Genomic DNA, 268,957 nt, shown 5'->3' on the forward strand with positions numbered 1-268,957 from the left:
AAAGTTAGATACCTACTAACAGACTCGTATTGTCCAAAAGAAAAAGCAAAACCATCGGCTATAGACCGAGAGCGAAATTCCTGATTGTAACCGGCCATTTGAGTGAGCGAACCTTACGGAAAACATTGGGAAATGGCTCAGTGAACACAAAATGATAATAAACACAAAAGAAAAAAATCGAAGATGTAAATACTACTACGCGACTGCAGAAACACAACAATACTCTCAGTTGCTGTAACCTGACAAACGTTTCAATCGAGTATCTCTTTTGTCACTGTTATTCTCATCATGCCAAAAGCACGCCGCTCTTCGTGTACTATGGCTTTCAAGATAAAAGTTATCGCGGAAGCTGAAACTGTAGAAAAAAACTCAGGAATCGCTTGAGATTATGGACTTAGCGAATCCATAGTGCGACGCTGGAGAAGTGACCCGGCGACTATTCTTTCTTGTGAGCATAACATGTCTGCAAAACGTGCAAAAATGGGCCGTTTCACTCCCAAGTATCCCGAACTAGACGAGCAAGTGATGGAGTGGTTTTCACAGGTGAGATACCAAATATTTCATTTGTAATGTGAATTGAGTTGAGTAAGATCGTCTTTCAATGAGTGGGAAGCAAAGAATCTAATTTGTGGTCAGAAATGCGTTGTTGTCATGACAGTTTTAGAGCATGTCACGTAAAGAGCGCTGCAGTCACGGAATTTACGGTCATTTTGCATTAACATTACATTTGTACTTGTTTTTGAATCCCAAACCCTCGACTATAAGCCGAACCCCGTTTCTCGTGAAAAAAATCTTCCAAACTTTTGTGTCAAATTCTGAAAAAATCGCTCGGCTGATAGGTGAAGAAATACGGTATCTACTTTACAAGTTATAAATAACGGGTTTGTAGCCATTTGTTTAAAACGTAGGATAATCTATATCACCTGACCGGAAGGAAGAACGTAGATGAAATGCTTATCATATCGGGGTGTTTATAACAGCGCGAAGTCTTTTACCTGGTTTATTACCTCAGTGAGTGCTGAGACTGACGCGGTGCGGGTGCAGCCACGAGAAAGAGTTAACTACAGACTTAAGGTAAAGTACAAGTGTATATCATTACACTGTAACAGTGGTGTCATGACAAGACAAGTACTCGTGCATCGCGATCAAGCAAATTATATATTTCATGCAACATGTTAAGAAACCGAATTCCGCTGATTTCTTTCCGCATTCTATGCCTATTACAAATAGCCTTTAGTAGGAATGGGCACCTGAGGTAGTTTGCTTCCTCCAGAAGGGCTTTAATTCTAAGAAAAATGGGAAATTAAGTATTTTACTTTCGATAAGGTCAAAATACCCAAATTTGGTCAATTCATTAAACAGAACCACCTTGTATCAATATTGGTTTCCTCAGAGAAATATTTAGTAGAAATGTTTTTAAAAGTTCTGGTAGAAGACAGAATTTTGTTTCCACATAAAGGTTTTTGTCAAGTCTGTAAGACGCGGAAAGTTTTCAAAATAAGATATTGCATGTGCGAATTTTTGTGTTAGTCTGAGAACAATATATTTCCGTAAGGAACAATAGACTGCTCGATAAACTGGCGAGCAACGTAAGCGAATAAAATTTTAAAAGCAAAGTGGGGCTCTCAGTTTTGGCGCATCTCTCTTCTGTCCAAAGTGCCGCACCGGAAAAAAGGGGAAAGTGGCTTTTTCAATAATGTAAAAGATTTCAACCAGAGTCAACAACAATTGCTGTGTCTAATAGCTATTTTGATTTAAAGCCACGATGACAAAAACCTTTCACGATCTTAACATTTTCTTTGCATAGAGTGAAATAACAAAATGGCGGCCCACCCCAGGAGACTGTTTGATTCCTATGAGCACAATTATATTGGAAAGATTATCCAAATGGATGAACTAAGAGTGCTTACGCTCCCAAATGGTGTGGAAATTGAATTTCAACAAATTATAGCCCTTGCTGGAGATTTTTATGGTTTACCGAAACAACCAATCATTGATCCTTCTAAAGGACAAGACGAAGAAGACTCGGGTCGCCAGCAGCGCTTCAGGGATGCATACAACACTCTGGCACGCGCACCGAAAGATGAGTTAATGAAGGAGCTGGACAAACTGCTGGCCACATTAGAGAAAGAAAGCGAAAATGGTAAAACCATTGATGCGAAAACATGGGACGAAATCACTGGTGGTAAATGGCTCGGTCCCCTGCCAGTGAAAGAGGGTAGGATGCTGCAATTAGCTGAAAATAATCACGACCATTTTCTTCCCCACGCAAAGGACGCTTACCTGACTGGCCATCAGCTGGCGATTGACAAAGCACGGGAGGCTGGTTACTATCGCGGGGGTGATGAAGATGAGCGCAAGAGGCTTCTTCACGAAGCATTTTCACTGGATGCATTTGCTTGCCATTTCCTTACTGACAGCTTCGCAAGTGGACACATAAGGTGAATAACATAACGTAACATCACATCACAGAACATCACATAATATAACATTACATAACATCACATAGCATCGCATAGCGTGACATTTCATAACATTAAAATTTTATAATTTAATGGTTTTATTAGTGCATACGTCTTAAACCTTTCTTAATTTGCGCTTTAATTTTATTTCCGCGTACATACAGTTCTAGTAGTACCCTGATACCTTAGTTCATTAATATTTAGGGGTATTGTGCCTTTTATATTAAAGGCGTTTGCTTCGATTAAATTTCTATATTCAGAATCAGACCACTTGCTGACAAATCTCTGCTTTCAGGACACCGAGAGTTGAATTGGGCAATGGAACTACCTCTACCAAAGTTGGCAATTTGCTTTGTAAGTACATGCACGATGAAGATAACAAGTATGGTCTGCGTGTCACAAACAAGAGAGGAGACAAGTGGATTGCATATGGCGATGGAAGGCTTCTTCATGAAGAGAGCAGGGATAATCTAAAGATTGTAGCAGATACTGTTCAGAAATCAGTTGATCAAGTGTACGACGCTTATACAAACCCCAGCAAAACTCTTGATCATGCTGTGGTGACCGACCTGATACCATTTGTTGACCAAGATGAAAGAAACAACTCTCCCTTGTTCCAAGTGAAAGATGGAGAGCTGCACAGGAGATCAGACATCAGTGATCTTCAGGACAAAGAAACTGTTACCAACTGGTGGGGGCCAACAACAGCAGTTATGCTACAGGTTTACAATCCGAAAAACCCTGCGATTTAGACATGCAGTTGTTCTTAGTGATTAATGAACTTGGCAATAAGTTGCTGGAATGTTTGTTCCCAGTTTTCATGTCTTCTCATTGCTTTAGTAACTCATTTTAAGGATTACATTTGCAAAAAACAAGCAATCTAGCCCGTTATCATGATAGGGTCGATTTTTTTAGGAAAGAGGACCCAGGAACTTCACTGTGTTCAGTATTCACGGGAGATTACACTGATTACATTGATCATAGTAGTAATAATATCAAGAAGTGATTTTGGAGTTCTATAAATTGTGAGTACAACCAAGCAATTGACTGCATAGTCATGTTATAAAACCGGATTTTTCCTATTCTTGGGTGTCATGACGTGAGTTGAACAATTACGATTTTGAAGAAATTGTGTGTGTGTGTGTGTATGTGTGTGTGTGTATGTGTGTGTGTAAATTATACAATTATCATTTTATTTTTCTGAGGCCACTTATCAGTGGTGGTAGTCCGTTTTGTAAGATATCTAAGTTTCTTTAGCTTTTGAATTGTTAAAATGTAAAGAAAGGTTAAAAGGAACGATTCACAGTTGCAGTTATTTACCCAGTGAATGAATGATAACAACGATGGCAGATTAATTCCCGAAGCGCTTTCCGAGTTTCCCGATCCCTCTCCTACTGCTTTCACGCTTACAAAACAGGAAAAATCAAAAGGAGGAAGATACAGCTGTTTTGAAACGCCATTTGACGAAGGTAAATCTGCTTTTTGTTCGACACTTTACATATCAAAACAAAGGAAATTTTTTCCTCTTTTTGATTCTGGCGGTACATTTTTAGTTTGCGCCTGCGTAAAAGAGATATCGCCTGAGACCCTTCGCTCGGTCGTGTTTTGATCAAAAACGCCTTGTTAATTTCACGCAACCGCTCGGAGAAAAGGTAAAAATGACGAGGGAAAAACTTTACCTTCAAGTTAGAAAATTAGCGAAATAGAAAGCCACAATATTTTAGTTTAATATTTCAGAGGTACATTGAGTGCTTTTTCCGTAGAGAATCCGCACGATGGTAAAACATTCGAAAATTACGCTCGATTTGAGTGGGGTGTTGAAGTGGGCGTGGTCACTACATTCATGTCAAGACTATTTGTACCCCATGAGTTTGATATGGATGTGGTGGCAGATTCAAACGGAAGGAAAAATAAATATGATCCTCATCTTGACAGGGACCTTAACCACAGAAGTTACCAAAATCCTTACACATTGGGCGATAGCCTACCAACGAATTGGAAGAACTTGGAGGGACAGAAGCTCTTGACTGATAACTGGATGACCTTAGCCGAGAAGAACCGGCTCGTTGCTACTGACGACACTTATCCTTGACCGCTTTTCTCTCCGCTCTCCTTTCTATTTGGAAAATTTTCTTTTCGTCATCAGAATTTGATGTGAGCTCGTCAGATAGATACTTGTTGTCTGTAAGCCAACCAAACTCGCACAAGTCAGCGAACTTGATGGTCTTTCAATACTAAAGTAGTACCTTTTAGGGCACGTTTCGCTTTCTCAAAGGACGTTCGAAGCGCCATCCAACTTACCGAGGACTTGAAATTCCTGATTGAGTTCTGTTGGTTTCCCCTCCGAACATGTGTAGTTCTCACGGTTTGCTCAACCGCAGCACCATTACTTTCAGAAAAACTTGGACACCATATTCCCACCAATAGTGTGGCTCCATTTTCTTTGGCCTGACGAAGGGCTGATGCTCGAAACGTCAGTATTTAAACTCTTTACGGTGGCCAATTTACGTCATCAACTCAGTTGATAATACTTAGATGCCCAGGTATAATCTCCCACCGACGCAGCACCACAGTTTCTTTACAAATTTACCCCCTTTGTTCAATAATATGCAGCCATTTTGACCAAGCATGCTTGGTCAATAAAGGATTCATCATATAGCAAAAAGATTTCGCTTAATTAAGATTCAAAAATTAACTTGTTTATTTCGAGAGACGGGAAAGAAAGCCAACTGCTTTTGGGGCACAATAAACCCACGAGAGTTGTTTATGTTTTCCTTATTTTGACTGTATTCTACCGCCTTTAGCGACTGCATCGCCAAGTCTTAGGAATTTTCTTTCTTGTGCGGGACTAAAGAGGGAAATCCGAAGCGGGCAAGATGGGCCCATCTCGCCCGCTCGGGTAGCCAATCAGAACACAAGATTCGCTTTCATATTGCTCACGGGCGCCGCCAGCGATATATCATAAAGGCTTCAAGAAAAGCTGAAACTTGCACTGAGCCCAAAAGTAGAAGCATAGTTGACCACGACGATGATAAACTCCTTCTACTGTCCTTACTAATAAACCCGCTGAACTAAGTCACAAGCACTCTCGGCTCGTGTCACGATCGAGCTCACTTCAGACATGGGGGTCTCCACAGGCGATACTCCAATAGATCCAATCACAACCGCTGACCCTGCTGAACCTAAAGGTAATAGGCCCGGAGGGATGTAGGTGAGGAGCTGATTACGAAGTCACCCTTGCGGATGGCTTTTGATTTCTTTGCTGAGGCATGGAAACAGCGCATTGGTGACAGCTGTGAAGAAAACCTCGGACCCAAGGCTAAACTGATTCTGATTGATCATGCAACATTTGAATATGAAATCTATCTATTACTTATTGCTGTATGCATCGGCAACAAGGGGCAAATCCTAATACCAAGGCAACAAGAAACTAAAAAAAAAACGGTTAAGCACGAAAAGAGGACAAGAGATGCCAGAAAGCATACGTCAGAGAGAGGCTGAGGTGTGAACATCAAAGAGAGGCTATTGAGGTTTTTTAAAAAAAAAATGGAATCTGATGCAGTTTCACAGGGAGTTAAATTTCAGAAAGACGACGACATGACCCCAAACGAAGGGGAAAGCCAAATAGACCTTGTGACTTGCACCACGCAGTTGACATGCAGTATTCGTCAATGGTCTGTAAAACGCCAAGAAACGATTGAAACATTGCGAAGCCTGGCAGATGAACTTATGGAACATTACAAGAATGTTCACATTGCCAAGATCTCGGGCTCATCAGCATCAATCGGAGGCTTTGTTTTAGCCGCTACGGGGTTCGGTCTCGCTGCTGTCAGTCTTGGGACTTCACTGATTCTATCTGCGGTTGGAGGAGCGATCTGCGCCGGCGGAGGCGCTACTGTGGCTGGTTCCAGCATTGTACAATCGAAAATTTTCAAAACAAAGCTCGCGACGGCGCAAGAAATCATCGACGCCGATCGCAAAGCACAGGAACCTGTGCAGAGGCTTTTAGATGACCTTTGTCGTGAAGTATCCAAAGAATCGTTTAGCAGCGTGAAAAATAGTCTCGCTTGTAATATAAGCGTCGCCTTGTTGGTGAAAAACCTCGTCGATGTGAGTAACGGAATAAACATGACCGGCGCTAGTGTGGCAACGACAGTGGCAAGTGAGGGTATGGATGGAATACTCCGATCTATAGGTATAGCTGGAAACACCGCTCGGATTGGAATATTCGCAGTGAGCATTGCACTTCTCCCTTTGGACATTTACACTATGGTAACTTCCTTTACGGAGATTGACTCCGTTCGAAAAGGAAAGAAAGAGAAGGAGCCAGAGGCGGTTAAAAAGTTAAGAGAGCTGGCAGATGATTTGGAGAAGGAAATGAACGAGATACTTCAAGCTGTCGAAGAATTCCAGCGAAAAAAACCTCTATGACTTTTATTTGAGGAAAAATATAAACATTACAACGCAAAGGCAAATCTCGTGCCAGCGGCCTTTATAGTTGGTACGGTCGTAAAGCTTAAGTTAAACATCAACCGACACAATTTTGTAATTCGTCGGTTTATTGCTCGAGGATTTTTCAATCTGGCGCCATTAGAAGATAGGAAAAATAGAAAATGATGAACAACTGATAAAACAGTAGATTGCGAGATGATTTGGCTTTCGTCGATGGAATCGATTCATTAACGAAACAAAAAATTACGATCATACAATTTACATTTTCGACTGAAGGGCACCCGTAGTTGTCACGTTGCTGCGGTAACCAATGCAAAAGGAAAGAATTTACGGCTAAAAGAATAACTGCGATTTCGTGAGGGTAAAACGAAAGGATTCGTTTGTGGATAATCTATTTATTAATTGTTAAGAAACAAAAAGTGCGAGTGTTTTAGTATTTAGATCTATCAATTCACCTATCCCTGATTACCACCTGTTTGAACGTCATGTTTTAACATGCATGAGTGGTAGAACTGTCACTCAGTCGGCTACCTGCCTAGCGATTTTTGGGTCATTACAATTTCAGATTAACCACTCCCGGCAAAAACTCATCTCCAAAATAGCGACTGGAAATTAAACTACTTGGTATCAACTGGACCTGAGATCGACGAAAGCCTAAAAATAAGTATTCTTTTGCTGGAAATCGATCTATAAAAGATTCCATGCAGCCTTATCTTTGGAATTGCGCCAAATTTTTTATACGTATTGTACTTATGATTTACTTTCTTGCAACGAAGGTCATTTTTTCTTGTTATTATTTGTTTGTTTTTGTTTGCCGTTTTTTAACTCGTGAATTGCGCGCATGCGCAAGAGCGAGTTATAGATACGATGTGGGGAATGGCATTCGCTCGCTCGATTGGTCGATTCCTGTAAACTTTTTTTAGATTTTAGGCTTTTGAGTGCATTTGATAGTTTTTGGCGAGCAATAAACAGACGAAATGGCGACCTTTGTTGCTAAGAATAGTGGTGGGGTGAAAAAGAAGCCAATGATAATCTTAAAAGAGTTTTTTTTTCGTTTTAGTTTCAACAAGCGGCGCCAGCGACTAGCAGGCATGCAAGGATTCACACTGAAATAACAGAACAACCTTCGTTTTTCATAATTTAATTTACAGTCCTTGAACTTGAAAACAATCCGAAGATTCATTGAAAATATCACTTACTGCGAAGCGCTCGGAGTTTACAGATGTTCAAAAGTTTTTTCTCTGAGATTGAGGACAAAATTGATCATTACGTTTCGTCGCGTGTATTTTTCCTGTGTGAAGCAACAGAAGATGCCGACGACTGACGAAATTACAAGTTAACACGAAAATCAAATAACACCTAAACAAACAATTTTTTAGCTACCGATTTTCAGTGAATTTTTAAAGAACAATTTTCTTTTAAGTTTCAAGACAATTTGAAGATTCAACATACATACAACGTACTAAAATGCGAAAGTTACATACCACAAAATTGATAAATAGGCCTGAAATGAAATTCTATCTTGTTATTGATGGTACGTTGCCTAGCACGTGACTTAAATCTACCCAGGCGGAGATCCAAGATGACGGTGGCAGGCTTGGCTTAGTTATATCACTCAAAACTCGTCCCCTTTTTTCTCATTTGATAAAGAGGGAATCGTTAATGTTTTCATTAGACAATATTGCCTTTATTTTCTAATATTTACAATGAAAGACAGTAAATTTCACTTTTCACCCACATTTACTTCCAACCTTTTCTTTTGAACCAGAAACAAAATGATAGACGTTTAAAACACATGACATCATCCACCCTTGTCAAATGTAATAGCATGATCATTTCAATTGTAATGCCTTCTTATCCCAACGTTACTTTGTTTCTATGCTACATTAGCGAACACTGAAGTACTGCTCGTACTCTAGATATGACAATCAACCACAAAATTCCCTAAACCAGATAACATTAAACATAATCTAAAAAATCATATGTCAATTCACGAGTTTGCTCACAGAGCACTTTGATTAAATTCAGTCGCGTTCGGAGAAGATCTGTTTTGAGGAGTGGCATGGTGGGAAGGGCTTCAGTAAACACAGCAACCTGATAACTAAGTATATTCTCCATACTGTTCTCTGTATATTTCCTTTATGTTAACAAGGTGAATTTGCACATGGATCAAGAAGTACCTCAGTTGGTGATCATTTTAGAGTTAACACATAGACACTGAAACAAATCTTTCTGTTTACATCTAAATTATTCTTCATTAGATCAAGTTTTGTCTATATTCATCAACAACTCAAAGCCAACGCCGTACAGAATCATGGACGGGTTCAAATTTTTTTAATAGCTATAGGCATTTGCGGTTGACAACAGCGGGGCCCTCTTCATCATATTCTTGCTTAGAGATCCACATGGACTGAAAATCCGATAACGAAGCCAGGATTGATCCCCCAATCCATGCAGAGTATTTAGGCTCAGGAGGAGCAATGATCTTGACCTTTCTTGTAGGTGAAGCCCCGGCGAGTCCAGTGATCTCCTTCTGCACTCTTTCAGCAATTCCTTTGAACATAGTGGAGCCACCAGACAAGACAACATTGGCGTACATTTCATTTCTGATGTCTTCGTTGCACTTCACGATGGACTCAAATACGAGCTGATGGATGCCGGGTGACAACGCTAAACTATTGTCAGCCATGGAGGGCTGGAACAGAACCTCGGGACATCTAAATCTCTCGTCGCCAAGAGTGACAAACTGGCCATCAGAGAGTTCATAGCTTCTCTGCAAGCTCGGATCAGAGGCAGCAGTACTCATCTCCTTTTCAAAGTCCTGAGCGACATAGCAAAGCCTCTCTTTAACATCTCTTGCTAATCTGTGCTCGGTTAGAGTCTTGCCCCGTTCGCCCAGAATCTTTGTGAGATAATCTGTCAAATTCGTACCGGCCAAATCGAGACTCGAAACGTTCTGGCGAAGAGCGAAACCTTCACTGATAGGGACGGCGTAACTGACGCCGAAACCACTCTGGAGGACGATACCATCCTTACGGCCAGAGGCGTAGAGAGACAGGACAGGTGCTGGAGCTAAATACATCGCTGGTGTATGGAAGGTCTCGAACATGATCTATTGAAATAGAGATAACAGAAATTAACTGAAGCACTTGCCTCCCACGCTGGCATTGTTTAGAGTATAAAAACTAAACCTGAATAGAGATATTTTGAGTCTCTGCTTCCCCGTAAATCGCCTTTACCAGTTTTTTCGTCCCTATCCTAAATCAGTAGCAAAATGTTTCGGTGGACATTGCTGAAAAGCTTGGGCGAACATTTTTCTAGGTCAAAATGGAGCTACGGCGATGCTTTCCTAGCGAAACTAAACACTTAATAGGTTTGCTTGAATTTCCGGCCGCCATATTCGCACTCCTCCTAAGTCCTGTATATTTCTATTGAGACATTTTTTCGAATATTTCATCGGCGGAAAACTGCAAAGATGCTTTGATTATTGATTGATATTCTTCCATATCTCGAAATTATTGGCTTTAGGCGTAAAGTGGTTCTGATCTCTCGTTCGCGTGACTGTGGACTGACCACCCACTTCATATAAGCTGTCCAGCACATCTCGCTCTGTGCAGAGATCTGTTTAGGCTTCACGAACTATTTTCAGTTACCTCTGTTGTCTTCTCTCTGTTTACTTGTGGATTAAATGGGGCTTCTGTCAGAAGAACGGGGCGTTGTTCGGGACTTACACCCAGCTGGGCGAAAGTGTAATGCCAGATCTGCAACATAACATTCATATCTTAATACATAATTGTTTTAACTTTTCCTTGTTAGATCCTGACACAATTTGAATTTAAATCACCGTTTCCATGTCATCCCAGTTAGTTATGATCGAGTTCTTTACTGGGTATGTAAGATCCAGATCGCCCCTCTTATCCAAGGCACCATTTCCGACGAGCAGATCTTCGCGATCTGCTTGTTCTTGTAATTTCGCGTACTTTGGATGACCAACGACGGAGGTAAACTCTACTTGAGGAGACTCGTCTTTAGCAAATCCCGCTTTGATTGTATCAGACCCATTATCCAAAACAACAGCTTTGGCGAGCGACATTCTGTTTTTCCTGACCTTAGCTTTTCTGCTATTCACTTACTCTCGGGAGGAGAAATTATAGAGGACTAAGGGAAATTATTGCGTGACAAGGGTTGTCACGTAACAGTTAATATGTTTTTTTCATGGGGCAGTCTACGTTCGAAATTATTTTGAATTTTCCTACATCTATAATTTCGCTCAAAGTCTTTTCGAATTTTCATCTCTTAGGATCTGAAAACCAAAATTTATTTCCTTGGTATGACAGTTTTTATTCAAGTTGCTTCTCTGTTATGTTTTGTTTTTGCTTTTGTTTTGTTTTGTTTTTCATGTTATTAATATTTACAACAGTGGGGGAATTATACATGAAGGGAAAGAGAGTAAGATAATTAGTCAAACTGAAATTTCCTTTTTACTACAGTGTAAAGTCTGTTAACTTTTTCAGTATCACAACACCCTCTGTCAAATAAAACATCCAGTTGAGAGAGTTCCTTAGTTTTAGCCAGCTGAAGCAATGTGTAAATGATACTCAGGGACTTCCATCTGAGGTCTAAGAGTGGGGCTTCTGTAAGAAGACAAAAAAACCAGATTACTTTTACTCAAAGAATTCCCTAGCATTCAATCTGCTCAGTGGTAATTATATAGGTTGGATAATATCTTCACCAAAGACTTGTTTTATCTTAAAGGGGCTAAGTTTCTAAATTAACTTTGGTCCTGCATTGGTGAGAGATTATAACAGGGTAATTTAGTATTATCAAGTAAGTTGATAAGATAAATCAGCCATTGTAAGAGTTTTAAAACTGACATTTCAAGCATTAGCCCTTCAACAGAGTGATTGAGTGGGGCTAACACTCGAAACATAAACTTTGAAACTCTTTATTGTGGCCAATTTACTTTATCAACTCAGTTGATAACATAAAATTACCTTGTTTTTATCATAGACTTACCAGCTGATGAAGTGATTGGAGGTAAGAGGTCCAGTAAATACTTGACCAATTTTCCAACGACATGTTTATCTGGTAAATTCAGGATGGCATGAAGGACATCAGCATCGTCAATAACCTCCAGCATTCGAGCAGTTATATTGACATCATCAGTAGATCTTTCCTTTTCAAGAAATATTCCCATATATTTTGTCAGTGTATCTTGTTTCTCTAACATTGATAAAACATTCCATGTTGCAGGACACTTGAGTAGCTTCCCAAGACCATCCAGAGCTACCTGTAACATTAGAGATATTCCATGGTTGTAAAGTGTTCTGTCTAATTATAAACTATCTGAGAATAAGAGCATATTTCAAGAAACATTTGGCCCACTCTTTAGAAAATTGGTATACAAGTTGGACTTTTAAAAGTTTTATATCACAGTTTTGGTGCATTTGTGTGTATTTTATCCTTTCCTTCCCGTGGTTATCCACGTTTTTTACCATTTGGTTTTCTCTCACCCCGTTGGTCTTAATCAACCTCTAGTCTGCAAAGGAGCCACAGGAAGGGAAGGGGGGAGAGGTGGCTTAATGTTAGAGCTTTCTCAGCTGTTGGTTATGTGTAAGCTTAGAGGCACTGAGTGGCAAAACTTGAGACTCCACTTGAAGCTTGGCTACTCATTTTGAAGGCTCTGTCACCTTTGTTTTCATAGAGCCCCCAAACAACTGCCAGCCAGTCAGGCCTGTGGTGTTTGTAGGATGTTAGCCTAGTTCTTAAGGGCCTATTGTTTTCCTAAATTAATTGCAATTGCCATAGCAATTATCAAGATTGCCTTAGTGAGTAAAATTCAAGCATTAACTATTTGAAGCCTCTTGAGACAAAAGAAGTTTGGGGTGGGTACCAGTCTTCCAAAGTGTAGAGTAATTAATCTAAAAGATTGATATTGCATGCCTTTTTTAATTTTTCAAAAACTTACCTGATAAAGAAATGAACTTGTACACTCTCCTGGATTGTTCAGAATGCTCAGAACAGTTTTCAAAGTTAAGAGAACAAACTTTATAGCACTGAGGGGAAGGAGAGCTGCCCAGGAAATGGTGATGTAGCAAAGTGATGAACAGGCTATAACTTGACAAAGATGAAACCTGTATAATGTAAAATATAGGGGGAGCAGTAATTGACATGTTAAAACTCACCCATATGTCAAATGGATATTAACAATGTAGTAGGAATGGAATTAGTGCCTTTGTTAAATAGTGACACAGGAAGGTAGTGAAATCATGGTAAAGTTGTGAATTTTGTTGGTCCATGAGGGTTGATCTTTTTCCAAGTTAACAAGGTCAATGTGTGAGGTCATTTTCTTGAAGGACAGTAACAGCAGAGGAGAAAACATGTGGGTTATTTCTAAAATTGGAGAGGTTGATGAATTATCTGTGGGTTGTATTAGCTTTGTTTGAGTTGCTTACATCATCTGTGACTTACACAATTGTACAGTAAGCTGATAATCTTTCAAATAAACAGCTCTGACCTTGTATCCTTAACCGCAAAAGATTCCTCATAAGTTGTCTGAAGATTTTTGCAAACTATAACAACTAGATGACAAAATAAAAAAGCAAAAACTAATCATACAGTGTCACAAAAAGGTATAACTTGATTTCTACTGAAGATATCAAAGTACAGCAGAGAACCAGAAAAAACAAATAAAAGAAAATGTGAATGGTCCTATAAATTTTTAGAGTGGGAATAAGTTACCTTGGAGAAAGGGGGTTCATTTAGTGGGAATCTGGGTAAATATTGCCATGATGTGATTAAATCTTAACACTTTGAAAGACAAAAGGTTGCAATTTTTGCCAACCTGGTCGCGACAAGGCCATTGTTTCTTGTAGATTATTTTTAATAAAAGGAGAGTTTACGTTAAAAACCTTAGACTATCAACAGTGGTATTGCCTCTCCTCTCGCCCTTAAACTTTCACCACTCCACGAGGGGTACAAGTTCACACTCAGATATATCGTAAATGACACAACCTGAAGACTTATTCATCAGCTGTCTCATTTTCCTCACCTTGTGTTTCTATGTGCTGACCTTTGGGATCCAATCGCGAAGCAAAAACTCTCATAAGGCTGCAAGCCATGGATCGAACCCAAGAGCAGGAGGAGGACAGGTACGGGAGCAGTGAATTCACTTGTACTTCAGCATTAAGAGGATTTTCGGGAAGAAAACAAGGATGATTTGCAACTGCAGTTAGCAATCTACACTCTAGGATCAAAGAAACGCCAGCGGACGAAAAGTTTTTGTTGAGATTTTCCGCGTCTTTCATGACATCGTGAACGGTTGGTTTCATCTTGTCGTATTTCTTGCATAAGAGCAAAACTTCTTCTTCAGAAGGCATCATTTTGTCCATAGCTTTCACAGGCAGGGTAGAGAATTGAAGGCTGAATTCCTACTTGTTGGGATCAAAATTATTCAAAACCCGCGCGCTTTTGTATTACGGGTCAATAAACCTTCGGTAACATCCGTCATATTTTCGCAAAAATTCGTAATCGTCCGTCGTGAAGAGCCTCGACTTCAATATTACGCGATTACGCGCGAAATACAGGTTTAAGTTGCTACAAAATGGACCTCAGTTCGTTCCAAGATAATTCACAAAATTTTACCCTAAAATCTGTGGTACCAGAAGTAACGTTAAATGAACCATGTTGTGTTGGCATCGATGAAGCAGGAAGAGGACCTGTCCTAGGTAAAACGTGGCCATTTTTGACATTTGCTCGAAGCCTTGACCTATTTTAAGTTTACATAAGGTTCTTATATCTTTCCCGTAAAATATTTAGGGCCGATGGTTTACGGAATCTGTTATTTTCCTCTGACAAAATCTGAAAAAGTGAAAAATCTTGGAGTTGCAGGTAAGCTGATAAGTCTTGTTGAAACAATTCGAGAATTTAAAATGTCGACAAATGTAGCTAATTTTCCTTTTTATTTTGTTTCCAATTAGATTCTAAAACACTTACAGAGGAACAGCGCGAGGATCTGTTTAAAATCATTGATGAGAACAAGGAGTTCATTGGTTGGGCAATTGACATCTTATCACCTAATTACCTGTCTAACAGTATGCTGAGAAGGTGAATTAAGCTTTTTCTGAGAAACAGCAGTTTTTCTTCAGTTGGAGGGAAGATTTGAGGCAGGAACTGCTCAACATTCGGTTGTGTACTCAAACACCATACAGTGAGACCATAATACAGCAAACTGATTAGGATTAGCAGTGTTTACTTAAACAGGATTTCACTGGATTGCGGTTACTTTCTCTTCATTTACATCTACGTCAGTAGGTCGTATTGGGCTTGACTGAGGTTTTATGTCTAAAATACTGGCATTTAATACTTTTATCTCGTTAGTTTTCCATTTGGTTCATACAAGATCCTGTTTTTTTCATCTATCCATCTGTATCTATGAAGAACAAACTGTTACATAATATGGAGAGCTTGGCATAGTGTTGCTGCAAAAAATATCCATACCCCTCCTTTAGAAGGTTTCAACTCACCCCCTCCCCCCCCACCCACCTTCTTTTTTAATTATATGACTTTTGAACCTGTTCTCCTGTTTCCTTGCCCTTCACACTCTTGAAAACAAATAAAACTTGTACATAAAGATGTTTTCTATATTGTGAAGGGCATGTGACAAAGAACAAAATCTGGATCCCTATGAACAATCAAACCTGTAAGGTTCAGACTCTGATACTCTATTACTGAGGTACATAAAACGCTGTGATAAGCTACACCTTTATTAGGTTCATAAGTGTCACTCATGTTCCTGGCAAGACAAATGATGCATTTCTTTTTTTAATGACAATCTCAAACTTTATCATCTTTCTTATTTGATTAAATTAAAGCTGTGTCTATGTTAACTTCCAGAACAAAATACAGCCTGAATGAAATATCTCATGACACAGCCATTGGACTAATAAACCTTCTTCTCTCAAGTGGCATTAATGTCCATGAGGTAAAGGAGAAATAGGGGTAATGTTGTGGGTGACATAAGTTGGTTTAATCTGTGGTGTTTGTGTTAAAGTTCCCTTTTTTATTATTATTTTTTAAGTTTATCCAGTACAGTTTTAAACTACAGAGTAGCCTCTTCTTACATCATCATGTCAGAGAGAAGCCTTGGGCCAGACTGGAACAAATTGTCCCTCAACCTTTGAACTTTTCATTTTCATGTACCAAACACTTATATCCAGGGAACTTTTTTTTTCTAGTTTTGAAGGTATCCCTTGTGATAGGGGTTACACCACAAAGGTAAATTTTCCTCTCAGCTCCTTGGATAACAATTTTCTTGTAATTGTAATAGCTCACTCACAACCTGCCTCCAAAGTATACTTCATGAAATTTGATGGAGACCAGTGCTCTGTGACATACGCAAGATTAAAAGAACCTCCTTACTATCCACTCAGTCTTTGGTGAGATCAAGTCATCCCTGAATCATTGACAATTGTTTTCAAAGTTTGTTTGACATACATCAGAACCCCTGTGGATAATGGTGATTTCAGATTTAATGTGCCCAACAATTGTCCATGATAACTGAGTTTTACTCTAGAATTATTCTAACTCAGTTTTAAATAAGCCAGTTCAATAAAAGGTTCTAAAATTGTGGAATTCATTTTTAGATTTATGTAGACACAGTGGGAGTAGCAGACAAATACCAAGACAAACTTCAAAAGATTTTTCCTGGAATCAAGATAACTGTGGCTCCTAAGGCTGATGCTAAGTTCCCTGTGGTTAGTGCTGCAAGTATCTGTGCAAAGGTGATGAGACACTTGATTTTACATTAATTACTTAATGTATACATTAAGCAGATTTTCATGTATTTATGTGTAACTGACAGAATTATGAATCTTTCTATTCCATCAGGTTAAGGAATGAGTGCAATGTTAGAAGGTTGAAAACCAACAAGCAAACAATCAGTTGAAGGAATATGGCTCTTTCTTACACTGCCTCTTAACTCGCTCAAATTATTTCACACAAACGAAGTTACTGAGTCAGACTATTTTTCCATACTGATTGCTAGGTTGCCAGAGACAGAATATTGAAAGAATGGAAATTTCCTGAGAACATTGAATTTGGTAATGAACATGGTTCTGGTTATCCTTCAGGTAAGAACTATCCAAAGATTTTGTTTCTCATCAATCCAAGTAGTTCTCTTCTTTGTTAATGTTTTCATGTGGAAGCTCTGATTTAGAACAACCCTAACAAAGTTACATGTTGGAAACAATAGTTAGGTTATATTACACCACCGAAAATCCCAATCCCTCCCCATGCCAGCTTTAACGTTCCTTTTCTCTGTGTCCCTGGTAAAATCTGCACCTAAACCAAGTGGCACACAAGGCACCAGAGCCAATCTCAGTTTCCAAAGCATGGAACCACTTAGATATGTCACTGTTTTCCCTGGGTGTTCATTGCTGGAACTCCATTTTACATTTTTAGGTAAAAATTATCTTCTCTACTGCTATAGATCCTACCACCAAGAAGTGGTTATCTGATTCAGTTGACAAGGTCTTTGGCTTTCCTCAACTGGTGCGATTCAGTTGGTCAACATGTAATAATATTTTGGATAACAAAGCTGTTGATGTACATTGGTATGCTATCTGCATCTTTTGTTATTATTGTTTTGTGAAAAAAAAGTGATTACCACAGAAACCATTTTATTCAGGAGATAACACCATGGTGTCTGTAGGTATCTTAAATAAAACTCTCTCCTTTCATTAACTAGACTCTGCACGAGTTTCAGCCTTGAAATAGATGAATATAACCTGCATTCAATTCAGCTAGCATGCATGAACTAGCCCAATTTATTGTTACTGGTCTAAAATAGATATTTTGGACCAGTTTATTGTGATTTACTCTGCATAGGTGATCAGGTAAGAGAGCACTGGAAGATGCACTTGAAAGTTTCCACAATCTTTCAAAAATTATTTCAACCTCATGAGTGTCTACATGAGGTTTTGTTTTCATGGAAGAAGTCCTCAATTGCTTTCACAGAACACTTCTTTAAAATATGTGCAAAGCTAAACTCAACTGCATTTACACACTCATCTGATCACACTTATTGACCAGTAAGAGCATACCTGGAAAAACGTATAAATGGTTAGTCAATGAAATCCCATTTTTATCTCTATCAAAGTATGAGACAACATAAAAACCTCAACAAAAACATTAAAAAAAACATGAAACCTTCTAATTATGGCTCAAATTCATCAAATTTTGCTTCATTTTGAAACTTTTGGAAAATAGTCCAGACTGGTATAAATAACAGTAATTGACAAGGAAATTGTAGTCAATAATCAGTCCCACTTTCCTAGTGTGCCCTGTTCTGCAAGTCAATAGAAATTGAGGAAGAAAAATTTCACTACCATGTGAGCTCTGGGAGTCCAGAGCTCTTACAGCACTGGTATATTTTCTTGCTGATTTCTGCAGACTTTAGGCAAGTATTACCCTGAAAATGGTGGACACCTGGTACTCTAGGAAATTTGAAAACTATTGTTTTAAAACAACTCACCTGGCTCAGTGACCATACTATGCATTGTTATGTGACAAAAAGAGAGTTCATGTTGACATCAAGAAACTGACAAATGTGTGTGAGACTTTCCTCAATATTCTGCTTTCAGTTGTCACATGTTCTAATAGAGATTTTTGTAATTTTAAATCACATTTTCAGGGATGATGATGGCAGTGATGAGGATTCCCCACCACCAGGGACTGCTTCAATAACTTCTTTTTTTGCTCCCAAAAAGGATTCAGTTGTTTACCAAAGACACCAGTTCTTCCGAGACCGTCATCTAGAACCTGTGAATAGTTTCTAGAGAAGAAAACTGTTGAAAATAGCCACCATGTGTATAAGCTACTATGGAAGTAACTTCATAGTTCTCGTGCTTTTCTTTGATTAAGTTGTTCCTTTTCTAAGATTGCTTTAAAACTCCTTATAAACTACACTAGAAAAATATTTACTACCTCTCGCACCTTTATTCAATAAAGTTACAGATTGAGAATGTTTCAAATGATCTCTTCTCTTACAGTAACATGCTGAAGGGGTTTGCATAACATTCAGTAAAGAGTTCCATCCTACTCAGGTTAATTAATATGTAGTAAAAATATCAAAGTATTCTCACTATAAAGTTAACTCTATAACCTCTAATTATTTTATAATAATTTAATTCCTAAACTTTTCTATCAATTTTTTCTTCATGGGAAAACAGGTAAAAATATATGTGCTACAATCAAACCTTACAATATCATCTCTAAATCATACATCAAGGTCACAAGAATAATGAAAATGGAGCTCTTGATTATTAAGCAAATTCTCCTTTTCAGCACCTTAGGAAATTTATAGAGAACAGTATGGAGAATATGCATACTGATCTTAGAGTGTAAAGGGTTAACTTATGTGCTACTGTTAAGGCTGATAACCCTTAACTCCCATTAGTGACTGAGAAAGAATTTCTCCTAACTATATCAATACAATATCAAGTAGACTAGTGATTAGGATAAAGAAAAATATTACTGAAGGATTATTGGTTGATCCAATATTAAATTCTAATATCATGAGAATTATATGAGACAGTACAGAGATTTACTTATGAGATCTTGGGAGTGAAAGGGTATCTGATTGGCTGAGACCATTTAATCAATATAATATATAGATTTAGCCAAGCCTAAAAGCGGAGCTCGCATTTTTTTCCCGCACATCTCAAGGGTACAACACCTTGCCCTGGCTAGGACTAGAACCTGGGTAGTCTGACTTGGAGCCCAGTGCACTGACCACTGGATTACTGAACAAAGCTGTGGCGTTGGCGTGCCGTGGCATGTTAAAAGTACCACCTTGTACAGTCATACATCCAAATTTTTTCACCTTGATGGTTTACTACAGTATTTTGTGTAATTATGGGGCTATGCTCTGCGAGCTCCACCAGAATAGCATGTAAAGTTGACATGATGATACAATTTCTGCAGCAGATGTTGCATTTATTATGTTGAGTTCAAAGTCTGCTAAGTTTCTGAGCTCTCCATCTGTAGAGTATTCTCAAACTTTTGAAAACTCAGGGAGAAGTTTCTGCTTTTGCAGATCATTTTAAAAAAATGTATAATAAACCAATTTCACATGATATCATCAATTAACACACCTTGGGTCTGTGTTACAATAATTGTGTATTATAAAATCAAGTACACAGGTAAGCTGTAAATAAATTAAAACACTATAAATTTGTTTAAAAACTTAGGTAAACCTTGTTATGTTGAATGTAATCTGTTGAAGGTATAAAATCTTTAATGAATCTTGTCAATAACATTTGCAAATTATTGTAGATCATTTTAACATTTGTGTGGCAATCTCCTTTAGTCAAATATTCTGTTTTAGTTCCTATCCAAATTTCCATTGTAATCATTAGTGTAATTAAACTAAATAAATCATTGTTCTCCTCATTTTGAGCCATTTTTGTTTATTTTAGTGAACAAGAAGGAAACTGAGGGACTCACCATTAACCCTTTAACTCCCATGAGTGACCAAGACATAATTTCTCCTTACAATATCAATACAATATCAACCAGATAAGTGATGGGAATAATGAAAAATATCAATTTGAGGAAAATTAGTTGATCCAATGATAACTTCTCTGAACTAACATTATAAGAATTGTATGGTTGACAGGAAGGAGAATTACAAATTTGACCTGGGAGTTAAAAAGTTAACTAACATGTTGGTTATTACTGTTCAGCATATAAAAACCATGAACATCTGAAATATTTTGGGAAAGTTAAAAGTGTTTTGGTCAATCGCACTGAAGATTGGGATACATGGGCAAACCACAAAAGCACAAACTAAAGACAGTTCCTATCACAGTTAGGAACAGTTTTCTAGCATCTGCATGGCTTGTTTCTTTTGAAACACTCTGAAACATTCCTACATTCACATTTTTCCAACCTTCAGAACAACATGAGTTACACAGCAGGTTATCAATCCAGGCCCTTTTCAAAGTTGCTATTTGGTGACCTTGAGTCATTAAGTCATAAGAAATTAAATTTCAGTTGCACAAAAAAAAAATTTATTTGCTGTTTCAAGGGAAATCTTAACACTTAATATTCTGACAAGAGAAAATTTTTGGTGAAAACAATACAAAAAAAAAAGAATTGTGGTATAAAATTGTTTATCTCATTTTTACGACACTTCTAGCTGCTACTATTTTGGTTGCCCTGGCCACCAGTAAAATGTTGGTGTCTAAATTTGTAAGCCTGGATGATGAAAGGCAAGTTTCAGTTTACTAAGATTAATCCTTGACCATATCTTGAATAGTAATGACCACACCCACAACACCACCGACTATACCAAATACCACAATAATTATGTCCTTTATAACTACAGCTACAGAATTGGTGTTTTTGTACAGGACGATGTGAAATATGCATGGTAGAATGTAAGCCAACACTGAGCTTCCTAATGAACCAGTCAGAGCACTCACATAGGCAAATTTACTCTTGAGTGCAATGGCTATCCCTGCTGTTATAGTTACTAGCACTGCACGAAGTAAATTCCTCTTCCAAGTTGCTGTCTGAGAAACAAAAGTAGTAAAGTACAGATAAAACAAGCTTGAAAACAGCTCTCTGTTTATTGAGTAAGAAATAAGAGTTCCAAACATACCTTACATGTGCATAACAAGTTACTGTGGTTGGGATGTAAGACTAATGCAGTAAAGGTCTTTTCAAGTTAAAAGTTTTCAACTAATCACACTAAATATCATAATTATAATAATAATATAATAATATTACTAGTATGCTTATTACAGCTGATAGATTTGGTCAGGGAGTTCATTTTAACCCTGATCCCCTCAGGTGAGTTGCAGTCTAACCCTTTCACTCCCATCAGTGACCAAGACAGAATTTCTCCTTACAACATCAATACAATATCGGGCAGTCAAGTGAAGGAATAAAGAAGAAAACTAAATTAGGGGACTACAAGTTGATACAATGCCAAATTCTCCAAATTGACATCATGAGTATTTTATGGCAGATGTTAGGAAGAATTGCTAATGAGATCTTGAGAGTGAAAGTTGGGGGGGGGGAAATTCTGTTTTTGGGTCAATTTCACAATGCTCTTTTGGAGTCTAAGACTCTCTTGGCCAGTAAATCATCCTGTCCCAATTCAATGCCTCCCCCTTGGCTTTTGCCCTTAGTACAAAACTTGGATGTTGCCTCACATCTGAATTAATGGCTTCTTCTCTGCAAATGCTTAAATTGCAGCTCACCTGAGGAGATCATTGCTTTACTTGAGTGTGTATGTTTTTCTACATAACCATAAGCATCAATGTTTTACGGGGTGGTTTTTTTCATGACCACACCCTTTTATTGTTTAAAACTGAGTCCCACAAAACAAGCCTACTGCATCAATTAAATAAAAATGAAAAACCATGTTTTAACACACCAATTTGAAAATTGTTCCAACCCTTAAACCCAGAAGTCTCCTTACAATATCATAATTAACCCTTTCACTCCAACAAGTGACCAAGACAGAATTTCTCCTTACGATATCAATACAATTTTAAGTAGGTAGGCGATGAGAATAGAGAAGAATATCAATTATGGGATTATTAGTTGATCCAGTACCAAATTCTCTGGACTAACATCATAAGAATTGTATGGCAGATAGTAAGGAGAATTACTAATTAGACCTTGGGAGTGAAAGGGTTAAATCAATCATTAAGATCATGAGAATAACGGAAATGATCAACAAGTACAGGAGTTCTTTACTGTTAAGCAAAATCTCCTTATCAACACCTTAGGAAATTCATAGAAAACAGTATGGAGAATATGCATATTGATCTTAGGGTGAAACAGGTTAAAAAATGCCCATAATTTGTTCCATGTGATAGTTGGCTATCTCTGAATACAACTGTACCTTAAACTGAAGTTCTTCTGTCTCCTTTGGAATAAGAACTTGAGTCTCTGAATTTACACTGGTGGACAAATCATCTGGTGAGTTTGACACAGGATAGTGAGAGTCAATGCTATTAGAGTCCACAGGAGAAACTGGATTGCTATCTGGATCCATACTTGGACCTGCAATAACTGCACCTAGGTGAGATTTACTTTTGGAATGGATCTTAGTGAATAAAACAGACTCCGCAATTTCAATAACTGGGTAGAGTTGGAGAGGGTAGGTCATCATAACAGCTATGATAAGTGTGAGCCGCACTAACTGTGCCACAGTCCCTGTCTGCAGCCTATCTGTTACAATCTGTGGAACAGTGCTGCCATAGATCATGTAACCAAGTATTCCAAATGAACCAAGAATGAAAGAGACTTGTGCTAGTGCTATGTGAAGGTACAGGGGGAAACGAGGCCGGTTCTCTGCCATGCTGGATTCAATAGGTATTACCTACAAATAACAAGAGGATTTAATTTGACAACATAATTTTAAGTAACTCAAAGAGTTCAAGGTGTTCATTTTATACTAGATATTGCAGAATTATCATGCCATCGACATGAATTCTTTGACTAAATTTCAATGGCTTGAGCTTTTTCTGATTGAGATGCAGAGAATCTTTTCTTCTGTTATTTAACACTTTTCTCCCACAACTATATTTGTTCATGATACTCCTAAGTAAGTAATAATAGGAATAAGTTAATTTAAAATTAAAATAATCAAACTAGCTTGGAAAGAACTTGAGAATTCACAGGACATGAACCTGTGATGCCCATTACTGAGATGCACAAACCAAATAAGTCACGAGGCAGGTTCCAATTTGCCCTCAAATGGTGATCATGTGTCAAACACTGAGATAACAAAATTATTGTAAATTTTAAGTAACAAGAACATTATGAGGTTAAGCTTAACAACAAAGTAAAAAGTTTAAGTTTTTTGTTGAAAAAATTTTTTTGACAATAAAAATTCAGCACTCACAGTTCCTATCCCCTCATAAGCTCCCGTCAGCTGTCCAAAGAAGATTGGGAAGGTGGACAGTGTGGCGTAACTGACATTTTTCAGATGAAACTTCAAACCTACCAGATCAGATAAGAATTTGATAAAATACATCTTTTGTTTAGAGCTAAACTTTATATTTATTTATGTTTATGCTAATTTCACATAGCGTCAAGATTAATGTGGAAGTAATGAGAAAAATCAATCAAGGTAACCACACAAAGCATACAGCTGGCAGGAGATTCAACTACTACTAACAATATTTTCATTTACTAAAGAAATTCTACATTAGGCAGTTGTACACGGTTAGTGCTTACCCCTCAACAGAAATGCAAGAAGCCCAAAAAAACCAGCAAGTAGTGTCACATTAGCAACACCGCTGATTGGTCCAAGTTTACGAATGCTCTTCACAAAGGCCATCGCAACAAGGAAAGGGAAAGGAATTAATACAAGGAGGGAGAATTTAGGTGCTGTCTTAGTGCTATGGAGTGGAGGTATCGTTGAAGAGGAGTTCATCCATATCGTTGAGTAGTGGGTCATTCTTGTAGCACTAGTTGGTTCAGACAATGTTGCATTTACAACTGGGATCACAGTCTCAGATTTGTATTTGAGAGGAAACATTTCTCCTATGGTATTTCCAATAAAGATGAAATAAGCAACGCAGAACCCTAACTGTGTGATTATTAATGCTGTGTTGACAAGTCTCAATCCCCATGGTCCAACTGCGATTTTTCCAATGTCACCAAGTGTCATTTCCTTTTCAATAGTCTCCTTGACTTTTTCCATCTCGTCATACAAAGCTTCTGTTCGGAGTTCTTGGTATCTTGGAGTTGAGTTAAGAATCATATCCACAGCAGCATTTTTGCATTTAATTATAAGTTGACAGCAATGGTCTGTTATTAAGGCAATGATTACTAGTCCAACAGCTCCAAGCTGTAATTTAACAACATTGCAAAGAAATTAGAATTCCAACATGTAACAATTAAGACTTCATTAGCCCTGTGTAGTTGTTTCTCACCATAAAACTGGGCTAAGTCCTTCAACATGTCAACTCAACCTTGCCCATATAAAATGTAGTAGACAGAATTCCTAGGTTATTACATGTAGTTTCTTAGCAGGTGAAAAAATTTGTTACCAGTTTTTAAGTTGATTAAATTATGTAATCTGCTAATGCAGTGAATTTTAAAAAGCTGATGGTTCTCACTTCAGCCTTTGATTGCAGCAAATAGAACTTATTGTAACCTTTCACCCAAAAAGTGACTAACATCTAATTTCTCCTTAGAATATCACCCGTGAATTACACATTGAGGTCCCAAAAATACTGTAAATTATCTCTATTGACTGTTAAACAAATTATCTCTGTCAACACCTAAGGAAATGTATGGAAAATCTGCATACTGATGTAAGAGTGTAAAGGGGTTAACCCTTTAAGTCCCTTTAAGTCCCACCAAGACAGAATTTCTCCTCACATCATCTGTATGATATCAAGCAGATGAGTAATGAGAATAAAGAAAATTTTCAATTATGGGATTATTGGTTGATCCAATCTTTAATTCTCCAAACTAACATCACATAAATTGTGTGGCAGACTGTAAGGAGAATTACTAATGAAATCTTGGGAGTTAAAAGGTTAAAAGACATTAAATTAACTCACCACTAATCCACTCTTACTAAAAGCAAATGGTAATGCCAAATAGCTTGTTCCTATAAAAGCCTTCAGAACATTTGCAAAATCTGTAAACTGCTGCCAAGCTGAGGGTCTGGTTATGGTAAAGAAAAATGTAAACATATCACATAAGTACAGCTTTACCTGTGTAAGGACCTTTCAAGTTTTTCCTTTTTTTTTTTAATCACCACTTCTTTCCTAACCTTGAATTTTTTAACTTTGTTTCCTTTTTTCCTTTTCATTCATGAAAGTAACAGTATTTTACACTTAAGATTAATGGTAACCACTACAGTTTGACCATATCCTGATGTGTACTAAATATAGAAATGACTTGAGAAAGTTATCTGGGGAATCATATTTCATTTTGATTTGATATCCTTTTTTTTTGTATTCATTAATTATTTTTGTTCTTTCGGTTTGTCGTTCATTTTCATATAGCCTGTAAACTGATTAAGTGAAAAGGGCTACTACTGGAATACGTGTTGCACTTTCACATTTTTGTTTCCAAGACAATTACATTTGTATTGCTATACGCTACATAGCTACAGCTGAGTAAACGCGCACAGCGCACCTACTTTTTCTACCGCAACTGAACTTTTTGGTAATATTGACAACTTTGAAGAAGCTTATAATTGAATTTGAAGTCCTGATGAGATCTCAAAATTTGTCCTTGTTCCCGGGAAAAAGAATAACGGGATCGGGAACCAATACAGCTGTTAAAAAATTGAATCTGTCACGCGGTAGTGTTTACACTACAGCGTGTAATCAGGAACGCAAAACCGGATTGATAATTGATTCCATGGGGAAGGCCTCGAAAACTGTTTCAGTCGAACCTTTCGTTTCAAGCGATCATGTTTAAATTTTTACTGCCTTCATGAAACATTGACTGCCTAGATGCACGTGAAAGATGTAAGCGTGCGGGTGTTAGCGTGGAAGCAGGAAAGCGAAACCGGAAATAATTGATTCCATGGGGAAGGCCTTGAAACCTGTTTCAGTCGAACTTTTCACTTCAAGCGATCATGTTTAAATTTTCACTGCCTTCATGAAACATCAACTGTCTAAATGTATTTGCAAGGTGTGAGCGTGCGGGTGTAAGCGTTTGTCAGTAAATCGATGTAATCGAACAGCCGAATCGAATCTCCAATGGATTAAAATCAACATCATCGATCCGGAAGTGAATAAAAGAAGGAAAACTTTTGGAATATTGATCATCTGCGAATTATTTTTACAGAGTAAGTCAAGATCCATGTTTTAAACGAATGCTCAGTCCATTTAAACCATCCAGGCATTCAGGCCAGCCAAACTGCACAGGTCAACGCAATCGTGGCTTACCTTACAAGGGTCGCTTGAGAAGTCCTGGACGTAACAGACACATGGCCTGTCATGTTTTTGATGAAACAGCGTAATCAAGTTCTTTGTATGCGTAAGACAGACTACTGAAGCTGGTACACGGTCTCGTCAATCGACAGCAAATACTGCAAACTGCTCTATTATCCCGCCAGCTGATTTGCGAGAGAATGGAGACACGGGCGTCGATGTCACATGATATGTTACCACGTGATAGGAGTAGAGCAGAAGTGTGACAAGGCGATGAAAATATCGTAAACACAAAAAATAAAGTTTTTATATATTACGATGCGTTCGTCAATTTCTTAAATTAAGAAAAAAAAAAACAAGGCCGTTGTAGTTTTAGTGAGAACTATTACTAGTAGGTAGACAAAACAAAAGTAGAATATGACGATTTTCCTATTTATAGATCTCTTGGGGTTACAATAGGTGGGGGACTGAAATGTACGTAGCAAACATCGATTATGTCACAGGATTTTGTCAATGTTTATTGTTAGCCAAATAATTTTTAAAAAACCCAAGAAGTGGTCACTCTATTCTCGTATATTGTGATATTAATGAACAGCTTCAATAGGAAACCATAGTTATTATTAGGGTATATTTGTAGTATTCAGACCTCTAAGGAAACGGAAGTACGTAAAATATAACACAGCTGTCACGCAACGATGGAATGTTCGTGAAACAAATGATAGTGCAGGTCATGCGCATGTCACGGATTTGTCAAACAGTTATACTTTTCTAGCACGGACGCCGAAGAAAGTCATTGAAATCATTATTTAAGGGTTACTCTCAAGTTATGGGTAAAAATGGATGAGCCAAAAGAATACTTCTATGGCCGTGCCGAACGCTCGGCGAGTTTTACGGATGTAAACGACTGTAGTAATCTATGGAACGAAGACGAAGTCATCGCAATGGACATTTACACTGCTTGTGCTATCGGCGAATACAGCTGTGTACAACAGCATCTAGCAGATGGAGTGGAGTTAGCCGATCTTGATAAACCCAACTGTGGTGGGTGGACTCCTCTAATGTACGCTGCTTACGTTGGCCATGACAATATAGTTAATCTGCTCCTCGACTACCATGTTAATGTGAACGCGACTACAGCAGAAAATGGGGCTAACGCGCTTATGCTTGCGGCAAGTTGTGGAAATGAATCTGTTGTTTACTTCCTACTGCAGAACGGTGCTAAGATCGATGCTCAGGACAAGAGAGGTTGGACTGGTTTGTTTTATGCAACGTACCAAGGACATCACAAGGTTGTACAGTTGTTGTTGGAGAACGGTGCTGACATGGAGTTAAGGTATTCAATATTCCCTTCATTCTAAATTATTTAAACCTCTTGAATAATCTTTTTTTTTGCGTAAATGCGCACACGATTGAAGAAAAGTTAAAACTGATACCGCCCTAATAAATTAAACTTCTCACGGTGTCATTTTACCCACTGATTGTGAGGCATTTACTTTAGAATAATCTTCCAGGTAACAGATGAATATAAATTTTTACGGTGACGATCAACAATAGCGGAGTGCATCAAGTATGCAAAGTGGAGTTTTACCTTTCTAGAAATTCTTTTTTATTTTCGTTTTTTTTTTTTAAGCCAGTAAGAGCGCATAAGAAAAAAAGAAAGGAGATGTATGTTTAATAACCCATTTCCCTGATACATCACAATGCATATTCTCCATACTCGTCTCTTTGCTCACAAGGGGAATTTGCTCAAAAATCAAGCTTATTTTGTTGGTTATCCTTTCCTTTATTCGTGTCACCTAACTGTGTGATTCAGGGTTGATATTGTGAAGAGAAATTACAATTATGGAAAAAAATATTTAATGATGGACCAAACTTGCCAAGGCCCTCAATTTTTACAATTGATCTCCTATAAATAACACATAATAGATGCTAGTTGCCTTTAGGAGTTAAAGTTTTAGTTTTCAATTGATTTTAGCACATTTTCCTCACAACAAAAAGCAATTAAATAATATGTAGCACAGCTCCTGAGATGAAATGATGTTGAGGTTCTTTCTTCAGAGAGCAGAGTATATTTGAATTAGATTTATTGATTTTCTCTCTCTTTGTAGGGAATATAGATTTGGCCTGACTCCGTTACTGGCAGCTGCAAAGGAAGGACATGAAGTCATATTTGAAGAACTTGTTAGATGCAATGCAAACATGAATGCCCATACAAACCGTGGAGAGGATGCACGATCTTTGGCTCTGCGGAATGGGAACATGGCTGTAGTAAACGTAATTAATCAGCAGGCCTTTCTCAATATGCCAAACATTATGCTGCGGAGTGAACCTGGTCTTGTACCTGATGACAGTGACCATGTTGAAGATAAAGTTTGTGCAGTGCTTCAAGGGAAGAATGTGATCCCAAAGGTTGGGATTCAAGATGGACCAGAGGCCTTTAAAAAGTTGATGAGCAGTCATCAGAATGATAGAAAGCCAGTGAATATTCCTAGTATGACAGGAGAACAGGAAAGGGCCAGCCATTTTGTTGGAAGTCCATACTGTTTAGCCAACACACCAGGCACTCCTGTTGGTAGTTATGAATCTGAGCACTTTTTCATTAACTGTGGCAGAACTGTTGAAAGTGCTAGCTTGCATAAAAAACTACAGAAAATGCACAGTACTGGAAGTGATGCCAGTAGACAACTTCAAGTTGGTGAAGCTTCACCTATGAAACCAACTATTGCAAACTTTCTGGAAGATTTGAATTTGACAAAATATATTTCCACATTTGAAGATCAAGATGTGGATTTTATTACACTACTAACCCTCACAGACAGTGATCTAAGAGAAGTTGGAATTTCATTATTTGGTCCAAGAAGGAAAATTCTTACAGCAATATCAGACTGGAAGGAAGAAAATAATTATTTGAACACAGAAAATGACAGAAAAGCTCTGGAGGAATGCCAACATCAAGCTCACAAAATAGAAGCACAGCTTCTTAATGCCACTTCTGAAGTGAAGCAGCTTCAAACTCTTCTCTCTCAGGAGAAAGACTTGCGTCTTTGTGTTGAAGGTTGTCTTGTGGAAGAGAAGGCTAAACGACAAGAGATTTACATGAGGGTGTGTCAAATGAGGGAACACTGGCAACAAGTGGAAGAAGAAGGGGAAAATTTAAAATCTCTATGCAGAGAATTAGAAGAGAATGGTAACTTTTCTCAGGCAAGAGTGAAAGAGGTGTATTGTAAACTAGCAAGCTCTATTGAAAATCTGGGAAAGGTTGTTCAGTTAGGTAAAACTGGTATCAGTTCTATTTTGTATGTGGATCAGAATTCCCAAGATGGGAATTCCTCTGAATCCTCTGGTAATTCAAGTTCCTAATCTTTACTCTTTATAAACGTGAGCTGACGAGCAAGTCTCACACAATACAATGTGGCATGAAAGTTACATATGATACACTGCTTAGCTTCCTATGTTCCTTGCCCCATTTATCCATTTTGTCCCAGTGCTTTGGTGTAGCTATTGTTCCTGTTATGTAACCAAGTTGTTTTAACTCTGAGGGCCTGGGGGGAATCTTTACATGATCTGGGCAACCACAAATCATTAGGCGTTGACCATCAAGCACTTCGCTACTAACCTTCACGGTGTTTTTTGCGTAACTTTACTATTCATTATTCAATATAAAGGGTGAAATTGTGGTGAAGTTGTGGTGGTATGCTTTTAAAATCACTCATTTGCACTGAATAATCAATTCTGGTGTAACATAGATAGATGTTATTGAGAAGTCAGATGAATTCTTGTTTCTGATTCCATTTTATAGCTTCTGCTTGTGCGTGTAGATACTCTTGGCAAAGCTTCTATTTAGTACTTTCTATTTAGAGTACAGCTCATCAGTTCTTATCTTCTCTTTCTCTTGGTGATAGATAAACTTGTTGATTGGCCACTGATGTGATGTAATGTCTTAGATTTTTCATTGAATTTGGCCTGAAAATACTAGCTTGTATATGGTCTTTTGTTGCTTACAAAATAAATTGAAATGTTACTTAGTAGACAGTTAAACTTCTTTCTTGCAGTAAAGGCAGTAAATGCTTGTGAATATTTCTTCCAATTATTTTGTTAACCCTTTCACTCTCAAGATCTAATTAGTAATTCTCCTTACTATCTGCCATACAATTCTTATGACATTAGTTCAGAGAATTTAGTATTGGATCAACTAATAATCCCATAATTGATATTCTTCTCTATTCTCATCACCTGACTGCTTGATATTGTATTGATATTGTAAGGAGAAATTCTGTCTTGGTCACTTGTGGGAGTGAAAGGGTTAATGAAGTTCTTGTTACTGGTAAGTTTTACTTTGAAATTAATTTATTGAGATTAATACTTATGAAAGATATCAGCAGTATCCTCACCCCTCAAGGGATGGGGCAAAGAGATATCAGCAGTATCCTCGCCCCTCAAGGGATTGGGACAGAGAGATATCAGCAGTATCCTCACCCCTCAAGGGATTGGGACAGAGAGATATCAGCAGTATCCTCACCCCTCAAGGGATTGGAACAAAGAAATTCTGACACACTTCAGAATTTAGTCAATAAGTACCCCAATATGCATTGCATCATTTATTCAATAAAAATTAATTTATTAAGAGGTTATGGAATTCAGAGTTATGAGGTGTCCTTACCCCTCAAGGGATTGTGGGGTAAAGATACTGTGCTGCAATGCAGATTGATTTGATTTATGGCTCTTTAAATAGAAATTGCACCATTATTGAATAAATATTACATATTTGAGACTGATCTTAAATTTTTGTGTCAAAGTGAAGTAAATTTTGTTATGAAGAAACTCAAACAGGCAAAGGTACATGCATGTAAAGTAGAGAGCCACATAACAAGTTTAGTAACTGGAGAGGATGTTAAAGAATAAAATCAACTGTTTTCATTTACAAAGGTTCTTGACCAAGTTGTTCAAAGTTAGGGTAAGATAACCTGGTGTTAGTGTGAAATCTGACCTGAGATCTGAAAGCTTTAAAAGAATATTCAGTCTATTCATTTTTGCTTACAATTTGATGCCTGAAAGAATTTAAGAAATTATCTGGAATAGACTTTGAAGAAGGGATTAAAGAAACCCAGATTAAAACTTAACCCCAGGTTAGCCCTTATCGGCCTTCAAACAACTGGGCCCTGTAGTCAATCTGGGGTGAGACTTTGTCTCCAGTACCCAGTCTCTCACATCAATGATAGCCAACTTTTGTCCTTTAGTGCTGAAAGATAGCTGGGTGAGTGAAGCACTTCTCCAATTTCACTCTTTAGTCTCCACTTCATTATTTCTGCCCTCTAGCTCATTTTTCTTTAAACAGTTTTCTCCATTGGAAGTTTTAAAACAAACACCTCTGGTGAAAGCAAGCCCTTATCCAAGTTCACTTTTTTGTCTCCACTCTCCACATCATCATTTTTGTTCTCTACCACCCAAAGTTAGCACAAATGAAAACAAAACAATATTTATGGCAATTTCCATAATTTTAAATTGCACTTTTTAAACTTATTTTGCTAACTTTTGTTTCAACAGTTTTCTCCATTGGAATTTTTAAAATAGTTTTTAAAGAATCATTTTTTGCCTGCATCAACACTTGATGATTGAGAAGGAAACATTACTCAGGCATATCTTCTACTTGTATACGCTTGGTTGTGAATGTCAAAAATCAATCATTAATTTCTACAATTATATTTTTTACGATTCCTTACCCACTGGGTTTCCTTTCAGTATGTATAAAATGAATTGGAACAAATGTTTCCCATAAAAAAATTCCTCCTGGAAATAGTTGAACATAGCTGCAAAGCAGCATAACTATGAAAATTTGAAGCCTAATATTTCAGATTAAAATAATAAAATAAATTATGAAAAAACATAAAGCTACTCTTTATAGGTAGTTTAACCCTTTAACTCCCAGATCAAATTTGTAATTCTCTATACTGTCAACCATACAATTCTTATAATGTTAGTTCAGAGAATGTAGAATTGGATCAACTAATCATCCCCAAATTGATATTTTTCATCATTCTCATTACTTGTCTGCTTGATATTGAACTGATAGCCTAAGGAGAATTTCTGTCTTGGTTACTAGTAGGACTTAAAGGGTTAAAACATTCTCAATTGTAAACAATTGTTATTAACTTTTAGTAAATTGTTGAACAATCTGTTCTATCGTTATTGTTACACCTACAACCCCTCCGATGATACCAAAGGCTATAAATAAACAATCTTTGACTTTGATTAGCATTGTATTCGAGTCTTTACAAAGTACCAAGTGGAAAATACAAGGTAAAATGAAGCCCAGGGTAGCACTTCCAATGGAACCAACAATAGCACTAACATATGCAAAATCATCTTTCAGTGCTATAGCAATGCCAGCAGTTGTCAAAACTATAAAGGTTCGCAGCAGATTTTTCTTCCACTTCCTTGCCTGTAAACAGGAGAGGAATCGAAAGATTAAACTATGCACACATGGTACACTAAATGCTAGTTGGGATAACCTTTGAGATCCAGGTTGGACATGTAGTATCCTCCAATTTGTGTGAAATTCCCCCTAAATTTCACGCTGCTGGGAGTACACAACATAATCTCATCCCCCTTTGGAGGGATAAAATGCCAGACAAATCTGTTTGTAGGATGCTGGGTGGTTTGAAATGTCAGGACAGCAAATTCATGAATTTAGCCATGTCTAACAAAGATCACACAGTCTAACTAATAAGACACTCCAGACTCCAGACCTTTTCAAAGTAATAGAAGATTCTCCTACTTTTTAAAAGTTTTGATTGTTTTGAAGAGTGCTTATCACATAGAGTGGAGTATTGTCTAATGGGTGTCATAAATACTGTACATATCAAAACAGTATCAGGTCTGGTTCAAATAACCACAATAATGAAACAAATAAAATAATCTTCTTCACTTTCTGTGCCATTTTTTCCTTTTTACTTACCAAGCTTTTCTGTTTTGGTATTTCTGGTGCAAGTAACCAAGAACTTTCACTGGCCTGTATTCCTACAGATACATCAGATGATTCACTGTTAGTGCTGGTCTCCACTGCAGTGTTATTGTCAGATTTAAACAGCCAACCCTCAATGATCTCTATAACTGGAAAGACCTGGAGAGGATACGTCAGGAGTATAGCAAAGCACAGCAAACATCGAACCACTTGAATCAATGCTCCTGAAGGAAAGCTTTCTATAACAATCTGATTTACTTCTTCCCCATACACTGTGTATCCAAGAATACCAAAACAACCAAGAATTACTGAAAGGGATCCAACAGCAAAGTGTAAATACAAGGGGAATCTGTGTCGGTTCTCTGCCATGCTGGTTTCAATGGGAATCAACTGAAAAAAGAAAAAATTCAAATGAAACATTTCCTACTGATGATTTTAAAAGAGCACCATTTTACCAAAAGGTAAGCTTACAATGAACTGGGATTATGTCCAGGGTACTTAAGATCCCAGCATCAGAGTAAATTCTCCACATACTACACAGAATTCTTTAGCTAAATTTTAATGGCAAGAGTTAAACCATTTTTTACACAGATAAGGAGACTATTCTCCCTTGTAAATACAGGTCTTAATGGTAACCCAACAGAATGGGTGGCATAAAGCTAATCAAGCAGGAGGTTAGCTCCAGATCTCTCTCACCAGGCCAAGTGTGAATGACTAATGGAAGATGATAAGCTTTTGAATTGATCACTCACTGAAAGTTACTTGCTAATGAAGTATACAGAAGACATGGGTGAGGCTTAACCCTTTAACTCTCAAGATCTCATTAGTAATTCTGCTTACTGTCTGTCAAATGATTCCCATTATGTTAGTTTGAAGAATTTGGTATCGGACCAATTAGTAACTATCATTGACATTTTTCTTTATTCTCATCACTTGTCTGCATGATATTGTATAGATATAGTGAGAAGAATCTCTATTTTGGTCACTCACAGGAGTTAAAGGGTTAAGGACTGAAGCATGTAAAAGGGAAGAGGATCATTACAGAAAATCCTCCGCATTTTTCAAGAATTGAGGACGGATAATGGAGGATCCATTACCAAATGGAAATTATCAAGTGCAGAACTAACAGAAATAAAAAACAACTACAGCTGTACATTAAAAAAAAACAGAATTGTGTTTCTCATATTGATTATTTCTACCAAGCTTTTATGATTTTGAAAGGTTACATCCCTTCCCTTCCCCCTCTCAGTAACCCTTGTCTACTAAATGTAACAATGTCAAGTCTATTATTTAACTAGAAGTGAAAAGCCCAGCAGAATACTTACAGTTCCAATTCCTTCATAAGCACTGGTCACTTGGCCAAAAAAAACTGGAAATGTAGCCCAGTTTGACAGCCTGATTTCCTTTAGTTTGAATTTTAAACCTACATGCAAAACAAATTGGAACAAGACTTGTCTGACTAGAGCTAATTAATCTGCTACCGCTATACATAAAAATATTTTAGGACTCTGGTTAGGGTTAATAAAATAGATACAGAAATGAATCAGCACAAATCAATTTTGGGTCATTAAAAAATAATATCTTTTGTCTTTTGTCTGTCAGTGTAACCATATTTGGAATGACCAAAGAATTATTATACCACACAAGTCAATATAACTTTTTGCAAGCCTTGATTGGCCAGCTCCGAGCTGATTAGCAAGTATTACTGACCTTGGAGCAATCAAAAGAGACAAAATTGAAAGGCTCAGAGCATGCCAAAATTCAACTACTTCTGAACACTTTCAAAAATGGCCGAAAAATCAAGGGATTGTTCTTGCTCTGAGCCTTTCAATTGTGTATCAAGAGTTTAATTTCTGACTATTTTTTTCAACATCATCAGGGAAGAAATTTTTGGTTCTTGTGTGGTATATGCTAAAAGAATTAATATCTAACTGAGTCTTGGTGAAAGTGTTGGAAGAGTTATCTCCACTTTGATGCAAATCATAGTTGTTAATTATCCTGTCTGGCCAGTTAACCCTTTGACTCCTGCAAGTGATCAACAAAAACCTTCTTCCTATGACATCCTTACATTATCCAGCAAACAGGTGATGAGAATATCCAAACTTATCAGTTAGAAGTTGTTATCTTGATCTAACAACAAATTCTCATTACTAATTTACAAGGAAATATGTGGCAGCTTGAGGGGAGAATTAACAATTTGATCTTGGGAGTTAAAGGGTTAAAAATCATGATAACATGAAACTTACCACTTAACATATATCCCACTACTGAAACAAAAGCCACCAGGAGAGCCACATTAGCTGCAAAACTTACTGGACCCAGTTTACGAATACTTCTAATGTATGAAAACAGTATCAATGGGATCAGTGGCACAAGAATGAGCAGAGCAAATGCAGGAGGATGGTAATTCCCATGTGACTTTGCTGTAGTATTTGTGTCATTGGAAGAATTATGTGGTGGAGGAAACATTGATGTAATGGTGTTGCCCAAAAAAATGAAATAACCAATGCAGAAGCCATACTGTGTGGTAAGAAGTGCTACATTTACAAGGAACACTCCCTTCTTGCCCAAAGCAATTCTACCAATTTCTCCAAAAAACATCCTTTTCTCTACAGTGTTTCGCATGTCAGTCATGTCTGTATCCAGGGATTCAATATCATCTGACTTTGGGGCTGAGTCTAGAACAATTTGGACGGCGGCTTTCTTACACTTGATGATCAACTGGCAACAGTGATCTGTGATGAGTGCAATGATAACGATTCCCACACATCCAAGCTGAAAAGAAATGATCAACATTAAATTTATTGCTTGATTGATATTTGTACAGTACCACTCAGAAAATGTTAACCAAAAAAATAAAAAAAAATTAAGATGGTTTGAGACAATTTAAACAAGGACATTTTTTTAATCACATCATGTAGTTCAAAATGGCCTCTTCACCATCCATAGCCTAAAGGAGACTTAAGTTGACAAATATACTACAATAAAACAGTTTTATCAATAAGCAGCTAACTTTTGACTTACCACAATTCCACTTTGTTTAAAAGCAAATGGCAGACCAATCCAGTTGGTTCCAATAAATGCCTTAAAAACATTTGCAAAATCTGTGACTTGTCTAAACACTGACGGCCTAAAAAGTGCAGCAATTATCATCAGTTTAGCCAAGAGTAGAATATTTATGAGAATAAATTAGAACCAGGCTAATGTTTTCCCTTACAATAAGTATTTCTAGACAAATCATGGTTTCATCTGAACCAGATGCCAGACCAGTCCAAGTTATTTCACTATTTGTATTTCGTAATAAAACCTCTTATAAATTCCTGGGAAAGGAGGAGAACAGTTATGGTAAGGTGCCATGCCATGGAACAATGCACAGTACTCAATGCTAGAAGTTAATTGTGAAAGGAAATGCAAATGTACCCACATACTATCAATAACTACAACTGTGCTGACTTGCTGATGGCCAAGACAATACTACATTATCAAATCTATCATGAATAAAAACAAAAAAACAAATGAATATACAGTAACTTTTTACTAGTCATGTTTAAACGGTTCTAAAATTTTGAAAACAAGTTTAAAAAAAAAACACCGAGGGTATACCACAGGGTTGGATTGCATGCACTGTTAGTAATTTTCACTGTTTTCGATAGAAACTGAAAATTTATGTGTGAATTTCTTCATAACGACATTTAACAAAGGGTTAACCAAAATTAATTACATTCATTCAAATGTCTTTACAAAATGTAGATGGATCGGACTGTATAATGTTTTCAAAGTTTGTTTCCATCACGGAAATCAACATTTACTTCTGATCATTCAAAATTTCGATCTCGCTCGAACCTCGCCATCGAACGAATATGACGATAGAAGCCCAATCAACTGAAAATACACACTTGACAAATTAACAATCGACATTATACCCATACCGCGACTGAAACGCAAATGATAACCGCACTGTACTTGTTCTGATTCACAGACAATTATTTTGCAATCCATGAAGAGCCATACTGCCATATCAGGGTCAAATAAGCTCTTGATTAAGAGGAAAATTATACCCACCTTATTAAAGGTACGCTAGATACACTTGACGGCATTTTCTTGTACCCTTCTCCTATCATATTTTACGGTTTTTAACACTGATGTATCACAGACACGATCGTTCACGTAGTAATACACACAAATGTGTGATGTGATGAATTTTCCCAGTAAAAGTACTCACGCCAAGTTTATAGGCATCGAGCACTCGTTATGAAAACGAGGCCAAGTAAAATCACGCAAGGTTTGACCGGAAATGGCGGGCTTGAATACGTAACGTTACGTGTAAAAATAAATCTCGAGAACGTTCCCTGGCAGTCTTTTAAAAATTCTTCGATGGTAAAAGCATCAACCTTTGTTACAGTAGATCTTCCGATGCTCGCCTAAAGTAAAATTTTCAAAGACTGCTTTAAATCGTAAGGAATAATCTTCAACACGATTTGCCAAACTGCTGTTGCTACACGTCTTTCAGATAGATTTTGTAAGGGGCGGGCAATCTTGCGTAATCGCGTATGTAACACTGGGGGATTAATCTCCATTTCTCCCAGGTCTTTTGTATTGTTTTTTCCCTTTGTCCTTAAGAATCTGTATAAAAGATAATGAAAGCATCTTAGCGCTGTTTGCGGTATACCGTAGGACTACTAATGACCATTATTTGACATGAAGGGCTGGTTCATGAGGTCACGCTGACTGCAGGCATGGGTTCTTTACCTCTTATTAGAGTATTTATTTTACAAGTTACTTTATGAGGCTAAAACTGATTAATGTAATGAAAATATATCACGAATGTTCTTGACAGGTACTAATAATTTACTTCAGATTGTATATAAGTATCTGCACTTAAGCGTTTGTTCAAGATCCCTAAAAAAAAACCCATCCTTTGCATCAAACATCTATAGAGTTTCTACCTCTCTTGAAGTAATCGCTCAGTGTTCGATAGAGATCAGTAGCAATTTAACCGCAAGTTGATTCTGTGAAATAACGAACAGGTTGAACAAAAATTGCAAAGGAACTCAATCGTTCATGATTGCAAGTAATGACGAAAAACTTGATACAAACGTCACTTGGAGGATGATTTCCTGACGCACCTCCAAATTCTCATAAATAACTCGTGTTTGCGTGTCTTTTCAAACTCTCACCCCTCCCCCCCCCCCTCCCCCCACCTCTCACCTCATGCAATCGCTGTCCACATAACACGGTCTCCAACAAATACGATAAAGCGGAAATGGAATTTGTTCCAGCACCGCTGCAATTTGATGTATCCCCAAATTTAGGATTTCTTCCAGAGAGGGAACCTCTAGTAAGTACATAAGTCCCATCGTAGTGAATTCTTTCAAAGGGAAGACGTCGCTAAAAAAATGACTGGCGAGCCTGTCTTCGCGAAATGTTTGAAACAGTTTGATATTTCGGCCCGTTCACAACGATGACTGAAAACCTTGAACTTTTCAACAGATTTGTTGTGTTCGTTCCTTCTTGCATTTTCTTATATTTACAGTCATTTATTTGATCAATGTAGCAACGCTTGCCAGAATACTTCTCTCCCTGGGAAAAATTAGCCAGAAATTTACCTCAACTGGTTAAAGAGGGAGAATTTTTTCGTCAGCAGATCAAACAAGTAAGTAAGGAATCAGATCCGTCACTCGTAAATGTTGCTTTTGTCAAATGCTGGGAGTTTTCTTGAATTAAATGATACAACACTCTGGGCAAAAGATTGGCATACTGGAATCCTGGTCTAGAGATGGGGGTTCAAAACTTGAGTGGGTCATTGTGTTGTGTTCTTGGGTAAGGCTCATCATCAGGGGCATAGCCAGGAATTTTCAAAGGGAGGGTTCTCATCAGTTTTCGCCACCTGAATATTGTAGGTTGTTTGCTTTAGAAAGGCTTATGAAAGAGGGTTATGGACACCCCTGGACCCTTCCCTCCCTAGTTACCCCCTTGTTCATTAATTCTCACAGTGCCTCACTCCACCCAGAAATTTTAATGTGCACCAGTGAACTGTCAGGGAAGCCTGATAAAATGGTGGGGGTGGGGGGGGGGGGAACTTGCAAGGGACTGCAAGGAAAAACTGCTGATCACTTCATGCTACAAAAACTTAGCTAAGTCCAAACTGGATGGGCCACTTGGTACACATGCATGTAGACTATCCTTACAATTTTACACCTGTTCAAATATTTCTAATTGGATGGTTCAGTATGTTATATTAGAACACAGATCATGAAGATTCAACAATTACCAGGCAGTAAATGTTTTTGACAGCTGTTTTATTGCTGAATGATATTGTTTTTATTCCATAGCTCCCTTTGTTGGACCATAACAAACTTTCATCGGAAGATGAGTGGAAGAGAGCTCAATTAGTTCTTACATGCATATCCCATGCATATGTATGGTGCAAAGGAGAGAGGGGTGTTGCCAAGGTAAGATCATAATTAGAGAGAGCAAAATTAACCCCCCTCTGGAGTGGCAAAGGAGAGAGGGGTGTCGCCAAGGTAAGATCATAATTAGAGAGAGCAAAATTAACCCCCCTCTGGAGTGGCAAAGGAGAGAGGGGTGTCGCCAAGGTAAGATCATAATTAGAGAGAGCAAAATTAACCCCCCTCTGGAGTGGCAAAGGAGAGAGGGGTGTCACCAAGGTAAGATCATAATTAGAGAGAGCAAAATTAACCCCCCTCTGGAGTGGCAGCATGTAAAAAAGTCAGCCTCAGCTGGAGTGAGCATTGCAATACCCATTAAATGGCCAAGCCCTTTAACTAGAAAGGGTTATGCCCTTCAACTACTAAGACGAAATTCTGTTAAATGGGAATAAGAAAGGGTTTCCCATTTAACTGTTTGAAATTTGATTTTTAAAATTTGATTGGAGTTAAACTTAACTGTGTTTCAAAAAATCCTCTTGTTTATGTTTGTAATGATTTTGATATTTGGTTTGATTTGTGTTTTCATGGCTGGTTTCAGATTCTTCCAAAGTCATTGGCTGTTCCTTGGGTTTCAGTGGCTAAGCATCTAGGTCTGTATTGGCTCTTTTAGTATTTCATGCATTTATTAAATGCCAATATCATATGCAATATAATATTTTGGCTGTATAGTAACTTTCTGTTATTTCTGCTCTGTTTTACATACAATTAGCTTATTTTTCTGTTCAAATTTAAATCAACAAACCCTTTATTGCCTCTTTTTTATTAACTCTTTAAATCCTAGAAGTGATTAATTTCTAACTTCTCCCCACAGCATAAATACTTTATCCAGCAAAGTTAAAACAAGAATACTCAAACTTATCTGGTAGAAGTTTTACCATAAATCTAATCTCAAATTCTCATAACCAATTTAGAGGGAAATGTGTTGTAGCTAGAGGGGAGAATAAACAATCAGATCTCGGGTGTTTAAGGGTTAAGTAATTAGTCTTTTGATCCACACCTATTTCCACCCCTCCTCCAGCCCTGTCATTTTAAGTGCTAGTTGTTGGATTCAGGCAGCTTGCCAGAAGGAGAGGAAAAAATCTTCCAATTGGAAAAAACCTAGAAGGCCATAAGAATTAAGCCTGATTTTCTACCATGGAGGGGCAATGGCCCCTTATTGGTAATCATGGATTTTTGAATGGAGGGTTGACACAAACAGATTTATTATATCTGAAATCTGTTTCAGTGAAACTGCATGATCAGCTGGTGTAGTCATGGTTTGGATTTTTCTGAAGGTCTCCTTTCTGTTTCTGTTAGCAATTTGTCTATTTTGGATTGAAAAACAACTTTCCTCTTGTTTTTTAGCCTGAGTGGATGGTGCTGAAATATGTGGTGGGAGGGATGGGGAAAAAGTAATTTATTTTACTGTTATTTTTACATAACTTTAGATATTCCTCCTGTGTTAACACACTCAACCTTTGCACTTTATAATTGGAGATATATTGACCCCAAACGGTAAGCTTTGTCAAGTTTATAAACCAGAATTTCCTGTGTTTTAATTTGAAAATTTTATGATGAACACCAACTCTGAAGTTTGAATTCACTTTATCCATGAGCATTTACTGAATATCAAAATTTACTTTTAATTTTGCTCAATTAAGTCAGATGTTCTGCACACAACTCGTCACCCTCCAGTTTTTTTCTCCTTAGGAACTAACATTTCCCTTTTAAGAGGAGTAGGGGTGTGGTATTTAAAAGGCACTGGGGTTGATCAACTGACCTCTAGGAACAATGTCCATTCTTATAATTTCCAATAGTATTAGTATGATTATATTTGCAAATAACAATAAACTTATCATTAAGTAAGGTTACTCTTAGGAATAATAATAGCACTTTGATAATTGTCACAAATGGGTGGCAGTTAAAATAGACATTTTATGTTTCAAACTAATTTTTTGTGCCTGCTGATAATTGTATTTCTTTCCCTTTTTTTTGGATCATCATTTAAAAACTGGAGGCCTTTCAGCATGGAGTAAGTATTAACCCTTTACACCCTGATATCATTATGCATATTCTCCATACTGTTCACAGTACACTTCCTAAAGGGGCTGACAAAGAGAATTTGTTCAACAATCAAAAGCCTCTTTAGTTACTGATCATTTCCTTTACTTTCGTGACCTTCATGTGTGGTTCAGGGGTTATATTATAATAAGGAGGAATTAAATGCTGGTCACTTTTGATGGTCAACGGATAATTTGATTATGGCAAATTATTGCCATATGTAGATCAACACCTGTTTTGAGTGACAGCATTTGTCATACTCTTTCACAGATGGGGTAGGGATAGTATGAACATCATAATTTTTATTGAATGCCTATGATCAATTGAGTTATCAGCATGTGGCATGATTAACATAGAGACCTTTAAAAAAAATTTTGGAATTGCTTGAAATCTCTATACAACATATGAGACTCTCAAGGAGTCAGAGAGAATATTTCAGTGGAAATGCTGGAGAAATTGTTTAGGCATATAGCTAAGGGGTAGTTTATATACTTTTTAATTCCTATTAATTCTCTTTTCCTTTTTTTTTGTTTTTGTTTTTTTCTTTTTTCTGTGACAAAATTGTTGCAATTGAAGCTGTATATTATAACTTCAAAGGATGTAACTCCTTCTGATGAATTCTTGTTTCAGAAACATTGAGCTTTCAGTTAATATCACTGGATCACAGACAGAAGAAGGGTTTCTTAAAGTTCCTCTTCAGATGGAGGCAGAGTTTGGAAAAGGATGCTTTGTAGGTCTAGTTATGAAATCACCCCAATTTGAGTTCAAATACAGAGTAAATTAATTCTAAATATTTGTTTTAATTTCATAACATCCAGCTCTTTTAATTGTGTTAATTTTTAGAGCATTACCAGTGGACAAAAGGTAAGAAAATTGACCCCGATGCTACAACTTGATAATTATAAACACAAAGGAGCACACCTCATCACAGGTAACCTTTATCTGTCAATCATAGAAAGATATTTTTCTATTTTATGAACCACATTAGCTTTGTAAACTTTCGCTGCTGACAATGAAGGACTGAGAAGGGTCAAACCAGCTGTGATCTATGCACTACATGTATTTGCTTGCTTGGGCTACCTTCAGGTCATGGAGGACTTTTTACCTAAGTACTAAAAGTAATCTGGGATTGCAACCATTCTTCCACATTCTGCTTGGTTAGTCCAGAAAACTTGTGCTACCCTCTTAGAAGAAAACTACCAACCAATTGTGCCTTTGTCGTTCTCTTACATTTCTGACCCTTGAGGCACTCCTGTAACTGTCACAAATCAGGGAGGGTAGTTACTAAAATTGCCTAATCCTTTTTTTATTTGTTTGTTTGGTTTTTTTTTTTCCAGGCTGTTGTAAATAATGACACCGAAGGGGTGTTGAAAGCCTTGATGTCATTAAAAGAAACAATAGTCCAGCTTAAGAAATCATTTTTACGTATTTATGGTTGGTATCAACCTTTCTAGCTACTTTGTAAAATAATTGGCTCTTAAAGCAATTTTAATTGACTGTTAAAAGTCATGATCTTGGACTGTATTCATTTGGTTTTCATTTAATTGTACTTTACTCTTTAAAAAAAAAAACTTACACCTTTATGTTAACTAAATGAAATTCAAATTCAATGAAAACATTTATTGCAATTTGTCCACAAGTGTTACCCCACTTCAGTCAGTTTGCCTGTTTTTGCAAAGAAAAAATTCTGACTGGATCTTCAATGGGCCTTTGTACACTGTACACCCTAACATCAGCATTCATATTCTCCATACCCTTTTCTATGCATTTCTTAACATGCTTACAAGGAGAATTTGTGTAACAGTGAGGAGCTTCTTTAGTTGTTGATCAATTCCTTTATTCTCTCTATCTTAATGTGTGATTCAGATATGTATCTTCTCTCTGCCTTAAAGTTGATGTTTGACTTTTAACAAAAAAAACTGTTTAAATATGGACTGGGAGTCAGTGTTTTGTCCATGGACTGGGAGGGTAGTTACTAAAACAAGGAATGACCTAAAATGACCTAAAATGACCTTAGGTGATTTCTAAAATGACTTCAAATGACCCAAAATGACCTAGAGTGATTTCTAAAATGACCTAAATTAACCTAGTATGCCCTTGTGTGATGTGAACAATGCGGCGTCGACAAAATCTGGATTGGTTGGACCGGATCGGATCGGATTGTTCATTTCGGTTGGCGGATTTAATTTTACGTGTTCAGCATTTGGTTTTCGGTTTCCTCAAAATTCAAACGGGTTTTCTATTTTTTTTTCCGGTTTGTCTTCGATCTGAACGGCAATTTAGCAACTCCACTGATCTCGAACAGCCGCAAAACGCAAATGGTATTGAGAGGAATGCGTGACAAAGCAAATGTCGCTAAAATAACCTCTCTTTGGTTGAATATTGTAGGGATCCGTAGGAAGTCACGCGTCTCGAATAACACCCGAGACTTTGACCTTGCAATGTGGAGCACATAGGTTGATTAGTTTGCGAACTATGGCTTCCAACGTGCCTCACGCGTCAGCAACGAAAGAAGCTCAAGAACCCTAAGAAGCAACTGAGGATTGTGTCGCGTTTTTCTTAACTGACTGATGAAATGATGCGTACTTCTCGCTTGCCTTCGTGCATGGTGGCACTACACAACACTCCTCGACAGAGCCATGAAAGTGACTACATGGGGTTTTTGGGCAAAAAAAAAAATCCCAGTGGGATCTGTGCTCTATTTTGCACAAAATTTCTAATTTTATGTTACATGATCCGATCCATGATCTGTGATCCGGTCCTTGATCCGATCCGTGATCCGGTCCTTGATCCGATCCGTGATCCGGTCCGATATCCGATCCATGATCCGATCCAGTCCGACCTGATCCGATCCGATCCGATCCAGATTTTGTCGGCGCCGCAAACTCGAGGTCATTTTAAGTCGTTTAAGGTCATTTTAGAAATCACTCAAGGTTATTTTAGGTTAATTTAGGTCATTTTAGAAATCACTCAAGGTCATTTTAGGTCATTTTAGGTCATTTTGTGTTATTTTAGGTCATTTTAGGTCATTTTAGGTCATTTTAGGTCATTTTAGGTCATTTTAGGTCATTTTAGGTCATTTTAGGTCATTTTAGGTCATTTTGTGTTATTTTAGGTCATTTTAGGTCATTTTAGGTCATTTTAGGTCATTTTAGGTCATTTTAGGTCATTCCTTGTGTTAGTAACTACCGGACTTGGGAGTCAGTGTTTTGTCCATGGACTGGGAGTCAGTGTTTTGTCCAACACCCTCATCATTGTAATTAGTTTTGAACTTCAAAGGTTTTTGTCATATTTCATTTGTAGATGTCTGTGATCCTGAGGAATTTTACAATGAACTGAGAATATATCTATCTGGGTAATCAATGGAGGTCGATGTTTTTAGAGTTTCAGTGACTTTTTGGAAAATCCTGTACTTTATCACTATACATGAAACAAATTAAAGTTTACGTCAACTGATAGGTGCAGTTATATTACCTCAGACTGCTTTTCAAATGTATTCTCAGCAATAACAGCTCCCTTAAATGGGCTGAGAATATAAATCTGGTAGAATAATGAGAAAAAATTTACCATAACTATAACTGTGGTTCAAAATGTTTCATCAGTTTAAATTTTTTAAAATCAATTTAATTAATATACTTCACTTAGGATGATTTTCAGATTATGATAAAGTTGATAATTACTATGATTGTTATATAGAGGGTATTACCAAGACCTAACTCACTGTCTTGAGTGAATACTTAACATGAAATTGAAACCTAGAGCAAACAGTCAAACTATTGAATTAAATTGAATTTAAACTGAACTCATGTATAGAACATTGTATTAAACACTGTATAGAATATTGTATTAAACTGAACTCATGTATAGAACATTTTGTGTAATCTTGAAATGGGCATTCTTTGAATTTCAGGTGGCTTAACAACCCAGCTTTACCAGATGGCCTTATTTATGAAGGTGTTAGTGAGATGCCTCTGCAAGTAAGTTGTTTATCTTGCCTATTTTCTGACAGTGCTAAGGCCCATGCATGTATTGTCCTCCTCCTTTTCACCTTTCCCTTCTTCCTCTCTCCCTTCCACTTCTCTTTTCCCTCCTCCCTCTCTCCCTTCCTCCTTCTCTCATTTCCCTCCTCCTTCTCTCCCTTCCACCTCTCTTCTCCCTCCTCCCTTCCACCTCTCTTTTCCCTCCTCCCTCTCTCCCTTCCTCCTTCTCTCCTTTCCCTTCTCCCTCTCTCCCTTCCTCCTTCTCTCCTTTCCCTCCTCCCTCTCTCCCTTCCTCCTTCTCTCCTTTCCCTTCTCCCTCTCTCCCTTCCTCCTTCTCTCCTTTCCCTCCTCCCTCTCTCCCTTCCTCCTTCTCTCCTTTCCCTTCTCCCTCTCTCCCTTCCTCCTTCTCTCCTTTCCCTCCTCCCTCTCTCCCTTCCTCATTCTCTCTTTCCATTAGAACCTAGACCAGTGGACCCCCTTCATAGAACCTCTCTCTCCCTCTACTTCTGATATTTTCTCTCCCTCTCTACCTCTAATCTTCTCTTGCTTAATCCCTCCATACTTCATACTTTCCCCCATGAACTTTCCTCTGTACCAAACTTTACCTCCATAATCTTATTCATTTGTCATAGATGAGTTAATTTTACTACTTTATGTGTTGTTTTTAGTATTATGGAGGAAGTGCCGCAGAGTCTTCAATATTTCATACTCTAGATGCTGTATTAGGTGTATTACATTCAAAAACAGGTAAATTTTTAACCCAAGGAAAGGTTTGCGATTAGCTGGGTGCGCAACTGATTTGGATCCACAGGGAAGCATTGTAGACCCCTAGTACCAGAGTAACTCTGAAGGTATTATCTCCTCAACAAACCTTCAGAAGAGTAAGAAGCAAGGTCGTGAGGCATTGATAAGCTAGCAAACCACTGTGATATAACACTGAACCAAAATAAGTAATTAACTGAGGAATCCCAGTGGTGTTGATCTTTCACCAGGTTCCTTTGGCCAATTCCTTGCAGTAGTGATCTTCGATCTTATAAAGTGTCGAACAAACAAAATTTAAATTTGATCAAAATTATAAATTAGTACCAAAAGGCTAAGTACATGTAGGGCACTTGGTGACTGTGTTTCAGCTCTTGCATCAAGGACACCTCAACATCCCAATCTCTCTTCAACCCAAACCCTTGTCCCTGCAACCTTTGAGAAAATCAGACTGGTTACAAGTTGGTTATTGGTTTTGCTTTCCCTTATTTTGCCTTTGGAGCTCATTTGAGTCGTTCAAAAACTGAATATTTTTTTTCTGATCTTGATTTGCTCACATTCAGAATCAAGTTCAGGTGGTCAGTTTTTAGAAAGAATGTGTTACTACATGCCACCTAAACACCGTGCATTTATAGAGGCTGTGGCAAAAGGGCCATCAATCAGAAACTATGGTTAGTGTATATTTTATAGGCTTATGATGACAAAGCAAGAAGGGGCAGATCTAGGAAAGGTGTGAAGGGGTATACAACCCTCCCCCCCGAGATGATCTGCAGCTTTCTAATGTAACTTCACAGATACACAAAATTTGCATCTGTATCATTTGCTTTGTATTCTCAGCAGTTAAAATCATGTTATTGCCTTAAGCTTTCATTTCCTTGTTCACTTTTTAAATTTGTTTATGTCACCCATCAGTTGCACCATTTGTTAGTGGTGCACCCCCTGCTAAAAAAAAGAAAAATCCTGGATCCACCCTTGCAAGAGGACGTATTTTTTGTTGGTTTTACTCATTGGTATTTTGTTTCTCAAACTTTATCATTGTCTTCTTTGTAATGTGGGTAATAGGGCTTTTTCTCCTACAATACCATCCGTAACACTTTTTTTTTTGCTTAGTAATAACTTTCTCATGATAAACTAATTGGGATCAAGCTAGGTGCTCGAAAACTCTGATTCTGATCATCACTCAGAATATGATTACAGTCCACCCAAATGGACACTATGTTTTCATGAAAACATAATGATTGTCAATTACCTTTTCTCTAATCTGTGTACATATTGCATTCAAAATAGTCCTTGCAAGTGGAGACCCTGATCTCACTAGGGAGTATGATCTCTGTGTGGGAAAATTAACAGACTTTAGGAATGTGCATTTGCAAGTTGTAGCCAGGTTAGTGGGTTGTAGCACACTAGATGGGAAGGCATGCTTCTCCCACAAGAATATTTACTATCATTGTTATAGAGAATAAGGAATTCATGCATTTCCACTACAGCATGTTAACCCTTTGACCAGCATTCGATTTCTCCTTACATTATCACCCCTAAATTAAACATTTAGGTCACAAGAATAAAGAAAATGATCATCAACAAATGAAGCTCTTGATTGTTAAACAAATTCTCCTCATCAGCACCTAAGGAAATGTATAAAAAACAGTATGAAGAATATGTGTTCTGAGACCACCCAAAACAATTTAAGGTTTTAACAGTGCATTAGTGGTCACGTTACATTTCAAAGGCAATAAAGATGCTTTGTTCATCTTTCAGTTATAATCACAATTTTCAGGAATGCTTTTTCTCTAATAAAGGATTGCAGTTTGGCTCCGAGGTTGAGTGTTAACTCTCCCCTCCAGCTGCTGCACATTTCCATGTAATTTAGTCACAAGGATTTGGTGTTAGATCAAGACAATAACTGCTTGATAAGTTTGAGTATTTGCATGACCTGTTTGCTGAGTAGTGTAAGGATATCAAAGGAAGCAGTTACATGTGAAGCACTTCTGGGATTAGAGGTTAAAATTCTCTTTTGAGGATGAAAAAATTCAGCAGAAGTAATAATTCTGTTGTTGTTGGTGTTCATATTTAAGCTTAATGCAGTTAACCTTTTGCTTGCTAAAATGATATGAGCATATACAATACACAATTCAATCTTTGCTCACATTATATTTAGATACATCATTATTCCATCAAACAGAGGAAAAGAAACAAAGCAGAAGGGAAAGGCCTTGATTGGCACAGGAGGGTCCGGTGAGGCATGGCTTCCTCTAGCAACATTATGTTCACAGACACAAGTTGAAAAATATTCATAATAAACTTGTGTTAATTGTAATTGGGTTATATTAACATGTTGTCATGTGAGAGAGTGAATAATCCATGCACAACTCATAATAATGAAATCACATTCTTAGCTAATATTTCACTGACTCTCAATTGATATAACACCATGATTCACAAGGCTGCCAGAGAATTAAAATTATCACAAGTTTACAATAAACCTACATAATTTGATTAACACATTAAAAATTATATGACAAAAAGGAAATGTTATGGAGCTTCCATCCACTGATGGCAAGTTTTTTCTTTGTTATTTGTCTTTGCAGATCTTATGTCCTTCCTGAAGCAGATTCGAAATGAAACTGCCAGAACTGTTAGTTGTAATAACAACATTGGAAGAGATTTCTCTCTTGAATTACAAAAGGAATTAGATGGAGTGTCAGATAATACACTAATTAATGATGTGTGATGATGACTTGCAAGCTGACAAGTCTATCCAGCTTTTTTAGTGGTAAGCCCTGACTATGGGAGACCTCCACAACCAGGATGTACTTCAAATTCAAAGTCAAGATACTGACCAGACTTTTTTTTACCCTTTTTGAGTAATGTTTTTGGATAACAGAATGCAAATTAGTTTATTGTGTTGTTGTTTTATATTTTAACAAGGAGAGAGGTGAAATCTAGAGAGCAGATTTTCAATTTGAAATTTCATTTTTTCATTTTCCTTCATTTCATTTTTTTCATATCATTTAAGTTTAAATGACACTTTCAAGTTAAAATTAGTTTGTATGTATCAAGGTATTATTAAGCTTTTTATGAAAGAAATGGTTTAAACTTGTTAAGCAATCCTCATACCTGCTGAATTTTCAAAAATTCCAAGTGATTTTTGGCAGGAATAAGAGGTACAACAGGCAGTAAATTGTACAGGTTACCACCTAAAAAAATAACACATTGGAAGTATGGGGATATTTATAGGGGACAAATTTCTATCTGGGTGACCAAAAAATCCACCACCTCAATTTTGAACAGTGACCAACAGTGACCAACTTGAAAGCTCATTAGCTACTTTGGTCACTGTATACAATTAAATATCCTTGCTTCTAGTTAATTTCTGTTTTTATTTTTTCTATATCATTGTAAATCATGTTATGTTAAGTTATTTTTTTCTGTAAACAGTGTGAAAAAAAAAACTTGGAAAACTTGGAAACTTGAAAATACTTCCACCATTAAAAAAAAGACTTCAGTTCCTCAAACAGAGAAGACAAATATTTTAATTTCAGTGCATACTGCTCTGTATAAATAAGTTAAGTTATGTTTAAACAACTGAAGAACTGATCATCCACAATGCAATATACTATTCCATCTATGTGGAAATATATTTGAACATCAATGCACACAGCTGTGTATACATAAATTAAGTTGTGTTAACATAAAACACTGAGGGTGTAATTGGAAGTAATTTGTTACCTTATAATTGAAAAAGAAAACATTCAATTTTACACTTCAGACACTGAAGTGAATTGATCTCATTGACAAATGTCACAGACTGAAGTAGATTTGATTATTGAATTTACATTTTACAAGAATAAATAGAAATCTTTTCATTTATCCTTATTCAAATGTTATCCCTTTGTGTGCAATCTCAAAGCTTTTGTTCCCTATCTAAAGAAATTCCTCAACAAATGGATAAAAAATTTTCATCAAAAATAAGACCTCGTAGAAATAAAGTTTAGCAATTTACTGGCTGAACAGTTGTGAATTTGCCTGCAATTCACATCTGTTCATTCCAGACAGACTCGCTCAGAACACAATCAGTTATAATGGGGCAATCAAGACAGTCTCTAAAGAATTCCTTTGCTTCCTTGTGATTGACAGTCCAAGCAACCACTTTAATGCCCTGCTCACTCCACATTTCCAACATGTCCCTGAAAACAGACAGCATAATTTGTCAACAAATGACGATGACAAAGATGTTGATGATAAATATGATTAGTAACAAGTCCGAAAATTAATCCTTTAAACCCTTAAAGTGACCAGTATCTAATTTCTCCCTACAGTAATACTACTGTCAAATCATTTGTTAAGATCACAAGAATAAAGGTAATGATCGCCAACCTAAGAAGCTTTGGTTGTGAAAAAAAAGTTTCCTTGTTGGTACCAAACATAATGCAAAGAGGAAAGTAGGGAGAATATAGCTACTGATTTAAGGGTATAAAAGGTAACCAAACAGGTAAATTAGTTACAAGAATTTGGTGTTAGATCAAGATAAAAATTTCTACCTGAGAAGTTTGAGTATTCTCATTACCTGTTTGCTGTATAATGTATAGATATTATAGGGAGAAGTTGCATGGTAATCACTTTTGGGAGTTTAAGGGTAAAGCCAGACAAATGACTTACTTGCACACATGCTCCTTGGCACAAGACAGAATGGGAACGCCAACAAAATCAAGAAACCAAGGCAAGAGTGATTCCCACAGTCTATCAAAGAAACTCAACACCGATACTTTAATGGAACTCTTGATCTCAAATAGTTCCTTCCCTCCTGTCAAAATAAAACTCAGAGTATCCCTCCACCATACTAGAGCTGTCACAATTTGTGGATCCACCTTTCGTACCTAAAAATTTAAAAAGCCAGGATGGTTATTGTGGAATAATTTTAGACCAATTTTATGTTTAAAACCTAGTTTCAGACACAATGGAAAAGCTGCATGTCATCTGTCTCTTCAATATACTTGCTTAAGGATATTCCTTGGCCTGTGTCAAGCTCTTGGTTGATGTAAACAAGCAGAAAAACCTACATGCACTAAAGTGGTGGTGGAGAGCTATTTCCTGAGAACCATCATTCTTCCCTCACCAACTCATTCTCTCCTCATCAGTATCCCAGGGACAAAGGGATAGGCTGGATAAACTATTCTGAAGCTCAGATCCTCAGATTTTCATCCTTATCACCTCTTAAGAAATACTCCAGCAGTGATGCACATTGTTCAAATTATAACATATATCACTTATCATTTTAATCAGTATAACTTAACGGGGTTACCTGATAAATAACACTGGGAAAATAACAGCACACAAGGGCCTTATCATACAGGTGATAGCTTGAGAATAGATTCTTCAGATATTGAGCTGTCTGAAATAACGAAAAAATGACTCAGTGTAATAACACACAAGCACCCTGGAGAACCTCTCCAGAATGACCTAAACAACACTTAGAGCAAGACTTGAAATAATTTTTTTTTTTTTTACAATGAACCAGAGATGTTTTCTTTACCCTGTGATCAGTACCTTATTCTTAACCGGACAAGGATGCAGCATGAAAAAACTTTACACCCACTTTATTTCAAATGCTAGTTGATATTTTGCAAGAAGGGAAGCCTCACTAAGAAGAAAGTTGCAGTAGTTGACCCTGAACTTAAAGCAGAACAACATATCCTAAACCAGTTTCCATGTCTTCTGAAATCAATTTCTTTCAAATTGATTACCAAACAACTGTAACTTCTTGTGGCTGTTTGCTTTGTTTTGCTTCCCAACATCACATCTCTCAATGCCAAATTTCAGTTGCAACCCTCAGCCAAGTTTAAATAACCCTTTGACCTCTAAGAGTGACTAGCATCTAATTTCTCCTTACTCTATCAACCTTGAATCACGCATTAAGGTTAAGAGAATATTGGAAATCATCACCAACAAAAAGAAGCTCTTGATTGTAAAACAAATTCTCCTTGTCAACACCTTAGGAAATGTATGAAGAACAGTAAGGAGAATATGCATACTGATGTTGGGTGTAAAGAGTTAAAGAAGGTTGAAGTTTTGGTAACACCATGGAAAACCATGATGATGGAACAAGATCAATCAGACCACATGTAATTTGCTTTTCATAAACATTTTGGAAGTACTGTAAAAGAAAAAGTGTCTGAAAAAATAATTAACTCATAAAAATAAAGAAAAATACAAATTTGCTTCCCTGATAATTTTCCTTACCTCAAGTGTTTCAGTGCCTTTTTTTATCTCAATTATCATCTTTAAACCAAGACTTGAACAAAGTTCCACAACTTCTTCCAGGGTAGGCACTTTTTCCCCTGGGAATTTTTCTCTGTGAGGAAAATTAAGCTACTCATAATAAATCTCCATGTGTGCCAGCTTTCAATATGATTTATAACATAGCGCATAAATTTGTCTGATCAAATTCAATTGTGTGAGCATGTTTCATATTCCTATTGTGCATGCTCGTGACGTCAGCAAACAACTCCCTCGAGAATTTTGTATTCAATCAGAAAATAAAGTTCATTTACATGCATGAATTCACATGTCAGTTTTTTGACCAATCTAAGACAAGATCATTTACAGCATAGTGAAATGTTTTCCTGAAACAAAATTATCAACGCTGAAGTGTAGCAGAGGGAATATTAACCCTTTTACAACATTAAAACCATCAGGTTGAAAATGCTACAAAACAATTGTTTCATACCTCAGCTGCGTGTTCATCGAGATATGAAGCACTTGGGAAGTTTAAAGAGCACTCAAGAAGCAAGAGTTGCTCTTGGCTATGCCTCGAGCAACTCTTACACATCTTTCATGCTCTCCGAACTTCCTGCATACTTCATATCTCCATGAACACACATTGACGTATGAACCAATTGTTAATTGACAAGTTCAGTTTCAAATATTCTTTTACATGTTTTCCACACATTTTCAATTACTGTGGAAAATTGATTAAATTGATAATAAACTCTAGTTTAGTTAAAAAGCTCTTTTCACCTTGATATTATTTTCAGAAATTTCTCTGGATTTTGGCCTCATCGGACGATATATATCGCATTTGACTTAAGAGCGTTGAAAATATTCAACAATTTTGAAACGGTTTCATTCTATTATAAGAGATGAAAAACAAACTTGAAAACAACATTTCAAGCCAAGAGATCGAGTTACTGATTCCAGAGAACGAAGGCTTCACAACGTCATCAAAAACTCACTACTTTAATCCTAAAGATCCGCTAGAGGTTAATGAGTTTCATAATCACAGTATATAATATTGGGTAAAGTTTCCGCACAGCCCCATACTATTGTAAAACAAATCTGTTTTCCCAAAGGCAATGTATTATTTTTGTCATTGTTTTCTCTGTTCAAGAATTGAATGCATAATGTAGGATGCGGCTGTGCGGAAATTTTACCTAATATTGATTTACAATCCTCTCACACAAAAAATATATGACCTCTGTACTTTAAATTACCTCAGTGGATGTTTCACCGATGCATCCAATTTTCTAATTTCTTCCAGAGTAAAACTACTGACGGGACCACTTCCATTCGTAGTCCTATCAACGGTAGCATCATGAATAACAACAGCCCTACTGTCTTTCGTGAAATCAACGTCAAACTCCACACCAATAGCTCCATTTTCTTTCGCCAATCGAAAAGCAGCCAAGGTATTTTCAGGAGCTTCTGCCGATCCTCCTCTGTGCGCGATTAACCCTGGTGATTTGTCCGATAGGTCTCCTCGCAGAAAAGACTTGACGAGTTCAGGGTCAGGCTTCAGTAGACGAAATTTTCGGTAAAGGATCAGTAAAATTGCTGGAATGAAAATTATTAACAGAAACGCCATAATTATGATAGACCAATGTTCAACCCTCGCTCCTAGCGGTCAGTGGTAATGCAACAGAGACCAGTTTAGCTGGTTCGTCCAGTAAAGTCAACGTAATCTTTTTTTTTCCGCGTGGTCACGACTCGCACACGCGCATTACAGTGCGATCACGTTTGAAAAATTTAGTATCGTGCAATAAATGATCATAAATATGTGTTATTGACCAAGTGTGCGATCAAGATGGCTGGATATTAGCCGATTATTTTTTTTGCGTTTTTATGGACGAAAGTCAAGGTTCATCAATTCAACAATTTTCATTCATTTCATTTATCATTTCATTCATCATTTCATTCATTCGGTTCATTCAATCAATATCCAGCCATTTTGAATGAACAACCTTTGTCAATAAAGGATTTTATTGTATAGCAAGAAGATATCGCTTTAATAAGAATCAAGAAAGAAATTTTTTTTTATTTCGAGAGCCGAGAAAGAAAGCCAACTTTGTTGGTAGCATAATGACCCCATTTTTATTAGTTCCAAAGTACAACAAGTTTAACGTGAGTTGGAGTCGCAAAAGGTCAGAAAACGCTACTGACAATACTCTATTCCAGCTACTGTGAAAAGAAACGGAATGCGGAGATCAAAATAGTTTCATTTTGTGTCCTCATCATTTTCTCTTCCTCTGTCTCGCGCTTCCTTGCGGTGCGCTTACTTGCCTCTTATTATGTACTTTATGTAGTGGTGAAGGAATTATCGACGTCTCGTCTATGTGCATAAAATATTAGCTGTGTTTGGTTTTGTTTAAACCGCATTGAAGTAACGTCACCTAATGTTAATCATGATTCATTCTCGCACATTAATTAATATTTTACGGGGCAAATACAACGAGAAATCGGATAAATTACTGAAATTCTTTCAACTGAGAAACGTGCATGAAATGAGCAGCAATATTTCAACATTCTTTCCCAGGCCCCACTATGTTTGTAATGATCGTGGAAATGGCTCTTACTGCAGTGTCGTACGGCCTACACATTTATTTTGCAATACTTCTCATTTTTCTCAGTGTTATGATGTTTATTCTCTACCGTTTGCTTCGGTTTCCTCGTCCTACGCCGTACACGGTGAGCTGTTTTCTCCGAAGAGGGGCGCTGAGTAGAAGTTCACCCGTGATCATCGGTCATAGAGGCTGTAGTTTGGAAGCGCCAGAAAACACTTTGGCGGCATTCAAATTAGCGAAAGAAAACGGAGCTCAAGGAGTGGAATTTGACTTGGACTTTACGAAAGATGGCGTACCAGTAATAATTCATGATTCAACCGTAGACCGCACAACAGATGGACACGGTAAAGTCCGCGACTTTACTTACGAAGAAATTAGAAGACTGAACGCCTCAGCAAAACACCCCAATAGGTAAGAGAAGCTTATATCCTTGACAATGCCAAAAATAAGAAAAATATTAGGTAGAAAGTTTTCCCTTTTAAACTCGTGACACGAAAAATTCTGTGTAAAAAAAACGTGATTTTTTTGTTAAATTCTTGCGTAAAACATTATCATGACTCCCCCCCGTTTGTTACTCTCTGCCCCACACTATTGTGATGGGCTAATCAATTCAAAGCTTCTAAATCCCTTCCCCCCCGGCAACTCATGGGCATTTGACTGGTGTCTGTGCATAGAGAATAGGGAATTTGACAAAAGATGGGGGGGGGGGGGATTTGAACCTTGCCAGAGTGGGGTGGGGAATTTGAACTGGAAGTGTCAAGTATTTCCAGTTGAATACACATGTTTATTTTTTGATATGTTGGAGTCAAAGGTAAAGAGTTTACTTTCCCAATTTTCATGACATAGAATGATGCTTGCAAGCAGAAAACCCAACAGCAGTGTCAAAAACTAATTTACATGCTTTTTTTTTTCTCTTACCATTTTTTAAAACATTTGGTTCTTTAGGAGGAGCTTTTGACTAATAAATGCAGCCATTGAATAGCGCAGTTCAATGCAACGGTGGTCCTGTGGTTGGGGAGGGGGACCAGGAATTTGGATGAACCAATCCATAAAAGTTCAAATGCCTGGGGGATGGCCCAGGGGGAGGGGGGGAGGGAAGAAGACTAAATAAAAGTGCTTTTGGTGTGGAGGCATTAACAAGCTGCATATAATGAAAACTTGGGTGAGCTAACAGTGTCTCTCTCATAACTGCAATGCATGTGTCACTTCTTTTTTTCTGCAAAAAATTTTACTGAATAGATAGCACATTGAAAAGTATCAGTAGGTTTCTTTAAGAAGATCATTTGACTTAAAAGCCAAATTTACCATTTCTTATCAAGCTTTTTCATTGGATAATGATGCAACATGACATGAAACATGATAATATTTTTGTAGGGAAAAATTTCCAGATGAGCGTATCCCACACCTTCAAGAAGTTGTAGATCTCTGTGTGAACCTTGGTTTACAAATGTATATTGATGTGAAAGCAGCATCACAAGCTGGAAAAGTATGTCGCCAAAATGTTACACTTGTATGTGTTGTGGTTCAAATGTTTCTTTGGTTTAAAATGTTCAAATTTTGTATTCTTTTGCTGCAGAATTTGATAAAAGATGTGAGACAGAGGAAAAATAAAAAAAGAACTAGTTTTACTATTGTTAGTGAATGAGTCTTTGGTTTAATTACAATTTTTTATTTTCCTATACCAGGCTGCAAGTGTCCTCAAAAACTTATTTGCAAGTCACCAGCTGTATGACAAAGCTATAGTTTGCTCATTCTATCCAAATGTAATTTTTCAGGTAAGAAGTTAAACATAGACATATTATACTACAGAAATACAATGATCCATGGGAAGAGAGCAATACATATTGATACAGCTTCCTTAACAAAAAACTCTTCCTTATAAGAGACAAACTTTTTGTGTTTTATGCACATTTCTCCATGACTGGAATTACTTGGAAATGGTTCTAGGCAATTCCAGCCATGCAGAAATTTTTTTCTTCCACTGACCTAATTCAGACACATGAAATGCACTACTTCTTAATAAATACAATTAGTTAACATCACCATATCTACAGAGATTGATTTGATTGTTTTTTTTGTTTTTTTTTTCAGTGATCTTGAGTATTTAAGGTCCACACCAAAATCCACTCTTGAGGGCTTATCATCAAGCAAATCAACTTTCTATAAAATTAGCTCTGTCTTCCTTCTTTGGAAATTAATCCTGTGCCACATTATTTCTCTTTGCTGCCATTAGGTACGCCGAGCTGATCCAAATATTCTCACAGCCCTCACATGGCGGAAAATGTTTATATCCCTTACAGATTATTGTGGTCCATGTAGATACAAGGAGTGGTGGAAGCAACTGTTGGCCCCTCTGCTGGACAGAATATGGGAGCTTCATCTTCACTCCTGGGTTTATGACATACTGGGAGTGTCTGTCTTTCTGTCTCATACAGCGCATTTCTCAAGGTATGGTTACCCTCATTTGTTAGGCAGGAATAGTCAGATCATATGAACAAAGATATGGATAAATGAGTAAATGTTTTCATAAGACAGCTTAAAATCTAGCATAGTCCTGAATGAAGTTTTTCACTAAATGTCATGTTTCAAACTTTCAAGTTATTAAAGTCGAAAGTTCAAAACTTTTATCTTGTTACAGTGCCACTACTGTTACCAGGTTCACTTGTAAACAAATATAACTAATTGAATTTTAAGAAACAAGCCATGAATTGAATTTAACTACATTTAATGGGGCAAATCAATGTGGGCTTTGAAGCATGAAGTGGCAGTGTAGTAAAAAGGGGCATCAAAGTCACAACAGTTTTCAGATGGAAAATAGTATCTTTGTGTCTTTTCTGTTGTCTTGTTTCAAAAAACACACAAAACCATCAGATACTCAGGCTAGACCACAGCACGCCAAGCTGACAAAGAATTATGATGGACTTGATTCCTGTAACCAGATCAATCAGTTTTGTACAAGTGTAGCAGTAATTGCACAAGGTCCAGTTGTATAAAGGCCAGATATCACTATCCAGTGGATAAATCCCTATCCAGCAGATGAGTGTCAACTAAACATACTGTGCTATCTACTGGGTAGAGGTTTATCCAGTGGATAGCATTATCCACTGTTCAAACAATCAGGGCCTTGAATTTAAGGATACTTTTTGCAAAAGACAAATTTTTTATTTGATACTCCTGTTTGTGTCAGGAGTGCATGGTTTTGTGGTAAAGTGTATATGCAGCCACCATCTGTTTTTCTTGTTGTGCTTTTCTTTTCTGAACATTATCATTATAAATTGTGGAAGTGTTTTAATGCATTTTGTTGATGCTGTTGTTTATGTGGTAGTTGCAATACTGTTATATTCTTTCCTGCAGAGAATACCAAAGAGAATGGCAAAACAATGGAGTGAGTGTAGTTCTTTGGACAGTTAATGATCCTGCAGAGAAAGACTACTTTGGTAGAGTTCTGAAGTGCCCAATCATGACAGACTGTGTGGGGAGCAGTTCACAGCAGAGTGCTCCATAAATACCTGATTTATACTTAAACGTTTCAACTGAATGATTCAATTTTTACTTTTAACCCTTAAACTACAAAGGTCTGATCGTTACTTTTCCCCTCTAGTTACCATACATTTCCTTTTAAACTATTTATGACAACTTCTACCTGATAATTTTGGGTATTCTCGTTACCTGTGTGCTGGATTATGTATGAATATTATAGGGAGAAGTTAAATGTTAATCTCTTCAGGGAGTTGAAGAGTTAAAAGCAACCTCTCTTTATGGTAGAATCTAAGCATTAACACAACCTTTCAATGGAAACAAAAACAATTTGAGATGCTGGGAAGTTTGAGGTCACTGAAATTTTTAGAAAATGGCTTCAGGTTCTTCTTCAGTGGAAGTTTGAGTTAGTAAGGTCCTTTTTTTATTTCCTGAGTTCTTTTTGAGGTTGTACTGAAACTTGATTATGTAAATGGAAAGGATTAGGCCTTCCGATGCTTTCAACCTGCTTCTTTTCATGTTTGCTTTTTATTTGATTTTCAAACGTGTGAAGACTCAGAAGAGTTTACTTCATATTCATGGTCAATTGGAGAACAGGGGGTGGGGAGAGTAGAATTGATAGCAGAGGGGTGAAACCACGCCCACTTTGGGGATACAGACTCTGGGATGGGTGTGTGAGTCATAGAAAAGCCTGCAAGGGAAGAAATGCATCATTTAACCCTCTACACCCTAAAACCAGAATGCATATTCTCCTAATTATTGTTCTCTAACCATTTTCTAAAGTGCTGATAAGAAGAATTTGTTTAATAATCAAGAGCTTCTTTAGTTGGTGATCATTTCCTTTATTCTCATGACCTTACTGTGTGATTGAGGTGTGATATTGTAAGGAGAAATTAGATGCTAATCACTCCTAGGGGTCAAAGGGTTAAATTAATACAAGGAAGCAAGACTGGGTGTGATTTATTTAAGAATTGATTTAAAGCAAGTTAAAGATTTCATCACTGTTATTGCAGCGATGAAACATTATTTATTGTACTTCTAAGACGCTAATTGCCTTAGCAAGGGTAATCATCTGTTGCCACAAGGCTGGTCACAATTCATATATCTATTTAACAGGGTTCCAAACCCAATATTTTTTTAAAGTCGCCATTTGCTGACTGTCAATTATTAATTGGTTGCAAAAAGTGTAATCTGCCTGCTGGCAATTTTCTTGAGATTTGCCGAACATTTAAACACTTAACACTTAAACTGGGTCACCCACAGAGGAGGTAAATTTTGTAAAAGAAATGGTTACATGTACGTCACAAGTACCTTAATACACGCAGAAGTGGGTGTTATTTTGAAGTTAGTGGAGCAAAGTTGTTAAGAAATGGGATTTTTGGGAAGGTTTTTTTTAGTAGTAGTGTCCTTTGAGCGGTAGGTAGTGTCCTTTGAGCGGCAATTTTCAGCTGAAATTGCTCCCCCTGTGCAGCATAGGATATGCCAGTAAAACATAATTCAGTTTATATGATATAAATCAAATATTGGTTCACGTGTAAATTAAGGGTGGCTCTTATTTGTGTTCTTAACAGAATGTATTTTGATTTTTGGGGGAGTTTTGATAAATGATATTTAAAATTATTTAATTATTTATTTCAAACAAATGTAAGATGAATTTTTCTTCTTTTTTTGCCATAAAGTTACTTAAACTGGACTCTTAAGCTTTATAGAATGAATGGTATCAACCTTACCTGACCTAACTCCAGATTCTGATTGTTTAAAAAGTGGTTTCATTTAGCAACTTAATAAATCGCCATTTATCGGGCGGCGCTATCCGGCTTTGACCATCTGGAGTCAGATTCAAAACGGACCCCTCCCGCGTTAAGAATTCGTGGACCAAGGGGAGGGGATAGAAAGGAGAAGCAAAGGATATGACGTACTAGTGTTTTATTGGTTCAGTTGGTAAAAAATATATTTAGGAAAATCTTTACGGTATACCGCTATTAGTTGGATACCGGTCATGCAATGAATACTGTACAAATTTTTTGAAATAAGCTGATGTAGGGAGGAACTCTTCTACGCGGCGGAATGATCTTGTGATTTGATATGCATAAATGAAAGCGCACGAAAACGCACCAACAGAAGCGCACCGATATGCTTACATTCGGCGACACGCAGTCATTTGAGTTTATCGCTTTACGAAAACAGGCTGAGTTGCAGTCGAAACGTCGCGATCGTAAGTTGATACTTATTTTGTATCCTAAGTAGCCTGCGTGGCAGACGTTTTTATGTTGTGCTTTACGGTTTTGTAGGGGATGAGTGGCGAAGCCGCGATCTGTCCCAAGTCACTTGCGGCTTCGCAGCCCATCGCATTTAGCGCGCCCAAACCGCTAGTTACGTCAAGTAATTTAGTGTCATCAACTGAGTTGATAACGTAAATTCGAGCGTTAACCTCGAACGGATGGGCTTTCACTCATTGGCCACTTTTACGGTGGCCAATTTTCGTTATCAACTCAGTTGATAACGCCAGTTTCTTTAGAAACTTACCCCTCTATCCGCTAGTTACTTAGGCTATACATATCACAAGAAAAACGTGTCCACGTTCTTTTCGGGAGGCGACACCAATTATTCACTAAATTAAAAGTTAAATGCCCAAGGCTAATTTCAAAACCCTAACTTTTTAATCTAACCGTTATTGCGTCCTGGAGATTTTCTTTTGATTTCATAACTCTGAACAGTGCAAAACCATTATAGAGTCACAGTAACTTTTGGTGAAACCGTGGGAGGTGTATTCTTCCGTAGGCGAAGCGACGCCGGGCGAAACGGTCGCTTGGCAAAACGACCAGCTACTCTTATCTCTATAAACTACGATGAACAAGAAAGACGTCATTCATAGAAAAACCCTTGGCAAAAAAATTAACAAAATCACCACAAACCTGCGAGATTAATTATAAAGGAAAGTGCGTAACAAAGCCCCAGCCATATTGAACCTACAATGACATTCTTACAAATAATTCCCATATTCTTGGGAAATATGTAAGTATTGAAAAACAAGGTCTGGTGAAAGAGGACATACGACACAGCGACATAAATCACACTCGCCAGCATGAAGTTCAACATGGGATAACTCGGGATGTATATCAGCAGTTGTTGTGCGTTGCCGATCATGTAGATGTGAATCTGAGACAGATACGTCTCCAGGGTGATTTTACCGAGCCAACTAAACAAGCCAAGGTAATGCGAGCGGAGGACTGGGTGCAAGTTTCTGAACCACAAGTAGATGACAATTACAATCCACGAGGTGAAAGGGTGAATGGTCATGTAGTATTGTCTTTCCTGCATCAAAACGAAATGAAACCATAACAACAGCACGCCAAACAACGCTAAAGTGATCCACACTTTAAGAAGCAAGGCCAGGTGGTCCCCTCGGCGATTTTCGTGCTTTTTTTCCAAGTATTTAAGGAACTGTTCAATGTACGGGTAGTTATACGCGCACAGCATTCCCACCCATGTGACACAGTGGTCCAACCTGAAAGAGGGCATGGTGCTTTAGATAGTTTGGTATCCTTAATTTTGGGAGTGGAATATCAATAAGAAATTTGGATTGCTCTTTGTTCACTAAAAAAACGTTTTCACGCAACAGGTTCGTTGCGTGAACGAAAGGATTCGAATCAAAGAGTTCTTCTCTTACAAGACTATTTTGTATTAGTCTTCACCGTCCTTAAGCAATTGCGGAAAACCCTTTGGAAAAGAGATGTACGTTTAATCGGCCAAAACAACCTCAACACGGTGATACGGCTAATAATAAAACGTCGTAAAAAGTCCTCGAGGCTTCAAGGTCAATTTAACAACATCAACAGTAGAAGGAGGATAAGAGGATATCTTACCAGCCCGATTTTATTAGCGTAGTGGTTCGAGCGAGGAAGCGCGCAAGATGCTGGGATCTCCGCAGACCTCTGGCACTTCCGCGTCGCTCGCCAGTTCAAATCTTGCAGGCTTCACCGCTTTTATTACATTGCTAATCAGAAACAAGGGACACGTCTCTAGAGATATGTACTTACGTGGAGCGATAGACCCAGTATCGCAGAGTACCTTTGACATTTAAGATAAACTGGAAAGGCCAGAACACTATGTACGAAGCCCCGGGTATATCGAATATCAATAAGTTTATAACCAGGTAGATTGCAAATTTAGCTGCCATGAAGTAACGATTCTGTGAAGAAAAACAGCGTAGGATCAGTGCTCAATCAAAATCCTGATGAGATCAGGCATGTTGTTATCTTCATAATTCTTCATAATATAATTACATCTATATTCACGATTACTACCAAATTCACTCCGTATATACTAAAGCAGTGGATAGCGTTGAAGGCGCGCTCCACTCCGAACATCCTGTGCTATTCGCCTCCGAGCAACTACCGCGGGATTTGTGCCGGAAAATAATATAATCGTTGCAGGTCTAATGAGTGAAAATCATCTTTTTGTGTTATATTATCCCACTGTCTTAGTATTTATTAAAACAGCTATTCACCTCAGTGTCGTTGGCTAGCGGTGGATATTTGTATCGCCGCTTCTCGGCTGGGTAAACATCCACCACTGGCGACCTCCACTGAGGTGAATAGTTTTTAATTATCTGGCTGGGCATCGGTCCGTATTTAACTCACGAGAAAGGAGTTTTTACTCAATTTCAATGGAGAGGAATACAATGATGGATCGCAACTCTTGTCCATATATGGCCTCTGTCGTTTGCAACCTCAGCTACTCACCTTATTGTAAGACTTGAACACTGCCATCATGACGTAAACTGTGATGAACCAATAGGTGTGCATGGCACACACGTAATAGCGGACGAACTCGTTGTTGGTGACAGCCATCACCATGAAAACCAAAAAGTTGAGACGAAACATCATCCTTAACAAGCGGAACAGAGAGTAGTCCTTCTTTATCCAGAAATACGAGAAATTACCTGAGGTCAAAAGAAAATATAAATCTATTCCTATAAGAAATATGGTGAAGAGCTCGGAAATAAGATAGTCGAAAAAGAGAAAGATTCTTTTTTACCAAATCCTGTCATCCATACGTAGGCAGCAATGTAACATCTTATGGAATTGAACACTTCTTGAGCATCAAAATAGTGATACCACACAAACTGCACCTGTAACCACGACACGTACAACAAAATATGTGATTAACCGCAATTATTTCTCTGCGGTGTTCTTTTGATGCAGCTTGGAATCAGAATCGTGTTCTCTAATTAAAACCCGCTAGCCGGGTTCAGTATGTTTTGTTCTAGGCAGAGTCGGCAATTTTTAGGATACAATGACAAGACTAGACAAGACAAGACCGTTTTCAGCGAGGAGTTAGAATCAGTTTTGAGAAAGCAAAAAAAAATATCAGGGTGTAGCGTATTGTATAGACCTCCGCTTGCTTTGCAGTTTCAGCTTAGGCTTTCATTAATTTACCTATGTCGTTGTTTTTAGCATCAGCCAACTGACACTCGTTTATACTCATTTCTCGCACGCCAATTAAAAGTTTTCATCGAGGCAATACACACAGTGCGTCATAGGAAAGGATTTCATTATGGCAAGATTCACTGACCTGCATCCATCCTTTCCACTCTTCTGTTTGATCTCTGTTGACAAGCTTTTCAGGTGTTTTTCGAATAGTGTAAACGAAGGCGACGATGACTAGAAGGGCGAACAAAAACGTGAACATGTCTCTGGAATACTGCTTTTGAGTCTTTGGCCTGAAAGGGTAAACAAATTTAAAGGTTTCCAATGTTTATTTCCCTGGGAAACGGGCTACTCTCAGTATAAAACAAAAATGGCAAGTAATACCTTTAAAGTAGTGCTGACCCACTTTTTGCCCACATTGATCATCTGATCTTAGAATCGTAAATGTAACCATTGGCTCTCGGCCTAGGAGCTGTTACTGAGGAGGCCCTTTTTTTTAAATCTGTTTAGTTTGGCTAACAGTGTAGCCTAATGTTTACGTTTTAACCACGCGAACTAGTCACGATATCAGGTCAAGTAGTAAATCGCTAGTGTTTTCTTTCCTCGTGTTTATTTGTTTGTTTTGTTTTCGTTGTATCATGATTTATTTTCCGCAATTGTTGCTCGCAGTAAGACCGAATTCAAACCCCGATGAAATAGTAAATACCAGTAACTGCTGTTGACATTCAAACAAATGTCACTTCCTTATTACAGAAAAAACGTAGCTTGCATTCACGCAATGAATCTGGAGTCGTTTGTGACGCTCGTGAAAATCCAACTACTGTACTAATGAACACTTGAAGAACCTGTGGTAGGGAAAAATGTAAACAATTTTATCCATCTCCAGTTCCCTTACCAGATATGCTGATAGTCGCACAGCCAGAAATAAAGCATAATCACTCCAAAAATCACAGCTTTTGCTAAAAAATCTTCGAAAGATGGCTGATCCGGGTCTGTCTCTAGAAGTTTCTCAAATATTCCTCGGTTGTTTTGCCCCGCCTCTGTTGCGTCGCCGCGGCCAAATCGTGATACTGAGGCTAAAACGAGAATTAAAGTCGACTTCAAATGACCCACAGTTAGCTCGATTCATACGACGTGGGATTTTTTTTTACTTTGCCTGTGATTTAATAACCTGTATATTGTAAGCAGAGGGTATTAAAAAAGTTGAAATGTTCCTCCTGGGGTAAGGGCTATCCACCAAAGTACTTTTCAGGGTAGGTCTCGCTTAACAAGGTCATCATTTTGTCGACTTATCATTTTCCAGTCTTTTATCGCCGTGCGCGCGGTACGGAATTACGGGGAGGAAGAGGGGATGGGGGGAAAGAGGGCGAGACCTCCTTTCCCTCTTGTCTACCCATAACACACGCCCCTAGGCTGCCCGTATTATGGCGGTGATTCGGGAGAGGCAGATGTTGCCACTCCCGCGATAGACCGCTGAAAGCTTTTGAAAGCGATAATGATATTTGGGATGCATGTTATCATCGTTCTCTGTACGTAGGCGACCGCAAAAATGATTTCCCCTATCCTACTGCTTTTTTCTTTTCGTAGCTGCACTGCTCAAAAAACCCTCAATGCCAGCTACGCAACTGCAACCTCGTTCCCAGTGTCCACGCTCTTCCTCCCTCGAGGGAGGAAGAGAGAGGACCCTGGGAACGAGGGTTGTTTACTATTATTTATTAATTATTAACTATTGGTAACTAACAATTTCCACCACTAAAGCAAACATTATCTAAACTGAAGACTCCAGCGTCATTGTACTTACGTGATTTGGAAACTGGATACAATGATATCAAGACATTTTCCTTCGCTAAAAACACGAGAAGCAAATCGTAAGTTTTTTTTTTTTTTTTTTCTTTTTTTTTTACAAATCGTAAGTTACTATCTAGGTTCATCTAAATCGCTCAACAATAGAGTTCTAAAGCGTGACTTCACGTTACCATGGCGCTGAAATATTCAATTCTAAACAACACGGATTATCTCTTGCGCGTGGGTCAATTAGCCATTGTGTTGAGGTCAATACATGTCAAGAACATAAGATTTGAGGGAAAGGAGGTACATAATCACTGTCTAATAGATTACGAGGGCATCGGTTCAAATTTGAAACAAGTGACAGGGAGCATTGAGGAAGAACGAATTTTTCCAATTGAAACACAGAACTGAACTTACTAATAGTGTTTTTTAATTGTCACGTGGTGAAGTTGCGGATGCTAGTGAAAGTTGCGTGACATATTTGGACGAAAAGAAACGCAACCCTTTAGCTTAGTTTCCTAGCGTAACCATTTCACTGCGGTATGTTAATGAAAAGGTTTTTACATTAAATCATGTGGTATTTTCAGCTACCCTTTTCGTCTCCCTCTGCCTCTTTATCTTCCTCTTCATTAGCTTTTCTCTTGTCTCGCCACTTCAGAATGTAACGCTTGGTTTTAAGCATAACCCACAGAAAGATGATGGATAACCAGAGACAGAACAGTGCCTTTTGATGGATAGTTATCGGGCGCTTCGGTTCGACCCTAAGAACAAGAGGAATTTCAATTGACATCAAGTTCCGAACGTGAACATCTTTTATGTTTCATTCTCAGTCACCTCTAAAGACGCTTATAACTTTGATCTCAGCCTAACTCAAAGGACACATAAGCATGATTTCATACGACGATGATTGCGAGTCAAAGCACAAGAAGAACTTATTACATTGACTTTTTTTTCGCAATTTTTCACGCTGATCGGGGCGATATGGTATTGCAACCTCGTTCCCAGGTTCTTAGAAACTGCAGCCTGCTAGCCTGGATTTCTCACTAAGTTTAAGCTTACCTTCCAAACGTTTGTATGGAGTTTAGGTAAATGTTGTGCTCTTCGTAATGAACAGCAGCGCTATCCTTGTAGATAGCTCCACCCATTCTTGCAAATTTCCTGTTGCTAAGAGTGGCGAAAAGGAATTTTTATTAGCATTATAACACTTTGATTTAACTCAGGAATCACCTCCAACTTCGTGCACACTTTTGATTTTTTAGTCGAGCAATGGTAAGGCACTGGGAACCATACTCTAACACTCGTTGCGTGCGTAGTCGGTACTATGATATATAGTGAGCTCGGTTACCGTCTTTTCCGAGACAAGAAGCTGCATCGGTGCTACACTTGCTGTTGTCCAGTTCGCAGCCTTTGTTTGGTCTAGTAACACAACGTCCTCTATTTCCCGTTTGAGAGAAAGCGCGTTGCGTGACGAGACCAAATAACGGTTGCGAGCGGACTACGCATACGGCCGTTCCTCCAACAGAGAGAAAATCAAAATTACTCGTCTACAATTAGTTACCTCAAAAATATAATTCCGCATAATTTTGCTACGAAAAGCATACTGAAACTCTGTTGTACCTATAGCAGACCCTAACTAACGATATATTGCGATCTCGTATGAGTGAAGGTACATAAATCAAGAAGTAAGGATAATATTTCAAAGAGGGCTCCTGATTCATTGGTTAATGTCGACCTGGACCTTGCCTTGTGTCTGTGAAATTTACACGCAATTGGGTTGAGCCCAAAGTAGCTTAAAGCGACTTTAATTCGTAGAAGAAGTCAAACGCGGGAGAAATGCGTGGAAAACTCAACATTAGTAGCATTTAGTTCTCAAATGTGCCCAAAATTTCTGATTAATGTCATTCTTTGTTTACAGCCCCGTGATCCATGACATTATTTACAAGAAAACAATACCCTAACACTGTGATTGGTACAGGATATTCAAATGCTATGATATGATTGGTGCAAGATACAAACCCTAATACAGCAATCTGATTGGTGCAAGATACATACCTAAATGCGGCGATCTGATTGGTGCGAGATACATACCCTAATGCCGCTATCTGATTGGTGCGAGAAACGTACCACTCTATACGCTGACGTAAAGTTATTTTTTTCGGTAAAAAAATAACTGAAAAAGCACTATTAATTTCATATTGTCTTACTTTCGTGAAATTTACGGAGCATTTTAATTTTAAAGAAATAAAAAAGAAAGATTAAAATTGCACAGACACCGTCGTTGTTTGGGGCCATGACCAAAGGCAACGTTGGTAGTTTAGGATTGTTACCGTGACCTCATAATCTTCATCGTATCAGAGTACATGAAACTTGATTAGTAAACCATTAGTTGAGTTAGAGAACGCTTTGGATATCCTCCTAAGAATTAGAGCCGTAAATATTGGTACGTAAATTCCTTTGTATTGTTTCGCTTTTCAATATCGTGTTATATTTCTTAAGTACATCGAATCAGTTAGCGTTCTGTGATCTATTTTCAGTTCACCTTTTGTTTTATATGAAAAAAAAGAGAATAAAGTTAATGAATGCGACAACATGCGTTTATTCAGATTATCCAAACCAGTCACGAAGAGTTAACAAGGTAGCCCAGGTAAATATTGTTGTTATCGCCGAGATAATTAGTTGACTCATAATTTTTTTATAGGCTTTTTCAAATTGAATTGCTGGCTCGTTACGATTTTTGATCTTTTTTTGAAAAATCAAAGAAGCAAGATTTCTCGTGAAGAAAAATTATAGGCTTAATTAATAAAAGCCTTTTCAGAGCAGGTGACCAAACCAGCTGCCATAAGATCACTGAACCGTTTCAACGTTTAAAAATTCACTCTTCGTAATGATAATCACACACATATACACAAAACAAAGCTCTGTCAGCTGTCGAAGTACAGCCGAGAACACCATGGTATCTACAAGAGCAATGGGTTGATATATCTGTTATTAACAAATTTCTTAAATTTGACGAACGCGAAAAGTCACTTACCAGTAAGACGGTGGGATAAAATCGAACGGAATTGAAGGATTTCCTAAATATTTTTCTCTGTTGATGCCTGGCCTCAAAAGCCAAAGTTCTATATGTTTTCTCGTACAGAATTAAGACCCTAGGCGGTGGTCAGATATCTTCATGTTACCATTCAACTAAACGCATACTCTTGCAAAAGACAAAACATCAGTAATGTCTAATGTGTCTCTGACTAGGTCTCACTAACAATTTGCCAACACATTTAGTAAATTACGTCATTTTAGTCAATAGAGGTATTCTTTATTGACACCCTGAAACGGCTTCATCTAATGTGTCTTTTGGAACAGATAAAATAAGAGATAAGGAAAAAAAACTCAAGATGAAAAATCCGGCAAACTTTGATTGGGAATACTGGCAAGAAGCTCGAAGAGTCTGAGTGACATCGCTTACAATTTGGAAAAGAAACAACAAATTACGGGAACCCAAACAACAATTTTTTAAAGCAAATGGAGGCAACTCAGAAAGAAAAGATAAAAATCGCTAATTAACAAATGGTAACAATCCTTTAAAAAATTTAAAAGAGAAGGTCGCGAAAAATTCAGGTCAGATTCAAAGGGTTAGTATTTTCCTGCGTTTGACTTGGTAATTAGCAGGAAAATATGCTCTCATCGGTATCTTATGTTTTTTAGGCATGTGCGCTTGTATGTGGGCAATAAGCGGGGGTATCAATTTGCTGTTCCAGCGTTCGGGTTATTTTTGTTTGTTTTTGACGTCTCATTGTGTGTGTTTTCTTTCTGCCTTCTTTTGCGGATGTTTTCAATTCTACAATGTGGTTGCCTCTTTGGGCTGCTGGTCTCTAGGGATCTCGTGTTTTACACTACCTTGCAAGTTTTCTCTCGGATGTTGCGTTGGCTAGTAGAGCACCCCGAATACTTCATCCAAGTATTTCTCTTCTTACTGAGATGGAAGTCTTGGGCCTGAGAACATGGCTTGACAGTTTTTCCTGCATCTCCGTTTCACTTTGCTATTTATTTGCGTCATTTAATGAATGAGGCAAGACAGCATCTCCCTTAGAGTCAGCAGGTCATAACATTGCCTGGTTAGACCAGTTAGGTGGCGAGTATTCTTGCTGGTGCGCAGCGTTTGCTGGTCCATCACACATTAAAGAAAGAGCCCATCACAGCCTTTCAGTTAAAACAATTAGTTGCCTGCAGGGCGCACTCGATGGCCTCTTTGTATAATATTGGTTTGGTTGTTATTTGCTTGCTGGCTTTTGCCACCTTTTTCAGATTTGATGAGCTTGCTAAGCTTGTTCGATCCGATGTTAAATATCGAAAATGACATGGTAAAGTTATTTATTCAATCAAAGTAAAACTGATCAGTATAGGGATGGAGCTTTGATTGTAGTTAGTAGCTTCCTCTGGGAAAGCAACTTGTCCGGTTGCTATAATGAATCGTTATTCAGAAAGAGCTGGGTTTTCCTGCGATAGTCTTCTGTTTTGCCACCTTGCTAAAACTAAATGTGGTTACATGCCTAATACTAAAGGTTTAAGCTATTTACGGTCAAGATAATTGGTGCTAGAGGCTTTTAAAGATATTGTACCGGATATTTCTGCCATTGGTACGCATAGTCTTAGGGGTGGCGGGGCTACTGCTGCTGCAAATGTTGACGTGCCAGACCGTCTTTTCAAGCGTCATGGTCGCTGGGCTAGTAAATCGGCTGAGGACGGGTATGTTCAAGATTCTTTATCTTCACGTTTGTCGGTTTCTAAGATTTCTCGTGCGTACTGCTTTTTAATTCAATCTATCTCTTTAGTTGGTCTTGCCCGGGGAACTGTTGTATATGGGGTACAGCTGGCCTGGGGTTTTCCTACTAGGTGCAAGTAGACGTACGGGGAGGTTTTTCACCCAGCCGTTGTTCCACGACCTCATGTCAGTTAGCTTGTGGTTCAGATCTTTGGAGCTGAGTGTTACATGGATTGTATTTTTTTGTTTAGTTTTACTTATATATTACTTTTCTATGATACGTTATATATCCTGTAGTCTTTTCGGATTACAAACAGAGCGCTTGGCTTGAAGCGAGCCGCACCCAAGGGTTGTGCGTATTCTTTTGTTGGGTCAAACTGAGAATCAGAGGAGAGTTGAAAAAAAAACGTAAACGAAATGTGTTTAACTTTTTCCGAAAGCAATCTGCTTTGTATCATTCGGTCTAATTTTGTACATGAACACCACGTATCGCCTTTTAGTGTTTATTTGAACTACTTCTGTTATCAAGTTTATAAAATCCATTAATATTCAATGTTCATTGAGTTTCCAATTGTTGAAATTTCCTCCTTGAAATTGCTTGTTATTATTTATTACAATGTAGAAAGAGGAGCATGACACATTATCGCCTTGACCTATTTTTCTTTTCTTTTACTGCGGATGTACACTTGGAGAAGTGGAATAACCTCGCCACATAATAAAGGCACGACTACTTGTTCCGGGAAATCAGCGAAGAAACGGGTCGAAGAATGAATTGTAGGTATCGATTCCTAAAAACTTTTGTCATTGAAGATGCTACAACAGCCTTTTTTCTTTTTCAAGAGTAAAGATTGAAAAGTAATCCTTTAGTTATCAGATTGGTCTAAACCTTTTCAAGGACTTTCAAAATTTGCACCCTCTATATCAATCGGGCATGTGCAGCACTACACCATGCCACGACGTAGACGTCTGTTCCTGTTGACTTTCCTCTTGGCCATAAAACACCATTTACAACCTGGGTTGTTAGAGTCAACTCTTCTTGAAATGTTTTGATTTGTGGTGAGAATGAACTTTTTTTCTCTTGTTATTTTTTCCAGACGGTCCATTCTGGTGGTGGTCACTTTTCTTACTTGATGTTCCTCTTCTTCTTCTAAATTTCTTGTGTGATTTTTGCTGATGTTTGGGAGTGGTTCTGTGCATGTAAACAGTTGAAGAAAGTCTCATCGACAGCTACAATGCAGTTCTAGACTACTTCTCCCTTTGTGTTGTTCTTTAACCCTTTAACTCTCAAGATCTCATTGGTAATTCTCCTTACTGTCTGCCAAATGATTCTCATCATGTTAGTTTGGAGAATTTGGTATTGGATCAATTAGTAATCTCATAATTGATATTTTCCTTTTAATCTCATCACTTGCCCACATGATATTGTATAGATATTGTAAGGAGAAATTCTGTCTTGGTCACTCATGGGAGTTAAAGGGTGAAATACATGTATGTAATTAAAAATCAGTAGAAAACATTGATATAAAAGAACATAATGAAGTTCAGCTTGAGAAACTTAACAGTGTCTGCCATGAGTGACCAAAACAGAGTTTCTCCTAACAATACCAATACATTATCCTGCAGACATGTGATGAGAATACAGAAAATAATCAATTAGGGGATTATTAGTTGATCCAATACTAAATTCTCCAAACTCCCATCATAAGAACTGCATTGCTTACAGTAAGAAGAATTCCTACTGAGATCTTGGGAGTGAAAGGGTTAAGCTCATGTGGAGTTCCTTTTTTGGGGTAAGTAGAGGGGAAAGATTACTTTCCTGATGCGGAAATCTAGCCCCAAAGATAATGACTGCCCTGAAAATTATGAATTTCCCAAGATAATGACTGTCCCAAAGATGATGACTGCTCCAAAGATGATAACACCCCCAAAGATGATGACTGCCCCAAAGATAACAACTTCCCCAAAGATGATGACTGCCCCACAAATGATGACTGTTTTAAAGATGATGACTGCCCCAAAGAGGACAGTTTGATTTTTTTGAGGCCTTGTAACACCTCTCCCAACTTAGGAAGACATAAGATATAAATACAAATAAGTTAAACTTACTTTTCTGTCATTTTAGCAGAGGTTTCATTCTGTTTCTCTAAAGGTGAACTATAAGGTTGTGATGTTTCTGTTTCCATCAACCCCTTTAAAAGAAAAAGACCAAAAAATGCTAATGATGAATAATTTAAAATCTAATTCAAATGCAGGTTAGGAGGAACAAATGATGACTAACTGAAGGTTCTAGACAGTGATACAACAACAAAATCATGGGGACCAAGAATTATTAATTATTATTATTATTATTATAAAGGGGGTAAGTTTTTAAAGAAACTGTGGTGTGGCATCAGTGAGGGTACTACAAGATAATTTGGTTTTACCAACTTATTTTATAATGCAAATCAGCCATCAAAGAGATTTTCTTAATAAGCTAATTGATGATATATAATCAATTGCAATGGACGAGAGACCTGACTGTACTTTGGACATTGATTAATATGTTAGTATCTATTATTTACTTTGTTGGGTCCAATACATGTAAATTTTCCACCATCCAAGTTCACATCACTGATTGTAGTAACTGTGACAACTTGCTCAGGATGTTCATAAGTTGCATCAACTGCTGAAGGTGCCTCCTCTTCCTCATTCTCATCATCTGATTCCAGAGCCTCTGAAATAAGTAACTAATAGTTTATGATTCCAAACTATATTTCTTTTTGCCAAAATAAATGGATTATCTGCACCCACCATTTTCAGCCACTTGTTGTCGAGCTTCTGATCAAATATGTAACCAATCCACTACAAAGAGATCACTAGGGTGATGAAGACTGTGAGTTATGGTCAAAAGATATGTTTTGTTTCAAAATTTAGACCTTGTAACAAGAATTATTGTTACTGAAATAATATTTTTTAAGGTGGTGGCCTACTGACCCATAGTTTATCCCAATGTCTATAGCATTAAGTGACCAGAGGTATAACTACTCTCCCTGGATGAAGTGCCAGTCCATCCAAGGTTACCTTTCAAAAATTCTCAGACATTCCCTGAAAGTTACTGCCTGTTAGTGCTGATTAATAGACTGGCTGGAGAGTGTCTTTGTGAATTTGAAGTCACTGATAACTGCATATAGCATAAAAAGTCTTCAAATCCCATTTCTAAAATTCTTACCTAATTCTTTTCTGTGTTTTTCCATTTGTTCAATCAAGCTCTTCTTTTTCTACACAAGGAGATAAATACACTTTTAGAGCTTACAACAGTTTTCCGTCTTACCTCTAGGGTAGTTGAGGATATAAATTATCCTTTCAGCTTCTGTACACTTTTAGTCAGTTGGTTCTGAGAATTGAAAAATAATCTATTTTGGGATATTGCCCTCCAAGAGAAACAAATAATATCAGGACAGGCCAATGAAGAAGTGCCTATAGTCATCAGTCAGGAAAATCAACCCTCAATTCAAATTTTATGGGGCATTCTACAGAGGCCATCAAAGTTACCTAGAACACTTTTGTTAGTCAGACACAGTTCAGGACAACCAAAGCTTTTGCAACAAACTAACCTCTTGTTTAAGCTCTTTTCTTCTTTCCTTTTCCTGCTTCGTCAATTCTTCCATGGCCTTCTTCCTTCGTTCATTTTTCCTCTTGTGAAAACCAAGAAGATACTCCCTACAGATTGAGAATGAAAATAAGATAAAATACTGACCATGTTCTGAAATCTTCCACGGCTGTTGGAACTTCAATAGTGTTTGCAAGGTATCATATTTTTTAATCTTGGGTAATACATGTAATCATACAAATAAGGATTGTGTTGTTATTAAAAGCTGTAAGTTCTGTGCAAGGTATGATAGCATTTGTTGCCCTAATTGGTAAGACATGCTTTTTTTTACTCAGCTGTGCTTTACTTTCTGTTCTAATGAAACATCATTACAAGTAAAAACACCAAGGTATGAAAACATTAATCATTCCTATGCCTGACCAAGACAGAATTTCTCCCTACAATACAAAGCCAACAAATGATGAGAATAAAGAAAAATATCAATTAGGGGATTAATGGTTGACCCAATATCAAATTCTTCAAACTGACATCGTAGGAATTGTATGACAGACTGTAAGGATAGTTATTAATGAGATATTGGGGTTGAAAGGGTTAGGATGATTTAAACGTGTGAAACTGTAAATGAAAATATTCAAGTTTAAATAAAATAATCAGTAGAGCTAGAGGGGTTGTTCACTGACTACTTAGTATAACACTTCACTACACGTGACAACGACACAAAATTATGGCCCAAACGCCTTGTTTCTGTGCGGTTTTGTACTTTAAGCACTTCCTGAAAATTGAATCAGCTGAGTAGATATGAAAGCTGATCTTCTCCTTACAACAAAAAACGATAAAATGAAATATAAAATTCAACACGTGCCAAAAATAAAATACAGCATGAGCAGTAATTAAAGGTTCTTAAATTACTTTTTGGTCGATTAAGAGACGAATTAGTGAGTACTTAGGGTCAAGGAGAGCTAATAATCAGGATCACTCAGCCAATATTCTAAATACCTTCGAGAATTTTCATCGAATACAAGGACCTTCTTCTCTTTCCTGTGTTTCTTCTTCTTCGCCGCCATCTTGAAAAGACTACCACTGGTAACGTTTTCGAGTATCGCAGGCGTCAGTAGGACGGTCGTTCCCAGTTTCTCTACCTCTGGGGCGCGAAACTCAAATCAAAATGGCGGATTTAAACGTAAACATACTTTCCCGGTTTACAAAGCTCCCAGACAGGAATCAAGCGACTGTTTTGGTAAGCTATATGGATCTTACTTGAATCTATTTTTACTTCCCTGCTTTCGTATGCTTTTAAACGTTCAATTAGAAAATGAACATGCTCTTTTCGAATTTTTACATACAGTTTGTTGGGGTGAAGGGTGTCGGAAAGCACCGATTAGCAAGATCTATGCTTGGTATTCATGCGGATTTCTCGGTTCAGATGTAGGTTGAGTCTTTCCTTCTCTTCTTGCTCAAGAAAAATTTCTGTGAATTAATTAACTGGTGTGTATCCTTTACATGCGAAAAAAAGTAATAGAGTAGTAATTTTGTTTCACAGTCGAGTTGCAACAAGTCTTCCTTTGCCTGAGGATGCTGAAAATAAAAGACCCAGAATCGATTTCGTTGTGCTGTTTATTGATCTAACTAATACTCTGAGGTAATTATGAGAGAAATTCCTTCTTACTCATTTGGCACGATTTCCGTATTAGTCCTTAGTATTACTTCTTACGCGCAGTTATTTGATAAATAAAAACGATGGCGAAAATAAGACTAAGAATAATTATGGGATTATATCCGAATCTTTCTAACTTTTTAAAACTAGCTCAGATCAGTTCTGTTTTCTCTTAGATTTTCAAGCAACTCTGAGCCTAATTTATAAAACAATGATTTGTTTCTTCTCCATAAGCTTGGAGACAATAAGATCATCCGTGAAGCATCTAGACATTGATTACTTCCTGGGACACTGTTGCTTTGTTGTGACACAAGGTAAGCTTATATTTACCAAGAACTTCTGTTTAAGGCAAAAAACAAGCAGGCATTACTTAGCTTATGCATTGATTAATAAGAATCTTCACAAATTTTTTTGTGAAAGGCAAGATCAGCAACCCTGACTAATTCTTGTCAACCCTTTCTCCTAAGCCATCTACTTTCTGCTTGTGAAAGTGAATTTTTTTACCTTAAAACATCCCCATATCAAAAGTAAAAACACATCTATTCAGCTGGGAAGACTTGCCAAATCTGCTTCAAATTGCCTACCCCAGTCAGGCAAGGTTCAAATTCTCTACCCCCCAGGCATGGATAACAGACAAATAACTATGGGTTTCCCTGAAGGGAGGATGTTGAAGCTTCAAATTGATCAGCACATTACTGGGAATAAAACTTTTATTGATTGGTGGTTGCATTTTTGTAACTTTTTAAACAATTTTGCACAGGTCTTTTATAATTTGTAACTTCAGCAAATGTGGGGGTGGGGATGGAGGTGGGGTAAAGACATGGTGCAGAATTGAAGATCTCCAGCATCTCTGATAACTTCTTGCTTTTCAGCTAAAAATGAAGCCTTGCATGCATTCAGTATCCAGGAGGTAACAAGTCTTGCAGACAGTTATGACTCACCTTTAATTTGTGCTGACATGGAGGTGAGCGTTAAAAAGGAATTATTAATAACACAGCACACTGGGATGCAAACAGATGAAAATTATTTGTGCATGCTATATGTAAAACAATATCTTTTAAACCACATAAAATGATTAATTGAAAGTGAGTCGAAAATTATTCATCTGCCCAAGCCATCGAGTATGCGTTCATCAACTCCAGAGTAGGTAGCCTGCAAACCAAAAACTTTGAGAAAAGTTGATGTAAATGTGCTATTTGAAGAACCAGTAAGGAAACCTCAATTAACTCTTTAAACCTAATAGTGACTAGGGTGTGATTTCTCCTTACAATAATACAGCTGAATCATTCATTAAGACCATGAGAATAAAAGAATTATGATTGCCAACATTAAAAGCATTGATTGTTAAGCGAATTCTCCTTGTCAGTGACATTTTTGTCACTTTTTGTTTTGAAAATGTTTCTTGATTTAACCCTTTCACTCCCAAGATCTCAATTTCTTTCTCGATTTCTGTCTACCTTTAAATTCTTAAGTTAGTTTGGAGAATTTGGTATTAGATCAAGTAATTATCCCCTAATTTAAATTTTCTTTATTCTTATCACTTTTCTACTTGATATTGTATTGTAAGGAGAAATTCTGTCATGGTCATTCGAGGGAGTTTGAGGGTTAAAGCTCTGTTGCTCATTTTCTGATTGATATTTAAGTCCATTAGAAGAAAATTTTATAGTCATATGACTCTGATCATGATTATTTCACTGTCAAAGTATCAGTCCTTGAGAACAATATTTTTAAGGACTACCTTACCTTCAAACATCACCTTTTATTTTTCCCTCCAAATGCAGAAAGAGGAAGACAGGAAATTCTTGTCAAGAAAACTTCTTCACCTTCTTGAAGTATCATGTGGATTTTCTGCTGATGTAACAACATTATTACTGGACACAACAAGGAAATCATTTGTGTTTGAGGATGAACTAAATGACACAATGGAGTAATTTTGCCAAAAAAAAAGGAAAAAAAAACTGACGTGTTGTTCACCAACTTCCAGCTGACTGTAGCTAAATGCCTGTAAGACTGAAATAGATTAGAAATGCAGGCTACATATACTGTCTGCTCTGCTTTATTGTGAAATTCAGAAAAATTTAACACAAGAAACTTTATTTAATGGTGTGTCATTGCCTTCTGAGGGAAAAAACAATCCAATAGAAGTGAGCATGAAACTGATTTACAGGCAACAATGATAGCTATTTTCAGAGGTTTCAACTAAAGCCAGTTTCTAGTGGTCAACTGAACCCTGTAAGACCTGACACCACTGTCTCTTTTGTTGGGGTTTTGCCTTACTTTAAATCAATCTGTTCACAATAAAATTGGCTTGAGCAATACCAGTAAGTTATTAAATTTCCTTCTATCCACCATTAAATTGCAAAAAAACATGTTTGAGGCAAGCTAAAAGTGGTGAAAGTAAACCCTATTGCTTTAGAAGCTACAATGTATTACATGGTATTCTATATCCACTTTTAACATATTCCTCATAAGAAAATGTACACCTCGAATAAATATCACGTCTTGGTAAATAACAATTTTTTATTCTAATTTTTTTCAACTTTATACAACATTGCTACCTAAAAATATATTACTTAAAAATTGAAAGAGATAATACAGCAATAGAGCAAGGTATAAACTGTACAAAATTCACAATATTTCTGTTACTGTTTCATGGTTTTGAGAGGGTTGAACATAAATTGAAATATTTTTTTAGATGGCATCATGGTGGAGGTAAGTGATTTTCCAAAATAAAAGAAAATTCACAAGCAAGTAGAAGGTAAAACCATCATTCCATTATTTGAGAGGTAAATTTGGAGTTTTTATGCTGCAATTTACAGATGTTATTTATCAGCTTTTTATGATTTTGGCTGGGAGTCTTACAACAGCTTTGCTGAGTAGACTTAAAGGAATGCTAGTGAGTGGATTTAGCTTGCCCATTTTTTCTTGCATTTTTATTTTTAACTTGTTTATTCATACTTGCAACCTGCATCACTATCTTTCCAGAGGGAAGGTCATGTATTTTAAGAAAGGAGTGAGGTTGTACTCTCACCCAAATTTTTTTGGCCCCCCTCTTAAATTTTCTGAATTCCCATCTAGTCAGAGTTAGAAAAAACAATAAATCAGAATGGTGAATTCATTCCTAACTTTGTACCAAACTTTAATTTGGCTCTCCTCTGAAACCGGACACTTTCCCTGTAAAGACAAAAAGAGAAAAATATGGCATATGAAATCAGATTCAAAATATCTAAAAAAGGGTAAAGCACCACCATCCTAGTGACTGTAGCATCCTCACAGGAAGACTGAGCTGGAGATGCTAAAGTTAATTCTAAATTCTAACCATCACATGTTATTAACCCTTTAACTCCCATGAGTGACCAAGACAGAATATCTCCTTACAATATCAATACAATATCAAGCAGACAAGTGATGAGAATAAAGAAAATATCAATAAGGGGATTATAAGTAGATCCAATACCAAATTCTTTAAACTAACATCACAAGAACTGTATGGCAGACAGTAAGGAGAATTAGTAATGAGATCTTGGGAGTTACAGGGTTAACATAAAGTTGGTAGTGCCTATAGGCTATATATAAATCCTTTACTGACCAAGCTTGTTCAATCAAGATAGCTGGATATTAGCCTTGTTATACTTTTGCATTATGATGACTCGACTTTACCACGGTCCATAAAAAGTAAAAAAATATCCAGCCATCTTGATGTCACACTTGGTCAATTATTGTACTGGATAGTCATGTTAGCAGATGTCGGTGAATAAAAGAATTCACAATAAAAAAAGGTGTGTTTCTTCATCTTTGTTAAGTAGATTTAAGAATAGAGAGGTAACGAGTGCTTATTTCTTGTCATTATCAGGCAATATTAGAAAAAAACTGTTTTTGTATCAGAACACTTTGAGACACACAACCAATAGTCCCTCATCCCAACAAACAATATTTTTTAAAACTGCACAAAAATTAATTTGGATGCTGCCATGAAGACATAGAAAAAGGTCTTACTTAATGTATCGCCTCTTGAATAGCTCACAAATTGCTAGAGCTACAATTGGCCAAAGAAAGATGATGATCATTGATGGCACTGGAACATCAGTCAGGTGAAACACCAAGGGGGCATGTCGACTCCATCCAACTTGGGACAATGTAAAGTAGATTACCTGGAGTATTAAACTGTTGGTCAAAAAACACAAGCCTGAGATTCATTCAAAGGTGAAGTATCCCTCTGAAACCATGTACTTTTTATCTGCCCAATTAAAAATTTTTTTTGAGATCCCAAAGATTAACTTACAAATACTTTTGAATGGCTGAAAAAAATAACATACAGTTTGTGGAATACTCCATTCAGAGTTTCTTGTCAAAAATATTGTGTTTGAGACTGTCATGCACACTTAAGAAACCCTGACTTTAAATGACAAACTTTCTGCCTAATAGGGAAGTGTTTTTTACCAATTTTCTACTCAAGAATAGGCTTCACATCCAATCCCCCCCTTTTGACTGATCTCCCACCATGTCATAATGGGTAGTTTTTATCACAAATAGTCAATTTGTGTAAGTTATAACAATAAGATCAGATTTTGTTCATTGTGATGAATGCCTCATTGGTTATTGTTCACACACTACTCTAAGACAGCACAAATATTTGATAAAACTAATACAAAAACTTGAAGGACGTACATAACCACAGCGGAAATAATCCATGACCTATTCATAAATGGTGATTTCCTCCACAGCAAATGAAGACGATGTACGTAACTTGAAGACATGAACACTAATGGAGACATACAAATAATATTGTCAAAGTACTAAAGACTAACAAAGGTAAGACCTTACAATTGACAATCTAGGCTTGTTACTTTGTGTGGGAAAGCAAGCTGATGCCACCTTCCAAGTACAAATCTAGCATGGTGAAGTTATAAATTCAATTCATTTGAGTTAGAATGCATTCCAACAGCCAAGAACAATGTTCCATAAGAGCTTTAGTTGGCAAACTATTTTGATGATGCCTTTCAAACTATTCTAGAGTGATTAAACTGCTAAATCAGGGAGAATTACATACATATCTTTTAGGAAAAAAATTAGTGTCAAATACTATTAACAGTGAAACTCTGAAAACTGAGGACACCTCTTCTTTGATTTTGGCAGCTCAATTTTTCACTAACCAGTCACAATAAAGTTTAAGACATGGGAACAAACCCTCAAAACCACAAAAATTTTTTAGCATTGCTTTTGCTGTTTAGTTTGAGTTTTTCCTTGAAATAAAATAACACTCTTTATATGGGGTGTTCATGACTTTTTGAGTTTCACACGAGGGTAACTATGCTTCACCCTATGTTTTCAACTGATAAAATATATGAGAAAGTAGAATTAAATATGGCAACTGTAGGTTATTATGATTGCAGTAAGATTTTGGAAGGTGCTTCCACATGATCTGATTTGTACCTTATACTTGGTCTATATATGTTCCTGAAAACCTACCAAAAATTAAAACTAGAAAAAATACATTGATGTCCTGAGCCATGGCTAATGCTTGAATATGACTTTCCCCCAGGCCATTCCACAGTTCTGTAGTGTTCCTATTCAAGTGGGAAAAAGAAGTAAAAAAGGTCAAACAGGAAAAAAATTATCAACTCTCTCTGTGGAAATTTGAATTGTACTTTAACACCTGTTACTTCAATTATACCTTTTCAGAAAATTGCATAATAATTTTTTGGTAAGAAGAACATTCCATGATTGGTAGAAAAAAAATTGAAATAATTGGAACAATCTGATTAACATTCTAAGCAAACCAATGGATTTTACATGACTGTACAGCTGGTTTGAGTGTGATTCAGCCAAAAGTGAGTAAACAAGGTGACTTTACCTAAATCCAAGCAGGTAGTGACAGTTAGAAGATTTCTTGTTCAGAGAGAAGCAAATTCCACGAAGATTTAAAGGGAACAGTATAAGGCAGCAGATACAAAGTGAAGGAAAGAAACAAACACTGAAGAAAAAACACACTGTATGGGTAATCTCCTACAAAGGAAAAAAAATAATTTTCAATATTCAGCTGTAGGAAAATTGAACAAATAAAAAAAGTAACTTAAAATTTTACTGAAAAACACAATTTTTGTCACAAAAATTGTTTGATCAATACTGCACAGGGGTGAGGGGGAGCAGAATTCACTAGCAGCAAAATTTTTCAATCCTTACATTCAATGTTAATGGTTAGCTGAAAAAGTCATGCATTCAATGCAGAATTAAGACAACAAAACTCCTCACTATCTGAGATATCACAACCTTACTCTACACACTAAAACACTAAGCAATCAACTGTAATTAAAAGTTACCTTAAAGTTTTTGTCATTTTTTCCTGTCATCATTGTCATAAGATTTGGATCAGATGGGGAGCCAATTAATGACAGACTCAGCAGGGGTACTATAAGGCATGACAACCATAGGAGATGAAGCCCTGTCAGGGGAGGTGGAAGGAGAACACATGATGACAGAAGCATCATGGCAGAAAGGACTAACTGACATGATAGCATGAAGGAGAAACAGTTTTTGAGTCCAAAGCAAATACGACGTGCCTGAGAAAAAAGAGTAGAAAGGTATTCATTACTTTGCTTTCATTTCTCTAAAAAAGAAAGGTTCTTTTTGTTTCTTTCAGATCAAAATAATTGCAAGGAAAGCAGTAAGTGATGTGGTGTTTTTTGTGCATAGCTTGTCAAAAAAAAAAAAAAAAACTAAACGAAAAGAAAAAAGGGAGTTAAACTTCAAGCCCTTCATTTTTTAGTCCAGACCTCACCTCTTTAATCAAATTCAAAAATTTAAAACTTGCATCTCTGTGGAATGCCAAGGAACATGGTAAGGCATTTAGGAAAGCACTCAGTTCAAGTGGGGACAGCTCTGGGGAACAAACCAAAATGTTAAATATCAGAGGGTATTTTAAACATATTAAATAGTCCATCACAGGACAGGGGGTGGGGGAAAGAGGGATTTCTGAAGTTGTCCTGGAGAAAGTCTCTGTCAGTGACAATTTCATAAAACTACCAAAGCTGTTTTATTACTGTTTTAAGACTAACCCTTCCTTCCCCCACCCACTACCCCCCCCCCCCCCAGATATTCCTGCATACATGCTGGTGTTTACATAAACATATAACTACTGGTACCAAATCAGCTGATTTTGAAAGAAATGATTATTAGACCAAAGTGTAAAATTTCAGACAGAGATTTTACTCAGCAATTTACAACAGACTCACATTGTCATGATTGAATTAGCTGCCTTCAAACTACTTTGCTCACCATTTTCAACCTCAATGGATTGTTCGTCGCTAAACCTTCTACGTAGTTTTTCTCTGGCATTTTCTTGTCCAAGCTGTGGTGTTCCTGATCTGAAGTCTTTTGGCAAACCTTTCAAACACAGTTGGGGAAAGAGGGGTTCCACTGCAATGCTAAAAAAATGAAATGAAATGCCATTTAAGGTCTTTTTTTTCCAGTCTGATTACATTTACTCAAGAAAAAGTAAACTTGGTGAACAAGCTAATTCAGTCAACTGTAAGAATTTTTAAGACATAAAACTTACCCTATATCTGCCTGAATAAATATGGCAGGATTAGCAGAATTAAATGAACTTCCTACACAACAGACCACCTCTCCATAATCTTGCATTATCGCAATCATCTCCTTAACAGCTGTCAATAAATAGAAGTATCAAATTTCAACAAATGCTGAGAAGCAATTGATTGCTAAAACCACAACAACAAAACAAAACACAAAATTTGGTCCACAATTTAAGCGTTTCCTCCAACAAGGTGGAAGTAAGCTCTTTCACCACCGTCAAAAAGTGCCTGCCTTTACCTGATGGAGTACAATCAGTAAAGAGGGGAACAAGAAGAGGAACATTATCAACACTCTCCAGATGAGGCCTGATGTTTTGGATCCCTCTGGGAAGTTTAGCCTGACATTGAGAAGCAAAAAATAAATTAAAATAACTGCAAGTTATAAAAGAGAGAAGTGAGAAATTTGCTATTAAATTAATCAAACAATACAATGATATGGTTAGTTTGATAAACAAAACTGTTTATCTAGTATGTAATGGGAAGGGACAGTTGAAGATTCAGTCAGTGGAGAAGGGGTCAAATTTAAATGTTTGATCTTTCCCAAGAGAAACAAATTAGTGACAAATATTGCCTGCTATCATTACAAATTTTACATAGCTAGAAAACAAAAATGAAATGGATAACTTCTAAGTACCAGTAATACTATGCAGTACCACAATGAAACCGCAAATGTGATCTTTAATTTTAAATTCTGTACTAACACAATAGTTCAAGATCTGTAAACTCTTATTACTGTTTAAAAACAAACAAACAAAAATTTTACATTGTTTGAAGTGTTACCCTGTTAGAAAAAAACCAATAATCCTCAGGTGCTGATATCTGACTGCTGCCCAGTAAAGTGCCACCATCACTTTGACTTTCTAATAGAGGGTCCATTTCAATGGCTTCAACTTTATTTGAGACTATAAGAACAAGCAAGAACATAAAATCAACTCCAATTACCCCATGCTTAACACAACAAAGGTGTCTCTTCATGTCCCACTTTAGCTGGCCTAGAAAACATGGTTGTTTAAGGCAGGAAGAAAGGAAGGCAGAAAGGCAAAAAAGGGAGAGAGAGAGAGATGGATAGATAACATCTGGTTATGATCAGGGTGACCTTGACCACATTACAGACTGAGGCACATGACTGAATTGGATGGTGGAAAGTTGCTCTCATGATTGTTAAGTTATGTCACTCAATTATTTTCAAGACCCTTGATCTGGCTTGGATACAGAGGGTAACTTCAATGCTTTTAAATTGATTCCTTGATCGATCAGTAGCACCTCAATAACCAGGACTGACTTGACATAAACTTTCTTCTTGGAAGCAAATAACATCTACAACAAGCTTCTGCAGTCCAGGAGCCAATCACAAGATAGACTGGAAATGGTTCAAAATCCTTGATGAAGAGCCCATGGACATCAAAAGAAAATTAAGGAAGCTATTCACATCAGGTGTCGACATTTAATGTTAAATAGACCAGCCATTTATGACCACTTGTTGATTAGTGACAAACAAACATCACTAATGTAGCTGGCAAAGAGCACAAAAGTTAACAGCTACATTTTGTTTCAATATTTCAGACCTTGTAACAATTATTATTATTGATTGTTATTCAGAATAATTATCATTACCCATCTTCCCCCCCCCCCCCCCCCAACTTACAAAAAAACATTTTGTCCCATTACTTTTTTCAGCAGATTCAGTGTGGACCCCTTTCCAACTGACATGTTTCTCATCACCATCCTGCCCAGAAACATTTGCATCATCCTGGATGTCATAAAGACTCTCAGTATTCCTGTCTGACACTGTTGCACTGCTTCCACGGTCATCAAAGAGATGGCCACCCTCTCTGAGAGAGATGTGACAGTTCCATCCAGTTTCAAGGCCCATCCTCTCTGCAAATACCTAGAAGAAATCACTCAGATTTTAAGAAACTTGCCCACAAGTAGATGAAATATACAATTAAATTCAAATTCAATTGGATTCAGCACTTGCACATCATTTTAAGGGCTCTCCATGCATCACTTCAAGCTTGAGTAACATGGAGAAAAACCTTAAGAGATGAAAACAAACCAATAGCAAATTTATCCCAGCAGCCACGTTTGAGAATCAAACCCAGGATACAAAGGGATGCAAGTGCTCTTGGCTCTTTGCAATTCCTGATCATTGTTCCAACCTACCTGATTTGCTAGAAGAATAGAAAGACTCTCAGCTCTAAGGCAGCAATGCACTTTTTGTCAAATGCATGTGAAAATAAATGTTTCAATGCAACCAATACAAAATTCCATACCCTGCTTCTTAATTCATTTTCGGCTGAAAAATAAACGAACCGGATTCCAGCATTGTCTAGGTCTTCGATGAGGGGAAGAATATCCTACAAAAGAAGTATAAAAAAGTTTAAATTTAGTAAAAAGAGTGGAAGGCAAATGATATGCGCCATAACCAAATCTAGAATTATTGCTTAAAATAATTTCATTCACTTCATAATCTTTTGAGCAAAAATGACAATGTCATTGCAAACCTTCTTGGCTTGAAACTGTAATGTCACCACTCCAATGAAAACTTGTCCCCCAAGTATTCTGTTTATGAATCAACAAATTTTCTGTAAGCACTACAGTTTATTGACATGATAATTTGCTGAAAAACTCACAGAAGTGTAGAATAGTCAAACCAACCTTTGATAGCTCTCTGCATTTTCAGCAATGTTAACTCTTTCCAACAAAGATGCTGCTTCCACATCAGTTTCAAGGAGCTCAATGCAGTTCTAAAGTTTATAAACAGAAATAAAGGTATTTTCAGAGACCTTTAAACCATTTCTTATTTACTAGACACCCATGATCACAACACCTTGTGCCATTCTCTTTTTCAGTGTAATTGTTGTTGAAAGAGGCCTTCTGAAAACAGACAATTCCACCTTGTTCATACAACTCAACAACAGATCACTTAGTGATGGATGCTTTGTTTCAGATTGCACAATGGCTACATTCTGCATTTTTGAAAGATAAAAATGTTGATATGGTTTCATCTTAAATTCTTAAAAGTGTTCCCTGACATCACATGGGAGGCTGCATGAATAAGTGTTCAAGTGATGCACTCATGGATTAGGAAAATAATTTCACATGTATTTTGTCACAAGTTTAATAATTTCCCTCTCCTGAAGTTGACATAACATCTATGAAACTACCTTCTAATTTTAATTTTTTCATTTGATATCACATGCTAATAAACTCTCACACATGTAAACTTGAGGCTACCTAATTAAATTAGCCCCTACCCTACCAAATTTACAAGAGGTTTAATCTAGTATGAAAAGCAATTCTGGTACAGGTACATGTATGGTAAATTGATTCAGACTGCAGAGTCTTCGCTATCTTTGGCTAGCTAACTGGTTTGAAATAAATACAGCAGAGTTAAGGCTACTTACAAAAGCACTATCCATGTCTGAGTTTTCAGATTCCGCCTCTGAAATTTCAGAGGCACTGAAAAGAAATTATAGGAAATTTAATGGTAAATCGTGTATATAAATGAACTCTTTGTCCTGCTTGCTATACTTGGAGTACTTCATCTTACAATCTAAGCTTGCTTTTAATTGTAATATAAACAACCATTTTTCAAGAATACCACTCTGGTGCGTCACTGTTTACAAAACAATCATAGTTTGGTGAATAAACAAACAAACTGAATACCACTCTGGTGTGTCACTGTTTACAAAACAATCATAGTCTGGTGAATAAACAAACAAACTTACCTTTCCATTTCATCACTCTCATTACAAATCCACTGAGTTGTAGAGGGAAGCTCTAAATATACATCTTCGCTCTTTTCATCTGGTATCTGCTACAATAAGTTAGGAAAATTTAATGAGTGAAGCTTTCAAAGAGCTACTAGGTAACATTCACATTGATTATGGAAAGGACTGGACTACATGCTTTCAAGGAATGATAGTACATTTGATTATAGTCTGCACTCACAATCATTAATTACTTCCAATTTGCATCAACAAATATTTAAACTTATTTATGGAGCAAATTAAAGATCATTAAAATATACATACACAAATTGAGAAAGAGTTCTAGTCAAACTGTTTTTCAGTATTGAAATTTCTGTTCAAGATGTTTTCCATGTAACACTTCCCTCTTAATTAATTTTATTTTCTTACCATAATTAAAATAAAAGTGAACTGTTGAAATTTATCATGACTCCCTACCTCAGTGACTGGACGATAAGAAAATGCAACACAGTATGCTGACATGCTGTTCCTCTGATAAAAGTCAAGTACTTTCTTTCTGAGGTCAAGAAAAAAACACATCTGTGATATCATTATCTCATACCTATCCAGTAATTATGATTAACTGATCTTAGGAAAACAATTATTTCATCACTTATCATCATTCAATCTTCAATCTACCTCTCAAATGCTGTGACTGGACAAAGACTTGATCCATCCCAGTAATCAGTGCAGGCATCTAGGACAATGTCAGCAGATCCCTGGGTAAGAAGCTGCAGAGAACCTTAGGAATGAATTGAGACACTTAAGTGACAGAACACTTACATATCATCAGAATCTGGATAAGGGTGGTGTGACCCATGTGACCCACAAGGCAGGAAGCTAGTCTTCTGGTCTTCTAGTTCAAAATTTTAACTTGAGTTGCTTTCTTAGTTAATATTGTAAGCACTCTATTACAACTGATGCTGTAACATACCAGAGTTATTCTCTTTAGTGATAAGGCAAACCATGGTAGGAATGGGCCTCTCTTTTGAAATGGATAAGAATGAGTGGGAATGAATGGGTACTCTTAAAGTGGAATTCTGAAAAGTAAGAGAAAACAATGTCATTAAACACAAAAATTCCCTCCTTAAATAATGCTACTAGCTAAAAATTCTTCTCTGAAGAGAAACCACAGTTGGTCAAAAAAGAATTTGGCAACTTTTACAGCACTAAATTAAAAAAAAAATGAAGAAAAGCAAAATAGGTTCACTGGTTTAATTACTGAGGGAAATAATGGGCCTTGTTCACCAGAGAGTCTCTGCAGCTCAGTGGTAGAGCATTGGAGCAAGAAATCTATAGGTCTGAGGTTTGGGACTCAGAATTTCGTATTTGTCCCACCCTCGTGACAAGATGAAAAACATCTTTCTAGAACATTGATACCTCAACTAAAGCTCAGCCTTGAGCTATATCACCAAGTTTTGTTTTACTTACAATAGGAGACTGTACAGCAAAAATGTATTTTTGCTTGCTGAAGAGCTGAAGTGCACGTTCCATAAAGCCTATTTCCTTACCAAGGAGACACAGACATCTACAAAAATTGTCCATAGAAAGCCATTAGTGCTAAAATTGAGGAATATACGTAGATATGATGTTGTTAATGTAAAGACAATTTTTAATATGTGAGGTTAAATTTCTTATTTTCTGTAAATCATGAAAGATGAGTATTTCATGTAGTTCTGTTACCAGAGGTGGGTGTTAAACAATAACAGTCATCAAATATTTCTTTTCTTATAAATTACAATGATGTCATGTTACTGATATGCATGACAATTTGAAATCATTGGAAGCTCTGCCGATCATGATGGGGACTTATAGAACATCATGAAAACTAATTAACAAATCTACATTCTGGATAAACAAAAAAAAAATAACAATACCTTCTAAAGAAAGGCAAAGGAACTGAGTTGTAGGAAAGAGACAAGAGACCAGTATGATCAGCAAAGCGTAAGCATCTCACAGGAGATTTACAGCATGAATTAAGTAGAATGTTTAGACCCTGAAAGGGGAAAACATTGAAATTACTGATATGAACTGGACAGCTAAAAATCAAATTATATCAATGTTTATGATGGACAGGAATCTTATTAATCCAAAAAAAACATCTGGATGCTGGGCTTTCATTTCAACTAATTTCACCCTAACATCAATATCCATATTCTCCATACTCTGACAAGGAGAATTGGTTTAATGATCAAAGCTTCTCAGGTTGGAGATAATTTTCTTTATTTTCAGGATCTTAATGTATGATTCAGCAGTATTAATGGGAGGAGAAATTAGATCCTGGTCACTCTAAGTGTTTAAAAGGTTGGTTGTCAGTGATAATTTTAATTCCTGCAACTTTCCCTCATGTCAAAAAAAACCTGATAACTGGCAAATTTTAATCTCATTGGGGTACATATTTTTCGGATACATGAAATTGTTACATCCAAGCTAAATTTGTTGAATTGTAAGAAATTAATTGTGTGCAAGTTAGAATTTAATAACTTAGTTATACCAAAGGTTTGAGAGAGTTGATATGATTCTGCCATTTAATGTCATCAAATCTCAGTCCAAACTGACTCTAAACAAAAGAATGAACAAGAAACACAATTTATTTTAAAGTAGTTTACAAGAAGATATTGATAATAAATATACACAGGCATACATGGTGCATGTGCATGCAAGAGTTATTTTCTTGGCTGAGCGGGTTTAGGAGGGACCCATTCTATATCACATGTCTTCATTTTTGAAAAAGAAAAGAGCATAACTTTCAAAACAATGAATTACTAATAAATAACTTTAGGAGAAAGTAAAAAAATAAATCTTTTAATTTATCTGAAATAGACTCACACATAGGTATTAAAAGCAACATACCACTCTACATATTAACATAGAGTTATTTTTTAATACAAAAAAAGTAACTCAAAAATACAACCTTGTACATTATCTAGCTATAATTGCAACCTTCACTATCATTATACAAGACATTTCACATGGTGCTATCTCAAACATACCTCTGGATCAGAAGACAAGTTGAGAACCTCCCTGTGTCCTCTCAAACAGTGGTTCCGATTTTTTTCTGAAATTCAGATTAAGATTGAGTGAGTTTCAAAAGCTTTGCGACATATTAATTTGCACACCTTTTCATACATTATATAATGTGTATCATTCTAATTTGATCCTTCTATATACACACTGATTCTGAAACTAGACCAAAGCCATAGTTCTTAAAATTTTTCAGGCGCTGTGATCACTTGTTCACGTCCGAAAAAAGAGAGAAAAATTCCAAAAGTATAGGCTACTTAAATATCTAGGCCCCTTTTTCCTCAGGGTTTGCATCCACCTGAAAATGTTTCCTCCTTCACCTAGATGTACTGCCTTATCCTTGACAAATAACTGAATTAAACCTCACCCACAGATTCAGAATCCTCAACAGATGCAGAAACATCATCATCATCTTCTTCATCAGAGGATTCTTGGCCATCCTGGCTCGATGAAACTCTGCTTATTTCACTTTCCCAGGTACAAACACTTTCCTTTCTCTCCTTTGCCTGACCAGCTGACTCTTCTTTTGTCTTGTGCTTTTTACTCTTCAAGAAGAACACTTTTTCAGCACAGGGATTGGGTAAGGACAGTATACCTTCCTTATCAACACAGCACCACACCTGGAATTAACAATAAACCAGAGAATAGAATCTCACAGTCACTGCACCTGTTGCACTGAAATCATTTGTTGAACTAATAGATCACAAGCCTAGATGACATCAAGTCTATGTAACATTCTAAAATAAAGTCATTCATCACACAACCGGGTAGCTGGAATTGAAAGTCAGGGCTTGAAATAACAGCCAGACAACTTTCAACAAGAGCATCCCATCAAATATAGGTTTTGTCTAGTCGTCTCCTACAAGTTGCTCATTCCATTCCTGTGACAATCCGAAGTCTACACTTAAGTAGTCATCAATTTCTGAAGCTCTTAATTCATCACTGTCTTATCTCTCTATATTAAGTAGTAAGATAAATTGTAAAAAGCAAAACTATAAAAAACATTACATTTTGTTCAAAAATGCCTCTTCTGAAAAATTATGAGCATGCTCATCATGCGATTTGACGACCAACCTCTACACAATTCCTTTTCCTTCTATTTGGAGAGGATTTTCATTCATTACAAATATTCTGAAGACAAAAACTTGGCCCAAAATAACAACAATCAATTAAAATTAAATTGACCCCACATTATGATCTCCTTACATATCTACCGTACTCACAGTAACACTTCCAAGGATTTCTAAAAGGCTAGTAGTCCTTGGCAAACTGGATGGATCACCCAAAAAATTCTTCCAAAAGCAACACAATACTTCTTTTAGAGATATTTCATTTGCTGGCTGCCATAAAACAAATAAAAATGTAGTTATAAAAAAAATTAGAAGTTAAACTTTTAGGAAATCTGACTCTTACAAATAAAATGACAAATTTAGCCACAGCAGTTAATCTCTTTGAAACCGGATACCATTCTCATTTTATCGTAAGACTGAATTCCAAAATCAAATTGTTCTCCTTTGAATTTTACAATCTTACTTAAAACAGCTTAAAACAGAAATTGTACCTTGTGTTCCAACTGAGCATTGCATTTGTATAACCAAATCAAAAAATTATCTCATTATCTAACAAGAGCATGCATCCTTATCTGGTGAGGAATAAGTTAGCTGTTGCTCTCACCCTGAACAAGTTAACACCCTTTTTTACAAAACGAATCATTTGCTATAGAGGAGAGAACTATCCAGCTTTACTAAAAGGGGACCCATGAATTCTTCCACATTCTACCCCAATGGTGTACTTTTTTTCCTTTTTCAACCAGATTGAAATACTTACATCTTCTTTCTCCTTTAACTGTGTAAATAACACTTGAATTCGTGCTGTTCCATAAAGATTTAAACAGATCCATACAACCGGAAAAGAAATTGGCAGGAGTGGCAAGATGGTGTAACCCTGAAAAAAAAAAATCAGGAAATATGCACATGATTGTCATTACCAGATCAGCTTAAAAATTGCTGCAAGCTATATTAAACCAAAGTCAATTTTCCTCCAACAAAATAAACACTCCCTTCTCTTTAACTACTCATAAAAAGTTGCTGATTTGAGGTTTGATTACCATTTAGCAAAACAAGAAGCCTTAAGTTTTTTTAATGATTGATTTTATTTATCATTATATAAAGAATTAAAAAAATTTACTGAAATTGGTAAAAAAAAAAACCAGATTTAATGGCAAGGAACCTAATAAAAACCCATTTAAAGCTTTTAACTTAGGTTCCCTCTCAAGAAGTACAAGATAAATAATCAAAACAACACAAAAAGTAAATACTGTCTTGAAAAGCCATATGAAAGTCTATAGTAATATTAGTGGTTGTTGAATACAGATATTTTAAGTTTTTTTGGGTTTGGAGGGAAACTAAATGCACACAGGATCACAGAGACATCACTGGTACCCCAAGTTAACTTTCTCAGGCAAGTGTTTTCTTGCAATTAGTTGGTGGCATCAGTTATATCATATCAAACAGTTACACCATTTAAAGTTCACATCATTAATTCATATTAATATCAATTAAAAATGATATGAACTTTAAATGGTGCAACTGTGATTTTTTTTCTGGTACTGATATTATAAAGTACCAGAAAAAAAAATCATTCTGGGCCAATAATTCCGTGTAGGAGACGTGGCCTTCTGTATTTAGTGTAGTGAACTCTATGACCAAAGTTGCGGATTTGGGCCCAGCCAAGTCTTTGTGTTTTGTTCATAGGCAAGATACTTTTAAATCTGACTTATAAATGTTTGTTTGAGTTTGTCCTACCTGCAGTAAAAGAATCATTTCACTCCAGTGCCCTGATTCACTTTTAAGAAAAATTGTCCTTAAAATATTTACGGCCAAAGATAACACCTACAAGAAGAAGGAAAAACAATAAAATATCTGTAACAAATTCAGTAACACTTTATAAAAGCTGTTTTTTTACTATGGGGAGGGAGTCCTTCAGAATCCACCAATTGCAATTTAAAGTGTAAGGTATAATACAAACATAAAAGAAACTAACCCAGGGCCAATTAATCCAACATACATTCTAACTTACCAAAATTGCAAACAGAAGTTTCTTGTCTATGATAGTACTTGTGATGTAATGCATTTCATTTCCAATGATGCTAATTGGCCTCTTCAGAGAATTATTTAGAATTGTTCTGTTTAAAAAAAATTCATCCAGTTTTAGTATTAGTCCATGAATTGGTGGCTTAATAGATAATATGCTGCACTCCACATGAAGAGAAGCAGGTGAAGCCTATTCAGGTTTAGGTGTTGTGCTCTTAGGCAAAACACTTAGCTCTCCCTATGCACCTCCTAGACCTTTAACTCCCAGATCAAATTTGTAATGCTCCTTACTGTCGACCATACAATTCATATAACGTTAGTTCAGAGAATTTAGTATTGGATAAACTAGTTATCCCCAAATTGATATTTTTCTTTATAATCATCAATTATCTGGTTACTATTGTATTGATAATGTAAGGAAATATTCTGTCTTAGTCACTCATGGGAGTTAAAGGGTTAACCTAGGGGAGGAAGGGGGGGGGGGGGGAAAAGATTGGTTGCAGTAACCTGACAAGAAAACTTGGTAAGTTGCCATAGGGTGAAATGTGAGGGACTAATATCCTTTCCAGGGGAGGGAGGGTAATAATGCTCCCAGACATCTCATGGTAACAAAAACAATGACAAGCTCTAGAACTGGTGGGCTTCTAAGTGTGTGTAAACCTTTAACTATCACAAACAATGAATATCCTGTTGACATCTAAGGGACTTTCTGAAAGCTTTGTACTAATCTCACATCTAAGATTCAGCCAATAATACTTCCCCACTTTTGCCACAGAAGTTACCTGAGATTTTGTTTGAAAGGACTTCCTGTAACAAGGAACTTTTCACGCGGATGAGGCTGAGATGGTTGTACACCAGTTCCTCTGTTACCATCACCTGCAAAATAACAAACAGAACAGAGAACCTGAGCCAAAATAATGGAAAGCATTTCCACCGAAGGCCTGGAAATACAGATGAATCGACAAAGACACTTGAAAAGGAAATTATCAAGAACTTAATCCTTTAACCTCAGGTGACCGAAGAGGTGACCAGTATCTAATTTCTCCCTACCATATCACACTTGAATCAAACATAGAGGTCATAAGAAAAGAGGAGATGATCACCAACTTTAGAAGCTCTTGATTGTTTAACAAATTCTCAAGTCAATATCATAGAAAATGCATAGAGAGCAGCATGGAGAATATGCATACTGCTGTTAGGGTGTAAAGGGAAAGAGGAACTCTACTTCAGCAAGTGTTCCTCAGAAAGTTACATTTACTGCATAATTTTTTTTTAATGCAAGGGCACTTGCCAAGGAAATTTGAGTGTAAATCTACTCTGACTATAGCATTTTTCCTTGTTCAATATACAGGCTGTAATGTAAAGAAGTTATAAGTTTTGACTTACTGGAGCCACTCTGTGTAACAGGATGGTACACCTGACCTTCTTCAAGAACAAATAATGGCCCTCTGTTGGTAAATTCTGAGGGGAGCTGTCACAAAAGAAGCCAAAACATTACTAGGTCTTGTCTAAATTCAGTTCATAATAAAGAAGGAAAGTTTCACCCTTTTGTGATGGACTAGCATGCCTTTACACAATATTAAGCAATAATCCTGATTGCTTCATGCTAACGAAATCAAGATAAGCTTCAACAACCCTAACCCAGGTTTCCTCTTTAGAAGTTTGCATACATTCCTATGTTTTGCCACACAAAGCAACCTAGTTGTGCATCACTAGAAGGAAAAAAAACACAGAACCCTATTGATCAATATCTTGACCTAAACAACCCTACCTGCTGCACTTGTGCAGGGGCAGTATGACCTGGTCCTAGCACCACCACATCGCCCTGAACAAGGAGGTTAACAGGGACACTGACTAGTTCATTGTCTCTGTAGGCATGTGCCAGCGAGATTGAAAGAGAGGGAGGGGTGCAGGGATCAACATAATCAGATGGCATCCAGCTGCAGCAAGCTGTGGAGATGGATGTCAAATTTAGCTGTTATGAATATGCTCCTTTGTCATACACAAGAAACATGTATTACTTAATTTTTGCTTTCATGCAATGACCATCCTTTCCTCATTAGACTTTGCTCAGAACTTCTATCATCTGTTAAGAGGGTTCTGTACAGTGTAACACTGTCCACAATAGCAAGCTAATCAGGTTAAAGGTCACTGAAAATTAAGGTTTTTTTTTGGCCACTTTTGATTTGAGTGCTTCTCACCATTGCAGCTGTTAAGCAACTCCTGACTACTTCTGATCATCTCTGTTCTTCTTAGTCTTTCCTCTCGTACACACAATATCAAATTAACAGCTGTCAGTAACAGAACAATGATTCCTTCTATCAGTGGAAGGCTACAGCAAAGAAAAAAAGAGAAAGCACTATCAGTGTTCTGTCTTAGTACAAGAAAAAAACTGCTAAATCCAACAGACAATGAGGATTTTCACACACTTTAATTTAGAGCCTCTCAGTATACTTAAAACACCTATTGCTTCTTCTGACTGTCTAATGCTATTAATACATTCTTATTCAGCTGCATACAATTTGACCTAATTAAACACCTCAGATTTACTAGGATTTCTCATTCAATCGCAATCTCCTGAGTGCAAGCCCACAAGAATGGTTTATCTTCATTACAGGTACCACTGGAACTTTGAGTTCTTGTGAAGTCAGGTGGGGGTTGTTCATTAGGCTCTGGTTGTTCAAAGGGTAAATTTCCTTGGATAAATCTCTATCCAGTGTATAGTACAGTATGTTTTGTTAGCACTAATCCACTGAATAGCGATTTATCTGTTGGATAGCATTGTCTGGGGCCAGGGGTTTTGTGGCATTTGATTCCAGGCCCACACCAATCTACTACACCTTTGTTTTTTCCTAAGAGTCTGAAATAGGGGCTCATGGCTAAGTTGAGGAGATCCACCAGCCACGGAAATAACATTCTAAATAGTGGCTGGCTAGACAAAAGAGGCTCCTGAAGACTTCAGACATCCACCCATTTAAGTGAGAGAGGGTTAATCCCATTGATGCTATTTTTCTGTATCATCATTCCCTGTCTGCTTGCCAACATATTGATAATATGAACTCCATAATAGACCTCGCTCACTGTGGAGTCTCTGTGGCTCAATGGTAGAGCATCGAAGCACAGAGTTGGAAGGTCTGAGGTTTGATTCCTCATGGGGACTCAGATTTTTTTCTTTGTCCCACGCTCATGACAAGACAAAAAACATCTTTCTTTATACTGATAATATGTTAAGAGAAATTGCTTATCAATCATTCCTTGTCATGAAAGGTTAAGATTAGAAACTCACCTCCTTGTTTTATCACTGATGGCAAATGACATCACCATTACCAGAAACTCAAACACTAGAAATGCAAGACTGATAAAGCTTATAGGCAAGTGATGATTGTCGCTCAGTGTACTCCAAAGATCACTTCTCCATGTACACTGGTTCACTGCTCTAAAAGTTGCTAACTCATCATGGATGGCATCAAAAAGTCTTTTCAGCGCCTCTTGTGAGCTAAGTCCAAGTGATCCTTCTTCTGCTTTCTATAACATAACAACGCAATGAAAAGTACTGTCTATACAACTGATAACCCCAAAAGGAAACCTGCTCTAACATTTTAATTCCCATAAGTGACCAAGACAGAATTTCTCCTCACAATATCAATACAATATCAAGCAAACAAGTGACAAGGATGAAGAAAAATTTATATAAGGGGATTATTAGTTGATCCAATACCAAAGTCTCTCAACTAACATCATAAGAATTGTATGGCAGACAGTAAAGAGAATTACCACTAAGACATTGGGAGTGAAATGGTTAAAGCCTGTAACAACTTCCCTAAGAACCACTAGGAGAAACATTCTTAAGGTGTCCATAGGGCAACAGAGATCAGATAATTCCTTGCCTACCAAGCAAAATGTTCACGCTTAAGTTTAAAAGCCTAAGTGTTTTGTTCTCATCCCCAAACTGACAATATTCCCTTGCTGCTTTAAACCATTCTTTCTCCTACAAAATTAATTTTCTAGAAAATATAAAAACTTTCAAATTTTGTCTTCCACCCAATAGCATCAAAAGGTTTACCACTATGAGCTACCAAGAACCATTTTTGTATAGTCATGCACTAACATACTCTTTCCTTAGCACTGTTCCAAGTTTTTCCTCGTTTCACTTTATTAACCCTTCCAATATCTTTTCTGCTCTCTCAAGCTTAATCATGCTATGATTATTGGAAATTCTGTTTGTTTCTGTGCGTATACTAATGAAAGCCTACATTCTCTGCTAAAACTTGAAGGAATGTATAAGCAACAATATGATACCAAATTACGGTAGGCACAATTCATTTTGATATCTCTTCACTAAATTGTTAGATGGCTGTCCAACACCATGACAAAGTTCTTTTCAATTAAAAGACAATCGCAAGTAAAACATACAGGTCAGGATACAAAGTTAAGTATAAGTCTAACCTAAAAACAACAGCAGTATGAAAAATTAAAGTAAAAAAGCCCACATGCGATAAAATTTCGGAAGTTCTTTTTTTGCGGTCGCGATCTCTTTTAGGATTTCAATTTTTCCCGTGATGAACAGTAGGAAGATTTGAAAATCTAAGATGTCTCTGCAAAGGCTTGTGCAGAAAATGTGATATTTGGCTAACAATAGGCAATAATTTAGGACTTGCCAATGCTTTGTCCTATAATGCTAGCCATAGAGTAAATGACTTGTGGATAACGTTATTGTTTCATTTGTTTTGTTCATGACTTACTTCTTGTACTTCACAAAGAATCTCCAAGGTATCCAGGTCAATTTCACCTTCACTCTCTCCCTGAGAAATTAAAGAATCGTAAATTACTTAATTTGTGTTAGATATCAACTTTGATAAAAAGCTAAGTTTTTTGTTTGTCTCACGATGTAGTCACATGTGATGTAGATCGTGACGTTTTGACTGCATACTGCTAGTCTTCTTCAGGTGAGCAGTATACAGTCGAAACATCATGATCTACATCACATGTGACTATATCAGGAGACAAAAGAAAAAATTAGCTTTTTATTGTTATTCAGCACTATGAATAACCACAACCTTTTTTATAAAATCAACTTTGATGTTTTAAAACTAAAGGTAAATTGGACAAAGTAAGTGATTTAATGAAAAAATTACACATTAATTATTTCAAAATGGAAAATTTGGACCAGCCATAAATGGAATGTCATCCCAAATATTGATGTGTTTAAGAGATTGGTCAATGTGAAATATGAGACTTATGATATATCGCGATCACTGATAAAAACAATGCAGAAGAGAAATTTTGCATATTTAGTTAACAATGGGATATCTATTAGGATATGATCATTATACAACTTTGCAATGTATTAATAGTAAATAGTTATTGACACATGTTGCAATAATTACTGAGAAAAATTAATAACAATTAATAATATCCATCAATCCCATCGATCAAAGAAAATTGATACCAAGTGTTCATATTAAATCAAAATTGATTAATTTGTATTCAGTTTATCGCTTTTAATAAATAAGCAATTTGGAAATTCTGACATTTTCAATACAGCTGATGGCTGATAGGATACAGCTGAAAGTTGATAGGATACAACTGATTGGATACAGATGATGGGACAACTCGATGCATTCGTTTAACTACTATCTTGATAAGGAGGAGTAAAAGGTTGTCATAAGTTCCGATCTTTAATGCAAACAGCACTTTCTCCGTTTTCCTTGGAAAGGAAGTTGGAGGCAAAGATGGCCACGATAAGCAAATCAAAGGAAAATTCGATTGAGATACATCGTACAAAAGTTCTTTTTAGACATTTATCTTGATTTTAAATTCTAGCTGACTGAATTTTAAACTTTTCGAAGAACGAACGAACGCTGGACAAAGTCTGTATAACTTTGATTCAAGAACACAAATATTTATAATTAGTAATATATCACAATGAAGTCGCTAATAAATATATTCGCGTCATACCAGCCCTTCTCGTCTCCGCCAGCTCCATGATCGTCGTTTCTCAGATGCAGCAGAGGAATCTTTAGGGTAATCACTCATTTTCATGCCACTAGCCGCTATGATCCTTCAAGCTAAGGGTTGATCTCCATAATCAACAAACTTTCCAACCATTTCAAGAGAATACACGTCTTCAAAAATTAGTTTGGGGTAAGACTTTTGATAATACTGATAGTCTTGGGAAGAATCAATTACTCGCTAAAGAAACGCCATATTTTCAACGAACAAATCATTTACTTCTACCCTATCACCCGAAAGACGCCATGATTAAAGTCCCCGCCAAACAGCTTCGTGCCAGTTTCACTCGACTTAGTGAGATCAGATGTAGGTGGGAGGGACGGTAGTCTCTTTCGCAGCCGTTTTTTGGATGTCACGCAACGTTCCCCCAACGTTTTGGGGGAACGTTGCGTGATATCCAAAAAACGGCTGCGAGGGAGACTAGAGGGACGGGGGAGAGCACGGGAAGAACTCGTGAGCGCTTCGAATTTTATTTTGTTGACAAATTAAAAAATTCTGTTTAAAAAACACTGAATTTTCATTTAATATTCGTTATTCGTAATGGAGGTCTGTACAGGATCAAACAAACAAACTAATTGGATTTAGGGATATCAACAGCTGCGGAAGTTTTCCAATAAAAAGAATCTGATCGGGCAGTAACCATGGGCGATACTTGAGGGTACACTTTGGGTGAAAATGTGTTGTTCGGGTCTAAATAAAACTTGCGAATGAGCGAATTTGGCTTCAAAATAAAACCCCGTAGTAGAGGGTTTGTTGTGGAAAAGGTGAATCAAGTAAGAATTTATTTTTGCTGTCTGCTGATACAGTGAACGTCTCAGCTCCAGATTTTCATTTTTAGGGTTTCAAAAATTCATTTCCACTTCCCATGTTTTCCTGCAATCAAAACACAGAAACTTGGAGTATCTAGTCATTTATTTTATCAATATTCCAACTGTCAGGAAAGGTGGTAACTTGAACACAAGAGTTTTTCAGACAATTCACAGAGTAAAGTGATGCACTTCTGGATTACTTTAAACACTCAAACTGAGTGATACCATTCCTTCTTTTTAACTTATCTAAAGCCATAAAATACAATAAATACAGTTATATGATGAATGCTTTCTAAGAGAATAATGTAACTAATCTTACCTCTTCTAGCACTTTCTTCAATTCAAGAGAAAACTGTTTTTTTGAGTAATCAATCTGTCTTTAGCAGGAGAAAAGACCTGTAACTTTTTTGATCCCCTCATTTCTGAGAAATTTAAGTCTCAGTATTAAATTCTTTTTAAACTCTAACTTTAATAACAAAGACCAAACAAAACAAACTTTTGTGAAATTTGCAGTTCTACTTAGTCTTTGACAAAACGATAAAAATAGACTCTATCATGAGGTTTAACCAACTAATGCGCAAGTAGATGACTATAAACTATTTACTAATTCTGATTCTTGATCCTCCTTGATTTTCCAAAATATATCTAACAAAAATGTACATTTATCAACACCTATGGCAAGTAAATGTTTTTTTTTTGTTTGTTTGCTTTTTTAACTTAACCCTTTACACCCTACCATCAGTATGCATGTTCTCTATATTGTTCTGTACAACTTTCCTTAGGTGCTGTCAAGGAGAATTTGTTTAATAAACAGTTTCTTGAGTTGGTGATCATTTCCTCAATTTTTGTGACCTTCATGTGTGATTCAGGGGTGATATTGTAAGGAGAAATTAGATACTAGTCATTCTTGGGAGTTGAAAAGCTTATTAAATAACATTTCTTAACAGTAGAATAATTACAACTTAGTAAAGTTAACCCCTATTTCAAGGGTCATAAATGCTGGAACCATATCAGACAAGTCTTCTTCTTTTTCAAAAACAAAATTCAACTGTATATCCTGTGATGCTCATAGACCAGTTTGGTCATCTCCATCCCCCACCCCCCCCCCTCTACACTGGCTAGGAATGAGTATTATCAACTACAAAACTGGAACTTCTCGGCTGCTACTGGGTGTCTGTTGTGCCCATGGCCTATGGAATGAAAAAAAAATAAATAAATAAAATGTAAAGATTAATCTGATCACTACTTCATTAAAACAGCCCCAAACATTAATTCAAACTTGGCATGGTAAACCTGGTATTCATAAGAAATTGTATCAAACAGCAGGGCCTCATCATTTCCTTCAAAATCAGCAGTTTTACCCAAGGCATTTACATGAGGCAAACTTACGACTGAGAAAAATAGGAAATTTTCATAAAAAAAACAACAACAAAAGAAAGAAAGAAAAAAGGTTGTGCAAGTTCTTAACAAACTGCTATTGTCAGCATTCAACAAAAGAAAGATACTCCTTGTTTCCCTACTCCACCAATAAGGATTTTCAGGGTTTATGGAAACAAACAGAAATCAAACATTAAAAGGAAAAAAAGAATAAAAGTTTTAAATTCCCAATTGACAGAAGGGAGACAATTAGCTTTTTGCAGAGCAGAGCCAAGGACTTCACTTGCAGCATTATGGAGCAGATCCATCGCAAGGAGTAGCGATTGAACCAGTAACCAGTGCATTACAAGTTCCACATCCTACTAAATTTACCACCCTTCCTTCAGTTGGATTTCAAGTCCAGTTAAAGCTGGTGGTAAACAAAACTTAATATACACAACAGAAAACCATGGAAGAAGGAGACAGCAGAATTAATAGACATCTTTTAAAATGAAGGATTTAACAAGGTACAGAATGTATATTCCATTGTATGTGAAGATCATTCATGCAAAGTCTAAGTTTAATAACAACTTTTTACATTGCTATTTACTTTTAACTGTTTAGATTTTTTTTCCTAATACCAACCCTGCCTTGTGAAAATTTTTTTTTGCCTTGTATCATACATACATCCCTATTTTTAGAACTTTAGTTTAAATTAATATTTATTCAAATCCACGCATTCAAATGGAATTAACCATGTTTGTAATAAAAACAAAGTTAGTTAATGGATGTAGCTTTGGACAGGATGGGGAGGAGAGCTTAACAATGTTTCAAACCCCAATGCAATTAAGACCTTGAGTTTGTTTACTTTACTGCTTTGATAATTTGATTTCAATTGGCAACGGATTGTGACTGATAGAGCCAGATGACAACAGCAAATACAGATACTAAACAGAATAAAAGACCCTGAGGGAAACAAGAAGAAATGAGAAGACTTACAATAGTCGAGGAACAGGACTAGTAGGATTTTGTATGAGAAATCTTCCAGGAAGTCGATTACGAGGAGGGTTTACCTGTACCTGGTAGATGAGATACAGCCATGCCACAAAGAATCAAGAAAGTTAAAGAAAACAGGAATCAAAAGGATCAATAATTATCATTATCGTGATACAGTTTAAGATTTCTCCTAAGGCTAACTAAGTGTTCCTCTTCATTCTACATGGTAATTTTTATATCTTACCCTTAGCTGATTTATTGCTTTGAGAACCAATTAGTTTTGCAATCTTATAATCATCAATAGAAGGCACAGGCAGAGTTAGAGAAAGTGAATGTTTTGTACAAAGAGTTTTTCTTTTGTCTATCCCTCCCTCTCTCTTTTTTTTAATACACAAAAAGCCAACATTTCAAATTCCAACTTGGTTTTAATGCTTGTAATTGTGTTAAAAAAAATTCTCAAGCTGTCTCACAATATGTAAAGTAACAAATTACCTTCCGTTTTTGATGAATTCATTTTTTTCAACAAATCTCCATTTACTAATTACCACTTTAACAGAGACTGGTAAATTCCTTTAATCCATAATTTATGGTCTTTTATTAATTTAATGGAACTTAATTTTAATTCAAATGTTTCTGTAAAAGGAGCAGATGGCTAAACAAACTCTGATTTTTTTACTTCAGATGTCTAGATCATTAATTTCCAAACTATATAAGTCAAAAAATTACCTGATTAAGGAGCTGTCTTCCCAGGAAATTTCCTGCAAAACTCTTGATATTCTTCCCAGCATCTTTCTTACAGCGCACATAACCAATCAGGTTTGCAACATTTAGAGAGAGCCCAACTGCAACAACAAGCTGAGGAAGGAATCACAGTGTGTTACTTTTCCTGATTGTTATGGAATCATAACAAAATGGCATTCAGTGGTTCAGCTATGTAATAACCCATACAGGATGTTGAAAGAACACAGGGAAAGTTTGTAAATCATGCACTAGATGTACTTTTGAACTTGCCAAGTTGGCAACTAGACCAGAATTTTGAGTCACCAGGAGGAAAATATTACACTCAAATGGGTGCCTGTATCAGTTACAATCTCTAGCTCTGCCACAACTTTTGCTGTTGCACTTGTTCAGCTAAATACCAGCACAAGTAGCAAAGCTTTAAGTTTGGACTTATGTTGGTATCCAACCTTTCCATTCTCAATTATCCCAAATTGGTGTAAACTAAGGTTTATAGCCCAATATAGTATCTAAATATCAGTATTGTCTACAAGACATCAATAGTCTGCTCACCAGCCACTTAAATTTCAGTGAAAACAGTGCAGCCACAAGAAAGAATGTCCAAATAAGGGGACAAATGACCAAACCAAGCCAGAAGACACGTGATTCAGCTGTGGTCACCTGCTTGTCACTCTACATTTAATAATTGAAAAAGAAATGGTAACTGAGACATAAGATTGACATTTAATTCTGATGTTGATGAAAACGAAAAAAAGAATAAAGTGACCCTATTGAAAGACAGAAACAAAGTAACCTTGACCCTTTCAATCCCAAGATCTCATCAGAGATTCTCCTTACTGTCTGCCATACAAATCTTGTAAGTTAGTTTTGGGAATTTGGAATTGGATCAACCAGAAACCCCATAATTGATATTTTTCTTTATCCTCATTACTCTTCTACTTGATGCTGTATTGACATTGTAGAGAGAAATTCTATCTTGGTCACTTATGGGAGTTGAAGGGTTATGAATGAGCAAAATCAAAGTGACCTAAAAACCAAATCCTTTATAACAATATTATTTTGTTTTGTTCCTCTCATAATCATGTGCATGTTGGTATTTATCCCCTGTTCATTAGATCTTTTGTCCATAGGATGTCTCAGATGTTCCTGCTTTTCAAATTTTACTTGTGATAAATCAATTATATAACTGGATCAACTAGCAACTTTGCTGATTGTGTTTATAACTTAGTTCTTCACATGTTTACTGCATCAAACTGTTCTGTGCAGCCTATTATGTTTACCAAGCATCTACACTGAATTTATACCCTTTAACTCCCAGAGGTGATGAACATGTTACTTCTCCCTATAGCATACAGCAACCAGCATACAGGTTGTGAGAATATTCACATTTATCAACTAGAAGTTGTTATCTCGATCTACAACCAAATCCTTGTAACTAATTTATAATGAACCCCTAACCTAATAGCTAGAGGAGACAATTTTCAATCAGATCTTGGGAGTTAAAGGGCTAAACCATACAAAACCTTTCTGGACTCAAACACCCAATGGCTGTTCCCATCCTCATCCACGTAGTTCCACCATCTAAGTCCCACTAATAACCGTCCTGTGACATTCTTGACAGTCCAGAAGTCAAATGATAAAAGCAGAACTATGATAACAAAGTTTGTTATGAAACTATCACTGAACCAGCCACACAGAAGGTAAGCAATGATTGCTGCCACTCGAAATAGAAGATGGAAGATGGTAACCAAAGGTTTTCTGAACAGGATACAAAATATTAAAAACAATATTAAGATTCATGTTTAAACAGTAAAAGATTAGTCAAATACTTGTAAAAAGGAGAAAAAACTTATCACCCAAAGAATATTAACTTGATATAACACCAGGTAATCTATTGTTTTCACTGCCCTTTTCCTTCATCAAGGAACTGCTTGCATACTTAATGAAGTATAGGGTTGTATAGAAATCTTGCCCCAGACTCTCCTTACTTGTTACAAGAAAATGTTCAGAAGCTAGAAAAGAGTTAATGGAACAGGTGAGGCTGCACCGTAGTTTCCAAGATTCGCATTAATTGAACACGGTTTTTCTGGCTTGTATTTAGCTCGTAAAAGACTGATTGGATTCAAATAAAGGGAAACGTTCCTAAATCTTCCTTTGACAATATTGTCGGGTTCAATCTCCTAACTCGTAGAATTAAATGTAAAAAGTAAACGTGGGCTCATATCAACAAACCTGAATTTCTTTTTTCTATATAAAATTTCATCCTCGTCTCCAAAATTTAATGCCACATCCTCAGTGGCGTCTAAGTGATCCTGGAAATATTCAGAGGTATATCAGAGAGAGAGAAGAACAAATGAATCCACAAAACAGCGAGCAAATATTAATGGAACAAGTAGTGCTATAAGCCACTCACCATGTCCGCCATTTTGGAATTTGAATAGCCGCTGACCACTGCAGACGTGGCAGCACCGTGAAATTAAACACAGAATGTCCTAACAATAACGTTACCGGATTTCAGTATCTTTATAATATTTGCAAATTTCTATTTCTTTCTTAATAAGTAAATTCCATTTATGAAATTGAACTTGTTTACAAACATAGGACTAAGGAAGAGCCTTCATGAAATTCATGAAAGCTTTGCATCTGATCGTGGTTGACAAGGCGGTTTTATTAACTTTATTATGCCGCAGATCACAAGAAGAAAAGGCAGTGGAATGCATTACAGTAAAAACCCGCGTATAAGAACCTAGAATTTTGAGTTCAGGTTGAATAGTTTCTTATATTTTGGGGTATTTTTTCCAATAACAGGCTGATCAGGTTCTATAGTGATCAGGTTATTATAGTGATAGCATTCGGGGAACTGCAATAGTACTAAGACGCTATAATTGTAAAGCATTTACAAAAATGTCAAGCCTTGTTGTCGAAACAGGTCCTGTATCATGGGCCTGACCATATTTACAGGGCACTTACAGAATCAAGGTCCAAGAGAAAAGTCCTGTATTTTTTTATATTCTGTATTTAAAAAAACTGTTTTGATTTTTAAATGTATTGTACGGTATTTGAGACTGTATTTGTAACTACAGCAAAGTTTTATGGAATGAATAATATTTTTGGCAAGACTAAAAAAGCAGTACACTACAAAAATTTTCACAACTAAAATCCAGAATTTGAACATCAAATCTGGAGTGTTTTTTTTATATAAGAACTTATTTTTCTTTGTCAGGCTGAATAGGTTCATATATATTTGGGTATTAAAATGCAAAATTTCAGCCTGTAGGTTCTTAAATCACTAGGTTCTTATACGCGGGTTTTTACTGTACTACTAATGGCGCTCAATTAAAAAAATTATCTCCGTTGAAAATTGGTCTACAGGCTAATGAGCGATAATGGAGTTCTTATTGGTGGCTACTGCCTCCTATTTAGTAGAAGGCAGAGCCAACGGAGCCCTGTAAGTGCCACACACGTGTGCGTACAGCATCATATTGGGGATGCATCCTTTTTTCATTCTGGCGCACACTTTCTTACCTCTGGCGCGACTTTTTTCTCTGGCGCGACTTTTTTTTTGCTGGCGCAACTTTTTATGTGGAGTCGTTTGTGTTTGGCCAATGACAAATTCAGATACCATCGTTAGCATGTTTATTTGATTTTGTTATCTGGAATGAATGATTTAAGGAGGTAAGTTAATATGATGTGATCTACTAACGTCGAAAATATATTAAGTCGAACGAACAGTTTTGGTGTCGGTCCGCATTTTTGTCAAGAAAATAAACACCTACCGCTTAAAAAGATGATAATACGGACCACGTGCAAAGCTGTCAATTGTTTTTTTGAATGTTACGCGTGTTAAATATTCAACAGTAACATCTCATTTACATCTACATCTACTTTTATTACGTTGGTAAAATCTGTACAGACATCACACCAACCAACTCGCGCGCAAAGTGAGAAGAGTATATGAGGGCTTGAAATTATATATTATACTCCTGAAATTATACTCCTGTCTAGTGCCTTCATTAGGGGAAGGAAGTGTCGAAACGTTGGGTCTATGAATTGTAACTTCTTCAGTTACATTCATTAAATCTGCAAACCAGAGTAGCATCAAACTATGTCTGAGGTGTCTTTGTATTGGTTTATTTCAGGTAAAGACCAAGCAGCTATAGGCCTGGCACCTATTGATTTTAAAAACAAAAGCTCTGAGAGCGCACTGTTTATTTACCCCCTTGCAATTGGGAACTGTAAAGAGAAAAGGTAAGTGGTGATTTAAGTAAGTCAGGTCAAATAATCAGTGAACAAAAATTGTAATAACTAATATTACAATGATCATTTCTAATCATTGACAAAAATGAAAATGTCTGTGCATGCAGACAATAGTGCATGTTACTGGTTTTGTAGAGAAGACTTTGAATAATTTTAAAGGCTCCTCAAAATAAACATAGGTAAATAAGATCTTAGTGTACTTACATTATTGCCATCATTTTTTCTGAATAGTCAGAGAAGTGGGATTGCATTAATGAAGGTTCTTTTGCAAGTGTTCTCTTTTAATTTTTTCTCCTTTTTTTAATTAGGTCAAATTTAAAGCAGTTACTTGAGAATCTCAACAATCAGAAAGATGTCATCAAAAAACATGGAATATGGGTTGATGGCAAAAAGTACAACATTTCTTTCACAGGTGATTTTTTTATTGGAGAGATAGAAAGTTAAGGGGAAAAGGAAACTGCAAAATGATAAAGTTTGGAATCAATTACGTAAAGCAGCCAAAACTTTCTGTAGAATTGAATGTTAGTTTGGAAACGCGTAACTTGTGTACTTTTCTGTTAGGTTTGTTCCGGTCTATTATTTCTTCGTTGGTTAATGATTATTACTTAATAAGTTTTTTATTTCAATCAGTTTCATTTGAGCACATGTACTAGATATTATATTTCATATTTCATCGCTTTAAGTTGCTGTCGACGCCACTAATTTTGTCTGCTGCTATTCACGTACGATCCGCTATCGGCGATTTATCTACAATCATTAGGAGCTAGACCAAAGTAAGTTTTTCTTTATTTCACATTTAAGATATTTCCTTTTTTTTTTTGAGAATTACTCATACCAGAATTACTCTCAGACCAGAGTTACTCATTGAAAAAAGGAAAAAAAAATTCCAAACAGAGCCTATTATTACTTCACTGCACAACAACATTGAGTCATTGTTTAAATTAAGTTAAACCATGTGGAGAAGTGAGTTTTCCTGAGATACAATTTTTTTATTGTCTGTTAAGTCTCGTGTGTTATGAACATCAAGGTATATTCCGTAATTGTTTCCTTAAATTTCCTGTTTCTGCAGTAATTCTTGATGACAAGGCCTTGCTGCTTCTACTCAACAAAAAAAATGATGAAGATTTCCCTCTTGGTTGGAAAGGATATGGCGTGGAATTATGTGCATTTTGTGATGCAATAAGAGTAATTATTTCTCCTGATATTTTCCTTGCTTTTAATTATTCCATCAACTTATGATCAGTTCAGTTTTCTGAAAATAGAATGGCGTCAAGCCAAATTTGAGGTAGTACATGGCTGTAGTGAAAAACAGCCATCGGCGATTTTATTTTGTAGAACTGAATATTTATATGCATTGGTAAAGTGCATTAAATTACCTAAGAAATGAATTTAATTGCGCACTTATTTTCATTGAGAAGGGAGTGAAATTATTTTGTTTTTCCTGAAAGCCACTTGGCTAGCTATGTTCTACCACGTTAACCCACATCTACCTCAGGTTAGCTATGTTCTACCACGTTAACCTAGATCTACCTTAGGTTAGCTATGTTCTATTACGTTAACCCACGTCTACCTTAAGTTAACCATGTTCTACCACGTTAACCCACATCTACACTTAGGTTACCCATGTTCTGCCACGTTAACCCAAACCTACCTTAGGTTAGCTATGTTCTACCACGTTAACCCACATATACCTTAGGTTAGCCATGCTCTACCACGTTAACCCACATCTACCTTAGGTTAGCCATGTTCTACCACGTTAACCCACATCTACCTCAGGTTAGCTATGTTCTACCACGTTAACCCACATATACCTTAGGTTAGCCATGCTCTACCACGTTAACCCACATCTACCTTAGGTTAGCCATGTTCTACCACGTTAACCCACATCTACACTTAGGTTACCCATGTTCTGCCACGTTAACCCAAACCTACCTTAGGTTAGCTATGTTCTACCACGTTAACCCACATCTACCTTAGGTTAGCCATGCTCTACCACGTTAACCCACGCTTACCTTAGGTTAGCTATGTTCTACCACGTTAATCCACATCTACCTTAGGTTAGCCATGTTCTACCACGTTAACCCACATCTACCTCAGGTTAGCTATGTTCTATCACGTTAACCCACATCTACCTTAGGCTAGCTGTGTTCTACCACGTTCACCCACATCTACCCTTAGTTAGCCATGTTCTACCACGTTAACCCACATCTACCTTAGGTTAGCCATGTTCTATTACGTTAACCCACATCTACCTTAGGTTAGCTATGTTCTTTCACGTTCACCCACATCTACCCTTAGTTAGCCATGTTCTACCACATTAACCCACATCTACCTTAGGTTAGTTATGTTCTACCACGTTAACCCACATCTACCTTAGGCTAACTATGTTCTTCCCCGTTGACCCACATCTACACTTAGTGAACCATGTCCTACCACGTTAAGCCACATCTATCTTAGGTTGTTCTACCACGTTAACCCACATACACATCTATTGAACCATGTCCTACCACGTTAAGCCACATCTACCTTAGGATGTTCTACCACGTTAACCCACATACACATCTATTGAACCATGTCCTACCTCGTTAACCCACATCTACTTTAGGTTAGCTATGTTCTACCCTGTTGACCCACATCTACACTTAGTGAACCATTTCTTACTTCGTTAACCCATATCTACCCTAAGGTAGCCATGTTCTACCACGTTAACCCCGATCTACCCTTATTTAGCCATGTTCTACCACGTTAACCCTCATCTCCCTCAAGTTTGCCATGTTCTACCACGTTCACTTACATCTACCCTAAGTCAGCCATGTTCTACCACGTTAGCCCACGTTCTACTACGTTCGCCTTCATGTACCCTCAGTTCCGGTGAATAGCACAGACAATTTGCAACACGATGACAGTCCTCATCCACCGTTCACGACTGGTAGTTAAGCAGTTGAAGAGAAAACTGATGAAACTCTTGGCGAGCCAGCGAGTCATTCAGATATGAATCCAGAGGTCACGATAACTGAAACAATAACTGACCTATGCACGGATTATGTGGCTCGGTCAATAATAAATGTGGCGATCAGCATCCAAGAAATTATAAGCAATGTTGATGCACAAAGTTGTAATAGAGCATTTGACTCTAGCAGTCTGTTGTACTTGTTGAAATTTTCCAATCTTCTTCATTTAGATGATTCTACCGAAAGTAATGATCCCAATATAAGCACCCACACTGAGGATCTTAAAAGGCACCTAGCCGGATTTGGACTAGAGATTGAAAGCGTATCTAAAGACGGGGATTGCGCATTCCGAAGCATAATAAGGCAGCTACTTAAAATGGATTTTGACAAAACCAAAGGACTAGAAGATCACCTCCGGTCGCTAAATTTGATGACGAGGATAAATTTACCTTACGACAGCTTTTTGTTGAATAATTTATTAGAGGGGAGGACGTAGCGGTATCGACAACCACGTTTACAGAAAGAGCTAGTGAGTTTAGAATGAAAGGTGTGTTTGATCGTGAAATTGGAGACTTGGTGATGAAAGTCTGTTGTAACGTCCTTAAAGTTTCGATTATCATCATTACCTCAAGTCGCTCTACACCTGTCGTTCCATTCGTGCCTGATAGTCCATTGATTACCACGCCCATATACATCGCTTTCCACTATTATGGTGCTGGCCATTATGACGCTACCAACCAAATCTGTACTTCAGGTATGTAAGCCGACTGACGAAATGTTATAATTGAATCCTGGTGGTTGAGTCGTCCTTGCTGGGTTCCCTTGCAATTTATATCAGTTTGTTGCGATAGACGGTTTATGAGAAATAGTCTAATGTAATATACCAGACTACATTTGTCGGGATTATTTTAGTTTGACACTATAATTCCCTCTATTTGCCTATTTATCATACGTTCAACTTCAAATAAAATATATGCCTCGTCAATACCCACACACACACATACACACTTTATATGAGAGCTGACATAAGGCAAGTAAATTTATTGCAAAATTGAAATCACGATTAGCTTTCATAACGTCCCTAGCTTGTTTTGTCAGTTACCATGACGGGCTCAGCATGGGTTTCTAACGGAAACTTTTGTCGTGTCTTATTTGCATGCATTTAGCTGAGGTCAAGGATAACAAAGAGCTGCCGCCAAATGAAAGTTTGATTTGTCATTGTGGACGACATGCAAAATCAAGGATGCATGGATTCTGTATCCCTGATGCAATAGGGCGCTGTCTATGTGTTCGTCAAAGGCGGCAATGCTCCAGAAGATGCAGATGCTTTAACTGCAAAAATAACGCTCGTAACAATAATGGTAGACCCAATGGCTGTAGGTGTGGAGGATGGCACCGATGTGCCAGACCAACGACGATCCAAATGCCCATGCTATACTTCTGGTAGTTCGTGCTCCGCGGACAGATGTAAATGCAAGGGCTACGGGAACTCGTTTGGCAAAAGAACGGCGGGCAAGAAAGATGTAAAAAAAAAAAAGAGGTCCACCAGTCCTTCGCCATTGAAAAGGAACGCACCATGGATTTCTTGAAGGAAAGCAACTCCTTCTTTAGCCTGGGCTCCTGGACAAACATAGAAACATGCCTTTTGGACGCTGTAGAATCTTTCCTGCATTGTACTTGCTTTCTTCCTACTAAGGAAATTTTAACACATTCATACAATCATGTTGTCAACTCGCGCTTAGCTCGGCAGCTCCAATTACATGTTAGTGAAAAGACGAAAAAGCAAGTGGAGGGAAAGTTGAACCTTGAAAAAAATAAATGCATGGCAGCGCGTAATCTTGCTTACGGGGTTGACGCAATTAACCGTATGTAGGGAATACAAATAACGGCGTTTTTTTTTTTACGTCTATGGATTCTATTTGAATTCCGGCACATATTACATTTTTATGTCAATATTATCAATAAATAAATGTCAATAAAAAATACCAGAGGGAAAAAATAGTTCTTTCTCATACAATGGATTCCTGTCAACTACAACTACTAATGATTTGATGAAAGTATTATATACTTAATCATTAAAATTACAATTACCTTGATTGTGATTGTTTTAAAAAATTCCTATTTTCCACTGAATCACTTGCTAAGTTGTTATCAGACGGTTTGTTGTCGGAAAGCTGTCAATCACATTCAAAGTTGTAGTTTGAATCAACCAATCAGCCTGGAAAAACTTTTGAATCAAATATTGCTTGAGGTGTTGATGAATTGCACCAAACATTTTGATTTGAGCAATTCTTTAACGGGAAGCTGTGCTGCAGGATTCATGATTTGTTGACTGTGCCGATTATATTTTTCTGGATTGGTTTGCTCGGTGCTATCTCTGGATGAATGTCCAGTCTGTGAGTTAATTCTACATTTTCCTTCTTTTCCGCGTTAATACTCTTCTTTCCTTTTGTGAGAATGCAGACATCACTTACAATGTTTCAATAATCCACCTACTCCCCCCCCCCCCAAAAAAAAAACTATTCCATGCATAGCATGCCTATGTTTTAAACAGTAGCCTTCATTCGAATACAAGAGATCCTCGCAGCTATGAGCACTACTGAGCTAGTAGTTGAAATAAGTCCTGAGAAAAATTCAGGTTCGTACGGGATTTGAACCCATGACCTTTGCGATACCGGTGCAGCGCTCTACCAACGGAGCTAACAAGCCAACTGGGAGCTGGTCAATAGATTGGGTCCAAATAAACCATCCAAGTGATGAATAATGATTGTACATATATGAAAATCACATATAGGCACTATTTTTTAGCACATTCCTTGAGAATTTTTCGAACGCCTATGTCACGCTGGAATCTCAAAACGATATGGGCGCGAAATTTTTCGTTATACTGAGATAGAAATAATATGGTGTCTTAGGTGTACTTCTTGTTGAAAGAAGACCACAAAGGGCTATTAGCTTGTTCCAGGCGTTTACATAGTAAAACGAATTGAAAAAGCGAGAGGGGCTTGGGATGGGTCCCAACCCCATCGCATCGTTTATTACCGCGGTTTGTTCCAGTAATTGAAAGCCTGGAACAGACTTAAGAGCTAATCAGCTTTGCAACTATTCCTAGAAAGTCAGGCACGGGAACGTTTTGTGAAATTTCAGAGAATGGCTAATTAGACTACCTGGGGGCGAGGTTACAGACGTTTTAACAAAGAATATGACTCCTTTTCTGATAAAATATTTTAATTTAAATAGATCTTTAATCTAATTTTCTTGAAGCTCTTCAGCTCAGCGCTAAAAAGGAAACATTACCACGGCAAACAATGACGAAGAACTGATCTTGGCTTCATTTCGGCTTCCTGATGCTGCTCTACATTTAAAATAAAGGTTTCTAAGATGGGAAATTTCAGATTTTTGTATCAATTTTCAGGATAACCACTTATCAACCAGAGGCGTTCAGCCAACATCAGTCCTAGCCTCCCTCAAGAAAAATGAGTTACTGATCACATGGAACAAACTTGTGGGAGTGGAGGAGGGGAACAAGCACAGATTCCCAATGCTGAAATAGAAGCTGAAAATAGCCAGGGTAATTACCTCAGCAGTACAAACCCTTCACAGTTTTAAACTGTCATCGGAAAGAAAGATCAAAGTGACCTTCGCTGTAATTCAATTTTCTTCATGTCAGTGAACGCTTCGTAATCCATTTGGCACATCACAATCACGCTTGGCAATACCCGAAACGGTGGAGGAAAAAATGGAGAATTTACTTCAAAGAAGAATTAGAAATCATATAATCACTCTCAATTCCAGAACACCTTTAACTCCCAAGATCTGATTGTTAATTCTCTGCTACACATTTCCTGATAAATTGGTTACGACAATTTAACGTTAATTGGATAATGCATTGAAATAATAGTGAGAAGTTACATGTTAATCACTTTTGGGAATTAAAGGGTTAAGGTTGAAGATTAAAAAAAATAGCATCTCGGGTACCGCAAAAAGAAGATCGAATCGAAGTCAATAGGTTCCCGTCGTTAGAGCAGCAAAAGTACGCAGAAATGTTTAATACCATCTTGAGCTGCAAAAAAAAGTATTTCAACTTAATCCAACGACATCATGTTTGGGCCAGCTTTGAACGTCTCTCCAGTCTGTTTGACACTGAACCCTTGAATGATGCAGTATTTAAGCTGACACCACAGTAGCGACACTGTGTTTATGACTGTCTAGAATGGCTGCCATTTGCCGAGAATAGTGTCTTTAATGGCGTCCACGTATTGTGCAGGAACCCAGTAGATCCAGTATCGAGATGCCTCCGTTGGTCCAAGCTGAATGGCCTAAAACGAAACGCAAATAACTCAACACTGAAACTATTTGCTAGGAAAATCCCCGCGGCGCTAAGGACGTTGTTCTCTTAACTGGAGTCGATTGGTCGTTCGTTCAGGGGAGCGATCTCATTTACCATGAAACTCAAAATCTTCTGCCATGTTCCCCATTAATAACCCTTTACAGCCTAGCATCAGTTTCAATATTCCCGATACTTTTCTCTGTACATTTCTTTAGAACAAACAAGGAGAAATTGTGTAACAATCAAGGCTGCTCACGAAGGGGATCATTTACTTAATTCTCATATATCGCATTCGCATGCGAGAGCGCGCACACGCGAGAAAATGTTAGTAGTGGGTCATATTAAATTAAATTTCTCAGTGAGCTACCTCACTGCACAGCGTGAGGTAAGCGATCAAGTAATTTTCTCGCGTGAAGATGTCTTACCAACATATGATATTCGTCATGACCCTCGATTGGTTCTGATACTACATTTTTTATTGATCCCATCGGTACCTTTTCTGTTCGTTCTGAAAGAGAGACAAAAAACATCACTAAAATACCACATTTCTAATATTGATCTCATGGTGAAAATATAAAAAATCCGTTTGTGAGCTTTTGAATATCTTGTCAACATTCATAAAGCTAATACATGTAAAAGTAACGTACCCTTTGTTCCGATCCAAACTTGATCCAATTCAAGCTTGAACGTTAATCTAACTTTTCCTCCATATTTGTTATACATCCCAGCAATTGGAACATTGGGTAACTTTTCCTATGAGTAAAGTACATATCTTATAACCATAACCTTCAAAGCTTCAAGTTGAATAGGAAAATTATTTGAATGAGCTCTTTCACTATATTTGACCATATATTGTCCTCTAGCTCTAAGACACGATGGCTCTAATCCTTGCCCAGAATAAAAAAACCCAATCACCATATTTCCAAGATTTAGTGCCCGGGTACTTTTCCAAAATTTTTGCTAAACAGAGGGTTGCTTATTGGAAGGAGGGCACTGAATTAAGGGGGGAGCTTATTATCCACCTGTACTGATGCCGCTGTAGTTGAAGCTTAAAAAGGTGTAAATAAAGTGGCACTAGAAACAGGTTTCCTTGAACATGTATCCCTGGTATTTAAGAAAGTGAAGTGGGTGGGGGCTTATTTGTGGGAGGGTGCTTCTTTGAGGAAATATGATAACCCTACCAACAAACTCAAACCATTGTTCAACATATCATTCCTTGGAAAAACCATACTTTTTTATTTTTAAATCCAGGCATGACGTCATCTGGTTTTCCTTTGTCTAAAACTTTTTTATGCATCTGAAAAAAAAAATGAAATCACTTCTTAGTGCCTCTGAGTCCTGAAAAAGCAAATCAAACAGAGGAATGATTGAATATTTCATGAAGAAAAGATGGAATAGGAATTTTTCATCCACTAAAAGGAAATCAATGATATTTTACTGTTTTTCACCTTTTGTTTACTAAGTGGTTCCTTTGAAGAACCTATTAGGAAAAAAAAGTAAAATCATCTTAGAACATTTTTGCATCTGTTGTGTCTGTTTTTAGATGTACTTTCAAATATAAAAGTCTTGAGGATAGACAAATATTGCAAACATGTCTCATGTCACCCCACCCCACCTGAGGTGCCTGATTTTTCATCTTTTAATGCTCCTGGAGGAGGGGGTGTCACTTTCATGACATCATTAATGGTTGAGCCAACAACCATCATCTTCACTCCATTAGAAACATTAAGTTCGCGTAATGTTTTGCCTCCATCCTTAACTAGCCCTGAAGGTAAAAAAACAAATAAAATATAATTTTAATCTTGGTAGGGAATAATTTGTGTCTGTCTCTAGATTTTTGTCAATCAAATTCTCCTTGCTAGCACCTTAGGAAATGTTTGGAGAAAAGTGTAGAGAAAATGCATTCCGAAGTTAGGGTGTACTTAGTTGACCTATTAACTCTCAGGAATCATTGGCATGTGTTTTATTAACCAGTTAACGAGATTATCCTAAACTTGGGTGATGAAAACATACAAAACATTGATACAAAACAAATTTCTCCTTACTAATCTATAAGAGATAGGTTGGTAACTGTAGAAGAGAATTAGAAACTCATATACCAATCAAGACACTTTTTCTTGATCTCCATTACCTTTGTACATCAGCTTTTGCATTGAAACTGGTAAACCTGTGATTGAGAGACACAAAAACACATTGATTCATAAAGTTAAACCTCATTCATATAACACAGCCAAACAACAAACTACCAATGGGTCTGCTGAAAAGAAACAGAAGGTAGAGAGATTGAATTTTGGATTTCCATACTAACTACTAGCATCCCTATCTATTGGTAAGATTAGCTCCTTCAAGCTCTTCTTTGGATATAGGTAATAGTTGGGAGAGGTAGAAAAACTGCCCTGTGCATTGAAGGTTTTAATCATTTGCCCCTCTTTGGACACCAACTAATTGTTTCACTCGCTCACCAGTGCAACAAATTGGTCTCTTTAGAAACTAACTGCCTCCTCACAATTGTGGCTTTTTCCCTGCGTGAGGAGATGGAACCAGATTTAGGGCTTTGAGCCCTCCTCCTTAAGAAACATGAACAAGAAAGTGGTATGTGCTCCTTGACCCCAAAGTTTTATTCTTCTGAGAGGGTAAATATTTATCTCCAGCAAGCTATTTTTTAAAAAATATGCTGACTTCTGGACACAGGGGTAGGAATCATAGCACATACCATTAAAACTTATTCTGGGATGTGTTTTTAAATCGTGTCTTTCAAGTGATAATTTTTGTCAAGCGGTTCAGTATTTTTATTATTTAGTCTTGCCCTGGGTGACTTGACATGACTAACCAAACTGTAAAGTGCATGGCAAGGACTGAGAGTTGCCTGATTCTATATTTACACTTGTTATCGTGTGCAGATTCACAACTCTTTAGAGCAAAACTGATCAATCGTTTCCTTTCCAAACCTGTGAGCTTCTCTATGTGTTGTTTGAGACTATCAACTGTTTCATCCACAGGAAAAGTGACCTCATAGTTTTTCTTGTTCCAAACAACACGAAAACTCGCAGTTTCCCTACTGGACGAAGCGTGCTCTTCTTCTGTCGTGTCTTTTTCTTTCTCCTCGACGCTAAAATCCTCCTTGGACTTTTCATTCGTATTTTCAGTTTCTTTTTCGACAAAAGTTTCAGGACAACATTTGGACCGACAAGGGTCCGGTTCTGTCTCCAACTTATCCTCTGCATCCACCGCTAAAATAAAATGCTACTTTTTTAATAAGCCGATAATTCAAATAGATAAAAATTAAATTCAAGCCATTAATTTCATTTAAATAAGGCGGAATGCTTAACAAAAAATTACCCGAGCCTTCTTCCGCCATGTTTCTTTGCTGTTAGAAGAGCATGCGCCTGATGTACCTTTTAATCGCAGGCTCGCTGGGACATACAATATGGCGGACGTTCCGGAGAATGCTCCTGAACGTAAGATTTTGTGTATTTTTCCATTTTCTCTGCGCGATCTGAAAAATTGACCATTAAGATTTTTTTTATCTGACTGAATTTATTTTTCCTCTATCTTACCAGACTGCCCAGGAACGGGTAGTGAGCAGGCGGGGAAGGGGACTGCTTGTCAAGGATGTCCAAACCAGAATATTTGTTCCTCCTCCAAACCTTTGGGACCAGATCCAGGTAATCTGATTGCATTTCGCAGCAACATAAAACTCATATTACATACTGCTGTAATGAAAATTTCCTTCTTCCCCATTTCAAGTGGAGAAATGAAAAACTGAAAATTGTGCATTGTCATTATTAACATGATTACGTGCGTATGTTGTGTTTCCCACAGATCGAGGTTGACCTTTACATTACTTTTCTTACGCCCAATGGGACAGAAAATTTTCCCCGACGGATCGTCATGACTTAATGAAAAAAGTTCTCTTATTCCTTCAAAACCTCACTGCGATACCAACAAGAGACGAAAAATAAAATATGCACCGTCATTCCCCGTAGACAAACGTCGTCATGGGTTGCCTCTGTGTTTCTTTATGGGAAAGAATTCCCTGGGTACATAACGTCGGCCAAACACACACAGAGCCTCAATGAATCTTACTGACCTGACGTACCTCAGATAAGCCCTTCATTTTCCAATTTTCACTCCCCACTATGTTCAAGGTGATATCCTTTGGGTATCTTTGTATTTGCTATCAAGGAATCAGATTTGTTATTCTAATCTAATGTAACATTTTGCTATATGTGTTTTGTATTGTAAATTGTATCCTGTTAGAGAATGAGCTACTTCTGTGAAGGGGCTTTAGGGAGGATTTTTCAACAAAGGATTATTTTGACAATCCCTACTTAAAATTAGGTAGTCCCCTATCTAGTTGTTGTTGAAGGAGACAGTTCATAAGCACATCTTATTGGAATGTTTAGGAACAAAAGAGAGTGATATATTTTTATGAATGATAACTTTCCTGATTCAGGAGGGGGCAATTTGAATTTGCCACAAGAATACTGCACCTTTTATAAATGTTCTTGTCGTGAAAAGCAGTTATGATAGACAACTTTTAACAAATTGCTGTAGGCATAAAACCTCCTTTTAATGATTTTCAATTCACTAAATAAAGAAATTATATCCTTGCTTTAGCTGTGGAGGAAGTAAAGGAAAGAATGACAACTGTCAAGCACAAGATCTTGGTGCTATCTGGTAAAGGTGGAGTTGGGAAAAGTACCTTTACAGCCCACCTGGCTCATGGTCTGGCTGCTGATGAAAGCAAACAGGTACAATTCTTTGTAGTAGAGGAAAGATCATGGTAGTCAAGTACTGTAATTATGACTTATGAAAGTTGATTATAGAAGCACAGTGCCCAATTTTTCATTGAGAGTGCTGCAGTGGTATTTGTTTTCCCACACTAGTTTAATTTATGATTTGAATCCCATTCAAGCTTGAATTTTTTTCAGGTCTTGATTTGTTTCAGAGAAGTACAATGATCTTCTTTCTTGAGTCTTTCATTTGAATGCATAATTTTCATATTTCCCCTAAGGTGAAATTAAACTGTTTCTCATGACAAAAACTTTACTTCTACATAATTCTACAGGGAGAAATCCATAAGATTTAAAGGGTGGTGGGAAGAAAAAAAACAGCCATGGATGTACCACTTCTTCTTAATGACGCGCTTGATAGAAATCTGCATGGTTTGAAGCTTATAGATTTTGGAACATTTAGAGGAAGTGATAGAGAAAATTTGTTCAGGGCAGTGTTCATTCTCATCAACATTCTCTCGTAGATCAACCCCTTCAGGATTTTTTTTACAGGAAAAACAACACTAAAAACAAAACAACATTAACAATGTTTTTTATGAATTCATATTTTCTATGAATTTCAGATTGCAGTGTTGGATGTTGATATCTGTGGCCCTTCTATACCCAAAGTGATGGGTCTTGAGGGTGAACAGGTAAAGATGGGTTGGTTGTTTTTATTTTTCATTTTATATTTTAAATGTATTTAAACATATTTTCATTGTTTTCCCCAAAAGCGCCAACTGGCTTGACAAGGGGGGGATTACAATTCCTCTTGGTGAAGGCTACACACACCTCAGACATACTTAACAATTCTGAGAAAATATCTGATAAACAGAATGCATCATTTAGTTCACCTTAATCTTCTTCTTTTAATGCAATTTGCTTTCTATTGTAATATCTAATAAAAGACAGTAACATTACTTTCCAGCTAATTAACCAATGTGTTTTGTTCACAGGTTCACCAAAGTGGTTCAGGATGGTCACCTGTGGTATGTGGCTTTCATAGTAGTCTCATTTTCTTTATTGAGCTTAAATATATTAAATTTATGATCTGTCTTGTTGATGTAATGGAGTGATCATTTTTTTTTCTCACAACCCCTTACCCCTTTCACAACAGAGAGAAAAGAGAGAGAGTCAATTATTTTTCATAATAAAAACATTTTAGCCCTTTTGCTTCTAGAGGTGAGAGATTTGTAACTTCTCTCTACAACATCATTATATGGTACATTATCTAGTAAACAGCTAATGAGTATACTCAAGCTGATCTGGTAGAATTTTTTACCTTGATCTAACATATAATTCATGTAACTGATTTACAAGGAAATGTTTATTAGCTAGAGAGGAGAGAGGAGCAATCAGATCATGGAAGTTAAGGAGTTAACAGGTTGGTTCTGTTCTATTCAGTATGTAGAGGACAACCTTGGTGTTATGTCTGTGGGGTTCTTGCTAAGCAGCCCCAGTGATGCAGTTATTTGGAGGGGACCCAAGAAAAATGGTAAGAATGTGTCCTTTCACAGCAGCCTATGGGCAAGAAAACAGCCACTCACAATGTGTTTATTAATCCAATTGCCTGAGTAGACTAAGAAAATGTTATAGTTTTGTGAATCCCTCTTTCCCCAGGCATCAAGGAAAGGGTAATGCCTTGATTTCGGGAAATTGGGGCATTTCTGGATTTGCAAACATCCCCTAATCTGAGGGCAGTAGTTAAGGAAGAAGAAAATAAATGACTACCATCTCTAATGAAATGATTATCAACTGAGTTGTGTGGAACCAGATGGGGAAACTTCCAGTCTGTCCCTCCCATTCAGTCTTCAAAATAGGTACATATCATCATAAACCCTTTAAACCCTAAGAGTGACCAGAATCTAGTTTCTCCTTACAATAATACTGCTGAATCCTTCATTTAAGACCATGAGAATAAAGGAAATGATCACCAAATAAAGAGGCTCTTGATTGTTAAACAAATTCTCCTTGTCAGCACCTTTAGAAATGTGTAGATAACAATAAGGAGATTATACATACTGATGTTAGGATGTCAAGGGTTAATCTTCACCATAGATGAGCAAAGGTTTCAGTGTGTCTTGCCTGTCTACCTGAACAGTCATCTAATCTAGTATCATGACTGGTTTTTGGTTTACAGGTTTGATCAAACAGTTTTTACGCGATGTTGATTGGGGTGATGTAGACTTCCTAGTGGTGGACACCCCTCCTGGCACCTCTGATGAGCACCTGTCAATTGTCCAGTATTTGAGTAACACACATGTTGATGGAGCTATTATCATAACCACTCCTCAGGTGAGAGATGAAATCAGTTAACGTTTCTTGACACTGGAATAATTTTGAAGACAACTTAATCACTCAATAATTTTGTAAGGTGGCTTTCGTCAACATTTTAACCAAGTTGTTAAGTATAATGACTCAACTGTAAAAGTGAATTATTTCAAACTTGACACTCCAGTTATAGATCAGTGAAAAGAAAGTACAATTTAATGTATTCCTGATTGTGCCTCTTGATAGTTGTCAGATGGTGACATAGTAGTTAAGGCAATGGACTTCCTGGGTGTGGTTTATCTTCTAATATCTTTCTTTTTCAGGAAGTCTCATTGCTTGATGTACGTAAGGAAATTAATTTTTGTAAAAAAGTGAAAATGCCTGTGATTGGAGTTGTGGAAAATATGAGTGGATTTATTTGTCCCAATTGCAAGGTATTTGTGTGTAAAATGTTTTTACACAGTTAACAATTGATAATCTTATCTTGTAGTTTGATACCATGCAGTGACTTACTGCAGCAAATTTGGGAAAGCTGCCCCTTCCAAATATAAATGAGAATTGATTTTAAAACATCTTGCAAGTCAAAGGGTTAGTCAGTTGAAAAGGAACCAATAGAGGAAACGCTGAAAAAGAAAATTCATAAATGACAATTGGAATCTTAGTTTTCATGACAATCAAGTCTAGAAGATTGATTTCTTTCTGTAGACCTCGCAATGAGGAAAAAAGGACCACAAATATGTGTGTGTATCAGTGATTTGATTGGAAAGGCCAAAATGTAGTATGAAACTTGCGGGTTCATCTGAAGTTGCTGTCATGCTTGTTTTGAGAGGCAAATCTGGTAGACTTGAGACACTAAGAGTTCGTCGTATTTGCAATGCTTTGTTTTCGTCTTTGATGCAGAAAGAGTCGCAGATCTTCCCACCTACCACAGGAGGGGCACAGAAAATGGCGGCTGATATGGAAGTACCCTTTCTTGGCAAAGTACCGCTGGATCCCAGGATTGGTCGCTGTTGTGACGAAGGAAAATCATTTCTATCCGAAGTACCAGAATCACCAGCTGCTAACGCTTACAAGCAGATCATTCAAAGTACGTTCAATAATTACTTTGCTTTCTCTTTGCGTAGTGATTTACTACTGACATATACTAATGCACAATTTCGTGATTTCATGCTTTTTTGTGTGATTCTCACGTTGCTACATATCTCCTTTTAGAAATTTTAGACTATTGTGACAAGAGAGTGGAACAAAACTGAATGAAGTTCTGCAGAATTTATTAGAAAATATCTGATGTTAGGCGACAGCTATCAGAAGAAAATGATGCTCAAATAAAAATGATTGCCAGCGAGGGTTTAAAGATGAAAGAGAATCTGGAGAAAAAGACGGCTGTGTTCAGTGAAAAGAAAACCCTTCGAGAAAGGATCTCAAGACTACAGGGAACTGAAGGTGTCTTCTAATGATAACGATTTGTTTCTTGGAGGAAGAACTTGATCGAGTGCTTCATTAACCACAAATATGTGAAAAATTGTCTCGGTGGACATGGCATAAGCCCTTTCACAACCTACGGGCGACCAGTATAAAATATCAACCATGGAATCTTGTTTACTTAAGTTTTACTATCAATTTCTCAGAACCAAAATTATGAGCTATGAATAGCAGACAAAAAGGAGAATTCGTATCTAGATTTTGGAAATAAAAGTTTGGGGTGTCTTTTTTCTAATATATAGGCGCGATGTTGTGCTTTTCAAGTTTTGTTGTAGCGATGCAGGCTGGAAGGTAGACAGTTTAAGTCCAATTTCCCTTTCTGGAGAAGCCACTATTTTATGCACCTGAAGATGAAAAGCTGGTTCTTGTAAAAATGTTATTTTTCACCGAATTTAAAGAGAAACAACATGCCAGGAGTTTATTTTGATGGAGCTTGAGGGGCAAAAAGAGGCTTGTACCACTTGCATCCATAACTCAAATTTGGGAAGAGGAAATTACAGGTAACTTTGGTTAAAGCTACCAGCTGTCACACGTGGTGTCACGTCAGGTGTCACACCGTCCAGCTTGCTGAAATTGTGTCACGCCCCTGACTGATATTTAATGAGAAATTTCAACGGAGCTCTTTCGTCACTCGGGCAATGAGACTACAAAAAATTATGTCTTAGACGATACTGTGTTGAATAATAATTGTTGGACAGATAGTCGAAGTATGAATATGAAGAAAAACGAGAAAACAAAACATTGTGTATTTAAAAAACAGAATAAAATGATGCCGCAGGCTTTCAGTTTCACATATTGTTGTCATCTCACTGTGGACATAGAGAAAGATGTTACAATAGCGTTGACTAGCGTTGTCTCTTTGGTTGAAAACTCCCCCGCCCTCGTTTTCTGCAATGCATCGGAGAGGACATCTCGATAACAGGAAGTCCCCTGATCTCTCATCTTCATCCTGTTTTAGATCTTTGAGAAGTTATCTTATCCTCGTGTTTCATTTTGCTCTCTTGTATTTCCGCGTTTCCTGTGTCAAAGCTGACACAGTAATTTCCGCTATTCTCCGTGTAAGAAAAAAGGAAAGCTTTAATTGAAGGCGATCATGTCAAAAAGTTCTATGTGAAAACCCTTAGCAGGTATCTTAGCAAACATGGGTTTGGGTTCATATGTTCTTGAGCGGCCAAGGACATCTTTACTAACGACAGCACACACAAAACCATGTTTAAACTCTCTTACAAAATCTCTTATCACGTATTCCCAGAACTGACTTTACCATAATCGGCCGCAAATATTTCGGAGGTTTTTTTAAAATTACGATTTTGTTGTTCTAATTGTTTTTAAGCTCTTGTGAGAGGGCACCCGAAAGGAGATTCCGTCGGTCAGCCTTCGACCTTCGAACCTCGGTTTCATCAATGAACTCCGCATCAGTGTTTGTTACAACGATTTCACAGTACAATGAGATGCATACCTCGCTGTTCTTTTTGTCGTCAAACACAGCCGATGATACTCATGGTTATTGATAACTCCCGTAACGGCGATTGATATTCACACTTCTGGAAGCTGCTAGGAGAGCCATGAAGATTTCTTTTTCTTCGACTTTTTTTTTTATTATTTAGCTACAGACAGCCTTTTTTCCAACGTGTCTGCGCACAAGAAGTCACAATGTTTCAAAATTCTTCCAATAAAAAGGCGCAGTATCCTAAACCATATCAATCAGTTAGAGATAATTTGGTTCACTACTCAAAATCTCTAAGTTACATTTCTCCACTTTGCGTTTTTGGACAATTCTCGGTTTTCAGATCGAGTTGTCTTATGAGCTTGGTTCATAGCTTTATTTCGCTCTTTTAGTATTCAAATTTTTCAGAAAAAATAATCGACGACTCGATGCTTTTAATTGTTTCCGTGAGACATGATAGGATCGATTAGATACTTCTTCTGGGAAAATGTTGCTTAGAAATCGTGAAAACCACTCGCTGTTCCCATTTCGATTTTTTCTTTTTGCAAACTTTCGGTTAATTTCTGAAAAAAAATGTTATGAAAAGAGTGGGCTGTAATTAAAAATATATATTTCTGCTTTTCGACAAAAGAAGCATATGTGAAGTTTACACGGAGCTCAATTTCACAGTGACTTCGTCATTCATTCAATATTGATTACACGGCTTTAATATTAAACTTTAGCCAAAAAAGGGACCAGGAGCAATCCCACCGGATTGTCAAGTAAATAAACCAAATAAAGACGAACACGAAATAATTTTCAAAAGTTGCGGCTGAAGGTACAAGATAAGCGCCTACCGTTCGGTAAGATAAAAAACCTACAATTTTCAACAGCATTTGGTCAAAAGAATTTATATCCTCAGAATTATTTTTGGCATTTTACCTTAATCTCAAATAAACTTATTAATTATTTACTAATACGCGCTTAGAAATTTTAACCATTTTTTCACTCTGTTTTGCATCAAAAATGACGCATGAAGAAGTCAAACGAGTTTCTTCTAGAATAGCAAGCAACTCGGTCATTCTGTCTATTTTTCGCTCCGATAAACAATCGTACGAATTGATTAATTTATTTGATGCCTGTATCGCCATTGAAAAATACAGTTAAATGACGTAAAAGACAATACTTATTATAGTTTCTTTGTTGTTGCGACAGCCAATAACGATCCAGCTGAGAATGTTAAAAACACGATATTTACCAACGATTTCCTGTTTTGGCATGGGATTCTATGCCTACTGAGAGTTAACAAGTCACTGAAATCTCACCAATTTAGTTCCATCCTTTCGCTAATCGCTTTTACAAGCGACTTTCAATTGTGTGATGAACCGGTTAACCAGTCTGCTCTTCATTATTATTTCCACTCTATCGTGTGTGAAATCAACTGGAAATGCCGTTCATCATGAGTACTGTGTTGTCGGAGCTGGCCCGGGAGGTGAGTGATTTCTAAATCATCTTTAAATTTAAGTTCTTGCCCTTTTTTCGAGTTGAAACGAGCAATATCTCTTGGCAGTTTCGATGTGTTTTGTAAATATATGTGCACTTGTTGGTATTGAATTAGCTGAATTTTTTATTTCAGGGCTTCAGTTGGGATTTTACCTTGAGCGCGCAGGCCGTGATTATATCATTTTCGAACGTGACGCACTCGCAGGTATTTTGGGGATATTTTAAATGTAATCGAAAGTGTGAAGCTTAAATTTATCACTTTCATCTTAGCCTGCAACTCTATTCTGATCATTTATCGGTGTTAATCACGTTCAAATTTTGGTGATCGAATTTTTTTGAAAGAAATTGAAGGCGAACCTCACAAAGTTGCTTGTCGTTAGTAATTGATAATCAGTTTTAAAATACTGTTAAACAATATTTCACCATTTTGGAGGGTAATCGGTGGCTGACAATTTAGAAGCACAATTAAAATTTGAAGAAAAACTAAACTATCTGCAGCTGCCATAAGGATGAAACCGATACAGATCGAACGCTACAGGTGACAGTCAAGTAGGAACATAATTGCATCGACTGTCCATGGAACCTTTAGGTCGACTTCCTCTGAAAAGGCTTCTATGTCAAAACCTTTATCTGATCGTGAGAGTTGTAAACTTTCGGGAAGGAAAGTGATGCGAGGATTAAAGTTTAAAATATCAACTAGCTTTCAATATTTGCATAATTGTGTAATCGATTTTCTTTTCTTCGAGATAATATTATTCTTCGTTGCATTATGATTTCCTTCCGGTTCAGCGTTTTATACATAGGTTCTGTTATGCGAGAACTAGCACATCGAATTTTTTTCCTATGTATACCGGAGAAAAAAGGGTAAAATTTCCGCTAAGCCCCATACTACATTATGCATTCAGTTCTTGGACAGAGAAAACAATGACAAAATCAATACATTTCCATTGGGAAAACAGATTTGTTTTACAATAGTATGGGGCTGTGAGGAAATTTTACTAACAAATCACTTATTGTATGATCTGTATAATTTTGAGTAGTCAGATTTAGAAATTTAGGATGGTCTACTACTACACCATTTTTAAGTCATAAAACACATGAAAATGTGTGGGACACAGTAATATGACATTTCTTTTCATGTAAAATTCAAGTAAATATTGTTCTTACTTTTTTTTTGGAAAATGAAAGAAAGCAGCTGCCCCTATATAATGAGCACCTGAACATCTGTTTTTTCCTCTAAGTAATTAAATATCCTTTCTCTGAATGTATATTGCTAAATATTAAGTTTGTAATACTGAAAAGAAAATTGTACTCAATGATAAGATGGGCATAACACTTTACCCTAAAGAAAGAAATAAACTTTTTAAAAGTAAAACCACAATTTCCCTAGGGTACTTAGAGGTATTTAATTCATTGTACAGTTTGACCATATATTTTTTGTTGCTCACAATTCTTTTTTCTTTCTCTTGCATTTTACATGTGTTCACTTTTTCAATAAGTATAAACTCAATAATTTTCTTCTAGCCTATACTATTTCTTCTAGCCTATACTATTTACCTATAACAAAGTTCTAGAGCTTTTTGGTTGGGAAAACAAATCAGTATTATCATTTCACTGCCTTTCTTTGGCAATATATTCCTTAAAGAAAAAAATGAAACTATGCAAAGCAACATTATTAAGCTATAGCAAACAAGGAACATACACAGTTAACCCTTCCACTCCCAGAAGTGATTAACATGAAAATTCTCCCTATAATATCCATGCATACTCAATTCAGCAAACAGGTAATGAGAATATTCAAACTTATTAGGTAGAATCTGCTATCTTGATCTAGTACCAAGTTCTCATAACTTATTTACAAGGAAATATGTAGCAGCTAGAGGGGAGAATTGTCAATCAGATCTTGGGAGTTAAAGGGTTAATGATTTTTCTGTACTAAGTTAGTTTGGAAAATGGATAAGAATGATTAGAGTTGAAAATGTCATTTATGTGCTTATTACATTGGTGGATAACATGATTTGTGACATTTGAAATTACAGTTTTAAAACCAAATTTTTGTGTGTGAGGACATTTTAGTTTGTGAGTTGCATTCCAGTTACATATCCACTCCTGAGCAGAAATCAGCAACAATTACATTCAATTTTAATTACCTAATGAAAAATGCCAGAGCACATGATGTTTGTTGTAAACTTATGCCAACTTAAACTTTACCAATATTTTTTATGTCTTATTTAACCAAAATTTCAGGAGCATTTTATACAAAGTATCCAAGACACAGGAAATTAATATCTATCAACAAGAGACACACAGGTACCCCTTATTTGTAATGACTATAAAATTGTAGACTGAAGCATTTCTTTCACTTAAGGATGGTGGGGAAAGGGTCTGCAAGAATGATTTCACAAAATGATGTGTTCTTATTGGCTGTAGTATTTAAAGAATATTTAAATTAAAACACTGCATTAATCTATCATTCATGTTCAATGAATATGACCAAGTTAGGGTTATGGTCAACACTTTGACTGCATCCTTTTAAGCAGAGAACAATGAAATAGACTGAGGTACCCTTACTGTCCATGAAAGGTTATTGATGTGTTATGGAAAGTAAAAAAATTAAAAATCAATTAAGAAACAAAAAATTCTATTTTGTCACATGGTCTTATCTTAAGGCCTTGAGGATTGAAGTATGATGTTTTGGTTATCCTAATACAAGTTATACATATGAACTTAGAGACATCTCAAAAATTCTTGAAAAAAAACTAAGAACATCTTGTATTAATTCAAGTTTTCAGCTTTCCAAAGGCTGAGTGATACATTAGATTATCTTTCTTTCTTGAGGAAACTTAAACCTCCAGAACTAAGTTGATTTGCAACATATTTTTTCATTTTCAGGGAAAACAAATAAAGAATTTAACATGCGTCATGATTGGAATTCACTTCTCAGTGATGATGAGTCTCTTTTAATGACTAAATATTCCAAACAGTTTTTCCCAGATGCTGATATCCTGGTGAGTGTGATATCTTTCTGCTCAACTCTTCAGGGATGACTCCAATTCAGCTTTCAAACATTTTACCCCAAAAAGAAAACCTCACAGTTTTGTTCCAATTTAAATAGACCCATCACCTTCATCATTATATTCCTTATGGAAGATTAGTAAGGGTAAGTCTGCTCTTGAGCCAAGTGGTCCACCAGCCAGAGCTTATCCTGGTTTCCTTAGCATAAAGTGACAAGGAGTATCACTATTCCCCCCTGGATAGGATGCTAGTTCATCACAAGATTACCTTCTAGCATTTGGGTTAATTGCCCAAAAACACAACAGTCATTGACACAGCCAGGTCTTGAACCCTGACCTCTTGATATGTAGCACAGCACACTAACCATTGGCCCATCATGTCTCCTAGAGAAGGACAAACCTTTCACCATGAAAAAGTAATGAAATATACTAATTATAGATATTAACAAAAAGCAAAACAGTTGCACCCTCATGTGACATCAGGTTTAGAAATAGAACCCATAGGTAAGTGTTCTAGATGTTGAGCTATGCCTTTTCTGCAAATTGAATACTTGTGTGGCATACATTTATTATAAAAAAATTATTGAAATATTGTTTACTTGATCATCTCTCTCTCTCTCTAGGTGAGATATCTGAATGACTATGCCACCAAGCTCAAACTGAAAGTCCAGTACAACACAAACATACTGCATGTGTCTAGAAGTGGGGAAGAGGATGATGCTCTTTTTCACCTCAAAGATCAAAATGAGACTGAATACACCTGCATGAATCTTGTTATCTGGTAACTAAAGAAGAACTTGTGTTTTCAAAGATGATAGATATGAATTACTTAAAAAAATATCACAGTGCATGGTTACCGCTTTCTGTTCAGCCCTACCACTTCATGTCTGGGTTTCACCTTACAGCCCTTTCTTGGGGCACAGTCTATGCTATTGGTGGCTGCTTATGGAAAAAGTTATTGAAACCCTGTTTTGATAATCTGTTAGTTGTAGTACTCGCTTGGTTGTCTAACTTGCTAACTGCTTTGTTCTTTTCTGTTTGGTTAGTACTGGTATAGCTGTTGAAAATCTCCCCAGAAAGTTTAAAGGATTTGAATACACAGAGGTTTGTCCTTGAGATGATACTTTGAAATTGGCCTTTTGATTCCCAGAAATGATTAGGATGGAAGGTCTCGTTGCAATACCAGGAATGAGAGGAGAATGAGGGAATGAATATAGAGAAAGCCATCAGTAAGAGGCTTTTTGTGTGGCACCAAATTCTCTTACTAGTCACTAAAAAATATAGTTTACAAAGAAATATATCATGATGACACCCTTGTTAAATTTTGTTGAAAGACCCTGCTTCCCTCTTTAAATTGGTTTCCTACAAATGGTCCAGTTCCCCTAAAAAACATTGATGAAGGGGAAGATAAGGGGAAATATTTCAACAATTTTGATAATCAGGGTTGATAGATGACAGCTTTATGAACTGAAGGCACTTTGATGCTTTGATCCAACATTTAACTCTGAAGCTAGAGGGCTGTTCAGAGAATTGACGGCAATAATCAACCCTGATGTAATTAATTTCCTACTTTTAAATCATGACCAATTCATTTACATTGATCAAACTAACTCAAAGTTTAGATTTAGATTTTATATCCTTTTTTAGGCTGTTACACAACACTCTCCACCTTTCTTTTTTTCTGGGGGGGGAGGGGGGAGGGAGAGATGACTGACATCTAGAATACAGTTGCAAAGGAGTCTATGAGAGGTATTCAAGATACTCCTAATACTTCACAATAGTATGACCTTAACATACACCTTTTTTTCAATGTTTTAGAGTTACTCTGATATTTCAACAAATCCTGATGATTATGAGGGGCAAACAGTACTGATTGTAGGAAGAGGTGAGATGTCCGATAGTGTTGGGGAGGGGGGAAGTTTTCTCAATAAAAACCTCTATTCAATAACACTTATTGATTTCATTGCTTGATTTAGGGAACTCAGCATTTGAGACAGCAGATAGCATAATGGGAGCTACCAATTTAATCCACATGTTTGCCAGGTTTGTTCCTTGTCAAACATATTTTTAAGTTACTTTTTGGAGGGTCTGCCTCATGATGTTATGATAATCTTGTGCAGACTTCTATCAGCTTAAAAGAGGTTACTAAATAGTGGTTTGGAGACTGAGATAGAAGACAGCAAAGGGACAATAAGTATTTAAAGGAATCCAAGGATTGCTACAAAAGGAAAACATTAAGACAGATGGAGTAGATGGAACATGATGGATTTTAAGCTTAAGCTTAAATTTATTAAGATGCACACAAATATAACTCCTTTGAGCAATTATCAGAGATGCATCAGGGAAATGGCTGTTCTTAAATTTATTTTTTAACTTTGAACCAACCCCTAAATAACTGGATAGGTTAATGAATTTGTTGGTACTCTTAATTTAATAGTTTCATTTCATTGCAGATCAAGGGTTCGTTTGTCTTGGGAAACCCACTATGTTGGTGACTTGAGGTATGGTACATGGTCTCTCAAGGATCCAAATTAGTTCTCCACATTATTATTACATTTCTCATAACTCTTGCTCTGGAGAATTTGACGTTAAATCAAGTAGTATCACATAGGTCGATCTTTGTCTTTCTTCGTCACCTTTCTACTGAGAATTTATTGGTATTGCAAGGAAAATGAACCATTAATCAGCTGGGGAGTGACGGTTAACTAGTGTTAAATTACACGCAGACAACACAGCTGACTGCTTAAGAGCTGAGTTATACATTTCTTTTTTTCTTCGGTCGCAAAATTGCTACTTCAACACGCTATGAAAACAAGAAACCTTACCAAACATTTCCTTCACATAAACCGAAACAGTATATTCAGCCATACTGGTGATAACTGCAGTATACAGCCTTTCAAGACTCTCTTAGACAACTTTCCACTGATTTGATTTAGCTGTAACTGGTTTAAATTTGTTTCTTCTCACAGAGCCGTGAATAATGGAATCTTGGACACGTATCAATTGAAATCTCTGGATGCGTTACTGGGTAAGCTCTATTACCTTGCCTAACCGATTTTTAATTCCAATTCCGTCAATTCACTTTTCACTTGGCAGTCATCAATGTGTCTAAAGCCTGATTAAGTCAATACAATAATTATTGTACACATAACTACCTATTAGCTCAGTCATGACCCCCACCCCACCCTCCCAAAGAATGTGGTTTGCTGAAAGCTCCTGCTTAGGATGATATTGTAAGTATCTTCACAATACTGTTCAGACGGAAGAAAATCCAACACACTTTTATTTAGTATACCTTTTTGGGTTAATGTTTTACACACTCAGAGGCTCCTATAGAGGAAATGGCCGTCATTAAGAGAGATGGAAAACTGTTTGTTGATGCCTTTGACGGCACTGGAGAGAACATTGTCACAGCAGACCAGCCAATCTCAGAGAGTGGAAGAGCACGTAAGGGAGGACTGCAGTCCTATTCTTTAATGAACCATTAATGTCAATTTAGTGTTTTGTATTCTTAAAAGTGATAATAATGGAAGGTCATAGTATTTTAATCAATTTTTAAAATTATCTTCAGTAAACTCAACTTTAACTATTTGGAGATATATTCTTCATGAACTCAAGTGTGAGAAGTGCAGGTGTTTTGTCAGATACCTTCATCACATTACCGTCATGGCTACTCTTATAATAACCATAACAGCTCTGGTTGAGTAAACAGAGTCAGGAAGAGACAGTTTTAAAACCTGCGGTAACCTCATCTTTCTCAAATAAAAGCCAAGCCTGAGTAGTAAAACTTACACTTCTGTGCTTGACATGGTAAACGTAAGCTAGCATTTTAACTAAGTCCACTTAAGACCATGCGCGGTCCCATCTTTTCTGCGAAGTCTGTCGCGCGAGTCCTGAAAAATCAGTGAGAAAAGAAGTGGTGTTAGTGCACCGCGCGGTGAGCTAAAAAAAATTTTTCGCCGATTTTTTAATTAACTCGCGCAACGGACTTCGCCGAAAATGAGGGACTGCTCATTGTCTAAATGCAATTTAATTTTTGCGTTTTCTCATTGTCGTGGTGTTTGTTAGAAAGAGTGTCACCTATCCTCTTTGAAAATGTTTTGATCCAATGATTCTTTTTCAGCTGATAATTTTGCTGTGAGAGAGCCTTATGATCGCGTTATACGCTGCTTAGGTTTTAAGGTATAAAAATAATTTTACACCCTAACATCAGTGTCCATATTCTCCACACTGTTCTCTGTTAATTTCTTAAGGTGCTGACAAGGAGAATTCGTTTAACAATCAGAATCTTCTGTTGCTGATCCTTTCCTTTATTCTCGTGACCCTAATGTGTGATTCATGGGTGATATTTTAAGGAGAAATTAGATGCTAGTCTCTCTTAGGAGTCAAAGTGTTAAACTAATAGCCCACCTAAAAAGTTCAACTGAAGAGAGTGTCATAATTGTTAGATATTTGGCGTTGAAAAAAATTTTTTTTCTCAGCAACGTGGGATTAAACTTCCTCACAACTTTGGTAGGTAGCTAACAGGAAGTTAGTGAATTTTGTACTAAGAAATTGCTTCTCTTTTTGTCAGTTTGACTTTTCCATATTTGACAACACAACTAAGCCAAGACCAAGCAGAGGAAAGCGGTCCAAAAAATATCCAGCTATCAAACCGAGCTACGAGTCTACTTCAATTCCAAGACTTTATTTTGGTAAGTTTGCTAGGAATCTTGGGCGTGACGGTCACGCAATTTGTTTTCCAACAAGTTGCAGCATTTGCAGATACAACTCTAACTCTCTTTTTGAAAAGTTTCGTACACAAGATCTAAAATTTACATTCTCTTTGCTGTTTGCCATACATTTCTTATGATGTAAATCTAAGAATTTAGTTTGGAACGTAGTTTTTTTTGTTTGCGTTGCAGCTGGAACAAACACCCATTCTGTTGACTTCCGAAAATCAGCAGGGGGATTCATTCACGGGTTTCGATACACTGGTAAATTTGATTTAAACTTGACTGAATCATCTATATAACTTTAAGCTAGATATAGGAACATGGTAGAGGCTAAAGTACACATCAAAGTTACTACAGTAAAAAAACTTAAGCTGGCAAAATGATTAAAAACCATGATCACATCAGGTTCAAACTATAATGAAATCTCGTTTTAGCGTTTCACGGCTTAGGCATGGCTTTGCAGTCTAGACGTAGCTCTTTCAAACGATTTGGTCGAGAGCAGGTCTTCAAAATACGATTGTAAACACTAAGCTAACTGGACAATCTTCCATTGGGTATTAGTTCTGTTACTTCAAGCGCGGTTGCAGGCTTAGGCCGGTGGTCCCCTTATTAAAAATTAAAAATAGAATACTTGATTGCAATTTTTTTCTTGTCTGACTGTGTCAGCAACAGTACTTTGACTTTTGCTATAATACTTTGTTCTCCCGCAGCACGTACTCTTCATCGTGTGTTGGAATGGCGTAACCATAAAGTAGTCTGGCCTCACGTGACAGTACCCATTGTAGAAGTTGTGAACGTGATACTTAAAAGGATTAATGAGGCATCGGTTAGTTTTTTTGATATTTCTTAATGATCTAAGTGATATGCTCGCTTAGCTCTCTCTTGACTCTCATTTCAGTTTTCAACTGATTTTAGAACTAAGGAAATTTTTGCCTTATAAATTTGTGTTTATCTATCAATCGAGGTCCATTTTATGTCCAGATTTCAGTTTCCAACAAATGGTTTAAACTCGTGAAGTATATTTGACTTGGTGAGAGGGCTAATTTTTCGAAAACCTGGGCGGAAGTCATCATCAGAGTGGAGTGACTCTACAGATTTCACCGCTTGACTATGATGATGACTTCCGCTCAGATTGTCAACTGACAACAGCACTGTTCTCTCACAGATGATAAGAACAATCGATGAAGTTTTCACATCTCTTGTATGAAATTTTTGTTTTAACTTGGGTTTTGCTAGCCGTTGTTAAAATAAATAGTTGACCTTACATAAATTTCATACGTGTGTAAAATGCATGGCAAGCTTTTTCTGTTTCAAACAGGGAATTTATCAGATGTTTGGGGTCCTCGGAGAAGTCATGATATTGCGTGAGTATAAATTTTAGATTGAGTTCTTTGAAAACGAGCCTTGTGAGAGAAAGACTTAAAAATTGCATCCTCGTGGAGATGACGTGAAATTAAAACACCAACGATTGAAAAAAGTGGGATTATTGGTCTAAACAATGGACAAATTGAAAAAATTGAAGGAGGGGAAATTAAACCAATCGCAGAGAGAAGTGATGAGAAACGTATGCATTGTGGGATTGCTTTCGAAACTTGATTAAAAATTGCCCTCTGTCAAATATCCTCGTTACTTAGCTCTAGGATTTAGAAGTCGATGTGATCTGCGATGCTTTTGTTTAATTAGGAAAACGAGGATGCTGGTCATTGCTTTCGAAAGGAGAAAGCAAAGTATCAGTTATATATGATATTACGTCTTGCTTCTTCAGGTGATAATGGAAAAGTAGAATACTACGAGGAATTTCCAATCAGACTCATACATCAATTTGAAGGTAATGTTTTCATGATCTACTAAATCACGAAGATCATAACTTAGGTCTGGTTCCAGCTTGCCATCATGTAATGTTTCGGGTCAGAGTCAGTATCAGAGCAACTGCGTACCTACCCCTCCCCTACCCCAACAGCAGTCAACTTATGACAAGTTAGGGTGAATGTTGGGTAAGGGGAGGGGTAGGTGCGCAGTTGTTCAATTTGTCAACATTCTGACGAGATCTAGTATCGTGGGTGGAATGACACACATAATTACTGTCGTGTTACTTTTGCTCTTTATCATAGGAAAGACCGCTTCGTTAGCGTCAAATTGTGCCAAAAAGAGACGCTCTCTTGTGAACTTTTCGACTGTATCGGGAAACCAAAGCCTAAATGAGGTGTTACAACGGGCAATGAGAACTTAAGTTTGTTAAACACAAGCAAATTGTCAGAAGGGCGGGAAAACGCGAATGCCCAAGTGATGATTGGCTCTAGTTTTCTAATGATCTGATTGGTTGAGAGGGTTGCACGAGTTTCCTGGACCATTCACAGCGCACAGGAAAGAAAACCAAATTTATGGATTTTCGGGTTATTGGGTTTGAGTGGCTGTTGAAAACGCCCTACGAGAGAGACCCACATCATAGTTCAAACAGAATTTTATCACGTCGTCAAAAGTCGAACCAGATTAACTGATGCGCAAAACTTCATAAGTTTTGTCTTGGCTGTTGTCGTCGCGTTTCTTCTTGAGACTTTCTTTCGGTCCACCAGTTCTCCTACTGCTCGGCTCAGCTTGTAATTTGGTAAGACCTCCTTATGAAATAAAGGGTATACGCCTCAATTTAGAATGAAATTGTTTTCTTGTTCTGTCAGAGTTCACTGGTCGTCCAGCAGGCCCAATGATAGTACTCAATATGGAGTATGGCAAAGATTTCTCTGGAGCTGGGTGAGTGCAAAGCTCAACAAATAACTGATTTGTGTTTTTGCGCAAACATTGTGTGAGCATGGCGGTCTTTCTGTCTCTTGCGAGATCTTGATTTCATTTTCTCTGCCTTCTGTTTCAGTAAGCTTAGAAATAACTCCTTCTGAAAATAAAATTGAGTTTTAAAAACTAGGAATTTGAAATTTTGTAAGCCCTGCCCGCTGATAATTCCTTTGTTCTCACCACAGCAAGGACACGTTTAAGTCAGACCGTGCCACCGGAGAACCAGGAGAGGCGCATAAATCGAACTTTTTACATCCGGTCATCTACTTTTATAAAGAACCTCCGACAGGTAACACCACAAAGTATAATTTCTTGCTTTCTTTTTTTCCCCTCACGGTGTCCTTTTTATCACTTTTACATTACTTTCTTTGACTTTTGCTTGGATAGCCCTTGTTTATTTTGACTCTTTCACCTTTAAGTTAATAACCGTGATTTTGTGGATCAATATCAGTATCTGAGCAACTGCACACTTACCCCTCCCCTCCCCAGTCAACTGATAACTAGTAAGGGTTACTGTTGGGTTAAGGAAGGGGTAGGTACGAAGCTCCTCAGCTACTGACGTTCATCGATTTTCTTTACTTTCGCCATACACCTTTACAAAGTCAGTTTTATAATTTGGCGTTTCATCAAGCAATGCTCCATTTTTTATTTTTCATTATTCTGACCACCTGTCTACTTATTCTTCAGCTTTGCCTAAAGAAACAAAAGAAGTTGTTCTTCCTAGACCAGATCGCCTTCACCACATGGTGGAAGATTTCTTGACGCAGTGGTAAGCGAAAATCAAGTTATATAATTGGCTCGCTCTGACGAAGAGCTAACGCTCGAAACGTCGGCTTTAGAACTTGTTTACGGTGGCCAAATTACATCATCAACTCAGTTCATAAGACCAAATTATCGTGTAATACCGCCCACTGACGCAGTACCACAGTTTCTATAGCAACTTACCCCCCTTATTAAATAATTGGTTAACGGGATAGATAGAGAGTGTAAAGGTTGTGCTTATTGTTAATGTTGCTACTGCTCCCTTTTTTATCGATTTTGTAGATGTTAACCTTTCCTTGCTCATTTTTACAGGACTGCACCAAACTCACACATTTTACCGTTACGTCGTTTCATTGAAAATGTTGTTCAAAGTGATCTTCGTTCCTTTTTTGCTTCAACCTGCTTTAAGGTGAGCTGCACAACTTCTTAGATACCCCTCTGGTTGTCACGGTTTTAATGATGGGCAACATGTTTATCAGACAGTTTTTCATCAAATTGTATCGTAACATAGCTGGTATTTTCGTGTAATAGCCGGTCAACTTCTCATATTGTGCGTTCTGATTTTAGTGGATTTATTTTTTAGTGGAAATTATTTTACGAAACACTTTCAAACTACTGCGTTGATAAAAACAATCGTTTCACTTATCAGCTGCGTTCATCGAGATGTGATGCACTTGAGAAGTTTGGAGAGCACTCTAAAAAGCTTAGAATAGCCCTTGGCCGCTCTACCAGTCGCTGACACGTGAACGAATTTTGAAATTTTTTAGGAAACGTGCGTAGAGTGGAGTAAAATTTTTCTTCAACCCATTATAATTTCATTGACAAGTGCCCTTTCCAAATCATCGGCACCAACAGCGCACCACCTACCCCTCCCAAACTCAACTGTTGTTGAGTTAGGGGAGGGGTAGGTGGGCAGTTGCTCAGATACTGATATTGATCCCAGAATTTGTCACTAATAAGTTTTCCATGACATCTCCCTTTATTTTTCCAGATTATGATGACTCAGAAAACCGCACCAATCAATTGTCAAGGACACTACACAGAAGGTAGGATGTCTCTTGAGAAAACGTATAACTTGTATTTACGGTGATTTTGATTTACTCACAGTTTGCGTACTTAGTTACTTTTACATTCTAAGGAGATTTTAGACGTAAATTTTTTTAAGGTCGTAATGTTATTGCTACCCCTTTTGCTGAAAATGTATTTTTTTCAAAATCAATTTTTAAGAAATTAACTGACGTAGAAAGTTTCAGACATACAAAACAAAGATGCCAAAATGTCATTTAAGAGAAATTGCACCGAACTAAATACACCCAAAAAAAGAACACATCAACTTGTTCAAATTTGAAACTGGGTAGATTTCAGTGCTGTCGAGAAAACTTAGACCAATCTAGCTAGCGGTGCTAACGGTCAGATGGTGAACTTCATCCGGGAACCTGCACGTCCCCTGTCTCTCCCTGTTGATCCCTTTTGAGTCGCCCTTGCCCACCCTCAAAGTGCAGTACGTCTGTCTCGTAGTAACATGCGCATTATTTCCTGTTCTTTTTAGGACCAATGTTGCCGATCCCAAAGCATCTTCAAGAAATACTACTGCAGAGTCAGGCAGAAGTCATAAAAAATTGAATTATGTCTGTGTGGAACTCAGTAGACTTCATCAACTAGAGGAGTTCTAAACACTCGAGTTATTTATTTTTAACTTAACTCTATAAACTATCAAAACTCAAAGTTTAACCTAGTTGAAGTTCTGTACCATAGGCATACGTTATTCGTTTAATTTAAAGTCTTGAGGAACTAGTTTTGAGATGTGCTACTTCAAATTCGGCAAGATCTCATTTTACATTTCCGATGTGGATATGAAAATATTTTACCAGAGTAATATTCTTAGCAAGAGACAGTGGTATTCTCTTGTTCTTTATGATATGTCTTGGGAAAGAATTTTCAAGAATAATATACACCAAAAAAAAAAAATATGAAATAAAAATGAATTTGATGTAAGTTGTCCGTGCTAAAGTAAGATGTGAACATTGATAGCGTAAGGTGTCTGTTAATTGCTAGAGGTTCTGCCTAGACAGAAAGTCCCATTGTAAATGCCACAGTGCTAGTCAGAAATTCAAGGACTTCTACTGTTGTGGTCGTTGTCGAACTTTAAAATTGTTTCAGCATTATAGTGGACAGCCATTGAAGTAAGCCTTTCGAGGCTGCTGTACGTGCGTCTCGTGGGCATTGCTCAAATACTAGTATCATACCAGACACCGCGAAGACCTTTCGCTCACCGCCTCGATTACCTCGCGCACTTCGCGAAAGGCGTAGGAGATACTCGTTCAACAGCACGCAGGCTACACTGACGTAATCTTAGGTAGAATGCACGAAAACGAAAATAGACACAAAAGCGGAATGCGATCATAATTTTATTTTGCATAAACTTTTTTGGGTTCCTAGATTCCCAGCACGGTTTTGTTTTCATTTCAGTGGAGGTATTGTATAGACTCCAGTAACCAAGTCAAAATCTAGCTTAGGGTAATTTTTCACAGGAGACCCATCTTTCCTGCTCAGCTAGCTAATCAGAACACAGGATTCGTTTCCTCTTGCCCCCATCACTGGGCCGTCATACGGTAGCGGGGAAAGACATGACACTGAAGTTTTAAAAAATTAATTGTCAAGGAAATGTATAGAGAACAGTATGAAGAATATGCCTACTGATGAAAGGGGTTAAGAGTGGAGACTGGGCACAGCATCCCCTTTCATAACCTTCAAAAGCATTTCACATTTTAAAATGACATTTATTATATTCCTAGTTATTTCTAATTCATTACATCAGTCACTTGATGAAGAGACAAGTTCTACAAAATTGAATTTCATCTTTGAAAAATATTTTCAGTTAACAAATTGCATTTATCTTGAAAGGCACAGCATTACCTCAATGCATTTAAATTTCACATACTGATATGATTGTTTCCTCAAGTACTTAATCAGGTGCTTCACCTACATTATGAAACATTTACACTTCAAAAGTATTGAGATGTTATGAAATCAAGCCATTAAGCCTGATTCTTATACAGTCCAGAGTCACTCAATTCCCTAAACATTGAATTCTCTGGGAGGAGTACCAACTTAAAATTTTAAAGTAGAAATTATGATTCCTCCCAGACACTACATTGTGACCCCAGGAAAGAGGGAAAATATTATTCTTTACATCTACAATGTAGCTAAGGTATATTCCAGTAAGGACTCTTCCTCTGTTTCTTTTTTTTTATGGAAAGTCCCTAACAGGTAAACATGTATTACATAAGAGAATATATAAATTTTGGTTTAGAAAACCCCAGACCCTGTGAAATTCCAGTGACACATTTGAAACTGCACACTGAGATTTTTCCACCAAGAGTGCTGTAAAAGTGGGGGGTTGACATTCATTACTTACCGCTATTAACATCTCACAATTTTATAAAGTTATATAGCTTATGCACCATTTACTAAATGTTTCCAAGGGATCTTCATTTACTTACTTCAACTCTCCCACATGGGTGGAATTTCTCATTCAATATAACCTTCGTTGAATGTTCACAAAAATTTCAGGAACCAATATAAATAAAAAAGATACACATAACTTAGTTGTACTGTTACAACAAGCCATTTGACACTACTGATAGTAAAAATATTTCCTTACTTTCACTACTCTAGCCCTACTTATTTTGCCACTAAAAAGGACAATTCCATCTGTGGTAAACAAAATTAACAACTATCAATAAATAGGGGAGAAAACTCCTCAGAAATTTACCCAGTTTCCAGTATTATTAATATCACAACAGGCTATGGTAATGAGAACTAAAAATTCAAAAAAAGAAATGCTATAAGGCACTTCTAGCATACGCAACCCTGTTTACCATTCCAGAAATGCTAAAATTTGGTGCTAGTCCTTAAACTTTTTTTAACATTTAACACCACATGTCATTATATCAAACATTACTTTTGCTATGATTTCAAAGATAGTTTTATTCTAATGGATTACTTTTAATTACACTTGATTCAACTTTTTAACCCAAGATCCTTGTTTCCAGTGTCAAGAACAGCAACCAGGTTTTTCTCTTTGTGACTCTACATACTGCTCAATGTTGAACTTTGGTTCAGACGGCCTCTTGAGATTTCTGTGTTTCATGTCTCTGAAGAGATATTACAATGTACTTCTTTACATATTTGATGACAATTTTCTGCCCAACCAACAAGTTTGCTATAAAGCAATGCTTACATGAGCCCTTGAACTCCTAGGGGTGACTAGAATTTAATATCAGCCCTGAATCAAACATTGAGGTCACAACAATAGAGGAAATGATCACCAACTAAAGAAGCTCTTAAATGTTAAACAAATTCTCCCTGTCAGCACCACAGGAAATGTATGGAGAACAGTATGGAGAATATGCATACTGAAGTTGGGGTGTTCATGGTTAAGACTCACATCTATTAAGCAAATTAGTAATTGTACAGACCAAAAAAATCTACTCTTTTTTTTCATCCCTTACCTGGCGACAGCCATGAATGCTAAGTCAACATTCAGTCCACTCTTTGCACTTGTTTCCATAAATGCTACATTATGGTCCTGAATAATGAGGAGAATTAATTATTGTATAGTGAGAAATAATGAAAGTTTTTATCAAGAGATTCCCCCTTCTACACCAAAACTGAGAATTGTTTCTATTTAATATTCCCCTCATAATATTCTTTATAAAATAATTCAAATAGTACACACGCTCTGATTGGCCATAAAACCATTTTACATGAGGGTATGTAAACACGGTTTTCATTCCTCTTTCATTAGTTATTTTTTAAAAGAAATGTGAAATGGTTTCTGTGTTTACATAGCCTGATGTAAACACTTGAGAGGTTGGGAGAACACTCAATAAGCTGGAAACCTAACCCTAACTCCGCTTCACGTCGTGGTTTCCTACGCTTATCTCGTGTTCTCCCAACCTCCCACATGTTTACATCAGGCTATGTAAACACGGAGACTATTTTACATTTCTTCATTAATCACTGTTTTGATCCATGTGAAATATTTTACCCCCGTAAACAGTTACAATGTTACTATAATTGTAGAGAACCATGTACATGAGTGAATAAAGAGGTAAAACAGAATTGAGACAACAGACCTTGGCAAGTTTTTCCCCTTGTTCCCTGCTAACAACTCTCTCCTTGTTCAGATCAGCCTAGTTGAAGCAATAAATTTTTGAAAAACAAACAAACAAACAAACAAAAAAAAGAAAAAGTACATCACCAATATTATATCTTCAAAAACAAGCCATAAATAATTATGGAGTATGCTGCTATCAAACTTAGTCAACAGATCATTTTTTTATAATTGAAACTAGTAAGCGGACCAAAATCTACCAATGAGATTGGAACAGTATAAAAATTAAACCTGTCTCATAAGAGGTCTACAAAAAGTGTGACACATAGTATCCTTATCACTAAGGTGATACCAAAAGTGTTACAGTAGTAAATGAATGAAACAAATAAAATTCAAGTATTCTTTGACTTAACTAACAATAGGAAAAAAGCACTGTAACAGTTGTAATTAGTAATTTAAAAAGTGGAAAAATAAAACAAACAAAGCTAAGGAAGCACAAGTGGAGGAACAAAATTCTCTTAAGACTACCAGTAAGCACGGTACAAATAGAAGGAAGACACAGATCAAGGATCATGGTGTGTTCTTTTCCTGATCAAATTAACTTTATCTTGTCCTTCATTTACCTTGTTCCCTAACAACATTATTATTACATCTGATGAGGCATACTCATAGATCTCAGCCAGCCATGCCTGGATACAAAATAATAGGAAAATGTGAACTAAGTATTCTTTTTAAGAATCATCCCATCAACTATAGATGTCAGGTTCACAACTGACAAAGATAATTTACCTGCATCTGAAGAACCTCCAAAAAGATATATGTATAAAGGGGGTAATATTCTAAGGAAACTGTGGTGCTGCCTCAGTGGGGAGTATAACAAGATAATTTTGTTGTATAGTTGATGATATAAATTGGTCACTGTATATAATTTCAAAGCTGTGGTTTTGAGTGTTAGCCCTTTGCAAGAGCAAATGTGTCACCCTGATGAAGGGCTAACACTCAAATGGCAGCTTTGAAACTCTTTATGGTGGCCAATTAACGTTATCAACTATGTTGTTGGACCAAATTATCTAAAAAAGATGGTTTTCAACCCTCTAAGAAGGTTTAGGGAAGTTTCTTCAGATTGGGTTGTGCTAAGGAATTCTTTAAATTTAAATTTACAACCTTGGGTTTTTTTAAGGGGGGTCATACCATTTTTGTCAGTGGGATGGGAGGGTTATATGGGAGGGCTCTTTGGGTTTTAAATAATAAACTAATTTGTAACGTACAGCAGGAACTGTTTTTTTTCCAGTGCATAAGATTTTGAAGAATATAATTTTGCTTTAATAATTCTAAATAATTACAACCCAGTGGTGATAAAAAAAACATAATGAAATAGGAGAGTAGAAAGGGTTTTACAAAGCAGCTATCTTTGTTCATCACTTTGTGAAGGTCATGTCAAAGTGTACATGTACATGTTTAGAGGCACACATTAAGTATATTAATAAACCATAATATTTCAAGGTGACATTTGGCTGGCATTTTGTCTTTTACAACTTGCAAATTATGAATTTGAAAAAATTGTTCACAGAGTTCAAAACTTACCCTAATATTCTCAAAGGAACTTTCACTTGTGACATCATAAAGCAACAAAAGAGCTGCAATTGTATCAAATTATAATTCATAGTCACAGGTAAGTTATCCCAACCCTTGGAGTTATATAATGCAAACAAAGCATCAATTATCTCTAACAAACTACTGACTTGTATATAGTCTTTTGGGTTTCCTTAGAATACGATCAGGAAGGCTGATCTCATTCTAAGGAAACCCACAAGACTATTTGGCATTTTTATCTTTTTGCCTCCAGAAGATTAATAGAAGAGGAAGGGAAGCAACCAAAATACATTAATTACTGTTAGCAGAGTTTTATCAATTCTTGATTGAAGTACTGATACTAAGTTTAATAACATAATAAAAGAGAGCACACCTTTCAGAGGGAAGGTCTAAAATGAATATAGATCTTACAGACCACGACTCACTAGTTCAAAGGCCTATTAGTGCTAACCCAAGGATAAATTTAAATCCAGGTTTCATTATTACTCTATTCAAAAGCCTTTTTTTTTGGATAATCATCCTTATTCCTTTAAGAGCATCATATTATCAAATTGTAAACAAAAACAATTAAAGTCAATTTTCTTTGAAAGCTTTCAGATCCGAAATAAAATTGCAAACTAACCCTGGGTTATCTCAAACCAGCTTTGAGCAACTCAGCCTATATTAGATAGCAGGTATGGAAAAGACATCTTCTGGTTTGAAATTGGTCTGGATTTGGAGAACTTATAAGCACACCCTGACCAAAAATTCTACAGAATACCTCCCACCCCTTCCCCAGAAGTTACTGGCCCATCCTAATAAGTTCTCAATGTTTTTTCACCAGGAAAGTATGAGGAAAAGAATGTAAAAAGTCAACAATTGTGCTATTACCTTGGGAGTCTCTGTAATAAGCATGAGTTATGCTACGAAACCTCTCTTGTCCAGCAGTGTCCCATATCTATGAAATTTGTCACATAAAACAGAACCAAAAGGAAAATCATAAGTTATCCATTCAGCTGGTAACAGGAGAGTTTGAGAAACTGTTTTTTAAAGTTAAGCAAGAGTTCTAAGTACAGTCACTCAAAATAGCAAGACTGAAATATGGTGGGATTATTTCTTTGTAGCTAGAATACAAATATGATAACAAAATGCCACGCAATGCAGTGGGTTCAATAAAAGCTGGTTACCAGCAGTCTCCCACTGCCTATAAGACCTCTCACTACCATCTGTTTAGCCTGGAAGCAGGTTCTCTTTTTTGGGTTTCCCAAACATTCCTCAGCAGCAGCATTCTGACTGGTCATGAATGACAGGCAAATCAAAGAGGCGTGGATGAAAATTATAACAAAACAGCACTCTTTTTGATGCTCAGAATGCTGGAAATGACATTTCTGAGCTTCTCAATTTCAAATTTTTTTCTAGGGGAACATTTCCCGAGACCCAGCAGAGGAAAAGAGTTCTTATGGCCCTTTCATTGGGCACAGACACATAAAACAGCATCTGCAGCTGCTTGAGGAAAAAGTTACCAAAACCCTTGGGAATGTTATTATATAACACTAGACTCCCTACCCCTCCACCCCCCTTCCAACAGCAGTCCTCTCCGGCAAGAGTTTCACAAAATTACTACGTGGCATCAACTTCTGAATTTTTTTTTAATCACCTTTAGCGTAAAACCTTAACCTCATTAAATGATAGTTCATCCAATTTACAAGCCAAAAATAAAAAAAAATTGAAATAAATGTTCTTTCTTCATTTATTCATAACCCTACTTGAAGCTACTTTCCTGCTAAGAATTCTTCGTCTGGAGTGGGCGATAAAATAAACAAATCAAAAATTTAACATTCCATACAAACTCAAAAATATTTTAAAACAAGCATACATCCGAGGGAACATCAGGTTCTATTATCGGAACTTTTCGGCATAAATATACATGAAAGGTGTCCTTACCTGCAGTTTAACTTTAGTTCCTTCCACGTCGACGATTTTATTCTACAAAAACAGGAAGACAGCCCGAACACGTATACAAGGGAATTATTAATCAAGAAGATAATTCATATGCAAATACCTGCTGAGTTAAATAGGACAAAAACGGCTGTGTTTAACTGTTCACCTTGTAGTCGATTCCAACAGTAGAAATAAACGAGCCTGATAAAAAAGCACCATCTTTGAACCTCACAAGGACGCATGTTTTACCCACACCGGAATCTCCGAGCAACATCACCTGCAAATAAAAAAAATATATATATATAATGTAGGGCTTAAGTCGTAATGATCAGGCGGTCATAAACTAGTCGTAAATGCATTAAAAATTTTACCACAAGGTAGAGCATTTTAAAAGAAAACCTTTTGTAAAAAAGCGACTAGTGAGCTTTAATCTACTTGAACTATCAATAAATTTGAAAAATCTACGACTACTAGCACAATCAGCTGGCCAAATATCTTAGACTGCATCTAAGTTTTCGGTAACAGATCTCAAGCGACGAAATTTACACCGAACTTTAGCACGAGTAAAATTCGTAAGGCGACAACTGGGATGAAGTGAACGTTGCAAAGCCTGACATGTTTCGCAATTACGGCAAGAATGAAATAAACAATTCATTTGTCGTCATTTCGGTCAGACATTTCGACCGAACGTACGAATACTTATCTTATACCAACCTTGCAGGCAACGTCAAAATTATCGCTTGCAGGACGTCTCGTGGGGCCATTTTGCAAGTATGACATGGCGAATTTGTTAAGGGCAGACTCCAAAGAGGAGTTCCGGTATTACCGGTGATATTTCTCGGTTCGGTTCAAGCACATAAATCAACACACTCGATAATGTCCCCACTTTAGAAATTAATCATGAATTCGCGATTGCCAAGAAATCGCACTCGTTCATATTTGCATAACATGTGACGTCACAACGCCGTTCCCGCGCTAGTAGGCGCGGAATCATATGCGAATTCTTGGAATAATTGAAATATTTTACCCACGCGAAATTCAAAGCGACCTTTTTTACTTGCCGGAAAAAGAAGTTAAAACTTAAATTTGCTTTTGAAATGCAAACATTGGGATCTTGTTGAGCAACTTGCGAGCAGTACTGGAAAAAATGATGCAAGATTTTTGCCAAAGTTTAGTTTTCATAATACTTTTTCTTTATCTTCCATTACAATCGAAATCCTTGACCTTTCCATTAAAATGACGGGGTTACCTCTACACGAAGGCTGCTAATATAAATCAATGATCATGACGAAGCCGTGGGTGTTTGAAAAGTTCACTAGCCGCCACAATGATCCCAAATTTTCTAAGCCTTGAGAAACTGAGAACTAGTGCAAAATGAAATGGTTGCAAAATCACATTTTATTGCTTATTTTAGAGTGAAAATATGCAAAACTATAAGAAGCGCTTTGAATTCGGTCCCTCTCTTAACTGTAACCCCCGTGGGATAACTTCTTAAATTACTGTAATTTAGAGATTAGTTTTTGTTACGGGTTTTAGTGCGAACGGAAATGACCAACTTATATATATATATATATATATATATATATATATTAATAGTAATCTTTTACGATTTACTCTTTTCTAGAGGTTCTTTTAATATTAAGAAGCTAAGTAATTCTTTTCGGTCTTGACCCCTTTGACCTCCTACAAGTATTACGCCATTTCTTCATGGGAAATCTGGAATCACTGATTTGGTAACATGATCGAGCGTCTTTTTGTTTATTGTATTGAAGCCATACCATACAAATGCTTTTTACTCAACGGGGGTAAGTTTCTAAAGAAACTGTGGTGCTGCGCCGGTGGGAGAGAATAACAGGTAATTAAGTGTTAACAACTTGAGTTGAAAACGTAAATTGACCACCGTTAAGAGTTTAAAGGCTGACGTTTCGAGCGTTAGCCCTTCGTCAGAGCGATAGACGAAGGGCTAACGCTCGAAACGTCAGCCTTTAAACTCTTTACAGAGGTTAATTTAACACTCAATTACAATGCTTTTCGCAGTCGTTCTGGTAGTGTAACTAGAATACTAACTAATTTCCAGTTAACTTATGAAACTAGGCGTCAACATCGGTAGGCCCTTCTTCTCCAAAAACGAATGATGTTCACTCTTGTTATAAATTGCTAACATGCAGTTACCTTTAAACCGTACTACAGTTAAACTATTTCTAAACTAACCAGTTTAACTATTTTACATATTTCTTGATTGTATTTCCATGATAAAAACCATCTCTTTGCACAATTGCAGTTTGGTTGCAACATACCAAGCAAGGAATTATGGGTAAATGAACTGAGTATAGGTGATATTTTGATGAACGACTGTTAATCTCTTGTCAGCTCTAAAAAAGTTAAGAAAAGTTAAGTGTAACAAGTTGTGCTACAATCCTAACCATTAAACAAGAGCGAGTTTAAAGCCGCAGTTCACTTTATTGGGTAGTTGAGATAAATCCCTTCCAAAAGACTACTTCAACAAAACTTTGACCTTAACATGATCAACCATGTTCAGGAATTTCTCTCACGTGTATTATCTACCATGAAAGGACATTATACATCAATAGTACTAAAAGTTCATTGACACAACAACAGTCACTGGCATAATTAATTGCCTAAAAGTAATAACCACAAATCCAACTCCAAAATCCTATTTTTTTTTTAATTTTAAAGGTAAATTTTAATGAACAAACAAGCCACAATTTTGTCAAAGTTTGTTTCACGCGCTGTAAAGTTCACTTTGTCATCTCGGTTCAGAGGCGTTTCGCTATCACTTGTTTGGAAAACACGCTTTTGTAGTAGCCTCGAAAAAAATATATATTAACAAACATTTTTTCTTCTTTTAACAAGAGCGCTTTAACCAGCATTTCACTCAATCGCTAATGGACACGTCTTCTTGGGTACATCTGTCCGTAAAGGCGAGAAACGTGCCGCACAACAACTTGAGCATGCGCAAAACGGCACGTGTTTTTCTCGGTAATTTTCCCGCCCTAAATCCATCGCCCGTAGCAATCAGGTTGGGCAAATGATCAGCTGTTGGTAGAAGTGAGGACTGTTTGCGCCGAGAGTGTGGTCAATGCCTCATTGATCCTTTTTCTCATTCGTCACTATTAGCATGAACAGAGAGCACGATTGCATTCCTCACACCCAATCTTCAACATCAAAGAATAGAAGTACCACTCATTCAGAGATACGTCGTTTCATAATTCCAGCGTTTCGATGCTGTAAGGTGCCACTTTCTCTGCTTTGGGTAGAGCCTTCCGTCTCCGAAAATGATCCAAGAAACTTTCCACAGAACGCAGCTTATCATAAGTACGCACCTAAAGAAAAAAAAAATTATAAAAAGGTGAGAAATGATCTTCAATGCCTAGGTCGTTAGAGAGAATACTACATTACTATAGGCAAGGCCATCTCACTTGAATTAAGTAAGATATTCCTCACCAACATAAAAGATGGCTACCATGTTAGTAGATGGTTTAAATCGTGGGCGGTAAAATGTATCACAAATAAGTACTCATCGTATATTCGAGTGTCTGTTGACATTAAACACTTAAAAAATAAAGCAGCATTTTCCGGAGAAAACTTCTATCCCTTGTGCCTCACACCCCATGAACTGCTATGAAGCTTCAAAAAAGAAAAAACTTGTTTCTCAATCAAGAATTGGAAAAAAGACTGTGATTATCATTTGTTCACTTAATCATAAATGAATGCTGTACCTCCTTCTCTAGAGCTCATTTGATTTCAAAGCACAAGCATTAGACAAAAAAAAGAATCCAGCTACCCTGCCCTATCCTCCCCACCCTAATGCTGAAGTTTGTTATACCTGTTTAGCCACAAGTTGATGACAGCTGACCAGTACTTCGTGGGCTTCAGGTATGAGCACCAGTTGGGTGTAATGAGCGTTTAACAGCAATCCTGCCCAGTCAAGGACCTAGGACGGATAAAATGGCTTAGGAAAAAGAGATAATTTACAATTCAATGTCGAAAGTGATTTAACATATCTTGGATTTTCCTTCCGAGTGCTTTTTGATAGAGTGTCTTAACACTAAAGCCAAAGTAATCACAGCGGCCAATCAAAGAGGAGAAAGATCTTATAAGGAGCCAATCAGAGCAAGCAGACTGCCTGAAGCGCGGAGGAAGGCGAAAAATTTACAAGCAATTGGTTTTACTTTTGAATTTGACTTGGTTGAAAGGGTGGCGCGGGTTATCTGAGCCAGTCAGAGAGCAAAGCGATGCAAAACCAACGCATTCCAAGTAAATTTCCCACGCTTAATTTCAAATTGCCGCACAACCCTTTTAACCAATCGTGACTAAGTCACTTACGATATCTTATGTTTCAAACAGTTTCTGTGATTTCACTTCGATCAAGTGTCGAAAGTAGAACAGGATTGCATCGGCTTTGCTTTACTTCGCTCTGATTGAACTAAAAATCTTGCGCCACTCTCTCAACAATCAGATGTCAACTAAAAACCAATCGCGATTGAGTCACGCACTCCAATCAATTTGCTTTGAATTCTCATTGGCCTTTTATGGTAACCTCCTTTTTCCTGATTTGCCGTAATGATTACTTTGATTTTGGCTTTGGACGCTCAGTCGAAAGGCTTCTCTAACTGAAATGGCTCCAGCGAATAACTGAGACACGGTTAGGTAATGTAGCATTCTTCTTAGGAGAGGGTTAAACTACTTTAACTCTACCTGTGGATACTTCAGAGTTTTACAATCAACTTCTTCTCCAAAGCCAGACAGACCATGGTGCATAAGATACATTAGGAAGTCTAATAATAGCTTGGGAAAAAAAAAAGAGAGAGAGAGCACATCAAAGAAAGGCGTACAACAAATTAAACAAATTAAATCACAAATAACAATAAATGACCAGACGAGTTAAAAGATAAATAAAGATTTCTTCTTGCAAGTCTAGTCGCCCATCACATACAGATTATTTTGGTTATTTCTTGGCATGAACTGCCCTTATTATTGCTTCCCCTCTCGACTAGAGCAAGATGGCGTTGGTAGAATGCCCTTGAACACAGCACAATGAGCCAACCGAGTTTTAATGCTGGACATTTTAATGCAGAGTTCACACAATGACCACATCTGAACTCGTGTGATGTATTGCCAAAGGACACGATATTCGAACACGGACTGCGTGCAGTCCAAAATTAAAATACGTTTGCAAAGTCACTTACTTTGACGTCTTTAAAAGAGAGCTTCCTTAAACTGGATTGAAGAAAAGAGTCATTGACAGGGTAGCTTAATATTGTACATCTAGTCATTCATCAAGGAAAAAAATTCAATTTAGGCTATCTGAGCCTTTCATTAAAAGGGAGTTGGGTCATATTTAAAGTAAGTCAGTTTTTCAATTCAGCAGATTAGCAATCTAAAACAACATTAAATTTGCGTAATAAACTCAGTTTCTCTTCAGGATACAAATACTTGGCCTGTGTCTTGCCTAATGGCATCTGACCAAAATCTTCTTCCTGTGATTCCTCTTTCTGATTTTCTTTCGATGTTTCGTCAAGTATTAGATGATCCAGTCTACAAGAGAAGGAAAATTGGTTAACTTTTTTGGGGCAATAAGTAACTTAAAGTAGAGGGTAAACGGTGCTGAGCTTGGTGACAAAGTTGAGGTAGTTTACATTCCCTAAACAGACATTCCCAACAACAGTGTCGCAAGTGATCCAAAATTGCGTTGGTTTTGCTTCCCTTTGCGGAGTCTCGCGCGCTTAACCGACTCCCTCCAACCTTTTTCTTCCTCAACACCGCATCAATTCTTATCCAGAGAACAAACATTCAAAATGTCAGTTTAGAATAATGACAAACCTTAAAATATGGCGAGCGCAGAGAACGACGGTGTCTTCAGCAATTCCATCTATGTTGTCAAAACACTCTTCCAGTAAATCCTACAAAATCAATGTCAAATCAATCTCCAAAGTGATCCAATCCTTATCGATGGTGTACAAAAGTTGTTCAAAAACAGTGAGACTCTAGGCAAAAGAAGCGCCAGTCACTTGAGCTGGGACTTCAATTTTCATTTTTTTTTTTTTAACGCCTTATCCATCACTGTCCTAAACAACTAAGTGGACAATCGAAAATCACCCATATCAGGCGTGTCGCTGCAAAGCTTTCTAAGGTAAAACAAGGGTACAAGAATCGAAGCTAAAACATATTCCGCTGACCAGTCTCCAAGTATGGTGATTAAAGGACACTTTACGTGTAGGAGTAAAACTCCGGAACAAAACAGCGCTTAGAAACTTTCCCTGTCGTAATATGTAACACTTTTCACCTTCTTGGTATCTCTTTGAGCGAAAAATCGTGGTTAAATAAACAAATATATTTGCAGACGCACTCACCAAGTCATTCTTCTCGACAATAGCTCCAAGTAAATCTTTACTGCAACTTAAAAATTAAAAGAAAACTACGTAAATCGCCAAACTAGACTGTATCACTGAGGTGTGCCATTGTAGCCTATAGGCATTAAGTAAGAGAACAAGAAACACGCACGCGCACACGCGCGCGCAAGAGAGCTCCTTTAGTTATGTGCGCATGTATTCCAGCTCGCGTGGGTCGACCTACATCACTCGCGCGCAGTTACTTGCTACGCAGGCAAGTACCATTGTGAGTACCATGACCAAGTCTTGTGTACCCTTCTACATACCTGGATGGAACACACTTTGTTTTGAGGAGCTCAGATATAGAGTCCCTCGCCCAAAAGTTTTTCTCTTCGGTACATCTCGTCAAGACGCTGGATATAAAATGTTGTGATAATACTTCTGTCCTCTTACCAAACTAGAGGTGGCACAAAATATTTAAAATTAAACCCTTGAGATTCCTAAACATAACTTAATTGCTTCTTTCATTATTGATAGGAGATCAGTAACGAACATGACGAGAGTACACAACCAGAGTTATCATCAACTGGAGAATGTTAAAAATGTTTGGTCTCAGTTTGTAAATATAAAAACAGCTGCCAACATTTTTTAGAGTTTGTCATTGTTTCTTTGTGTTTATCGTTTTATCGTTTTATCGTTACCAGTCTTTGGAGACATTTCGACTGAACACCACCAGAATAAAATCAAAGTATTCAAAACCGCTTATTAGAAAGAGGAGGGGGGGAGGGGGGGGGGGAAACGGGTTAAAATTTGTCTAACGTTCATAAAATTAGACATCATTACGCGTCTAAATCTTTTTTGTCACTAATTGAAAGGTGATGGCTTAACCCAAACTGAAACCGGAAAATAAGGTTTTTTCTTTTTCACAACATACCTTTCCCACAAACACAGGCACAGCTTTGTTAGATTCCGGTAATTGATTAGAATTTTCAAGTTTTTCATCTGCAAAAGAGTATCGTTAATAAACACAAATCAGTTCCTGAACCGAGTCATGATGTACACGCTGGGTATGGAGATCATCGAGAGCGTCTCCCCTCTCGTGGGGAAGGGGAGGGTAAGGTTAGATCCCCAGTGAAAAACCAGTAGGGACCCCTCTCGTACCAGCAACAATAGGCCATTTCCGAAGTCCCTTCGACATCTTTTTCAAAACGTGCTCAACCATTCATGTGAAAAATAGTTTTATTTGCGTGTGAATGAAAAGTTATAATCATATGAAAGGATGAGCACCAGGACTCGCTTTGAAAATGAGGCCAAAGGTAATTTGAAAGTGGGTTATTGGTTTACATACCTTTTTCAGACAGCTTAAATTCCATGTATTTCCGAAGTTCCGCAGAGAACACCTCAAGTGTAGGAGTCTATAAATCAGAGCAAGGAGGAAAAAATACAGGTTAACAGATATCTCCCACATAATGGGATGAAAGTTCTAAGGTTCGAATACTCATACGATGCTCAGATAAGTTCTTTGTTTCAAGTTTGTGACAGATGTCTACCTTCCTTCTTTATTTGATGACTTTTCTCAGCTGATACTGCCTTCAGTCCTTATCTTCCTCTACATACAAAACTTTTGCCATATCTGATTCTGGCAATATATAGACAGCGCTCCACGCTACGATCGTTTTGGTCACAAAGACGAGCAGAAATCATTTTGGACACTAAACCTGTAGCGAAATTGCCAATTTGGCGACTTGTGCTCGAAGGTCATGTATCAAACAAACTGTTATGTTCTTATTACTTACATGAAGTGTCAGGTTAGCTGAAATGTTAAAATTCTTGAGTTCATTCTGGCCTTAAGGTGTACCTTTGATGGATCTTTTAACTTCTGCAGAACCTCTTTTTCCACTTCATCCTCTCTCGCAATTGTCTCTTGCCAGTGCTTGAGAGCCTGCTCAAATAACAATATTATAAGTAGGACCAATATATATTATAAGAAAAATACATATCTCCTACAAACCCATTTACTGTCTTCATTTCAAAAATTACCCACCTCGCCTGGTCTTGCTAACTTTGGCGTAACGAGCAGCTCTGGTTTAACTTTGTTATTCCTGAGGAATCTATGCAGAGAAATAGTTCAAACATTTAAAAACTGTATGTTGGCTGGTCTCCTCAAGCTCAATTGCCGAACGCTGTTCAGGAGATAAGCCCACGCTTCTCCCAAAGACACTGGGTCCGTGAAAACGGCGGAAATCAAGCCCGTAGCCTCCTTTGCCTTTTGATAAAGAAAAGGCGTTGAGTAACAAGACCAACCAACGGCTGCGAGGAAGAATACCCGCTGGCAAGAACATGGTGAAGGGTTGATCTGGATCAATGCAGGTATCTTAACAACTGTGCACCTACCCCTCCCCTAACCAACAACGATTAACTGATAACAATTTAGGGTTATAGTTGGGTTTGGGGAGGGGAAAGTTTGCAGTTGCTCAGATGCTGATATTGACCCGTGGATCGGTGATTTAGGGGTGTTTAGTTGGACTCCATGGAACATTTTAATATATCCGTCAATCTACATGTTGATATCCCAAATAAAATATGAACACTGTGCACATGAGAGATGTAACAGGTGATCTTGTCAAGCAGCTGGCTCCATTACCAGTCACTGCTCATACTCCTTCCGTGAGGGCAGAAGATTGGATCCGAGGGAACATATAACAAAACAATCATAAAGACCCTGTTGACATTACATATGTTTAGCAACCAGCCTTGACTGGTAAAGTTAAAAGGTTAAGAGTTTGAAAAAACAGAACTTTACTTAAATGAATCACTTACTTTGCCGTTGAATCCAGTTGTCCCAAAGCAGATGCTAACGAGCTTCTATCAATTGAGAACTGACATACAGCTACAAGATGATGAAAGCCAATACAAATGAAGCCTGGAATACAACATACACAGCCTGCTCCTCTACTCCGTGAGTAACTGAGCAGTGAACTCTGTTTTTCAATGATTTTGTCCAAAGTCTGCCATGACTGCAAAGTACCATACTTTATGTTCCATATCATGACCACATCTGAAACGGCAAAAAGACTGCATTTAAATCTGTCATATTTTTGAAAAGGAGAGGTCTGGTTTGAAACACCCTTCAAATTATAATTTGTTCCATTCTCTTTATCTCTTCGCTACATAATGTATATGACTTTGTACATGTGCACTATCCAATTTTCCAACAATTATGCTGTTTCCACAGAGACAAATGTGTAGTTTGGTGTGATATGAAGATAACACCCTTCAATTAAAATTTATTCTTCCCTCTTTAACTATTTGCAACAATTTTCCAACTATCATGCTGCTTCCACAGAGACAAACATGTAGTTTGGTGTGATATGAAGATAACACCCTTCAAATAATAATTTACTCTTTTCACTTTAACTATTTGTAACATGATGTATATGACTTTGTACCTTTCAATTTTCCATCAATCATGCTGCTTCCACAGAGACAAATATGATCCAGGTCTACAGCTGACATAGCTAAACACCTCTGAATAAGAAAACAGGGCAAATGTTGTATACAATATCATTATCCTTTTCACTCCCAGGAGAGACCAGGAGGCAATAAACCTCTTTCGCTTCATATGTCATAGATTTCTCATGTGGTCCAAACAAGGTAAACAACAGTTGAGGCCATAACAAATTAAATGCGAAGGGTAAGGAATGGTTCACAAGCACCCTACATCCTGCTAGTGTTCTCACTTGAGCTTACATCAGATTCTCTAGAATAGTGATGGGAAGCATTGCTCTTTTCTATGGATAGGATGACACTACATCACAGGTTATCACCAACATTTCAGCATGTTTTGCTCTTAGTTCTCTTGTGCACATTATTTATACTTATGCCTGGAAAGAGGTACTCTAAGAATGAAAGTCTCTGGTCTCAAAACACAACACAACAATCCCAACCATGGGCTTAAACCTGAACTTTTTTAATCAGTGTACAGCATTCTAACAATCACTGGATTACCACATTTCTGCTCCAGCATTTTGCAGTACTGATGTCATACATGTAATGATCAAAGATACAACTCATAACAAAACATAATTGTCAGAAATACCTTTTCCTTATTACTTTCATGTTGCAGAGGTTGTAACCTCTGAATTACTTTGCAGGAAAGAACCAGTATTTCACCACCTTGTTTCTGCTCTAGTGCTGTTTCCAGCTCCGTGAGACAAAGAGCTCCACTGGACCCTGGGAAAACCACAACAAAAGAGGAATTGGGGGGGTTAGATCTTTAAAATGGTAATAGATCATGATTTTGAATTCCCATAAAAGGTTCCCACTTAAGCCCTATCTACAATACCTTTAGTATAGTTAGCTTTGCATAATTCAATGACTCTAAATTTTTTTATTTTTCAATTTTTACTGGAAAAAAAGTTTAGTTTATCACTTATATCATTTTAGAAGTAAATGCTTGATAGCTACTCATTTACTTAAATACTTACAGTAAGATACTAAATGACATCCTTCCTCATATAGACAGCCACACAATAGCTCAGCATCCTAAAATCACAATTTAAATTGATGTCAGCAAAACTCTAGAAAAAAATTTATCGTCTAAATCAGCACTCTTAATCCCCACAGTCATCTGTCAGTCATCTCAAAGAGCACTTTTCACTCAACTAATTTATTCTTGTTTTCTCATAGAGTAACTCCATTTTCTACATATAAACCCACACACAACCCACAATTCCTCCAATCACTCCAATGAGGAGCTAACACTCAAAACGTCAGCCACTACAATAGGATGCGTACACTTCTTAACCCTTTGACATCCAAGATCTAAACATCAACTCTCCCTTCTGTCTGCCACACATTTCATGTGATTTTAGGCATGAGAATTTGGTGCAAATAAAACTTTCCATTATGAAAGAGGTCTATCAAATCACTTAATCTGAATCTTTAAAAATTATCATTGACATGCAATCAACACAAATTTAACACAAAAGATATCAAGGTTAGAAGGTTCCTTGGCTGTGTTTATTAACTTCTAATTTTTTAATCAGGCACATTGCTGGGTACTCTAATCTATCTTTTCTTCTGTGTTTTCAAAAACATTAACAGCATGAGCAAAACAAGATCAAATTTAGTAATTTGGTATTACCATTAAGAGTGTCAAAGCTGATGTTTAAAGCATTGGTCCTTCGTCTGAGCAAATGATGAAGGGCTAATGCTTGAAATATCAGGTTTCGAACTCTCTACAGTGGCCAATTTATGGTGCAACTCAGTTGATAAAACCAAATCACCATGTTATACTCTCCCACTGACCACAGTTTCTACGCCCCCTTTAAACACCAAATTTAGTTTTTCAGGTGTAATTTAGATTGGTTACAGCCTTTCTATCCTCTCTTACATTGTTATCCATGGACCAAGTGAACCAATAGCTCCAGTTGAAATTACACACAAACACAGGAGGAAAAGGTGACAGGAAGGAGAAATTGCTTTCCCACACCCAATGCTTGTTCTCGTGCTTTAAAAAGCCTATGCAAAATTTCTCAGTCTGTGACTTTCTAAATGTTTGTTCATACATTAAGATGCTGAATTGTAGCTGACACTTGATCAGGAGAACTCATAGTAAGTTTTAGTCATTACCTCTTCAGGAGGTGTTAATTTGAACTCCATTGCCTGGTTCTTTGGATTCCAGTGAGCTGGTGTTCCATGATTTGTAGCATTTAAAATGTACTCATTCTTTTCCTAAACATCAGAGAGCACACAAGAAAGACAAAACTTTTGAGAAAGACACCATACTTACAAGAATAAATAAGTTAACATTAATATCACTGCAAAATCCTCCCAGCCAATTCAGATAATTTCTAAATAATGAACACAAAATTGACTCAAAAATAAGAACAGAACAAAACCTAAGAATATCACAAATTAAATAAAAATCACTACAATGTAAATTTAGGTACACATTTAAAAGACCTACATCTCTTCTTAGAGATACAGAAGACAGTTGATTCTGGTGATGGAAAACAGAAGTCCAAAGAAGGCTGAAAAATAAAAAAAATATCATGAATTATCACAATTCCTCTGTTTGCTCTGACAATGCACTAACACTCAAAACATCAGTTTTAGAATCTCTCTACAGTGGTCAATTTATTTCATCCACTCAGTTGACAAAACCAAATTATGTTATAATACCCCTTCCAAAATAAGCACCACAGTTTCTAAACCCTTTAACTCCCATGAGTGACCAGGAAAGAATTTCTCCTTACAATATCACTTCAATATCAACCAGATGAGTGATGAGAATAAAGAAAAATATTAATTTGGGGATAGTTAGCTGATCCAATACTAAATTCTCTGAACTAACATTATAAGAATTGCATGGCTGACAATAAGGAGAATGACAAATTTGATCTGGGAGTTAATTGGTTAAGAAATCAACACCCTTTATTTAATTGTGCTTTCAGCTCTGTCCCCAAGGGCATAAGGTAGTAAGAAGCATTGCTAGTTTATACAACAGCCGATCCAAGCTTAGCTAGGCAAAAGGCGACCATGTCTTCCAAACTTTGACAGTTTCCCTATCAAAAGAAACTTACTCATGTGTACACTTCATGGCTTTCCTCCTTTTCGCTTTTCTTTCTTCATTGTTATGAAGAAGATCAGCCAAAAACATTGAGGACCCATCCTCAAACATGACAAGTGGATCAACTTTAAGATGGTTCCACACATGGAGACCAAACACATTCTTCTCTGACTAAAAGAAATATAAATATGTTAATATTCACTTTAATTTTAAATTGCTGAGGCCAGTTGTGATGGTATCCCTCAATGTATCTAAATCATAATAATAGGTAAACACTTCATTTTTTCCAAGTACAAATTACTATTCCAGGTTTGTCTTGTTTCTGAAGTCAATGTGAAATAAAGTTGTGACATGTCAAATTATTTAGTTGCAAGAAATATCTCTTTGAAGAGACAAGGTTAAGGTCTATTTCTTAGTTATCTTGCAACTTGTAATGTTTTCATGTTAGCTCAATTGTTATGTAAGATTATTTTGAAGTTTGTGTTAAATCATCCAAGGATCTGTATGACCTATACTATACATATATGATAAATATCAAATACAAAAAAAACTTACTTGGATTCTTTGACATGAATTTAAATCTGAATCAGTTTCTTTCCACATGAAAATCTCCTAAATATATAAAGACAAGTACAAAAGTAGAAGCAGTGAGAGGTCATCTCATTGTGAAAGACGGTACGTTTGATTTGTGATTCAAAGACAGGATGTGGCTATAGTGGCCATGTGCTTTTTAGTTACAAATATTGAAAATAAATTTAACTAAATGAGCCCTGACGTGCGTTGGAAGAGGGTTCACTAAGTGCATGAACACTTCCCTTGTCTATTTCAAAATTTAGATTTAGTTTTTAAAAGGCGGGTGAGTTGAGATCTTATTACAAAATTGTATACAAATAAACATCACATGTAGCTCGATGTCATACCGTCTTATTTACGGCCATCAGGAAAGTTTTATCGACAGGATTATAAACTGCAGCACAAGTTACTTCATCTCTTTGTTCCACGGACCAGCTGTTGATAAGTTTCTGATGTTGCAGCTATGTGATAACAAAAAAGCATTACATTAATACTTGGATTTTCATCCACAGGAATTAGGACAACTTTAAGTTTCAATGGGCATTTACTCTTCAACTTCTCTCCTCAGTGTTGCCATACTCACATTGTAAACAAGAACTCTTCTATCACTAAACGTAAGGAGAACATTTTCATCTCCAGTTAGTCTTGATATTCCAATAAGCGAGCCATTTTGCAAGACTTTACACAGTTCGAAAGGTTCTCGAAGATCCGCCATCTTTCACGTGCAATTTATGAGCCTGCTGATTTGGTCAGGTGATTTCCTTTGAATCCTATGCGCGACGCTTCCTCGCACATTTCCAGGGAATCTCCTTCACAATTATTTAGTAGCATCCTGTATGTGCAATGTTTCGTAAAATGTGTTGTAGAGCTGTTCTAGAAACAAAGCTCTTGTCCATTATTTTCATTTTCTTTTTATCGCTTGAATCCTGTACATCGAGTGAAAAGATCTGCGACCAGGCAGTTGTGGAAAGAACGCAGCAAAAGTCAGGGTTTCACAGGTCAGAATTTTCACAGCCGCCTTACACATGTCAAAAGTTGCCAGCTGTGTTTATAAAACGAATTGGGCTAATCTCCACCGATGATCAGCTTAAGTATCAGATTATATACTTTTATGGATCAAGGAAATTGCAAAGAGTAGCATTTCTGTGGCTATGAGTCTGTCTGAATTAGTTTGCACCCTTTTCTGTTTTATTTATTCAGTTTACACGCTGGGATGGTCATTCTAATTTGCTCCTATGTTAGAACAATATAGAAATTTTGTAGGATAACTCGTTCTTTTCCGAAATTTGTCGATATTTTTCAATCCCGCTCCTCGCTCAACGGATTGATGAATAAAATCTACGCTATAAAATTGGATACACGTGAATAAATTTGGTGCTTAGTTTACAAGCATTATTATATGTAAGCCTTCAATAATCCCCACGACAACTAATAACTGTGAGAAAAACGTGTTTGATTTTTAGAGATCTGATTACCTACATTGAATGGGACATTTTAAGCAGTTTTGGTGAGCATTACAATCTGCTGGATTGTCAACTTTTGGTGGTTGAACAATTCCCAAGTGGTATTTACATTGATCCTGATCAGGTCAAGAATGAAGAGGAGTTTGGAGGCCCTGAGGTCAGATCAAAGTTTACTAGTGATACTTAGGTTGTGTTAAATGGCGGATTTTTATTTTGTTGTCTTCCTCTGTGATAAGCACTTCATTAGTGTGGGTCTGATTAAGGTCCATCCTTAATATTTAATTGAACAGCCCTATAGAGCAAAAATATATTTACGCCATACACTTGATGATGCTTGCAGAGTATCTTTACTCTGTTGTAGATGGGCTTAGAGATGTCTCTGTGAGTGAACCAGAGGGAGAGTTACAACTTTACCAAGTGTCTCTCTGTCATTTGCTTCATGGGTTTCTGTTGTCTACCAATTTATGAGCATGTTGCTTTGTGGGGCACAATGATAAACCATACATCAGTCATTTAGTCATATTAAGTTCTTGCGAAGAGAGAGGAATAAAGCTTTGTTTATTGAGACAGTTTTTGTATTTCCAGAAAAAAACACTTATTGACAGTTGTATAGACATCATAATCAGGTGATAGGAAATTAGAAACATCCTGATTACATGAAAACTTACTGTGAAAGCTATTTTCAACATGTTTATCACTCATCAGGTATTATTTAAAGAGAGTGTAAATGTTGAAGCCCTGGCTCATCACAGCTTTTCAAGTGAGATGTTTGTATTTCCAAGGATAGCTGTTGACTCAAAGTAAGTCCCTTACTTTTCATTAAGAAGGTCCTTTCATCAATATGATTGAATTAAACAAGACAGTTTTGAGTTAGAAAGAAATGTACCACTGAGTTTTTTATTGCATAGTTGGCTAATTGAGTGGGTAGGATGCTGCAAAATTCTGTGTTTATATCTATTTCCTTTTTGTATAGACCATAACTTTATTCCAGTCCAATGAAATGTAATGCCAACAATAACACAAATCTTAGTTGACATTCAATTTTTTATTGCTTTTCTTTCATTTTGGCTTTTTTTCCCCTCTCCCTTGTGCTTGTCATAATTTGAAGCAATGAAAACTGAAAATCAAACTTGTTCAAAAAATTCATTCTCAGTAGTTATTCAGCCATGAAAAATGCCTGCCATATTTTCCCATTATAGACTGAATAAGAGTTGTGACCTGGTGTCCATATTCTTTCACCACTTTAAAACAAGATTTTTTATTTCTGTATAGAGTGAGTATTATAAGTGCAAACATTACCATTCCAATTCATCTACGATACCATGAGGCTGCTAGTAATGCAAAATTTGCTACAGTGTTACTTCCACCTCCAAAAGTCCTTGGAAGATGTACTAATGGTATGTAAAACTCTTAAGATGCAAAGCTTTGTTGGACAATTCTGTATAATTAATTTAATGAATCTGTGCTTATATTGAAATACGAAGGGAGGGTTTCTTTCAGGAAATAAAGCAATAGACAGGATAATACTTGGATAGTATAGAGAAAAAGAGGGGGATTTTTCATGTACCAATAAAACATGTTGCTAAAGAATTCAGTGTAGTGGCCGGTCAAAGAATCATCAGATGTCTGGTGCTTAACCCTTTATAACTCCCAGGATCTGATTGCTAATTCTCCCCTTTAGCTGCTACACATTTCCTTGTAAATAAGTTGCAAGAATTTGGTTCTAGATCAAGATGACAACTTCTACCTGATACATTTGAGTACTCTCATTACCTGTTTGCTGGATAGTGGATGAATATTGTAGGGAGAAGTTACTTGTGAATCACCCCTGGGAGTTTAAGGGTTAACAAATACCATGAAAAAGACACTAGTAAATAAATCATTAGTCATCATAATTGTAATTGTCATCCTTCACGATTGCATATCTTGTGAGGTCAACAACCAGAGGTAAACTTTGTCAATCCTTCACACCCTAACATCAGTATGCATATTCTCTATACAGTTCTCTATACATTTTTGCAAGTGCTGACAAGGAGAATTTGTTTAACAATCAAGAGTATGTGATCATTTCCTCTATTCTCCTGACCTTAAAGTTTGATTCAGGTGTAATGTTGAAGAAGAAATTAGATGTTAGTCACTCTCAGGGTCCAAGGGTAAATCTGAACATTTTTTAATGTTTGATATCAGAAGTTTGCTTCCTGGCATTTTCTGCAAAGCAGACATGAAAGCTTCTTTTGCTTTGTGCTTGTCTCCTACTTGATAGTAGCTATAACCAAGAAGTTTATATCCAGTGATATCTTCACACAGGTCACACACCTTCTGATATTCTTCAAAAATAGACTTTAGTTTTGTAACTTCATCTTCTTGTACTAAACATCTGACCAGAAAATAAAATGTGAAGATTAAGGATGGCCCTTCTATTTTCATATGAGTTGAAATTTCCAATTGCAAATCTTCATCAAGCACTTTTTGTTCGCTGAATCCAAATTCTGTCACATCACTTTGAATTTCTTCCTGAGCACTTTTGCTGGCTACATTCACAACAGTTTCAAGGATTTGTATTGCTTCTTTGTATCTTTTCTGTGACATCAGAATGGTGGCAAATGTGACCTGAGTTCCACAAGAACCAAGGTCTTGAGATTTCAATTCTTCCAGAATAAGTTCTTCTGCCTTCTGGAGATATTCAGCTCTCTCTGAAGATTCCTCAGGATAGGTGTAAGAGGCTGCATGGTATGCACAAGCCAGATTTCCCTCTAGCAGCTTAAAATCAGGATGTTGGTCAGTCATTCCAAGGAGCTCTTGAAATAAAAGAAGGTAAAGCCGGCCATCTTGGATCAGGATTGCAGCTTCATTTAGAAAGTAAACAAGTGGCATGGGTCCAAGGAAATGGTTAAGCATAGGATACGAATCCATCAAAATCTGAACAGCACTTTTTGGTTGACCTTGGTTTAAGTACAGCAGACTCATTCTAAAGGTGGTTGTGAAAAACGCATCAAATGCAGAACTTCTAATGTCTCTGTGGACTTTGAACTTTTCCATGTCTTCCAAAACAAATGCAACATTTTTTCGAAAAACAAAGGGGATCTCTGTATTGCTGATAGCATTTGTGTCTGTAAACTTCAAAATTGGTGTTATGGGATCTTTCCTTATTTCAAGGAGCCTTGACTCCACATCTTTCCATTTCTCCTCTGGCACATTATCTACGAGATTATTGCCTGGTACAAAAAAGCTTGGGATGTTTCTTTGTTGAACACAACAAATCAAACCATCAATCAGGTACAGCAAGCACTGTCCAGTATGAGTCTCCCAGAGGGCCTTTGGAACAACCTCACAAGCATAGAAAAACACAGTCTTCAAACAGTATGAAGAAATCACCTCCAAATCTTTGAGACAAAGGTGCCGCAGCATTTTGAAATAGATATAACATTGACGTTGACCATCAGTTACAGCATTCCTTGCCATTCTTTTTTCTGTAACTGCAAAAGAAATTCTCCATTCTATGTCTGGATTGAGGCTGTGCTTGTGTGCAACTGGCACAACATGGCATCCCTCTGACACAATGGATTCAATCAAATCATCTCCAAGCCAGTTTCCTTTTTTCACTCTTTGGACCCATTCAGTTGCCTCTGGGGGCCACTGCTTGACCTGAACTGCATAAACCATGTCAAGCGGAATCCTAACACCATAGGTTTGTATATTGTCAGCATTTAAGACAGTGGAATACTCAACTGACACTGCTGGACCATGAATACCAATGGATGTTTGGTCATCTCTAGATCTTCCACTGGTCATCTTCTTGAGAACTGAGCTCTGAATTCGGTGTCCGCTCAGGTATTTTTTATCATTGCAAGTCACAACATCTTTTCGATCCTCACTGTGCTTTAGTAGCCTCACTCTGCAATAACCTGGATGAACATCATCAGATTCTAATATGGCTTGGTTATCCACATCTTGGATTGGATCATTTGTGGATATCTGGAAATCATTCTCAACAAACAGTACATCTGCATCAACATAAGTGCCAAGATGAGAATCTACTTCATACGACATAGAATAAGGAATACTAAAGCCTTCTGTTGAACTGCCAACGGGTATTGCATTATTTATGTGTTTCTTTTCACAAAATGCTTTGAGCTGTGATTCTATGTCAATGTCTCGCTCTAAAGTTACCAGTCGCTGGGGCAGAAGAATGGTGATGATGTAAGACAAATGATGTGGGGAGAGGTTAGCTTTCTCATCCCATTCCTCTACTACAAATGGCACTGCAAATAACAAAGTTTAGGAAACGTTAAATTGGTGTGGGATTTGCAGAGTCAGAGAGAGATCAAGTGTGGTGATAGGGTGGATTCTAATGTTGATTACAGCTTTCAAGAAAGGTTAGCCTTAAAAAAATTTTGGTACTTTTCCATGCCAAGCGAAAAAAACTCTGGAAGACCATTAGAAAGTCGATTTTGTCTTGTAAACACGTTTTTTTCCCCTTACAATTCGTCTGGTTTGCTGATAATACGAACGAATAAAACACATTTCAGCCCTGGCAATAAACAACGAAACCTTCATCAATTCTTATTGAATACCCATATACCTTTTTTATAATCTTTAAGGGGTTGCAGCGTCTATGCTCCTCAGTGTTAAAAGTTTAAGCTAACTTAAAGTAAGAAATTATAATTCCAGCAAACGTGATCGCGAGCCATACTGCATCCATTGTGTTAACAAGGTCCTCATCAACATCACATTACCCCAAGCCCGGAGTGAAGTTTCGAAGATTTTTTCTGTACCATTAGTAACGCCTATGAATTTTTTACATGCACGGTAGCGCCAAAAACACAACAAATGATCTTTCCAAACATACCTGATAAACAAAGATCATTAATTTCTGCTGGAACATCTGACATACCGCTCTGCTCGGACATCACGATCAGGCTTCTGACATGTCTGCTCAAGTATTGATGTTTCCTTGTTAAATAAGGGGGGTTTGAAATATGTCAGCTTATAAGTCGTCTTAATTTTCTGTATTTTCCATGCTCCAAGCGAGCATGAGACTGTTTCAATCCGAGAGTAAGTGAAGAGTACACAACAACCTGTTTCCGGGTTCCGCGAAAAGAGAGAGCCCTGGGGACGAGGGTTAGTGACGTCACCATTGGAACATAAACAAGGAGTTCCTCTGATGTTGCCGTGTTTTAAGAGAAAGTGGGGATTCTTTACATCTCAGTTCCACTTTCGGTCGAAAACTAGATAGGAACGTTCTATTTCTTGCGGTGTTAGGGTCCTTGAAAGCGGTCGATTCGCAATTTTATGTGGTGTGGTCAATACAGCGTAACCGGAGGCCTTGGGCTGCGCGAACCTGCGAGAGATCTACAAGAGGTTTAGCAATGCCAGACTTTTCCCTCGCGCGGAAAAACGCGCGACCTGCAGCGATATTAGTGCCAGACTCCCCGCAAACCTCTCCCCGACTTGCCTTAAAAATTCCTGCGGGCGGAGGAACACGGGTCTTCCAGCGAAAATAATGAAGTCCTCTTTGCAACTTGTTGTGTTCCGAGGGATGTGACGAAAACTCAGACCCAAAGAGCCAAGAGCTCAGTCCGTAAAAAGGAAAGATCCTCACGGACTGATGGTTCTGAGCAACATAATTCACTTTCTTTTGTTCTCCATCTCCAAAATCGTCAATATGTAATTTCGTTATGGTCATTCTCAAAATGTGTGCTTTAAAGAGTACTACAAACCTTTCAGCAGGTGAGAACATGCGCAAATCTATTATCGTCTGAGTAACCATACTTATATCAAGTTGTCGACTCAGTTATCATATCAAAGGGCTATTAACTGGGGGACAATGTTGATTGTGGGGTCTGATATCATCTAAGGGTTTAGACGCTGAAAGTTTCGTCCTCGGGAATTTTTTGTTCTCAGTCGGGAGAAGCCCTTTTTTCTTTCAATTACACGCCCTTTGAAATTATTGTTTGATGTCTCTCCTTTTTTTGGCGTACAGGAGTCGCCATTCCACCTAATCGCTGTGAAAGTGACTTGATACAAGCTCCTTGTGGTGCAAAACGACTATCAACCTGTGACTGGATTGTACTAAAATCAATGAGCAAGGTATTGTTGCAGAGAATGAAAGGTTTTTATCTACAATATCTATCCCTACGTTAGTTAAAGGCATCACACATCCTGGCATTCTCAAGTTGAAATCCCTTCTTCTTAGAGGCAGTCTTTCATCTTGCATCCTCTCGTGATTAAGGCCTTTTCTGGTTGGGTGAAGGTTGAACTAAAACTCTGAATTACCTCCCTTTAGGTTGGATAGAGGGTGAACTGACACAGGCTGTGAACGAATTTCGATTTCCAAACACGTAAAGTCAAAAGCAGTTGATCGGTAGAAAAGGCCATTCTGTTTACTGTTCAATTCAGCCATGTCAAAATCGTCGTGTTTGGTGAATGAAACTGAAACATGGAATGATTTAGTTCTTTTTTTTTCTCTCCCCCTATTAAAGTATACCAGCACCGTCTAATTCCCTTCTTTCTCTTCAGGATCAGTCACAGTCCAGCATGAGCCTTGTTCTACAGGTCCCCATTGGACAAATGGAACACAGTTTGCCTATCATAGCTCTTACTGTTTTCTCGACCATGGCTGGATGTGCACTGATTCTTCGGAACGCCATAGTAACATCTTTTAAAATTTAAACGCTGAAACCTCTAAAGAGAATTTATGGTTGAATATGTGTCTTTGATATTTAGACCTTTGCTATGAAAATTTGTAATAAAGTCTAGAATTATTAAATTGAAGTTGCTGACAAATTCCTTTTAATTAGAAGGTTGAGGAATTCTTCGATTTGCGCACTAAATTCTGTTGAGTTTAATTCAATTTTCTTTCCAACAAATAAATGATCGATCGAGATTAATTAAATCTGTACATGTGGCCTTCTATTTTTCAGTATTTCTGTCTCAAAGTCTGATAATGAATTTAATTAATTCCGAAAAATTTAGCTTTGTCTTTACTTTCCCAAGTCTACACCGTCAAAATGTTCGTTTCACACAGCAGAATATGCGCACTTCCTCTACTGCAAAAACACATTCTTCGAGAAATCTAAATTACTTGGAACAGCCGCCACTTATGGCGTTGCAACGCTCTGTAAAAGTTAGCTAGTCCTCTTCATGCGTCTATGCACATAAGGCTTCGGAAAGAGAACGCCATTAATTTCTGTCGGTTGCTCGTCGGTCAAGCGGCCTCTATATCCAGCCTCTGTACCTCATTTTCCTCTGTATGGTTCTCCTCCAAGTTATTTTTCAACAGCCTCTCTTTCGTCGGCCGTCGGGAACCCATTAGAGGGCGACTCGGGGCAGGGCTGATGGTGGCATTCGGAGCTTATGGCTGATCCATCGCCATCTTCTTCTCTGGACCTGCTGGGTGATGGGTTCTGTACCTGTTCTTCTATGCTGCTCACCGTTGGAGATGGAGTCAGGCTAAAAGATGCGATGAATTCTGAGAGCCGATATCTTAAAGAGCCAAAATTCCGAGGTAACAGGCTTCAACGAAAGATGGTTTACTTACTGAAGTAATGTTTTGGGTTCCCTGTAATCGGTTTTTGATAGCACGTTTAAGATAATAAGAGTGTTTCCTAATTTTTAAAAGTGTTCAAGTGAAATAAATTGAATTTAAGAGATAATCGATAGTTGCTGTTTCGATAGGTTACGGTGATTACATCATGCGCAAAAATTCGAACGAACAGAGCGCGCCAAAATAAATGCAAACGTCATAAAAGCAGAGATCACTTTTCTTGCTCGAGTGTGCAAGTTTGTAAGAGATTGCGCTCCAGCTTACAGCTGAACAGTTAATGAGTTATCGTGAGCAAAAAAGGTTGAGAATTACTTTGCTCGTGTGTTAGAGCGCACTAAAAACTTCCCCGAAATGGTTGGTGTGAATTCTGCTTTTTTTTATAGATAAGTGTTTTCTTCTTTTGAGAGGTTACAGTTTATGATGCTTTGTTCAGTCCGTGCGTGGGTAAATCCTGTTCTTCTCATTTTAGGTAAAACTTGACCGAATTATTGATATTCGGCAAAGAAGGAAGAAAGAATACGAGGAATGGCCAGTCGGCTTTCACCAGATTTTCGCTACTGCCTTAACTGTCCTCACTGTGGGTTTTATTTCCAGAAAAAAGGTTTACAAGTTCCCTATTACATTCGGAAATCAAGGTAAGAATTCTTTTTATTTACGTAATTACTTCGGTCTTCAATTGAAGAATTGGCGTTTTTAGTGGCGCGCTGCATTCGTAAGAGACAGCGATGCGGTAAAATATTAAAAAACGGCGTTGAAGAATGGACTGCTCTTTGATAAAAATTTATTTACTTCTTTGTTTATTTATCTTTAGTTGCTAAGATACGTGACGTGAAAATTTCCGAGATGTCAACGTAGCGAGCTAAAAACGTATCACTAATAAGATGGAACTGCTTGAAACTCGCGAGGGCGATCGATTGCCTCTGTCTCTTAAACCTCGTGATTGTCTACATATTTAATCTCTTTAGAAATTTGCTATTCCTATGGTCATGTTCAAAAAGTCGTACGTTAAACGCGCGCGCACGACGAAGCGTAAATTGGGCGCGCGTGAACGAACAAGAGACGCCTGGAAACTTGACGAAGGCTAACTTAAGGGGCGGGTGGAAAGGAAACAGCATTAGCGTGCGTTAACCCCTATTTGGAAACGAACAATGGGCTTCTCTGTCAGGTGTTTTAGATGAGCGCTGTATTAAAGGTATTTGTTTCGAACAAGAATACAGACAAATCTATTTACGAAAAAATAGATATTGAAGATCACGGCCGTTATCAGGTTATTTTTGTAATAATTTCAGTTTTGGAGAGCGAGAAGACACAAAAAGATGGGAAACGGGAAGAAAAAGAGGCTACAAATGTTACCCAGGAATTTAAAGGATCTAGTTCCTTTTGGAATAAATTCGACATGTTTAAAAGATATCAAGGTCCAGGATGCGGAATCCTTAAATCAGTCGACCAAGAACTAAGAGAGCAGAACAATACAACGTCCTTCGAGGGAACAAAGAAACTGGACTTGAAGAGGCTCGTCATAGAGAATGGATTGTCTGCAGTGAAGGAGTCCTGTCATGATAACATTGCTGTCGACGCTGGTGCTGCGGTTGATGTTACGGCTAGATTTAAAGGTGTTAGTGCCGCTGTGGGTCATGGTTTTGCTGTTAGGGTCGATGACGATGATGCTGTGGTTGATTATGGTCCGGCCGGGGTTGATGATGGTGCGGTTGCGATCGATGATCTGGGTGTTGTTACTGATGATGTTGATGCTGTGGTTGATGGAGCCGCTGCTGATATTAATGACGTCCCTTCTGTGGCTAATGAAATTATTGCTGAGATGAACGCTGTTGTCGTTTCTACGATTGACATTATCGCTGCTGGAATTAACATGGTTAAAAATATTGCAAGGCTTGACGCTACGCGTGCAGTCGAGACTCTTAGGGAAGGGTTTCTTGAAACACTCGTAAATGTTGTTGATGTAGGGGCGGATGGGTTTGATGAAATTATGGCTGCTGCTAATGAAGCTGAGGGTGCTGACATGGTTCGTGCCGTTGTTGCTACTGGATTTAATGTTTATGTTGACATTTACGATAGGATATTTCAGGCTTGCCTGGATTTTGTTGCTACAGGGGTGAATGGTTTCATTGACTCTGGGAATCGTCTTGTTGCTTCAAGTTTTCAGCAGGTGCCCTTCTTGGTGCATAATTTTCTCGCTGACATGGCTGAGGTTTGTGCTGCTGGGATTGATGGTTATGTCGCTCCAGGTTCATACAGAATTGTTCCTTACATGATTGATAGTGAAGGTGTTCTTGTCGATGATGGAACTGTTCCTGCTCTTCATCCTGTTCTTGCTGGTGTTTTACCTGATCGTCCCGGAACCACTGATCCTAGTGTTTTCATTCATTTTGGATATGGCACGGTTTATGCCGTTCTTGCTTCTGAGCACTTTGCAAGACACCGTAATCCTAAATTTATCGCTGCTGCTGCTTTGAGCGTTTTTATTGGTTTTGGTGTTCTGGCGCTTGAGGCTTACGGGAACGAACTTGACGAATCCGATCTCCAAATTGAGGAGTTGATGCAACTTTGGATAGAAGAACATGATAATAACAACTTTGATGAATCAGAAGATGAAGGTTTTCATGAGGAATAGGAGACCACTGAAGTATAAGTGACCAAGACAAAATTTCTCCTTAAAAGTATCAATACGATATTAAATAGGCAAGTAATGAGAATAAAAAAAAATCACTTGAGGAAAATTAATTGATCCAATACCAAAATCTCCAAAGTAACATCATAAGAGTTGTATGGTAGACAGTAAAGAGAATTACAGATGAATTCTTGGGAGTGAAAGGATTAAGATGACTATCTTTCGTAGTTGTTAATCCCGGTTCTTGTTGAACAAAGTTTGTTCATAGTCTGCTAACCCGACTAAGGTTTCTAAATTTTTTTTGGTCGTTTTAAAGATGATTCTATAGCACTTGGAAAAAGTTGTGAAAACATGACGTTTCTGATGTGAAATAACTGGATTGAAGTATTTTGCTCTTTTCGGTGAACTAAAGTACTTGACACCAATCTTAAAAGACTACCAAAGAAAGCTCGACTGAAGAATTTCTCCTTCACTGCATGGCCAAAGGCTCCATTTTATATAATTACAAGGCATATAGGAAGGGAAACTAGGTAAATTACATCAAAATAAGGCTTAATTGAAAAATTAAATGGGAGGAAAGTTTCAAATGGTTTGATTGACCTCACTCTGATTTTCGTATTTGCGGAGGATTTTTAAATGCTGAAAGAAACTTCGGAAAAGCTGCAGTTCGGTAAGATGATTTTGATTAAAATCAATTTCCCTAGAAGGCTGACAGTAAACTTAAACCGGTTTTCCTAGCCTGCAAAACAAGCAGGTGACTACTAACAGAGGCGGGCGTAAAACAGGGCGGAAACACGCTCTATCCTACCTTTAATTGTGTGGGACTGATACCCAACTTTTTGGCCTTGAAATTATCGCAAGCTCAGCGCAAAATTGATTTGAACAAAATTTGCAGGTTTCATCTGGATCGCTTTTCGCGAAGTAACACTCAGAGGAAGTATAAGGACAGTTTCCTTCCTTCCCAATGCCACTACTCAAAACGCTGCACCGCTTTTCGATGCGTCCCTAAATATCGATTATAACTTTTAAAAAAATTCCCTCTCAGTTCCCTCTTTTTGAGACTATATAGACCGTGGCCGTAGTGAATACTTCGGTTTTGATTCAGCGAAACCACACATTAAATGAAAGGATACTAATCATAACTAGTTACTTATAAAAACCGTGCATATCAGTTATAAAACGCTTCAGTCTTCATGTGTCAAATTTTCCAGACTCGACCACCCCTCCCTCCTTAAAAACAAAAACTTTGTCACAGTGTCGAATGGTGTTCAGACGGTGAGCTATAGTTATTACTGTGGAGTCTTTCAGTTTCTCTCGCACCACTCTCCAGATTGTTTCTTCTGTCCCTGGATCCACGTGTGCAGTGGGTTCATCCAAGATGATGATCTTGTTCTGCTGCAACAGAACACGAGCCAAACAAATCAACTGCCGTTCTCCCACACTGACATTTGCTCCATTTTCCAACAATTCGTAATCCAATTGTCCCTCAAGACTTTGTACGAAATCTTTCAGTTGCACATCCTCTAAGACTCGCCACAGATCTGCATCTTGGAAACGCTTCATAATATCCAGGTTCTTCCTCAATGATCCACTGAAAAGCACCGGAGTTTGGCCAAGAGCGGAAATGCATCCGCGAGCTGCTCGGAGATTGATATTCTTTATCTGAATTCCGTCCACCAAAATCTCTCCGTCGGGGTCGGGCATGCGCAAAAGAGCTGCGACAAAAGATGATTTGCCGGCGCCCGTGCGGCCTGCAACACCTATGTTTGAGCCTCCTTTGATGTCAAGACTGATGTTCCTCAGCGCTTTAGGCCCTCCTGGGTAATACGTCATCGACACATCGCGGAATGTGATATTTCCTTCGCATGGCCAGTGTTCCGGGGGAAGTGTGTCCACTTGGTATCCAGGCTCAGAGTCAAGCTTGGTGTAGGTAATAACTCGTTCAACCGAAGTCATAAAATTCTCGACATCTGATGATTTTCTGACGGCGTATTGCGTCAGGGTCACTGTTTGAATGAGGTAAGCGAGAGAAAGCCCAGCGGAAGCTAAATAGAAAAAAAATCTGTAAATTAACTGTTGATTTCCTTCAAGTCACGCAGAAAAAATTACCAAAAATTTAACGGTAAAACTATGCACGACTCGATACGACACAGCACGTCGCGGTTACCTGCTACCGCGACGCTACTCGTGTGATAAACTAAGTTACTTTAAAAAAAATTTTTTTAAAAATTAAACTAGTCTCAGTTCGTCCTCATAAAGATAGTGATGAAATGGGCTACAACGACTTGTTTTTGTCTCCCCATTACACACGGAAAGATTCTTTACACAGAATTATCACATGGAATATCGCAGCTTTTGGATGTACATGAGCGAGTAACGGTGCAGTTACTTTGGTTAGAACTTTACATACCGGCATCTTGAGATACTAAAACTGCCACTAAGACAACCAAGCCAATTAAAAGAGAAATTATTGCATCCAGACGAACACCGAACCATCTGCCACTCGCCGTCACCATGATAAAGGACTGGGTGTGAGTGTCTTGGTAACTGTCCGTAGGGAAAGAAAAAATTAAAGTAAATCATCTCGAGTTCAAATGCCAAATCTGCGCAACAAGTTCTTTAAGCGTTGCGCAAAGGGTGCCATCACCATGATGAACGAAATTTTGTAAACGAAATGTAAATTGGAAAAAAAAAACACGACGTAGCAGAATAGTAAGCACGAGACCGCCGAGGAAAAAAAATTATCAGGTAGAGGGGCGAATTTGAGGCTGGGACTGAATACCGAATCCAGTGCCCCAATCAACCAAGCATTCCATGTCTACAATTTTTAAAGCGTTGTAAGAGGAAGGTGGAGGGGGGAGGGAGGGGGGGGGGAGAGGCTATGATGGAAGGAAGGAGGAAGGAGATAGGGGCTTTTACGGATGATGATTCGAGATGCCAAACACAACCCCTGCACTGTGAAAGTTTTGCGTCTCGAGCCTGAATTGAGTTTGAGATTTTACTTTCCCAGCTCACTTGGAAAGTTGCACGAACTTACTTGTGAAATTTGTCCATAAAATCTCTCTGTCTACCTCTTGTTTGAATTGTGTCCAGTCCATCAAGAGTCTCTGATACGTGAGAGAAGACTGGGCTTCGACATATGGACTCTAACCTTTTTAGTTCTCTGGAACTCTTCAAGTAAAATCTTGCAAAGTAAAGAATCATGGCCGTCACTGGAACGGTAACAAACAAAACCCAAGGATTTGTAGCAGAAGGAACGATAACTGATGAGAGCAACAGCAATACCAACTGAATTGAAGCTAGAAACTGTAATGGTAATAACTCATCCATGCTACCCACATCTTTAGAGAATCGATTCAGGATTCTACCCACAGGATTTGAATCGAAAAAAAGAACCGGCGCTTTTAAAAGAGCCACAACCATTTTGTCATGAAGCCGCTCAGAGCTTCTTAGGCAAACCATAAAGAAAATGTAGGCCCTGATAATGCCCAATATGAAGGAAGCAGCGACCAAACCACCGTAGATAGTTAGATTTGTCTTGTCTTTCTGTTCTGATGGAAGTTTCCTGGTCAAAAAGGACAGCCACACGTCAGGGGCAACCATCGATGCTAAAAAAGGGCGAAAAAATATGGTGAATGATAAAAATACGCAAAAGTGAAACAATTTTCTTCATAATCTACGTAACAGTCTAAATCAGGTGAAATAAACAGTTTTTAACTCAGGTTTAAAAGACATCAACCTCTCTCTCATAAATGGCGGATTGGTTGTTAGTCTTAACATGAATCTCCCATCCCCCTCTCCACACCTTTTCCGTCAGTCCCAGTTTCCTCTTGCTCCTTCAAGACAAAAAAAAACTGGGTTGGAGTTTCTGACTTGGCTGCTTGCTTGCTCGTTCGCCCCGAGAGAGAATGTCATTCGACAGCACCGAACAATGGCTGAGTTTTTGCCACTTTTATAATTCTTTAGTGCTCACCTTGAGAAATAAGACACAAGAAAATCATTCCAATGATGAAGAAGGAGTGAATACCACTTCTGAAGTAGTCCCAATAAAGCTTACTTGACACCGTTCCGATTGCCCGATCTTCAACAGATATTTCCAGTTCATTGTCTTTCTTTGTAAGTGGCTTTAAATCTCTGCGTCTCTCTTCATCCTCCCCTGCGGTGACCATGTCATTAGACTTGTTTTCTGTCGAAGCATTCTTGTAAAGTGGGTCGATGGTGGTATTTAAGATGCCTTTTCCTTGAAGCTCGGCGAAGGTTCCCTTCCCCAGAACGCGACCTTTGTGCAGTACAATCACTCGGTCTGCATCTTTCATATGTTGTTCTTGATGAGAAGTTAACAGGCGGGTCTTCTCACCAAGCAAACCCTTGATACACTTTTCAAAGATATGCCGACCAACTTTGAAGTCCACCGCGCTGAGAGGGTCATCAAACAAGTAAAGGTCTGCATCCACGTACACTGCGCGTGCTAAGCTTACTCTTGCACGCTGACCACCACTCAGAACGGCACCGCGCTCACCAACAACGGTTTGGTCACCCTTCGGAAACTGCTGAAAGTCTTCTGTGAGGGCGCATGCCTCGATTATTCTGGTGTATCTTGGTTCATCGCACGACTCTCCAAATAAAATATTTTCTCTTAAGGTTCCAGAGAACACCCAGGCTATTTGCGGTGCATACACAAAAGTTCCTTGACGGTTTATTGTTCCGCCTACGTCTGATATCTCGCCAGCGATCGCTGAGAGGAGAGTTGATTTACCGCTGCCTACTGGTCCGGTGACAACTGTCAAGCTTCCTGATGCAGCAACAAAGTCCACATCTTGAAGAATAAATTCATCTTTCCTCGCTACTTCTTTATATGTTAAATGCGACACACATAAAGTTCCTGGCTTAGAAGGGTTTATCCATTGATCAGTAAGGGGATTTTCATCTGATACATGCGACTGGCTCATAGATGTAGAATCGTTTTGTAACTTGCCCGACTTTCTCTCTTCAGCTGTTCCTCTGCCTTGTAGACAATGATCCTCAGAGGTGGAAGACAAATCCTCTGAAATAAGAAAATCTTCTATTCTTCCGAGTGATGCAAATGATTCCCGTGTCTCCACCACACCATACGCAATGCCAAAGCAAATTCGAAGTCTTAGCAAGTTAATAAACATTAAGAGCATAAAAACATTTACTGGTGCTAGGGATTGACCAGTAAGCATCAGAGTAATAACAGACAGCAGGATTGGTATTGAAGTATACTCCAAGGCAGCCAAACCTGAGAGAATGGCACTTTTCTTACGGATGATACTTATTTCTCGTCTGAAAGAAACAAAAAGATTTGTTGTTATCATTTTCGGACAAAATGAAGGTACTGATCAGAAACTCTGCACTCTGCAGTCTTCACTCTTCACTCAGCACTCATAATTATTGCAGTGGTTGTTCAGATACCTATCGTTTCTTACACCCAAAAACTCAATGAAAACTGAACACATTTTACAATAAGCAAAGCACAATAAACTGTACATCACCATGATCACAAATGATTCCTAAATATGACCTCCAACCTTCCTCACAGCAACCCTCGCCACCCATAAATGTTAAGTTTGTGAATTATTAACTCTTGGAGTGTTCTCCCAAAATCTTGCATGAGTTATCACGCCAGTAAACCAATACTATCACTCCGTTCACCCAAAGGTATCGGTGCGAAGATGTTCTGCTGTTATCTGAAAAAATTAAATAGGTTTTTAAATTTCCCTTACTTTCGTGTGTGTTTTATTTTTTTTCTGAATTCATCCTCCCACGCACGCGCTTTGATAGCACGTATCCCAGAAACCACTTGATTCGTCAAAGAAATTCGCATATCAGATTCCGCCGCTGAACGCAGACGCAGCGCGGCATTGACAGAAGACATCTCTGCGTAATACGGTAGAAGAAGCCAGAGAAATATCTCTCCCATAAGAGCCTGCCAACCAATCAGATACGCGATTATAAACGTTGCAGGCACAATTTGGAGTATGGCTGAATTTATTGCTAAAATCCATTTAGGTGCTGTCTCCATCCGCTGAACATCATTTGACAGCAGGTCGATCACACGCCCCGCTGAAAACTTTGACAATGAGCTCTTGCTAAGCAGTAAGATCTGAGAATGAAACAATATCAATACTAGAATTGATCTCTTGAAAAGGAAAACCCATGTTTAGTGCAGAAAGCAATCAGAATTATTAACCACCACTCCTCAAAGTAAAGGTGGCTAGTGGTAGATATATTTTGAGCTGCAAAATGGCGAGGTAAATACCCACCGTTAGCCACCGAAACTGAGGTTAGTAATTACCCTAGTATATACTAAAACAGTGAGAAAAAAAAATCAAAATATGATTTTAACTCATTTATTCCTGCAACGATTTTCAGGCGAAAATTCCGCGCAAGTTTCTCAGAGGTGAATAGCAAGGGATATTTGGAGTTTGAGTAGCCAATCAGAGCGCGCCTTCAACGTTATCCACTGTTCTAGTATATACTAAAGATGATTAGTGTATAGCAGGTGGATAGTGCTTTTCGAGTGCGCTTAGTTCGAAAGTGATTACCAAGTTCTACTCATCTCCGAGGAAACGAAGAGACAAACTCGCACTTTTAAAGTTCAATTCCTAATCATTTTCTCATCGCATGCAATAAGGAGCTAATAAGGACCGCCTCTTGAGTTTAGCCTAATTGCTAGAACGCCGACTGTCACCCGCGAGATCGAGAATTCAAGCTTGATCCAAGCAGATTGAACCAACTCTCACGCTCCCAAAACAGAGGCATAACTGGAGGAGTCTTAAGGTGCCAAGAAAAATCTTATTATTTAGGTTTGCGAGAGCGTATGAATTCATAGAAGCTTCAGCTTGGGCATAGACATTTCCGATGCTGATAACTCCTTTCCGCCGTGTTAATACTGGCTTGCGGATTCACAGTGTTGCCAAGAAAAGAGAGAATGCAGTCCTAAATAACCTACTTAGACACTGGATTGAAAACTTTCTCTGACTACTCCATAATCTAGGGTTAATAACAAAAGTGTATCGAAAAGCGAAGGAAAAAGTGTCGAGAGAATTAACGAAGATTGCGCCCTTTCCCATTACCCAACCCAACCTTACCCTAACTCGTCCCCAATCTTCTTCAAAGCAACGGTGTCGGCAACTAACACAGGCAAGTGCAACAGGATGGGAAAAAGTCAGAGAGCCTTTTTCTCTTTCCCATCACCCCTTTCTTCCCCACGTGAACGCCGTGCACATTATGGAGAAGGCTTGGGACGAGTCAGCTACCCTACTTGTGCTCACCTTCCTGTAAACGAGACCTTGCACTGCGTTACTCAGTCTGATGCCCATTATTTCACCCGCGTAACCGTAATGTTGCATTCCGAGGCTCCCGACCAAAGTGGTTACAGCCATCGCAATTGCTAAAACGCATCCATGAAGGATGTTGTTCTGATGTGTTTCAGGTGACATTAACATAAAAATCAGATGTCCAACGAGCAATGGCGAAAGGAGGGAGCCGATTGCGAACAAGACATCACAGCAAACAACGAAAACAGCTTCCCTGAGGGAAATCGTCCTCAAGACACTTTTCCACAACTTCGGTGTTTTCTTCTTCCTAATGGAATTAGCTACTTCTTCTTTCCATTTTTTGTCAAGAAGTTCTGTGGCTGACTGTGAGGTGTTCTCGTTTGAGAGTGGTACAAAGTCCCCTTCCTCTAAGGTTCGTTTACTGCCTGTCTTCATGACATCGTTCATCCATTGCAACAAGAGGAAAGAAACAAAACTTACTTTCTCGGCAGAGTCACTGGTGGAGGAGATCTTCTTGTAACCATTTGGTGCCATAGCTCTAAACCTTTAGCCGAAGAACGATGAAGCATGATCAATATCATCATCTCTCACTAATAAATCCAAGTCACGCTTCGCATTTTGCTACATCAAATTTGAAAAAATGATGAACTAAATAGCACTTTTAATGTTAATAGAGTGTGAGAGATTGGGATAAACTCCTTCCTCATAAAAGAATCCGATTTTTTTGTCCCACTCTCATTTCACATCTCGTGATAAAATCTTCTTTTATTTCACTACCGAACCTTCGACATTGTCAGTCCTAGCGATATACAGGATGCTTGTCACAAATAAACCTAATAATGGCTTAACTCTCCATCGAGTTCATTGTACAGCATCAGAGCGGATAATTCGCAAGTTTGGGATGGGATACCTTGTCGAAGACTTAGATATTTCTTCGTCTTAAGGCCAGATAACACATTTCTTTGATTTTTCTAAAGTTGTTATAACCCTTGTGAGGACTTGTAAATTCCTCTATCCTGTATGCTTGACAAAATGTGGAGCACTTTTCAATATTCTACAACTTTATGTCATTTATGTCTCCCCATTCTTTGATCGACCCTTAGTGGTGCCATGCAAGAAGAGGGGGGGTGGGGGGGGGGGACGGGGAGGTCACAGTCTCCCACTTCCTGTACCATGTTCTCTCGGCTCCAGTACTTTTGTGGCCTTCTGCCTCCCAGCTCTCGCTCTCCATGGTATTACTCCCGTCTTCAGGTTAATAAAATGGATCAGAAGCCTGGGTTTTGGAAAGCTGTGCCAAAACGCATAATTCAAGACAATTCTCTGGCGTTCCATTTTTTCAGGGGAGGAGAAGTAAATTTCTCAAGTTGAACATCATACAGACCTGGTTATCACAGTTTGATCATCGATTCTAACATCCCACCATAGAGAAGAAATTCTTAGCCCACTGTGCAATCCAATAGCTATTGGAATTCAAATGTGTATTTCGTAGCATTCAGGAATCCCTGATATACTGGGATCGTGCTTTTTAGAGATGAGAATGGATGCAACGGTCGTCTCCACAGGTACTAAAACAAGGAATGACCAAAATCCACCTAAAACCACCTGCAACCAACTTCAGAGTATTATTTTTATCACTGTGACAATTTTGTTGGCAAATGTAAATGTACACGGGAAATGTTGTCAATAGCGAAATTAAAATACATGCAACGGTTGTGTCACGTAACGTATTTTTTCCCAGAGACTTGGCATCGTCTGGTCTTTATTTTCTTTCTTTTTGTCGCCTCGCAGATATTTATTTTTGCAGTTTAAATGCTCCTGCTACAGCGTGAAAGGGGAATCATTGGTAATTTCAGCTAAACTTTCAGTGTGAGTTTTGGCCAAAAAGCCCGCTAAAAATGTGGATCGTTTGCTTAAATATTCAAATTTATCCGGGAATTTTTTTTCCTAAGGAAATCAGAAAGGACAAAGAAATCAATCGGTGCAATTTCTCCTTTGTTTTTGGCTTGAAACTGATATTAAAGGGGACTTAGAAAGAAAATTCAAGGTTTTAAAACCGCTAAGTCATTTATTTTTGCCTGCTTCAAAATAGTTGCCAACATGTGGTTATGCACGAGTGCGGTTGAAAATACGCAGTGACTAAATGCCCTTTAGCCGGGCAAGGTTAAAATTAAAGTTGGAAATAGTCAAGAGATCAAGAGATAAACACTTACCGGCTAACCTTGCTTGTTTTTCCCTAGAGGGAGCAGGTAATGGGTGAAATTGCACCAACGACAAAATTCCGTAAACGAGTCACACACCAGCAAGCAGTCTGATCACTAATGGAACTAAGCGCGCAGAAATCCCTTGTTAGAAAGCTTGATTAGCATATGTACACTCTTCTACAGACGACCGCACTTAAATCGTAAAACAGAATTTCTTTGGTACAGGCGATCAGATGATTTCGAGCGCAATTTGGAATAATGAAACACAAGTTTTTTTTTTTTTTTTTTTTTTTTAAAGTCAAACAATGAGTCTTCAAAGAAGTTCAACAGCGCTTTCTTAATTCAAATCACCCAAAAGGTTTGAGTGGGTTTTTTATAATTATGCAAAAGCTTGTTACCGTGTGCGGCAGCCTGATCAGAAGCGTACAATTTTCAAGTGTCGACAACCGAGCGATGTATGTGTCCACTAAAAAGCCAAAATAATTTTTGAAATCGCTTGGCGTTTCTGAACAAATTTCTGATATTCTAAGAAGTTTGAAAGAACCTTTCGGTTGCAATTCTGTGAAAATTTCTGACTGCCAGGCATTTAGTCTATTCGAGACCGTGCCCGGCTGCCGGGCATTTGGTCACAGCGAAATAAAAGGTAACAAACTGTTTATCCAGGCTTTGAACTTTATGGCGGGTTTAAAAGTTGAGAAAAATTTCTATGAAACAGAAAATTGTAATTTTGATGGAAAGCCGGTAAGACAAAGACTTAACGCGGGCTCAGATTAAGTTAAAATGCTCTCTGTATCTCAGATTTTCAAGCAAGTAAGTCTAGAACTTTACCTTCTCGAAGTTAGACGTAAAACTCTCAAAGCGTAAGAGAGACTTGCATGCTCGGTAATGCACTGTTATATATGGCATTTATTGCTTTTATATAAAAAAACAAACAAACAAACAAAAAAGAAAACATCAAACCTAAGTTTTGATTACCGAAAAAGAAAAGTTTGCAAAACTTTTTATTGCTGCTTGGTTTGATGGTTCTGTTGCTATTGATGGATAAATTACAGTACTATAACTGCTGCTAAAACAATGGGACACTTTTTGAAATAGAATTTTATAGCAATATTGCGCGCTGTACTTCCCGGTGGTCTTGAGTAAATACGTTTTATTTTTGTATAATTTAATGGCTTACATGCATCAATCAGTATCTGAGGAACTGCCTACCTACCCCTCCCCTAACCCAACAACATTCAACTGATAAAAATTTTCTAGGCTTAATGTAGGGTTAGATACTAAAACTGATCCGCCTTCTCTCGAAGAAAATATTTTCATGCTTCTTGGCCTTCACTTAGTTTTGAAGAAATAACCTCCGAAAAAGAAAAGTTGATTGAATTACATTCAAATCCTTTGGAAAAAAGAAGAAAACAATCGCACAATATCTTTGCTAATGACAAAGTGGTAGAAAGGCTTTTCTATTTATTTTAACTATTAAAGAAAAAAACCCTTAAATTCCACGATTAAGAAACTTGTGCTCTCACTTCCATTTCAATACTTGGAATATCGGCCAGGAAGTAAATTGAACATTCCGATAACTTTAGTTTTGATTTGACGACACTCAATCCTATTTCACTCTAAGAAAAAACAAAAACAACAAAGGGCTGGTGTAAAACGCTTCAGTCTTCATGTATCAAACTTTCCAGACTCAACCACCCCTCCCTCCTTAAAAACAAATACTTTGTCACAGTGTCGGATGGTGTTCAGACGGTGAGCTATGGTTATTACTGTGGAGTCTTTCAGTTTCTCTCGCACCACTCTCCAGATTGTTTCTTCTGTCCCTGGATCCACGTGTGCAGTGGGCTCATCCAAGATGATAATCTTGTTCTGCTGCAACAGAACACGAGCCAAACAAATCAACTGCCGCTCTCCCACACTGACATTTGCTCCATTTTCCAACAATTCGTAATCCAATTGTCCCTCAAGACTTTGAACGAAATCTTTCAGTTGCACATCCTCTAAGACCCGCCACAGATCTGCATCTTTGAAGCGGTTGACAAGATCCAGATTTGTCCTCAATGATCCACTGAAAAGCACCGGAGCTTGGCCAAGAGCGGATATGCATCCTCGAGCTGTTCGGAGATTAATGTTCTTTATCTGAACCCCATCCACGAGAATATCTCCGTCAGGATCGGGCATGCGTAAAAGAGCTGCTACAAAAGATGACTTCCCGGCACCCGTGCGGCCTGCAACACCTATATTTGAGCCTCCTTTGATGTCAAGACTGATGTTCCTCAGCGCTTTCGGTCCCCCCGGGTAATACGTTATCGACACGTCGCGGAATGTGATATTTCCTTCGCGTGGCCAGTGTTCCGGGGGAAGCGTGTCCACTTGGTATCCAGGCTCAGAGTCAAGCTTGGTGTAGGTCATAATTCGTTCAACTGACGTCATAAAATTCTCGACATCTGATGATTTTCTGACAGCGTGTTGCGTCAGGGCCACTGTTTGAATGAGGTAAGCGAGAGAAAGCCCAGCGGAAGCTAAATAGAGAAAAATATCTGTAAATTAATCGTCCTCATGAAGATAGTGATGAAATGGGCTACAACGACTTGTTTTTGTCTCCCAGCTCCGCGCGGAAAGATTCTTTTCACAGTCTCATTTATCACATGGAATATCACAGCTTTTGGGTGTACACGAGCGTGAAATGGTGCAATTATTTCGGATGAAACTCTACATACCAGCATCTTGAGATACTAAAACTACCACTGAGACGACTAAGCCTATTAAAAGAGAAATGATTGCATCCAGACGAACACCGAACCATCTGCCACTCGCCGTCACCATGACAAAAGACTGGGTATGAGTGTCTTGGTAGCTGTCCAATGGGAAAGAAAATAAATCAACTTAAGTCATCTCGAGTCTAAATATTTGTTCACTCAGTAAAACGTAAAAAGCGTTGCGAAGGGGGTAGGGGTGGGGGTAATAAAGAGAGGAGACCGCCGCATCACCATCATGAACGACTGGGTATAAGTGTCTTGGCAGCTGTCCAACGGGAAAGAAAATACATCAACGTAAATCATCTCCAGTTCAAATGTCAATTTTGCGCAGCAAGTTTCTTAAGCGTCGTACAGAGGGTGCCACCACCATGATGAACGAAACAGATTTATAGATTTGGTATACAGAATGTAAATTAAAAGGAAAAAAACATTTGGACACGAGACCGCCAACGAAAAAAAGTGATCAGGTAGAGGGGCAAATTCGAGGCTGAGACCGAATGCAAAATTTAAGATTCAGTGCCCCAATCAACCCAGCATTCCATGTCTACAATTTTAAAATCGTTGGAAGACGAAGGTGGGGGGGGGGGGGAGGGAGGGGGGAGAAGGTAATGGCTATGATGGAAGGAAGGGGGAAGGGACGACTGTTTTTCACGGATAATGTTTTAAGATGCCAAACATAAACCCTGCACTATGAAAGTTTTGCGTCTCGAGCCTGAATTGAGTTTCCCAGCTCACTTGTAAAGTTGCACGAACTTACTTGTAAAACGTTTCTATAAACTCTCTCTGTCTGCCTCTTGTTCGAATTGTGTCCAGTCCATCGAGAGTCTCTGATATGTGAGAGAAGACTGGGCTTCGACATATTGACTCCAACCTTTTTAGTTCTCTGGAACTCTTCAAGTAAAATCTTGCAAAGTAAAGAATCATGGCCGTCACTGGAACGGTAACGAACAAAACCCAAGGATTTGTAGCAGAAGGAACGATCACTGATGAGAGTAACAGCAATACCAATTGAATTGTAGATAGAAACTGTAATGGTAATAACTCATCCATGCAACCCACATCTTTAGAGAATCGATTCAGGATTCTACCCACAGGATTTGAATCGAAAAATAGAACTGACGCTTTTAAAAGAACTACAACCATTTTGTCATGAAGACGCTCAGAGCTTCTTAGACAAACCAAAAAGAAAATATAGGCCCTGATGATGCCTAAAATGAAGGAAGCAGCGACTAAACCACCATAGATAGTTAGATTTGTCTTGTCTTTCTGTTCTGATGGAAGTTTTCTGGTCAAAAAGGACAACCACACGTCAGGGGCAACCATCGATCCTGAAAAAAGGCGAAAAAATATATGTGTGTGATAAAAATATGCGAAAGTGAGATAAATTTTTCTTAATCTACGTAACAGTCTAAATCTGGTGAAATAAAAAATTTTAAAGTCAGGATTAAAAGGCGTCAACCTCTCTCATAAATGTCAGATTGGTTGTTAGTCCTAACATTTATTTCCCGTCACCCTTTGTACGCCTTTTTCGTCAGTCCCAGTTTCCTCTTGCTCCTCCAAGTCAAAAAAAAACTGGGTTGGTCGGTTGCTTACTCGTTCGCCCCGAGAGAGAATGTTGCTCGACAGCACCAAACAATGGCTAAGTTTTTGCCACTTTTATAATTCTTTAGTGCTCACCTTGAGAAATAAGACACAAGAAAATCATTCCAATGATGAGCAATGAGTGAATACCACTTCTGAAGTAGTTCCAATAAAGCTTACTTGACACCGTTCCGATTGCCCGATCTTCAACAGATATTTCCAGTTCATTGTCTTTATTTGTGAATGGCTTCAAATCTCCGCGTCTCTCTTCATCCTCCCTTGCGGTGACCATGTCATTACACTTGTTCTCTATCGCAGCATTCTTGTACAGTGGGTCGATGGTGGTATTTAAGATGCCTTTTCCTTGAAGCTCAGCGAAGGTTCCCTTCCCCAGAACGCGACCTTTGTGCAGTACAATCACTTGGTCTGCATCTTTCATGTGTGGTTCTTGATGAGAAGTTAACAGGCGGGTCTTCTCGCTAAGCAAGCCCTTCATACACTTTTCGAAGATATGCCGACCAACTTTGAAGTCCACCGCGCTGAGAGGGTCATCCAACAAGTAAAGGTCTGCATCCACGTACACTGCGCGTGCTAAGCTTACTCTTGCACGCTGACCACCACTCAGAACGACACCGCGCTCACCAACAACGGTTTGGTCACCGTTCGGAAACCGCTGAAAGTCTTCTGTGAGAGCGCATGCCTCAATTATTCTGGTGTATCTTGGATCATCGTACAACTCTCCAAATAAAATATTTTCTCTTAAGGTTCCAGAGAACACCCAGGCTATTTGCGGTACATACACAAATATTCCTTGACGACTTATTGCTCCGCTTACGTCTGACATCTCGCCCGCGATCGCTGAGAGGAGAGTTGATTTACCGCTGCCTACTGGTCCGGTAACAACTGTCAAGCTTCCTGACGCAGCAACAAAGTCCACATCTTGAAGAATAAATTCATCTTTCCTCGCCACTTCTTTATATGTTAAATGCGACACACATACATTTCCTGGCTTAGAAGGGTTTATCCACTGATCAGTAAGGGGATCTTCATCTGATACATGCGACTGGCTCATAGATGTAAAATCGTTTTGTAACTTGCCCGACTTTCTCTCTGCAACTGTTCCTCTGTCATGTAGACAATGATCCTCAGAGATGGAAAACAAATCCTCTGAAATAAGAAAATCCTCTATTCTTCCGAGTGATGCAAATGATTCCCGTGTCTCCACCACACCATACGCGATGTCAAGGCAAATGTTAGATCTTAGCAAGTTAGTAAACATTAAGAGCATAAAAGTATTGACTGGTGTTAGGGGTTGACCAGTAAGCAGCAGAGTAATAACAGACAGCAGGATTGGTACTGAAGTATATTCTAAGGCAGCTAAGCCTGAGAGAATAGCGCTTTTCTTACGGATGATGCTTATTTCTCGTCTGAAAGAAACAAAAAGATTTTTTGTTATCATTTTTGGACGTACTGAAAGTACTGATGAGAAACTCTGCACTCTGCACTGGTTGTTAAGATGCCTATCGTTTATTACGCCCAAAAACTCTCTGAAAACTGTAAGCAAAGTGCAATAAACAGTACATGTCATGATCACAAACGATTCCTTGATATGACCTTCAACCCGCCCGCCCCCCCCCCCCCTCACAGCCGCCCTCTCTACCTATAAATGTTAATTTTGTGAGTTAAAAAGTCATAGAGTGTTTCCTAAAATCTGGCATGAGTTATCACGCTAGTAAACTAATACTATCACTTCGTTCACCCAAAGGTGTCGGTCTGACGATGTTGTGCAGTTATCTGAAAAAATAAAATGGGTTTTTAAATTTCCCTTACTTTCGTGTGTGTTTTATTTTTTCTCTGAATTCATCCTCCCACGCATGCGCTTTGATAGCACGTATCCCAGAAACCACTTGATTCGTCAAAGAAATTCGCATATCAGATTCCGCCGCTGAACGCAGACGTAGTGCGGCATTGACAGAAGACATCTCTGCATAATACGGTAGAAGAAGACAGAGAAATATCTCTCCCATAAGAGCCTGCCAGCCAATCAGATACGCGATTACAAACGTTGTGGGCACAACTTGGAGTATGGCTGAATTCATCACTGAAATCCATTTAGGTGCTTTCTCCATCCGCTGAACATCATTTGACAGCAGGTCGATCACACGCCCCGCTGAAAACTTTGACAATGAGCTCTTGCTAAGCAGTAAGATCTGAGAATGAAACAATATCAATACCAGAATTGACTTCTTGAAAAGGAAAACCCATGTTTAGTGCAGAAAGTAATCAGAATCATTGACAACCATTTGCCAAAGTAAAGGTGGCTAGTGGTGGATATTTACCCAGCTGCGAGGTAAATATTCACAGGTAGCCACCGAGTAATTGCCTTAGTATGTACTAAAACAGTCAGAGAAAAAAAAACACAAAAAGATTATTTTAACTTTTTTTTTACTGCAACGATTACGGTATTTTTGGGCGAAAAATCCGCGCAAGGTTCTCGGAGGTAAATAGCAAGGGATATTTGGAGTTCGAGTAGCCAATCAGATTGCGCCTTCAAAATTATCCACTGTTTTAGTATACACTAAAGATAATTAGTGAATACCACACAGGTGGATAGTGCTAGTTGGTTAGTCCTGAAGTGATTACCAAGTTCTACTCATCTCCAAGGAAACGAAGAGACAAACTGGCACTTCCAAAGTTTAATTCCCAATCATTTTTTTTCATCTAATACATTAAGGAGCTAATGAGGACCGCCACCTAGGTTTAGCCAAATTGCTAGAACGCCTACTGCCACCCGCGAGATCGAGGATTCAAGTCTGAGATTGAACAACCTCTCACGCTCCCAAGACAGAGACGTAACTAGAGGAGTCTTGAGGAGTCAAGAAAAATCTTATATTTCAGATTTAAAAAAGCATATGAATTCATAGAAGCTTTAGCTTAGGCATAATCATTTCCAACGCTGGTCTGGTTACTCCTTCTCGCGTGTAAATTCCAGCCTGCGGATACACAGTGTTGCCGAAAAAAGACGGAATGCAGTCCTAGATTACCTACTTAGACACTGGATTTAAAACTTCCTCTGACTACTCCATAATCTGGAGTTAATAACAAAAGTGTATCGAAAAGCGAAGGAAACAGTGTCGAGAGAATTAAGGAAGATTGCGCCCATTCCCCCTACCCAACCCAATCCAACCCTGCCCTTACTCGTCCACAATCTTTTTCAAAGCAGCAGCGTCGGCAACTAACACGAGCAAGTGCAACGGGATGGGAAAAAGTTAAATGCCGCGCAGATTATGGAGAAGGCTGGGGACGAAACAGTTACCCTTCTTGTGCTCACCTTACTGTAAACGAGACCTTTCACTGCGTTACTCAGTCTGATGCCCATTATTTCAGCCGCGTAACCGGAATGTTCCATGCCGAGAGTCCCGACCAAAGTGGTTACAGTCATGGCAGTTGCTAAAACGCAACCATGAAGGATGTGATGTGTTTCAGGTGACATTAACATAAAAATCAGATGTCCAATGAGCAATGGCGAAAGGAGGGAGCCGATTGCGAACAAGACATCACAGCAAACAACAAAAACAGCTTCCCTGTAGGAAATCATCTTCAAAACACTTTTCCACAACTTTGGTGTTTTCTTCTTCCTTATGGAATTAGCTATTTCTTCTTTCCATTTTTTGTCAAGGAGTTCTGTGGCTGACTGTGAGGTGTTCTCGTTTGAGAGTGGTACAAAGTCTCCTTCCTCTAAAGTTCGTTTACTGCCTGTCTTCATAACATCGTTCATCCATTGGAACAAAAGGAAAGAAACAAAACCAACTTTCTCGGCAGAGTTATTGGTGGAGGAGATCTTCCTGTAACCATTTGGTGCCATGGATCTAAACCTTAAGTCGAAGAACAATGAAACATGATCAATATCATCTTTCTCACTGATAAATTCACGTCACGCTTCACGTTTTGCGACATCATTATTTAAATTTCAAAAAAAGATGAACTAAATAGCACTTTTAATGTAAATAGAATTTGAGAGCTTGGGATAAACTCCTTTCTGATAAAAGTGTCAAATTTATTTGTCCCACTCTCGTTCCACATCTCGTGATAAAATCTTTTATTTCACTACCGAGCCTTCGACATTATCGGTTCCGTGAATATGAAAGCGATCTTCGCAGTAATGAACATTACTTAAGTAATAGTGAAAAGAAGGCCTGAAAAATATTCAGGCATGTTCGGGATTAGAACCCATGACCTTTGCGATACCGGTGCAGTGCTCTACCAACTGAGCTAACAAGCCAACTGGGAGCTGGTCACTGTGTTGGTTCCAAATAAACCCATGAAGTGGTGAATAAACGGTTGTGAATATATGGAAGTCATATATTTGAACGTGAATATGAAAGCGATCTTCGCAGCAATGAAAACTACCTAAGTAGTAGTGAAAAGAACCGCTAACTAGCTGAGCTAACCTAATAATGGCCAGACTCTCCATGGAGTTCATTGTACAGCATCAGAGCGGATAATTCGCAAGTTTGGGGTTTGATACCGGAGACTTTGATATTTGTCGGAGACTTCGATATTTCCTCGTTCTGAGGCTAGATAACATGCATATTTCTTTAATTCTTATTTATTTTTCTAACGTCGCTATTACCCTTGTGAGGACATATGAATTCTTCAATTCTGTATGCTTGACAAAATGTGGAGAACTTTTCAATATTCTACAATCGGGCTAATTATATCATTTATGTCTCCTCCGCGGCCGTTCTTTGATTTATCCTTTCTTTTTTGGCCTGAAACTGGTATTAAAGGGACTTAAGAAGAACATGTAAAGATTGAAAACCGCTAAGTCATTTATTTTCGCCTGCTTCAAAATAGTTGCCAAAATGTGAATAGGCACGAGTGCGGTTGAAATTAGACTTGTTCCGGGGGAAATAAAGTTGAAAATGGTCAAGAGATCAAGAGATAAATACTTAGCGGCTAACCTTCTTCTTTTTCCTTGGAGGGAACTTTGTAATGGGCGAGACTGCACCAACGAGAAAATTCCGTAAACCAGTAACACGCCAGCAAGCACTGCTTATCACTAATGGAACTACGCACGCAGAAATCCCTCGTTTTAAAGCCCGATTAGCATAAGTACACCCTTTTACAGACGACTGCACTTAAATTGTTTAACAGAATTTCTTTAGTACATGCAATCAGAGGATTTCGAGCGCAATTTGGAATAACGAAGCACTAGTTTGTGTCACTATGATTTTTCAAAGACAAACAGTCCTGAGTCTTCAAAAAAAGGTTAACAGCGCTTATTTAATTTAAATCTCCCTGACAAACTTACACATGGGCTTGAAACTGTCTGGATCGAGATCAATTTCCCCAATAAAAGTAAACTACTAGTATCTTCACTATACAGACCGCCTAACGTTGACCTGAACAACTTCATACCTAATCTGGAGAAAACGCTGGACGTAGCATCAAGCAAAGGCGATGAAATATTATTGCTTGGAGACTTAAACTACGATCCATCTCCAAAGAAACTGCCTCACGATACAAAAGAAGTCATCAAATTGTTTAACATCTATCAATTTTCCCAACTTATCGAAGACCCTACAAGAATCACTGAAACATCAAAAATTTTAATTGACGTGGCATTTACAACCAACACTGACAAAATTGTTACTTCTGGCGTTTTAAACTGTTCTATTAGTGATCACCAACTTGTTTACATCGTCCGACGAGCGAAAATTCCAAGAGGAGAAATAAAGACTGCGCGTTGTTGACGCTTGAATAACTATTCTTCTCAAAATTTTGCTGATGACCTGCACTCTGCCTCTTGGGAAAACATTGACACCTCCCTCACAGTAAGTAACGCTTGGATGGCTTTCAAAAGAACCTTTATGGATATAGCGGATAAACGTACCCCCTTCATGACAATGAGAATTCGATCTTCTACTCTTCCATGGTTAAATGAAGACATCAGAAATCTGATCAAGGAGAGAAATTTCAACCATAAGAAGGCACAAAAATCTGGATCTTGCAATGATTGGGCTACTTGTAGAGCTATTAGAAATCAAGTAGTATCTCAGATTCGTGATGCTAAACGTAACTACTATACCAATCTAATTGAGGAAAACATCACAAACTTTCCAGACTCGACTACCCCTTCCCTCCTCGAAAACAAGAACTTTGTCATAGTGTCGGATGGTGTTCAGATGGGGAGCTATAATTATTACTGAGGAGTCTTTCAGTTTCTCTCGCAGCATTACTGTCAGCCCTCCCTAAAGGCTGATAACAACTTTCGACTTGTAAAGTCGACTTGTAAAATCTAAACCGGTTTTCCTAGCCTACAAAAAAGCAGGAGACTACAACAAGACGAGGGCATAACGGGTGAGAAACGCGCCCCACCCCTCTGCCACCCTTTAATTAGGGTCAGACTGATACCCACTTTTTAATTTGGCCTTGAAATTGTCGCAAGCCCGGCGCAAGATTAATCTGGAAAAATTTACAATTTTCATCTAGATCGCTCTTGTCGAAACAGCATTCAGAGGAAGTTTTAGAATAGTTTCCTTCCTTCCCAATGCCGCTATTCAAAACGCTACACCACTTTTTGATGCCTCCCTGAATATCGATTATAAGTTTTAAAAATTTCGCTCTCAGTTCCCCCTTTTTGAGACTATATAGACCGTGGCCGTAGTGAATACTTCGTTTTTGAGTCAACGAACTCACACATTAAATGAAAGGATACTAATCATAACTAGTTACTTATAAAAACCATGCTATATCAGTTATAAAATGCTTCAGTCTTCATGTGTCAAATTTTCCAGACTCGACCACCCCTCCCTCCTTAAAAACAAATACTTTGTCACAGTGTCGGATGGTGTTCAGACGGTGAGCTATAGTTATTACTGTGGAGTCTTTCAGTTTCTCTCGCACCACTCTCCAGATTGTTTCTTCTGTCCCTGGATCCACGTGTGCAGTGGGCTCATCCAAGATGATAATCTTGTTCTGCTGCAACAGAACACGAGCCAAACAAATCAACTGCCGCTCTCCCACACTGACATTTGCTCCATTTTCCAACAATTCGTAATCCAATTGTCCCTCAAGACTTTGAACGAAATCTTTCAGTTGCACATCCTCTAAGACCCGCCACAGATCTGCATCTGTGAAGTGGTTGACAAGATCCAGATTTGTCCTCAATGATCCACTGAAAAGCACCGGAGTTTGGCCAAGAGCGGATATGCATCCTCGTGCTGTTCGGAGATTAATGTTCTTTATCTGAACCCCATCCACGAGAATATCTCCGTCAGGATCGGGCATGCGTAAAAGAGCTGCTACAAAAGATGACTTCCCGGCACCCGTGCGGCCTGCAACACCTATATTTGAGCCTCCTTTGATGTCAAGACTGATGTTCCTCAGCGCTTTCGGTCCCCCCGGGTAATACGTTATCGACACGTCGCGGAATGTGATATTTCCTTCGCGTGGCCAGTGTTCCGGGGGAAGCGTGTCCACTTGATATCCAGGCTCAGAGTCAAGCTTGGTGTAGGTCATAACTCGTTCAACTGACGTCATAAAATTCTCGACATCTGATGATTTTCTGACAGCGTGTTGCGTCAGGGCCACTGTTTGAATGAGGTAAGCGAGAGAAAGCCCAGCGGAAGCTAAATAGAGAAAAATATCTGTAAATTAATCGTCCTCATGAAGATAGTGATAAAATGGGCTACAACGACTTGTTTTTGTCTCCCAGCTCCGCGCGGAAAGATTCTTTTCACAGTCTTATTTATCACATGGAATATCATAGCTTTTGGGTGTACACGAGCGTGAAATGGTGCAATTATTTTGGATGAAACTCTACATACCAGCATCTTGAGATACTAAAACTACCACTGAGACGACTAAGCCTATTAAAAGAGAAATGATTGCATCCAGACGAACACCGAACCATCTGCCACTCGCCGTCACCATGACGAAAGACTGGGTATGAGTGTCTTGGTAGCTGTCCAATGGGAAAGAAAATAAATCAACTTAAGTCATCTCGAGTCTAAATATTTGTTCACTCAGTAAAACGTAAAAAGCGTTGCGAAGGGGGTAGGGGTGGGGGTAAGAAAGAGAGGAGACCGCCGCATCACCATCGTGAACGACTGGGTATAAGTGTCTTGGTAGCTGTCCAACGGGAAAGAAAATACATCAACGTAAATCATCTCCAGTTCAAATGTCAATTCTGCGCAGCAAGTTTCTTAAGCGTTGCACAGAGGGTGCCACCACCATGATGAACGAAACAGATTTATAGATTTGGTATACAGAATGTAAATTAAAAGGAAAAAAACATTTGGACACGAGACCGCCAACGAAAAAAAGTCATCACATAGAGGGGCGAATTCGAGGCCACGGCTGAGACCGAATACCAAATTTAAGATTCAGTGCCCCAATCAACCCAGCATTCCATGTCTACAATTTTAAAAGCGTTGGAAGACGAAGGTGGGGGGGAGGGGGAGGGGGGAGAAGGTAATGAGTATTATGGAAGGAAGAGGGAAGGGAGAACTGTTTTTTACGGATAATGTTTTGAAGATGCCAAACATAAACCCTGCACTATGAACGTCACGGTTTTGCGTATCGAGCCTGAATTGAGTTTGAGATTTTACTTTCCCAGCTCACTTGGAAAGTTGCATGAACTTACCTGTAAAACTTGTCCATAAACTCTCCCTGTCTGCCTCTTGTTCGAATTGTGTCCAGTCCATCAAGAGTCTCTGATATGTGAGAGAAGACTGGGCTTCGACATATTGACTCCAACCTTTTTAGTTCTCTGGAACTCTTCAAGTAAAATCTTGCAAAGTAAAGAATCATGGCCGTCACTGGAACGGTAACAAACAAAACCCAAGGATTTGTAGCAGAAGGAACGAGAACAGATGAGAGCAACAGCAATACAAATTGAATTGTAGATAGAAACTGTAATGGTAATAACTCATCCATGCAACCCACATCTTTAGAGAATCGATTCAGGATTCTACCCACAGGATTTGAATCGAAAAAAAGAACCGGCGCTTTTAAAAGAGCTACAACCATTTTGTCATGAAGCCGCTCAGAGCTTCTTAGACAAACCGAAAAGAAAATGTAGGCCCTGATGATGCCTAATGTGAAGCAGCGACCAAACCACCATAGATAGTTAGATTTGTCTTGTCTTTCTGTTCTAATGGAAGTTTCCTGGTCAAAAAGGACAGCCACACGTCAGGGGCAACCATCGATGCTACAAAAAGGCGAAAAAATATGGTGAGTGATAAAAATATGCGAAAGGGAGAGAATTTTCTTCATAATCTACGTAACAGTCTAAATCAGGTAAAATAAACAATTTAAACTCAGGATTAAAAGGCATCAACCTCTCTCCTAAATGTCAGATTGGTTGTTAGTCTTAACATTAATTTCCCGTCACCCTTTGCACACATTTTTTGTCAGTCCCAGTTTCTTCTTCCTCCTCCAAGACAAAAACAAACTCGGTTGGTTGCTTGCACCAAACAATGGCTAAGTTTTTGTCACTTTTATAATTCTTTAGTGCTCACCTTGAGAAATAAGACACAAGAAAATCATTCCAATGATGAGCAATGAGTGACTACCACTTCTGAAGTAGTCCCAATACAGCTTACTTGACACCGTTCCAATTGCCCGATCTTCAACAGATATTTCCAGTTCATTTTCTTTATTTGTGAGTGGCTCCAAATCTCTGCATCTCTCTTCATCATTCCTTGCGGTGACCATGTCATTACACTTGTTCTCTGTCGAAGCATTCTTGTAAAGTGGGTCGATGGTGGTATTTAAGATGCCTTTTCCTTGAAGCTCAGCGAAGGTTCCCTTCCCCAGAACGCAACCCTTGTGCAGTACAATCACTTGGTCTGCATCTTTCATGTGTCGTTCTTGATGAGAAGTTAACAGGCGGGTCTTCTCGCCAAGCAAACCCTTAATACACTTTTCAAAGATATGCCGACCAACTTTGTAGTCCACTGCGCTGAGAGGGTCATCCAACAAGTAAAGGTCTGCATCCACGTACACTGCGCGTGCTAAGCTTACTCTTGCACGCTGACCACCACTCAGAACGGCACCACGCTCACCAACAACGGTTTGGTCACCGTTCGGAAACCGCTGAAAGTCTTCCGTGAGGGCGCATGCTTCGATTATTCTGGTGTATCTTGGATCATCGTACGACTCTCCAAATAAAATATTTTCTCTTAAGGTTCCAGAGAACACCCAGGCTATTTGCGGTGCATACACAAAATTTCCTTGACGGCTTATTGTTCCGCTTACGTCTGACATCTCGCCAGCGATTGCTGAGAGGAGAGTTGATTTACCGCTGCCTACTGGTCCGGTGACAACTGTCAAGCTTCCTAACGCAGCAACGAAGTCCACATCTTGAAGAATAAATTCATCTATCCTCGCCACTTCTTTATATGTTAAATGCGACACACATACATTTCCTGGCTTAGAAGGGTTAATCCACTGATCAGTAAGGGGATCTTCATCTGATACATGCAACTGGCTCATAGATGTAAAATCGTTTTGTAACTTGCCCGACTTTCTCTCTGCAACTGTTCCTCTGTCATGTAGACATTGATCCTCAGAGATGGGAAACAAATCCTCTGAAATAAGAAAATCTTCTATTCTTCCGAGTGATGCAAATGATTCCCGTGTCTCCACCACACCATACGCGATGTCAAGGCAAATGTTAAGTCTTAGCAAGTTAGTAAACATTAAGAGCATAAAAACATTGACTGGTGTTAAGGGTTGACCAGTAAGCAGCAGAGTAATAACAGACACCAGGATTGGTATTGAAGTATATTCTAAGGCAGCTAAGCCCGAGAGAATAGCGCTTTTCTTACGGATGATGCTTATTTCTCGTCTGAAAGAAACAAAAAGATTTGTTGTTATCATTTTTTGGACAAACTCAAAGTACTGATGAGAAACTCTGCACTCTGCACTGGTTGTTCAGATACCTATCGTTTATTACACCCAAAAACTCTCTGAAAACTGAACACATTACACAATAAGCAAAGTGTAATAAACAGTACATCGCCATGATCACAAACGATTCCTTGACATGACCTCCAACCCCCCCCCCCCCCCACTCACAGCCACCCTCTCTACCTATAAATGGCAATTATTTTGTAAGTTATAAACTCAAAGAGTTTTTTTCCTAAAATCTGGCATGACGATGTTGTGCAGTTATCTGAAAAAATAAAATGGGTTTGTAAATTTCCCTTACTTGCGTGTGTGTTTTATTTTTTCTCTGAATTCATCCTCCCACGCATGCGCTTTGATAGCACGTATCCCAGAAACCACTTGATTCGTCAAGGAAATTCGCATATCAGATTCCGCCGCTGAACGCAGACGTAGTGCGGCATTGACAGAAGACATCTCTGCATAATACGGTAGAAGAAGACAGAGAAATATCTCTCCCATAAGAGCCTGCCAGCCAATCAGATACGCGATTACAAACGTTGCGGGTACAATTTGGAGTATGGCTGAATTCATTGCTAAAATCCATTTAGGTGCTTTCTCCATCCGCTGAACATCATTTGACAGCAGGTCGATCACACGCCCTGCTGAAAATTTTGACAATGAGCTCTTGCTAAGCAGTAAGATCTGAGAATGAAACAATATCAATACTAGAATTGACTTCTTGAAAAGGAAAACCCATGTTTAGTGCAGAAAGTAATCAGAATCATCAACTACCATTCGCCAAAGTAAAGGTGGCTAGTGGTGGATATTTACCCAGCTGCGAGGTAAATACCCACAGGTAGCCACCGAGTAACTGCTTTAGTATGTACAAAATCCTAATCTATAATCCTAATCTATATAATCCTATACGAAATACTGTAATCGTTTCCTGCAACGATTACAGTATTTTCGGGCGAAAACTCCGCGCAAGATTCTCGGAGATAAATGGCAAGGGATATTTGGAGTTTGAATAGCCAATCAGAGTGCGCCTTCAACGTTATCCACTGTTTTAGTATACACTAAAGATAATTAGACACAGGTGGAAGTGCTATACGAGTGCGCTGATTGGTTAGTTCTGAAGTGATTACCAAGTTCTACTCATCTCCAAGGAAACAAAGAGACAAACTGGCACTTCCAAAGTTCAATTCCCAATCATTTTTTTCATCTAATACATTAAGGAGCCAATGAGGACCGCCACCTGGGTTTAGCCAAATTGCTAGAACGCCTACTGCCACCCGCGAGATTGAGGATTCAAGTCTGAGATTGAACAACCTCTCACGCTCCCAAGACAGAGGCGTAACTGGAGGAGTCTTGAGGGGGCGAGACAAATCTTATATTTCAGATTTAAAAAAGCATATGAATTCATAGAAGCTTTAGCTTAGGCATAATCATTTCCAATGCTGGTTACTCCTTCTCGCCGTGTAAATTCCAGCCTGCGGATACACAGTGTTGCCGAGAAAAGACGGAATGCAGTCCTAGATTACCTACTTAGACACTGGATTTAAAACTTCCTCTGACTACTCCATAATCTGGAGTTAATAACAAAAGTGTATCGAAAAGCGAAGGAAACAGTGTCGAGAGAATAGAGGAAGATTGTGCCCATTCCCCCTACCCAACCCAACCGAACCCTGCCCTTACTCGTCCACAATCTTCTTCAAAGCAGCGGCGTCGGCAACTAACACGAGCAAATGCAACGGGATGGGAAAAAGTAAACGCCGCGCAGATTATGGAGAAGGCTGGGGACGAAACAGTTACCCTTCTTGTGCTCACCTTTCTGTAAACGAGACCTTTCACTGCGTTACTCAGTCTGATGCCCATTATTTCAGCCGCGTAACCGGAATGTTCCATGCCGAGGGTCCCGAGCAAGGTGGTCAGAGCCATGGCAGTTGCTAAAACGCAACCATGAAGGATGTTGTTCTGATGTGTTTCATGAGACATTAACGTAAAAATCAGATGTCCAATGAGCAATGGCGAAAGGAGGGAGCCGATTGCGAACAAGACATCACAGCAAACAACAAAAACAGCTTCCCTGTAGGAAATCATCTTCAAAACACTTTTCCACAACTTCGGTGTTTTCTTGTTCCTAATGGAGTTAGCTATTTCTTCTTTCCATTTTTTGTCAAGAAGTTCTGTGGCTGACTGTGAGGTGTTCTCGTTTGAGAGTGGTACAAAATCTCTTTCCTCTAAGGTTCGTTTACTGTTTGTCTTCATAGCATCGTTCATCCATTGCAACAAAAGGAAAGAAACAAAACCAACTTTCTCGGCAGATTTATTGGTGGAGATCTTCCTGTAACCATTTGGTGCCATGGTTCTAAACCTTTAGTCGAAGAACGATGAATCATGATCAATATCATCATCTCTCACTAATAAATTCACGTCACACTTCACGTTTTGCTACATCAAATTGAAAACTTAGGCATGCGTAGCATGCAAGAGTTATTTTTTTGGTTGGGTGGGTCGAGATGGAAGAGTTTGTGTACATAGTGTTTTCATTTTTGTCACCGAAAAGAGCATAACTTTCAAAAAACGAAAATATCGCACAAAGACAGAAAAAAACCTAATTTATCTCAACTAAAGCAGATATTATATGATCTACTGTCTCTATTGTCGAAATACTTCTAAGTTAAAGTGAAATTCATCGGTGCCACGCCTACTTTTGTCTCCTTTGCAGCCGTTGTTTGGCCTCGTCACACGACGCCCTCTATTTCCAGTTTGAGAAAGAGTACGTTGCGTGACGAGACCAAATAACGGTTGCAAAAGAGACTACGCTTAATGTCATTCCTCCAACAGAGGGAAAATCAAAGTTATTCGTCTACAGTTAGTTACCTCAAAAATATAAATCCGCGTAATTTTACAACGAAAAGCAAACCGGACACTCTGTTCTACCTCTAACAGACCCTAACTAACGATATATTGCGATCTCGTATAAGTGAAGATACATTGAAGAAGAGAAAAGGATAATATCTCAAAGAGGGATCCTTGATTGGTTGTTGTCTATTTGGACTTTGCCATCTGAATGTGTGAGAAAAGGCAGATTGTTTAACAAGGAATTAACACGCAATTGGGTTAAGTCCTAGGTAGCTTGAAGCGACTTTAATTCGTAGAAAAAGTCAAATGCGGGAGAATTGCTTGGAAAACTCGATTCCAGTAGCATTTACTTCCATGTGAATTTTTTTTCAGTGGGGTTGGACAATGCAGTTAGAATACGTAATAAAATGCAGGTTGTTTACAAGAACATGACACGTGATAGAGCGAAGTGCAATGTGGCAAAATGGAATTTGATTGGTGAAATACAATTCAAGGACGTGAAAAATTGCCTGATGTTCATGTAGTGTAATGATTGGGTATGTTCTGATTGGACTTTGGACGTTGTTTTCTTGGTACGTGATAGAATTTAAGTTGTTTGGCGTGTGCGTTGTTAGTAAAGGAGCGGAAAAAACACGTTTTAACTTTAAAATTTAAATGTGTACCTTTCATATTCTAATAAATCTCGGATCAATATCAGTATCTGAGCAACTGCCCATCTACCCCACCCCTTACTCAACATTAACCTTAACTTGTTGTCAATTGACTGTTGTTGAGTTAGGGGAGGGGTAGGTGGGCAGTTGCCCAGATACTGATATTGATCCTAAATCTCTACCTTAACCGGCTAGACTCTCGCGAAGGCCACCAACCATTACACTTATCAAATGAGCCAAAATTTCTGGTAAATGTCATTCTTTGTGCACAGCCCCGTGATCCACGACATAATTTACAAGAAAACAATACCCAAACACTGTGATTGGTACAACATATCCAAATGCTATGATATGATAGGTGCGAGATACATACTCTAATACGGCAATCTGATTGGTGCGAGATACATACCCTAATACAGCAATCTGATTAGTGCGAGATACATACCCTAATGCGACGATCTGATTAATGCGAGCAACATCACTGATACCACTCTATGCACTAACATGGAGTTATTTTTTTTTTAAGAAAAAGAAATAACTCAAAAATGATGAACGAAATAGCACTTTTAATGTAAATAGAGTGTGAGAGATTGGGATAAACTCCTTCCTTATATAAGAATCAGATTTTTTGTCTCACTCTCGTTTCACATCTCGTGATAAAATCTTCTTTTATTTCACTACCGAACCTTCGACATTGTCATTCCCAGCGATATACAGGATGCTCGCCACAAATAAACCTAATAATGGCCAAACTCTCTATCGAGCGCATTGTAAAGCATCAAAGCGGATAATTTATTATTCTAATGTTGTTATAAACCCCTGTTAGCACTTTTCAATATTACGCAATCGAGCTAATTATGCCATTTGTCTCCTCCGCGGCCGTTCTTTGATCGACCCTTCGTGATGCCATGCAAGTGGAGGGGGGAGGGGGGAATGGGGGGAAGAGAGGTGGTTCACGGTCCACAGTCCCCCACTTCCTGTACCACGTTCACTCGGCTCCAGTACTATTGTGGCACTGTGCCTCCCGACTCTCACCCTTCATGGCATTACTCCCGTCTTCAGGTTAATAAAATGAATCAGAAATCTGGCTTTATGGCAAGCTGTGCCAACGTTAAGTTCTGGACCATTCTCAGGCGTTTCATTTTAGAGTTAGTTTTTTTTATTAACAAAAAAATAACATCCACGTTAGCGTAAAGAAAGTGGTATGTTGCTCGCACCAATCAAATCGTTTAGGGTATGTATCTCGCACCAATTAGAGCGTCGTTTTTGTTCGTTGGTTTAAGAGGTGTTCAAGTTTCAACGAAGTAATGGAGGATTCAGAAAGAGTAGTCTGTAAATTAGAGTCATCTTTTAGAATAAGAAATGTTGGCTTTTCTGTGGTTTTAACGTGTATTTTTACCGCGCTTTACGAGAAATGCGATACCACTGGACAGATGAAAGATATCAGATTACCTATGGTAAACGTGTTATTCATGTTGTGACAACCATGCGCGATCGTGGTTATTTTTCCTTCACGACGAGAGTGAGTGGAAAATTTTTTAATCAAATATTGCTTGAGGTGTTGATGAGTTGCACCAAACATTTTGATTTGAGTAGTTCTTTAACGGCAAGCTGTGTTGCAAGATTCATGATTTGTTGAGTGTGCCGAATATATTTTTCAGGATTGGTTTGCTTGGTGTCATCTCTAGATGAATGTCTGATTAAAGCGGGTTAAATATTCATAGTGACATCTCATTTACATTCACATATAATTTTATTACGTTGGTAAAATCTGTCTAGACATCACACCAACCAACTCGCGCGCAAAGTGAGAAGACTACATGAAGGCTTGAAATTATACTACGATCGATTTTCATCAAGATGTGGGCCAGGAATATTCCAAAATAGCGCTAATAATCGTGAAAGCTGATCGCGGAAAAGCGATTGCGTGACGTTCGGTAAGTTTTAAGATGACATGTTATCACATACAAGACGAAAAAACTCGTCAGATTCTCAGTCTGCATTTTGTACCCACTCTGCAGTCTGCAGTCTACATTTTGTACTTAGTCTACATTTTTTATCCGGTCTGTAGTCTGTTGTCTGCATACTGGGATCATGCCTTTTAGAAATGAAAACACAACTCAACGGTTGTGTCACGACACGTATATTTCCCTGAGACTTGGCATCCTCTCGTCTTTTTTTTTTCTTTTTGTCGCCTCGCAGATATTTATTTTTACGGTTTAAATGCACTTGCTACAGCGTGAAACGGGAATCATCGGTAATTTCAGCTCAACCTTCAGAGTGAGTTTTTTCCAAAAAGCCCGCTAAAAATGCGGATCGATGCCTGAAATATTCAAATTTAATCCAGAATTTTTTACCTAAGAAAATCAGAACGGCCAATGAAATTAATCACCGCTATTTCTCCTTTTTTTTTTGGCCTCAAACTGGTATTAAAGGAGACTTAGGAAGAACATCTAAAGATCGAAAACCGCTAAGTCATCTAATTTCGCCTGCTTCAAAATAGTTGCCAATATGTGAATACGTACGAGTGCGATTGAAATTTGACTTGTTCCGGGGGAATAAAATTGAAAATGGTCAAGAGATCACGAGATTAACACTAACCGGTTAACCTTGTTCTTTTGCCCTGGAGGGAACTTTGTAATGGGTGAAACTGCACCAAAGGTAAAAATTCCGTAAACCAGTAACACGCCGGCAAGCAGTCCTGATCACTAACGGAACAACGCGCGTGCAGAAATCCATTGTGTTAAAGCCCGATTAGCATACTTGCACACTTTTACAGACGACTGTACTTAAATCGTTTTACAGAATTTCTTTAGTACAGGTAATCAGAAGATTTCGAGCGCAATTTGGAATAATGAAGCAAGAGTTTTTTTTTTTCAATGACAAACAAAGTTTTCAAAAAAAAGTTAACAGCCCTTATTTGAAAGTAAAATTAAAAAGTTTGAGCGGGTTTTTTTATAATTATGCAAAGGCGACCCACGACATAATTCATTTAAACTTGCTAATGCATTGAGAGCTCGGTCATGGCAATTGCTTTCAATCAAAGCAACAATTTTCTAGATAATTTCTCTTGACTTTGAAGCCCGTCAAAAAAGTCAAAGTGTGGATAATCAGTTTGTTACCTTTTTCTGCGCTATAACTAAATGCCCGGCAGCTAGACATGGTATCAAATACACTAATTGCACGGCAGTCAGAAATTTTCACAGAATTTCCACCGGAAGGTTGTTTCAAACTTTTTAAGAATACGAGATTTTTGCTTAGAAATTTTGAGCGGTTCCAACAATCAAGTTGGCTCTTTAAAGGAAAAGTGGACCGTGAAAATATTTAGTTCATCATCTTGTTCGTTAATGTGAAAATAAATTACCCACCCGAACCAATCAGAATTGACGAAAGAATCGGAAAAAGGGGTTAACCAATAAAAAGTCGTTATATATTTTCTTGCAGAAGAATGGCGTCACGGAACACGATTAATGTCAGGTTTGCGTAGACGTTGCCTCGCCTCCGTCTTACCTTGGTGGGGGAGGGTACGGCTACACGTAGGCTACTGGCACCCAGGCTAATCGATACAAATTAATGCCAGCAAGCTGTAGGTTCCGAGAGCTGATTGACTCGATCTATTTCGCGTTTGGGACTCGTAAGGATGCTGCTTGTAAGTGCTTGTAAGTGCGGTAATTTTAAGGGAATTTATAAGCTACATGCAAATTGCGAGACTTGCAAGTTCTGTTTATCACACATCGTTTCAAATGTCATTGTTCTTTTCGTGGTTTCCTATTCTCAGTCAAGTTAATTTTTTTCTCTGAATAACACCAACTCATTATAAAACTTGTTTTCTTTGTTGTACGTTCGCTCCGCAACCCGATTTTGAAGCAATTTCAGATAGTTAGGATTGCTCGGATTTCCCTGAAACACATCAATTCAGACCTCGAAAACGTGGTCTATGTATTACTCGAAAAGTTAAGGCTCTTGGCGCTGCTCTTATGCTAACAATTTTTTTGTGTTCTTTCCTGGTTATGCGAGCCATTGGATGGGTGAATGTCGCAGACAGTGACTTAATTTTCAGGGGTATTAGTTTTCGCTATTTACAACATTTCCCGTGTACAATTACATTTGTCAACAAAATTTTCACAATGATAAAAATAATACTCTGAAGTTGGTTGTAAGTGGTTTCGGGTGGTTTTTTGGTGGTTGTAGGTGGTTTTAGGTGGATTTTGGTCATTCCTTGTTTTAGTATTTACGGACACAACCTTTGCATCCGTTTTCATCTCTAAAAAGCATGATCCCAGTATATCAGGGATTCCTGAATGCTACGAAATACACATTTGAATTCCAATAGCGATTAGATTGCACAGTGGACTGAAAATTTCTTCTCTATGGTGAGATGTTAGAATCGATGGTCAAACTGTGATAACCAGGTCTGTATAATGTTCATCTTGAGAAATTACCTCCCCTCCCTCGAAAAAAATGAAACGCCAGAGAATGGTCCAGAATTATACGTTTTGGCACAGCTTTCTAAAAACCCAGATTTCTGATTCATTTTATTAACCTGAAGACGGGAGTAATGCCATGAAGGGCGGGAGTGCAGAGTGAGTACTGGAGCCGAGAAAACGTGGTACAGGTAGTGGCAAACTGTGGACCCCTTATCCCCCCACCCCCGCCCCCCTCTTGCATGACACGACAAAGGGTAAATTAAAAATAAATCAGAATTAAAGAAACGTGATATCTGGCCACAGGACTAGAAAATATGTAAGTCTCGGGCAAGGTATTAAACTCCAAACTTGCGAATTATCCGCTCTGATGCTGTACAATGACCTCGATGGAGAGTTGGGCCGTTACTAAGTTTCATTGTGACAACGATCCCGCAAATCGCTAGGACTGACAATGTCAAAGTCTCGGTAGTGAAATAAAAAGAAGATGTTGTCACGAGATGTGGAACGAGAGTGGGACAAAAAAATCTGATTCTTTTATGAGGAAGGAGTTTATCCCAATCTCTCACATTCTATTTGAATTAAAAGTGCTAATTCGTTTATCATTTTTTCAAATTTAAAATAGCAAAATGTGAAGCATGACTTGGATTTATCAATGAAAAACGATACTATTGATCAGGTTTTATCGTTCTTCGGCTAAAGGTTTAGAGCCATGGCACCGAACGGTTACAGGAAGATCTCCTCCACTGGTGAATCTGCCGAGAAAGTTGGTTTTGTCTCTTTCCTTTGTTTGCAATGGATGAACGATGTCATGAAGACAGGCAGTAAACGAACCTTAGAGGAAGAAGACTTTGTACCACTCTCAAACGAGAACACCTCACAGTCAGCCACAGAACTTCTTGACAAAAAATGGAAAGAGGAAATAGCTAATTCCATTAGGAAGAAGAAAAGACCGAAGTTGTGGAAAAGTGTTTTGAAGATGATTTCCCTCAGGGAAGCTGTTTTTGTTGTTTGCTGTGATGTCTTATACGCAATCGGCTCCCTCCTTTCACCATTGCTCATTGGACATCTGATTTTTATGTTAATGTCACCTGAAACACATCAGAACAACATCCTTCATGGTTGCGTGTTAGCAACTGCCATGACTGTAACCACTTTGGTCGGGACCCTCGGCGTGCAACATAACTCTTACGCGGGTGAATTAATGGGCATCAGACTGAGTAACGCAGTGAAAGGTCTCGTTTACAGAAAGGTGAGCACAAGAAGGGTAACTGACTCGTCCCCAGCGTTCCCCATAATCTGCGCGCCGTTTACTTTTTCCCATCCCGCTGCACTTGCCCCTGTTAGTTACCGACACTGTCGCTTTGAAGAATATTTGAAACGAGTCAGGGTAGGGTTGGGTTAGGTATGGGAAATGGGCGCAATCTTCGTTAATTCTCTCGACACTTTTTTCTTTTCGCTTTTCGATACACTTTTGTTATTAACCCTAAATTATGGAGTAGTCAGAGAACGTTTTTAATGAAGTGTCTAAGTAGGTAATCTAGGACTGCATTCCGTCTTTTCTCGGCAACACTGTGTATTCGCAGGCTGGTATTACATATTAACCAGCATCTGAAATGATTATGCCCAAGCTGAAGCTTCTATGAATTCATATATTTTCGCAAACCTGAACAACAAGATTTGTCTTGACTCCTCAAGACTCCTCTAGTTACGCTTCTGTCTTGGGAGCGTGAGAGGTAGTTCAATCTCAGACTTGGATCCTCGATCTCGCGGGTGGCAGCCGGCGTTCTAGCAATTTGGCCAGACCCAGTTGGCGGTCCCCATTGGCTCCTTAATGTATGCGATGAAAAAAAATGATTGAGAATTGAACTTTGGAAGTGCGTTTTTTCCTTGGAGATGAGTAGAACTTGGTAATCACTTCCGAACTAACCAATCAGCGCACTCGAATTGCACTATCCACCTGAGTGGTATACACTAATCATCTTTAATATATACTAAAACAGTGTATAGCGTTAAAGGCGTGCGCTGATCGGCTTTTTCGCCCGAAATAATGTAATCGTTGCGAGAAAAAATGAGTTGAAATCATCTTTTTGTGTCTTTTTCTCTGACTGTTTTAGTACATCCTAAAGCACTTACTCGGTGGCCATCGGTGGGTATTCACCTCGCCACTTTGCAGCTGGGTAAATACCCACCACTAGCCACCTTTACTTTGGCAAATAATAGTTAATGATTCTGGTTACTTTCTGCACTAAACATGGGTTTTCCTTTTCAAGAAGTCAATTCTAGTATTGATATTGTTTCATTCTCAGATCTTACTGGTTAGCAAGAGCTCATTGTCAAAGTTTTCATCAGGGCGTGTGATCGACTTGCTATCAAATGATGTTCAGCGGATGGAGACAGCACCTAAATGTATTCTAACAATGAACTCAGCCATACTCCAAATCGTGCCTGCAACGCTTATAATCGCTTATTTGATTGGCTGGCAGGCTCTTATGGGAGAGATATTTCTCTGGCTTCTTTTACCGTATTACGCAGAGATGTCTTCTCTCAATGCCGTACTGCGTCTGCGTTCAGCGGCGGAATCTGATCGGCGAATTTCCTTGACGAACCAAGTGGTTTCTGGGATACGTGCTATCAAAGCGCATGCGTGGGAGGATGAATTCAGAGAAAAAATAAAACATACACGAAAGTAAGAGAAATTTAAAAGCCTACTTAATTTTTCAGGTAACCGCAGAACATCTTCGCACCCATACCTTTGGGTGAACGAAGTGATAGTATTGGTTTACTGGCGTGATAACTCGTGCAAGATTTCGGGAGAACACTGTAAGAGTTTTTAATTAACCAATTTAACATTTATGGGTGGCGAGGGCGGCTGTGAGGGAGGTTGGAATTCATATTTAGGAATCTCTTGTGACCATGACGAAGTACTGTTTATTGCACTTTGCTTATTGTAAAATGTGTTCAGTTTTCAGAGAGTTTTTGGGTGTAATAAACGATACGTATCTTCTCAACCAGTGCAGAGTGAAGAGTGCAGAGTTTCTGATCAGTACCTTCAGTTTCTCAAAAATAATAATAATAATTTTATTTATACTTCAAAAATTGATCAGCTTAATTTAAATATAAAGACAGCTGGTATAAACCTATGTGCAGTTGTTAAACCATTTCAAATTAGTGTAGCAATAAAAAACTATTAAAAACTAAAAGGTAAGATTTGGTTACAAAAATAACAGCTAATATATATATAAATAGAGAAAAACTCTATGTTACATTTGTGCTGTATTCTGTCTTGCTCTAACAAATAATGAAATGTCTTTGACTTACGAGTTCTTAAATTTAAGTCTTTAGCTTGCAATTCTTTAGGTAAATTGTTCCGTTCTTTTCCAGCTGCAAATTTGAATGTAGACTGGCCCATTGCAGATTTTACTTTAGGCAAGTGAGTTTCTCGGGTATCTCTTAAGGACCTGCCGCAAAGTTCTTATCTGAAATTCACATAACTCTGAAGTTGCGTGGGACAACGGTAGTTATTAACAATTTTAAACACTAGCTGAAGACGCGTATCTCGTCGCCTGCTGGATAACGTAAGAAGTCCTAATTTGTCTCTCATCCTTTGAGTGCAAGTCAGATGGTTTGTCTTAAGATTATTCTCAAAGCTTTATTCTGTAGCCGTTCTAAAACAAAGGGAAATCCTCCTAGTGCAGGATCCCGTATGTTAAAACCGCAATCTAAAAAAGACGAAAATCTGTTTAACAATTTAAGTTTAGGGTAGACTCTGGACGCGACGTAAGACATGTGACTGTTCCAAGATAACGATTCATCTACTACCACGCCAAGGTACTTAAAAGATCTCTCCTGGTTTATATGATAAATGATAAGAATAATTGATAATCTTTTTGTTTCTTTCAGACGAGAAATAAGCATCATCCGTACGAAAAGTGCCATTCTTTCAAGTTTGGCTGCCTTGGAGTATACTTCAATACCAATCCTGCTGTCTGTTATTACTCTGCTGCTCACTGGTCAACCCCTAACACCAGTCAATGTTTTTATGCTCTTAATGTTTATTAACCTGCTAAAACTTACTATTTGCCTTGACATTGCGTATGGTGTGGTGGAGACACGGGAATCATTTGCATCACTCGTAAGAATAGAAGATTTTCTTATTTCAGAGGATTTGTTTTCCATCTCTGAGGATTATTGTCTACAAGACAGAGGAACAGTTCTAGAGAGAAAGTGGGGCAAGTTACAAAACGATTCTACATCTATAAGCCGGTCGTATGTATCAGATGAAGATCCCCTTACTGATCAGTGGATAAACCCTTCCAAGCCAGGAACTTTATGTGTGTCGCATTTAACATATAAAGAAATAGCAAGGAAAGATGAATTTATTCTTCAAGATGTGGACTTCGTTGCTGCATCAGGAAGCTTGACAGTCGTCACCGGACCAGTAGGCAGCGGTAAATCCACTCTCCTCTCAGCGATCGCTGGCGAGATGCCAGACGTAAGCGGAACAATAGGCCGTAAAGGAACTTTTGTGTATGTACCGCAAATAGCCTGGGTGTTCTCTGGAACCTTAAGAGAAAATATTTTATTTGGAGAGTCGTACGAGGAACCAAGATACACCAGAATAATCGAGGCATGCGCCCTCACGGAAGACTTTCAGCGGTTCCCGAACGGTGACCAAACCGTTGTTGGTGAGCGCGGTGCCGTTCTGAGTGGTGGTCAGCGTGCAAGAGTAAACTTAGCACGCGCAGTGTACATGAATGCAGACCTTTACTTGTTGGATGACCCTCTTAGTGCGGTGGACTTCAAAGTTGGTCGGCATATCTTTGAAAAGTGTATCAAGGGTTTGCTTGGTGAGAAGACCCGCCTGTTAACTTCTCATCAAGAACAACATATGAAAGATGCAGACCAAGTGATTGTACTGCACAAAGGTCGCGTTCTGGGGAAGGGAACCTTCGCTAAGCTTCAGAGAAAAAGCATCTTAAATACCACCATCGACCCACTTTACAAGAATGCTTTGACAGTGAACAAGTCCAATAACATGGTCACCACAACGGAGGATGAAGAGAGACGCGGAGATTTGGAGCCACTTAGAAATAAAGACAATGAACTGGAAATATCTGTTGAAGATCGGGCAATCGGAACGGTGTCAAGTAAGCTGTATTGGGACTACTTCAGAAGTAGTATTCACTCCTTATTCATCATTGGAATGATTTTCTTGTGTCTTATTTCTCAAGGTGAGCACTAAAGAATTATAAAAGTGGCAAAAACTTAGCCATTGTTTGGTGCTGTCGAGAAACATTTTCTCTCGGGGCGAACCAGCAAGCAAGCAACCAAGTCAGAAACTCCAACCCAGTTTCTCTTTGTCTTGGAGGAGCAAGAGGAAACTGGGACTGACGGAAAAAGGCGTGCAAAGGGTGACAGGAAATTCATGTTAAGACTAACAACCAATCCACCATTTATAAGAGAGGTTGACGCGTTTTAATCCTGAGTTTAAAATTGTTTATTTCATCTGATTTAGACTGTTACGCAGATTATGAAGAAAATTATCTCATTTTCGCCTATTTTTATTATTCACCATTTTTTTCGCCCTTTTTCAGCATCGATAGTTGCCCCTGACGTGTGGCTGTCCTTTTTGACCGGGAAACTTCCATCAGAACAGAAAGACAAGACAAATCTTACTATCTACGGTGGTTTGGTCGCTGCTTCCTTCATATTAAGCATCATCAGGGCCTACATTTTCTTTTTGGCATGTCTAAGAAGCTCTGAGCGGCTTCATGACAAAATGGTTATGGCTCTTTTAAAAGCGCCGGTTCTTTTTTTCGATTCAAATCCCGTGGGTAGAATCCTGAATCGATTCTCTAAAGACGTGGGTAGCATGGATGAGTTATTACCATTACAGTTTCTATCTACAATTCAACTGGTATTGCTGTTGCTCTCATCAGTAATCGTTCCTTCTGCTACAAATCCTTGGGTTTTGTTTGTCACTGTTCCAGTGACGGCCATGATTCTTTACATCGCAAGATTTTACTTGAAGAGTTCCAGAGAACTAAAAAGGTTGGAGTCAATATGTCGAAGCCCAATCTTCTCTCACATATCAGAAACTCTCGATGGACTGGACACAATTCGAACAAGAGGTAGACAGAGAGATTTTATGCACAAGTTTTACAAGTAAGTTCGAGCAACTCTTCAAGTGAGCTTGAAAGGTAAAATCTCAAACTCAATTCAGGCTCGGTCCGCTAAACGCTCATAGTGCAGGGTTTGTGTTTGGCATCCTGGATCATCATCTGTAAAAAGAAATCTCTCCTGTTGCCCCTTCCCCATCCTTCCACCTTCCACCATACCCTTCCACCTCCCCGCCCCACCTTCCCCTTCCAACGCTTTGAAAATTGTAGAGATTGGGGCAGTGGATCTAAAATTTGGTATTCGGTCCCAGCTTCAAATTAGCCCCTCTACCTGATAACTTTTTTTCATTGACGGTCCAAATTTTTTTTTCTTTTCTAATTTACATTTTGTATACCAAATCTAAAAATTTGTTTCCTTCATCATGGTGATGGCACCCTCTACGCAACGCCTAAGAAACTTGGTGCGCAGACTGACATTTGAACTGGAGATGATTTACGTTGATGTATTTTCTTTCCCGTTGGACAGCTACAAAGACACTCATACCCAGTCGTTCATGATAGTAATGCGGCAATCTCCTTACCCCCACCCCCAAAGCTTATAGAATTTGAGTGAAAAAATATTTGGACTCGAGATGGCTTACGCTGATTTATTTTCTTTCCCCATGGACAGCTACCAAGACACTCATACCCAGTCTTTTGTCATGGTGACGGCGAGTGGCAGATGGTTCGGTATTCGTCTGGATGCAATCATTTCTCTTTTAATAGGCTTAGTCGTCTTAGTGGCAGTTTTAGTATCTCAAGACGCCGGTATGTAGAGTTTTATCCAAAATAATTGCACCATTTCACGCTCACGTACACCCAAACGCTATGATATTCCATGTGATAAATGAGACTGTGAAAAGAATCTTTCCGCGCGTAGCTGGGAGACAAAAACAAGTCGTTGTAGCCCATTTCATCACTATCTTCATGGGAACGATTGAAACTAGTTTGATTATAAAAAATGTTTTCCAAAGTAATCCAGCATGTTACACGAGTAGTGTCGTGGTAACAGGTACCCGCGGCGTGCTGTGTCGTATCGAGTCGTGCATCGTAAGAGTTTTGGTAATTTTTTTTGCGTGACTTGAAGGAAATCAACAGTTAATTTACGGATTGTTTTTCTAATTAGCTTCCGCTGGGCTTTCTCTCACTTACCTCATTCAAACAGTGGAGCTGACGCAATACACTGTCAGAAAATCATCAGATGTCGAGAATTTTATGACGTCAGTTGAACGAGTTATGACCTACACCAAGCTTGACTCTGAGCCTGGATACAAAGTGGACACACTTCCCCCGGAACACTGGCCACGCGAAGGAAATATCACATTCCGCGATGTGTCGATGACGTATTACCCGGGGGGACCTAAAGCGCTGAGGAACATAAATCTTGACATCAAAGGAGGCTCAAACATAGGTGTTGCAGGCCGCACGGGCGCCGGCAAATCATCTTTTGCAGCAGCTCTTTTGCGCATGCCCGACCCTGACGGAGATATTCTCGTGGATGGGGTTCAGATAAAGAATATTAATCTCCGAGCAGCTCGAGGATGCATATCCGCTCTTGGCCAAACCCCGGTGCTTTTCAGTGGATCATTGAGGACAAATCTGGATCTTGTCAACCGCTTCCAAGATGCGGATCTGTGGCGAGTCTTAGAGGATGTGCAACTGAAAGATTTCGTACAAAGTCTTGAGGGACAATTGGATTACGAATTGTTGGAAAATGGAGCAAATGTTAGTGTAGGAGAGCGGCAGTTGATTTGTTTGGCTCGTGTGCTGTTGCAGCAGAACAAGATCGTCATCTTGGATGAACCCACTGCACACGTGGATCCAGGCACAGAAGAAATAATCTGGAGAGTGGTGCGAGAGAAACTGAAAGACTCCACAGTAATAATTATAGCTCACCGTCTGAACACCATCAGACACTGTGACAAAGTTTTTGTTTTCAAGGAGGGAGGGGTGGTGGAGTGTGGAACATGTGACACATGAAGACTGAAGCGTTTTATAACTGATCACTGTTAGTTATGATTAGTATCCTTTCATTTAATGTGTGGTGTCGCATTATTTCCTCATTTGATCTGAGCCAGTGTCTTACCGGTTTCACAGCGGATTTGGACCGGGGGTCCAAATCCACCAGCAGATATGGACCCCCCTTCGCAGATTTGGACCCTCCTACCAAACTTTCCTTTTAGCATCGTTTGTATCATATTTGGTACCTAATTCTATTTGGAAGCTTTTTGTCGACGTTCTTTTCATTCACAACACAACATTCCTCAGTAAAGATAAAGATAAACAGCCATTCCGTTCCAATTCTGCCGCATTTAGCGATTCGTACAGTATACGCAAGAATTAAATGCGAAGAAACTACTGCATTTGAACTATTGAAATTGTTGCAATAAATCCTTGCTTCTTCTGATGCGAATCAACATTGATACGAAACGTCAACACAATAGTGGAGACTATTGCGTCCAGTCTAAAAAATAACTCAGTCTGATTTTCTAATTAAATGATATTAAACAGTTTCTAAACAAGAACGAAGTAACTACTCTTGCAACAAGTCGTTCGTAAAGCCTATTTTTGGTAAATCGACTCGACCGAACACTAACTAGAATAAAAACCTAAAAAAGGACTGTTAGTTTAACTAATTTTTGAATACAACATGTAACACAAACACAATTGGATGTAAATTTTAGTGTGCGTTCTCGGCTTACGAACGATAGAAAAAGTCTCAATGTAACAGTAGTGGGTGGAGCAACAGAATCTCTTTGTGGAACACGGGCAGGGGATTCCCGATTTTTCGAGTCTCCATGGGAAATGAAAATCAGTTGGAGTTGGAGTAATTGGGTTGACTGGGGGAAGGGGAACCACTTTTGTTGGAGTTATCGAGAGTTGAGACAAATGGAGGACCCGAGCAATCGGGATTCCATTGAAGTGAAAACAATTAAAGCTTTCACGCGTTTCACCTTTTTCAAGAGAATAACAAAAATCAAACGTTTTCAAGTTTCACAGTTCGTTTTTATTCCTGAGTTTAGCCCTTTCGATCGCGTTAACGAAAATCCTAGATTGTGACGGGATGCTGAGAACAAGATGAAATCAATATGCATGTTTTAAATTAAAAACAAACTTTAGTATGTACTGCAACGTAAAGTATTATCTATTTCTACGAGAACGTTAAGGATGATGTTTTCACTCAGTCTTGTTGGGGGGTCCAAATCCGCTAGGACAGCGGTACGGTCTCAAATAGACTAAATGCCCGGCAATCAGCAATTTCACTAAAATGCCACTGAAACTTCATACCAACTTATTGAGTACATTCGGTGTTTGTTTAGAAATGTTGGTTTTACAGAAACATACCAAAACACATTAACATTATACCCTTAAGGTATGGTCCCGAGGGAAACAGTTAGTTTTGTCTTCCCGAGAGTCCTGTTGTTTTCTCTCGACTTCGTCTCGGGAAACATAAGGACAAACAGGACTAACTAGTTTCCTGAGGGACCATACATTAAGTGCTTTTTTATATATTTAGACTCTCCCTTAAACAATCATGTGCTGTTGTATTCGATGCGCAGGCAACAACTGCGCAATTGCATCCCGGTCGGGATACGTTTGAATTTAATCAGCGGCACGTGACCAAGAATCAAACAATCACAGTGCTCGTTTTGTTGAGTGAAAGTCTTGTAAATAACAATATAGTATGCACAACCTCGGAGAATTTGTCAATTGACAAACCAAATAATTTTTACGGAATCGCTTGACATTTCTTAACAAAAATTTGATATTCTTAAGGAGTTTGGAGGAACCTTTCGGCGGAAATTCTGTGAAAATTTCTGAACGCCAGGGATTTAGTCTATTTGAGACAGTGCCCGGCTGCCGAGGATTAAGTCACAGCGAAAAAAAGGTAATAAACTGTTTATCTAGGCTTTGAACTTTTTGGTGGGTTTAAAAGTTAAGAAAATTATACAGAAAATTGTTGTTTTGATGGAAAGCCAGATTTTCAAGCTTTTCTCGAACTTAAACGATAAAACTCTCAAAGTGTAGGTGAGATATGCATACACGATCATGCATTGTTATATATGGCATTTATTGCATTGATATAAAAAACACACAAACAGAAAATAAAACATCAAACCTAAGTTTTGATTACCGAAAAAGAAAAGTTTGCAAAACTTTTTATTGCTGCTTGGTTTGATAGTTCTGTTGCTGTTGATGGATAAATTACAGTACCATAAATATAATTTTATAGCAATAATGCGCGCTGTACTTCCCGGTGGTTTTGGGTAAAAAAGTTTTATTCTTTGGAAAATTTAATGGCTTACTCGGATCAATGTCAGTATCTGAGGAACTGCGCTCCTACCCCTCTCCTAACCCAACAACAGTCGACTGATAAAAACTTTCTAGGCTTAATGTTGGGTCAGATACCAAAACTGATCCGCCTCCTCTTAAAGAAAGCTATTTTCATGCTTCTTGGCCCTCACTTCGTTTTGAATAAATCACCCCTAGGTAAAGAAAAGTTGGTTGAATTACATTCAAATCCTTTGGAATAAAGCAGAAAACAATCGCACGATATCTTTGCTAATGACAAAGTAGCAGAAAGGGTTTTCCATTTTATTTCAAATGTTAAAGAAAAAACCCTTAAATTCCACGATTAAGAAACTTGTGCTCTCACTTCCATTTCAATTGTCGGAATATCGGCCACGCAGTAAACTGGCCATTTCGATAACTTTGGTTTTCATTTGACGACGCTCAATCCTATTGCACTCTAAGAAAAGCAAAAACAACCAGACATTACAAACTAATATCAGTTATAAAGGCTGGTGTAACGCTTCAGTCTTCATGTGTCAAACTTTCTAGACTCGACCACCCCTCCCTCCTTGAAAACAAATACTTTGTCACAGTGTCGGATGGTGTTCAGACGGTGAGCTATAATTATTACTGTGGAGTCTTTCAGTTTCTCCCGCACCACTCTCCAGATTGTTTCTTCTGTGGCTGGATCCACGTGTGCAGTGGGTTCATCCAAGATGATGATCTTGCTCTTCTGCAACAGAACACGAGCCAAACAAATCAACTGCCGCTCTCCTACACTGACATTTGCTCCATTTTCCAACAATTCGTAATCCAATTGTCCCTCAAGACTTTGTACGAAATCTTTCAGTTGCACATCCTCTAAGACCCGCCACAGATCTGCATCTTGGAGGCGCTTCATAATATCCAGGTTCTTCCTCAAAGATCCACTGAAAAGCACCGGAGTTTGGCTAAGAGCGGATATACACCCGCGAGCTGCTCGGAGATTAATATTCTTTATCTGAATTCCGTCCACCAAAATCTCTCCGTCAGGGTCGGGCATACGCAAAAGAGATGCGACAAAAGATGATTTGCCGGCGCCCGTGCGGCCTGCAACACCAACTTTTGAGCCTCCTTTGATGACAAGACTGATGTTCCTCAGGGCTTTAGGTCCCCCTGGGTAATACGTCATCGACACGTCGCGGAATGTAATATTTCCTTCGCGTGGCCAGTGTTCCGGGGGAAGTGTGTCCACTTCGTATCCAGGCTCAGAGTCGAGCTTGGTGTAGGTCATAACTCGTTCAACTGACGTCATAAAATTCTCGACATCTGATGATTTTCTGACAGCGTATTGCGTCAAGGCCACCGTTTGAATGAGGTAAGTGAGAGAAAGCCCAGCGGAAGCTAATTAGAAAAAAAAAATCTGTTAATTAACTGTTCATTTCTAGCAGGTCACGCAAAAAAAATTACCAAAAATTTAACGACTCGATACGACACAGCATGTCGCGGTTACCTGTTACCGCGACGCTACTCTTGTGATATGCTAAATTACTTTGGAAAAAACTTTTTTTTAATCAAACTAATCTCAATTCGTCCTCATGAAGATAGTGATGAATGGACTTGTTGGAAAACGACTTGTTTTGGTCTCCCGCTACACACGGAAAGATTCTTTGCACAGTCTTATCACATGGAATATCACAGGCTTTTTAAAGTGTACATGAGCGTGTAACGGTGTAATTTATTTGGTTGGAACTCCACATACCGGCATCCTGATATACTAAAACTGCCACTAAGACCACCAAGCCAATTAGAAGAGAAATTATTGCATCCAGACGTACACCGAACCATCTGCCACTTGCCATCATCATGATAAAGGATTGGGTATGAGTGTCTTGGTAACTGTCCGTAGGGAAAGAAAAAAAAATTAAAGTTAATCATCTCGACTTCAAATGCCAGACCTGCGCAGCGAGTTCTTTAAGTGCTGCGGAGAGGGTGCCATCACCATGATGAACAAAACAGATTCATAGATTTGGTAAACAAAATGTAAATTTAAAAAAATTTTGGACGCGACGTAGTAGAATAGTAAGCACGAGAACGCCAACGAAAACATGTTATGAGGTAGAGGGGCAAATTTGAGGCTGGGACCAAGTACCAAATCGAGTGCCCCAATCAACCAAGCATTCCATCTCCACAATTTTCAAAGCGTTGGAAGAGGAAGGTGGAGGGGGGAGAGAGGGGGGGGAGAGAGAGGCTATGGTGGGAGGAAGGAGGAAAGGGTAACTGGAGAGATTGTTTTTACGGATGATGATTCCAGATGCCAAACACAAACCCTGCACTATGAGCGTTTTGCGGACCAAGCCTGAATTGAGTTTGAGATTTTACCTTCCAAGCTCACTTGGAAAGTTGCACAAACTTACCTGTGAAATTTGTCCATAAAATCTCTCTGTCTACCTCTTGTTCGAATTGTGTCCAGTCCATCAAGAGTCTCTGATATGTGAGAGAAGACTGGGCTTCGACATATTGACTCCAACCTTTTTAGTTCTCTGGAACTCTTCAAGTAAAATCTTGCAAAGTAAAGAATCATGGCCGTCATTGGAACGGTAACAAACAAAACCCAAGGATTTGTCGCAGAAGGAACGATTAAAGATGAGAGCAACAGCAATACCAACTGAATTGTGGCCAGAAACTGTAATGGTAATAACTCATCCATGCAACCCACATCTTTAGAGAATCGATTCAGGATTCTACCCACAGGATTTGAATCGAAAAAAAGAACCGGCGCTTTTAAAAGAGCTACAACCATTTTGTCATGAAGACGCTCAGAGCTTCTTAGACAAACCAAAAAGAAAGTGTAAGCCCTGATAATGCCTAATATGAAAGAAGCAGCGACCAAACCACCGTAGATAGTTAAATTTGTCTTGTCTTTCTGCTTTGATGGAAGTTTCCCGGTCAAAAAGGACAGCCACACGTCAGGGGCAACCATCGATGCTGAAAAAAGCGAAAAAATATGGTGAATGATAAAATTACGCTTCATAGTCTACGTAAAAGTCTAAATCAGATGAAATAAACATTTTTTTAACTCAGGATCAAAAGGCGTCAACCTTTCTCGTAAATGTCAGATTGGTTGTTAGTCTTAACATTAATTTCCCATCGCCCTTTGCATGCCTTTTCCCGTTAGTCCCAGTTTCCTCTTGCTCCTCCGAGACAAAAAGAAACTGGGTTGGAGTTTCTGACTTGGTTGCCTGCTTGCTCGTTCCTCCCGAAAGAGAATGTTGCTCGACAGCACCAAACAATGGCTAAGTTTTTCCCATTTTAATAATTCTTTAGAGCTCACCTTGAGAAATAAGACACAAGAAAATCATTCCAATGATGAACAAGGAGTTAATACCACTTCTGAAGTAGTCCCAATACAGCTTACTTGACACCGTTCCGATTCCCCGATCTTCAACAGATATTTCCAGTTCATTGTCTTTATTTGTGAGTGGCTTCAAACCTCCGCGTCTCCCTTCATCCTCCCTTGCGGTGACCATGTCATTAGACTTGTTCTCTGTCGAAGCATTCTTGTAAAGTGGGTCGATGGTGGTATTTAAGATGCCTTTTCCTTGAAGCTCAGCGAAGGTTCCCTTCCCCAGAACGCGACCTTTGTGCAGTACAATCACTTGGTCTGCATCTTTCATGTGTTGCTCTTGATGAGAAGTTAACAGTCGGGTCTTGTCACCAAGCAAACCCTTGATACACTTTTCAAAGATATGCCGACCGACTTTGTAGTCCACCGCGCTGAGAGGGTCATCCAACAAGTAAAGGTCTGCATCCACGTACACTGCGCGTGCTAAGCTTACTCTTGCACGCTGACCACCACTCAGAACGGCACCGCGCTCACCAACAACGGTTTGGTCACCGTTCGGAAACTGCTGAAAGTCTTTTGCGAGAGCGCATGCCTCGATTATTCTGGTGTATCTTGGATCATCGTACGACTCTCCGAATAAAATATTTTCTCTTAAGGTTCCAGAGAACACCCATGCTATTTGCGGTGCATACACAAAAGTTCCTTGACGACTTATTGTTCCGCTTACGTCTGACATCTCGCCAGCGATCGCTGAGAGGAGAGTTGATTTACCGCTGCCTACTGGTCCGGTGACAATTGTCAAGCTTCCTGACGCAGCAATGAATTCCACATCTTGAAGAATAAATGCATCTTTCCTCGCCATTTCTTTATATGTTAAATGCGACACACATAAAGTTCCTGGCTTGGAAGGGTTTATCCACTTATCAATAAGGGGATCTTCATCTGATACATGCGACTGGCTCATAGATGTAGAATCGTTTTGTAAGTTGCCCGACTTTCTTTCTAGAACTGTTCCTCTGTCTTGTAGACAATGACCCTCAGAGAAGGAAAACAAATCCTCTGAAATAAGAAAATCTTCTATTCTTCCGAGGGATGCAAATGATTCCCGTGTCTCCACCACACCATACGCAGTGCCAAGGCAAATTTGAAGTCTTAGCAAGTTAATAAACATTAAGAGCATAAAAATATTGACTGGTGTTAGGGGTTGACCAGTAAACATCAGAGTAATAACAGACAGCAGGATTGGTATTGAAGTATACTCCAAGGCAGCCAAACCTGAGAGAATGGCACTTTTCTTACGGATGATGCTTATTTCTCGTCTGAAAGAAACAAAAAGATTTGTTGTTATCATTTTTGGACAAAATGAAGGTGCTGATTAGAAACTCTGCACTCTGCAGTCTTCACTCTTCACTCTGCACTCTGCGCTCTGCACTCTGCACCCATAACTCTTCCAGTGGTTGTTCACATACTTATCGTTTATTACACCGAAAAACTCTCTGAAAACTGAACACATTTTGTAATAAGCAAAGGGCAATAAACATTACATCGCCATGATCACAAACTATTCCTAAATATGACTTCCAACCTTCCTCACAACCACCATCTCCACCCATAAATGTTACGTTTGTGAATTAAAAACTCTTAGAGTGTTTTTCCAAAATCTTGCATGAGTTATTACGCTAGTAAACCAATACTACCACTTCGTTTACCCAAAGGTGTCGGTGCAAAGATCTTCTGCGGTTATCTGAAGAAATTAGATAGGTTTTTAAATTTCCCTTACTTCCGTGTATGTTTTATTTTTTCTCTGAATTCATCCTCCCACGCATGCGCTTTGATAGCACGTATCCCAGAAACCACTTGGTTCGTCAAAGAAATTCGCATATCAGATTCCGCCGCTGAACGCAGACGCAGTGCGGCATTGACAGAAGACATCTCTGCATAATACGGTAGAAGAAGACAGAGAAATATCTCTCCCATAAGAGCCTGCCAGCCAATCAGATAAGCGATTATAAACGTTGCGGGCACGATTTGGAGTATGGCTGAATTCATTGCTAAAATCCATTTAGGTGCTGTCTCCATTCGCTGAACATCATTTGACAGCAGGTCGATCACACGCCCTGCTGAAAACTTTGACAATGAGCTCTTGCTAAGCAGTAAAATCTGAGAATGAAACAATATCAATACCAGAATTAACTTCTTGAAAAGTAAAACCCATGTTAAGTGCAGAAAGCAATCAGAATCATTTACTACCATTCGCCAAACTAAAGGTGATTAGTGGTGGATATTTACCGAGCTGCTAAGTGGCGCTTTTTGGGCGAAAATTCCGGGCAATTTTCTCAGAGGTGAATAGCAAGGGATATTTGAAGTTTGAGTAGCCAATCTGAGCGCGCCTTCAACGCTATCCACCAGCCAAATTCCTAGAACGCCGACTGCCACCCGCGAGATCGAGGATTCAAGCTTGATTCAAGCAGATTGAACCAACTCTCACGCTCCCAACACAGAGGCGTAACTAGAGGAGTCGTAACGTGCCAAGAAAAATCTCATTACTTAAGTTTGCGAAAGCGTATGAATTCATACAAGCTTCAGCTTCGGCGTAATCATTTCTGATGCTGGTTACGCCTTTTCGCCGTGTAAATACTGCCTGCGGATACACACTGTTGCCAAGAAAAGAGAGAATGCAGCCACTGGATTAAAAACTTTCTCTGACTACTCCATAATCCAAGGTTAACAACAAAAGTGTATAAAGAGGTGAAGGAGCAAGTGCTGAGTGAATTGAGGAAGATTGCGTCCATTCCCCTTACCCAAACCAACCCAACCCTACCCTGACTCGTTTCCAATTTTCTTCAAAGGGACGGTGTCGGCAGCTAACACGGGCAAGTGCGACAGAGTGGGAAAAGTGAGAGAGCCTTTTCCTCTTTCCCATCACCCCTTTCTTCCCCACGTGAACGCCGTGCACATTATGGAGAAGGCTTGGAACGAGTCAGTTACTCTACTTGTGCTCACCTTCCTGTAAACGAGACCTTTTACTGCGTTACTCAGTCTGATGCCCATTATTTCAGCCGCGTAAGCGTAATGTTGCATGCCGAGGCTCCCAACCAAAGTGTTTACAGCCATTGCAGTTGCTAACATGCAACCATGAAGGATGTTGTTCTGATGTGTTTCAGGTGACATTAACATAAAAATCAGATATCCAATGAGCAATGGTGAAAGGAGGGAGCCGATTGCGTACAAGACATCACAGCAAACAACGAAAACAGCTTCCCTAAGGAAAATCATCTTCAAAACACTTTTCCATAACTTGGGTCTTTTCTTTTTCTCAATGGAATTAGCGATTTCTTCTTTCCATTTTTTGTCAAGAAGTTCTGTGGCTGACTGTGAGGTGTTCTCGTTTGAGAGTGGTACAAAGTCTTCTTCCTCTAAGGTTCGTTTACTGCCTGTCTTCATGACATCGTTCATCCATTGCAACAAGAGGAAAGAAACAAAACTTACTTTCTCGGCAGAGTCACTGGTGGAGGAGATCTTCTTGTAACCATTTGGTGCCATAGCTCTAAACCTTTAGTCGAAGAACAATGAAACATGATCAATATCATCATCTCTCACTAATAAATCCAAGTCACGCTTCGCATTTTGCTACATCAAATTTGAAAAAATGATGAACTAAATAGCACTTTTAATGTAAATAGAGTGTGAGAGATTGGGATAAACTCCTTCCTCATAAAATAATCAGATTTTTTTGTCCCACTCTCCTTTACATCTCGTGATAAAGTCTTCTTTTATTTCACTACCGAACCTTCGACATTGTCAGTCCTAGCGATATACAGGATGCTTGTCACAAATAAACCTAATAATGGCTTAACTCTCCATCGAGTTCATTGTACAGCATCAGAGCGGATAATTCGCATGTTTGGGATGGGATACCTTGTCGGAGACTTAGATATTTCTTCGTCTTAAGGCCAGATAACACATTTCTTTGATTTTTCTAAAGTTGTTATAACCCTTGTGAGGACTTGTAAATTCCTCTATCCTGTATGCTTGACAAAATGTGGAGCACTTTTCAATATTCTACAACTTTATGTTAATTATGTCTCCCCATTCTTTGATCGGCCCTTAGTGGTGCCATGCAAGTGGAGGGGGGGTAAGGGGGGGGGGACGGGAAGGTCACAGTCTCCCACTTCCTGTATCATGTTCTCTCGGCTCCAGTACTTTTGTGGCCTTCTGCCTCCCAGCTCTCGCTCTCCATGGTATTACTCCCGTCTTCAGGTTAATAAAATGGATCAGAAGCCTGGGTTTTGGAAAGCTGTGCCAAAACGCATAATTCAAGACAATTCTCTGGCGTTCCATTTTTTCAGGGGAGGAGAAGTAAATTTCTCAAGTTGAACATCATACAGACCTGGTTATCACAGTTTGACCATCGATTCTAACATCCCACCATAGAGAAGAAATTCTCAGCCCACTGTGCAATCTAATAGCTATTGGAATTCAAATGTGTATTTCGTAGTATTCAGGAATCTCTGATATACTGGGATCGTGCTTTTTAGAGATGAGAATGGATGCAACGGTCGTGTCCACAGGTACTAAAACAAGGAATGACCAAAATCCACCTAAAACCACCTGAAACCACCTACAACCAACATCAGAGTATTATTTTTATCACTGTGACAATTCTGTTGGCAAATGTAAATGTACACGGGAAATGTTGTCAATAGCGAAATTAAAATACATGCAACGGTTGTGTCACGCAACGTATTTTTTCCCAGAGACTTGGCATCGTCTGGTCTTTATTTTCTTTCTTTTTGTCGCCTCGCAGATATTTATTTTTGCAGTTTAAATGCTCCTGCTACAGCGTGAAAGGGGAATCATTGGTAATTTCAGCTAAACTTTCAGTGTGAGTTTTGGCCAAAAAGCCCGCTAAAAATGTGGATCGTTTGCTTAAATATTCAAATTTATTGTTTTTTTAGAGGGCACGGTAACGAATCCTGCAATCTGATTGGTTCTTTACCCGGTCAGTATTTTCCTATCTCTGCCCACGGGCCACGGTAACGCTTTCTTGAGTTGCCGAGTGCATCCCAACTTTCGTTGTCATTTTTTTCATAAATATACCTCGTTTTCCGGCTGGGCAGTATTTTTAAGCAAACACGTCGGTCACTACCTCAAGCCGATAAATAACTTATGAATCCTCTCTTTTCTCTCTATCAAATCAATTTGGTTGACAGAAAAATATTGGTTTCAGAATGAATTTGAATAAACAATAGTGTCATTACGAAGTTGACAAGCGGCCTAAAAACCGTCTGCAATTATAATTAATTTTAATCGTTCAAAAGTACCCAGAAAGTTGACACGTGAAGTATTTGGTTACAGTTAAACTGAACGATGGAACTTTCATTCATTTAATATCTGAATTTTCTCGAGCAATTTGTTCGCAGTGAAAGAGCGAGCGAAGTTTTAATTTAAGTTCTACAACAAATATACGCTCCCGGTAAGTCTTTCCAATTCCCTTCAATTTAGACATTTGTACCGTAAATTGCACAACAGAAATTGAAGGAATTTTTTGAGAAAAGGCCGCATTAAATTCCCTTGTGTCTCGTTGGAGTGTGCCGTTCGAATTTAGTTTTTGTGAAGGAAAGACCAGAGTCACACACGCCATTGCAGCAAACAAACCAGCAAACTCTCACAACTTCAAAGTAAAAAAATTGAATTTACTCACAATTACTTTCCTCGCCGTTTACTTAATGAACAGAGGTAAATCTTCGTACATGAATGAATGGTCGATGAGAGTGAATAATACTTTCCGTTAGATCATTGACATCATTGAAGAAAACATTGTCGTGACAGCCCTTGCCAAACTAGTTCTGATGTTTTTCAAATGTTCCTACGCTTTGTTTTTTCTTGCGCGCTCTCTAATTGACAGGTGTCAGATTGTGACAGATACTTGTAAAAATAATGTTTCAAAGTTTGTTTCGAAGCCTTTTAAATCACCTTTATCGTTACGGAAATGAAAATGTTTCGCTGAGGCATCTCTCTTTAATTTGCATCACCTCTATTTTAAATATCATTTCCTCACTCAAAAATTGTTCAGTTTATGGAAGATCTTGCCGTATTTACAGCCCTAAATCATTCGGGTTCTTTCGGAAAGAATTTCGTCAAGTTTAAAAACAATAAATATGTTATTTACCGGCTAAGGGTCGGTCCATATGGTGAAAAACTGTTTCACCATACGGACCTCCCAGCCGGCAAATAACATATATTTATCAGGGAATTTTTTTCCTAAGGAAATCAGAAAGGACAAAGAAATGAATCCGTGCAATTTCTCCTTTGTTTTTGGCTTGAAACTGATATTAAAGGGGACTTAGAAAGAAAATTCAAGGTTATAAAACCGCTAAGTCATTTATTTTTGTCTGCTTCAAAATAGTTGCCAACATGTGGATATGCACGAGTGCGGTTGAAAATACGCAGTGACTAAATGCCCTTTAGCCGAGCAAGGTTGAAATTAAAGTTGGAAATGGTCAAGAGATCAAGAGATAAACACTTACCGGCTAACCTTGCTTGTTTTTCCCTAGAGGGAGCAGGGTGGGTGAAATTGCACCAACGACAAAATTCCGTAAACGAGTCACACACCAGCAAGCAGTCTGATCACTAATGGAACTAAGCGCGCAGAAATCCCTTGTTAGAAAGCTTGATAAGCATATGTACACTCTTCTACAGACGACCGCACTTAAATCGTAAAACAGAATTTCTTTGGTACAGGCGATCAGATGATTTCGAGCGCAATTTGGAATAATGAAACACAAGTTTTTTTTTTTTGTTTTTTTTTTTTTAAAGTCAAACAACGAGTCTTCAAAGAAGTTCAGCAGCGCTTTCTTAATTCAAATCACCCAAAAGGTTTGAGTGGGTTTTTTATAATTATGCAAAAGCTTGTTACCGTGTGCGGCAGCCTGATCAGAAGCGTACAATTTTCAAGTGTCGACAACCGAGCGATGTATGTGTCCACTAAAAAGCCAAAATAATTTTTGAAATCGCTTGGCGTTTCTGAACAAATTTCTGATATTCTAAGAAGTTTGAAAGAACCTTTCGGTTGCAATTCTGTGAAAATTTCTGACTGCCAGGCATTTAGTCTATTCGAGACCGTGCCCGGCTGCCGGGCATTTGGTCACAGCGAAATAAAAGGTAACAAACTGTTTATCCAGGCTTTGAACTTTATGGCGGGTTTAAAAGTTGAGAAAAATTTCTATGAAACAGAAAATTGTAATTTTGATGGAAAGCCGGTAAGACAAAGACTTAACGCGGGCTCAGATTAAGTTAAAATGCTCTCTGTATCTCAGATTTTCAAGCAAGTAAGTCTAGAACTTTACCTTCTAGAAGTTAGACGTAAAACTCTCAAAGCGTAAGAGAGACTTGCATGCTCGGTAATGCACTGTTATATATGGCATTTATTGCTTTTATATAAAAAAACAAACAAACAAAAAAGAAAACATCAAACCTAAATGTTGATTACCGAAAAAGAAAAGTTTGCAAAACTTTTTATTGCTGCTTGGTTTGATGGTTCTGTTGCTATTGATGGATAAATTACAGTACTATAACTGCTGCTAAAACAATGGGACACTTTTTGAAATAGAATTTTATAGCAATATTGCGCGCTGTACTTCCCGGTGGTCTTGAGTAAATACGTTTTATTTTTGTATAATTTAATGGCTTACATGCATCAATCAGTATCTGAGGAACTGCCTACCTACCCCTCCCCTAACCCAACAACATTCAACTGATAAAAATTTTCTAGGCTTAATGTAGGGTTAGATACTAAAACTGATCCGCCTTCTCTCGAAGAAAATATTTTCATGCTTCTTGGCCTTCACTTAGTTTTGAAGAAATAACCTCCGAAAAAGAAAAGTTGATTGAATTACATTCAAATCCTTTGGAAAAAAGAAGAAAACAGTCGCACAATATCTTTGCTAATGACAAAGTGGTAGAAAGGCTTTTCTATTTATTTTAAATATTAAAGAAAAAAACCCTTAAATTCCACGATTAAGAAACTTGTGCTCTCACTTCCATTTCAATACTTGGAATATCGGCCAGGAAGTAAACTGACCATTCCGATAACTTTAGTTTTGATTTGACGACACTCAATCCTATATCACTCTAAGAAAAAACAAAAACAACAAAGGGCTGGTGTAAAACGCTTCAGTCTTCATGTATCAAACTTTCCAGACTCGACCACCCCTCCCTCCTTAAAAACAAATACTTTGTCGCAGTGTCGGATGGTGTTCAGACGGTGAGCTATAGTTATTACTGTGGAGTCTTTCAGTTTCTCTCGCACCACTCTCCAGATTGTTTCTTCTGTCCCTGGATCCACGTGTGCAGTGGGCTCATCCAAGATGATAATCTTGTTCTGCTGCAACAGAACACGAGCCAAACAAATCAACTGCCGCTCTCCCACACTGACATTTGCTCCATTTTCCAACAATTCGTAATCCAATTGTCCCTCAAGACTTTGAACGAAATCTTTCAGTTGCACATCCTCTAAGACCCGCCACAGATCTGCATCTGTGAAGTGGTTGACAAGATCCAGATTTGTCCTCAATGATCCACTGAAAAGCACCGGAGTTTGGCCAAGAGCGGATATGCATCCTCGTGCTGTTCGGAGATTAATATTCTTTATCTGAACCCCATCCACGAGAATATCTCCGTCAGGATCGGGCATGCGTAAAAGAGCTGCTAAAAAAGATGACTTCCCGGCACCCGTGCGGCCTGCAACACCTATATTTGAGCCTCCTTTGATGTCAAGACTGATGTTCCTCAGCGCTTTCGGTCCCCCCGGGTAATACGTTATCGACACGTCGCGGAATGTGATATTTCCTTCGCGTGGCCAGTGTTCCGGGGGAAGCGTGTCCACTTGGTATCCAGGCTCAGAGTCAAGCTTGGTGTAGGTCATAACTCGTTCAACTGACGTCATAAAATTCTCGACATCTGATGATTTTCTGACAGCGTGTTGCGTCAGGGCCACTGTTTGAATGAGGTAAGCGAGAGAAAGCCCAGCGGAAGCTAAATAGAGAAAAATATCTGTAAATTAATCGTCCTCATGAAGATAGTGATAAAATGGGCTACAACGACTTGTTTTTGTCTCCCAGCTACGCGCGGAAAGATTCTTTTCACAGTCTTATTTATCACATGGAATATCATAGCTTTTGGGTGTACACGAGCGTGAAATGGTGCAATTATTTCGGATGAAACTCTACATACCAGCATCTTGAGATACTAAAACTACCACTGAGACGACTAAGCCTATTAAAAGAGAAATGATTGCATCCAGACGAACACCGAACCATCTGCCACTCGCCGTCACCATGACAAAAGACTGGGTATGAGTGTCTTGGTAGCTGTCCAATGGGAAAGAAAATAAATCAACTTAAGTCATCTCGAGTCTAAATATTTGTTCACTCAGTAAAACGTAAAAAGCGTTGCGAAGGGGGTAGGGGTGGGGGTAAGAAAGAGAGGAGACCGCCGCATAACCATCGTGAACGACTGGGTATAAGTGTCTTGGTAGCTGTCCAACGGGAAAGAAAATACATCAACGTAAATCATCTCCAGTTCAAATGTCAATTCTGCGCAGCAAGTTTCTTAAGCGTTGCACAGAGGGTGCCACCACCATGATGAACGAAACAGATTTATAGATTTGGTATACAGAATGTAAATTAAAAGGAAAAAAAACATTTGGACACGAGACCGCCAACGAAAAAAAGTCATCACGTAGAGGGGCGAATTCGAGGCCACGGCTGAGACCGAATACCAAATTTAAGATTCAGTGCCCCAATCAACCCAGCATTCCATGTCTACAATTTTAAAAGCGTTGGAAGACGCAGGTGGGGGGGGGGGGGAGGGGGGAGAAGGTAATGAGTATTATGGAAGAGGGAAGGGAGAACTGTTTTTTACGGATAATGTTTTGAAGATGCCAAACATAAACCCTGCACGTCACGGTTTTGCGTATCGAGCCTGAATTGAGTTTGAGATTTTACTTTCCCAGCTCACTTGGAAAGTTGCATGAACTTACCTGTAAAACTTGTCCATAAACTCTCCATGTCTGCCTCTTGTTCGAATTGTGTCCAGTCCATCAAGAGTCTCTGATATGTGAGAGAAGACTGGGCTTCGACATATTGACTCCAACCTTTTTAGTTCTCTGGAACTCTTCAAGTAAAATCTTGCGAAGTAAAGAATCATGGCCGTCACTGGAACGGTAACAAACAAAACCCAAGGATTTGTAGCAGAAGGAACGAGAACAGATGAGAGCAACAGCAATACAAATTGAATTGTAGATAGAAACTGTAATGGTAATAACTCATCCATGCAACCCACATCTTTAGAGAATCGATTCAGGATTCTACCCACAGGATTTGAATCGAAAAAAAGAACCGACGCTTTTAAAAGAGCCACAACCATTTTGTCATGAAGCCGCTCAGAGCTTCTTAGACAAACCGAAAAGAAAATGTAGGCCCTGATGATGCCTAATGTGAAGGAAGCAGCGACTAAACCACCATAGATAGTTAGATTTGTCTTGTCTTTCTGTTCTAATGGAAGTTTCCTGGTCAAAAAGGACAGCCACACGTCAGGGGCAACCATCGATGCTACAAAAAGGCGAAAAAATATATGTGAGTGATAAAAATATGCGAAAGTGAGATAAATTTTTCATAATCTACGTAACAGTCTAAATCAGGTAAAATAAAAATTTTAAACTCAGGATTAAAAGGCATCAACCTCTCTCCTAAATGTCAGATTGGTTGTTAGTCCTAACATTAATTTCCCGTCACCCTTTGCACACCTTTTTTGTCAGTCCCAGTTTCCTCTTCCTCCTCCAAGACAAAAACAAACTCGGTTGGTTGCTTGCTTGCTCGTTCGCCCCGAGAGAGAATGTTGCTCGACAGCACCAAACAATGGCTAAGTTTTTGTCACTTTTATAATTCTTTAGTGCTCACCTTGAGAAATAAGACACAAGAAAATCATTCCAATGATGAGCAATGAGTGAATACTACTTCTGAAGTAGTCCCAATAAAGCTTACTTGACACCGTTCCGATTGCCCGATCTTCAACAGATATTTCCAGTTCATTGTCTTCATTTGTGAATGGCTTCAAATCTCCGCGTCTCTCTTCATCCTCCCTTGCGGTGACCATGTCATTACACTTTTTCTCTATCGCAGCATTCTTGTACAGTGGGTCGATGGTGGTATTTAAGATGCCTTTTCCTTGAAGCTCAGCGAAGGTTCCCTTCCCCAGAACGCGACCTTTGTGCAGTACAATCACTTGGTCTGCATCTTTCATGTGTCGTTCTTGATGAGAAGTTAACAGGCGGGTCTTCTCGCTAAGCAAGCCCTTAATACACTTTTCGAAGATATGCCGACCAACTTTGAAGTCCACCGCGCTGAGAGGGTCATCCAACAAGTAAAGATCTGCATCCACGTACACTGCGCGTGCTAAGCTTACTCTTGCACGCTGACCACCACTCAGAACGGCACCGCGCTCACCAACAACGGTTTCGTCACCGTTCGGAAACCGCTGAAAGTCTTCCGTGAGGGCGCATGCCTCGATTATTCTGGTGTATCTTGGATCATCGTACGACTCTCCAAATAAAATATTTTCTCTTAAGGTTCCAGAGAACACCCAGGCTATTTGCGGTACATACACAAATATTCCTTGACGACTTATTGCTCCGCTTACGTCTGATATCTCGCTCGCGATCGCTGAGAGGAGAGTTGATTTACCGCTGCCTACTGGTCCGGTGACAACTGTCAAGCTTCCTGACGCAGCAACAAAGTCCACATCTTGAAGAATAAATTCATCTTTCCTCGCCACTTCTTTATATGTTAAATGCGACACACATACATTTCCTGGCTTAGAAGGGTTTATCCACTGATCAGTAAGGGGATCTTCATCTGATCCATGCGACTGGCTCATAGATGTAAAATCGTTTTGTAACTTACCCGACTTTCTCTCTGCAACTGTTTCTCTGTCAAGTAGACAATGATCCTCAGAGATGGAAAACAAATCCTCTGAAATAAGAAAATCCTCTATTCTTCCGAGTGATGCAAATGATTCCCGTGTCTCCACCACACCATACGCGATGTCAAGGCAAATGTTAGATCTTAGCAAGTTAGTAAAAATTAAAAGCATAAAAGTATTGACTGGTGTTAGGGGTTGACCAGTAAGCAGCAGAGTAATAACAGACAGCAGGATTGGTACTGAAGTATATTCTAAGGCAGCTAAGCCCGAGAGAATAGCGCTTTTCTTACGGATAATGCTTATTTCTCGTCTGAAAGAAACAAAAAGATTTTTTGTTATCATTTTTGGACGTACTGAAAGTACTGATGAGAAACTCTGCACTCTGCACTCTGCACTCTGCACTGGTTGTTAAGATGCCTATCGTTTATTACGCCCAAAAACTCTCTGAAAACTGTAAGCAAAGTGCAATAAACAGTACATGTCATGATCACAAACGATTCCTTGATATGACCTTCAACCCCCCCCCCCCCCCCCACAGCCACCCTCTCTACCTATGAATGTTAATTTTGTGAGTTAAAAAGTCATAGAGTGTTTCCTAAAATCTGGCATGAGTTATCACGCTAGTAAACTAATACTATCACTTCGTTCACCCAAAGGTGTCGGACTGACGATGTTATGCAGTTATCTGAAAAAAAAATGGGTTTTTAAATTTCCCTTACTTTCGTGTGTGTTTTATTCTTTCTCTGAATTCATCCTCCCACGCATGCGCTTTGATAGCACGTATCCCAGAAACCACTTGGTTCGTCAAAGAAATTCGCATATCAGATTCCGCCGCTGAACGCAGACGTAGTGCGGCATTGACAGAAGATATCTCTGCATAATACGGTAGAAGAAGACAGAGAAATATCTCTCCCATAAGAGCCTGCCAGCCAATCAGATACGCGATTACAAACGTTGTGGGCACAACTTGGAGTATGGCTGAATTCATCACTGAAATCCATTTAGGTGCTTTCTCCATCCGCTGAACATCATTTGACAGCAGGTCGATCACACGCCCCGCTGAAAACTTTGACAATGAGCTCTTGCTAAGCAGTAAGATCTGAGAATGAAACAATATCAATACTAGAATTGACTTCTTGAAAAGGAAAACCCATGTTTAGTGCAGAAAGTAATCAGAATCATTAACTACCATTCGCTAAAGTAAAGGTGGCTGGTGGTGGATATTTACCCAGCTGCGAGGTAAATATTCACAGGTAGCCATCGAGTAATTGCCTTAGTATGTACTAAAACAGTCAGAGAAAAAAAAAAACAAAAAGATTATTTTAACTTTTTTTTTACTGCAACGATTACGGTATTTTTGGGCGAAAAATCCGCGCAAGGTTCTCGGAGGTAAATAGCAAGGGATATTTGGAGTTCGAGTAGCCAATCAGATTGCGCCTTCAAAGTTATCCACTGTTTTAGTATACACTAAAGATAATTAGTGAATACCACACAGGTGGATAGTGCTATTCGAGTGCACTGATTGGTTAGTCCTGAAGTGATTACCAAGTTCTACTCATCTCCAAGGAAACGAAGAGACAAACTGGCACTTCCAAAGTTCAATTCCCAATCATTTTTTTCATCTAATACATTAAGGAGCTAATGAGGACCGCCACCTAGGTTTAGCCAAATTGCTAGAACGCCTACTGCCACCCGCGAGATCGAGGATTCAAGTCTGAGATTGAACTACCTCTCACGCTCCCAAGACAGAGGCGTAACTAGAGGAGTCTTGAGGAGTCAAGACAAATCTTATATTTCAGTTTTAAAAAAGCATATGAATTCATAGAAGCTTTAGCTTAGGCATAATCATTTCCAACGCTGGTCTGGTTACTCCTTCTCGCGTGTAAAAAAGACAGAATGCAGTCCTAGATTACCTACTTAGACACTGGATTTAAAACTTCCTCTGACTACTCCATTATCTGGAGTTAATAACAAAAGTGTATCGAAAAGTGAAGGAAACAGTGTCGAGAGAATAGAGGAAGATTGCACCCATTTCCCCTACCCAACCCAACCGAACCCTGCCCTTACTCGTCCACAATCTACTTCAAAGCAGCGGCGTCGGCAACTAACACGAGCAAATGCAACGGGATGGGAAAAAGTAAACGCCGCGCAGATTATGGAGAAGGCTGGGGACGAAATAGTTACCCTTCTTGTGCTCACCTTTCTGTAAACGAGACCTTTCACTGCGTTACTCAGTCTGATGCCCATTATTTCAGCCGCGTAACCGGAATGTTGCATGCCGAGGGTCCCGACCAAGGTGGTCACAGCCATGGCATTTGCTAAAACGCAACCATGAAGGATGTTGTTCTGATGTGTTTCATGAGACATTAACGTAAAAATCAGATGTCCAATGAGCAATGGCGAAAGGAGGGAGCCGATTGCGAACAAGACATCACAGCAAACAACAAAAACAGCTTCCCTGTAGGAAATCATCTTAAAAACACTTTTCCACAACTTCGGTGTTTTCTTCTTCCTTATGAAATTAGCTATTTCTTCTTTCCATTTTTTGTCAAGGAGGTCTGTGGCTGACTGTGAGGTGTTCTCGTTTGAGAGTGGTACAAAATCGCCTTCCTCTAAAGTTCGTTTACTGCCTGTCTTCATAACATCGTTCATCCATTGGAACAAAAGGAAAGAAACAAAACCAACTTTCTCGGCAGAGTTATTGGTGGAGGAGATCTTCCTGTAACCATTTGGTGCCATGGATCTAAACCTTTAGTCGAAGAACAATGAAACATGATCAATATCATCTTTCTCACTGATAAATTCACGTCACGCTTCACGTTTTGCGACATCATTATTTAAATTTCAAAAAAAGATGAACTAAATAGCACTTTTAATGTAAATAGAATTTGAGAGCTTGGGATAAACTCCTTTCTCATAAAAGTGTCAAATTTATTTGTCCCACTCTCGTTCCACATCTCGTGATAAAATCTTTTATTTCACTACCGAGCCTTCGACATTATCGGTTCCGTGAATATGAAAGCGATCTTCGCAGTAATGAACATTACTTAAGTAATAATGAAAAGAAGGCCTGAAAAATTCAGGCATGTTCGGGATTTGAACCCATGACCTTTGCGATACCGGTGCAGTGCTCTACCAACTGAGCTAACAAGCCAACTGGGAGCTGGTCACTGTGTTGGTTCCAAATAAACCCATGAAGTGGTGAATAAACGGTTGTGAATATATGGAAGTCATATATTTGAACGTGAATATGAAAGCGATCTTCGCAGCAATGAAAACTACCTAAGTAGTAGTGAAAAGAACCGCTAACTAGCTGAGCTAACCTAATAATGGCCAGACTCTCCATCGAGTTCATTGTACAGCATCAGAGCGGATAATTCGCAAGTTTGGGGTTTGATACCGGAGACTTTGATATTTGTCGGAGACTTCGATATTTCCTCGTTCTGAGGCTAGATAACATGCACATTTCTTTAATTCTTATTTATTTTTCTAACGTCGCTATTACCCTTGTAAGGACATATGAATTCTTCAATTCTGTATGCTTGACAAAATGTGGAGAACTTTTCAATATTCTACAATCGGGCTAATTATATCATTTATGTCTCCTCCGCGGCCGTTCTTTGATTTATCCTCTCTTTTTTGGCCTGAAACTGGTATTAAAGGGACTTAGGAAGAACATATAAAGATTGAAAACCGCTAAGTCATTTATTTTCGCCTGCTTCAAAATAGTTGCCAAAATGTGAATAGGCACGAGTGCGGTTGAAATTAGACTTGTTCCGGGGGAAATAAAGTTGAAAATGGTCAAGAGATCAAGAGATAAATACTTACCGGCTAACCTTCTTCTTTTTCCTTGGAGGGAACTTTGTAATGGGCGAGACTGCACCGACGAGAAAATTCCGTAAACCAGTAACACGCCAGCAAGCACTGCTTATCACTAATGGAACTACGCACGCAGAAATCCCTCGTTTTAAAGCCCGATTAGCATATGTACACCCTTTTACAGACGACTGCACTTAAATTGTTTAACAGAATTTCTTTAGTACATGCAATCAGAGGATTTCGAGCGCAATTTGGAATAACGAAGCACTAGTTTGTGTCACTATGATTTTTCAAAGACAAACAGTCTTGAGTCTTCAAAAAAAGGTTAACAGCGCTTATTTAATCTCCCTGACAAACTTACACATGGGCTTGAAACTGTCTGGATCGAGATCAATTTCCCCAATAAAAGTAAACTACTAGTATCTTCACTATACAGACCGCCTAACGTTGACCTGAACAACTTCATACCTAATCTGGAGAAAACGCTGGACGTCGCATCAAGCAAAGGCGATGAAATATTATTGCTTGGAGACTTAAACTACGATCCACCTCCAAAGAAACTGCCTCACGATACAAAAGAAGTCATCAAATTGTTTAACATCTATCAATTTTCCCAACTTATCGAAGACCCTACAAGAGTCACTGAAACATCAAAAATTTTAATTGACGTGGCATTTACAACCAACACTGACAAAATTGTTACTTCTGGCGTTTTAAACTGTTCTATTAGTGATCACCAACTTGTTTACATCGTCCGACGAGCGAAAATTCCCAGAGGAGAAATAAAGACTGCGCGTTGTTGACGCTTGAATAACTATTCTTCTCAAAATTTTGCTGATGACCTGCACTCTGCCTCTTGGGAAAACATTGACACCTCTCTCACAGTAAGTAACGCTTGGATGGCTTTCAAAAGAACCTTTATGGATATAGCGGATAAACGCGCCCCCTTCATGACAATGAGAATTCGATCTTCTACTCTTCCATGGTTAAATGAAGACATCAGAAATCTGATCAAGGAGAGAAATTTCAACCATAAGAAGGCACAAAAATCTGGATCTTGCAATGATTGGGCTAGTATCTCAGATTCGTGATGCTAAACGTAAATACTATACCAATCTAATTGAGGAAAACATCACAAACTTTCCAGACTCGACTACCCCTTCCCTCCTCGAAAACAAGAACTTTGTCATAGTGTCGGATGGTTTTCAGACGGGGAGCTATAATTATTACTGAGGAGTCTTTCAGTTTCTCTCGCAGCATTACTGTCAGCCCTCCCCAAAAGGCTGATAACAACCTTCGACTTGTAAAGTCGACTTGTAAAATCTAAACCGGTTTTCCTAGCCTACAAAAAAGCAGGAGACTACAAAAAGACGAGGGCATAACGGGTGAGAAACGCGCCCCACCCCTCTGCCACCCTTTAATTAGGGTCAGACTGATACCCACTTTTTAATTTGGCCTTGAAATTGTCGCAAGCCCGGCGCAAGATTAATCTGGAAAAATTTACAGTTTTCATCTAGATCGCTCTTGGCGAAACAGCATTCAGAGGAAGTTTTAGAATAGTTTCCTTCCTTCCCAATGCCGCTATTCAAAAGGCTACACCACTTTTTGATGCCTCCCTGAATATCGATTATAAGTTTTAAAAAATTTCGCTCTCAGTTCCCCCTTTTTGAGACTATATAGACCGTGGCCGTAGTGAATACTTCGTTTTTGAGTCAACGAACTCACACATTAAATTAAAGGATACTAATCATAACTAGTTACTTATAAAAACCATGCTATATCAGTTATAAAATGCTTCAGTCTTCATGTGTCAAATTTTCCAGACTCGACCACCCCTCCCTCCTTAAAAACAAATACTTTGTCACAGTGTCGGATGGTGTTCAGACGGTGAGCTATAGTTACTACTGTGGAGTCTTTCAGTTTCTCTCGCACCACTCTCCAGATTGTTTCTTCTGTGGCTGGATCCACGTGTGCAGTGGGCTCATCCAAGATGATAATCTTGTTCTGCTGCAACAGAACACGAGCCAAACAAATCAACTGCCGCTCTCCCACACTGACATTTGCTCCATTTTCCAACAATTCGTAATCCAATTGTCCCTCAAGACTTTGAACGAAATCTTTCAGTTGCATATCCTCTAAGACCCGCCACAGATCTGCATCTGTGAAGTGGTTGACAAGATCCAGATTTGTCCTCAATGATCCACTGAAAAGCACCGGGGTTTGGCCAAGAGCGGATATGCATCCTCGTGCTGTTCGGAGATTAATGTTCTTTATCTGAACCCCATCCACGAGAATATCTCCGTCAGGATCGGGCATGCGTAAAAGAGCTGCTACAAAAGATGACTTCCCGGCACCCGTGCGGCCTGCAACACCTATATTTGAGCCTCCTTTGATGTCAAGACTGATGTTCCTCAGCGCTTTCGGTCCCCCCGGGTAATACGTTATCGACACGTCGCGGAATGTGATATTTCCTTCGCGTGGCCAGTGTTCCGGGGGAAGCGTGTCCACTTGGTATCCAGGCTCAGAGTCAAGCTTGGTGTAGGTCATAACTCGTTCAACTGACGTCATAAAATTCTCGACATCTGATGATTTTCTGACAGCGTGTTGCGTCAGGGCCACTGTTTGAATAAGGTAAGCGAGAGAAAGCCCAGCGGAAGCTAAATAGAGAAAAATATCTTTAAATTAATCGTCCTCATGAAGATAGAGATAAAATGGGCTACAACGACTTGTTTTTGTCTCCCAGCTACGCGCGGAAAGATTCTTTTCACAGTCTTATTTATCACATGGAATATCATAGCTTTTGGGTGTACACGAGCGTGAAATGGTGCAATTATTTTGGATGAAACTCTACATACCAGCATCTTGAGATACTAAAACTACCACTAAGACGACTAAGCCTATTAAAAGAGAAATGATTGCATCCAGACGAACACCGAACCATCTGCCACTCGCCGTCACCATGACAAAAGACTGGGTATGAGTGTCTTGGTAGCTGTCCAATGGGAAAGAAAATAAATCAACTTAAGTCATCTCGAGTCTAAATATTTGTTCACTCAGTAAAACGTAAAAAGCGTTGCGAAGGAGGTAGGGGTGGGGTTAAGAAAGAGAGGAGACCGCCGCATCACCATCGTGAACGACTGGGTATAAGTGTCTTGGTAGCTGTCCAACGGGAAAGAAAATACATCAACGTAAATCATCTCCAGTTCAAATGTCAATTCTGCGCAGCAAGTTTCTTAAGCGTTGCACAGAGGGTGCCACCACCATGATGAACGAAACAGATTTATAGATTTGGTATACAGAATGTATATTAAATGGAAAAAAAACATTTGGACACGAGACCGCCAACGAAAAAAAGTCATCACGTAGAGGGGCGAATTCGAGGCCACGGCTGAGACCGAATACCAAATTTAAGATTCAGTGCCCCAATCAACCCAGCATTCCATGTCTACAATTTTAAAAGCGTTGGAAGACGAAGGTGTGGGGGAGGGGGAGGGGGGAGAAGGTAATGAGTATTATGGAAGGAAGAGGGAAGGGAGAACTGTTTTTTACGGATAATGTTTTGAAGATGCCAAACATAAACCCTGCACTATGAACGTCACGGTTTTGCGTATCGAGCCTGAACTGAGTTTGAGATTTTACTTTCCCAGCTCACTTGGAAAGTTGCATGAACTTACCTGTAAAACTTGTCCATAAACTCTCCCTGTCTGCCTCTTGTTCGAATTGTGTCCAGTCCATCAAGAGTCTCTGATATGTGAGAGAAGACTGGGCTTCGACATATTGACTCCAACCTTTTTAGTTCTCTGGAACTCTTCAAGTAAAATCTTGCGAAGTAAAGAATCATGGCCGTCACTGGAACGGTAACAAACAAAACCCAAGGATTTGTAGCAGAAGGAACGAGAACAGATGAGAGCAACAGCAATACAAATTGAATTGTAGATAGAAACTGTAATGGTAATAACTCATCCATGCAACCCACATCTTTAGAGAATCGATTCAGGATTCTACCCACAGGATTTGAATCGAAAAAAAGAACCGACGCTTTTAAAAGAGCCACAACCATTTTGTCATGAAGCCGCTCAGAGCTTCTTAGACAAACCGAAAAGAAAATGTAGGCCCTGATGATGCCTAATGTGAAGGAAGCAGCGACTAAACCACCATAGATAGTTAGATTTGTCTTGTCTTTCTGTTCTAATGGAAGTTTCCTGGTCAAAAAGGACAGCCACACGTCAGGGGCAACCATCGATGCTACAAAAAGGCGAAAAAATATGGTGAGTGATAAAAATATGCGAAAGTGAGATAATTTTCTTCATAATCTACGTAACAGTCTAAATCAGGTAAAATAAACAATTTAAACTCAGGATTAAAAGGCATCAACCTCTCTCCTAAATGTCAGATTGGTTGTTAGTCTTAACATTAATTTCCCGTCACCCTTTGCACACCTTTTTTGTCAGTCCCAGTTTCCTCTTCCTCCTCCAAGACAAAAACAAACTCGGTTGGTTGCTTGCTTGCTCGTTCGCCCCGAGAGAGAATGTTGCTCGACAGCACCAAACAATGGCTAAGTTTTTGTCACTTTTATAATTCTTTAGTGCTCACCTTGAGAAATAAGACACAAGAAAATCATTCCAATGATGAGCAATGAGTGACTACCACTTCTGAAGTAGTCCCAATACAGCTTACTTGACACCGTTCCAATTGCCCGATCTTCAACAGATATTTCCAGTTCATTTTCTTTATTTGTGAGTGGCTCCAAATCTCTGCATCTCTCTTCATCATTCCTTGCGGTGACCATGTCATTAGACTTGTTCTCTGTCGAAGCATTCTTGTAAAGTGGGTCGATGGTGGTATTTAAGATGCCTTTTCCTTGAAGCTCAGCGAAGGTTCCCTTCCCCAGAACGCAACCCTTGTGCAGTACAATCACTTGGTCTGCATCTTTCATGTGTCGTTCTTGATGAGAAGTTAACAGGCGGGTCTTCTCGCCAAGCAAACCCTTAATACACTTTTCAAAGATATGCCGACCAACTTTGTAGTCCACTGCGCTGAGAGGGTCATCCAACAAGTAAAGGTCTGCATCCACGTACACTGCGCGTGCTAAGCTTACTCTTGCACGCTGACCACCACTCAGAACGGCACCACGCTCACCAACAACGGTTTGGTCACCGTTCGGAAACTGCTGAAAGTCTTCCGTGAGGGCGCATGCCTCGATTATTCTGGTGTATCTTGGATCATCGTACGACTCTCCAAATAAAATATTTTCTCTTAAGCTTCCAGAGAACACCCAGGCTATTTGCGGTGCATACACAAAATTTCCTTGACGGCTTATTGTTCCGCTTACGTCTGACATCTCGCCAGCGATTGCTGAGAGGAGAGTTGATTTACCGCTGCCTACTGGTCCGGTGACAACTGTCAAGCTTCCTAACGCAGCAACGAAGTCCACATCTTGAAGAATAAATTCATCTATCCTCGCCACTTCTTTATATGTTAAATGCGACACACATACATTTCCTGGCTTAGAAGGGTTAATCCACTGATCAGTAAGGGGATCTTCATCTGATACATGCAACTGGCTCATAGATGTAAAATCGTTTTGTAACTTGCCCGACTTTCTCTCTGCAACTGTTCCTCTGTCATGTAGACATTGATCCTCAGAGATGGAAAACAAATCCTCTGAAATAAGAAAATCCTCTATTCTTCCGAGTGATGCAAATGATTCCCGTGTCTCCACCACACCATACGCGATGTCAAGGCAAATGTTAAGTCTTAGCAAGTTAGTAAACATTAAGAGCATAAAAACATTGACTGGTGTTAAGGGTTGACCAGTAAGCAGCAGAGTAATAACAGACACCAGGATTGGTATTGAAGTATATTCTAAGGCAGCTAAGCCCGAGAGAATAGCGCTTTTCTTACGGATGATGCTTATTTCTCGTCTGAAAGAAACAAAAAGATTTGTTGTTATCATTTTTTGGACAAACTCAAAGTACTGATGAGAAACTCTGCACTCTGCACTGGTTGTTCAGATACCTATCGTTTATTACACCCAAAAACTCTCTGAAAACTGAACACATTACACAATAAGCAAAGTGTAATAAACAGTACATCGCCATGATCACAAACGATTCCTTGATATGACCTCCAACCCCCCCTCCCCCCCCCCCACTCACAGCCACCCTCTCTACCTATAAATGGTAATTATTTTGTAAGTTATAAACTCAAAGAGTTTTTTTCCTAAAATCTGGCATGACGATGTTGTGCAGTTATCTGAAAAAATAAAATGGGTTTGTAAATTTCCCTTACTTTCGTGTGTGTTTTATTTTTTCTCTGAATTCATCCTCCCACGCATGCGCTTTGATAGCACGTATCCCAGAAACCACTTGATTCGTCAAGGAAATTCGCATATCAGATTCCGCCGCTGAACGCAGACGTAGTGCGGCATTGACAGAAGACATCTCTGCATAATACGGTAGAAGAAGACAGAGAAATATCTCTCCCATAAGAGCCTGCCAGCCAATCAGATACGCGATTACAAACGTTGCGGGTACAATTTGGAGTATGGCTGAATTCATTGCTAAAATCCATTTAGGTGCTTTCTCCATCCGCTGAACATCATTTGACAGCAGGTCGATCACACGCCCCGCTGAAAATTTTGACAATGAGCTCTTGCTAAGCAGTAAGATCTGAGAATGAAACAATATCAATACTAGAATTGACTTCTTGAAAAGGAAAACCCATGTTTAGTGCAGAAAGTAATCAGAATCATTAACTACCATTCGCCAAAGTAAAGGTGGCTAGTGGTGGATATTTACCCAGCTGCGAGGTAAATACCCACAGGTAGCCACCGAGTAACTGCTTTAGTATGTACAAAATCCTAATCTATAATCCTAATCTATATAATCCTATACGAAATACTGTAATCGTTTCCTGCAACGATTACAGTATTTTCGGGCGAAAACTCCGCGCAAGATTCTCGGAGATAAATGGCAAGGGATATTTGGAGTTTGAGTAGCCAATCAGAGTGCGCCTTCAACGTTATCCACTGTTTTAGTATACACTAAAGATAATTAGACACAGGTGGAAGTGCTATACGAGTGCGCTGATTGGTTAGTTCTGAAGTGATTACCAAGTTCTACTCATCTCCAAGGAAACAAAGAGACAAACTGGCACTTCCAAAGTTCAATTCCCAATCATTTTTTTCATCTAATACATTAAGGAGCCAATGAGGACCGCCACCTGGGTTTAGCCAAATTGCTAGAACGCCTACTGCCACCCGCGAGATTGAGGATTCAAGTCTGAGATTGAACTACCTCTCACGCTCCCAAGACAGAGGCGTAACTGGAGGAGTCTTGAGGTGCCAAGACAAATCTTATATTTCAGATTTAAAAAAGCATATGAATTCATAGAAGCTTTAGCTTAGGCATAATCATTTCCAATGCTGGTTACTCCTTCTCGCCGTGTAAATTCCAGCCTGCGGATAAACAGTGTTGCCGAGAAAAGACGGAATGCAGTCCTAGATTACCTACTTAGACACTGGATTTAAAACTTCCTCTGACTACTCCATAATCTGGAGTTAATAACAAAAGTGTATCGAAAAGCGAAGGAAACAGTGTCGAGAGAATAGAGGAAGATTGCGCCCATTTCCCCTACCCAACCCAACCGAACCCTGCCCTTACTCGTCCACAATCTTCTTCAAAGCAGCGGCGTCGGCAACTAACACGAGCAAATGCAACGGGATGGGAAAAAGTAAACGCCGCGCAGATTATGGAGAAGGCTGGAGACGAAACAGTTACCCTTCTTGTGCTCACCTTTCTGTAAACGAGACCTTTCACTGCGTTACTCAGTCTGATGCCCATTATTTCAGCTGCGTAACCGGAATGTTGCATGCCGAGGGTCCCGACCAAGGTGGTCACAGCCATGGCAGTTGCTAAAACGCAACCATGAAGGATGTTGTTCTGATGTGTTTCATGAGACATTAACGTAAAAATCAGATGTCCAATGAGCAATGGCGAAAGGAGGGAGCCGGTTGCGTACAAGACATCACAGCAAACAACAAAAACAGCTTCCCTGTAGGAAATCATCTTAAAAACACTTTTCCACAACTTCGGTGTTTTCTTCTTCCTAATGGAGTTAGCTATTTCTTCTTTCCATTTTTTGTCAAGAAGTTCTGTGGCTGACTGTGAGGTGTTCTCGTTTGAGAGTGGTACAAAATCTCTTTCCTCTAAGGTTCGTTTACTGTTTGTCTTCATAGCATCGTTCATCCATTGCAACAAAAGGAAAGAAACAAAACCAACTTTCTCGGCAGATTTATTGGTGGAGATCTTCCTGTAACCATTTGGTGCCATGGTTCTAAACCTTTAGTCGAAGAACGATGAATCATGATCAATATCATCATCTCTCACTGATAAATTCACGTCACACTTCACGTTTTGCTACATCAAATTGAAAACTTAGGCATGCGTAGCATGCAAGAGTTATTTTTTTGGTTGGGTGGGTCGAAATGGAAGAGTTTGTGTACATAGTGTTTTCATTTTTGTCACCGAAAAGAGCATAACTTTCAAAAAACGAAAATATCGCACAAAGACAGAAAAAAACCTAATTTATCTCAACTAAAGCAGATATTATATGATCTACTGTCTCTATTGTCGAAATACTTCTAAGTTAAACTGAAATTCATCGGTGCCACGCCTACTTTTGTCTCCTTCGCAGCCGTTGTTTGGCCTCGTCACACGACGCCCTCTATTTCCAGTTTGAGAAAGAGTACATTGCGTGACGAGACCAAATAACGGTTGCAAAAGAGACTACGCTTAATGTCATTCCTCCAACAGAGGGAAAATCAAAGTTATTTGTCTACAGTTAGTTACCTCAAAAATATAAATCCGCGTAATTTTACAACGAAAAGCAAACCGGACACTCTGTTCTACCTCTAACAGACCCTAACTAACGATATATTGCGATCTCGTATAAGTGAAGATACATTGAAGAAGAGAAAAGGATAATATCTCAAAGAGGGATCCTTGATTGGTTGTTGTCTATTTGGACTTTGCCATCTGAATGCGTGAGAAAAAGCAGATTGTTTAACAAGGAATTAACACGCAATTGGGTTAAATCCTGGGTAGCTTGAAGCGACTTTAATTCGTAGAAAAAGTCAAATGCGGGAGAATTGCTTGGAAAACTCGATTCCAGTAGCATTTACTTCCATGTGAATTTTTTTTCAGTGGGGTTGGACAATGCAGTTAGAATACGTAATAAAATGCAGGTTGTTTACAAGAACATGACACGTGATAGAGCGAAGTGCAATGTGGCAAAATGGAATTTGATTGGTGAAATACAATTCAAGCACGTGAAAAATTGCCTGATGTTCATGTAGTGCAATGATTGGGTATGTTCTGATTGGACTTTGGACGTTGTTTTCTTGGTAAGTGATAGAATTTAAGTTGTTTGGCGTGTGCGTTGTGAGTAAAGGAGCGGAAAAACACGTTTTAACTTTAAAATTTAAATGTATTCCTTTCACATCCTAATAAATCTCGGATCAATTCAGTATCTGGGCAACTGCCCACCTACCCCTGTTGTTGAGTTAGGGGAGGGGTAGGTGGGCAGTTGCCCAGATACTGATATTGATCCTAAATCTCTTCCTTAACCGGCTAGACTCTCGCGAAGGCCACCAACCATTACACTTATCAAATGAGCCAAAATTTCTGGTAAATGTCATTCTTTGTGCACAGCCCCGTAATCCACGACATAATTTACAAGAAAACAATACCCAAACACTGTGAATGGTACAACATATCCAAATGATGATAATACGGACCACGTGCGAAACTGTCGATTGTTTCTCGAATTTTGCGCGGGTTAAATATTAAATAGTGACTTCTCATTTACATCCATATCTAATTTTATTACGTTGGTAAAATCTGTCTAGACATCACACCAACCAACTCGCACGCAAAGTGAGAAGACTACATGAAGGCTTGAAATTATATTACGATCGATTTTCATTAAGATGTGGGCCAGGAATATTCCAAAATAGTGCAAATCATCGTGAAAGCTGATCGCGGAAAAGCGATTGTGTGACGTTCGGTAAGTTATAAGATGACATGTTATCACATACAAGACGAAAAAACTCTTCAGATTCTCAGTCTGCATTTTGTAACCACTCTGCAGTCTGCAGTCTACATTTTGTACTAAGTATACATTTTTTATCCGGTCTGCAGTCTGTTGTCTGCATACTGGGATCATGCCTTTTAGAAATGAAAACACAACTCAACGGTTGTGTCACGACACGTATATTTCCCTGAGACTTGGCATCCTCTCGTCTTGTTTTTTTCTTTTTGTCGCCTCGCAGATATTTATTTTTACGGTTTAAATGCACTTGCTACGGCGTGGAACGGGAATCATCGGTAATTTCAGCTCAACTTTCAGAGTGAGTTTTTTCCAAAAAGCCCGCTAAAAATGCGGATCGATGCCTAAAATATTAAAATTTAATCCAGAATTTTTTACCTAAGAAAATCAGAACGGCCAATGAAATGAGTCATCGCAATTTCTCCTTTTTTTTTTTGGCCTGAAACTGGTATTAAAGGAGACTTAGGAAGAACATCTAAAGATCGAAAACCGCTAAGTCATCTAATTTCGCCTGCTTCAAAATAGTTGCCAATATGTGAATACGTACGAGTGCGATTGAAATTTGATTTGTTCCGGGGGAATAAAATTGAAAATGGTCAAGAGATCACGAGATTAACACTAACCGGCTAACCTTGATCTTTTGCCCTGGAGGGAACTTTGTAATGGGTGAAACTGCACCAAAGGTAAAAATTCCGTAAACCAGTAACACGCCGGCAAGCAGTCCTGATCACTAACGGAACAACGCGCGTGCAGAAATCCATTGTGTTAAAGCCCGATTAGCATACTTGCACACTTTTACAGACGACTGCACTTAAATCGTTTTACAGAATTTCTTTAGTACAGGTAATCAGAAGATTTCGAGCGCAATTTGGAATAATGAAGCAAGAGTTTTTTTTTTCAATGACAAACAAAGTTTTCAAAAAATGTTAACAGCCCTTATTTGAAAGTAAAATTAAAAAGTTTGAGCGGGTTTTTTTTATAATTATGCAAAGGCAACTCACGACATAATTCATTTAAACTTGCTAATGCATTGAGAGCTCGGTCACGGCAATTGCTTTCAATCAAAGCAACAATTTTCTAGATAATTTCTCTTGACTTTGAAGCCCGTCAAAAAAGTCAAAGTGTGGATAATCAGTTTGTTACCTTTTTCTGCGCTATAACTAAATGCCCGGCAGCTAGACATGGTATCAAATACACTAATTGCACGGCAGTCAGAAATTTTCACAGAATTTCCACCGGAAGGTTGTTTCAAACTTTTTAAGAATATGAGATTTTTGCTCAGAAATTTTGAGCGGTTCCAACAATCAAGTTGGCTCTTTAAAGGAAAAGTGGACCGTGAAAATATTTAGTTCATCATCTTGTTTGTTAATGTGAAAAAAAATTACCCACCCGAACCAATCAGAATTGACGAAAGAATCGGAAAAAGGGGTTAACCAATAAAAAGTCGTTATATATTTTCTTGCAGAAGAATGGCGTCACGGAACACGATTAATGTCAAGTTTGCGTAGACGTTGCCTCGCCTCCGTCTTACCTTGGTGGGGGAGGGTACGGCTACACGTAGGCTACTGGCACCCAGGCTAATCGATACAAATTAATGCCAGCAAGCTGTAGGTTCCGAGAGCTGATTGACTCGATCTATTTCGCGTTTGGGACTCGTAAGGATGCTGCTTGTAAGTTCTTGTAAGTGCGGTAATTTTAAGGGAATTTATAAGCTACATGCAAATTGCGAGACTTGCAAGTTCTGTTTATCACACATCGTTTCAAATGTCATTGTTCTTTTCGTGGTTTCCTATTCTCAGTCAAGTTAATTTTTTTCTCTGAATAATACCAACTCATTATAAAACTTGTTTTCTTTGTTGTACGCTCGCTCCGCAACCCGATTTGAAGCAATTTCAGATAGTTAGGGTTGCTCGGATTTCCCTGAAACACATCAATTCAGACCTCGAAAACGTGGTCTATGTATTACTCGAAAAGTTAAGGCTCTTGGTGCTGCTCTTATGCTAACAATTTTTTTGTGTTCTTCCCTGGTTATGCGAGCCATTGGATGGGTGAATGTCGCAGACAGTGACTTAATTTTCAGGGGTATTAGTTTTCGCTATTGACAACATTTCCCGTGTACAACTACATTTGTCACAATGATAAAAATAATACTCTGAAGTTGGTTGTAAGTGGTTTCGGGTGGTTTTTAGGTGGTTGTAGGTGGTTGTAGGTGGTTGTAGGTGGTTGTAGGTGGTTTTAGGTGGATTTTGGTCATTCCTTGTTTTAGTATCTACGGACACAACAGTTGCATCCGTTTTCATCTCTAAAAAGCATGATCCCAGTATATCAGGGATTCCTGAATGCTACGAAATACACATTTGAATTCCAATAGCTATTAGATTGCACAGTGGACTGAAAATTTCTTCTCTATGGTGAGATGTTAGAATCGATGGTCAAACTGTGATGACCAGGTCTATATAATGTTCATCTTGAGAAATTACCTCCCCTCCCTCGAAAAAAATGAAACGCCAGAGAATGGTCCAGAATTATACGTTTTGGCACAGCTTTCTAAAAACCCAGATTTCTGATTCATTTTATTAACCTGAAGACGGGAGTAATGCCATGAAGGGCAGGGGTCGGGAGGCAGAGTGCCACAATAGTACTGGAGCCGAGAAAACGTGGTACAGGTAGTGGCGAACTGTGGACCCCTTATCCCCCCACCCCCGCCCCCCTCCTGCATGACACGACAAAGGGTAAATTAAAAATAAATCAGAATTAAAGGAACGTGATATCTGGCCACAGGACTAGAAAATATGTAAGTCTCGGGCAAGGTATTAAACTCCAAACTTTCGAATTATCCGCTCTGATGTTGTACAATGAACTTGATGGAGAGTTAGGCCGTTACTAAGTTTCATTGTGACAACGATCCCGCATATCGCTAGGACTGACAATGTCAAAGTCTCGGTAGTGAAATAAAAAGATGTTGTCACGAGATGTGGAACGAGAGTGGGACAAAAAAATCTGATTCTTTTATGAGGAAGGAGTTTATCCCAATCTCTCACATTCTATTTGAGTTAAAAGTGCTAATTCGTTCATCATTTTTTCAAATTTAAAATAGCAAAATGTGAAGCATGACTTGGATTTATAAATGAAAAACGATACTATTGATCAGGTTTTATCGTTCTTCGGCTAAAGGTTTAGAGTCATGGCACCGAACGGTTACAGGGAGATCTCCTCCACTGGTGAATCTGCCGATAAAGTTGGTTTTGTCTCTTTCCTTTGTTTGCACTGGATGAACGATGTCATGAAGACAGGCAGTAAACGAACCTTAGAGGAAGAAGACTTTGTACCACTCTCAAACGAGAAGACCTCACAGTCAGCCACAGAACTTCTTGACAAAAAATGGAAAGAGGAAATAGCTAATTCCATTAGGAAGAAGAAAACACCGAAGTTGTGGAAAAGTGTTTTGAAGATGATTTCCCTCAGGGAAGCTGTTTTTGTTGTTTGCTGTGATGTCTTGTACGCAATCGGCTCCCTCCTTTCACCATTGCTCATTAGACATCTGATTTTTATGTTAATGTCACCTGAAACACATCAGAACAACATCCTTCATGGTTGCGTGTTAGCAACTGCCATGGCTGTAACCACTTTGGTCGGGACCCTCGGCGTGCAACATAACTCTTACGCGGGTGAATTAATGGGCATCAGACTGAGTAACGCAGTGAAAGGTCTCGTTTACAGAAAGGTGAGCACAAGAAGGGTAACTTACTCGTCCCCAGCGTTCCCCATAATCTGCGCGCCGTTTACTTTTTCCCATCCCGCTGCACTTGCCCCTGTTAGTTACCGACACTGTCGCTTTGAAGAAGATTGGAAACGAGTCAGGGTAGGGTTGGGTTAGGTATGGGGAATGGGCGCAATCTTCGTTAATTCTCTCGACACTTTTTCCTTCGCTTTTCGATACACTTTTGTTATTAACCCTAAATTATGGAGTAGTCAGAGAACGTTTTTAATGAAGTGTCTAAGTAGGTAATCTAGGAGTGCATTCCGTCTTTTCTCGGCAACACTGTGTATTCGCAGGCTGGTATTACATATCAACCAGCATCTGAAATGATTATGCCCAAGCTGAAGCTTCTATGAATTCATATACTTTCGCAAACCTGAAAAACAAGATTTGTCTTGGCACCTTAAGACTCCTCTAGTTACGCCTCTGTCTTGGGAGCGTGAGAGGTAGTTCAATCTGAGACTTGAATCCTCGATCTCGCGGGTGGCAGCCGGCGTTCTAGCAATTTAGCCAGACCCAGTTGGCGGTCCTCATTGGCTCCTTAATGTATGCGATGAAAAAAAATGATTGAGAATTGAACTTTGGAAGTGCGTTTTTTCCTTGGAGATGAGTAGAACTTGGTAATCACTCCCGAACTAACCAATCAGCGCACTCGAATTGCACTATCCACCTGAGTGGTATACACTAATCATCTTTAATATATACTAAAACAGTGTATAGCATTGAAGGCGTGCGCTGATTGGCTTTTTCGCCCGAAAATAATGTAATCGTTGCGAGAAAAAATGAGTTGAAATCATCTTTTTGTGTCTTTTTCTCTGACTGTTTTAGTACATCCTAAAGCAATTACTCGGTGGCCATCGGTGGGTATTCACCTCGCCACTTTGCAGCTGGGTAAATATCCACCACTAACCACCTTTACTTTGGCGAATGGTAGTTAATGATTCTGATTACTTTCTGCACTAAACATGGGTTTTCCTTTTCAAGAAGACAATTCTAGTATTGATATTGTTTCATTCTCAGATCTTACTGCTTAGCAAGAGCTCATTGTCAAAGTTTTCAGCAGGGCGTGTGATCGACTTGCTATCAAATGATGTTCAGCGGATGGAGACAGCACCTAAATGTATTCTAACAATGAACTCAGCCATACTCCAAATCGTGCCTGCAACGCTTATAATCGCTTATTTGATTGGCTGGCAGGCTCTTATGGGAGAGATATTTCTCTGGCTTCTTTTACCGTATTACGCAGAGATGTCTTCTGTCAATGCCGTACTGCGTCTGCGTTCAGCGGCGGAATCTGATCGGCGAATTTCCTTGACGAACCAAGTGGTTTCTGGGATACGTGCTATCAAAGCGCATGCGTGGGAGGATGAATTCAGAGAAAAAATAAAACATATACGAAAGTAAGGGAAATTTAAAAACCTACTTAATTTTTTCAGGTAACCGCAGAACATCTTCGCACCCATACCTTTGGGTGAACGAAGTGATAGTATTGGTTTACTGGCGTGATAACTCGTGCAAGATTTCGGGAGAACACTGTAAGAGTTTTTAATTCACCAATTTAACATTTATGGGTGGCGAGGGTGGCTGTGAGGGAGGTTGGAACTCATATTTAGGAATCTCTTTTAACCATGACGAAGTACTATTTATTGCACTTTGCTTATTGTAAAATGTGTTCAGTTTTCAGAGAGTTTTTGGGTGTAATAAACGATACGTATCTTCTCAACCAGTGCAGAGTGAAGAGTGCAGAGTTTCTGATCAGTACCTTCAGTTTCTCAAAAATAATAATAATAATAATTTTATTTATACTTCAAAAATTGACCAGCTTAATTTAAATATCAAGACAGCTGGTATAAACCTATGTGCAGTTGTTAAACCATTTCAAATTAGTGTAGCAATAAAAAACTATTAAAAACTAAAAGGTAAGATTTGGTTACAAAAATAACAGCTAGTATATATATAAATAGAGAAAAACTCTATGTTACATTTGTGCTGTATTCTGTCTTGCTCTAACAAATAATGAAATGTTTTTGACTTACGAGTTCTTAAATTTAAGTCTTTAGCTTGCAATTCTTTAGGTAAATTGTTCCGTTCTTTTCCAGCTGCAAATTTGAATGTAGACTGGCCCATTGTAGATTTTACTTTAGGCAAGTGAGTTTCTCGAGTATCTCTTAAGGACCTGCCGCAAAGTTCATATCTGAAATTCACATAACTCTGAAGTTGCGTGTGACAACGGTAGTTATTAACAATTTTAAACACTAGCTGAAGACGCATATATCGTCGCCTGCTGGATAACGTAAGAAGTCCTAATTTGTCTCTCATCCTTTGAGTGCAAGTCAGATGATTTGTCTTAAGATTATTCTTAAAGCTTTATTCTGTAGCCGTTCTAAAACAAAGGGAAATCCTCCTAGTGCAGGATCCCGTATGGTAAAACCGCAATCTAAAAAAGAAGAAAATCTGTTTAACAATTTAAGTTTAGAGTAGACTCTGGACGCGACGTAAGACATGTGACTGTTCCAAGATAACGATTCATCTACTACCACGTCAAGGTACTTAAAAGATCTCTCCTGGTTTATATGATAAATAATAAGAATAATTGATAATCTTTTTGTTTCTTTCAGACGAGAAATAAGCATCATCCGTACAAAAAGTGCCATTCTTTCAAGTTTGGCTGCCTTGGAGTATACTTCAATACCAATCCTGCTGTCTGTTATTACTCTGCTGCTTACTGGTCAACCCCTAACACCAGTCAATGTTTTTATGCTCTTAATGTTTATTAACCTGCTAAAACTTACTATTTGCCTTGACATTGCGTATGGTGTGGTGGAGACACGGGAATCATTTGCATCACTCGGAAGAATAGAAGATTTTCTTATTTCAGAGGATTTGTTTTCCATCTCTGAGGATTGTTGTCTACAAGACAGAGGAACAGTTCTAGAGAGAAAGTGGGGCAAGTTACAAAACGATTCTACATCTATAAGCCGGTCGTATGTATCAGATGAAGATCCCCTTACTGATCAGTGGATAAACCCTTCCAAGCCAGGAACTTTATGTGTGTCGCATTTAACATATAAAGAAATAGCAAAGAAAGATGAATTTATTCTTCAAGATGTGAACTTCGTTGCTGCATCAGGAAGCTTGACAGTCGTCACCGGACCAGTAGGCAGCGGTAAATCAACTCTGCTCTCAGCGATCGCTGGCGAGATGCCAGACGTAAGCGGAACAATAAGCCGTAAAGGAACTTTTGTGTATGTACCGCAAATAGCCTGGGTGTTCTCTGGAAGCTTAAGAGAAAATATTTTATTTGGAGAGTCGTACGAGGAACCAAGATACACCAGAATAATCGAGGCATGCGCCCTCACGGAAGACTTTCAGCGGTTCCCGAACGGTGACCAAACCATTGTTGGTGAGCGCGGTGCCGTTCTGAGTGGTGGTCAGCGTGCAAGAGTAAACTTAGCACGCGCAGTGTACATGGATGCAGACCTTTACTTGTTGGATGACCCTCTCAGCGCGGTGGACTTCAAAGTTGGTCGGCATATCTTTGAAAAGTGTATCAAGGGTTTGCTTGGTGAGAAGACCCGCCTGTTAACTTCACATCAAGAACAACATATGAAAGATGCAGACCGAGTGATTGTACTGCACAAAGGTCGCGTTCTGGGGAAGGGAACCTTCGCTAAGCTTCAGAGAAAAAGCATCTTAAATACGACCATCGACCCACTTTACAAGAATGCTTTGACAGTGAACAAGTCCAATAACATGGTCACCACAACGGAGGATGAAGAGAGACGCGGAGATTTGGAGCCACTTAGAAATAAAGACAATGAACTGGAAATATCTGTTGAAGATCGGGCAATCGGAACGGTGTCAAGTAAGCTGTATTGGGACTACTTCAGAAGTGGTATTAGCTCCTTGTTCATCATTGGAATGATTTTCTTGTGTCTTATTTCTCGAGGTGAGCACTAAAGAATTATAAAAGTGGCAAAAACTTAGCCATTGTTTGGTGCTGTCGAGAAACATTTTCTCTCGGGGCGAACCAGCAAGCAAGCAACCAAGTCAGAAACTCCAACCCAGTTTCTCTTTGTCTGGGAGGAGCAAGAGGAAACTGGGACTGACGGAAAAAGGCGTGCAAAGGGTGACAGGAAATTCATGTTAAGACTAACAACTAACAGTCGGTTTAAAACTCAGAGTTATTATTGTTTATCACCCACCTCCCTCGACCTTGAATGGTTTAACACCCTCATTGTTCCTTGATGAGTTTTCTACGTTCCTGGAGCACTATATCGCTGATCCTGGTGGAATATTATTAGTTGGTGATTTTAATATACATGTTGACACCTGTTCTTCCCAACACTCAACTGAATTTCTTCAATTGTTGGATTCTTTCAATCTTACTCAACATACACATGGCTCAACGCATAAAGATCGACACACCTTAGATCTTGTGATTACAAGATCTGATGATAGTATTGTTTCAAATTTAACAATTGGTTCTCCTTTTGTCATCTCTGATCATGCTGCTGTTCACTTCCAGCTCTCGCTTAATAAGCCGCCGCTCGACAAGAAGATTATTTCATTCAGAAAGCTTCGATCTATTGATTTTGATAATTTCTGTGCTGATGTTATGAATTCGAGCCTTCCTGATCTTTTTGCCTCGTCATCGTCATCCTTGGATTATTTGATTGATCAATATAACAGAGTCCTTACTACCATACTTGAGACTCATGCTCCACTGCAAAAAAAGTTAGTTACTTTGCGTCCCGCTGCACCTTGGTATTCTGAGGAGATAAATAATTTAAAGAGATCCCGTAGAAAACTTGAACGACGCTGGCGAATGACAAAACTTCCTTCTGATCGTAAGTTGTTTATTGAGGGATGTGATGCTGTCAACAACTTAATTCGTGATTCCAAGAAGAATTATTTCGCATCATTAATCAATGAGAATCAGTCAAATTATAAACAGCTTTTTAAGATAATTGATAAACTACTACAAAGGAAAACAGATATTCAATATCCCCCCTGCAAATCGCCCACTGATCTTGCTAACAAGTTTATTAAGTACTTCACTACAAAGATAGATAGAATACGGGGTCATATAACGACTGCTGCTTTCCCTCATCGAGATACAGTTGCTGTTGTTGACAACGCCTGTCCATATTCTTTTGATATTTTCAAAATGGTAACAGCGGATGAAGTTCATACATGTATCATGAATCTGGCTGCTAAGTCATGTGCTCTTGATCCTCTTCCTGGTTATGTTACAAGAAATGCACTTAGTGTTCTGTTGCCTTTCATTTCCAAAATCATAAATATCTCATTGGAATCTGGTCAGATGCCTTCGCAACTCAAGGTTGCAATGTTACGCCCGCTCCTTAAGAAATCTTCTTTGGATCATACTCAATTCTGCAATTATCGTCCGGTATCGAATCTTTCATTTATTAGCAAAGCAATTGAAAAATTGGTAGCTAATCAACTTATCTCCTACATTAACGATTATGAGTTAAATGAGACATTCCAGTCGGCGTACAAGAAATATCACAGTGCTGAAACTGCACTTATTCGTGTTCACAATGATATTCTTTCTGCCATTGATAATCGTCGAATCGTAATTTTGCTGTTGTTAGACCTTTCCGCTGCCTTCGATACAGTCGATCATACCATCCTCCTCTCTCGTTTACGTGTACGGTTTGGGATAGCTGGGAAGCCTCTATTATGGTTGCAATCTTATTTATCGAATCGCACGCAATATGTCTCCGTTGATGGTGGTACTTCGACGAAACATGACCTTAAATGTGGAGTGCCACAAGGATCTGTCTTGGGACCCATTTTGTATTTGCTTTATACTTCACCGCTTTCAGATATCGTAAAGAAATTTAACCTGAGCTATCATTTTTATGCTGACGACTCACAGCTTTACTTGTCTTTCCAACCAACCGTACTGGGTGATAGGGATCTAGCGGTTTCTAGCATCGAGAGCTGTGTGGATGAAATCAGTCATTGGATGATGGTTAATCGTCTTAAATTAAATAAAGACAAAACTGAATTATTGGTAATTTCCGCTAAACATCTTCCAAGACCACTCCTTCACGAAATTTCAGTTGCTGGTGAGACTATTCCTTCCGTGCAAAAGGCGAGGAATATCGGCACTATGTTCGACAGCCATTTTTGCTTTAAGGATCATATTACTGACATTTGTAAATCTTCATTTTATCATTTGCGAAATATTAGCTATATCAGGAAATATCTTTCAGCGACCACTACTGAATTGCTGGTTCATATGTTTGTATCTTCGAAGCTGGATTACTGTAATTCCCTTTTGTATGGCCTACCAGCCTACGCTATAAAAAGGCTACAACACGTCCAGAATGCCGCGGCGCGCCTCGTCACACTTACAAAAAAACATGATCACATTACGCCTGTTCTTTTCAATCTTCATTGGCTTCCCGTTAACCAACGTATTATTTTTAAGATTTTACTTATAACCTACAAGGCACTTAACAACCTGGCACCGTCGTACATTTGTGATCTGCTTACATCTTACACCCCATTGCGTCAACTACGCTCATCATTCAAGCACCTTCTGGTTTCTCCATCCTATAACTTGAAAACATATGGCGCAAGATCCTTTTCTGTAGCAGCACCATCATTATGGAATGCTTTGCCAAGTGAAATTAGAAATGCTCAGTCTGTGTCTGTTTTTAAACGTAGATTAAAAACTTTACTCTTTAGAAAAGCCTTTTATAATTAATATTAGCTGTCTTAAGTGTTAATGTTTAAGTTTTTTTTTTCTTGTAGGCGCCTTTGAACAGTAGGATACTGGCGCGGTATAAATCTTTTATTATTATTATTATTATTATTATTAACAACCAATCCACCATTTATAAGAGAGGTTGACGCCTTTTAATCCTGAGTTTAAAATTGTTTATTTCATCTGATTTAGACTGTTACGCAGATTATGAAGAAAATTATCTCACTTTCGCCTATTTTTATTATTCACCATTTTTTTCGCCCTTTTTCAGCATCGATAGTTGCCCCTGACGTGTGGCTGTCCTTTTTGACCGGGAAACTTCCATCAGAACAGAAAGACAAGACAAATCTAACTATCTACGGTGGTTTGGTCGCTGCTTCCTTCATATTAAGCATCATCAGGGCCTACATTTTCTTTTTGGCATGTCTAAGAAGCTCTGAGCGGCTTCATGACAAAATGGTTATGGCTCTTTTAAAAGCGCCGGTTCTTTTTTTCGATTCAAATCCCGTGGGTAGAATCCTGAATCGATTCTCTAAAGACGTGGGTAGCATGGATGAGTTATTACCATTACAGTTTCTATCTACAATTCAACTGGTATTGCTGTTGCTCTCATCAGTGATCGTTCCTTCTGCTACAAATCCTTGGGTTTTGTTTGTCACTGTTCCAGTGACAGCCATGATTCTTTACTTCGCAAGATTTTACTTGAAGAGTTCCAGAGAACTAAAAAGGTTGGAGTCAATATTTCGAAGCCCAATCTTCTCTCACATATCAGAAACTCTCGATGGACTGGACACAATTCGAACAAGAGGTAGACAGAGAGATTTTATGCACAAGTTTTACAAGTAAGTTCGAGCAACTCTTCAAGTGAGCTTGAAAGGTAAAATCTCAAACTCAATTCAGGCTCGGTCCGCTAAACGCTCATAGTGCAAGGTTTGTGTTTGGCATCCTGGATCATCATCTGTAAAAAGAAATCTCTCCTGTTGCCCCTTCCCCATCCTTCCACCTTCCACCATACCCTTCCACCATACCCTTCCACCATACCCTTCCACCTCCCCGCCCGAACCTTCCCCTTCCAACGCTTTGAAAATTGTAGAGATTGGGGCAGTGGATCTAAAATTTGGTATTCGGTCCCAGCTTCAAATTAGCCCCTCTACCTGATAACTTTTTTTCATTGACGGTCCAAATGTTTTTTCTTTTCTAATTTACATTTTGTATACCAAATCTAAAAATTTGTTTCCTTCATCATGGTGATGGCACCCTCTACGCAACGCCTAAGAAACTTGGTGCGCAGACTGACATTTGAACTTGAGATGATTTACGTTGATGTATTTTCTTTCCCGTTGGACAGCTACAAAGACACTCATACCCAGTCGTTCATGATAGTAATGCGGCAATCTCCTTACCCCCACCCCCAAAGCTTATAGAATTTGAGTGAAAAAATATTTGGACTCGAGATGGCTTACGCTGATTTATTTTCTTTCCCCATGGACAGCTACCAAGACACTCATACCCAGTCTTTTGTCATGGTGACGGCGAGTGGCAGATGGTTCGGTATTCGTCTGGATGCAATCATTTCTCTTTTAATAGGCTTAGTCGTCTTAGTGGCAGTTTTAGTATCTCAAGACGCCGGTATGTAGAGTTTTATCCAAAATAATTGCACCATTTCACGCTCACGTACACCCAAACGCTATGATATTCCATGTGATAAATGAGACTGTGAAAAGAATCTTTCCGCGCGTAGCTGGGAGACAAAAACAAGTCGTTGTAGCCCATTTCATCACTATCTTCATGGGAACGATTGAAACTAGTTTGATTATAAAAAATGTTTTCCAAAGTAATCCAGCATGTTACACGAGTAGTGTCGTGGTAACAGGTACCCGCGGCGTGCTGTGTCGTATCGAGTCGTGCATCGTTTTGCTGTAAGAGTTTTGGTAATTTTTTTTGCGTGACTTGAAGGAAATCAACAGTTAATTTACGGATTGTTTTTCTAATTAGCTTCCGCTGGGCTTTCTCTCACTTACCTCATTCAAACAGTGGAGCTGACGCAATACACTGTCAGAAAATCATCAGATGTCGAGAATTTTATGACGTCAGTTGAACGAGTTATGACCTACACCAAGCTTGACTCTGAGCCTGGATACAAAGTGGACACACTTCCCCCGGAACACTGGCCACGCGAAGGAAATATCACATTCCGCGATGTGTCGATGACGTATTACCCGGGGGGACCTAAAGCGCTGAGGAACATAAATCTTGACATCAAAGGAGGCTCAAACATAGGTGTTGCAGGCCGCACGGGCGCCGGCAAATCATCTTTTGCAGCAGCTCTTTTGCGCATGCCCGACCCTGACGGAGATATTCTCGTGGATGGGGTTCAGATAAAGAATATTAATCTCCGAGCAGCTCGAGGATGCATATCCGCTCTTGGCCAAACCCCGGTGCTTTTCAGTGGATCATTGAGGACAAATCTGGATCTTGTCAACCGCTTCCAAGATGCGGATCTGTGGCGAGTCTTAGAGGATGTGCAACTGAAAGATTTCGTACAAAGTCTTGAGGGACAATTGGATTACGAATTGTTGGAAAATGGAGCAAATGTTAGTGTAGGAGAGCGGCAGTTGATTTGTTTGGCTCGTGTGCTGTTGCAGCAGAACAAGATCGTCATCTTGGATGAACCCACTGCACACGTGGATCCAGGCACAGAAGAAATAATCTGGAGAGTGGTGCGAGAGAAACTGAAAGACTCCACAGTAATAATTATAGCTCACCATCTGAACACCATCCGACACTGTGACAAAGTTTTTGTTTTCAAGGAGGGAGGGGTGGTGGAGTGTGGAACATGTGACACATGAAGACTGAAGCGTTTTATAACTGATCACTGTTAGTTATGATTAGTATCCTTTCATTTAATGTGTGGTGTCGCATTATTTCCTCATTTGATCTGAGCCAGTGTCTTACCGGTTTCACAGCGGATTTGGACCGGGGGTCCAAATCCACCAGCAGATATGGACCCCCCTTCGCAGATTTGGACCCTCCTACCAAACTTTCCTTTTAGCATCGTTTGTATCATATTTGGTACCTAATTCTATTTGGAAGCTTTTTGTCGACGTTCTTTTCATTCACAACACAACATTCCTCAGTAAAGATAAACAGCCATTCCGTTCCAATTCTGCCGCATTTAGCGATTCGTACAGTATACGCAAGAATTAAATGCGAAGAAACTACTGCATTTGAACTATTGAAATTGTTGCAATAAATCCTTGCTTCTTCTGATGCGAATCAACATTGATACGAAACGTTAACACAATAGTGGAGACTATTGCGTCCAGTCTAAAAAATAACTCAGTCTGATTTTCTAATTAAATGATATTAAACAGTTTCTAAACAAGAACGAAGTAACTACTCTTGCAACAAGTCGTTCGTAAAGCCTATTTTTGGTAAATCGACTCGACCGAACACTAACTAGAATAAAAACCTAAAAAAGGACTGTTAGTTTAACTAATTTTTGAATACAACATGTAACACAAACACAATTGGATGTAAATTTTAGTGTGCGTTCTCGGCTTACGAACGATAGAAAAAGTCACAATGTAACAGTAGTGGGTGGAGCAACAGAATCTCTTTGTGGAACACGGGCAGGGGATTCCCGATTTTTCGAGTCTCCATGGGAAATGAAAATCAGTTGGAGTTGGAGTAATTGGGTTGACTGGGGGAAGGGGAACCACTTTTGTTGGAGTTATCGAGAGTTGAGATAAATGGAGGACCCGAGCAATCGGGATTCCATTGAAGTGAAAACAATTAAAGCTTTCACGCGTTTCACCTTTTTCAAGAGAATAACAAAAATCAAACGTTTTCAAGTTTCACAGTTCGTTTTTATTCCTGAGTTTAGCCCTTTCGATCGCGTTAACGAAAATCCTAGATTGTGACGGGATGCTGAGAACAAGATGAAATCAATATGCATGTTTTGAATTAAAAACAAACTTTAGTATGTACTGCAACGTAAAGTATTATCTATTTCTACGAGAACGTTAAGGATGATGTTTTCACTCAGTCTTGTTGGGGAGTTCAAATCCGCTAGGACAGCGGTACGGTCTCAAATAGACTAAATGCCCGGCAATCAGCAATTTCACTAAAATGCCACTGAAACTTCATACCAACTTATTGAGTACATTCGGTGATTGTTTAGAAATGTTGGTTTTACAGAAACATACGAAAACACATTAACATTATACCCTTAAGGTATGGACCCGAGGGAAACAGTTAGTTTTGTCTTCCCGAGAGTCCGGTTGTTTTCTCTCGACTTCGTCTCGGGAAACATAAGGACAAACAGGACTAACTAGTTTCCTGAGGGACCATACATTAAGTGCTTTTTTATATATTTAGACTCTCCCTTAAACAATCATGTGCTGTTGTATTCGATGCGCAGGCAACAACTGCGCAATTGCATCCCGGTCGGGATACGTTTGAATTTAATCAGCGGCACGTGACCAAGAATCAAACAATCACAGTGCTCGTTTTGTTGAGTGAAAGTCTTGTAAATAACAATATAGTATGCACAACCTCGGAGAATTTGTCAATTGACAAACCAAATAATTTTTACGGAATCGCTTGACATTTCTTAACAAAAATTTGATATTCTTAAGGAGTTTGGAGGAACCTTTCGGCGGAAATTCTGTGAAAATTTCTGAACGCCAGGGATTTAGTCTATTTGAGACAGTGCCCGGCTGCCGAGGATTAAGTCACAGCGAAAAAAAGGTAATAAACTGTTTATCTAGGCTTTGAACTTTTTGGTGGGTTTAAAAGTTAAGAAAATTATACAGAAAATTGTTGTTTTGATGGAAAGCCGGTAAGACACAGGCTCGGATCAAGTGAAAATGCGGTAGCCCAGATTTTCAAGCTTTTCTCGAACTTAAACGATAAAACTCTCAAAGTGTAGGTGAGATATGCATACACGATCATGCATTGTTATATATGGCATTTATTGCATTGATATAAAAAACACACAAACAGAAAATAAAACATCAAACCTAAGTTTTGATTACCGAAAAAGAAAAGTTTGCAAAACTTTTTATTGCTGCTTGGTTTGATAGTTCTGTTGCTGTTGATGGATAAATTACAGTACCATAAATATAATTTTATAGCAATAATGCGCGCTGTACTTCCCGGTGGTTTTGGGTAAAAAAGTTTTATTCTTTGGAAAATTTAATGGCTTACTCGGATCAATGTCAGTATCTGAGGAACTGCGCTCCTACCCCTCTCCTAACCCAACAACAGTCGACTGATAAAAACTTTCTAGGCTTAATGTTGGGTCAGATACCAAAACTGATCCGCCTCCTCTTAAAGAAAGCTATTTTCATGCTTCTTGGCCCTCACTTCGTTTTGAATAAATCACCCCTAGGTAAAGAAAAGTTGGTTGAATTACATTCAAATCCTTTGGAATAAAGCAGAAAACAATCGCACGATATCTTTGCTAATGACAAAGTAGCAGAAAGGGTTTTCCATTTTATTTCAAATGTTAAAGAAAAAACCCTTAAATTCCACGATTAAGAAACTTGTGCTCTCACTTCCATTTCAATTGTCGGAATATCGGCCACGCAGTAAACTGGCCATTTCGATAACTTTGGTTTTCATTTGACGACGCTCAATCCTATTGCACTCTACGAAAAGCAAAAACAACCAGACATTACAAACTAATATCAGTTATAAAGGCTGGTGTAACGCTTCAGTCTTCATGTGTCAAACTTTCTAGACTCGACCACCCCTCCCTCCTTGAAAACAAATACTTTGTCACAGTGTCGGATGGTGTTCAGACGGTGAGCTATAATTATTACTGTGGAGTCTTTCAGTTTCTCCCGCACCACTCTCCAGATTGTTTCTTCTGTGGCTGGATCCACGTGTGCAGTGGGTTCATCCAAGATGATGATCTTGCTCTTCTGCAACAGAACACGAGCCAAACAAATCAACTGCCGCTCTCCTACACTGACATTTGCTCCATTTTCCAACAATTCGTAATCCAATTGTCCCTCAAGACTTTGTACGAAATCTTTCAGTTGCACATCCTCTAAGACCCGCCACAGATCTGCATCTTGGAGGCGCTTCATAATATCCAGGTTCTTCCTCAAAGATCCACTGAAAAGCACCGGAGTTTGGCTAAGAGCGGATATACACCCGCGAGCTGCTCGGAGATTAATATTCTTTATCTGAATTCCGTCCACCAAAATCTCTCCGTCAGGGTCGGGCATACGCAAAAGAGATGCGACAAAAGATGATTTGCCGGCGCCCGTGCGGCCTGCAACACCAACTTTTGAGCCTCCTTTGATGACAAGACTGATGTTCCTCAGGGCTTTAGGTCCCCCTGGGTAATACGTCATCGACACGTCGCGGAATGTAATATTTCCTTCGCGTGGCCAGTGTTCCGGGGGAAGTGTGTCCACTTCGTATCCAGGCTCAGAGTCGAGCTTGGTGTAGGTCATAACTCGTTCAACTGACGTCATAAAATTCTCGACATCTGATGATTTTCTGACAGCGTATTGCGTCAAGGCCACCGTTTGAATGAGGTAAGTGAGAGAAAGCCCAGCGGAAGCTAATTAGAAAAAAAAAATCTGTTAATTAACTGTTCATTTCTAGCAGGTCACGCAAAAAAATTACCAAAAATTTAACGACTCGATACGACACAGCATGTCGCGGTTACCTGTTACCGCGACGCTACTCTTGTGATATGCTAAATTACTTTGGAAAAAACTTTTTTTTAATCAAACTAATCTCAATTCGTCCTCATGAAGATAGTGATGAATGGACTTGTTGGAAAACGACTTGTTTTGGTCTCCCGCTACACACGGAAAGATTCTTTGCACAGTCTTATCACATGGAATATCACAGGCTTTTTAAAGTGTACATGAGCGTGTAACGGTGTAATTTATTTGGTTGGAACTCCACATACCGGCATCCTGATATACTAAAACTGCCACTAAGACCACCAAGCCAATTAGAAGAGAAATTATTGCATCCAGACGTACACCGAACCATCTGCCACTTGCCATCATCATGATAAAGGATTGGGTATGAGTGTCTTGGTAACTGTCCGTAGGGAAAGAAAAAAAAATTAAAGTTAATCATCTCGACTTCAAATGCCAGACCTGCGCAGCGAGTTCTTTAAGTGCTGCGGAGAGGGTGCCATCACCATAATGAACAAAACAGATTCATAGATTTGGTAAACAAAATGTAAATTTAAAAAAATTTTGGACGCGACGTAGTAGAATAGTAAGCACGAGAACGCCAACGAAAACATGTTATGAGGTAGAGGGGCAAATTTGAGGCTGGGACCAAGTACCAAATCGAGTGCCCCAATCAACCAAGCATTCCATCTCCACAATTTTCAAAGCGTTGGAAGAGGAAGGTGGAGGGGGGAGAGAGGGGGGGGGGAGAGAGAGGCTATGGTGGGAGGAAGGAGGAAAGGGTAACTGGAGAGATTGTTTTTACGGATGATGATTCCAAATGCCAAACACAAACCCTGCACTATGAGCGTTTTGCGGACCAAGCCTGAATTGAGTTTGAGATTTTACCTTCCAAGCTCACTTGGAAAGTTGCACAAACTTACCTGTGAAATTTGTCCATAAAATCTCTCTGTCTACCTCTTGTTCGAATTGTGTCCAGTCCATCAAGAGTCTCTGATATGTGAGAGAAGACTGGGCTTCGACATATTGACTCCAACCTTTTTAGTTCTCTGGAACTCTTCAAGTAAAATCTTGCAAAGTAAAGAATCATGGCCGTCATTGGAACGGTAACAAACAAAACCCAAGGATTTGTCGCAGAAGGAACGATTAAAGATGAGAGCAACAGCAATACCAACTGAATTGTGGCCAGAAACTGTAATGGTAATAACTCATCCATGCAACCCACATCTTTAGAGAATCGATTCAGGATTCTACCCACAGGATTTGAATCGAAAAAAAAAACCGGCGCTTTTAAAAGAGCTACAACCATTTTGTCATGAAGACGCTCAGAGCTTCTTAGACAAACCAAAAAGAAAGTGTAAGCCCTGATAATGCCTAATATGAAAGAAGCAGCGACCAAACCACCGTAGATAGTTAAATTTGTCTTGTCTTTCTGCTTTGATGGAAGTTTCCCGGTCAAAAAGGACAGCCACACGTCAGGGGCAACCATCGATGCTGAAAAAAGCGAAAAAATATGGTGAATGATAAAATTACGCATCATAGTCTACGTAAAAGTCTAAATCAGATGAAATAAACATTTTTTTAACTCAGGATCAAAAGGCGTCAACCTTTCTCGTAAATGTCAGATTGGTTATTAGTCTTAACATTAATTTCCCATCGCCCTTTGCATGCCTTTTCCCGTTAGTCCCAGTTTCCTCTTGCTCCTCCGAGACAAAAAGAAACTGGGTTGGAGTTTCTGACTTGGTTGCCTGCTTGCTCGTTCCTCCCGAAAGAGAATGTTGCTCGACAGCACCAAACAATGGCTAAGTTTTTCCCATTTTAATAATTCTTTAGAGCTCACCTTGAGAAATAAGACACAAGAAAATCATTCCAATGATGAACAAGGAGTTAATACCACTTCTGAAGTAGTCCCAATACAGCTTACTTGACACCGTTCCGATTCCCCGATCTTCAACAGATATTTCCAGTTCATTGTCTTTATTTGTGAGTGGCTTCAAACCTCCGCGTCTCCCTTCATCCTCCCTTGCGGTGACCATGTCATTAGACTTGTTCTCTGTCGAAGCATTCTTGTAAAGTGGGTCGATGGTGGTATTTAAGATGCCTTTTCCTTGAAGCTCAGCGAAGGTTCCCTTCCCCAGAACGCGACCTTTGTGCAGTACAATCACTTGGTCTGCATCTTTCATGTGTTGCTCTTGATGAGAAGTTAACAGTCGGGTCTTGTCACCAAGCAAACCCTTGATACACTTTTCAAAGATATGCCGACCGACTTTGTAGTCCACCGCGGTGAGAGGGTCATCCAACAAGAAAAGGTCTGCATCCACGTACACTGTGCGTGCTAAGCTTACTCTTGCACGCTGACCACCACTCAGAACGGCACCGCGCTCACCAACAACGGTTTGGTCACCGTTCGGAAACTGCTGAAAGTCTTTTGTGAGAGCGCATGCCTCGATTATTCTGGTGTATCTTGGTTCATCGTACGACTCTCCGAATAAAATATTTTCTCTTAAGGTTCCAGAGAACACCCATGCTATTTGCGGTGCATACACAAAAGTTCCTTGACGACTTATTGTTCCGCTTACGTCTGACATCTCGCCAGCGATCGCTGAGAGGAGAGTTGATTTACCGCTGCCTACTGATCCGGTGACAATTGCCAAGCTTCCTGACGCAGCAATGAATTCCACATCTTGAAGAATAAATGCATCTTTCCTCGCCATTTCTTTATATGTTAAATGCGACACACATAAAGTTCCTGGCTTGGAAGGGTTTATCCACTGATCAGTAAGGGGATCTTCATCTGATACATGCGACTGGCTCATAGATGTAGAATCGTTTTGTAAGTTGCCCGACTTTCTTTCTAGAACTGTTCCTCTGTCTTGTAGACAATGACCCTCAGAGAAGGAAAACAAATCCTCTGAAATAAGAAAATCTTCTATTCTTCCGAGGGATGCAAATGATTCCCGTGTCTCCACCACACCATACGCAGTGCCAAGGCAAATTTGAAGTCTTAGCAAGTTAATAAACATTAAGAGCATAAAAATATTGACTGGTGTTAGGGGTTGACCTGTAAACATCAGAGTAATAACAGACAGTAGGATTGGTATTGAAGTATACTCCAAGGCAGCCAAACCTGAGAGAATGGCACTTTTCTTACGGATGATGCTTATTTCTCGTCTGAAAGAAACAAAAAGATTTGTTGTTATCATTTTTGGACAAAATGAAGGTACTGATTAGAAACTCTGCACTCTGCAGTCTTCACTCTGCACTCTGCGCTCTGCACTCTGCACCCATAACTCTTCCAGTGGTTGTTCACATACTTATCGTTTATTACACCGAAAAACTCTCTGAAAACTGAACACATTTTGTAATAAGCAAAGCGCAATAAACATTACATCGTCATGATCACAAACTAAATATGACTTCCAACCTTCCTCACAGCCACCATCTCCACCCATAAATGTTACGTTTGTGAATTAAAAACTCTTAGAGTGTTTTTCCAAAATCTTGCATGAGTTATTACGTTAGTAAACCAATACTACCACTTCGTTTACCCAAAGGTGTCGGTGCAAAGATCTTCTGCGGTTATCTGAAAAAATTAGATAGGTTTTTAAATTTCCCTTACTTCCGTGTATGTTTTATTTTTTCTCTGAATTCATCCTCCCACGCATGTGCTTTGATAGCACGTATCCCAGAAACCACTTGGTTCGTCAAAGAAATTCGCATATCAGATTCCGCCGCTGAACGCAGACGCAGTGCGGCATTGACAGAAGACATCTCTGCATAATACGGTAGAAGAAGACAGAGAAATATCTCTCCCATAAGAGCCTGCCAGCCAATCAGATAAGCGATTATAAACGTTGTGGGCACGATTTGGAGTATGGCTGAATTCATTGCTAAAATCCATTTAGGTGCTGTCTCCATTCGCTGAACATCATTTGACAGCAGGTCGATCACACGCCCTGCTGAAAACTTTGACAATGAGCTCTTGCTAAGCAGTAAAATCTGAGAATGAAACAATATCAATACCAGAATTAACTTCTTGAAAAATAAAACCCGTGTTAAGTGCAGAAAGCAATCAGAATCATTAACTACCATTCGCCAAACTAAAGGTGATTAGTGGTGGATATTTACCGAGCTGCTAAGTGGCGAGGTAAATACCCACAGGTAGCCACCGACTCTGAGGTGTGTAATTGCCTTAGTATGTACTAAAACATTGAGAGAAAAGAAACACAAAAAGATGATTTTAACTCATTTATTCCTGTAATGCTTTTTGGGCGAAAATTCCGGGCAATTTTCTCAGAGGTGAATAGCAAGGGATATTTGAAGTTTGAGTAGCCAATCTGAGCGCGCCTTCAACGCTATCCACCAGCCAAATTCCTAGAACGCCGACTGCCACCCGCGAGATCGAGGATTCAAGCTTGATTCAAGCAGATTGAACCAACTCTCACACTCCCAACACAGAGGCGTAACTAGAGGAGTCGTAACGTGCCAAGAAAATCTCATTACTTAAGTTTGCGAAAGCGTATGAATTCATACAAGCTTCAGCTTCGGCGTAATCATTTCTGATGCTGGTTACGCCTTTTCGCCGTGTAAATACTGCCTGCGGATACACACTGTTGCCAAGAAAAGAGAGAATGCAGCCACTGGATTAAAAACTTTCTCTGACTACTCCATAATCCAAGGTTAACAACAAAAGTGTATAAAGAGGTGAAGGAGCAAGTGCTGAGAGAATTGAGGAAGATTGCGTCCATTCCCCTTACCCAAACCAACCCAACCCTACCCTGACTCGTTTCCAATTTTCTTCAAAGGGACGGTGTCGGCAGCTAACACGGGCAAGTGCGACAGAGTGGGAAAAGTGAGAGAGCCTTTTCCTCTTTCCCATCACCCCTTTCTTCCTCACGTGAACGCCGTGCACATTATAGAGAAGGCTTGGAACGAGTCAGTTACTCTACTTGTGCTCACCTTCCTGTAAACGAGACCTTTTACTGCGTTACTCAGTCTGATGCCCATTATTTCAGCCGCGTAAGCGTAATGTTGCATGCCGAGGCTCCCGACCAAAGTGTTTACAGCCACTGCAGTTGCTAACATGCAACCATGAAGGATGTTGTTCTGATGTGTTTCAGGTGACATTAACATGAAAATCAGATATCCAATGAGCAAGGGCGAAAGGAGGGAGCCGATTGCGTACAAGACATCACAGCAAACAACGAAAACAGCTTCCCTGAGGGAAATCATCTTCAAAACACTTTTCCATAACTTGGGTCTTTTCTTTTTCTCAATGGAATTAGCTATTTCTTCTTTCCATTTCTTGTTCAGAAGTTCTGTGGCTGACTGTGAGGTGTTCTCGTTTGAGAGTGGTACAAAGTCTTCTTCCTCTAACGTTCGTTTACTGCCTGTCTTCATAACATCGTTCATCCATTGCAAAAAAAGGAAAGAAACAAAACCAACTTTCTCGGCAGAGTCATTGGTGGAGGAGATCTTCCTGTAACCATTTGGTGCCATAATTCTAAACCTTTAGTCGAAGAACGATAAAACCTGATCAATATCATCATCTCTCACTTATAAATCCAAGTCACGCTTCACGTTTTGCTACATCATTATTCCAATTTGGAAAAATGATGAACGAAATAGCACTTTTAATGCAAATAAAATGTGAGAGCTTGGGATAAACTCCTTCCTCATAAAAGAATCAGATTTTTTTGTCCCACTCTCGTTCCACATCTCGTGATAACATCTTTTTAATTCACTACCGAGCCTTTGACATTGTCAGTCCTAGCGATATGCGGGATCCTTGTCACAATGAAACCTATTAATGGCCTAACTCTCCATCGAGTTCATTGTACAGCATCAGAGCGGATAATTCGCAAGCTAAGTTTGGGGTTCAACGCCTTGCCCGAGACTTATATATTTTCTAGTCCTGAGGCCAGATAGCACATTTCTTTAATTCTGATTTATTTTCAATCTACCCTTTGTCGTGTCATGCAAGAGGGGGGTGGGGGTGGGGGGGGAACAGGGGGTTTACAATCCCTTACTTCCTGTACCACGTTCTCTCGGCTCCAGTACTATTGTGGCACTCTGCCTCCCGACTTCCGCCCTTCATGGCATTACTCCCGTCTTCAGGTTAATAAAATGAATCAGAAATCTGGGTTTGTAGAAAACTGTGCCAAAACGTATAATTCTGGACCATTCTCTAGCGTTTCATTTTTTTCGAGGGAGGGGAGGTTATTTCTCAAGATGAACATTATACAGACCTGGTTATCACAGTTTGACCATCAATTCTAACATCTCACCATAGAGAAGAAATTTTCAGTCCAATGTGCAGTCTAATAGGTATTGGAATTCAAATGTATATTTCGTAGCATTCAGGAATCCCTGATATACTGGGATCATGCTTTTTAGAGATGAAAACGGATGCAACGGTTGTGTCCGTAGTTACTAAAACAAGGAATGACCAAAATCCACCAAAAACCACCTAAAACCACCTGAGACCCCCTATAACCAACTTCAGAGTATTATTCTATCATTGTGAAAATTTTGTTGGCAAATGTAATTGTACACGGGAAATGTTGTCAATAGCGAAAACTAATACCCCTAAAAAATTGAGTCACTGTCTGCGACATTTACCCATCCAATGGCTCGCATAACCAGGGAAGAACACAAAAAATTGCTAGCATAGGAGCAGCGTCAAGAGCCTTAACGCTTTTGGAGTAATAAATGGACTATGTTTTCGAGGTCTGCTTTTTCAACGTCTGACAGAGGTCAACGGGACACCAAGCAGGTAGCCGGAAACTTGATGAGGTTGCGTAATAAAGCATCAGGGGTGATGTGTTTAAGGGAAATCCGAGCTACCCTAACCATCTGAAATTGCTTCAAATCGGACTGCGGAGCGAGCGTACAACAAAGAAAACAAAACAGTTTTATAATGAGTTGGTATTGTTCAGAGAAAAAAATTAAATTGACTGAGAATAGGAAACCACGTAATTAACAGTGACATTTGAAACGATGTGTGATAAACAGAATTTGCAAGTCTCGCAATATGCATGTAGCTTATAAATTCCCTTAAAATTACCGCACTTACAAGCACTTACAAGCACTTAAAAGCAGCATCCTTACGAGTCCCAAACGCGAAATAGATCGAGTCAATCAGCTCTCGGAACCTACAGCTTGCTGGCATTAATTTGTTTCGATTAGCCTGGGTGCCAGTAGCCTACGTGTAGCCGTACCCTTCCCCGCCAAGGTAAAACGGAGGCGAGGCAACGTCTACGCAAACCTGACACTAATCGTGTTCCGTGACGCCACTCTTCTGCAAGAAAATATATCATGACTTTTATTGGTTAACCCCTTTGCCGATTCTTTCGTCAATTCTGATTGCTTCGAGTGGGTAATTTATTTTCACATTAACGAACAAGATGACGAACTAAATGTTTTCACGGTCCACTTTTCCA

At 38.6% G+C, this 268,957-nt stretch overlaps 33 protein-coding genes and 1 pseudogene across 38 annotated transcripts in view; 13 read left to right on the forward strand and 21 right to left on the reverse strand.

The window, feature by feature from the left end:
* Positions 1–3,440, forward strand: part of LOC131796996 (cornifelin homolog) — a 63,923-nt gene extending 60,483 nt beyond the window's left edge. Inside the window, exon 5 of the mRNA XM_066170932.1 lies at positions 3,431–3,440. The gene's annotated coding sequence lies outside the window, so the exon portion shown is untranslated. The remainder of the gene's footprint in view (positions 1–3,430) is intronic.
* Positions 718–3,424, forward strand: LOC131797627 (uncharacterized). The gene is made up of 3 exons (XM_059115282.2): positions 718–1,074; positions 1,808–2,441; positions 2,758–3,424. Exons 2-3 carry the CDS (start codon positions 1,822–1,824, stop codon positions 3,212–3,214), a joined length of 1,077 nt encoding a protein of 358 aa, XP_058971265.2. The 5' UTR covers positions 718–1,074; positions 1,808–1,821; the 3' UTR covers positions 3,215–3,424.
* A 2,569-nt stretch (positions 3,441–6,009) lies between the features above and the next one.
* On the forward strand, positions 6,010–7,917 carry LOC131796683 (apolipoprotein L3-like). Its single transcript, XM_059114296.2, has one exon. The coding sequence runs from the start codon at positions 6,060–6,062 to the stop codon at positions 6,891–6,893; it is 834 nt and encodes a 277-aa protein (XP_058970279.2). The 5' UTR covers positions 6,010–6,059; the 3' UTR covers positions 6,894–7,917.
* Positions 7,918–9,007: 1,090 nt separating this feature from the next.
* Positions 9,008–11,116, reverse strand: LOC131797055 (actin, cytoskeletal 1-like). Its single transcript, XM_059114675.2, has 3 exons — positions 10,759–11,116; positions 10,568–10,675; positions 9,008–10,026 (listed from the first exon to the last, which is right to left on the reverse strand). Exons 1-3 carry the CDS (start codon positions 11,005–11,007, stop codon positions 9,256–9,258), a joined length of 1,128 nt encoding a protein of 375 aa, XP_058970658.2. The 5' UTR covers positions 11,008–11,116; the 3' UTR covers positions 9,008–9,255.
* A 78-nt stretch (positions 11,117–11,194) lies between these two features.
* LOC131796674 (uncharacterized) lies at positions 11,195–14,368 on the reverse strand. 2 transcript variants are annotated; one of them, XM_066170630.1, is made up of 5 exons: positions 13,966–14,368; positions 13,432–13,495; positions 12,883–13,048; positions 11,931–12,204; positions 11,195–11,545 (listed from the first exon to the last, which is right to left on the reverse strand). In XM_066170630.1, the coding sequence occupies exons 1-5, from the start codon at positions 14,303–14,305 to the stop codon at positions 11,373–11,375; spliced, it is 1,017 nt and encodes a 338-aa protein (XP_066026727.1). In that variant the 5' UTR covers positions 14,306–14,368; the 3' UTR covers positions 11,195–11,372. The 2 variants fall into 2 exon arrangements, with proteins under 2 accessions (XP_066026727.1, XP_058970267.2); XM_059114284.2 differs by having other exon boundaries at positions 11,195–11,548.
* Positions 14,369–14,500: 132 nt separating this feature from the next.
* Positions 14,501–18,900, forward strand: LOC131797229 (ribonuclease H2 subunit A-like). The gene is made up of 8 exons (XM_059114852.2): positions 14,501–14,641; positions 14,733–14,804; positions 14,894–15,020; positions 15,810–15,897; positions 16,559–16,696; positions 16,960–17,044; positions 17,404–17,527; positions 18,607–18,900. The coding sequence occupies exons 1-8, from the start codon at positions 14,518–14,520 to the stop codon at positions 18,749–18,751; spliced, it is 903 nt and encodes a 300-aa protein (XP_058970835.1). The 5' UTR covers positions 14,501–14,517; the 3' UTR covers positions 18,752–18,900.
* Position 18,901: 1 nt separating this feature from the next.
* Positions 18,902–27,054, reverse strand: LOC131797241 (uncharacterized). Its single transcript, XM_059114861.2, has 6 exons — positions 26,855–27,054; positions 25,511–25,616; positions 24,174–24,789; positions 23,839–23,936; positions 22,834–23,313; positions 18,902–21,490 (listed from the first exon to the last, which is right to left on the reverse strand). The coding sequence occupies exons 1-6, from the start codon at positions 26,905–26,907 to the stop codon at positions 21,209–21,211; spliced, it is 1,635 nt and encodes a 544-aa protein (XP_058970844.2). The 5' UTR covers positions 26,908–27,054; the 3' UTR covers positions 18,902–21,208.
* A 510-nt stretch (positions 27,055–27,564) lies between these two features.
* Positions 27,565–31,511, forward strand: LOC131797261 (ankyrin repeat and SAM domain-containing protein 3-like). The gene is made up of 2 exons (XM_059114884.2): positions 27,565–28,172; positions 28,948–31,511. Exons 1-2 carry the CDS (start codon positions 27,676–27,678, stop codon positions 30,197–30,199), a joined length of 1,749 nt encoding a protein of 582 aa, XP_058970867.2. The 5' UTR covers positions 27,565–27,675; the 3' UTR covers positions 30,200–31,511.
* Positions 31,512–31,750: 239 nt separating this feature from the next.
* Positions 31,751–38,035, reverse strand: LOC131797271 (uncharacterized). Its single transcript, XM_059114893.2, has 6 exons — positions 37,863–38,035; positions 36,825–36,930; positions 36,047–36,575; positions 35,126–35,223; positions 33,795–34,190; positions 31,751–33,278 (listed from the first exon to the last, which is right to left on the reverse strand). Exons 1-6 carry the CDS (start codon positions 37,919–37,921, stop codon positions 32,985–32,987), a joined length of 1,482 nt encoding a protein of 493 aa, XP_058970876.2. The 5' UTR covers positions 37,922–38,035; the 3' UTR covers positions 31,751–32,984.
* Positions 38,036–39,020: 985 nt separating this feature from the next.
* On the forward strand, positions 39,021–50,904 carry LOC131797442 (indoleamine 2,3-dioxygenase 2). Its single transcript, XM_059115076.2, has 16 exons — positions 39,021–39,138; positions 39,355–39,453; positions 40,133–40,252; positions 40,788–40,839; positions 41,677–41,743; positions 42,246–42,260; positions 42,920–43,019; positions 43,133–43,153; positions 43,627–43,723; positions 45,593–45,644; positions 46,200–46,266; positions 46,938–47,016; positions 47,592–47,699; positions 48,316–48,412; positions 49,187–49,263; positions 49,617–50,904. The coding sequence occupies exons 1-16, from the start codon at positions 39,064–39,066 to the stop codon at positions 49,757–49,759; spliced, it is 1,269 nt and encodes a 422-aa protein (XP_058971059.2). The 5' UTR covers positions 39,021–39,063; the 3' UTR covers positions 49,760–50,904.
* LOC131797433 (glycerophosphodiester phosphodiesterase 1) lies at positions 50,539–54,921 on the reverse strand. Its single transcript, XM_059115064.2, has 5 exons — positions 54,519–54,921; positions 53,269–53,380; positions 52,331–52,420; positions 51,688–51,905; positions 50,539–51,215 (listed from the first exon to the last, which is right to left on the reverse strand). The coding sequence occupies exons 1-5, from the start codon at positions 54,887–54,889 to the stop codon at positions 51,062–51,064; spliced, it is 945 nt and encodes a 314-aa protein (XP_058971047.2). The 5' UTR covers positions 54,890–54,921; the 3' UTR covers positions 50,539–51,061.
* An 860-nt stretch (positions 54,922–55,781) lies between these two features.
* Positions 55,782–61,052, forward strand: LOC131797421 (glycerophosphodiester phosphodiesterase 1). Of its 2 annotated transcripts, none has more exons than XM_059115050.2 (5): positions 55,782–56,276; positions 57,240–57,351; positions 57,551–57,640; positions 58,166–58,313; positions 59,220–61,052. In XM_059115050.2, the coding sequence occupies exons 1-5, from the start codon at positions 55,846–55,848 to the stop codon at positions 59,252–59,254; spliced, it is 816 nt and encodes a 271-aa protein (XP_058971033.1). In that variant the 5' UTR covers positions 55,782–55,845; the 3' UTR covers positions 59,255–61,052. The 2 variants fall into 2 exon arrangements, with proteins under 2 accessions (XP_058971033.1, XP_058971024.2); XM_059115041.2 differs by having other exon boundaries at positions 55,783–56,276; positions 58,099–58,313; positions 59,220–61,051.
* A 1,054-nt stretch (positions 61,053–62,106) lies between these two features.
* On the reverse strand, positions 62,107–69,726 carry LOC131797411 (uncharacterized). The gene is made up of 10 exons (XM_059115031.2): positions 69,594–69,726; positions 67,622–67,726; positions 67,154–67,323; positions 66,576–66,620; positions 65,670–65,850; positions 64,920–65,067; positions 64,383–64,476; positions 64,088–64,287; positions 63,383–63,534; positions 62,107–62,850 (listed from the first exon to the last, which is right to left on the reverse strand). Exons 2-10 carry the CDS (start codon positions 67,705–67,707, stop codon positions 62,247–62,249), a joined length of 1,680 nt encoding a protein of 559 aa, XP_058971014.2. The 5' UTR covers positions 67,708–67,726; positions 69,594–69,726; the 3' UTR covers positions 62,107–62,246.
* A 2,010-nt stretch (positions 69,727–71,736) lies between these two features.
* Positions 71,737–75,976, reverse strand: LOC131797453 (nucleolar protein 12-like). The gene is made up of 6 exons (XM_059115080.2): positions 75,904–75,976; positions 74,912–75,017; positions 74,527–74,575; positions 73,880–74,031; positions 73,425–73,507; positions 71,737–72,507 (listed from the first exon to the last, which is right to left on the reverse strand). Exons 1-6 carry the CDS (start codon positions 75,969–75,971, stop codon positions 72,345–72,347), a joined length of 621 nt encoding a protein of 206 aa, XP_058971063.1. The 5' UTR covers positions 75,972–75,976; the 3' UTR covers positions 71,737–72,344.
* Positions 75,977–76,037: 61 nt separating this feature from the next.
* Positions 76,038–79,154, forward strand: LOC131797463 (centromere protein M). The gene is made up of 6 exons (XM_059115090.2): positions 76,038–76,144; positions 76,253–76,332; positions 76,448–76,546; positions 76,796–76,875; positions 77,434–77,525; positions 78,343–79,154. The coding sequence occupies exons 1-6, from the start codon at positions 76,073–76,075 to the stop codon at positions 78,490–78,492; spliced, it is 573 nt and encodes a 190-aa protein (XP_058971073.1). The 5' UTR covers positions 76,038–76,072; the 3' UTR covers positions 78,493–79,154.
* LOC131797391 (transmembrane protein 94) lies at positions 79,112–100,357 on the reverse strand. Of its 2 annotated transcripts, none has more exons than XM_066170613.1 (36): positions 99,980–100,357; positions 98,764–98,823; positions 97,308–97,546; positions 96,223–96,353; positions 95,793–95,971; positions 95,408–95,492; positions 94,804–94,897; positions 94,008–94,113; positions 93,734–93,820; positions 92,757–92,873; positions 92,153–92,269; positions 91,297–91,549; positions 90,899–90,963; positions 90,400–90,465; positions 89,783–89,901; positions 89,337–89,433; positions 88,840–88,945; positions 88,545–88,647; positions 88,344–88,422; positions 87,885–87,970; positions 87,561–87,615; positions 86,812–86,900; positions 86,658–86,715; positions 86,427–86,510; positions 85,822–86,041; positions 84,934–85,055; positions 84,392–84,491; positions 84,117–84,225; positions 83,837–83,985; positions 83,340–83,440; positions 82,882–83,121; positions 82,416–82,567; positions 82,031–82,128; positions 81,230–81,323; positions 80,558–80,725; positions 79,112–79,735 (listed from the first exon to the last, which is right to left on the reverse strand). In XM_066170613.1, the coding sequence occupies exons 1-36, from the start codon at positions 100,061–100,063 to the stop codon at positions 79,663–79,665; spliced, it is 4,185 nt and encodes a 1,394-aa protein (XP_066026710.1). In that variant the 5' UTR covers positions 100,064–100,357; the 3' UTR covers positions 79,112–79,662. The 2 variants fall into 2 exon arrangements, with proteins under 2 accessions (XP_066026710.1, XP_066026709.1); XM_066170612.1 differs by having other exon boundaries at positions 87,885–87,973.
* A 570-nt stretch (positions 100,358–100,927) lies between these two features.
* Positions 100,928–106,370, reverse strand: LOC131797598 (Golgi apparatus membrane protein TVP23 homolog A). Of its 2 annotated transcripts, XM_059115240.2 has the most exons (7): positions 106,346–106,370; positions 106,165–106,244; positions 105,456–105,690; positions 104,485–104,604; positions 103,921–104,049; positions 103,198–103,277; positions 100,928–102,032 (listed from the first exon to the last, which is right to left on the reverse strand). In XM_059115240.2, exons 1-7 carry the CDS (start codon positions 106,355–106,357, stop codon positions 101,981–101,983), a joined length of 708 nt encoding a protein of 235 aa, XP_058971223.2. In that variant the 5' UTR covers positions 106,358–106,370; the 3' UTR covers positions 100,928–101,980. The 2 variants fall into 2 exon arrangements, with proteins under 2 accessions (XP_058971223.2, XP_058971232.2); XM_059115249.2 differs by lacking the exon at positions 103,198–103,277.
* Positions 106,371–114,365: 7,995 nt separating this feature from the next.
* Positions 114,366–118,852, reverse strand: LOC131797251 (ubiquitin domain-containing protein UBFD1-like). The gene is given in 9 exon segments (XM_059114873.2): positions 114,366–115,459; positions 115,896–115,978; positions 116,118–116,223; positions 116,702–116,767; positions 116,919–116,950; positions 117,086–117,235; positions 117,602–117,637; positions 118,419–118,700; positions 118,810–118,852. Coding segments are annotated over 9 exon segments (909 nt in total). The 3' UTR covers positions 114,366–115,348.
* Positions 118,853–118,885: 33 nt separating this feature from the next.
* On the forward strand, positions 118,886–124,791 carry LOC131797219 (cytosolic Fe-S cluster assembly factor NUBP1 homolog). The gene is made up of 10 exons (XM_059114846.2): positions 118,886–118,928; positions 119,031–119,135; positions 120,091–120,224; positions 120,830–120,898; positions 121,202–121,234; positions 121,650–121,740; positions 122,386–122,540; positions 122,840–122,950; positions 123,417–123,603; positions 123,729–124,791. The coding sequence occupies exons 1-10, from the start codon at positions 118,898–118,900 to the stop codon at positions 123,767–123,769; spliced, it is 957 nt and encodes a 318-aa protein (XP_058970829.1). The 5' UTR covers positions 118,886–118,897; the 3' UTR covers positions 123,770–124,791.
* Positions 124,792–126,683: 1,892 nt separating this feature from the next.
* Positions 126,684–141,809, forward strand: LOC131796872 (FAD-dependent oxidoreductase domain-containing protein 2). The gene is made up of 23 exons (XM_059114482.2): positions 126,684–126,916; positions 127,061–127,132; positions 129,175–129,237; positions 129,820–129,935; positions 130,565–130,722; positions 130,988–131,045; positions 131,760–131,826; positions 131,918–131,984; positions 132,395–132,442; positions 132,911–132,969; positions 133,266–133,388; positions 134,065–134,123; positions 134,515–134,635; positions 134,846–134,917; positions 135,367–135,482; positions 135,975–136,020; positions 136,422–136,484; positions 137,332–137,404; positions 137,629–137,732; positions 138,131–138,212; positions 138,518–138,614; positions 139,197–139,251; positions 139,755–141,809. Exons 1-23 carry the CDS (start codon positions 126,805–126,807, stop codon positions 139,826–139,828), a joined length of 1,905 nt encoding a protein of 634 aa, XP_058970465.2. The 5' UTR covers positions 126,684–126,804; the 3' UTR covers positions 139,829–141,809.
* Positions 140,965–147,763, reverse strand: LOC131796883 (ras-related protein Rab-37-like). Its single transcript, XM_059114492.2, has 9 exons — positions 147,552–147,763; positions 147,004–147,114; positions 146,841–146,882; positions 145,788–145,854; positions 144,909–144,961; positions 143,948–144,013; positions 143,347–143,403; positions 142,720–142,796; positions 140,965–142,362 (listed from the first exon to the last, which is right to left on the reverse strand). Exons 1-9 carry the CDS (start codon positions 147,615–147,617, stop codon positions 142,263–142,265), a joined length of 639 nt encoding a protein of 212 aa, XP_058970475.1. The 5' UTR covers positions 147,618–147,763; the 3' UTR covers positions 140,965–142,262.
* Positions 147,764–149,277: 1,514 nt separating this feature from the next.
* LOC131797369 (nucleolar protein 11) lies at positions 149,278–161,053 on the reverse strand. Its single transcript, XM_059114992.2, has 22 exons — positions 160,921–161,053; positions 160,685–160,798; positions 160,320–160,376; positions 159,778–159,935; positions 159,162–159,225; positions 158,825–158,926; positions 157,678–157,735; positions 157,290–157,423; positions 156,640–156,718; positions 156,011–156,248; positions 155,235–155,301; positions 155,049–155,132; positions 154,539–154,605; positions 154,125–154,192; positions 153,517–153,647; positions 153,212–153,257; positions 152,682–152,761; positions 152,289–152,396; positions 152,048–152,126; positions 151,557–151,646; positions 150,685–150,792; positions 149,278–150,181 (listed from the first exon to the last, which is right to left on the reverse strand). The coding sequence occupies exons 1-22, from the start codon at positions 161,050–161,052 to the stop codon at positions 150,062–150,064; spliced, it is 2,184 nt and encodes a 727-aa protein (XP_058970975.2). The 5' UTR covers position 161,053; the 3' UTR covers positions 149,278–150,061.
* Positions 161,054–161,143: 90 nt separating this feature from the next.
* On the forward strand, positions 161,144–168,569 carry LOC131797331 (phosphatidylinositol-glycan biosynthesis class X protein). The gene is made up of 6 exons (XM_059114946.2): positions 161,144–161,335; positions 161,801–161,957; positions 162,506–162,600; positions 163,073–163,197; positions 167,784–167,890; positions 168,320–168,569. The coding sequence occupies exons 1-6, from the start codon at positions 161,181–161,183 to the stop codon at positions 168,470–168,472; spliced, it is 792 nt and encodes a 263-aa protein (XP_058970929.2). The 5' UTR covers positions 161,144–161,180; the 3' UTR covers positions 168,473–168,569.
* Positions 163,192–166,866, reverse strand: LOC131797324 (uncharacterized). The gene is made up of 2 exons (XM_059114934.2): positions 166,650–166,866; positions 163,192–166,062 (listed from the first exon to the last, which is right to left on the reverse strand). The coding sequence occupies exons 1-2, from the start codon at positions 166,708–166,710 to the stop codon at positions 163,931–163,933; spliced, it is 2,193 nt and encodes a 730-aa protein (XP_058970917.2). The 5' UTR covers positions 166,711–166,866; the 3' UTR covers positions 163,192–163,930.
* Positions 168,570–173,091: 4,522 nt separating the features above from the next.
* Positions 173,092–181,571, reverse strand: LOC131797617 (ATP-binding cassette sub-family C member 4-like). The gene is made up of 8 exons (XM_059115272.2): positions 181,487–181,571; positions 180,658–180,878; positions 179,271–179,820; positions 177,720–178,099; positions 175,949–177,279; positions 175,013–175,583; positions 174,386–174,522; positions 173,092–174,020 (listed from the first exon to the last, which is right to left on the reverse strand). The coding sequence occupies exons 3-8, from the start codon at positions 179,808–179,810 to the stop codon at positions 173,167–173,169; spliced, it is 3,813 nt and encodes a 1,270-aa protein (XP_058971255.2). The 5' UTR covers positions 179,811–179,820; positions 180,658–180,878; positions 181,487–181,571; the 3' UTR covers positions 173,092–173,166.
* A 1,571-nt stretch (positions 181,572–183,142) lies between these two features.
* Positions 183,143–189,679, reverse strand: LOC136282769 (ATP-binding cassette sub-family C member 4-like). The gene is made up of 6 exons (XM_066170616.1): positions 189,146–189,679; positions 187,645–188,024; positions 185,911–187,241; positions 184,991–185,561; positions 184,195–184,331; positions 183,143–183,996 (listed from the first exon to the last, which is right to left on the reverse strand). Exons 1-6 carry the CDS (start codon positions 189,677–189,679, stop codon positions 183,143–183,145), a joined length of 3,807 nt encoding a protein of 1,268 aa, XP_066026713.1.
* A 2,915-nt stretch (positions 189,680–192,594) lies between these two features.
* Positions 192,595–199,077, reverse strand: LOC136282883 (ATP-binding cassette sub-family C member 4-like; annotated as a pseudogene).
* Positions 199,078–202,015: 2,938 nt separating this feature from the next.
* On the forward strand, positions 202,016–212,793 carry LOC131796667 (ATP-binding cassette sub-family C member 4-like). The gene is made up of 7 exons (XM_059114272.2): positions 202,016–202,165; positions 205,355–205,904; positions 206,962–207,341; positions 208,556–209,886; positions 210,250–210,820; positions 211,445–211,581; positions 211,940–212,793. Exons 2-7 carry the CDS (start codon positions 205,365–205,367, stop codon positions 212,791–212,793), a joined length of 3,813 nt encoding a protein of 1,270 aa, XP_058970255.2. The 5' UTR covers positions 202,016–202,165; positions 205,355–205,364.
* A 2,257-nt stretch (positions 212,794–215,050) lies between these two features.
* Positions 215,051–225,046, reverse strand: LOC131797298 (ATP-binding cassette sub-family C member 4). 2 transcript variants are annotated; one of them, XM_066170614.1, is made up of 7 exons: positions 224,962–225,046; positions 221,435–221,984; positions 220,212–220,591; positions 218,420–219,750; positions 217,503–218,073; positions 216,848–216,984; positions 215,051–216,489 (listed from the first exon to the last, which is right to left on the reverse strand). In XM_066170614.1, the coding sequence occupies exons 2-7, from the start codon at positions 221,972–221,974 to the stop codon at positions 215,636–215,638; spliced, it is 3,813 nt and encodes a 1,270-aa protein (XP_066026711.1). In that variant the 5' UTR covers positions 221,975–221,984; positions 224,962–225,046; the 3' UTR covers positions 215,051–215,635. The 2 variants fall into 2 exon arrangements, with proteins under 2 accessions (XP_066026711.1, XP_066026712.1); XM_066170615.1 differs by lacking the exon at positions 224,962–225,046 and adding an exon at positions 222,822–222,919.
* Positions 225,047–226,613: 1,567 nt separating this feature from the next.
* On the reverse strand, positions 226,614–233,152 carry LOC131797799 (ATP-binding cassette sub-family C member 4-like). Its single transcript, XM_059115468.2, has 6 exons — positions 232,613–233,152; positions 231,133–231,512; positions 229,393–230,723; positions 228,474–229,044; positions 227,666–227,802; positions 226,614–227,467 (listed from the first exon to the last, which is right to left on the reverse strand). Exons 1-6 carry the CDS (start codon positions 233,150–233,152, stop codon positions 226,614–226,616), a joined length of 3,813 nt encoding a protein of 1,270 aa, XP_058971451.2.
* Positions 233,153–236,035: 2,883 nt separating this feature from the next.
* LOC131797819 (ATP-binding cassette sub-family C member 4-like) lies at positions 236,036–242,565 on the reverse strand. The gene is made up of 6 exons (XM_059115490.2): positions 242,029–242,565; positions 240,524–240,903; positions 238,826–240,156; positions 237,907–238,477; positions 237,088–237,224; positions 236,036–236,889 (listed from the first exon to the last, which is right to left on the reverse strand). Exons 1-6 carry the CDS (start codon positions 242,563–242,565, stop codon positions 236,036–236,038), a joined length of 3,810 nt encoding a protein of 1,269 aa, XP_058971473.2.
* Positions 242,566–248,004: 5,439 nt separating this feature from the next.
* On the forward strand, positions 248,005–257,693 carry LOC136282884 (ATP-binding cassette sub-family C member 4-like). The gene is made up of 6 exons (XM_066170842.1): positions 248,005–248,066; positions 249,123–249,502; positions 250,721–252,051; positions 255,116–255,686; positions 256,337–256,473; positions 256,840–257,693. The coding sequence occupies exons 1-6, from the start codon at positions 248,019–248,021 to the stop codon at positions 257,691–257,693; spliced, it is 3,321 nt and encodes a 1,106-aa protein (XP_066026939.1). The 5' UTR covers positions 248,005–248,018.
* A 2,292-nt stretch (positions 257,694–259,985) lies between these two features.
* LOC136282770 (ATP-binding cassette sub-family C member 4-like) lies at positions 259,986–265,302 on the reverse strand. Its single transcript, XM_066170619.1, has 5 exons — positions 265,135–265,302; positions 263,356–264,686; positions 262,439–263,009; positions 261,782–261,918; positions 259,986–261,424 (listed from the first exon to the last, which is right to left on the reverse strand). Exons 1-5 carry the CDS (start codon positions 265,284–265,286, stop codon positions 260,571–260,573), a joined length of 3,045 nt encoding a protein of 1,014 aa, XP_066026716.1. The 5' UTR covers positions 265,287–265,302; the 3' UTR covers positions 259,986–260,570.
* Positions 265,303–266,408: 1,106 nt separating this feature from the next.
* Positions 266,409–267,014, reverse strand: LOC136282885 (ATP-binding cassette sub-family C member 4-like). Its single transcript, XM_066170843.1, has one exon. It carries the CDS (start codon positions 267,012–267,014, stop codon positions 266,409–266,411), a length of 606 nt encoding a protein of 201 aa, XP_066026940.1.
* Between the last annotated feature and the right edge of the window lie 1,943 nt (positions 267,015–268,957).

This window comes from Pocillopora verrucosa, chromosome 8 (assembly GCF_036669915.1).
Source record: "Pocillopora verrucosa isolate sample1 chromosome 8, ASM3666991v2, whole genome shotgun sequence".
NCBI lineage: Eukaryota > Metazoa > Cnidaria > Anthozoa > Scleractinia > Pocilloporidae > Pocillopora > Pocillopora verrucosa.

Excerpts from the sequence above, each read along its gene's own strand:
- LOC131797324 (XM_059114934.2), bottom strand. The coding sequence starts at position 166,710 with ATGTCCGAGCAGAGCGGTATGTCAGATGTTCCAGCAGAAATTAATGAT. Across the intron at positions 166,063-166,649 it reads TAATGATCTTTGTTTATCAG|TGCCATTTGTAGTAGAGGAA; the intron begins GTATGTTTGGAA and ends TGTTATTTGCAG.
- LOC131797219 (XM_059114846.2), top strand. The coding sequence starts at position 118,898 with ATGGCGGACGTTCCGGAGAATGCTCCTGAAC. Across the intron at positions 120,899-121,201 it reads TGGGTCTTGAGGGTGAACAG|GTTCACCAAAGTGGTTCAGG; the intron begins GTAAAGATGGGT and ends TTTTGTTCACAG. Across the intron at positions 123,604-123,728 it reads TTACAAGCAGATCATTCAAA|AAATTTTAGACTATTGTGAC; the intron begins GTACGTTCAATA and ends ATCTCCTTTTAG.
- LOC131797241 (XM_059114861.2), bottom strand. The coding sequence starts at position 26,907 with ATGACAGGCCATGTGTCTGTTACGTCCAGGACTTCTCAAGCGACCCTT. Across the intron at positions 24,790-25,510 it reads TTAGTAAGAGTGGATTAGTG|CTTGGAGCTGTTGGACTAGT; the intron begins GTGAGTTAATTT and ends GTTAAATTACAG. Across the intron at positions 23,937-24,173 it reads TCTTGCATTTCTGTTGAGGG|GTTTGAAGTTTCATCTGAAA; the intron begins GTAAGCACTAAC and ends CTGATCTGGTAG.
- LOC131796683 (XM_059114296.2), top strand. The coding sequence starts at position 6,060 with ATGACCCCAAACGAAGGGGAAAGCCAAATAGACCTTGTGACTTGCACC.
- LOC131797433 (XM_059115064.2), bottom strand. The coding sequence starts at position 54,889 with ATGGCGTTTCTGTTAATAATTTTCATTCCAGCAATTTTACTGATCCTT. Across the intron at positions 53,381-54,518 it reads TCGGTGAAACATCCACTGAG|AGAAAAATTCCCAGGGGAAA; the intron begins GTAATTTAAAGT and ends TTTTCCTCACAG. Across the intron at positions 51,216-51,687 it reads GCCAAGGAGCATGTGTGCAA|GGACATGTTGGAAATGTGGA; the intron begins GTAAGTCATTTG and ends GTCTGTTTTCAG.
- LOC131797799 (XM_059115468.2), bottom strand. The coding sequence starts at position 233,152 with ATGGCACCAAATGGTTACAGGAAGATCTCCTCCACCAATAACTCTGCC. Across the intron at positions 229,045-229,392 it reads CTTGTGTCTTATTTCTCAAG|CATCGATGGTTGCCCCTGAC; the intron begins GTGAGCACTAAA and ends GCCTTTTTGTAG. Across the intron at positions 227,468-227,665 it reads TTTAGTATCTCAAGATGCTG|CTTCCGCTGGGCTTTCTCTC; the intron begins GTATGTAGAGTT and ends TTCTCTATTTAG.
- LOC131797229 (XM_059114852.2), top strand. The coding sequence starts at position 14,518 with ATGGACCTCAGTTCGTTCCAAGATAATTCACAAAATTTTACCCTAAAA. Across the intron at positions 15,898-16,558 it reads GTGGCATTAATGTCCATGAG|ATTTATGTAGACACAGTGGG; the intron begins GTAAAGGAGAAA and ends ATTCATTTTTAG. Across the intron at positions 17,528-18,606 it reads AAAGCTGTTGATGTACATTG|GGATGATGATGGCAGTGATG; the intron begins GTATGCTATCTG and ends TCACATTTTCAG.
- LOC131796883 (XM_059114492.2), bottom strand. The coding sequence starts at position 147,617 with ATGTCATACTTGCAAAATGGCCCCACGAGACGTCCTGCAAGCGATAAT. Across the intron at positions 145,855-146,840 it reads GAACTAAAGTTAAACTGCAG|ATATGGGACACTGCTGGACA; the intron begins GTAAGGACACCT and ends CAAATTTCATAG. Across the intron at positions 143,404-143,947 it reads TAATGTTGTTAGGGAACAAG|GCTGATCTGAACAAGGAGAG; the intron begins GTAAATGAAGGA and ends TGCTTCAACTAG.
- LOC131797298 (XM_066170614.1), bottom strand. The coding sequence starts at position 221,974 with ATGGCACCAAATGGTTACAAGAAGATCTCCTCCACCAGTGACTCTGCC. Across the intron at positions 220,592-221,434 it reads AAGGTCTCGTTTACAGGAAG|ATTTTACTGCTTAGCAAGAG; the intron begins GTGAGCACAAGT and ends TTTCATTCTCAG. Across the intron at positions 216,985-217,502 it reads TTTATGGACAAATTTCACAG|TTACCAAGACACTCATACCC; the intron begins GTAAGTTTGTGC and ends CCCTACGGACAG.
- LOC131797331 (XM_059114946.2), top strand. The coding sequence starts at position 161,181 with ATGTTTCGTAAAATGTGTTGTAGAGCTGTTCTAGAAACAAAGCTCTTG. Across the intron at positions 161,958-162,505 it reads AGGAGTTTGGAGGCCCTGAG|GTATTATTTAAAGAGAGTGT; the intron begins GTCAGATCAAAG and ends ATCACTCATCAG. Across the intron at positions 167,891-168,319 it reads TACTAAAATCAATGAGCAAG|GATCAGTCACAGTCCAGCAT; the intron begins GTATTGTTGCAG and ends CTTTCTCTTCAG.
- LOC131797627 (XM_059115282.2), top strand. The coding sequence starts at position 1,822 with ATGGCGGCCCACCCCAGGAGACTGTTTGATTCCTATGAGCACAATTAT. Across the intron at positions 2,442-2,757 it reads TTCGCAAGTGGACACATAAG|GACACCGAGAGTTGAATTGG; the intron begins GTGAATAACATA and ends CTCTGCTTTCAG.
- LOC131797261 (XM_059114884.2), top strand. The coding sequence starts at position 27,676 with ATGGATGAGCCAAAAGAATACTTCTATGGCCGTGCCGAACGCTCGGCG. Across the intron at positions 28,173-28,947 it reads GGTGCTGACATGGAGTTAAG|GGAATATAGATTTGGCCTGA; the intron begins GTATTCAATATT and ends CTCTCTTTGTAG.
- LOC131797819 (XM_059115490.2), bottom strand. The coding sequence starts at position 242,565 with ATGGCACCAAATGGTTACAGGAAGATCTCCACCAATAAATCTGCCGAG. Across the intron at positions 240,904-242,028 it reads AAGGTCTCGTTTACAGAAAG|ATCTTACTGCTTAGCAAGAG; the intron begins GTGAGCACAAGA and ends TTTCATTCTCAG. Across the intron at positions 238,478-238,825 it reads CTTGTGTCTTATTTCTCAAG|CATCGATGGTTGCCCCTGAC; the intron begins GTGAGCACTAAA and ends GCCTTTTTGTAG.
- LOC131797617 (XM_059115272.2), bottom strand. The coding sequence starts at position 179,810 with ATGGCACCAAATGGTTACAAGAAGATCTCCTCCACCAGTGACTCTGCC. Across the intron at positions 174,523-175,012 it reads TTTATGGACAAATTTCACAA|TTACCAAGACACTCACACCC; the intron begins GTAAGTTCGTGC and ends CCCTACGGACAG. Across the intron at positions 174,021-174,385 it reads TTTAGTATCTCAAGATGCCG|CTTCCGCTGGGCTTTCTCTC; the intron begins GTATGTAAAGTT and ends TTTTCTATTTAG.
- LOC131797271 (XM_059114893.2), bottom strand. The coding sequence starts at position 37,921 with ATGATAGGAGAAGGGTACAAGAAAATGCCGTCAAGTGTATCTAGCGTA. Across the intron at positions 36,576-36,824 it reads TTAAACAAAGTGGAATTGTG|CTTGGATGTGTGGGAATCGT; the intron begins GTAAGTCAAAAG and ends ATTTCTTTTCAG. Across the intron at positions 35,224-36,046 it reads AGTGGGATATATGTTAAGTG|GTTTAAAATTCAAACTAAAG; the intron begins GTAAGTTTCATG and ends TTTTGCATGTAG.
- LOC131796872 (XM_059114482.2), top strand. The coding sequence starts at position 126,805 with ATGAACCGGTTAACCAGTCTGCTCTTCATTATTATTTCCACTCTATCG. Across the intron at positions 129,238-129,819 it reads TATCAACAAGAGACACACAG|GGAAAACAAATAAAGAATTT; the intron begins GTACCCCTTATT and ends TTTCATTTTCAG. Across the intron at positions 139,252-139,754 it reads TCAAGGACACTACACAGAAG|GACCAATGTTGCCGATCCCA; the intron begins GTAGGATGTCTC and ends TGTTCTTTTTAG.
- LOC136282769 (XM_066170616.1), bottom strand. The coding sequence starts at position 189,679 with ATGGCACCAAATGGTTACAGGAAGATCTCCTCCACCAATAACTCTGCC. Across the intron at positions 188,025-189,145 it reads AAGGTCTCGTTTACAGTAAG|ATCTTACTGCTTAGCAAGAG; the intron begins GTGAGCACAAGA and ends TTTCATTCTCAG. Across the intron at positions 183,997-184,194 it reads TTTAGTATCTCAAGATGCTG|CTTCCGCTGGGCTTTCTCTC; the intron begins GTATGTAGAGTT and ends TTCTCTATTTAG.
- LOC131797463 (XM_059115090.2), top strand. The coding sequence starts at position 76,073 with ATGGCGGATTTAAACGTAAACATACTTTCCCGGTTTACAAAGCTCCCA. Across the intron at positions 76,145-76,252 it reads GGAATCAAGCGACTGTTTTG|TTTGTTGGGGTGAAGGGTGT; the intron begins GTAAGCTATATG and ends TTTTACATACAG. Across the intron at positions 76,333-76,447 it reads GCGGATTTCTCGGTTCAGAT|TCGAGTTGCAACAAGTCTTC; the intron begins GTAGGTTGAGTC and ends TTTGTTTCACAG.
- LOC131796667 (XM_059114272.2), top strand. The coding sequence starts at position 205,365 with ATGGCACCGAACGGTTACAGGAAGATCTCCTCCACTGGTGAATCTGCC. Across the intron at positions 207,342-208,555 it reads AAAATAAAACATACACGAAA|ACGAGAAATAAGCATCATCC; the intron begins GTAAGAGAAATT and ends TGTTTCTTTCAG. Across the intron at positions 210,821-211,444 it reads TTTATGCACAAGTTTTACAA|CTACCAAGACACTCATACCC; the intron begins GTAAGTTCGAGC and ends CCCCATGGACAG.
- LOC131797055 (XM_059114675.2), bottom strand. The coding sequence starts at position 11,007 with ATGTCGCTCGCCAAAGCTGTTGTTTTGGATAATGGGTCTGATACAATC. Across the intron at positions 10,676-10,758 it reads ACTGGGATGACATGGAAACG|ATCTGGCATTACACTTTCGC; the intron begins GTGATTTAAATT and ends GTTATGTTGCAG. Across the intron at positions 10,027-10,567 it reads ACAGAGAGAAGACAACAGAG|ATCATGTTCGAGACCTTCCA; the intron begins GTAACTGAAAAT and ends CTATTTCAATAG.
- LOC131797391 (XM_066170612.1), bottom strand. The coding sequence starts at position 100,063 with ATGAAAATGAGTGATTACCCTAAAGATTCCTCTGCTGCATCTGAGAAA. Across the intron at positions 95,493-95,792 it reads CCCCTGCACAAGTGCAGCAG|CTCCCCTCAGAATTTACCAA; the intron begins GTAGGGTTGTTT and ends CTTTTGTGACAG. Across the intron at positions 89,434-89,782 it reads CCTTTGCCTTTCTTTAGAAG|ATGTCTGTGTCTCCTTGGTA; the intron begins GTATTGTTATTT and ends CAATTTTTGTAG.
- LOC131797369 (XM_059114992.2), bottom strand. The coding sequence starts at position 161,052 with ATGGCGGATCTTCGAGAACCTTTCGAACTGTGTAAAGTCTTGCAAAAT. Across the intron at positions 150,793-151,556 it reads AAACTCTGAAGTATCCACAG|GTCCTTGACTGGGCAGGATT; the intron begins GTAGAGTTAAAG and ends TATCCGTCCTAG. Across the intron at positions 150,182-150,684 it reads ATCAACTTGTGGCTAAACAG|GTGCGTACTTATGATAAGCT; the intron begins GTATAACAAACT and ends TTTTTTCTTTAG.
- LOC136282884 (XM_066170842.1), top strand. The coding sequence starts at position 248,019 with ATGGGCATCAGACTGAGTAACGCAGTGAAAGGTCTCGTTTACAGAAAG. Across the intron at positions 249,503-250,720 it reads AAAATAAAACATATACGAAA|ACGAGAAATAAGCATCATCC; the intron begins GTAAGGGAAATT and ends TGTTTCTTTCAG. Across the intron at positions 255,687-256,336 it reads TTTATGCACAAGTTTTACAA|CTACCAAGACACTCATACCC; the intron begins GTAAGTTCGAGC and ends CCCCATGGACAG.
- LOC131797598 (XM_059115240.2), bottom strand. Across the intron at positions 104,050-104,484 it reads CACTGAAATTTAAGTGGCTG|CTTGTTGTTGCAGTTGGGCT; the intron begins GTGAGCAGACTA and ends TTCCTTCCTCAG. Across the intron at positions 102,033-103,197 it reads AGTCCTGTTCCTCGACTATT|GCCATGGGCACAACAGACAC; the intron begins GTAAGTCTTCTC and ends TTCATTCCATAG.
- LOC131796674 (XM_059114284.2), bottom strand. The coding sequence starts at position 14,305 with ATGGACAAAATGATGCCTTCTGAAGAAGAAGTTTTGCTCTTATGCAAG. Across the intron at positions 13,049-13,431 it reads TTTGCGGTTAAGGATACAAG|GTTTCATCTTTGTCAAGTTA; the intron begins GTCAGAGCTGTT and ends TACATTATACAG. Across the intron at positions 12,205-12,882 it reads CAAGTTCATTTCTTTATCAG|GTAGCTCTGGATGGTCTTGG; the intron begins GTAAGTTTTTGA and ends CTAATGTTACAG.
- LOC131797442 (XM_059115076.2), top strand. The coding sequence starts at position 39,064 with ATGGAATTTGTTCCAGCACCGCTGCAATTTGATGTATCCCCAAATTTA. Across the intron at positions 40,253-40,787 it reads GAGAGAGGGGTGTTGCCAAG|ATTCTTCCAAAGTCATTGGC; the intron begins GTAAGATCATAA and ends GGCTGGTTTCAG. Across the intron at positions 43,724-45,592 it reads ATCATTTTTACGTATTTATG|ATGTCTGTGATCCTGAGGAA; the intron begins GTTGGTATCAAC and ends TTTCATTTGTAG.
- LOC136282885 (XM_066170843.1), bottom strand. The coding sequence starts at position 267,014 with ATGGCACCAAATGGTTACAGGAAGATCTCCTCCACCAATGACTCTGCC.
- LOC136282770 (XM_066170619.1), bottom strand. The coding sequence starts at position 265,286 with ATGTCTTCTGTCAATGCCGCACTGCGTCTGCGTTCAGCGGCGGAATCT. Across the intron at positions 264,687-265,134 it reads AAAATAAAACATACACGGAA|ACGAGAAATAAGCATCATCC; the intron begins GTAAGGGAAATT and ends TGTTTCTTTCAG. Across the intron at positions 263,010-263,355 it reads CTTGTGTCTTATTTCTCAAG|CATCGATGGTTGCCCCTGAC; the intron begins GTGAGCTCTAAA and ends CGCTTTTTTCAG.
- LOC131797421 (XM_059115041.2), top strand. The coding sequence starts at position 55,846 with ATGTTTGTAATGATCGTGGAAATGGCTCTTACTGCAGTGTCGTACGGC. Across the intron at positions 57,352-57,550 it reads CAGCATCACAAGCTGGAAAA|GCTGCAAGTGTCCTCAAAAA; the intron begins GTATGTCGCCAA and ends TTCCTATACCAG. Across the intron at positions 57,641-58,098 it reads ATCCAAATGTAATTTTTCAG|GTACGCCGAGCTGATCCAAA; the intron begins GTAAGAAGTTAA and ends TGCTGCCATTAG.
- LOC131797411 (XM_059115031.2), bottom strand. The coding sequence starts at position 67,707 with ATGGGTGGAGCTATCTACAAGGATAGCGCTGCTGTTCATTACGAAGAG. Across the intron at positions 64,477-64,919 it reads AGTGGAAAGGATGGATGCAG|GTGCAGTTTGTGTGGTATCA; the intron begins GTCAGTGAATCT and ends TCGTGGTTACAG. Across the intron at positions 62,851-63,382 it reads TACTGGGTCTATCGCTCCAC|GTTGGACCACTGTGTCACAT; the intron begins GTAAGTACATAT and ends GCCCTCTTTCAG.
- LOC131797453 (XM_059115080.2), bottom strand. The coding sequence starts at position 75,971 with ATGGCGGCGAAGAAGAAGAAACACAGGAAAGAGAAGAAGGTCCTTGTA. Across the intron at positions 74,576-74,911 it reads GAAAAGAGCTTAAACAAGAG|AAAAAGAAGAGCTTGATTGA; the intron begins GTTAGTTTGTTG and ends CTCCTTGTGTAG. Across the intron at positions 73,508-73,879 it reads CATGTATTGGACCCAACAAA|GGGTTGATGGAAACAGAAAC; the intron begins GTAAATAATAGA and ends TTTCTTTTAAAG.